Source organism: Passer domesticus, chromosome 1 (assembly GCF_036417665.1).
Source record: "Passer domesticus isolate bPasDom1 chromosome 1, bPasDom1.hap1, whole genome shotgun sequence".
Taxonomy (NCBI): Eukaryota; Metazoa; Chordata; class Aves; order Passeriformes; family Passeridae; genus Passer; species Passer domesticus.
Genome location: NC_087474.1, coordinates 75,725,678 through 76,012,611, shown reverse-complemented (window position 1 = coordinate 76,012,611; position 286,934 = coordinate 75,725,678). Strand labels below are relative to the sequence as shown.

The following is a 286,934-nucleotide window of genomic DNA, read 5'->3' as shown; positions in this document are numbered from 1 at the left end:
CAGCTTTCTGGCAGTAGGCTGACCAGTCTGAAATTCACTCCTTAAATCCACGAGAATCCATTTTAAACTTAGTCTTTCTTCAGCTGTATCTCCTCTACCTTCTTTTTTAGTGTGCATCCAAACAAATCCAACATCTCCACCCATCAGTCAGAAAGGAGAAGAGAAACACAGGTTAGGTACCACAAGGGAACAAATGGCATAGTACGTCAATGAAATCCCAAATTATTGCCTAATTTAAGCCTTGGTTTCTTGCCTGGAAGGGCCAAGCTGCTTGTTCATCATGTCTGTTGCTGGTAAGAGAACTCCACTTTCAATTGCTCTCCTTTTTACAGTTGTCTCTCTGAACTGGCACTTCTTTACATATGTCCCAGCACATGATTATGAGACCATTTTTAAAGATTTCACATCAGGCCTCTGTGGAAATCAATTAGATCATGTTAGGGAAGGAAGACTATCAGTGCCAGGTGATTCAGAAGCACAAGGGCAGCTATCTATTTATCCCTGCTTGCAGATCAATCCATTTTGTTCAATCCAAAACCCTGCTGAGTTTCCAAGTTCCCCATAATACTTGTGTGACTACAAAATTCCACACCATTGTACTGTGTGCATTGGCTGTAGATACTTGATACCCATAGATATCACTTCCTGCCCTGTTGAGTCACCTGCAAACAGAATTTGTCAGTAGAGCCAGGAACTCTGCTTCTTAGATCAAACATTAACTAGTCCTTGGCCGAGTCTGCTCTGTCACAAGGTCCCAGGGCGTATTATGAAAGGAGTGTCTGGACACTGCTAAGCATTTCCTAGGCAGGAAACTGAGCATATTCTACAGAATCACCTCCCCATGAACACAGAGGAAACTGCATTAGCCAAGATGGAGAAACACTTCCACCAGGAATGGAGAAACATTTCCACCAGAGTTGCAAAAATGGATGGATACCACATGACTCAATGCAACAGTCCTGATGTGCTGTTCCTTACATATACTGATCTGCATTGATCCAGAATTACACTTCAGCACCCCAGTGTTGGCAAACAAACTCAGTCTGTCCAGGAGGGCCACTGGGTTTTGACAGAGGCCATTGATCCACTGTGATGCTGATTCAACACCAATTTAAACATATTGCCTGGCTAAAGACCCACTCACGAGCACTGTCATGAGGTAACACATGAGAGACTGACTTCTGACATAATGACACCTGCCAAGTTCATGTTGAACCAAAGGCTGCTTCCATACCTAATTGAAGGTGCCTCACCAAAGCCATGCACTGAGAGGCAGTTCACAGAAGGGAGAATACAGCACTGTGAAACACCTTTTCTCACTCCTTTGAAGCTGAGGTTTCCAAGCTTCTCCCATTCTGAGCTTCATCTGAACAGGATGTCACCTCCAAGGCAGGTCAGAGCTCTTAGCCCAGGAGAAGTCCCCACATTTTAAGCTCCAACTCTCAAGAAGTAAAAAAGTCCATTAACCTATACAGGCTATTCTGGAAGTGGAGTTTTCTTCTAATTGCAGCGCTTAATCCTGGTGCTGAGAAAATTCCTCTTCTGATAAGGAACATTTCCACAATATTGTAACAGCTCTTTCATAAGAAGCTTGGAATTCAGTGAAGTGGTATTTTCTGTGGAGAACAGTATCCACTAGAAAATTCCCACCCACCTCAAAACTTAACTCTGCAGCATTAATTCTGCACAGCTACTGAGACTGGTTGGTGGAACTGAGGAGAGGAGAGGCAGAAGTAAATGAATATTTTTCCTTTGCACCAAAGCTGTTTTTGCCACTTTTATCCTGACTATGATTTTGGAGCCCACATGCTCCAAGGCCAGAATTCCTTTTCAGCCTTAGACCACATACATTTGCATCATGAGCATGCGATGTAAACCCCAAATAAAGGTATGTATGTGTCATTGTCTCGGCTCTGTGCTACTAAGTCTGCTTTCCTCCTTCCCATTCCCTTATGCAAAGGTGCACACTGAGGACAAGTTGACAAACACAACCATGCTAGTCCAAGAATAACATCCCAAACTCTCAGTCAATCTCATTTTTCATGAACATATGTTCACCTTAGGCACATCACAAGCATAGCTGTCCTCTCCAGACAGCTCCAGAACAAACTTATCCTATATTTTCTCCTTGCATGCAAACAAATGGCAGAGGAATAGTGTATAAAACTCACCTTCCTGCTCTAGGACCACAGAATGGTTTGGGCAAAGTTAAAGTCATCCAGTCCAACCCCTTGCAATAGGCAGGTACATCTTCAACAGGATCAGGTTGCCCAGACCCAGATCTAACCTGTTTCCAGGCTCTTTGGGCACCTTGCTCCAGTGTTTAACCAACCTCATAATAAAAAACTTCTTCCTCATACTTAATCTAATTTTACTCTTATAGTTTCAAAGCAATAACTCTCATCTTATTACTACAGACACAATTAAAAACCCTGCCCCCTTATTTCTTGTAAGCCCTCTTTAACTATTGAAAGGCTGCAATAAGGTGTCCCTGGAAAGTTTTCTTCTCCAGGCTGAACAATCCCAACTCTGTCAGCCTTTCCTCACAGGAGAGGTATTCTATCCCTCTAATCATTTCTGTCCCTCCTCTGAAAATGAGGAACATAGCTGCTTCATGACAGCAGTCTAGTTTCACTATTTTTCCATGACTGCCTACCAGTTTACTCCAGGAAAGACTAGTTTTAACGAGAGGGAAAGGCTTTACACTGCACACCTCTATTACAGCTGCACAGTCTAAGGTGTGTATGTTGGTGCAAGCACACTCACTCTCCATTTGGCAGCAGATGAGCCAGGAAACTTTAATCTGTTGCAGAGGCTGTAGACTCCAGATGGAGTCCTGAAAAGTTGTAACAACACGCAACTGAACATTTAATATAAATTATAAAGAGAAGAAAGTTCTTTTCTTCATACTACTGGCTACTCCCTTTTCCTTAAAGCTTTAATTCTAAAATGAGCTGCTAAAATTAAAAAAGTAGCTACCAGAGTCGTCTGCTACTATATAGTAGTAGTATAAAGTGAAAAGTAGTATAAAGTAGTATAAAGTAAAGTAGTATAAAGTAGTATATATTGAAATTAAAACCTGACCTGTATAAAACCATGTAGACTGACACTATATATTCCAAGTAGCACCTGTGTTCCATGAAGAGCAGACAGTTCTGAAAAGCAGTTCAGCCCCAGGCAGCTACTAAGGGCTTATGCTGAGAGCATGCCAGGACTCAGCAAAGCTCAGCTTTACAGTGGTTGCAAAAATTACAGAACATCAGCCCCAACTGCAAGTCCTGCTTGCATCAAATTTTGTGACTTTGCAACACTCTCAGCCCCTTGGTTTGGTCTTGGAGCACTTGAAAAGACAAGGAGGGACTGGAGTAGCTGGATTCCCACCCCAGATGCTGGGTTGGCAGCTAAGGGCTGGTGGATCCCAGAAACTTTCATGCCTTACAGAAGGAAGAAGCCCTGAGGGCCTCAGGCTCCACTGGTCTGCTCCTGGAAGGGCTTGCAAGGTGCATGAGCCCATCAGGCACGCTGCTGAGGGCACAGCACCTCAAACATCCCCAGCACTGGAAATCACAGAAAACAAAACTTAGCTGGAAAGAGAGTGAGAGGGCGGCACTTTAGCTTGTATTGCATTTCTAGGTCCTGGGTTTTTTTGAACTAAAATATTAAATACACTATTACAGCCACAGTAGGAAAATTTTACTTTTATTGAGAGAAAAGGTATCACCTTTGGAAAGTCTTGTCTCTTTGCTGAGGAATTTTCACTCATTGTCTTTGACTAGAAGGAGATCCATGCTAAGAAATATGAGGCAGAAAGCTTTTATTCAGAGTGAATTGAAAAAGAAAGGAAGATAAATCAGTGAAGCTTTTAATTTGTAGTTTTCCCTCTGGCAACATTTCATTGTATGATACAGGCATGCAAAGATGCCAAAGGAAAGGAAAAAAAAAAGTTTTTTTTCTTGAAAGAAAGAACTTAAACTTTGGTTAGGACTCAACTGATACTGGACTTAATAAAGAAAAAAAAATCCTTAAATAAAAACGTTCTTAGGAGGAAACCCCATTGCTGAGGTGAAGTACTATCCAGGTCTACATTTGAAACAGTTTTGCAAACACAAGTACTTGGCTGGGAGGTTAGGAAACACAACATACCTGTAACTATCTTGGCAAAAGTCAGAGTGTAGGTGCAGCTGTGTTAGTGCAAGCAAGAGGCCCCTGTAGACCAGCAAGCCCCATGGCTAGCTAAGCCTCTGCGGGGAACCCAGAGAGTAATTAAACAATTCAAGGGCAAGGATGCTGTGTGAGCACAAACCATCCATTTGGAAGTGGGGGGGTGGTGATTTGCTATATCAGCAATCTTTTTTTAGACAACCTAAGAAGTTACAGACATTAATGTAACCTTATCTGCTTACCAGTGGGCCTTGTATCTCTTCCCAATTACATTACAGATAAAATAACCTTCTTGACAGGGAGCAAGAGATTTTTTCGCTCTTTAATATGTCAAAAACATCTGATCAAGCTCAAGAGTCTTCCAGATATATGAAGCCACCACCCCTCTACTTCCTTTGCAGACATTTTTGAGCTGTTTACCTCCATGGTCAAAACCTTCAGTCAGGCAGATAAAGAAACACACTTGTTGGCCAGATAAGCAATGTGCCAAAACAGAATTCCCTCTGCCAGAACTGATACCATTTCTTTTAGATGTAGTTTCTCATCCCACAGGCTTCGGCTGTTTGAAGGGAAAGTAGTTCTCAGAACATATGGAGTTGGTAATAAAGCTCTTTCTAGGAGATACAAGGATTACACAGGGAAAGAAAGGGCGAAACAGTGTCTGCAGTACACGCTGTAAAACCCGAAGCAAAATTCCATTTCAAGTAAAATTCCCTTCCCACTGAGAAAGAACAACATGGTGGGACAAAGTGGAAGTGACAGCATGGCTTTCCAAAACATTAGCGATATCATGGCTGTTTCCCCTCAGAACATTGGCTACCCAAAACCTGCTTGAGACACACACTCCAACCTCACACTCACAAAAAAAAAATCTTGTGACTTGTCATTTTGAGTCAGTGTCAGGAGCACTGCCAAAAAACATGGATGAAAAAGCTGTCTTAAAAGAGCAAGAGAGAGTCTATGCACCAGACGGGGAAACAGTGCCTGTGTATATCAGAGTTCCCAATCTCAGCTACAAAGCTGTATTTGGTTTCTGCTAGATCTAATCCAGGCATCCTGGTTCCAGTGAAGCAGGAAGACTTGTATCCCAAAAGTCCAGTGTTGTTTCATGTTCCCAGGCTGTCTACTTGTTCTTAGACCAAAATCTTTACAAGGAAAAGCAAAGAGACTTAGATGCAGAGAGGCTGCCTTCTGCCAAGAGGACTGCTTGGAGTCAGACTTCGAAGCCGCAACGAATGGCAACACTCCTCCAACAGGATGGGGCAGGCAGAGGGAAGGGTGGTAAAGAAAAACCCATTGTCCAGGAAATCGTTCTAGTCCAGATCAAAGATCCATTCAACCCATTAACTTGTTCCCGGTAGTGTGGACAAACAGGCAAGCAAAGAAGAATAAAAGCAGGCCAAGCCCATTTGCTTTGTCCCATGCACTTGTGCACCTTTCAGTGATTTTTATCTCAGGAGAGGTCCTGATCCTGATTTGGTTTGTTTATTGAATGATCCCCAGTAGGTCTCTCTTTGAAGCATTTATTCTATCTTCTCATTTGCTTTGTTCATTGCTATTGAGCATCAGCCTAACATCTTAAGTGAAAGACCATGACAATGTCTTTCCTAAAAAAAAAAAAAATAAAAAAATCTGGAAGTTACATTCTCAAGGTTCTGATCTGAAGTACTTTGTGTTTTGTATTATATTGCTATATACAATTTTCACTATCTTTATAGACTTTTGTGGCAAGAGACTTTTATTTTATGTGATTTTAGTTTAAATGTATTACAGTAATCCTAGACATTGTCTCTCCCTACTATTCCTTTTTCAATTGCTCTTGCTTTTGTCAACTATCTGCAGGGTACAACCTAAGTCCAGTTAAATCAGATCTGTAATTCAGATCTCATTATATGACTCATATATGTTCCATGCCTAAGGACAGTTGCCTGGATTCTCACTCTGGCCCTGGACATAAAATTTACCATTATGAAAGCATCCAAAAATATGAAGCAAGCTTGAGCCTCATTATTTAAAGCAAGGTCTCTAAGATTGCACTGAATTGGCTTTTAAATATAATACATCATGGTTGCAATCTTGGCTGCCTCTTCAATCTGTGGGATTACTTTTATTACCTTCATTGAGGCCAGGATTTTGCCTGAAGAACAGCCCTACCATTTGACATTAATTCATAATTATCTTGTTAGGTGCTTTCTTGTTTACTAAACAACATAAGTTTTCCCCTGTTCAGCTTTACTCAGTGGCAGAGCAAATGATACTTGCAGCCTTCAGAGGAAGAAAGACTGAGATGGCCAAAGTGATCTTTTACCCAACTCTGTTACACTACAGAGCCAATTTCTCCTTGTCTTGAGCTCAGAGAAGACTATTGCAGACATCTGCTTTAGGGTTGAATTCAGCTTGTAGCATTTTTCCAGTTGGTGCTCTGTCCAGAAAAAGACCTTTCTGGCAACTGCAGTTTGAAATTCTATTCCAGCCCTGGATCTTAAAACTGAATCAGAGAATTTTACTGGAGATGAAGGAACTCTCCCTCCTTCCCTTACTCCTTCCCTGCCATCTGCACCAGCCACAAATTTCTGCATAAAGCACAGCTTTAAAAGAGCTAGTGCAAATAACAAATGCACATTTTCACTAGAGGGCCATTAAGTAACCAGGAAGACAGGAGGAAAAAATTAAGTCCAGGTTTATCCGACTGGGTACACTGCTAAATTGTATATTCCCAAAAACCACTGAACAAAATCAATGTAAATGAAGGATTTAGCATAGTCAAGCAGAAGGAATTCATTCCTAAAAGTTTCAAGACTTGCTTATGTGGTGTCAGCTTTATCAGACACACCTCCTTTCCCTCCAGACGACAGATTTGTTACTAGGAAAAACACAGAGACCAAACTGTTCATCTTCCAAAATTTGGGCTGACTTCTTGTGATTAAGATGGGGCAATTTGGATTGCAACTTTTTTCAGCCAGAAGGCTGCAAAATAAGCCTGTTGAAGTTTTGTCCCAAATGCTTTGACTTCAAAAGAAGAAACTGGCAGCAACAGCAGAAATAAACACATTGCTGCATTGTTCCAGCAGGCACCAAGGCAGGACTATGCCGGGCAGTGAGTAGGTGTGATTAGCTCATTTGTCATTAGCTTAACACCAAGCAGAAAGCAGAAGTCGAAGTACACGGAAATAACACCCTCCAAGTCTGATTAGCCTCTTGTTTATACCGCATTGTGGGAAGCTGAGGCTGCACTGGCTCACTTAACCCTTTTGCAGGCACGAATGTTGTAAGTCCCGTGTCCCTTGGAGAAAGGAAGGAACACCTCCCTCCAGAGTGTTAGCAAGAGACAGAAGTGATCCTGCAAACTACCACCACCACCATGAAGACATCAAGTGCTCTTCTTTTCATCTTACTCCTGCTTTACATCAATGCCAGCACACAGTGGCCTACGCACACAGTCTGCAAAGAGGACAACTTGGAAATATATTACAAAAGCTGCGGTGAGATTTTTTTACGTTTCCATTTTCCTTTCAGCTGCTCAGCAGAGTTGTTCTTAAATGCTGTGAGGGATGCTTATAAAGCCAGGCAGTGAATAGAAGGGTTACACTCCCAAACCTGCACTGGGTTTCACATCTAAAATATTTTTCGTGTTTCAAGTACAGCTGGTTTTGGTTCACACACACACATACCTACTGTATTCAGAAAATAATAAAGAGGAAATAATGTAACAATTCAGAATAATAAACCGCTAAAAAAACCCCAGTTTAGCATGAAAGAGATGTCTAAGATCTTTATCTTGAAGTTAGGTTAAAAAAAATAAGAAGACCCTAGGTCTTTAACTTTTTTACCCCTGGGATCAAACAGGCTCTTCAATGCACTGATCTGCTGCTTTCCCAATGTGCGATGAGGCTGTGGTGATGTGCTTCCTGTCCTCCCACTAGGAATGACAAGGGACCCAGTGTGACAGTGGGAAGGATTCATGTTCTCTGCCATTGCCACTGTGCTTAGTGAGACTTCAGCAGCAGCCCTTACCAGAGGCATTTCCCAAGGATCACAGGGTTTGGTTTGTTCTTTAAATCTGTAGAAAAGAAAAGGAGCAAGCGACACTGGTTTGACTGAAAATGAATTCACTGAATGGTGCCTGCTTTCCACCTCTTGCTTTGCTGGCCGTGTGCCTCGCCTATTGTGCTGATGTGCTTTACAACTGGGACAAAGGGAATTAGATTCACAGACGCCTCATTCATTTTCCGCACGTGATTTGAAAAGCGATTCATGGCAAATGAGCACCCTAGAGTTTGTTTTTCCAATTCATCCAGTTACAAAGGGTTTTCCCGGGGGCTTTTCCTCGCCTGTAGCTTTCATGCGTTTTTGCACACCCATTAAAATAAAGCCAGTGAGGGACAAGAGAAGTAAATAAATATTTGCAATGCCATTCTTTACTGGCCTGCTCCCAGGGGGACTAAAGTCAGGCTTCACGTTCTATAAATGGGTATAATGCATTAAGAAAATATTTAATTAGATATTGAATACAGACTTTGGGTTTGCCTTCATTTTAGTAAAAATTTATTGCGTAAGTGAATTCTGTTCCCTCAACAGGTCCCAGTCAGCATGAGATGCCTTGACACAGAGACACAGGCTACAGTCTGAGTGAATTCAGAGTATGATGAATTTGTCTGCTGGCATGTGCCAGTTAAATGTTGCTTCTTACTGTGCCTAGCTAACAATATACATTTGTTTAGAGTCATTTGTTTCTGTCACTTCCTTTGGTTTGCCATGAACAGAAAGATAAGAGGTACATTCATTCAGGGGGAATTCGCAGCTTGAGAAGCACGAGCCAGAGATCACAAAGGTCAGGTCCCACCACTTAGAGTGGTCTTCTGTTCTCCTGGGCACAGCTATGGGAGATGAAAAGATTACATAGATGTGGAAACGGTGCAAGGATTATATAAGATTCCTTGTTTGAAGTCAGGTTCCTTTCTCCCTTACTGCTCTGTCAGATTCAAGTTGAGGCAACTCACACCTACCATCACAATGTCCTGCCTTGCCTTTTTCCAGAGGCTACCGCATGGGTAGCATCAGCCCAGGATATACCATCTGCATTGCTGCAGTTCATAATCCAGCAGTTTGCATAAAGGAGAAGAATTTAAGGTGCTTTGGGTCGAGCCCCAAAATCTACAGGTCAGGAGGATGAATCCAAGTACATTAGTGCACATCTGCTTCAGAGAAGGACCTGTCCTTAGTGAGCTCACTGGCAAGCTCACAGTGGTGCACAAAGTGCTGATCACCCATTCAGGAGAAGGGCAGCTTTGTCCCTGCTTTATTTCACTGTAAGCCATAACTCAATTTTTCATGTGTCCTGCCAATTGTTCTCACCCAGGAGGACACAGACTTGTTAGTGTTTGACAAGACCCTTTCCCATCAAACCTTCCCATTACAAATTTGTAATGGCAACAACCGCAGAGTTTATATTAGGTAACTGCCCGCACTCTTTAGCTATTTCAGAGGAATACTGCCCCATATGTCCCTCCAGTCTGAGAAATCCCTTTGGTATTGCCTGCTCCACTGAAGGTATCAGAGGATGTCCTATTTGGGGGATAACAGGAGCCACAGTGAGGTAACAAGTACAAAATCTTCAGTAAAGGATTGCCCTGTTGGCTTCAAGGGTGAGGATTTCACCTCTAATGTTGTTAGTATAGACTCTAAGATGCTATCAGGGAATTAGGATTGAATCAAGTAAAATATAAGGATGTTAAAAGAATTTTTACCAAGTACTTCACAACTTGTTTCTGGAGCTCAATGACCTCTCTCAATCAATTATTAGAATTCAGTTTGAGCATTTAAAGAGGAGACAAGTACCCATTTTTGTTTTGCTGTTTATCAGATCCTCTCCTATAATGCAGTAAAAATCTGACTAAATTAAAAAATATGGGCTAATGTAACAGTGATTAATACAACAGAGAAGTTTAGGTGGATAACTGAGTAATTGAAGCCATCTCCTGTACCCAGGAGTAAGTTGCAATTGCTGGTCACAAGCAATTGTTCTAGCTGCATCCTGCTCCTATAGCATGTAAGATACAGGCATGCATCAGGCCCCCAGCCTCAGCCTATGCTCTGGATCCTACAGAAAGCATCCCCATTCCCACTCAGCCACATCAGACTGAATGTTCTGCAGTCAGGACTTCAAGTCATGCATCAAAAGAAGGGGCTAGACAAGATACTAGTGATTAGTATAATGCAACTGCAAAAAAGTAATCAGACACAAAAATCTCAGCAGCAAGTCCATGGTAAGAAAATCAAGCTGAGAGGCAGGTGGTCTAAAAGTAGAGTAAATAGATAGCGGGCTGCCTCCTCTATGTGACCGCAGGAGACATAACACCGAGACAGCCTTTAAATAGCAAAACATTTCCTATTAGGGCCACTCTTCCTCCCAGGAACAAGTGACAAAAATGAAGGAAGATTTCAAATGACCACAAATCACTTTAGAAACCTGGGCAGAGATCCTGAGATAAAAGCAGCACAGGTTAACATCTCTGACTGAGAAAAGAGAACAGTAATTGGCAAGTCTATGCGCAGACATGAAAAGAACCTGCTACATAAATGACCAATTTCTACCCCTTTTAATTTCACTGCAATAATGCTTTTGATCTTTCTAGCTACTTTATAAAAGGCAATTGTCTGGGAAGGGAAGGGCAGGTAGGCAATGGTAACAAAGTGCCTTGGGGAGATTCCAGTGTTATTTGAGTAATAGGCATCCACTTGGAAGTGCAAAGTGCAATGCAGTCAGAGACAACAGAACATAACTCCCTAACACACCTACCAGCACCTGCTTCTAGATCATTCATGTAAAGCCTAATTGTCTTAATTAGCCATGGGAACATTCTTAGTATGTAGTGCTCAAATGGGACCCCCCTTCATAAGGGAAAGCACGTGATTGCTCCTGCAGACACACAAAGAATACTTTCCAACTATTTTTACAGCTCTTTCTTGAAATGTTAGGTGGGCCTATATTAACACTTCAGTGCTTTAGAATGCTTGCTTTTGTTTTGACCAGCAAGTTTAGTGATTATTTAATTAAATTATTTAGATTAGGACCTGAGAGATCTTAGAGCTGCCCACTGCCTGAAACTGTAGGTTTCTTTACAGTTCAGAAACAAACACTGATAAGGCAGAAGGTTCTAAAAAAGGGTATGGACACCATCAACCATTAAGGACTCTGCTTTCTGTGCACTGGAATAAATAACAAGGAATTTCAGGGAGCTCTTCAGAAGAGTCAAAGTAGTAGTATTTGAAGATCTTCAGAAATATTCTCAAGACTATATAAAACACTGCTTAGACCACATGAGATTTTTAAATATAGACATTTTTCCCTAATTCATATCTGATTTTGTTTTCTTTTTCTTCTGTTTTTCATCTAAAGCAAGGTTAATAGCCATTAAAGTTTCACGAGAAGGAGCAAACAATCAGTATTCATTTCAACCTTCTGAATTAAATATGAAATTGGCTGCACCCTTCATAAGTTTTATATCTATATATCTACAAATTTTAAAATAATAACACATATATAGGAATATGGGTAAACATTTACTATAACTCATGTCCTGTGCTAGACAAAGAACCAGGGCAATCTGGTCATCTAGGAAATTATTTTTACATGACACTGCCTCTTCCAAAACAGAGGAAGGTCATGCTGAACTTATGTCCAGTGAGCTCCATGTTTGCTTGCATAGTTCTGTGTCACACTTGAAGCAGTGTCATTTTTATAAACCTTTTTCCTGACCTCCAGTGGCACAATAGGAGAGAGTAGCACTGCCCACTTCAGTACACACTTGGATTAAATTGCATTCATAGATAGAGGAACTCTCATTTGTACGGCTTTTCTTTAAATGTGTGAGCTCAGATTTGGATCTTTGTTAAAATGGCCCCTTGAACTCAACAGGGTGTAGAACCCACTCTGGTCAGACAGTGCACTGCAGACATACTCCTGTTAAACTCTGTATTGAGGGAACTTTTCAGTGCTTAAAATAAAACAAGTGGAGACAGAGACCAATTAGCTCACAATTTCCTGATGATTTGTCTGTCCTTTCTGAAGCATTTCAGGCTTACTAGGGTCCCCCTCACACACACATTATACTTTCTCCTACATACTGAGAGATCAAAGATACTGTTTTTCTTAAATTCCACTTGTTCCTTTTTTAAAAATACACCTGTAACATCAGGTGTATTTTTAAAAATACACCTGTTCAATCAGCAATGCCAACTTGTAAACAGTACTGTTAAATTTGCATCACTGCAGCACTAATTTTACAGCATATCACCTTATGTTCTCTATGCCAACCAATGTAACTAGTCTTTTTCCCTCCCTGACCACACACTTATATTCTTTACTTAAAGGATGTAAGTAATCTGATAGTTTCAGCTGGGAAAGAAAGGTCTGTGAAAAAGTTCTCATTCATGCCTCTTCAGGGCAAGAATTCTTCTAGACACTTGGTAAAAAGAGGTTCTTTTTCCATTATTCTTTGGATTTTTGGCAGACAGATTGAGCCAGATGCTTCTCTTGGACTTATTTATTTATTTCCCTCAAACAGTCTCCAGCAATTGCTTCTGCTCCTAAATTATTTAAAGCCACACAACACCAACTCCCCTCTGATCTTTTGTTGCATAGATTGCTAATGGGCAAACAATCAAAGAACTTAAGAATTCCTCTTGAAAACAATTTTTTTATTTGTTTACTCTGTCCGAGCCATCTTACTGTCATAGCTTTGCTGTTGAACTCATCTGGTATAACTTATTTATTCCAAGGGGAAGACCAGATGTGTACATGTATATTTCTGGCACCAGATCCTAACAAACTGAAACTATCATCAGAATCAAGGTAGCATAGTTATGAGTGTGCATGCAAATCTTCTTTTAAAATTTTGGTCCCTCCATGAATTAAAAATATCCCATCTATTTCATTCTCCATGTCTCATTAGAGGATTTAAACTTTCTTTTTTCTATGTGAACTCTTGAGGTGATTCTGAACATCATTTTATCCTTCTTTCAGAGGGGAGAGTACTTAGTAACTTTTAAAATGTAAATGACATAGAGGAGCAGGAGACAATTTCATACCTCCAAGGTACTCTGGCAAAAACATTAGATTCAGTACCTAGACTTTAAATCTTTCAGTAAAATCAATATTAATGCTTTCAGTGAGACTAGTAGTGGAGCAAATTAACCTCAGCTGAACTTCTCCCACCAGGCTTCAAATTCTCCCATCTAATTTAGTTCTCAGTAGTTTCCTCACAGAGCCAAATTCTTCACCAAATCCATTAAGGTCCTGCACCATGGACTGCAAAAGAGGGTTGTTTATGTTTATGTGTGACAGCCTCTCCTGCTTATCTCCAGCTGATAAATCTAAACTGGTTGGCATGCTTTATACCTACTCACTTTTGCCACCTCTTTGGTTGCTGTAGCCACTGAGTCACTAAGGTAAATGTAAGGATGAGTGGTAACAGTTCAGAAGGCAAGCCATAGAAAAATGTGCTCTCCCCTTTGGAAACATATAGGAGAAACATACCTAAAAAATGGTATATTACATTACAGTCTATAAATTTTGTGGGCAAGGCAATACTGTAATTTGCTATTGGATACTGAATCTGAGCCTATGGAGGAAGCACTCTAATACACTAAACAGGTGAGTCACAACCATTTTAACAATTTGATAAAAATTTGAGATTAGCTCCTATATTAGATAAAGCAGAAATTATCAAAAGGCACATTAACTGCATAAAGTCAGTAGCAAGAACAAACCACAGCTGATGATAAGTGCTCCTATGCAAAGCTTTCTCTTTAAGCCTCTAAGCAATAAAGCATTGCTACACTTTCTTGACCTTGCCACATCATCTCATCTAGAGCTGTCATCAAGCCTCAAAATATATCTGGACCCTACTATGCTTACAGTTTGGCAAATAGAGGCAGGAGATCAGACACTCACACCAATTTAATATCCATCAGGAAAAACATCCATAGTACTCTAAGAAAAATTAACACCTCAAAATGAAAAAAACTACATCAGCATTATTGTGTGTTGGGGTCACTGAACCAACTTTAAGGAGGCAACCTAAACTAGGGAGAAACAGTGGCCATCATGGACAAGATGTCCAAATGCCCTTTACAGATTCACCACATACCAAATCAAAACCCTTTGATCTGTTCCAGATCCTGCTTTTAGACTCAGGAGAGCTTCTAGTTGCCAAAAGCTAGCATTTTGAAAACTGCCACAAATTAATTCAATGCTTCAGTTTCCTCTTCACCTGAAGATGGATGGCTCCTGTCAAATGATCCAGAGGTGATCAGGCAGGTGGGAACCCAGCTAGTTTCCTCAGCAGAGGGAGCATGCCATTGCAACTGTAGCTTACTGCCATGCTTCTGTAGTGGATTTAAACCCATCATGGGAAAATGGGAACATTTAGCCCATTTATATGCTGCTGATTACTGTTCCGTATAATCAGCGGTATAGCTGCTATCCCAGAGCATGGCACATGTCTGACAGCAGGGCAGTTTCCAGCAACGTTTGGTTCTATTTCTGACACAACTCTGAAAGTCTGTTGTGAATTCCCAGTCATTCTGGCAAGCACTGATGTCCAGAGACCTCAGTCTCAAGTAGGGCACTATGAAAAAATTATTTAAAAAAAAAACCCCAACACATAGAAGAGGGAAGAGACAGCTCTGATTAGGAATACAGGCAGTTACTGTAAGCACCTTCTTCATCCAGTGCATGGTGTTTTCTTACCAACAGAAGAACAAAGACTTTCTCTCTCTAATACAGTCCCTGCTGGGCTCAGATTAATGCAGTATTTTCTTGTTACACTGCTGTAGTTGAAGCCTGCCCTGTCTGCCTTTCTCTCTCAAGTTAACTAGGACAAATCAGGATTATCAAGTACAGATCTATATATGCTATCTCTCAAAGCCTGCATCTTTCAGTTTTGTCCTCTTAAACAGGCTTGGATAAAGCTTTGTCATACCACACAAAGCACAGAAATCCCCCCTTTCCAAATACCACCTCTGGCAAAAGAAAGGAAAGAGCCTTCAGAAACTGAGCCTCTCCTCAAGCCTCATCCAACAGCCCTAACAAGCTTGCTCTCAGGAAAGGTGGTTCAGGCAGGAAAAGGCAGGGAGACCCAGGGCATTTCTTTGGCAAGGCTGCTTTATGCATGCTAGTGACACCCCCATTCCCAAACACAGCCCTGCAGAAAGCCCCTCACACCTTCTGTATTCACAGGGGCTTCCCTCCACCTCATCACATCAGCCTGGTGCCAGAAAATCTCTTCCTCTCTTCTCCACCTGACATTTGGATAAGTCTTCTAAGTTACTGTTTCTTAATATTTGCACATTTGAACAACAGTTGTTCTTCACAATGAATTTTATTTGAAATACCAAAAGACAAAATCTTTGTCTTTGATTTAAACTAACCTTGTAAGACACTGAAATCACCTTGCTCCAAAACTAAGGCCATACCCATCAGCCAGTAATGCCCGTGCCTTTATCTAGCCAAGAAACATGCTCTATGCATTACCAGTGTTCAGTATTCTTGGGAGAGGACTTGGGATTATTTAACTTTTATAAACTCTTTTTTTTTTTTTTTTAAGTCTCATTTTCAATTTCTTCTGCTAGTGTCCTGGGCTTTTTTAGTTTATAGATTATACTGAAACCAAATCTTCAAGCTTCCCTTTACAGACATGTAAATTTTATCAAAAAATAAGCAGTTATTCACTCCATTGGACACCTCCAAAAGCTTTGAAGGTTTGGATTTAAACAACCTCAGAAACCACAAGTTGATAGCACTGTTTGCAAAGCCGAACTCCCACAGTCTGTAACCCCAGGACATTAAGGATACACAAACCCTAATCTTCTCTATTCCTTCTCCTCTATGTTGCCTAAGCAAGCCAGAAAAGTTCAGGTTATAAAACATACAGTGACTTCTGCAAATGAGGCCAGAGTGACTGAATTGAGCTAGGCCAGAGCTCCAGTCTGAATCAGGCAAAAGCCTGGAGGGATGGAGCATTCTGATGATAAGGTAGACACAGCCAGTGTAAGTCTCACAATTTATTCTCTCCTCTGAACAGAGGGTCACTCTGCCCCTCCCAGACACGTCTGGATGTGGCAGTGGCATGTGGTGAAGGCAGGCCCAAAGGGAAGTTCATTAAACTGAAGGTGCTCAGGGAAATGCAGATGCATAAACCAGAGAACTGCTAATTCACCTGATGCTTCCTCCTCACTATCCTGTAAGTAGATTCCAGTGTCAAATATAACCTTGAGCATTCAGGTTAATTTATTTAAATAGACATTAAAGGGAAATTGTTGAACGAATACATAAAGTCTGAAATCCCAAACAGTTCCTCATTCTTTCCTTCTCCTTTCATCACCTTCAATGTTGTAAAGACTAATGATTTAATTTTATTAAGAGCTTTGAAGGTGAGGAGTATTGGGTAATTGCTAAATGTTTCTTCCTTGTGCTAATTTCCATCTCCTCTAGCACCAGCTTGTCCTTACCTGACCCTAGCCAAGTGCAGTTGTGCTATTTCATTCCATTCTGTGGCTTATCTGCTCGTAGAAGTATTATTTTGAAACACCCAAAGCTAACCAGTTTGGAGGGTCTTCTTACCACTCCAAGGCTTACAGATGTGGACTTTTACAAGCAAAGCTCATCTGCTTGCTGCTGCTATTCACTCACACCACTGATTTTCATGGTCAGATGGAAACAATGTGATTTTAGAGCAGATTCAGAAGAGAGAGAAGCCAGTACAGCATAGTTAAAAAGACTGGGGGAGGGGGGAGAGGGGGGAAGGGAGAGAGAAGAATAAAAGACAGGCTGTTGTACACCAGCACAGCAAAATTCCTTGAACAGGTGCTTCCCATCTGGCCATGCAATTTCTGTAATGCCCAGTTAACAATCTAGCAGCTCAGGCTCTGAGGGACATTGCCACAGTGGGTTAGCACATTATCATTCCCAGCTGTCCACTCCATCCTGCGCTCTGGAGATCCCCTCCCAGGAGGCTGTAAAGGCAGCCCCAGCTCGCAGCTCTGTGCCTTTGTGCACACCCATGTTCAGCAGGGGCAGGAGCCACTGGCCCCACAACTGCAGTAACCAGAGCACAAAAGAGATCCCCCATCTGTTGTCCTTGTCACTGAGGTTACACTGCTGTAAATATGGCTGAGATAATTTACCTATGAACCTTCTGACAAGAACAGAAGCAGGGGAGAAAACTCTAGAAAGAAAAGTTCAGGAACTCATCTGAGCTTCTAGGCTGTACTACACACAACTGCTTAGTCTTCTAAAAAAAACCCAGCCAAACCCATCACTGTGAGCACCTCGAACAGTAAGTCAGGCTGAAATCTTGCACTGGGGTGCCAGTGCACATGGAGAACCACATCCCAAGTCATTATAGAAACAAATTTCCACCAGAGTGCTTGGGGAAGGGTGAAATGGGTGGTGGGATGCATGGGCTCAGCTGGCACTAAGCCATATCAGGGGTGATTGGTAGCAAGATGCCAGGTACATCCCAAATTCACCTCTCACAAAGCAGGATTTTACTACAGAAGCCAGTCTTCAGTGAAAGCTGGACATTCAGTGCTAGATACGTTGGGAGCTCAGCCTCAGCCACAGCATCAAGTTCAAATAACAGGTCTGGAAGATCCTGGAGTGCATTGATGGTTTACAAAGCCAAAGACTTTCCCATTTCCCAGAGCAGTTGCCCAAAATTTAGTACTGCCTAGACAGAAACTTGAGTCAAAATTCTGCTTCCAGACACCTTTCATGCTAGCTGTAAATATGTTGCAGCCTAAGTCCTTCTCACTAGATACACAAAAAACGCCCTTTTCCCCCTCAGTAAGCAGATTTTCACTGATAAACCTCAATGTGTTTGCAAAATTTCCAACAACATTATGAGTGTTGGTGATTTATCAAAGCTGAACTGGAAAAGCAAAATTCTGTAACCAGTTAAAGAGTTTCTAGCTTTAATTATGGGAGAGGGAGCAGATTGAAGGGAGTAGGTGGAGGGAAGTCTGGGAACATACAGTACTGTGCACCATGAAATGTTGCAGGGAAGTGGAAGGCTGAAGGGCAGCCCCACGTATTTTAGAGATATAACAGTAAATGTTATTGCTCTGCACATGTGAAAGACATAACATGTATTTTTTTTTCAGTCTAACCAGCTCACTTCAGATTTAGGCAAACACAGAAGAATAAGTACTAAACCTCCATAGGAGACACACAGTGACTCACAGTTGTACATCTGAGATGAAAAACAAAAACAGCAATTGCCTTGAGTTGCCTTGGCCACAGGAGGGACTCCTCACGATTCAAGGAAAGAGGGGTATGGCACAATCCCTTAGTGTATAAAGCCCAGCTGAATTTGCAGAGTCCTTCACTTATCATGCAGCTAAACCCCACTAGTTTAATTAATTTCTTTATAGTAGAAATGTTTGTCCCTACATGTTTGGGAATCCAGACTCCCTGGCACCATAGCTTTAGCAACACAGCCATTCTTTCAATTGATTTCAGCAGGAGGTCCCCATATATGCCGCAGTATCTAAGATTGCAAAATTGGATTGCTAAATCAGAGCAGGAATTTCCACAGGGATGGTCAGAAAATTAATTGGGGTTCTTTTGGCAGTGGAAAATTTTACATTTGTCAGCAACAGAGTAACAACATAAAATCCAAGTGCTCCAATTCACAATTTTTTCTGGAATTCCTCATGTGAGTGCTTCCACATTTTCTTCTCTGAGGACCAGATAGCACCTCCTGGATATGTCGGGATCCTGTGCTGCATCACTAGCAGTGCAGTAAAAGACATCCATAGCTACAATGCACTATGAAATGTGTCATCTGCCAAAGGAGCTCAACCCATAGAAATAAACAGATATCCAAACTAAAATAGCCCTGAGATCAGGATCTTTGTAAGAAGCCCAAGCTTTCAAAAAAATCTTGGTTTCATGAACATACCCTTTCCACTCTGTTACTGCTGAGAAAATTTTAAACTAAAAGTTCAAGTTCTAGCCCTAGTGCCACAATTTAATTTGTTCATTAAAGTGCAGCATAGTCTCTTTGAAAAGAGAAGGTCATTATGTATGTTCTACTGCCATGTTTGGCCACAATTCCCTCTTGAAATTGCAGAACCAACAATTTTAGTCACTCAACAACCAGCACTATTTGTAGGCATCAATGCCCAAATTGCTCTGAATCTGAGCAGCTGCTTCCTGAATCTTATCATCACAGCACACACAAAACAGAAACAAGAGGGGCTCTAGCAGAAGCCCAGAAGAATGCGGAAACCAAGCCCTGAGAGATGGTAGAAACCAGAGGGGAAGCAGGAGCAACGGTCCTGGAGAAAAGAGAAGTTTGACATGCTTTCCAGCTGAAGCAGGAAACTGCTCTCCTAACCGATTCCAACAGCTTCTGAAGCTGTAAAAACAAAGCTGGAACTGACAGGAATAAGAAAAAAGAGGAAAGACAACCTTCTGACTGTGGCCACTTGATAAACAACTGCAGGCACTAACTTTTTGTCCCAAGAAGATTATGCAACTGCAGAGACTGCTTTAGTGGTGTGGAGGACAAAATCCAGCACAGGGACACAGAGCTTTAGAAATATCAGTTCTTTTTATCTCTCTCCTTTGAACAGTCATTTTAATTGACCAAAATTTAGGGCTCTGCTGTTAGACCACACTGATAATCTGTGGGCTCACAAAGTCTGGCTTAGTTAGAGCCCTCCATGTCCTCTCAACACTTTCATTCATTCTGTGATCTCCTTTAAGCAATCAGGTTTTGGTCACACAGGCTTGCTGATTGCCAGCTGCTACAGCTGTGGGGCACTGCCACAAAAACAGGGTTAGACTATGGGGATGCTGGCTCAGCCTCACAGAGGGCACTTGTGACTCAAGTTTCACCACAGCATCAAAGGGAAATTCTCTCAACCTGTTATTTTCAGCTCAGTGAGAAGATTAGTTCCAGCAACAATAACTTAGAAACAGAACTCAGTTCCCAAGTCTATGTTTATCACTACCAGAGCTGTGTAAACCAAGGAGCCTATGGCTGCTTCTGCACGTGCCACAGTTGCTTGTCTTTTTTCCACAGAGAACTACGTTGGATGTACAGGCTGGCTGGAATGCCATAATGAGGGACAAAACTGTGCCTAAAGCAAGTTTGAGGCTCAAGGTATTTTTCCAAATAGGCCAAATCTTTCTCCTCCTGCCACAGCTTTGGAAAACAATTGCAGATTCTATTGGTTGTGGCAGCTGAGCTGTCAGTGGTTGCTGCTGCCTGTCACCAGGGAGTGACATGTCAGCAAGCCTTCAGGCACAGCATCAAGTCTCATGGAGGCTAGCAAGGAAGAAGGTAGAAGTGGTAGGAAAACAATTATGCTTTTACAAGAGTTTTAGAGCTTTTTGCAGAGAAAGGGATACTACAGGAATTAGAAAGAATCACGTTCTTTACAATTATCAGTCAAAGGGCTGCCTTTGGTCCCACAGCTCTACTGAAGTCTCCCAGAAAAGGAGAAATGTAGAATATTTTCTGGCTTAGAAATATCACAGGATGACAGACCCAAAAAAAAAAAAAGTGCTGCAGTATTTCAGTTAACACAATTTTATTTTCAGTTTTGGACTTTTCATCCCACTCCAGAATCCAGTTTCCTAATCAGCTTCACCAAGCCATCTTGTGATGCAAATTAATTAATAAACATCTTCATAACCAATTGCTCCTCAGTGCTGAGGAAGGAATGGCAATGTGCAGAGTCTGGGAAAAGCAGTTGTGCTGAGATTTCACCACTGAATAAGCATTTGCCACCCACCATTGTGGGGAACTTTCCTTCTTTGAGCTTGATTAATTTTCCTACACAGTAGATTCTAACCTCACCCAGGTTATCATCTGAGTGCACTTCTGACTGAAGGAGCAGAAAGGACAAAAGTAGCTATTGAGTGCAGAGTATGGAAGCTCTAAGCACTTCTTGGAGAACTTTTAAGAAATATGTAATTAGTTTTTTATAACACTTCTATATTTTATATATTATGTATACAGTCAGTATCTCATAAAGATACAACAAAGCAGTAACCCACTGCTTTGTGTCTTCAAACAGATCCCCAGCAAGATTTTGCTCTCAGCATTGACCATTGTTCTGATATTGCAAAACACACCTTTGACATCAGAGCTGCAACGGTCCTAGGTAAGTGAATTGCTGTTATCTCATGCTGTACACAGGTAATTCATACATGAGTGCTGATATTAAGAAGTAAGCAAGGGTGACAATCTCCTATAAAATATGAATGAGCTTCATTTCTTAGAAACTTCAAAACCTGTGCAGGGTTACAAAAATGTCAGTTCTGTTATCAGTTCAGCCTCAGACTACATATGTCACCCTGAAGAGGTCATATCAGCTTTCAGCCCCTACTCAGCTCCTACTCTTCATTTGTACACACGCAGAGCCAAGGGGGGGCTGCTCTAGAGCTCATCATCTTCATAGTTAAGTCTTCTGGGGAGAGTACTGTTGACTTTCACACACCTTCTTGTGTCACTACGTCACCAAATTTTCAAGGCTGTGACCCTTGCAGGTCTGAATGGACTCCCACAGAGCAATGTGGGGAGACCCCTCTGTCCTCCTGGGCATACATTCTGGGAAAGTGCTGGCCTGAGGAATAGTCACACCATCAGTTTGCCACCTGCACCAGCTGAAATTATACCCTTTAGCACTTGACTGATCAGCAATAAAAGGTAAAAACTGCGTGCACAATTTAATATTAGCCGTAGCTTGCTTTGTGGTTCTTTCACAGGAAAGCCATCTCTTGCAAACCTGAGCCCCAAGCTCATCTAGATCCTCTACTGCCAGAGCACAAATATGAAAGTGCTGCTGTATGCTCTTGGTGTTGAAAATAAATTTGTGTGCCAAGTTTCTTTTAGCACCTGGGAATGCTTCCTTGCATGCAAAAGGTCTCCCTTCCTGCGAGACGTGGGCTATTTGTCCAGGGAGCATCAGTTTTCAGGTGCCTACAAAGGTAAACAAGCCTGAAAAAAAAAAAATCACACTACAGACATTTGCAAATACTTTTCCCACAAGTCAGAGTACAGGTCCTCCATCTAAATCCAGTAGCCTCACTGGCTCTGCCTGTGTCAACAAGCCAGGCACAAGCAAGAAACTTCCTAGCACTGCCAAGCTGCTGTGCTGGTCCCTGGCACAGGTTTGGCTCAGGCCAGTTACTGTTTTCCCAGGCAGCAATTACAGGTCACAAGTTGTTTCCAGGGGCCCATTGGATATGATCCCTCTGCCAAGAATACAAGAGAAGTTCAGATGTAAGGACATGAGATTTGCTACACCATTTGACCTCAGAGTCAGAAAATGGTCATGGGTATAGTTTATTTAACAATCAAGAGAACTGCTATTATGTCCCCTGTCATATATCTTGAAGGACCTAGAGACCTGCTCCTGAAGCACAGATTTCTATGTATCAGGAGTCCTCTGTGAAGAGAAAACATCTACTGGCTCAAACAGCAGGGAGGAAAAACCAGAATATTTTTCAAAATAAAGTAATAAACCTGTTTATGCTTGCGCTTTCTCTGAGCTCTCTTTCTGCTTTGTCTGTAGGACACAGCATCAAGGAACTCTATGTCAAGCTGGACATGATCGTAAATGGCAAGACAGTCTTAACCCACTCCGAGACGCTTTGCGGGCCGGGTCATTCTAAGCTTATTTTCTGTGGAAAGAAGAAAGGAGGTAATTTAGGTGGCACTCTAAGTGTTTGATGGCCACTGAATACTCCAAGCAGGATGTGCCTGCTGTGCTGCTGACTGCACCAATACATTGTAATGTTCTGTTTACTTCAGCAGCATGTTAATGGGTGACAGGAACGCAGTAGGACGGAGACATGTTAATTTAAGGGCCTGCTTTTCCCCCCAACCTGTTTGTTTGCTTTACTTTTAATCACAGAATATTGCATGCACATGGGATTTCAGGTCCATTAAAAATTACTGTGGTTATGTGACCCCCATCCACCAGCAGGGAGGTTCATAAACCCTATTTAGAGGCATGTGCTTCTCACGTGAGCAAGAAGTATGACAAAAATAAAAGCTAGTTCTGTAAAAGAAATAGCTGAGCAAACAAAGAACCATTCTGAACATGTTCTTCACTATTAAGCAAGTCACACCTCCTGTCCTTAAAGGCAATTCTTTAATTACTTTATGAGGAAATATGCTTGAACAAGGATATTTGGAACAAGATACTATTTGCTACCATCTATGGTTTGCATCTCCTTTCAGTTCAACCTGTGCCTATGCAGCAGTCAGATGAATTCAGCTCGTGCCAGTCACACTGCCAGCTGGCAAAGACTTGCTGTAGTTGGTTTAGAATGCTATTGCTTGCCCCCAGAAAACACCCCCCCGGGCATCTTTGGGCCCAGGTGAGCCTTGGCACCTCAAGGCTCCTTCTGCCACAACCCAGGCTAGGTAGTGCCAAGTTAGCTGTGCCATGTCTGGAAGAGCTGTGGTATTGCTTCTGGACTGCAGTAGCATGTATCCATTAATTTTTAAATCCCCCTCACATCATGATCATCTATTTAGGCTGTTTTTATAAAAAAACAAGTAGAACCACAGAGAAGTTTGAATTGTCAGAGCATCAGATAGTTACAGAAGCTCTGCTTTCCTTGATCACTCACATCTTCAAGCTGATAACCCTGAAATAACTCATGTGCAAGGGCCATGAGTTTAAAGACCATGCACAGCACTACTGCTAAGACAGTTCCTGGAAAATGACTAAGACATTTCACACTGCACAAAACTATCACAAAGAATAATAGAGAAATGTTGCATGAGCAACCAATTATGTAAATCCTGTAAGCCAGATAGACAAAAAAATTAAATTCAGAAGTTTCTTCAATTGTGTATTGAATTACAAGAGGAGAAAAACCCACCCACAGACCTATTGAAAAACTATCTTATTCTGATGAAGTACTTAATAACATCCTTCAGTGAATACATTAAGGAGAAGTAGAGTCAGTCCTGAGCTGAACACAAACTGCTATTCACTCATTAAGCTACAAAGCCAAAACCTCCTGGGGTTTCCAAGTCTCTTAATCTTAAACTGACAGGCGATTGTTTCTGCTAATTGAAGTACATTATGATATAAGCACATAGTTGGTTGTTTAAATAATACTATATATCTTCATTTAGAAGTACCCCTTCTTCAGTTCAAAGATGTCTGCCATGCACTTTTTAATACACCCTCTCATTCAGTAGCTGTTTTTATTTAGTAATTAAGTCACAGTGGGAAAAAAGTGAACTTTCTCAGACAGGTTCAAACTGAAAATGGGGTATTTCTTAATTAGTTGACAGTCGAATCTACCCCATGTTATAGCACAGAGAATTGAGCTGAAGACCAATTTAAGGCAGTTCAGGCATAATTTACCATATAAGCACAGCTGTAAATCTGACCTAATGCCCGTGCAGGAAGGATAACTTGTGAATGACCAAGTATGCAGACTATTAAGACAGAGGAGAGCAGAGAGCCCTTTCAACTGAAGATTTTCATGGAGAGCCCCTTTTTCCCTGATCTATGGGCAACATTTCCAACATCTGGCCAGACCTGACCTGTGTTTAAATGTAGTTTCACACAGCATTTACTTGCCTTTCACAAGGAGGCCAAAAATTGCCTGCCCCTCCCTCTCCCAAAATTAGACAGAACATCATCCTTCTACAGGTTTTGTTGATCCACTTACTTGTGGGGAAAAGCAGAGCACAAGTTACAAGAAAAAGAGACTTGTAAGAGCCAGATGTGGCAAAGTCTTATTTATTTGAGGGAAGTTTACTTTTTTCTTTATATTTGCCCTGCTATAATGCTACTGTTTTTTCATGACTGGAACTACTCTCTGTGCTGGAAAGACTTAAAATAGCTGGAGATTTCATGTTCATCATAATCATATAGTATTTACTATTTTTACTAACCAAAGGTCATGTCTGGCACTGCTCACTCAGACTCATAAATAGGATTCCAAGATCTTTTTCTTTGAGCTATAAGACTGTTGTGAAGTTGTTAGCTCAAAGTTTGCAAGGAAATTTGCCATTGCCTATTTAGGAACAGCAACAATATTGCTAAACTCTTTGTGGCATAACGTGAACTTAGGCCTTCCTCTTTTTTAGTAGAATGTGCTGGTTATTCTCCATTGCCTCCAAAGAAAACAGTTACATAAGATTTAACAGATTTCCCAATGCAATCACTAAAATCAGAGTGGAAGATCTACCAGGGTAATATTAAGCAATGTGTCAACCACAGCTTGGAGGCTTAAGCAAAGCTACCTGACAGAAAGATAGCTGCCTCCTCTGCAAATTTTCTTTTGGGCTTAACTGACATAGGCACCATCAGAGCACTTGCACAATTCCTTGTGCACACTCCCCAGACTATAAAGAAATTCCCCACCTTGCTTCAGACCTCCATTTTACATTATTGTCCCTTTCAGTAGGTGTTACAGTGAGCAAGTTTCTAAAACAGCATTTGTGAATAAAAGTAGAGAACATAACATGAATTAAAAGACTGGCTATCACATTGAGAATGTAGATAGCTGTTTCTGAGAAAGCAGCTACACCACAAAGCTAGGTCTTTGGGCTGACACACAAGGCCATCTTGCTTAGCCCCTTCACCTCACCTTTTCCTCACCAGTAAAAAGAGTGACTCTTTCTCACCAGGCCATGTATTTACATATGTTTTTCCCCACTCAACTATACAACTATAGCTGGCAGTTATTCACATCATTCCTACATCCACAGCACAGAAGCTGTGTGTCAGTTGCATCGGTGCAAGATTGTGTCCTAGAAGAACTCCAACATGGAGCATTGAAGTTCTAAAAATATTTAAAACATAGAAAAAGGAAGAGGTGGGTGCAGATGTACAGGGCCTTTATATAGTATAAGAGTGTGAGAATGCATAAAGATTTTCAGTGAAAGGAAGATTTGAGAAAGAGGAGTGAGAATTTCATTATAGGTGTTTAGTCAGGAAGAAGAGGCATCTTCATGACAAATGATAACTAGTAATTTGAAGTAATCCTCAAGAAATTCTTACTTACACATTTGAAAGCTCTGCCTCAGACTAGAAATTACTAAAGGCATGCTCACTAGCAATAAAAAGGACTAAGTCCCCTTTGGTAGAAATAACTGTGAAAAGCTGCTACAAAAACACAGTAGTATCACCTTGATTCAGTGGTACAATAGAAATATTTTCCAGGCAGAAAAATTCAGATAAATCTATAAGAAAAAGGGCTGAAAGCAAATCACTGATGGCAGCATGCTTGAAAGGTACTATAAATTACCAGCAGACAAAAAAGAAAAAGGGGAATATTTAATTGGAAAAATGCACTCATGGTTTATGCTCTTCCAAATGTGTGCGTATTTTTTGCAACCATGTTTGGGCTTTTCTCTAGGAAGACCATAGAATTCTTTCAATAAGATAGGCTCAGTGTTTGTGACAGTTATACTTACTGCAGCAGATGTGTTCATCCCCTTTCAATGGAGGAATGTAAAAATGTATGAATATGTGGAGAAAAAATGCATATTAAGGATGCTGTGATAAACTGCAGTCCTTCAAGCCTTGGAGGATGTTTACACTTCTAGAATTATAGTAGAAATCCCCATGCAACTGGAACACTGAATGGTCTTTGAAAAGCCTGATCCACTGGGGAGGTTTCCATGGTCCAAAGTGAATATGAATGATAAAATTCATCAGGTTTATGAATCCATAGTATTTCCTGACAGGCCTCAACAAGCTGAAAATGAAAGCTGCCCTTGCTTTCCTATAAGGACATACTTTCAAAGCAGCATAGTATCCCCCTCCACACTGAAGCAAGGAAGGTTACAGGAGTTTTCCAAAGGACTGGTTACAGAACCACAGAATTGTTGAGGTTGCAAAGTCATTTGAAGGTCATCTAATCCAGTTCCACATACTTCAAACAGGGCCATCTGACAGCCAGTTGCCCAGGACCATGTCCAGAGCAAGGCTTATAGATATATCTAAGGATGGATGCTCTATAATCTCTCTGGGCAACCTCTGCCAGTGCTCACTCGCCCTCACAGCAAAAAAAAGTCTTTCCTAATGTTCAGGAGAAACCTCCTCTGTTTTAGTTTGTGCCCACTGCCTCTTTGCCCTGCCACTAGGCACTAGTAGAGACAGCCTTGTTCCATCCTCTTTTACAACCCCACTTCAGGTATTTGTACATATTGATGTGCTGTCCCTTAATGTTTTCGTTCCCTACGCTGAACAGTCCCAGCTCCTTCAGTCTCTCACTGGAGAGATGTTCCAGTCCCTTAATTATGTCAGTGGCCTTTCACTGGACTTTCTCCAGTAGCTCCATATGATTCAGCTGTGAACCACTGCAAGACCCCTGGTTAACAAGAGCTAAATAAGGGTAAAGCTGAAGCATAAAGCAGTAAATGTGGACCTCAAACCGGACAAGCAGCACTTGCTGCTCCACATTTGAAGGCTCCCTAAAAGTTGATACAGCCCATGGCAGTGATTTCTTTGATAACTGAGCAAAGGCATAGCTACAACATATCAGAGCAATCAAGGAAAACTTCTCAGAGTGGGCTGAGGCAGAGGCCTGAGACTGCATTCATCTGGTTACTTTATCACAGTGAAGTGTGTAGGGAAAAATAGCTTCTACCTACACTAGATGAGAGATTAGCATTGCCATCATTTCATAAGCAAATTTATGGCCTGATGACACCTACTTCATTTTAAAATACAGGCTTTGCAGAGCCTGAATGCTGCATCTATGTTTTTAGATTCTGGATGGCTTTCTGAGAGCCTAGCTGAGATCCTAACAAGCACGTGATCCAAGAGAAGCTTCCATGTCCCCATGCAGAAGGACTTTGGGTGATTCTTCACAGCCCAGTTTCCTCTCCCCTCTCCTCTGCTGTCATCCAAGATTTGCTAGGCTGTGAGTTGACTGAAGAAAAGGTAGTCCTGCAAGGCTCTCTGCTGAACAAAAGGACATGCATAGCACAAGCCCCACCACTGCATGGCCCACACCTCCCTGAGGGAGCAGCTCCCAATGTGCCTTAGATCACATTGACACACACAGCTCAAGTCCCAGGGGAGTCACTCATCATTATGCAGTCTTTGGTGCCTTTAATTTCCATTTAGAGTCTATTAAAGCTGTGAACTGAGAAGTGGGCCGTACTGTATTTTTAAAATTTTTGAGTCACCGCTCACTGCAGTGGAGATGTGTCAGACTCCTGGGCTCTTACTTCGTGCACAGAAGCGAGAGGCAATGGTGACTGCTCTCTGAAAACAGTAAGACTTTTTGCTGTCCACATGAATTAGCCAGGGATGCAGAGGGGAACGAGTACAGTACAATTGCTGTAGCATAGCTGATCAGTTTGAGATTGACAAGCCAAGACATACTTATTCTGTTCTCTGTTTTGGGATTAGGTTGTTCCGGGCAACACTGAGTTGTTTTGCATCTTCTCCACCTCCCCAGATCATCAGGGCATTACATTAAACAAACTTCTCATTAATGCAAAGGTGTAGAACACTGGTAATATCTCAGGTTTCTCCTTTTCCTAGTTTATCTTACTGTCATCATTGTTTTATATAATTTTGTTACAAGACTAACATTTCATGTCATTTGTGGGAAAAACTTTTGTGGACTGTTTTCCAAGTCCATGCATGATGATATGGACCATACAATCTAAAGATGTTACAAAGCTTTTATCCAACCTTTCACAAGAAACAGTTTAAACCAACAGTGAGACTAGACTAAAACTCTCTAAAAGTGACAAGCATCAAAATGCCAGCACATACTCACATAAACATGATGACACACTCCTCTGTCACTGTCAAAGTAAGGAATATTTCATGACACCTACAAAAAAGAATCCTTAAACAGTTCTTAGACTTTCCCATGACTTGTGTGGGGCAAGTTGTACAAGAAATTCTGAAATACTGAAACATCTACAAGTTTTATTTTCAGTCAAGTCTGCACAGTTTGGCCCAGTAAGCTATAAAGAAGTAGGAGGAACTGCAGAACAACTTGCTAATTCTATCCATTAATGCCAAAGTTGCCCTTTCTTCAACAGCCAAAAGCAGGCATGCCTCGTACAATTAGGGAGATGAGGATTGGAAGGTGGAACTCCCAGGCTCTATTCCAGTCACCAACACGGTTGTGATGACTTTAATACCTCATGTAACTTCTTATTGTACACTCCCTCAGCAGAGAGACAGACATGTTCCTTTCACTTTAAAGTCATGTTCAGCAAGCAGTCAGAAGTCCATACCTACAGCTCAGCTCAGATTGGTTTTTCTAAAAGTTACCAAAACAGTACAGTTCAACTGCTGCAGCTGCAGGTGTTTAATAGTTTGTGCTAAAGGACTTGAATATGGCAGTCCCTCCCTCCGCTGTCATTTTCAGGCTGTGTGATGACAAAGGAATGTCCACCTGGTTGTGCAAAAATGTGCCCCCCTTTTCCATTCACAAGGGCTGCAGACTCTCGTCGAGTCCAAGCTCTGCCTTGCTTTCCCCATAAGGCAGTATTCATCCTGATACTTCCCTCAAGAGGGCTGTTGCAGGACTGTGTATGGAGCATTTTGCAGTTCCATAATCCTTGTCACTGTAGGCTCTGAAATGCCATTACCAAAAAAGAATCTATGATCAGCTGACTTTTTCCTTCCTGTGCTGCGTGTCTAACCATCCATCACCATTGTTGCTTTCCAGAACATCTCTATTATGAGGGGCCAGTCACACTGGGAATCAAAGAAATCCCTCAGGTAAGTTGGTTGCAGCTGTGTTCCCAAGCAGAAGGGCTTCCCAGATGAGGTATGGTCAGAGGACTACCAGCAATCACCCCAGCACATTCCAGGCTTCCCCAGCTGGCACACTAGATCTGATAGTGTTTCATATGAATAATCCTTCTCAATATGAAATTAAGTGGCTTTGCTTATAAAGAGTTACAGAGGCACTACTATCCAGTGACAAAGTTGGTTTTTTTTCCAGATAGCAGATGTCTGTATAAGCATTAAGTCAGACAGCCACAGAGTTCTTTAGTAGGCTCGCCCTCTCTTACTCTTAAAATAGCAAGAAAAGAAGCAGTTCCAGAGCAGTTCCAGGGGACTCCCAAGAGACCAAGGCTGCAATTTTGCTCAGTCCTTAGTGAACTGAACAATTTGGAGGATCTCATTCATCCTCTCTGGCTATAAAGGCATTTTAGATACTATTGCAATTGAACATGTTCCACTGTATGTACATGGTGTCAGGCAGAGAGACCAAGGTCTTCTAGGTGGCAACTGAAGGTACAAGTTATTGGGCCAAGAACACTTTCTCTGGATTTATGGAGCCTTAAAATAAGAAAAAAATTTCTTAGGAAGGTGGGAAAACAGGCAGTACTCTAGGCACTGCTCTGAATTTCCTGGTCATCCATTACAGATGCTTTTTACTGGCAGCCTTCTCCACACACAGCTAAGTCTCCTAGAAACTCAACTGAATCACACTGCAAAAAAAAAAGACAGATTCAAATGCTGGATGCAACAGTGTCTTAACTGGGCACAGCATGAAGATATATTTGATCAGTATACAACAAAGGATTTTTTAGAGACATACAATGAAGAGATTGGATTGAAGGGAAGAAGGCAAAGTCTTTGATTATCAAGGCATCTTGTTGAGAATATAGCAAAGAAAGGATCACAGTCACCACTGAAAAAGCATAGAGTTCAGGTGGTCAGTCAAATACCCCTTAGATTTACTTGGAGAGGCACAGCATGAGCTCTCAGTTCTTCAGCAGCAGACATAAAATGTGTGTCAGAGGCTCAAAGATGAGGTCTGGGATCTGCTCAGCACTGGATTGCTCCAGGCTGGAAAAGAAAACAGGATCAGAACAGGGATACAGAACAAAGACCTGAGTCCCAAAGAACTGAGCTTGCCAAGACCTGCAGAGGTGATAACAAGGATAGCTGGCTTCTGGGAGGATCGAGCCTCCACAAGTGCTACCATCTCCTATGTCTCATTCTTCCTTTGGTGACAGCAGCAACCAGGACCTTCATTTTCCCAAAGCTTTCACACAGGGAGCTGGACCCCCATTATGCAGGCTGTTATCCCACCCTAACCAGTCTGCTTCCCTAAAGGGTATAACCTACAGAGGCTGTGTTGAGCACTGCCTTTTGATGTCTCACACAGGAGTGCCTGAGCTCACATCAATCATCATCCTGCTCCAGGAGCAGCTTTACTAACATACTTACGTAGTAAAGCCTCGAGACAAACTGAAGAATAGGTCTTTAAACCAAGAAGAAGCCATAGACATATGCACACAGTCCAGTAAAACTCAAGTTCTGGGCAAATTAGCTGAATTTTCAGCTAGTTTTTGGAGCCAGAAACTCCAAGACTGATCTCAAGCCTCTTTTAATAACATTTTTCACCACAAGCAAAAAATTATTCTGAAGGAGAAAAAATAAATTGAATCACTAATAAACAATGGAAATTACTTATTATGAAGTCTCTTCCATTAATTAAACTACAAGCTTTTAGAGAGTTAATGTGCTTGTGAGAAAAAGAATAGGAAGCCTCTTTTTTTAATTAATCAATCAGGCAAATAACACCATCCTCCCATGCTGACAAAAAGGAACGATTCCATACAGCAATCATCTTCTGTTCATTGTAAAGAACAGCCTCATCCAAGAAGCCTGAGGGATTTTTGCACGCTCCACACAGGAATTACAACCAAGCTCTATTCTCAAGAGCATGTTGCCATTGGGCCTCTCTCCAAATTTAGATTTTATTCTTAACTTGAACCTCTCCTTGAGCATGCAGGACAGGTATTGCTTTAAAAATCCCATTGTAAAAGGCAAATGCCGAGAAGCCTGACTCATTCTATCTATGCCTCCTTCTACTCCACAACCAGAAGGGCTCTAAACAGGGCACGAGCAGTCTGTGGTTTGAAGCGAGGAGGCCACTGCTGTCAACCTCCCCTACCCCACATTTTGCTCCCCTCCATGCTCTAGCAAAAAAACCCAGAAATGATTACTGCAGTGCCAGCAATACACAGTGAATAAATCTAGTTCACCTCTCCTTCCAAATCTGTTAAAGCCACCTTGGTCACCTCCCTGTACAGTGCTTCTCCAAGTGTCTGGAGAGAGCCATTTTGACCTATACAAGATAGCCATGGTTTCTTTAATGTTCAGATTTTTTTTTTTTTTCACTGTAATGATAATAAGTTCTCCCCAAAGCCTGAATTCATATTTTCAACTAACAATCAGAAATCAGACTACTTATTGTTTTATTATATAGGAATTCGTTATAGATTGAGTCATCTATACACACACTTCCCCCAGCATGCTCTGTTATAAAAATTCATATCAGCAACACTGAACAACAAGATCCATGTAAGAGAAGTGCCAGAGAACTGAGCACCTCTTTTTCCGGTTACTAAATAGCACAGGCCATATTGTGTTTGCTTATAAGAGTCATGAGAATTTACAGATTTACAGAATTTACAGATTTGAAGGGATTTTTTTAATGCAGCAAAACATTTCATTCCCCTTGCACTGTTTAATTTTCAATTTGTGCTGTCAGCATTGATATCCCTGAGGAGAGTATTTTGGCAGAACATATGGGCACATCCTTTACCACCTCTGAAACATTTGGACCAGGAAGTTTTTGGAGGAACTTGATGGGAAAAAAATTGTTCTGTTTCTAAAAGGAGGAGTCAGAAACTTTAGCAGTTATATAGTACTGATGGGCTAATCTCTTGTTTTGCATTTTTCTCATACAGGGAGATTACACTATTTCAGCAAAGCTGACTAATCAAGATCACGTCATTGTCGCTTGTGCCGATTTTACTGTGAAAAATTATTTAGACTATTATTAGCCACAAACCAATTCCATGAAAGCTACAGACTACCAAAACTATTCAAGTCAAGTAGGCTGCTGGCATTCTACAATGATTCTGAAGAAAATAATCCTCACATGGTGATTCTCATGCTGTTCCTCTTTATAATTTGCTATTTTCAAGAAGCTACTAGATCCTCTAGTGGTAATTTTATCTCTAAACGCGCACTGTAGCCTACTTTTTTTCTTCTAATATATACAGCTGTAAAAAGAAAGTATCCAATACCAACACTCTCAGGATGAAAATAGCATGAGGCAGAACAGGCGAGAGCCTAAACACTTTTTTTGCAGTAAGTTATGGAGGTATCCATTTCTAACACAGGCTAGAAGATGACTTTCACATATATCAGATATTATGCAGTTACAGAACTCAACATCTTAAATCTTCTCTAGAGCCTGTCTGGAGATTCCACTAGCACAGCTTTTGCTATAACTACAGAACAAAAGGAAATAGGATGAGCATGCCTTTTTACCAGTGATCGATATCATAACATAGGATTCATATCATTCTAGTCTTCTGGAGTGTACCTGGAATTTTTTTGTTCTGTGACGTTTTTTAAGTGATGAGTGAATCATTCTGTAGTTAGGCTATGTGCTCTTCTTGCTTCTCAATAAATTCATAATGAAAAACTATTTTTTTCTCATTTTTTGTCATGATTCTCAGATCTCTCCAAAGTTTAAGGGGGGAAAAGGATGCTGAAGGAAACAAGTTCAAAGAGCACATTTTAAATATGAAGTATCAGTCATGGTAACACATATTTTATATCCACAGAGGACAAACTGTTCCTTGCTTTGAAGCCCCAGGAGAAGTAACACAAATTACATTCCAAGTGCAGCACATCCCCAAACCATCTCATTCCAGGAGCCTTTGTAGATGACATAGATGACATAGCTGATGGGTAGATAGATAACCATGCACAAGGCAGCACATGGAGAGTGTAGAGACCTGTTTGGGATCCTGCCATGGAGTAGGGTTGAGTTATGATTTGAAAAGGTATAGGCAGGAGTCAGAGACACAAGAGGCTCCTGGAGCTGAGCACAAGTTTACAAAGGCTGGTCACAAGCATTGGGCTGCATAACTCATGTTGGAAAGATTCAGTATATACAGCTAGGGCACCTGTGGCTCACATCTGGCCACCCAGGAGCTCTGACATATGGCCTCCATCCTACACACCCACATTCTGCAGCTCAAACAAATTCCTGAGCAGCCAAAGAATCCCTGGTGCACAGATGACCAACACCTCAGAGCGGCCAAGAGCTAGCAGCAAGGGAGCGTCTCTTGTTTTCTTCTTGTGCAGCAAAACTCTCACCTGCTATCCCAGCAAACAGAGCAAGTCTGAGACCTGCTCACACAGGGAGGCTTTCCACAGCTGAACGTGAACCAGCAAGCACACTAGATGGGACAGAGCATGTTAAATACACTGGTCTTTGAGCCTATTTCTGTTACACCCTGGTTTGGAGAGGGGAAAAAAAGAAGGAAGAGGAAAGAGAGAAGGCCGAGGTGTTCATCACAGCTTTGATCACCACTCCCCAAATCAAGTTTCAAATTATGCTTTTTTGGAACCAATTCATCCAAGACACCATTATTGCTGCACTTTAGGTCCACATAAATAAAACAGTATCACTATACAGACACAGGAACTTCTTTTTTCTCCTCATGCCAGCAGTTCTTTAACTTCATCTGAACCCCATGATTGCCATGAGATAGCAGAAGAGCCGGACCTTGAGGAGAACCTAACAAAATTCCATTCAGCAGCAGCATTCATGAAAGAGTCCACTTGCTCAGTTCTGTTTCACCGCAATCACAGAACAAAAGCATAACTAAAACCCAAATTCCTGCCACCAAGCTTCTTGGTCTGTTATCTGAAGAAACATTCAGCAGATTAAAAACAGACACAGTGCTAGTTCAAGCACTTGTATTTGAAACTGATTCCATAATAGCCAAGATCCTCTTTGCCAAATTCAATAGGCTCCTTATAGCCTTGGGCACATGTGAAAGAGCCCCCAGGCCCTCAACAGCAAACACGTGAGATTTTGCCTCCACACAGTACAGAGGCTTCCCCAGAGCATCTGTAGCAAATCTGCTGTAAGAGGTCTCAGCTGACTAAAAAATAGGGATTCAATCTCTAAAGCATCAAACTTCTGGCCCTTGAGATCTTCTGACTCTTCACTGCCCATCTCACACATGAAAATTGCAGAGCCTCACTCCCAGCACCAGCTGAACAGCATTTGGCTTCCTATCACAAAAACTGCCTGCCCTTTTTCTATGGGAATTAAACTGAAAAACAAACACTACATCTTAAACTCACATTCCATCACTTAACCTGAAGCTTTCTCCATAGCAGGAGAAAGGTATGTTTGTCATACCACAGAGACAGAGAGATTTGTTGTCTAAAGATCTTTCAGGGGCTGGAAGCTCGAGATCTCTGCTGTCCTCTAAATTAAAAAAGACCTTTACTCCTTCAGCCTAAGAATTGCCTTGGTTTCTTTCTTGAATTCCTGTTTCTAATCAGACACCATTTTGGCACAGTCAAGCAACAAAACCAAAGTTCATCTTCACTGATCCCAGCAAAGCAAAAGAATCCCTTGCTGTCACAGAAGATCTGTGGTATATTCACACTATCACACCTGAATTCTAGTACACCTGGCAGCTACTGCAGTTATCTTTCTGAAGGAGCCTCAAAAAGCTTAGTAAGGGCTCTGTAGCAAGAACCAGGCTCTGAACACAGCTCAGCTGTGCACAGGCGAGACCAATATCCTCCAGGGATGTGCAGCATGAGTAAGAAGGTGGTGGGGTTTTGCTAAAACAAAGATCTGCACATTTCCACACAGATCTCCTTGAAGTGAGGGGTATGAGGCACAAGTGAACCCCATGGTCAGATTCTGAGCCAGAATCTCAGCCCTTGCTGGGAAGAGTGCCTGAATTGGAAGTGTCTTTATGCTGTTACTTCTGTTATGTTGAAAGATGCTACTCTTTCCATAAAAATCCGTTGCTTAAATTTCTCATATACCGACTCCTACGCTCTCCAGTGCAGCCCTAAAATAATCCCAGTGTGGCTGTATTTTGTTATTTTGATGGTGTTCTGTAGCATGAGAAAAGAGAATAGGGGGAGCAGGAACATCTAAATGATGCTATTCCGACTGAAATCAAGTTTTTGTCCCAAAAGACACAAGGAAAGGTAAAGTATCTTATTTTTACCCTCAGCTCTTATGTAATGGACCATGATGAAGAATCCACCTAGAGCACAAAGTCCAATCTCTTTCATGGATCATTCTGAAGTCACCTTCCCAGGACTGACAAATGCTTCAGTGAGACAGATGGGATGGGAGTCTGCTCTACAGGAGCTCGCACAGGGCTCAGGCAAACACAATGATCAGTGTGCTACAAATACATTGACTGAAGAGCTAAAGCTGAGATAAAACAGCTACTACATGTTTCTACCAAGTCATGCACACCCCAGTCACAGGGACTTCTGTGTCCCAGCAGGCAAAGTCCCAAACTGCCAGACACGAACAGATCTCCCACCAGTCCTTCATCCCTAGCTCAGTGTGAAGGTCCACCCACAAAGCCAGCTCTCACCCAGCCTCCTTACAGGGCTGCAACTGCTGAGACCCTCATTTCTGTGCAGCAGTAGGATGGGGCATATGCTACAGAGATCAAGAAGCCGAGAACAGGAAAACCTTCCCAGACCTCACATATGGATGCAGGACCTTCCTCATGCAGTGCAAGAATGCTGACTGTGGCAGATATGAGGGCACAAAGTCACACATTTTACCCTGGGAGGGAAAGGGGGAAGTCTTGTTTGAATTGCTCTGTCAGCCTTACAGATTGCTTCCGTTTCCCCTCAACACTCACACTGCCAGGAGGCCTCAAAAACAAGTACTCTGGCCTAGCATTGGCTGGATGATGTGGAGCTATTTAAAAACAAGAATTGTAAAAAAATATATATTATGAAGCAATCCTTTGCAGTCTAACACCCACAGCATTAACTTCCTGCTGCCTGCTCTTCCCTTGCTGCTCAGCCTAGTGAGGCTTGGAGGCAGGAACTCTCTCTGGTGCTTCAGCACTGCCCTGACCCAGGAAGGAGAGCTGTTCATATCATGAGAGCGACATTCAAGCCCAGCTTCATTCTTGCCTCTCTAGTGCAAACACATTATGAGTTGGCCTTAAAATGAATCCAAACTCAAGCACGCAGATGTCTACAACAATCTCCCCAACAGAGTACAAAATAAACAAAAGAAATACAGAATGGACAAAACAGGTAAGAATAAAAAAAAAAAGTCAGAAGAAAAGCTGCCTTTGTTCTGCCCTTAGCACAAAGTGAGATGCAAGACGTTTGCATAGAAAGATCCCATCCCTGAGGACTTAAAAACCTTCTCCTCCCTCTGTTTCTCTCCTGAGACTACTCTGTTTCTCACCCATGTACCTCCTCCCAGAAGTTTTTCATTTCCCCAGCCAGCGAGACTGAACAAGAGCACCACATTCACTAAGTGAGCCCCCCCACCAGACATCAACCATGGAGCCTGAAAGGATCAGAGAGGAGATGTTTGTTTCAGCCAAGAGACTCATTGCCAAGAGGGATTCAAGCAGCTCTTTTTGGAGGAGAAAGGGGGAACCCCGACCAAAGAGATCAGTGAGAGAAAAGGCTCCAGAAGGGAAGAGCCTGGGGCTCAAGGTGATTTCTGCCAGCGGGCTATTTTGTTGATAAGGATTACACAGCTACTCAGTCTGCCAGACATGAGCCTGCAAATGGTAAAGCATTCCCCGTTGGCCCTGTGATAATACCTATACGATCTAGTTATACAATCAGCCTCAGGTTGTTTTCTCAAACCAGGCAGTTGCTGGCAAAGCTAAACTATAAGCTACTGTTGTCTCACACTGCAGTAAAGCAGCCTCACACAATTTCCCTCTCCCTCCTGCTACTTTCTTCTATACAGCTGCGCAGACGATGCTGACGCCATCAATGCAAGATCAGGGCACTCCCAGTCCAAGCACGGAACAACTTAAAAGAGGTTCAAACTCCAACCACTTTGATCAGGGGAGTGGCTCCACCAGAGCCAAAATAAATGTTTGCTGATAATCCCATGCCCTGTTTGCTTGTGTGGCTCCCATTTTATTAGCCTTCCTATGGTAAATTTTACAGCTGGGGTTAGCAGAGTGATAAAATGCACAGATTATATTCTTCACTGTTGCTGGTCTGCTTCTCCCCAGTTTAATGCAGCTTTACCTTGAAAAACAAACACTTTGATCCAGGATGCTCTCTTGCCCCTTGCAAACCTTCACCTCCCTCTATTACCTGACAGTCATCAGTTCGGAGAACAACAGCCTGGCTCCAGGGTGGGAGGAGAGCAAGTCACAACCACATTTCCCTACTGAATGCTCTTTACGAGAGCACTCAAATCAGATTCTCCTCAATCACTGCACCACCGACAATGATTTACCTCTTCCTCCCTGCAATGTTCTTCCTGGGATCCAACAGGACCCCTCAGATATTGGAGTACAAATAAATGCAGGATCCAGACCACAGAAACTTTTTGGCACCCTATGATTTGATTTTTCACACCATCATCACTGAGGCAGAAACTTCAGACTCTGTGCAGTAAGTTTTGGTCCCAAACAGAATACCGTAACTTTCATCTCCTCATTCTTGATTTATTCAAGTTATGTCCCAGCTATTTCTCATTCTGAAAGCCGAGAGAGGAAGCCAGAAGAAAGGGACTTGCTTTGCCTTTATTTTTCCAAATTCAAACTCCTCAGATTGAAAACTACATTAATCTGCATTACTTAGCTGGAGACACCTTTGTTCCATCTATATAAAAATCAAAGATGAACCAATTTATTAGCTGTAGCACAGCAAAAGCTGAAGAAGCTGTCAGCAGCTCTCTAGTCCCAACAAGGAATTCCTATTGCTTTGCAGCAGACTAAGAAATTACTGTTCAGCCTTTAATGTTGAATTTTATGAATGGAAAACAGTTTTGCCCCAGAGCTTGTATTTATTATTCATAGCTTGGTCTGCTCCCTAAAAACAGGAAAGCAACATCAAATTCAAGGCCTCCCTGGATTCCTAGGGAACTACAGACCCAGATCAGGAATACACAATATTTTTCCATTCCTAACTCTTTTGTCAGCATCTCCAAGGGTAAACACACAACAAGAAGCATTAGAGTTCAGAAAAACATTGGTACCTTGTGGATGATGAGTACAAACAAACAGGCCTAGAGCCACTACTGCAATGAGCTTTAGTACTGCAATTGCATAAGGTGGGAAGTAAGTAACACTGCAGCGTTCTTCCACCACCAAGTCACTGCTGCTTGCTCACGCAGTCCTCTTCTATAGTGTTGTCTACAATAGCAAACTGCTCCCACTGGCCAAAAAAAAAAAAACAAAACAAAAAAAAAAAAAAAAAAAAAAACAAACACACAAACCCAATATGAACAAAAACCCCAAGTACAGCCAAGCTAAGAAAAGTACTCAAGTAGACTCTTGGGTATCTCTGGATTTAACCACATCAGAGTATTCTGTAGGGAGAAAAGAAATTTTTAAAAGATCAATCGTAGTGCAACTGTGATAATGATTTAGGGATTTTTTTAAATTTTTTTTACGTTGGCTTGGCTGAAATAAACTCTCTGTGCAGACCTTCATATAACTGATATCAGCCTCAGTATTGAGAAGTAGTTTCTCTGCTCATTTTCTGGGGTTTACCTTCCCCTTAGGATAAAACCCCAAACACAGGTGAGACTGAGCTAACAGACAAATATTAAATTTTGAAGGCTTTCTGCTTGAAGTCGGAGTGTAGCCAGATCAAGCAAAGCACATTTGTCTGGAAAGAGCAGTGGCTAAAGAATGGATTAAAGAGGAACCTTCTAGACATAGACTGGGACCACACAGCAGAGAGGACTGGTACAATAAAAAATCACCACAAACTATTTGAAAGAAAGTCCAAAACTATAAAGTTGTACCTTTACAATATGGGGACTTCAGCAGCAAAATTGGCTGAAGGAATTCCTGGCTGTGTCAAGACACTGGACTTGCACTGTAGTCTTATTTACTTATTTTAGGCTTAGAAAATTCTCTGACCTGGTTCATACCACAAAACCTTCAGCTGGACGGAAGGATCGAAGTGCCGCGGTGCAGCATTGCTCACATCAAAATCACTGCTAAGGCTTCTGCATTGCCCCAGTGCAGTGCTGCTCAGGAGGCACTACCACACTACCAGCTTTTTCCACCACACCGATTTCAAGATGTTTCTGCCTCCTCTCCTTCTTGAATAGTTACTACACTGACAGGAAACACCACAGAAAAAGATGAAAGAGAGGAGGATGGGGAACACTGTGAAATTCAGATATAAATCCATAGAACTTTCCAAAGTGGTACATCAGAGGGAAGATTAGAAAGCCAGTCTGCCGTATTGCATAAGTGATTACATTTTGTACCATCTAGAGAAAAAAAAAACCCAACACCCATGCTGTTACTGGAATGTCTGCAAAGCTAAACTGTTTTCTTAGAGAGGGAGAAGCTGCCTATACCTATAAGGTCCTGTACATTTCTAAGTGCTCTTGAGACCACATTGAAGCAGCTGATGTGCTTCAGGAAGTGCACCCTGCTGATGAAGGCCTGCCCCAGTTGCACTGGGAGCTGTGCACAAACAGCATCCACAGCTGAGGAGAGCACTGAGGGCCCTGGAGCTGTGCTCATACCTGTGCCACCTCAGCTGTGCACTCCCTTTCCCTCCCTTGCACCCACACGAGGTTCATTCTGCTCTGCTGCACACCTGCTCTCAAACTACACCAGCAGAAAGCTGCTCACCTCTGCCTTGGGCTTTATTTTTGGACTGGCTCTGCAAGGGTCATAGAAGACACGAGTGGGGAAACAAGGTGGGAGGTTAAGAGATGCCTGAACTACTGTGGGACATGCAGGGCAGACCTGAATCCTGCTCAGCTTCACAGAAACTCAAGTGCAACAGCAAAAATAATTTTGTGAATCCAGTCCTCTAGGGAAACCAAGGTGCCCTCCAAAGCTGAGACCCTGTTCTACTGGCATCCCTAAGGGCAGCTTTTTCCACAGTACCCCAAGCTACAGCTCCTTGGTCCCAGGCAAGTCCTAGCTCTCCAGCTGATGCCCTCCCCATCTCAAGGAGAAACCGAGATGCCATCCTCACGTCATCCTGGCTCAGGATGGCAGCAGGACCCAGTGCAGCAGGACCCAGTGCAGTCCCAACAGGGCTGTCTGCCCTGTCCATGCTGCCTTGTGTAGCAGCCCAGGTCCTGTGCCAATTAGTGCTAATAGGTCAGACGCCAAGAGGATGGGACAGCGGCTACCCTGTAAACCAGGAAAATCTGGCTCTGTGCCAAGGAGAAATCTTTATAAGAATGCTATAGAAAAAGTGATTTCATTTCAAAGTACCTTTTTTTTTTGCCTTTAATTAACATGAAATTTAAATATCAGCATTTGGACAATTGATGTGACCTTACCAAAGAGGATCTCTCCTGTCATCCCCACCCAACTGTGAATCAAAACATTGTATATTCTGAGCCCCCCATCCCTGTGGAAGGAGGCGAGATGAAGGCTTCTTTTCATCCAATGCAACAAAAACCCCAAACTAAAACAAATAAATAAACAAAAAAAAAAAAAAGGTGTTTGCATGAAGTGGAAAAGTCCTGTTTGGGCCAGCCTTTGCACACCAAACCGTTCTGCACTGCTGCACTGACCAGGTCTAAAGCTGCAGCTGATTTTCCCCTTTGCAGGCCCGCAGCGTTCATCGCTTGGGAGAAATCCGTGTGTGGGTCTCCACGGCTGCAGCTGGTAGCGAGTAGGTGTGGGACACGTCAGTGAGGAGCTGGGACACCCCTCCCTGCCAGGGCCAGCCAGGAGGTGGCACTGTTAAACTGCTCAGCCTTCCCACTACACTGGATTCTTGTCGGGTTTTTTAACTCCGCTCCTACCTCCCCTCCCAGTAATCTATTTTCCTGCCTTGAGGATGGCGATACACCACCGCAAAAACTCGGCTGGAAAAAAAAAAAAAAAAGAGCTCGTTAAACAGACGATGGCTTTGTGATTTCAAGATTGTTTCCCTCTCGCATAAAGGGCTGGCCGGCTGAGAGGAAAAGGTTTACTCGGTGTAAGGTGATGTTATACCACTTTCTCCCTCTAGCAAGTGCCGGAACTGCTCTGGTTTAACCCTCTGACACCTTGACCCAGCCCATTCAAAGTCCCTTTTTAAATTTCTTTTAAGCGGCCTCCACCCTTAACGCCCAGCAATGCAGAACACCTACCGAGCCCTGACCCAGCAGGCAAACAACAAAAGCGCTTTATCTCGAGGGACGCGTTATCGCCCAGCTCCCGCTCCCTGAGCAAACAGCGGCGGTGCCCGGGGACAGCCAGGCTCCTCTGCCCACCGCCCGGGCTGCTGGACACTGAAACAGCACTGACCTACCCCCCTCAGCAGTCTGTACCACGATCTGCTGAGCTGGGGGGACAGTCTTTCCTCATAGGACTCAACAAGTCCCTAATCCCCAGGGAGGAGGCAGCGATGCCGCAAGGTTTTCCAGAACGCACGTCGGCACTTTCATGTCCCAGCAAGGCCCCGCGGGAGCATGGCTTGTTCACTGAAGGGAGGTGACTGAACAAGCTGCTGCAGTTCACAGCAGTGCTTTGACTCTCTGTGAATCTGTAATAAAGCTCCAAGTGGGCAAAACATTGTCAAAACTTCATTAAAATATCTCCACTCACACTTTGATAAAGCAGACATCAGCTTTCTTCATAGATACCCCTTCCCATCAGCAACACTCCCTACAGTGCAAAGCCCCATCATCCAGGAATTATTAATATTTCTGCAACTATTTCATCATCTGTTTTTAAGAGAAAGATGAGAATGAGAACATATATGCTGGATTTTTACTTCTCGAACTTGTTTAGCAGCCGTGGAAGCAACAGGTGGGAAGTAACTAGCCAGCCGTGACCTGCTGGCTCTCCCTAAGCTGCATCTGGCCGTGGTTGGAGGGAAATCAGTGGTCAGAGGCTCAGCATGGGAACTGCTCACCTACACCATTTCTACTTTCAGGGCTTCAGAGAGTTCACAAATGAGTGCTGCTCCCTTGAGTAAGGAGGTCCTCAACTGCTCAGCCTGCCTTTTTCAAGTAACAGCCCAGATGAGTCATAGCAAAGATTGCAGTGTCTGTGTCTTTTTTTAGTGACTTAAAAGTTCTCATGCCACTTTTTTCTTCCCTGAAACTTGGCCCTTTTCTACCACAACTGCAGAAACTACCAGCAAACAGGGCTTTGTGAGCCAGGTACTCCGGGACAGCAGTGCCCCAGTCGCTGGCTAGACAGGCCACAGGTTCTTCTGGCCACATGAGTACCACACACCTCACCTTTCCTGAACATCACACGTCACACACAGATGGAAGAGCCAACCTGTGTACGTGCAGACAGCTCAACACTTCTCAGAAACACTGCCTTTTTTGTGGGCACTCAGAGAAGCCTGTGCCCACCCTGCTTTCCACTAAGGCCATCAGAAGGATGATACTGAGCTGGTGGTACCAGAGAAAATAATTTTCTGAGAGCTCCTGGGATTCAATATAGAAAGTACCCACAAGCACTGATTTTTCTGGAAGCCAAGCCAAGTGCCAGCTTTCCTGAGGGCCTGGCAGCCTCTCCTCGCCCGCTGAGAGAGCTCACACCTGGCCTCCTGATACAGAAAAGACCATAATAAAACACAGATGTGGCACAGTGCCTCAGCTGCAAGAGCACTGCCAGAACCAGCATTTAAGAGTAGCCCACTGCCTGCTTTGTAGGGCTCTCTAAACAAGCGACAAGGACCAAGCCAGAAGCCTTGGAAATTGCCCCACTGGGACCTAACTTGTCAGAGCAAATCTAGGGTCATACACCAACACAGTCCAAGTGCCTTGCAAATAGGTTTCCAGTTAGACAATCATCTTGATTTTTATCAAAGCCACTTTTCTAGGACTTTACCACACGAGGAGATATTTATCACTGAAGTGTTAGTGGCTTAAATATCATTTGTGTCCATAGTAAGAGATGATTTCAGCCTACATTGACAAGACAAAGTTGTCTCAGAACTAGAGCAACACTAACCCCAGCACAGTACTACTGTTACCCCTTCTGACCTCTGTAGCCAGCCAAAAATGCAGGGAGTGGTAAGTTTCCATTACAAGCAGATTTGGTAGCTGAATGGGGTGTTCTCTCCATTCCTTGCAAAGAATGCACAAATTCCTTTTTTCTCACCCCTCAACAATGAACACAGGAGAGATCAAACAAGCGATGTATTTGCTCACATTCTCATGTCACCTTTTGAAATTCATTTAAACTCTGTTTAAAAGCCTCTTCAGACTCTGACAGTGGCCCTGGCTATTCCTGCTGCAGGACTCAAGGACATTGCCAGTTGTGGACCACTGACTCTTACTGTGCCAAAAATTACTGCCCTGCAGAGTGGATGACTGAGCACTGCATATATTGCCAAGCCACCTCCAGTAACTGGCTGGTGTGCTAGCAACCCTGACAATACCAGGCATTAATAGACCTGCTCAGCTCCTGCAGCAGATACACAGCCCCTTCCTTAACAGCTTCAGCTGCCAACACAAGAGTCACCAGATTTTGTTTCTCTGAGAATCAGATCACTGGCTCTTACAAGCTCACAACCCCCGTCTGCAGCTGAGCTTCCCCCTCAGGCCAGCACGACCATCCCTGCCGTCCCACTGCAAGCTGATGTTACTGGGGAAAAAAAAAAAAAAAGAGAGAGAGAGGCAAAAAAAGCAGGGAGACAGAAACTGGCAAAAGGGGGCAAGGGGGAAGAAAAAAAAGTGGGGGGAAAGAGGAGGAGGAAAAAGAAGATCACTGTTGGGAGAGATTAAAGATACTGGGTTTATGTCTCCTTGGGCAGCTCACTGCATAGTCAGGAAGGGGGAACAGAGGAAAGGGGACAGCTGGAAAGTGTGTTCAGTAGCAACTAGCCATTAGCATAGACTCCCTCAACCATTACAAGAACACCATCACTTTTCTTTCCTCAATCCTTTCACACTTGAAAAGCCAATCGCCAGCTGAAGCCCCTGCTACCCATCATCTGTGAGAGAGGGGTTCCAGTATTTCTACTTTCAGGGAGCATTAGGGATCTTAACTCTTTCCTACTTCTGCCACTAAAGGGGAGCAGTATGTACAGATTCTCCCTCCACCACCAGTTTCAGTGAGGTTTGCAGTCTGAGTTCTTTTTGCAGTTTGACCTCTGTTTATTCATGTCTGCAGCAGCCCTTGCTGAAATCGATAGAAAAGATCCCCAGTTAAGGTGGGAATTAAATTCTTTCTCTTTCCAAGCAGCCTTGAAGTATTTCTTTCTGCTCTTTAACACTGCTGCATCCTTCATACAAGGAAAGGGCTGAAATTGCCCCTTCTACTTCTACTCCATTTCACCAAAGTGAAAATAGGGGACGATGAGCCTGATCTGAAAATTGTAATCCAATCTGTGTTGCCCCAAATAAGGCCAAGAGATGTTTTCAAGAGGTCTAATTCTGTCTTCTTTTGTTGGGAATTTAAGGCTGCTCACAAAAGTATCATTATTAAATTTGGTTTCTGTTTTTTTACGGGGTAGACACTCGTGGCTTGAGAAATACTTCCTCTTTTCCCATGAAGGGGAGAAATTAGGTGTACTTCCTTCAGGTATGGGATGGGATTTCCCCCCCTGCCACCCCAACTCTAGGAATACAAAATAAACATGGTCTTATCTGGTTTTGCAGAGATCAAGATGTTTTCAAGGCTGAGTATCAAGTGCACTCATGACTTTTGTGAAAAAGAAGAGTACTGAATGCTTAGGAAAGCAAGGCTTCTAAACACCCCTAAACATTTGGGCACTAGAAGTACTAACTGCATTAGTTTCTTCATTACCATGATGCCTTTTAGGCTGGCCAAAAGCTCTGTGTTAGGACATAGTAATAGGGACTTGCTTAGTGCATTCTAACAAAAGGGAACTCCCTCTTCTTTTTTTCTACATTACAGAACTTTAAAAAAAATCTTAATCATGCTTGCTCTCACACTGCACTAACAGCTGACTCAGAAGACCCTGAACTATTTTGCCTGTTGACTGGGCTCAGTAAAAGAAAAAGCAAACAGCTACATTATGAAGAGTCTGTTAGATACCCAGGTCATTGTCATTTTAAGTGCCAGTGTTCCTAATAAAAACACAAAAGTGATAGGCCTGTGAATATTCCCTTACGTTCAATATTCCAGAGCCTGAAATCCATGACAGAGTAATTATTATCTCTGCTTTGTTTCCCAGGGAAGCTGAGGCCAGTAGCACAGCTGGGAATCTCCTGTACTGCCAGATTGCCAGTCCAGCATCCCCACTAGAAACTAACTGTCCCTGACATGCCTCTGGATCCTCAAGCAAGAGGCTGCCCCAAGAGGAAGCAAGGAGCCAGCCCATGACTCACCTGCTCCCAGACTAGTTTCATCCATCTCTCTCCTCCAGCAGGGAGGGAGAGGGGCTGTGCCAGCTCCCCACCCGCTCAGGCTAGGGCAGTGCAAGACCTCAAAGCTTTGTGAGTGCCCAGGGCTGGTTCGGCTGCAGCCAGGGCCAGCCACAGGCACGGTGTTGGGGGGCTGTGCCAGCGCACACCAGTGCCTTTCCCAGCTTTCCCAGCCCCTGCAGAAGCTGACAGCACCAGGTGTGCTGCTGAACCAGACCGGGCGCGGCTCTCGCCCATTACAGCCAGTCCCCGAGATCCTTCACCTTGAGTCAGCCGCTGGCAGGGCTCCCAGAGAGGCAGTCTGCTTTGCATCTTCCATCCCAGGGCAGCCCTGGCAGCTGGGAGAGGATGGGCACACAGTGCTACACCTCTGTTCCAGGACAGTGTTACAAATTCTTTTGGCTAACGTGCACTTCTATAGGAGGGAATAAACAGTGTCTAGAAGGCATTGACTCAAAACAGGGTTAAACTGCTGGGATAAACATGCACCAGCCCATATGAATGCACTGCTACGAGCTGACAACCGGTTTTTATCTGGTTAGCACTGTGCTCATCAATTAATTACAGACCAGCATGTCCACACCATAGTTTCTCTGTGATTTAGTCAAGTCAATTTTCCAAAACACTTTTAACTAACCCAGTCACAACCGAATATGTAGAAACATATTTCACGATCAGGGACAGCAGAGTACAGTCAGGACTCTCAGGCACACAGCGCACATAAACGCAACCCTTCCAAATGCACTGCAGAAACTCACTGGGGCTGCTGTCACTACCCATGCCCACACCAACCCTCTTGCAGGGGCTGCTGCACTCCCCCAGTGATGCTGGGGGAAAGGGGTACATGCCTGCATCCTATTTTATGTTAGAAAGGGTAACATTAAGTCTAAACTGCTGAGGAAGGTTTGTGTTCAGCCCCCAGCCTGCAAAAGGAAGGTAACAAACAGCTGAGGAGCAGTAGCATCTTAAACAGCTGCAGCTGTTTCCCCAGTGAACGTGATTCAGAGCCACAGTGTTCAAGAGCTGAAGCTCAGAACATAGCAACGATTCTTGCAAAATATTTTGCTTCTTGTCTTTTTTTTTTTTCTCTTCTCCCCCACACAGCTTTTTAACCTCTTGGTGCCTATGCTGAGCTCCTCCCAAAAATAGGTTTCAGGGTGGAACATACTTGCCACTTGATCCATGGCTTGCTAAATTTAGCCAAACACAGACTGCCTGTATAAGATGGGTCTCCTGAAATGTCAGTAGCCACAAGTAAAGTTGCCAATGTCATCCAGGAAGTGGGAGACCACGGCAGTTATATTTTTTACTTAAAATAATAATAAAAAGAAACTTTCATACTCTGTGGAGATGCAACCATAAATTTGATTCCAAAAAGTAGAGAGAGTAGAGAAAAGACAGACTTTAACAAAGCAGCACTTGAGCCAAAAGAAAATCTTTGTTTTAACATATGTAGAAGAGATTAACTCTTCACATTTGACTAGAATCACTAAAAGGTGAAAAAGACAACAACCCACCTCAACTGGCTTTTGGCATTACAGGGTTAAAGGAGAAAACAGACAGTCTAGAGGAAGGAAGGACTTGGAAGGAAAAGAACACAACACACAATTCCACCTTCTTAAGTTATTAAGTGTTTGATGTCGACCTCTAACTTTATAAATACATGATTTCTGAAAAAATATCAAATGCCCAACTGGTTCTCCATTCAACAAGGCATCATGATTCACGAAAACAATATTCCCAGGAGAAACATGGAAAACTTAGGAGGTGTGACACCACAGGCTGCTAAAGAGCCTTTCTTTTGCAGTCCCTAGGCAGTTTTTCTCCCTGTACTCATTGGAACATCTTAAAGAGCCAAGTTCTGACACTCAGCATCAGCCTTGCTGTGAGCATTCCCAAAGTAGCTTTAAAAAATTATATATATGTGTATATATATATATATATATGTATATATATATACATATACATATGGGCAGTTATCTATGAACTTAAGCCCATGTTTAAAGAATTAAAAATAAACAATATACTTCTTTAAAAATTGTCTGGCAACAGTACCTTTAGAACCAGAGAAGCTCCTGCAGATGGAGTATCAAATCACTTTATCTCTCCATGAAGGAGAAGACAGGAACCTGAACTAGGAATAATGCTTCCAGCCTGCTCTTCTCCCACTTCCATCCTTCCTAAAGGGAAAACAAGAGCTGCTAGTGAGGCTAAGTCAGTCAGGGGTCAGTCCACAAGGCAAGCAAGTTCTGAATAAACTCCCTCAACTCCACTTTGCAAATCCCCCCCTGCATCCACAGACAGCCCTGCCAGGCTCTGTTAGGTCTTACAGCTTGGAAATTACTCCAGTTGTTAATAAGCCTCTCTCTATCAGCATGTAAGTCCAGTCACCTTCTACACATTCAGGAACATGAGCCACTTGCTGAGAGCTCAGCTCAGCTAAGGGGAGGGGGAATCTAAACATGAATGTAATTAAGGAATTGTTAGCATGCAAAATCATCATGGCTCACACCCAAAGTATATAGAAAAGCTAAGCAAAAGCAGAGCTTGGCCAGCCCAGGGCTGCTGAGGTTCCCATCCCAGAATGTACAAACAAATGAAGGCCTAAAACCTGGAGAAGGTTAGGAAGCACGTCTGAAAGTGGGGCTCTGAGGTGAGGCTGGGGTATGGGTACACCCAGGCTCAAGAACTGTCTCGTTGTGTTGGCAGAAGTGATGTCTCATATGTCAGCCAGTAAAATGTGATATTGCACTCTCCTGGCAAACAGAGACCCTAGCATTTAAGATGCCTTTGGGGAATAACCTGTTACATCTCAAATTTAGCTAACTGTCTGGGTAGCACAGAGCTATTTTCAAGATGAAGATGCCTGGACTTATCCTCCCAGAGACTGAGATAAAGGAATGAGAGATTAACTGTGAAAAATGTATGTATATGGAGAAATAGAGCTGTAATTCAATATCATGCAACATTTTCTTACTTGAAGAGCTGCCTGACTCTTCAGATAGATCAGCTTCTGGCTGTGATGGGATGGTTGTGGGAAGGGATAATGCAGGGTTCCGGACAGCTGTGGGACAATAAAGTGTTCACTATGCAGCCACTGGTAGAGATGCTGCAGTGTTTTGTCATCAGTATTTTGCAGAACCCTCCATAAACTGTTGACCTACTTGCCCAAAGTCACCGGTAATTATCTTCATATCCAATATAAATTTGTCAGATGTGGGTGTCCCTGATACTGAGTCTGTAACTTGCATCCTTTCTGGCATTCAGTGATCAGTAACATAATCCTAACTATGTGCAGAGAATGATTATGGCAGGAAAAAGGGGAAGATGCATGATTAAAACTTGTGGGTGGGGCCAAGAGCATCAAAATTGTGCTGATTCATCTTACCCATATTTTATATTTTAAACTGAAGGTCTTTTCCTCCCTCTGCTAAATATCTCTAGAGTCAACTGAAGATCCAGCAGGTACATAATTTCACAGGAAACAACATAAAATATTCACCTTTTTTTCAGCTTGCTTAGAACTTTTGGAGGTCTGATGGCTGCAGCACAGATCAGAAAACTCAACAGAGCTCCTTGGAGATGTTCACCGGCATAACAGCTGCAAGCTAAAAGGGAAGTAGGGCCTTTATTCTTAAATAATTCTTATTTAATTCTAATATCTAGTAATCAGTTGGATGAAAATCTCTCCTTGTTTAACATTCAACATCTGCTGTTTTATTAATGCCTCTATAAGCTGCTAATCTGGGTTCCCCAAGGAAGACCTCCAGCAAGAAAACTCTGAAAAAAATATCAGATCCTTAAAACTGTGTGCCTTTTTTCTGTAAGAGGTGGGAGGGGGGGATGGAGCAGAGGGTTCAGAAGCACTTTCCAAAGTTTTCAGAGGCTTTGCACAGTTGCACACTCTCTTCAGTTTCAGAATCCCTTGCTGGCAGCTTCCACTTTTCACTGCCAACTGCAGCTATAAGCTATGCAGGTGCATAAACCCCCCAGCCAGCATGAGGAGGGCAAGCCCCGCAGGGAAATGCAGGGCATAGTCTGAGCAGATACTGTCAGATTTGTACACTTGCAAACTTCCAATCATAAGAAAGCATGAAGCATCATACTGGGCCAGAGCTCCTCTGGGTGCTAATAGTTTCAGAACCTGAGGCAGAGCCTTTGTCTGCAAAGGCTCTTCCTGTTTGTGTTGTAAATGTCACTGTCTGTCAAGAAGAGAGAGAACTGCCCAAGCCATGGCAGCATCACTCAGGTTACACTACTGTCTTGGCCAGCAGTGGGGTAAAACAACCATCATTTAGTCCAGTGCAAATGTTATTCTCATTAAGCTTGTGCCAAGTGATTTGCTAGTTCAGCTAATCTGAATTGGCTGTGGGTACCCAAATGCCAAATAAGCACTTTCCCCTCTTTAATTATAGTCTTTATGTTTCATGATTTAGGTTGCTCCTGTCATTGTTTGCAAGGAGCATGGGGTTGCATAACAGTGTGTAACACGATACAGCTGCAGACAGGGCTGCCCAACCAGCACAAGCCCAAATACAGAACAGCTTCTTCTGTTAACCAGCAGCTGAACAACAGCAGGGAAATCTCACCCATCCCTTTTCCACTGGTAAGGGAAAGAAAAGGCCTGTGGGCTGTCCCCTCAGTCTGTTTGTGTCCAGCTCATTACAGCCACCAGCATATCCATGAGATCCAACAAAATTCTCTCTGGTGAGTTCTGCTTAGAAGAAGAACCCAAGCTGCTTCTGTGTGGACAGTTGCTTTTGGTGAGAATTTTGCCATCTTTATTTGAAGAAAATGGGAAAGTCATCCCAACAATTTCACTTTTCACTCACCAAGTGTCAAAGCTAGTAGGTCTCCCTCAGGTAAAAATCCAGCCTGTGTCAGCCAGACGTTTTGTTTTGTACACGGCCTATAGGATCCAGCCAGCAACTCTTCAGCCATCATGTTTGGGTCCAGGATTAGTCCTAACTTCACCAGATCTTTGTATTTCTGAGGGAAATTCTGGGAAGAAGGGGCAGTATTACTTTATTTTTCTGTGGCCTACAGGAGGATCTGAGATCAGAGCCTGGGACCAAATTTTTTACTTGCATTCTTCAATGTAGTCCCTCTGAAGTCACTGTGACCAGATAAGCTATGGAGCATAGCACAGCCTTATGTGGACGCTTGGACAGAGTGACTTATTTTTAGCTCAAAGCTCTACCTTAAGTGTTGTCTGTTTTAACAATCCAGAATAGCCCTTGCTGGTACCTGAGAAAATAAACGAGTTTAAAATCATACAACCACTTTAGAGCGTTGCAGATGCATGTGGATGTTCATGTTAGTTTGTAAGACATCTTGCATCCCAGTGTTTTAACAAAGAAAGCTGCACAGATGTTGCCATTTTTAAAATCAGTGCAGTTTCTGAGGTAAAAAACTACACTGCAACTTAGTGGTTTCACTGTTCTATCCAAAATGGAAATTTTAAGTATGTGCATTGTGATTCTCTGGGACATGAAGTGGAGGATTTGTCAAATGAAATGAACAGCTGCACACGATCTTTGCTGTACAGACACAGACTGAGGAATTTAGAAGGTGATGAGTGCTACTAGACATAGAAAGACCACCTGAAAACCCCACTGGTGCAAATGCTCAGCAACAGAGATATGACCTAGAAATCCTTTTCACACGTGGCTCCTGGTTCAGTGTGCTGCACTGACCTATAATGGCAGCTTAGGAGAAGCAGCCCATGTAACAGAGCAGTTTTTAAACTTGGTGCATGCCCAAACCTGATCCAAGCACATCCCATAGCACTTTGGCTACCGAGTGCAGATTGCTATTAAACAGACTGCTGCCTACATTAGTCAGGAACATTGCTTACTAAGTATGTTCAGACTTCTGGTTGTCTTGCACCAGCCTATTATCTGATCTTTAAAAGCTACCCGGCATTCCCCTGCTGGTGAAGGCTTTGCAGATGGCTACGTGTCAGAACTGCAGCCATCTGCAGATCAGGTTGGTCTGCAGCTCATCATTCGCAGTTCAGGCAGCGAGGGAGGAGATGGAGAGCACAACAAAAGCATCCAAAACACGGCCAGCTAAACATGACTTCTATGCCAGTTCAATTTCCTTGGGACTTTCCCAGCATTCTTACCCCAAGTGTTTGCAGCAGTGTTAAGATTCAAGATTTCTTTTTCTGGCCCAGGCATCCTAAGAGTTTTTCAGCCTGGCTGCAAAACTATATAAACAAGGATGAAATGCTGGCCCATGTAAATCATGGCAAAACTCCCACTGATCTGAATGAAGCCAGGCTTTCTCCCCACCATCCCCCTCTACCTTCCTAAATGTATGAACCCGGATTTTAAATATATTTTATAAATAGAGCACTAAAACTGTACTTTCCAAGCTGAATAGAAGAGGGAATATCAAAGACTGTAGCCTTGCTGTTTTCATTAAACTTTCACTGAGGCTGGTTGACTGTGGTGGAACTACAGTTGTGATCCTGTGTTCTCACAGAGATTGTTATCAAAATTAGCAAAAGTAGTTAAGTCAAAAGAGAGAGAATGTTGTTAATAGAGTCAGGCCCCGGCTCCTGGGACTTCCTTTCAAGTGTTCTCAGAGTGTCTGTCTGTGTGCTTAACTGCAATTCATCTTTCTTTCTCCCCTGTTGCTTATGGACTCCAGTCCTCAGTAGGATGCTAGATTCCTTGGCAAAGAGATGCAGGCTGTGTCGGTACCATTCTTCAAACTTCACTGATCATGAACTCATCTGCAAAATTCCTTCCAGATATCTTACTGCTTCCCCAGTGCTGCTCCAATACATCAGCATACCTCCAGACAGTCTTAAAGATTTTGGTCCTGGGAAAAAAAAACAGAGCTGCACAACACTCAATGAGCACCAGGCTTTTCAGGGAGCCTGTGTTGATTCAGGGAATGCTCCCAAGGGAACAACATGCTGTACCTTGCCCGCTGATAAGCAGCAGCAAGCCATTCAGCAGGGAACTGCATGGTCCCACTTCCCAAGAAATGTAATCCCTCTAAGTCAACAAGGCAGGCAGGGCACTGATAATTCCCTCGGAACAGAGCAGACATTATTACAGGTCTGGTAGTGAGCAAGCAGAAGTTGACACTATGTGTCTTCGTTAATACAGAAAAACTTCTCACAAACAGCTGTCTGAACTGTCTCCAACTGTTTGGGCAAGTCCAGAGCAGTGTTTTTCTGACCAGGTCTCCTGTGGTCTGCAGAAATTTGATGGAGTTCAAGGGCTGCGCTGCTGCTGTTCTTTGTCCACCATCTAAATCACATCTAAAGCTGTTAGGAAAGGCAAGTGCTTCCATAACAGGAATCAAAGCAGGACAGGCTGTGGCAGAAGCAAGGAGCAAATGATGGGGTTTGCACCGAGTGCAGGGAAGAGGCACATTAAACCATGAAGAATAGTGAAGAGATCTCACCACATTTTCTCTCCAGAGATTTGTCCCATGCTATAAAAACACTGGGTAAAGTTCTGAGCTAAGCAGATTCCTTGCACTGAATGCACAAAACCCAAGTCTGTCCCAAGGCTCGCAGGGACCGACAGCCATTAGAGGGCAGCAGGTATCTAACGCATGCATTGATGGATCCCTTTCTGATACAGGATGTCCCAGCCTGCAGAACTCACTGGGCAAAACAAGACAAAAGGTATTCACTTTAAAAAAAAATCTCCTTAAAGAAGCACTGTCAGCCAAGCACTTTGCCACAGGCAGTACAGCCACATGCCATCCTATGCCAGGAATAAAAGTGTTGTAATGTCTCATCCTGAATGAGCCATCCACCATCCTACCCAGCTATTATCCTGGAGATATAAGTAAGAATTGTATTTCTGGCAAACATCCTGACTTAACAGCTGAATGGAAGTCTGGAGTGAAATATTCATCCCATGGGCTGCTCTCAGCTTCCAGCAATGAAAATAGAGAGGGGAGGAGGGGGAAATCCCCAAAATACTTGAGCTGGGATACTTCTGATTCTGACAAGTGATTACTTGTTTTGTAAGGAGCAATAAAAGCTGGCCCTGCCACATTGGTACAGTCCCTGTTGCCTTATGTCACCTGGTCCTCAGGTGAGTGGCCTGGCCACCAAAGGCTGGGTGTGCTCAGAAAACTCTACCAGCAGAGCATCCCGAGAGCAAGCAGCAGCATCTGCCTGGGGAGGAGGCAGGGCTCTGCCTCTTGCTGAGCACTCTTGAGCAGGAGGCACAGTTTCACGGGCAGCTCCTCTCCATCCCCCTGATCCAAAGGTGAAGCCTCTCAGCAAGCATATGGTGTAGAGTGGAAATAAAACCGGCCTGGCAAGCCAGCAGCCACTCAGCTCCCATCACTGAGAGCAACTCACTCCTCTGCTCACATTACCAACACTGAGGCAGCAAGGGCTTAAGCCCAAGTCTGAGACTTGAAGCACAACATGATGCCAGTGATTTCAAGTGACAGACACACCCAGAGAACTCCTCGGCCGTGGACTAACTCCAGCAGCCAGCCATGCACAGGCACAAAATGTCTGCAGGCCCCTGGGGAGGCCCCGAGCTGCTGCAGCACCGCCCTGGGGAGCTGACTCTGGGCCCGAGCCCCAGAGCCAGCAGCCAGCTGGGGAACTGCCTCATTACACACCCCGAGATCAGCCTGGTTTTAACAGGGGAAACTTCTCCCTCCCCTCCACAAAACAAAATGGATGCTCTGTCTCAGTGGTGCTTCCTGTTCTCCAGGCAGGCAAACTGAGACTGCTATGGCTGCTGTAGCCTGCTGGCTGGTGAGAGCCCTGCGTAGAGATCAGGACAGCCCCGCCAGCAGGGCTAACATGGCTCGTGGCAGTCTGCCCACGACAGCTGTGCCAGCCCCAGGCATCTCCTGTGGGGCAGGCAGGGCAGGGCTGTGGGGAGATGGAGACGGGCCCTGCTGCTGGGGCAATGGAGGTATGGAGATGGGCCCTGCTGCCACGTTGTTTGGGCCCGAGCTGATGGCCCTGGGGGCTGGCATGAGGGCCAGGCTGTGAGGGAGCCCTGGTCAGCCAGACAGGACCTCAGGGCTGGCACTGCCCTCAGGGTCCAAGCAGAGCTTTGGATCTGCTGGGCCTCCTGCCCAGCAGGGCACAAACAGGCTTGGGCAGATGTCTCCTGCGGGACCTGGCAAGCCCATGGCTGCTGTGCCCCCTCTGCTTGCACAGGCAGTGACAGCCATGCACCCTTCCTGCGAGCTGCCCAAGCCCCCTGCCCTGCCAGCAGCAATGCCTGACATGAACCTCACTTCCCATCTCAGTTTCTGCATGCCAGGTTTATGATGGCCATTTGCTTTTGTGTCGGCATTGTCCTTTAACTGAAATAGCTCCTCTTCCTCCTTAGCATTAACCTCCAGGATGTATTTATAGAGAGCGATCATATCCCTCTCTCAGCCTTTGTGGTGCTGGACTAAATAAGCCAAGCTCTTTTAGTCTACTTTTATAACCTCAGCTCTCCAACACCCTAATCCTCCCGCTGCCTTTCTTTGCACCTGTTCCAGCATGAATCAATCTTTTTGAACATGAATGACCATAACTGCCCCTCATTGTGCACATGGCATGTCACACTGCTTTCTACAACAGAATTAGTATTTCCTTCTCTTGAGCACCAGAGCTCTGCATCAGGCAGCTGGGGACCTTGCCTGCCTTCCTTCCTCATGGATGCAGAGTCATCCTGAATTACAAACTAAGTTCTGAGAAGACCACGATATGCTGGGGCAAAATACCACTGGGTAACAATGATATGGAGAAGCACATGATATAAACCCAGGAGCATCACATTTTAGCAACTAGGAAAAAATACTTTAGAGCAATGCTGTGGACAAGATTTTTTATAAGTTCAGGAGATGGAAAAATCCAAAAATCTTTTTCTTTGACAATCTCACACCTTAAAAACCTATCAAGTTTAATATGGAACAAAACATTGTGAAAGGGCTGGGTGGAACAGGGCTGTCATAAAAACCGTTCACAGGTGGTGAAATTATCCTTACAACAGAAGAACTAACCAAGTAAAATGTGTCCTATCTAGAGCAAATGATGGCCACTGTGCCACATGTATCTTGCAGTTGCAGCATCTCTGAGTGCCAGTATTACTGTTCCTGTGCGGCTGCTGTGCTGCTTTATCTTCCAGCATCCCTTTTGACACCCATGACAATCAATCCCAGTATTTCTGTCTTTAATCCTTCCACACTCTGACTGGTGAAAGGAGACATTTTGATCTCTATAAGTGCAGGATTCTGAAAATCCATTACTTAGAGCAACTCCAGGGCTTTTCTGTATTCCAGTCTCCTGTGGTGAACAGCTAGGGATCCCAGTCACAGCCCAGATACACCACACAGGAGCCCATATCACATCTGACCACACAGCTCTGTTCCTTTCTGAGCCCCCCAAACACCAGATGCCTGTACTGATAAAGGAGGAGGACCGCTCCATGTGCTTTCAGCTGCTGTCTTTATGCTATCCATCAGGATGTTTTCAAAGTCATGCAACACATGGACTCTGTTCTCCAGCAGTGCTGGGGAGGAAATGGGGCAAGGGAACTTCTGCCCAGCCTCCTGGAGACCTCCCTGCACCAGGAAATGGTCTTAGTGCCTCCAACAGCATTTAAAGGTAAAGCGAAAAACTACAAATCTTCAAGCTCTTCAATTGAATAATCAACCCTCGTGTTTCACTTCTCCTCTTTGTTTTCTGTGCTCGATGGGCCTCCTCCGTTTACAGAAGGTGACCCCAGGGAGCGGGCGCTGCCCTCCCGAGGGGAAGCCGGTGTCCTGCCATGCGGCCATCCATGCCCAATGCGCTCTGCTGCTGGGCACTAGGGGCCACTCTCAGAGCTGCTGAGCGCGGCCAGCAGCTGTGTCTTGTCATTGTCCTCCCTCCCACCCCTGCCTGCTGCCCTGCTCACTGGAGCTTAGCTGGGAACTGGAGGGGAGAGCTAGGAGGGAGGCAGAGACAACTGGCAGGGATGAGGAGCAGGGCTGGTACTGGCTGGGAGTGGTGGGAGGGGGGAAAGGAGGTGAGCTGAGCCTGGGAGAGGAAGAAGGAAAACATGCTGCTGCAAGTCCTTTCCCCGTGGAATCTGAAGAGAAGAAAGCTGACTGCTGACAGAGATGATTAGGAAGCCCTCCCTTGCTCATGCCAGCCCATCCCTGTGAAAAGCTGCCACTTGGGCCCTGCCCTGGGACTTGGTGTCAGAGTGCAGAGCTGGACCAGAGCATGGGAATAGAGGGACCTCCAGCTTGTTTGAAAACAGATGGCACACAAGATTCATACACCCAGGATTCATCTTCCCCCAGAGTCCAGCTGGAGGTAGCACCCCTTGGGCCTTGCATCATGCCACAGCTTCCTTGGTGAGGGAGGACCTGTAAGGGAGATAAAGGCAGAAGAGGAGGAGGTGCTGGGGAAGGCAGAAAGGCAGAGAGCAAGTGAGGCCAAGACAGACCCATGCCCCTGGAGAATCCCAGCAGACAGTTTTGAGATGCTCTCCCCTTAATATAGCACCATCTGCCCAGCTATTTTCTCCTCTGGCTCGCTCACAGGGATCTCCACATTGCAATCAGTGTGTCTGGCATACTTGAGCTAGTTGTAGCCCAGCAGGGTCAGGCAGAGAGCGATTGCAGCAGGGGCACAGCCAGCCCTTCAGCCTGGTCTCACAAAGGCAGCCAGTTCTCTGGGTCCCTGAACTGGTTTTTGCTGAAGGCCATGCTTCTCCCTCTCCCCTGCTTTGACCTGTACTGACTAGATCAGCCAGCATGTGCTGCCTTGCAACCATTTCAGAGCAGCCTGGTCCCTGGGGAGTGTGGCTCCGTGCAACAGGGGCTGGCATGCTGAGTTAAGAAGTAGAACCTGGGCACTGGTCTGAGAAACAGTTTGGCAGATCTCATTATTTTGTCACAAGTCACGTTATTCCATATTTTTTCATCAGACCTCACAGACAAGAGTTTCATTCTTCAACAAAAACCTGACTTTGCATAAGAAGCCAGTAAGAATACCACTTTTGTACTTGCTGCTTATTTGCTTCTCTGAGCTTTGCAGTTTGGAAGGTAAACTCATTTTTCTCTGGTTCAGGATGGTGGTAGAAGGAATTTTAAGAGACAACATATTTGTTCTCAAAGGATGTGCTTGCCTGTGTCTTTTTCCATCTTTTAGTGGTTTTTATCTACACAGGCTTTGTGGTCTCTGATGCAGAAGCAGGGCTTCACCTGATTCCATTTTTCACAAAGTTTGGGCTGCCGTGCAAATAATAATGACAATCATTCATATGGCTGAGCAAAAGCCTTGTTTTTTCTTTTCCCTGAAATGGGTGTGACACAGGGACAGACTGGGCAAAGTTTGCGAAACATTTTGTACTGTGTGCTGATTGCTCCATCTTTTAGACCAAGTTAAGGCTCCCGAGAAGAGAAGAAATTTGCCAGGGAAGATCCAGCAAGGACCAATGACTCGCCTGGCACAGGAGAGGCCTGTGCTTTCCCTGCAAAGATAGCATGATGTCCAACTACGTACCCTGAAACCAAACCCAATGATAAATTTCCTCCCCTATGAAGCAATCCTACAGCACAAATCAAGATTAATTGACATCCTCGTGCCTTCCACAGCTGCACAAATGGTTGGTACAGCACAAGTGGGGCCTGTTCGCTAATCGTGAAGTAGCTAAGAGCAGACCTTGGATTACTGTGGTCTATAGTAATATATCACTTTCCATAAAAAGAAAAGAACATTGTGCTCTCTTTCCCAACACTCTTTCACCCCAGCTCATCAGTTGCCCAGCAATCACTCTCCTCTCCCAACACTTGCATAGCAGACAGAGTGGCTTTTAATCCTGGAGAAGTTCTGCTGTGCTGAGCTAAAGCAAAAAGAGCAGGGAGAAGCAGCTGGGTGCAGGGGGAGGAGTTTTTTTGACAAGAGCAAAAAGAATGCAGTACTAGGGGAGTTTCCAGGTTAACAGAAGTCTAAAGGCCGCTCTGTCTTTCCTAATGGCTCCAAAGTGCTTAACTGCCACAGGGAGAGGGAAAATATCTGACGGAGGGAGCAGATTCCTCTCTCTTCAGACTAATTCCATCTCTCACTGCACACTCAAAGGTGCTGTTGAGTTATACTCTGTTTCAGTTGCAGGAGCCTTCTAAGGCACATACATTATGTTCTCTGTTGTGAAACCTGTCATTTCACAAACTGGCTGAAGTTTTCAGTCATTTTGCAAAATGCCAGGGGATTATAGGTATGTACATGAAATCCTCACCCTCTGGCTATTACTAACTCCCTAACTCAAAGAGAGATGCAAAACTATTCTTATGTTCATTTCTACAATCAGGCAATCTTTTGTAATTACTTTTAAAGGCAGTCAGCAACACCCAGCCCCTGACAAAGCTAACTAGTATTTTCACAACTGATCATTGTAACATCAGCCATTATATTTCAGTCTTGCCAGTAATATCTGCCTCTGACTCCCAGTGCTCTGGCTCATGACAACTCCATCACCCAAGCCAGCCTCCCTCAAATGAATATTGATCAATTGTCTGAGTTCAAGAATAAAAATTTCTTTCCATTAACCAAAGGAAAAATAAAGAAATGGCCACAGATATAATTTCAAGTGGCACAGCACTATATGCTATGGGAAATACATCTGTTCCCAGATCCAGAATGGTGGCACCACTGTCTCACACATTCTGCAGAAGAAGATCAGGGTCATATACAGAAAGTCAGTCAACAGTGAACACCATTAGGAAAAAGGCAAACAACATGCTGGATGTATAAACAGGAGAAAAACCCTCAGGATGAGTGAAGTAATCCTTCCATCCAGGACTATCCAGGCTGGAGTTGGACTGCTGTCTGGTTTTGGAGACAATTCTTCAACACCAACCAACTATAAAAAGTCCAGAAGAGAGGTGTGAGATAGACAAGAGGCCTAGAAAACATGATCAGTGACAAAGGACCAGAAGACCTGTGTCTGTCTGAGAGCATCCCAGTCAATACAAAGTTCACGCAAGCACAACTACCCACAGACTAACCTATTTCTGATAGCTGTAATAGCTGTAATGCACATGGGTGCCCAGGATGCCAATTTTAGCAAAGCAGTGCAACAGCAGTGCCAGGCAGCTAGCAAATTACTCCAGCTTTCCATCACTTGGAATGTTGATGAAGAAGAGAAATAAGGCAGTGAGGTAAAATGTCTGCAATTCCTATTCCAAAAAGACTAAACTTTTAGTCATCTTGTGAATAAAACATGCTGCAAAATTAAAAAAAAAAAAAACAAACCTGCAGTCATTCTATGAAATTATTTTGCAGGATGAGTAACTCACATATGAAAATATTTTTTAAAATAATTCTGACAAATTGGGCCACACTGTCATAATACCTGGACAGTGTGCAGTTTCAGGGCCCTACATAGACTGCCAAGGGCTACTCACTTCTTTTGAAAAAGGGCAGAAGGCTCCAAAATTTTTTTACATTATTTGACCACAGAAACCACAGGGGTCTTTGGCTGAATCAGGATGCAAAACAAGATCTTATAAGTCTGAGGTCATAACCCTGTCTGTGCCTTCTCCATTTTTCATGCTGGTTTTGCTCTTGGTCACCCATTAGTACAAGTAGAGCTATAACTATATATTACCCAGCACAACAAACTACCTAAATGCTATGGGAAGTAACACAGCTTATTCACCCCATATAGGGCTAAACCTAGTCACTTTTGATCTTGCAGGGAAATTCAGATTTAGAATCCAGGCTCGTGGCTGAAATCACCTCCTTACCTAGGGCCTGCAAGGCTGAAGTCACCTCTCACACCATACAGTCTGCATCAGATCAGGGAAAACCTTTCCCCTCTGTTAACAGATGGACAGAAACTGAGCATGGAAATATCAAGAAATAGCAAGAACAACTACTAGTTATCACAGTCCTTGTTCTACAGGGCAGAGAAGGCCTGCCTGCTTTCTCGTAAAATCCTTGTTTGGCTCAAGGCCTGTGTGTACACAACTTTAATTTCCTCTCCTCCATCTTTGTGTTCACCCAAGCTCACATTTCCCTGGAAAGGACTGCCTGGCACTCCTTGTAGTTGTTTTATGATTACCACAAGCAGCCTCTCCTATACAAAAAGGACAGGACTGCAGTCAGACTTTTCCTAGCAGTTCTCCTCAGGTGCCAGCTGGACCCTCCGATCAGAGCTGCTTCTCCATGGCTGGTGGCATGTACTGCAATGCAGCAATACCCAGGCTGGGTGCGTGAGGTGTCAGGGACGTGTAGCTGCAGTGGCACAGGGCAGCAAGAGCTGCAAAACCTTCTCTGGAAAGTCAGATGAATGCCCTGGCAGCAAGTCCTCACCCCAGTGCTGTGCTGCCCTGGCTGTGCTGGCAGGTGAGCCTGTTCTGGGGAGGATGAAGTTAACTCCCCTTCCTCGGCACAGCCTGCGGCATAGATTGATTGCAGTGCAAACACATCCCAAATTTCTAGGCCTGCTGGTCAGCCTCAGGACTCGGCACTGATGCATCCCCAGAGAAATCTGAAAAAATAACTGATTCCATAAAAGTAGCCTATCAGTGTTAACTTCTCAAAGGCTTTTTCCTCCAGTTTCCTCCATTTGCTGACAAATATGAAGATTCTTCCACTTCAGCTGTTGCAACGGTCTTGTGCAGTCAGGACCCTCGGCTGCTGAGGCAGAGGTGTGGATTTATAGCACTGGCTTTTGCATAGTATAACACTGAGCCTCAGGGATCAAGGGTTATGACATTTTTATGGCTTCTCTTCTCCTCCCTCATATGAATATGAAGCAACTGTAAGGAAAAACATCTGGTTTCACTTTTCTTTTCTCCACCACTGTTCCCATCTGACAAAACCTTAAAAACTTGCCAGTGTTCTAGCAAGCTGTGTGTGCCAGCAGCCTGCAAGGAGCCAAGGATTTTTTGGTGTCATCACAAGAGAGAGTACACTTGTCTGGAAGTACTGGCTCCATCGTTGCTAGAAGGCAAGACTACCCAGATCTTGTCCCACTGAGAGATGCACTCCTCCTCTGCTAGAGCAGGCTGAAGTGTTGCTAAAAGACTGTCCCTCCATCTTGATCTCATTACAGGCAGCATCTCCAGGGAGAAATGTGGGCCACTGTGGAGAACACTGTGAGAGGAGCCAACCCCTGCTGAGGGGAGGGAAAATGAGATGCAAGAAGTTCTGCCTCACCTCAGAGTCTTCAGAGGGTTTCTTCCAGGGTAGAAAAACAATCTTGCTCTATTTCTGAACAGTGGTGAGCTGAGAAGGCTTGTGCCTGACTCTATGCTCAGGGTTACTCTGCACCAGAAAAGAAAGATGAGCCCAAATATCCTAGAAATTCCTAGGTCCAGGTGGGACCCATACTGTCAGTCAGGAGGAGAAGAACAAAATACTACAAACTCCAAGGCCAGTCTGGCAAAGGTGGCCAATAGCTGGCCAATAGCCTGTTTCCACAGCTGGACACTAAGAAATGTAATCAGTTCCCTCTTGTTATCTTATTTACCCAAAGAAAGATAAAATTAAACTATTTCCAGGAATCTGAAAGCATTTTTCCTTTATCTATAGGAAAGGAAGGCATTTCTGCAACATTCAGTGTTGTGGCTCTGGAGGAGCTCCAGAAATAATCTCTTCTCAGGATCCCCCATCTTCAAACCCCCAGAGGAAACCAAGTGGACTGTTTGGACACATCTTACAAAAGAGGGACAACTGCTGAGTGCTGGCCCCAGGGACATGCTGCTGAGTACTACTGCCATGGAGGCCGTGAGGTGTGAAGGTGCTTCACAGGGATGAAGTCACAGTCTGTGGCAAACAGGGTCATATGTTAGGCATCCTCAGAGCGAAGCACCCAAATTAACAACACCGGCCTCCAAGAAAGGTCTTTGAGGGACAGGAACCAAAAGTGGTCATAGCAAAGGACATTGAACATGAAGGCACACAAAGAAAATGTTCTGTGCTGTGGGCTGCAAGAGAAGACCCATGGTATTGTTTTCCAGTTTCTTTCTCTCTTTTTGACTGTCCTTCTTGACTATGCCAATAAAAAAAACCACACCACTCCCTCCTCTTATTCTTTTTCTTTGTTTACTTAACTTCTTTTCCTCGTAGCAACTGCATAAAGCTGAAGCCATCTGATATTTCCAAGTAACCAAGACCATTATTCACTGAAGGCACTGGCCTGGATCCTAATTGCTGCTGGTTTCATACTCAACACAAGCCTTGCAAACAGCTGTAAATATCTCTATACAGTACTCCTCTCATGTCAAGCTGACCCTAATTCTTACAAGTCCCCTGGGATGCAAATAAAAGTGCTGCCAGAGAAAATAGGTGTGCTAGGTACACTTTGGAAGGACAAACAGCAGCAAAAGAGGAGACACTGTAGAAATACCGTTTTACGCCCTTTTCCAAGGCATGCAAAGGGGAAGCAGGTGAAAGGAGTTGTGGTGACCAGTATTTGCAGGCCATGTGACGGGATGAAGAGTCCTTTGCATCTGTGTGAAACTAGGACAATGAGGACTTTCTGGATCACGTCCCAGCACCCAGAGGATGTTTGAGAAGGAAGCTGGAGCATCCTCTTCCCACTTACTCTTCCAAGCCTTTGTTCCAGGCATGCTATTATTCTGGCATTACCCAATTTCTTCATCTTCTTTCCCTCTGTTCACACAAAAGGCCTGTGTTTCACGTGAACCTTTGTTTAAGGTTAAAGAGCATCATAACTGCCAGGTAGCAACATTGCATTACACGGGTGACAAGGTCAGGGTAAAACCCCTGCTAAGGAGGAGGAGGAGCAGTCTGTGCTTTGCACCTCACCTTGCCAGAGTCACAGAAAGGAGAAAAGGACAGCAAAGTATGTACCAAAGTGCAAAATATGATATTTTTGGTTTGGTTTTAGTCTGCTTCACTCCTATAACCAGCGGAATGCAAAAAAAAACCAAAAGTCACCGTGCAACAACCTAACTATTTCACTACCAAAAAAAAATAGTGACTTAGATATCTTTTGAGGTTTTTTTTCATTTCAAAATACAGTTCAACTCAGAGATGGGGGTGGGAGGGACATCCAGTTTTTTACAAGTTCCCCAAGAGTTAGGCACTCATAACACTCCCTCACTTTTTATTGCCCCTATTCCTCAAATTCTGCCCATCCCCTGTGTGATTTTATGCTGCCCTTCTGCTCTCCTTCCCATTTATCACACGGTATCTCCCTTTTCCACTAATTTCCTCCTCTTCTCTGAGCCACTCATGCATTCCAACTTCCCTCACTCGTCCCAAAGTTTGTTAGAACACCAACAGTCCTCCGATGCCTTCAGCCCCTCATCCCCCATGGCTGGCTGCACCCTGCCAAGGGGCTCCCCTCCTGACAGCAGGGCTGCAGGGGGCTAAATCCTCTGCTTCTCAAGGCCAAGTAAGTTCCACCACAAAGAGCAGAAGCTGAGGGGAGAAAACTGGGGGAGGCAAAGAAGGCACAGTGTGAAAGTCCACAGCTACATACCAGGAGATGGAAATCAGTACAGCTGGTACTGTGTGTTCAGCTCGCAGCCAAAGTCCTTTCTCTCAAGGTTGTGCTGACAGACTACAAAAACAAAGGCTGAAAGCACAGCATGAAAGCAAGCAATGGGGAACTTGCCCCAGTAGAAAGAATCTGTGAAGAGGAAGGTTTAACCTGTTTGTTTAGATGTCAAGCCCTTGACAGGGGCTTGTTGGGAGAGGCAGTGAAAGGTGTTCATCCAATGCACACCTAGTGCTTCTTGATGCACGTGTATTTCTCCCACCCTTTCCACCTAAGTGCTCTCCTTAAGACTCAGCCCTTTCAGAGTGACATTTAAGAAGGACACGCAGACCACCCCCCATCTGCTCCAAGGCATAAGATATGTTGCAAATAAAGATATGTGGCAAGCAAATTTTTACCAGGAACAAATATTTGCCATCATTCTGCATGGCTGCTGTGCCACACTACATTCTTCCTGGCACACTAGAGTGGACAAATATTCTCAGAAAATTAAGTAGATATCTGTCATCAGAAAGGGCTGACAAACACTTCAGGCCACTGCACCCTGGGTCTTCATTTCTTGTCAAGTTGGGGGCCTATGCACACAGCTGGCTTCTCTTGTGTGCTGGTGAGATGAAAGACCCAGAGGGTCAGGTAAATACTAATTGTTAAAAAGGTGTGGACACCCAGCACAGTGAAAACTGCATTAAGGGTTGCAGATACATGCCCTGTGCTAACCAGCCTCTTAAGATCTCTTAAGATTTCTACTGCCATTTCATTTATTCTCTTGCTCAAGTGCCACGTCTACCTGGCAAACGAATTCCCTCTATTCCCTTATGCCAAGTTTCACTCCAGCATGTCAAAACCACTGCCCTACACTGCAGCATTCCTTTCCAAGTGAACTATTCCCCCCCTCCCTCCCACAGGTCCTGCTGATGGCAGCTCGAGGTTGTATAACTGCACGCTCCCTCCTTGATAATAGCGAGAACCAGGATTTCCTGGTATGCCAGAAATGGTTTTGCCACTCCTGCCTGTGTGAAAGGGGTGGGACAGGAGATGAAGCAGCCATCGTGTGTTACAGCTCTGGGTCGTGTCTGTGCACCTTGACATCCCGCCAGGCAATAATAAGAGAGACCTGCAGGGAGCAACATATGTCAAAGTTGGTAATTTTCCTTCCTGCCTTCACTCCTCGAAACCGCCTCAACTGGATCAACGCCCGCCCAGTTCCTTCTTTGGACAGCCAACGAAGCATGCACACTGCAGGAGCAGCTGCCAGCTCTGCTGGAAAATGTACAGACCAAAAGATCACCTGTGAGCACGCAGTCTTGGCGTGAGCTGTTCTGCACGTCTGCAGCTCTACAATGCTGCTGCGGCTTTGGGAGGCAACAGCAGCCGACCGCAGCGCCCGGCTGGCCACTCGCAATCCACAGCCAGAGGCGCCTCTGAAAACATGCTCCCTGCAGCAGGGAGACCTTGCAGAAGCCTCACAAACCTTCCCTCATGTTTAAGATGAACCAGGTTAATAATCCTCTCCCTCACCCAGCAATTTTTAGTTTCTCTGGACAGCCACAGTGTCAGTCCACATCTGGAAAGGGCATCGCTGGGCCATTTGCAGCTGGATTGGAGCCACATGCAGGAAAGATTTGAAGATCCCTTGCACTGTCTTCCTTCAGATTTCCTTAGTGCTGCAGTAACACCAAGACTGCTGGTGACTTCAAGTGGTGCCTACTCGTGCTCCCTGCCATGCCAGGCATTCAGCTGAGATGCAGCCCTGGCACTGGGCAGCCATTCTTGGAGAATTAAGTGGTCTTTGGGGCCCGCAAAGTTGGCCTTCCTCCCAAAAAGAGTCATCAAAATTTGCACCAAATAAAGCCCCAGTTTGCAGAGGTTTTGGTGACTTGTATAGCAGACAGGTTTTCAACTGCTTCTGAGGACATAATTCAGATGCTGCATTGTTTGAGGCTGTCCCATCCCTCATCAGGGCCAATTTGGCTTAAGATTCTTTCTAAAGAAATATGTAAACTCACCTGACCAGCCATCTTTGAGCTCCCAGAATTGCCAAAGTAGTTCTGTTTTGCCTTTCCTCCTTCCTCCTGCCTCCCTTCCCCCCACCTACTTCATAGATGCATGTGGCCCACTTCGCACTTTCTAAACCCCTACCTGATTTTGCAGGCTGTTTATTTTTGTGACGTTCATTTCAGAGGAAATGGGAGCATCAGTGTCATCACATTACCAAGCTCACTGCATTTTCTGCATCAAATGCAGGCAGGCTGGCAGCACTGCTCAACTCCTTTGACAGGAGCAGGAAGGACCATGTACTCACACCAACTAATTCAGCTGATTTATTTTTAAATGCTGTAATAAGGCAGGCATGGAGTGAATGGAGAAGTGCAAACCCACTAGAAGATCTAGAAGGCTCTCAGAGCTGTGTGTTGCTTTATGCCTCTGCCTGCCTCTCAGTTGTCTCTGTGAGTGATTCAGAAAACCCTGTTTAATCAGATTCAGCTCCTGCCATCTGTTAAGTGAGACACTATAGGGACTTAGTATTGTAACAAAATGCATATCAGAATTGCCCTTGATTTAGCATACTTTGTGCAACATGTCCCGTTGCCCTCATTCACAACAAACAGAGCGAGGCTTTAAGGCTTCTTTTCTCTTTGGGGTCTAATGACTCACTGCAGTGGGTGAGCAGACCACACCGACCCTCTGCATCCCCACACTCTGAGTCACAGGCTGGGATTAGAGGGACATTTTAGGATTAGAGACAGGCACTCTCCCAGAAATCTCCTCTTCCACCTTTGCCAGTACCTTGCTAAACAGAGGCTGTGTATCCTCTCTGATGTGGCAGAAAGGATGGAAATTCAGGGAATTCCCGGACAGCTTGTGATTGTATAGCCAGGTGTCTGATCAAAGGTACGTATCGATTAGCTTGGTCAGTGGCACCCAGAACTCATAAAGATGGGATCAGTAAATCCATCCATCCTTGTGCCAGGAAGTCTCTTAACACTGAAACAAAAGAGTGTATTGGCAGTTGGCAGAGATGGGTGTTTTGCAGGATGCCTGGCACTACTGAATGGCTCCTCCAGACAGCATTGGAGCAGGGGCTTCATTTTACACAGCTTTGAGATGGTGCACTTTGTGCTTTTTCAAGCAGTCACAGGTCTGTTGTGGTGGAACAACAACCTTATTTCTTGAAGACAACCCAGCAAGATGCATCACAATGCCATAGGAGCAGAGCTGATTATCTCTTTCTGGTAGGGGAGTTTAGCTTGCCTCTCACAAAATCCCTGGTTAAGCAGTACCTGCCATTTTGGAAGAACATCTGCAGTGGCTGGAGGGGATGCATATCCCACTGTGCTTGGGAAACACCTTCCCACATGCTTCAGTGTGTCACTCAGGCTACTGCTGCTGAAATACCTGACCTGGTTTTACAGGGATGGATACAGACGTGAACATCAATGTTTGGAGAGTGACTCAGAGAGTCAGGAACTTTAATGAAATGCATTAAAGAAAAAAAGAAAAAAGAAGGAAGAAAATGAAAGAGGGAGAGCTGACATCAAAGTGAGCAACAGAGGACACAGAAATTGATGGATTTCACACTCGGTCGATTGTTGCAATTAATTACATAAAAGGAGCTGTGACAGTGCGTACAAACTGCTCCCCCCACACAGCTGGAAACTCCACAGTTAGTGAGGCCAAGGGAATCAGATGTTGCAGAGGATCCAGTTGCACCATATATTTCCACATCTTGCTCAGGCTCCCCAGGTAAGTGTCTGGATTTGGTTTCTGCGGTACCACACCGTGTGCCCAAATTCGTCAGGACGGGCGTGTTTATGCCTGCTACCAGCCTGCTGGGTTTGCCTCCCCGCGGGGGAAGCAGGGAGGAAGCAGAGAAATTGTCGGGTTTGCATTTCACAACCGCCTGCATAATCCAGGTTGCTGTGCACATCCCGTGGCTCAGCCTTTCAGGCCCAGTGTGATGGGAAGCGGGAGGGAGTGTTTACACAGCCTGCTGGCCGCTCTGCAGTCGCTATAGCAACCCCGAGGGTCAGTTTATAGTAGGAGAGGAAGTTCACTTTTGGGGAGTTCAGCTTTCCAGCACCAGCATCAAGCATGGCTGAAAAACAAAAGGCCAGGCAGTGGGAGGAAACACATTTAAAGGAGCTTCCTATGTGCAAAACCACCCGAGCTTTCTCAGTCACCGGGAGATGCTGCATTCCTTTCCTCTTGGTCAAAGGCACGCTGCCATCCGGCTGATGCCTGAGCCAGAGGGGTACCTCCCCTCTCCCACAGATGCCTGTGTGTTTGAGAGCAGGGCAGCAGTGGAGGAGTGCAGCGTGGTGCCCCACTTTCAGAAGCACGCCTGTGCTGGCAGCCCAAGCTGAGAGCCACAGGACCGATGTTCCAAGTGTACTTGTTGCCAGCTCTGGCTCTGCAGAGGCTGCTCGTAGACCTTCACAATGTCTCTCATGGCAGGAAGAAATAACAGGCACTGTCCCTTCTGGTCTGGAAGTATACCAGCAAATGTCTGTGCATGCAGACTTGGGGTGCTTTGACCTTATCATGCTGAGAATTAGACTGTGTCAGTGCTGCCAGTGGTACTGTGATTAAATCTGAAAAAAATGACAGTCATCTCTGAGGTGATGCCTAGGGAAACACCCTCTTTCCAAACACTGCCATCTACCCCAGAAAGTTTTCTTGACCTTCACAGCTCCTTGCTCTGTTGTACCTCATTACCAAAATGGCTTGAATACTGACCAAGAGCTAAAAGAGCATCTGTCAGCCACTGTTAAAACAGTGGGACAGTGTCAGAGCACAGTCACCCTGGGGAATTGTGTTTTCTCAGGGAAAGAGGTAATAAACACAGCATCCCCTCAGCCACAAGGGAAAACATCCTGCAGCCTGAGTCCTTCTCTCTCCCACCAGTTCCCATCACTGGATCTGAAGCAGCAGAAGAGAAAGAGTCCATTGCAGCATGTGGGGCAGGGGGCTACTTTAAAGAAAGGTCCACCCCTCAGTGAACAAGTCAAACACTAGATGGGAGAACAGACCACAGACTTTCTGAGCTCCCCACTGTGCATCACACTCCAGGGTTTCAGAGCTGGGTTTCAGTTTACCTACTCTGCAGGCTACCCCTCTGTGGTGGATATGAGGTTATAAAAGGACCCCTGCACTCAGCAGCTGCTGGAGAAAGAGCCCTGAGTAGTCTTGTGCTTAGTCAACAACTGGGGACATGCAGTGGGTACTCCTGTGCCTGGGCTGGGCTGCAGTGTAGAACATAGAGAGAAAAAAGCCTGGTGAATCCCAGGGAGGTGAACTGACTGCAGTGTCAGAGCGAGCATTTCAAGGCCTGTTTGCCCTTCTAACATGACAATTTACATCCGTGAAGTATCATTCCAATAAAACTCCTTCTGTCCATGAAGATCTGTCCACCAGTACTTGGTTGCTGAGGTAACCAAGGTAATGGCAATGTTAATGGCTGTGCTGGAGCCTGCTGTGCAGGCAAAGTTTGGGGAGGCTCACATAGGTGTTTCCCAAAGAAGAGAGTCAACAAAGAGGCAGCAAGCCATTGCCCCAGGGAAGAGAGAGGGGCAAAGAGAGCATATGGGAAGGAGAGACTGCACGAGTCTGTGTGTAGGAAGATTGAGAATTGTGATATATTGTGCCAGAGAAAATATGCAAAAGGACACAGCATCATGCAGAAACACAGGTTCCAAGGAAATGAGAGTTATTCCATGAGGCACTGTACAGGAGAAGGAAGGACCACATGGATGGGAAGGAATGACCCATAGCTGAGGCCTTCAAAACCAAAGTGATAAAACGAGAGGAAAGATGACGAAAATGAGTGTGGGTGCTTCAGAGGTGGAATGGCAATGAAGGCTACATAGATGAGAAAGAATTAATCTGTCTATACAAAGATGTCAGATCCAATTCAGAAACAGATGTATTGAAGATGCAACGTGTCCAAAGCAGATGTCAAATACATCATACATTTACTTCTCTCTGGAAAGGGGGAGCTACAGTAATGATTCCAGAAGAAGACACCTGCCCCAAGCAGGTTAGATTTCAATGAAAGAAACCTTCATGCCTAATAATTGTCTACTCTCGGGTGGCAAGCAGAAGGGCAGAGCTTTGGGATGAGGGCTGTATGTGTGTGTGTGTTTGACGGTGATCTCCTGGGAGATTTTCCCCAGGGCTGGGTGTTACCCAAGGAAAGATGAGTAGGTTTCAGTGCTGCTTCACTGCTGAACTCCTCAGCAGAAAGGACTTTCCCAAGGAACTCCACAGGTGGGTTTCACTTTTTCTGGCAACACCCATCTCGCACATTTAATCCCACAGGCTTTGAGTGGGGCATGCACATAGGGCCAGCAAGCAACAATATCTCCAGGAGCAATGAGCCAGCCTGCAGGACAAACTGCAAGAGATGATGGAACAGCTTGTGCACTGGCATGGCCCCTCACCCTGCCAGTGGCTATGGCACAGCAAGGACGCCCACAGGATCGATCAGGCCTCTGTGTGTCCACAGCAAGCAGACTTTGGCATCTTTCAAATAGGCTGCAGTTCAGGCCCTAGCTTGGGAAGTCCTTCCTCCACTGCCCTCTCCTTTCTGCCCAGCATGTGGATGAGTCAAAGCAAGTCCTGATGTCTCAGGGTCACCCAAGTCCCACACAGCCTGCCGCCAGCCCTGGTGACAGGACAGACCTGCCTGATCTCCTTACAGTAATTAACAACAGCCCTTCAGATGGTTTAATGTCACCAGGAGTCTGCAAGCTCAGCTCACATCCTAGAACAGTGCTTCCCACTCTTTTTTCCATGTCAGTGAGCAAAGAGTGCTCACTCTGCCCTGGGTTCCCTCCTGCAGCACGCCCAGCTCCCTGCATCTGCCTCACTGTACAGCCCACGCACAGCGCCTGGGGATGCTGCAATATCAGCTGAGCTGGGCCACAGAGCATGGAAAAAGCAGGAGGGCACCCAGGTGACTGAGACACCAGCAGCACGTACAATAATGGCTCAAAACCTTGGCATGGCTCTTTGGAAATATTACTTGTGGGCAGGGGGGACAGGGAGGTGGAGGAAGTGTTGTCATCATTCTTTTATTCATACTGTATGAAGAAAAATACCCTGAAACAATGCAGTTGGGATTGGCAGCAGCTGTGAGTCACTTGCCATAGAGGTAGAGGTCTGTGTGAAGCCCCAAGCAGGGCAGGAATTTGATCCAGCTCCCCAGATGCTGCATAAAGGTATAAAAATGTGAGCTTTGGTATTGGCTCACCATCTGCTTCAAGGTACATGTAACAACACAGTAAATACCATTTGCATGTATTTGCAGATTTACTGGTCAGATAAGTGGTAAGGATGGTATGAGAAAGGCCTGCTTAGAAACAAGTAAGGTTAAAAAGAGGTGTCTTCATCTTTGTTGCTACCACTGCTTTGTATGGAAATAATGCTTACATTCATTAAACTGTAAGTGGTCATCACAGAGGAGGTGATGAGAAAAAATAATTAGGGAGGAAATAATAGGAAGGATGTTATTGAACAGTGCAAATGTTTCTGTATCCTCACCTGTGCCTGGATTTTGCCACTGCCCACACCTCAAAGGGAGTTTACTCAAAGAGAAAGAAAAAATTAGTGAGAGAATAAAACAAAAATTATATTGAAAGATTGAAAAGCTAAGTGGAAAAATCTTGTACCCCATAAAATCTTGTACCCCATAAAGCCTCTGGCTTGTTAGAAAAAGTTTATCCCCCTTAAGTCTAAAGGAAACGAAAACTTCCAGTTCCACAAAAAAGACTGGAAAAATATTTCTGTTTGCCCACTCTCATCACTTCTGCCCCAGGGACAACCTCACCATTTTAAACTGATTTTCTAACTCTGCAGTGGTAAGCTCCCCCAAAGTACACGTCTTGAGATCAGCTTTGAATCACAGTGGAACAAAACAGCCCCTTCCTTCTCCCACATCACTGTCCCACTCACTCTCCACTGAAGACAAAAGCCTGGGGGGGTTATTTCTGTTTTCTCTGAGATGCTGATCCTGGGGGAACAATGAAGCCAACTTTCCACAAACATCTCAAGGCTAAGACAGCTTTTAGAGAGGGGATCAGGCATCAACAACACACCTGAATGAGGGACCTGACCTGGCTGGGAGGGAAGTTACCAATATCCCAGTGGGATGTGACATAGGTGAATCCTTGTGAAAGCACAGCATCCTCAGCTCCTTCAGCTTACTCTAAAAGGCAGAGCTTTGAAATGAGTCATGTTCAAGACTCCAAGTGGGAGATGGGGACAGTCATGTTTTAATGTCTTTGATGCAGGAGCCCAGACAGCACTCCCTTGTGATGATGAGGACTGGTACTTGGCCTTTTTCTTAACACACAGTGAAGAGAAATGGAGTCATGTACCAGGAGAGAGAGATTTATCTGCACTAAAAACTGCAATACTTCCTTTTGTCTTCTTTTGCAGAAATGCCCTGCATACAGAAAGGCTTCCTTACGCTGTATGTCTGACAGGTCCTACAATTTCAAAATGCACTTCTCTGCATGTAGCCAAATCCTCAGAGAGGGCATGTTTGTTCATCTTTTATGTCACACTGGGGGCTCTAACTGCTGCCTGGCTTCTCCTGCCCCTTGAAGCAGTCACATTTCCACCTAGAAGAATAGCAGTGAGGCCCATCCCAGGCACATCTCTTATGGCTGAAGTGCTCTAGAGAAGAGGAGATGCTTTAACTTCTTCTTTTTGCAACTTTCTTATGACCGTTCTCTTTATGCTTGGCTTAGCCTGTTTCCCAAATAGGCAGGACCACTTCCCTTCCTGTTTGGGGACAGTGCCACTTTCTCACTCTCATCTGCTGGCATGCTGTAGGTGTAGTGAGGTACCCAGTTCTCCTCAGGAAAGACGTTTAACAATCATAAGATGCCCCTATGGAAAATGCACTGCTTTTCAAGCACCTCGATATTCATACAAGGCAGGAAAACCTTTACTAAAAGAGAAAAATTCACTACATTTTTGTTCATTCTTCTTGAGGGTGTCCCTTCAACAGCACTCAACAGCTGTTAAATGGGATAATCTCCTGATAGCCTCATGTCACTAATTCAAATGCTAATGGCTCTCAGTGCATGAGAGGTTATTCAGCCATCCGGCACCCCAGGTACACTTTGCTTGAGGAGGATGATGAAGGGATTAAGATCCCTTCTGGGATTCTAAAAACATTGGAAAGAAATGCTTTCAGATTAATTTGGAGAGGAGATGATGGCCAAGACAGTGTATTTGGTTTGCATGGCGAGGTTTTTGTAGTGGGGCGCGCTCAGGGTGGCCTCTGTGAGAAGCTGCCAGAAGTTTCCCCCATGTCCAGTGGAGCCATTGCCAGCCAGACCTAAATGGACCTGAAGCTGGCCAAGGCTGAGCCCGTCACTGATGGTGGTAGCGCCTCGGAGATAATGTGTTTAACAGAAAAAGTTGGCATGTGACAGCAACTGCAGCTGGAGAGTGGAGTGAGAATATGTCAGAGAAACAGCCTTGCAGACACCAAGGTCAGTGAAGGAGGAGGGGGAGGAGGTGCTCCAGGTGCCAGAGCAGAGATTTCCCTGCAGCCCACGGCGCAGCCCATATGAGGGCAGGCTGTGCCTCTGGAGCCCACGGAGGTCCACAGTGGAGCAGATATTCGCTGTGGAGGACCCCACGCCAGAGCAGGTGGATGCCCAAAGGAGGCTGTCACCCCATGGGAAACAGATACTGCAGCAGGCTCCTGGCAGGATCTGTGGCCCTGTGGAGAGAGGAGCCCACCCTGCAGCAGGTTTGCTGGCAGGACTTGTGACCTTGTGGAGACCCACATTGGAGCAGGCTGTTCTTGAAGGATTGTACCCCACAGAAGGGACCCACAGTGGGGAAGTTCATAGGGAACTGCAGCCCATGGGAAGGACTTACCTTGCAGAAATTCATGGAGGACTGTCTTCCATGGGTGGGAACCCTGGCTAGAGGAGGAAAAGAACGTGAGGAGTCCCCTCCCTGAGGAGGAAGGAGCAGCAGAGGCAATGTGTGATGAACTGACCACGGCCCCAGTTCCACATCCCCCTGCCCTGTGGGGAGCAGGTAGAGAATTTGGAAGTGGAGTCCTGGAAGAATGGAGGAGTGGGGAGAAGGTGTTCTCAAGATTCAGTTTTATTTCTCATTATCATACTCCAATTCGATTGATAATAAATTAAACTCATTCCCTGAAGTTGAGTCTGTTTTGCCCATTCAGTGATAGTGCTCAGCAAGCACAGGTCATCATTCTGTTGTCATGGCTAAACCGCTGTCCCAGCAGTGCAATGTTGGCTACCTGCACAGAAACAGAGGTACCTCTTCCTAAGGCTCAGGGTCACTGCCACAACTCCACTCCTGGCCAGGTAATGCCAGGCTCAGTGACCCTCCAGACATGCAGTGCAAAGTGCCAAGCTGTCAGTGCCCCGTGGGGCAAACCCTCTGGTGCTCCTTGCCTCTGTGACAGGAGAAAGGCTGCAAAAGGCAGCAGCAAAACCTTCAAAATCAACACCACTTTCATGGAGCAAACTTTGCAACGTGATCCATGCTTTTGTGTGTGTGCACGTGTGTGTGTACAAAAGGGTGTTCAATGCATTAATTTATATTTCACGTGTGCAATTCCCCAAAAATCTCCTGGTCACCACAAAAGTATGTATTTTCTTTTTACATGGAAATAACCATAGATTGTATAGTCACACTGTTAAACAGGTCACACCTGTCAGTGGTATCTACACAAAAACATGTGACCTCGTGGAGACCCACACTGGAGCAGGCTGTTCCTGAAGGATTGCACCCCACAGAAGGGACCCACAGTGAGGAAGTTCATAAGGAACTGCAACCTATGGGAAGGTCTCACCTTGCGGAAATTCATGGAGGACTGTCTTTCATGGGAGGGACCCCTGGCTAGTGCAGGAAAAGAGCTGGAGTTAAGCCTAAAACTACTCTGTTATGAAACTGCTGATAATACACGACCCATGGGATGTGGGCCGTCACTGTCTGTTCTTCTACACAGCATTATGGTGATGACAAAGGAAAGGAACAATGGTGTCTTTGGCTTCCACTGCAGGGACTGTTTGATGTGCCTTACCTGTCCCTTCTGTTCTTAAAGAAGGGTACCCAGATCCCTAGTGTCTTCTGTCTCAAAAGTGGCAAGTAGGAAGAGAAAAAGAGAATTAACAAATCAATATAATACCCTCGAGTGGTATATATAGAAGGTGATGAGGGTAAATGGCTGGAAAAAAGGACAAATTTTCCACAATTCTCAGCAATGCTCCCCTGAAATACTTGTGACCACATTCTCCAAAGGGATCAATAATCAATGAACATGCACTTCTATCTGTTGGAAAAATTATTTTGACGTGAAACCAATGATGTGTTTCATAACTGGTCTTAAGTCCATAGAGGACACTATTATTTAAGGAATTTTACTGGCCAAAGCGCTTTCTCAGCCTCACCATTCAGCCTTGACTCCCTTTTTAATTTTGAAATGATCCTGTACTCAGTTCTACTGGCTTGATATCTCCAGTCCCACCCGTAGGTTATTCCTAATTCTAGTTCCTCAGCATCTCCTCCTCTGAAGAGTTACTTATGCACCAGAAAAGTTGCTCTCATTTCATGTTCCAAAAAAAAAGTGTTGCCATGGCAGTGGTGTGGGTTCCAACCAACCATTTTAGCCACACTAACTTTAAAATGGTAACCAAGTTTGAAACTCTTTGGTTTCCTCCCAGAAAACACAGAACCAGTGCAATCAGCCCAATAATGAGTGCTGGAGCACATCTGCCCTTGTGGGCTTGCAGGTGACCACCAAGCAGCCATGACTGGTCCCCTCCATGGGCTGCAGGGCTGACCCAGTTTCTTCTCAGAGCTGTCATGGCAACCTCCACGGTAGTGTTTGTTGCTTTGCATGGAGAAACCTTCATTTTCTGGCTACAGCAAAGCAAGAACTCAATGCCAGTGGCATTGCAAAGTGGGAGAGCAGCTCAGCCCTTCAGCCCAAGTCCTGATCCTGAACAAAACCCATGTCATGTGGTAGCAAAGAAGTTGGACACAGAAGAAAAGGCAACCTGTCTCTTACTCTTTTCCATCCTGGTGGTGCTCTGTTCCTCATCAGGCAGCACATTCAGGCTGGCTTGATAAAGAAATGAGGCACATGGAACCATTTCATGTGTGCACACCATGAGGCACAGCCTGGCCCACTTAATTTCCAATCCTCCCTGAACTCAAGGTCACTGCCCACACAGACCTAACTCAGCAGAGGTTTAATACCCTCATATCCACTAAATCCACAGGAAGAGTCCAAAAAGGGGAGAGTGATCATGACTCCACACAGAGGAAGGCAACAGTGGGAGCTCAGTCTGTACTGGAGAATTTGCATGAGCAAGGCACAGGTTGAGGGGCACCTGCCTGGGCTGCTCCCAGGACCTCTGGTTGTGCATTCACCCATTTCCAGCCATTCATTACTCTGAGAGGGAGCTGCCCATGGCAACAAAGAAATGTCAGCACTTTATACTAAAACCCTTGCCAGTGAAAGTGGAGAGAAAAATGTTCTGAACCATGGGGCAGACACCCAAAAATCCCTCCTGTGTGGTGGGGAGAAGGAGAAATATAAAAAAATTTTTAAAATAAGTAAGAACTAGAAAAAAAGAGAGAAAAATGCCTGGGAGGTTTGATTTATAAAGGGAAATGAGCTGTAAGATAATGTGCTTGGACTGGCCAAGCTGAGGCGGGTGCGAGAAAAGTGGGTGACAGCCAGCAAGCACCAGAAAGAGCCCAGGCAGTGGAGAGGGAAAAGCACAGCCTGCTCAGAGGGAGTGAGACACACAGAAAGTGCATGCTAAGTAGGAGTGCCAGGATGACATTTGAAAAGGGGAAAATTTAGGCTGAGTGTCAGGAAAAGCTTCCTGACAGTGAGATGCATGCACTGGAGCCTTCCCGCGGGAGAAGCCCTGGAAGCCTCATCATTTGGCTTGCAAGGGCTGAGCTGGAGGAAAGCTGCAAGTCCTGGAAAGGCCTTGCAGAAATCCAGAGCTTGCAGAAAGTCAAAAGCAAGGTTTGCTTTAATTACAGGAGGCCTGGCTCAGAGGTGAACTCTGCAGGCAGAAAGATTGTCCAGGAAGAGAGGAACTCCCAGTAGGTGACTGGGTAGCAGCAGGTCCCAGGCACAAGCATCATTCTCCTCATGGGAGACTAGGAACAAATGGGTAAGCAAGATAGTGAAGCAGATAGGGAAGTTTAAAAAATCCCTTCTCCTTTAAGGCAACATTATCTCTCAGCAAAGAGTTGCTCTGCTCTGGCCAAGGCACAGTCAGTCAGGGCTCAGGCTTCTGTTAGTCTGGGCCCCTGGGAAGGCCAGCTGCCAAAAAAAGAGGGAAATTTTGCTTTAGTCAGGGGGTAGGGCATGGGTGTATTGGGAGGGAAATGAGGGAGAGAGTGAGGGAATTTGCACAGGAGAGTGAGGGAGAGAGGGGGATGTATGTATTCACTGTGTCTCTAAATGTGTAGCAAGGCAAGAAGCCCAGCAGGATGGCTTGGGAGTGGGGGAAGGAAGTAATAGTTGCAGGCAGAAGCCAAGGCAGAGAAACTTCAGGAATGATGCTATTACTCTCCTATCAAGAAGAAGCCTGGTCCAAACAAATCTGTATTAAAAGCAGTCAGGGCAAGGACTCTGTCCCCAGAGTTCCCTGAGCCACCAGCCTTCCCTGTCACAGGAGGAAGAGGAGTTGATTTCCCCTGCAAGGAGGCAAACAGAGTAACTTCGCCTGCAGGGGACTATCCCTGTGCCCCATCCCTGGGCACGCCGCTGGGCTGGCTGTGCCCAGCCTGGCAGGGAGCAGCCTCTCCATTGTGGCACATGAAGACCTACAGCACACAGCTCCAAAAGTGTCAGCCAAGCTCACAAGCAACCTGGTGTGAGCTGAACATCATCCCACAATTCCAGTGGCCTTATTAGGAGCTGAGATCATCATGTCACTTCCTCAGCATGAAACCAAATTTGAAACTTTGACCCCTTATGAGCTCCTTCTACCCCCAAGGAAAGCATGTCTGTGCCAAAGGTAGCCACACATTCATGCAGGAGATAGTCAGGCATGGGCAGTTAAAGCAATAACTGAGCTGTGGCACAGCTGCCCCGGGAGTGCCATCCCTCTCCCATCCCAGCTTTTACTGCTCTGTTCCTTTATTCAGATACACCGCCCTCTCCATTTAAACAGCAAGCCCAGCAGGGCAGGAAATGACAGCCCATGCTCTTGCCGAGCCAACAGAAATGGAACTAAAGTAGAAAGCCTATTTTAAGAGTAAAGTACAATATAAAGAGGTTGCATTTATTTCCAGACCAGACATTACAAACCCAGGGAATTCAGAGTTAAAGTTATGCTTAAAATAAATTCAAACTTGTTGAAGTGTGGCAGTGTGCTACCAAGGAATACAAATAGCCTTAATTCTGCCCTGAAGTGACACACAGCCGTATGACTGTGATTAAAATGTTTTAGTACTTGTGCTCCTAAACTAGATTACCCTGATAAATACATTTTTTTTTCCATATTCCCTTGCTTTTCTCCTCCCCCAACAACCCTGTGCCCCAGATATAGCCACTAGCACAGATTTCACTGCCTACCAGGAAAAAAAAAAAAAAGATATATATCACAGGTCCTTCACATCTGTAATGAGAGCCCCGGGCTAAGTGTTGTCTTGGAAATACCCTCCCTCCCACCGTCAGTCAGATCCGCAGCCACCCCTGCCCAAGGCTCTGGAGAGCACAACTGAAGTGTGCACCAAGTGATCATTTAGTCCTGCTGAGGAGAAGGGAAGGGCTTCCCTCATACCTTTGATACCACTCTAATCTACACTCATGTATTTATTTCACAAGCCCATTAAAAACTTGGGTTTAAAGTGTAGAGAAAATAAAAGAGAGAGAAAGAAACATCATCTGGATAAACAATTATGGCTTTTTGTCAAGGATTCAGGAGCTAATCGAGTCCAGATCTGTTCCACATTTACATTTACATGTGAAATTGTACTTACTGAGCTAGAAAAAGTCAGATTAGCATCAAGAGTCAGCTCTGCCCCTCAGCTACATAGTGCAAACCCTGGAGTGAATGAGCACCCCCGGGGTGTAACAGAAGGCAAAGTTTGGCCCCAAATACTTGAGGGCCATTTGGCTGAGATGCACATGAAAGTGGCTGCTCTGCACTTCAGCCCAGTTTGAAATTATTCTCCAGAAGTTGTATTCACTTAAAAGAGTGGGTGGCCTGAATTGTCACGATGTGTTCAAATATTTGGCACTAAATCACAGCTGTCCACTTATTTGCACTTTTGCTGCTGGGCAGCAGGAACACTCCTGGAATTAGTCAGCATCAGACACATTAATGAGCTCACAGATATATTATGGTTTACAGTTTGGGCTTCTTTTGTCCACATAAATACACACCTCCTCTCCACTTGTTTCCCAGAACGGCATATCTTCTTCAACATGTTGACTTTGCAAGCTTTATTTTATCTGGCTTTTATTAATGAGCTTTCAGAATGTTCTGTTAGATGCAGAAAAGCACCTTGCCCCTAGCAGCCTTTCTGAGCAGTACACGCAATCTTGGAGAGGCTTCCCATGAGGGGAAACGGTCCAGCCTCGGAGAAGTTCCTCTTCACAAGCCAAAAGCCATCCTCTGCATGCAAAGATCCCAAGTAAATATGGAACCAATAACAACCACGAGCAAAGACCTTTACCTAAGGAAAATATTTACAAAGTCCCTGTTACAAGTCATATCGTCTGGAGGAAAACGCTTGCACCTTTGCTCTGCAAAAGGCAAGGAATTTGTTGCACCAAAGGAAAGAAAATCTTGTTATCTGGGTTAACACTCCCATGATTGATTCATCCCACTTCTCCACTGCCAGAAACCTTTTATAAATCACAGATATAGCATAGGTCATGATTTAATTACTTGCCAAGAAAATTTATCCTGTGCAAGAGGACTTCAGGACCGGTGTCAGTTCTTTCAACTTGTATGCCTCATGGATGCTAATTGCAAACCCTAGTCATTTTTATTAAACAAATCATCAGAGTTTTTACCAGGGTAATGCTCTAGCATGGAATCAGTGGGAGCCAGGTTTTTGTGTGTGTGAATAAAATAGTTTTTTACAAAAAAGTGCTTATTTGCTGACACTGAAGTTTCTTGTGGGAATACATCACTTTTATAATTAAATTTTCATCTGGAAGGTTTTTCAGGTCAAAAATGGAATTTCTGGTCAGAATCATAGCAGGGAGGAACACACAGGAAGCCAGGCTCTCAACTGAGCACAGCCAAGCCTCTTGCATCCCGAGCACTTGGCTTAGTTACGGAGCCAGCAGCTCATCTGCCATATGGCTGCTCCTTACCTGGTTTGACCATTTTTGGCCATACTTTTCCAGCACCATTTCCTGCTTCTCCTTCCAGCCCATCCCGGGAGCAGGAGGTGCAAATCCATGGACAGAAAGCAATTGCTCACTGTACAATTGTATTTTCCAGGAAGCATCCCCAAATGGGTGCTTGCCTCCAGCCAGAGGAGCACAAAGGAGCAACCCCACCACCAGCAGCCACTCTCACCCACGCAACAGGATCTGGGAGAGGATGTCTGGCCATATCTGCCTTCCCCTCCATGTGCAGGAACACACCATATCAACAGAAAACACCTCTGGTAAAGGCACAAATGCACCTCCCTCCCCGGGAGGCTGCACGGCGTTATCTGCAGCAGTGGAAGGAAGCAGGAGAGCCCAGCTGCTGGCAAGCCTTCCTACCCTCACAGCCTGATTCACCAGAACAACCCGGCTGCTTTTTGCCACCACAATGACCACACACCAGAGCTGCAAGCCTGCTTTCATTGGCCAGTTTGTGACACTCTTGTGCCCACAGAGTGGTAGTGAATAGCTGGAAGGGGCTGGTGAGCCCCGCCACAAGCTCCTCTGCACTGCATACCTCAGCCAGGCTGCTGCTGCAGAGGATGAAACCGAGTTGCCACCAGCCCCATCACACAGTCTTGTCCTCTGTTCACCTTCAGGAGGGCAAGTGATAAGTGGCTCAGCTCAGCCACCACAGTCAAATGAGTCTGAAACACTGTTAGGAGGGATTAAAATCACATGTGAGTGTGTGTGGATGTGTGGTTTCACAACACCTCCCTCTCCCCACCACCAGCCACACCAGTTTCCTCAAAGAAAGGCAGAACAGTAGAGCACAGACCCAAAGTTATGCCGTGATGCATTAAAGCCTTGTTTTCCCACTGCTTAAAGAACTGACCCAGCCCCCTCAAATGTTCCCAGCATACTTGAATTGTGAGTCAGAGACCACAATGGAGATACTTGCCTAACTTGACAAAGTTTTTAAGTATCTCCTGCCAAACAGAAATCACTGATTTTTTGCTCTGTCACTCATGAGTCCTGTTCCTGCTGCTCTAACCACACAAAACACACTGCCTTATTGTGGAAGCCAGGATTACTGTTTGGGTGCTTACCTGTAGCATCTCCAATTTTTTATAATCCCCTTAATGAGGAGTGCTGCTAACAAACCAGATGGAAATTTGCAGGTATTGAAAGCTCATGTCTCTGTACCCACTGTGGAAGCAATAGAGGATGGAAAGAATAGCAATACTGAAAAGTGAGGCTAGGAAACACTTCATCTTTGCAGGCACAGTCTAAGATTTAAAAGGAATAATAATTCAAGAACAAGATTTCCACAGACAGGTCTGGCACCTCGCTTAGCAAAACACCCTAAGTCTTAGGAGTTAATCTGTGATGGACCCTTCCTTGGGCTTCGTTTGCCATAGCTAAAGCAATTACCTACCATGAGTTAGCATCCAGAGTGGCAAAATAAGTTTTTACTCTTTCAGTTGCAGTGGCAAAAGGCCTGCAGCACTGAGCAGGGCTCCATTTTCTTCCACACCCCTGCTCCATCACGTGTCATCCAAACAGCTCATACAGCCCTGCTCAGGGCAAAAAGATTATTATTTTACTCACTGTAGGTCACACGCATTTCCTATTTGTTAATTTTCCTACACAATCCTGAGTGTAGTGCTAAAAACATTTTCTTAATTAGCTTTCCCCCCACACCCCTTTTTCTTCCGTCAAAAGGCACAATTCTCACACAATCCGAGCGCTCTGGCAAAGAGGCATGAGGGCTTCAAGGAAATCCCCCAGTAACAGAGTGCAAGGCTTGATCTGCAGTGAGGAGAGCTGGCAGCCCTGCACTGCACCTCAGCACGCCAGCTGTTGCTCCAGCGGTGGAGCCACACTGGGAGGAGTTCAAGGACCAGCAGCTGAGAAAAAAAGTCAGAACCAAACCCTTCAACGTTACGTGAGGTCGAGGTTGTGTGTGTGCAAGTGTGTGCATTTGCTTTATTTTTCTTTTTTTCCCCACCGCAACTAGATTTAGTATTTCTTCAGAGGATTCATGCTTGTACTTGTACCAAGAAATGATTCCCATTATCTTCCCCATCGCCTGGGCTGCAGCACAGAGAGCAGCCTGCTGTTATCCATCCCTGCTGTCTGGGGTTTGGGACAGCTGGGCTGCAAGGCTGGAGAGATGGGGGAGTTTCCGGGCTCTGGGGTGCACAAGGACGAGAGAGATCATTTTGTGTGCTGCTAATCTGTCTCTGCAGGAGCTCTGGTTTTCGCCTCTGTAGCACCTGCCATGGGGTGCCTGGGGGTGGGACACAGGAGCAGGAAGAAAAATAACTTCAAGCAAGATTTACTCCCTTCCTTATTAGTTAATGCTTGCCAAAAAAAGTTATGCAGAGGCAGGGGGTTGAATAGATCTGAGTGGACTTCACACAACTGATGTAAACATTACACTTTGACATCCCTCTCCTTTCAGGAAGGGGGAACCTTTGGCTGAAGCTGTGTCCAAAGCCCTAGACAGAAACCCAGGAGTTCTAAGTTGTTCTTTTCCCAGTTCTGCCTCAGGCTTGACATTTCAGGACCATGGTGTTTTGCTGACAAACCTGAGCCATGCTAAACTGAAGATAAAATACCAGTGAGGGTTTCAAACCTCCCATCCCCCACCCCCTTCCCAAGCACAGCACACATTGCTCCGAGCTGTGCACATGTACTGACCTCTCCCAGCTTGGTCCTGGTGACAGGGTGATACACGGCCCAGACCTGCACTCCCTGAACTCCCCACAGGCTCTCATCTAGCACAGAGACAGGCATTGGAGGTGTGTAACAGGGAACAAGGAAGAAAAAGGAGCTGTTTCACTGTGCAAGTAATACTGATCTTAATATGAATCTCTTCTGAGCTGAAAGAAAAACCCTGTTGTATGGTGACAGTAGGTCAGACCAGCTAGTGCAGGGGGGAAGCAGTGCATATTTAGAGCACACTATTCTGAACAACAAGTTTTGGAAAGTGTTTCTGGAGGTTGGGCCAACCTCACAGTGCTGGCCCCAAAAACATTTAACACATGCTCTTCTCAAAAAAGTCATCTGGATTGCAATCTGAGTGCAAGCAGCTTCTTTCAGCTCTCCATCCTCAGAGGCACTGCAAGCAGATCAGGCAGTTCAAGAGGCTTAAACTGGCCCTGGTAAAGTCTCAGCACTCAGTTTGCTCCTTAAGCCAAAAATAAAGAATACATCAGCAAAAGCAATGCATATTCACCTGGTAAGTTTCTAATGCTGTTTGTCAGAGCAGTGGCTGCCACCAGTGCACACCACAGCCCTCTCTGGTTTCGTGCCACCACCAAGCCATCAGCTGGGCCGTGAGAGTGTCAGCTGCTGCTTGCATTACAAAATCTGGAAGGGATGGACCCTGAAACCAGAGAAGCAGCAAACAAGGACCGCAGCAGAGCAGGACAGGCTGCTCACCAGAAGTACCTCCAGCACTTAGGAGATGACAGATTTTCTGGGCACTCAGAAAACCTACATAAGCACATGCATTTGCACAATGTGCAATGAACCACTGGCTCTGCTCTTTTGACAAGAGCATGTCGTGATGGGACAAGAGGTAATGACTTTAAACTGAAAGTAGATTTAGATTAGATACTAGGAAGAAATTCTTTGCTGTGAGTGTGGTGAGACACTGGAACAGGTTGTTCAGACAAGTTGCAGATGCTCCACTCCTGGTCTAGTGGAAGGTGTCCCTGCCCATGGCAGGGGGGCCTGGACCTTGATGAACTTTAAGGTCCCTTCCAACCCAAGGCACTCTGTAACTCCATTACTGCACATGAGACTATAAGAGCACCATCTCCTCATATCTGACATTCAGACCTGTGGACTTCAGAGGCCTAAAACAGGGGGTGCACCTCTCCCTTGTCCCTGCTAACTCACAGCAGTTGCAAGGGAGGCAGCAGCACATGTCCTCACTCCAACCCACTGCTGGAATCACCAGCAATCCGCCAGGCTGTTACACCCTTCCCCAGCCAAGGCAAGGTTTGTATCAGAGGCTAAAGATCAAACTGTATCTATCTCTGAACACACCTTTGTTAGTTTTGGCTGCACCCTTTCAGGTATCACCTGCCTCCCCAGGCAAACACGTTCCTATCCCGGGCGCCACAGGCCTGCTGCACTCCTCTGAGGGCTGCGTCCTCCTGCCAGGAATCTGTGGACCTACTGCATCCACACCAGCAGCCAGGGAGGGAGAGCCCCAGCACTAATGTGGCTGCAGCAAGGATGTTGCAGGGAGCAGAGGAAGGAGCTGGAAGCAGATTCACGGTCAGGCTGCTGCTTGGTTTTGTTGGAAACTGGAGTGGAAAACTGGCACCGGCATCCATCCACCCCAACAAACATTGCATTCATATGCAGAGCTACAGAGCAAACGATCTGTCAGTTGTTCATCTGGAGAACAGGTTTCACCAGCCTGGATTAAATGATTATGTTGCCACAGCATGTGCTTCTGGCTGCTCTTGGAGATAAAGGAAGTAAAGCACAAGGAGCCTTACAGGAGAGAGGCCTGACCCTGCAACCCAGCTCCCAACACCTTAATGCTTGAAGAAGGTTCAGACCAGCACAGAGCATGGGAGATGGGGAGCAAGTGTGTTTAAAAGGATGAATTTTGGTGCTGATGCGCTGAAATCACTAATGCAGGAAAACACCTCATTGAATCGAGAACAGAAGGTGCACACTTTACCTCCAATTACTGCCTCCAGATGTGCACCAGACTGGCTGTATTTCTGAGCCTGCTGCTCCTCGCTCCCACAAAGCTGAAGGCAGAGCGAGTGCAGTTGGAGGTCCAACAGCACATGTGCAGCTCCACCAGAGCCTGCGTCCTGCCTCCACAAACCCCCGTTGAGTGACTCCCTCAGGATGTAATTGCAGTCGACTTCATTCCAGGCCATGAGCATATGTCTGGCTACGGACATTACCGCATGCACACAAGGAAAGAAAAAAAAAGAAACATAAAGCAGAAAGTGCAAAAAACTACTGGTAATCCAAGCCCAGTTAGGATAATGGGTGTTTTCCTCCGTAGAAAAAGGTTACTTTGCTACCTTTGGCAGTCTGGCCAGCTTCCCTGTGTTAGTATCTTGTAAGGCACAAGAGAAAGGCTGGCATCAGCTTTGCAGACTCAAAACAAAAATACTGCACCAAACCCATGGGCCCCAGCAACAACCCCTGAATCCCTCTGGAGCCCACAAGCATAAAAAGCAGAGGCCCAAAGAGCTAAAACAGCAATTTTAGGACTCTCATAGACTTCAGAGAGCCTTGAACCCTCGTACCAGGGAGCCCAAGGCATCTTTTTCCATTCTGTGGCCTTTGATAGGTTCACTCCCACCAAAGTTCACCCCATGTCTCATCTCTCAGGGGATGATGTGTCTGTGGTGGGTGCAGTGGGAGGTGTAGGGGTGCAATCACAGCACAGTGTGGGCAGCAGGAGCTGGAGCCACCACCCTCTGCCTCCAGTGTGTTTCACAAGATGAGCAGCAGCACTGTTGCTTTCGTATTTGCCTTTTGTTACCCTCAGAGAGTGGAAACCTGTGCTCTGAGCACTGGGAGCTGTTACAAACACTGCTCTGGGGAGAAGTCCCTACAAACAGCCTGCAGCAAGCACCCAGCACCCAACACTCCCAGCTCAAGCACCTGCAGGCTGGCAAAACCCTGAGCCATCCAAAGCAAGGTCTTATCAATGGGAAGTGCCAGCCAGGCCTAAGCAACACTGAGCTGCCTTCCCCACCTCGAGTGACCATGAAAACACATAAGATTTGTCCAGCTGGGATGGCTCCCGGTCAGGCATTTACATTTATGGCTCATGGACAGGTTTTTAAAAATACATCCCAGTGCATGCACGGATGTACTCCAAGATACACTTATATCCACAAGCACATGACCTAGGAGGTGGGTTAGAGCTGAAGTGACTCAGCCTCCCGGTTACAGGAACAAAATTAGCAACCACTCATAGACGTCTTATGTCTTAGATGGGGCTAGATGGCACTGTAAGTTAGTTAATGTCCCTTTGCCTCAGGAGATTTCACTTTGGCATTAAGATCAGTGGAAAACCAGGAAAGCTGGTGCTCCCTAGGGTATATTTTCCAGAGCTGGGCTAGTAATTCACACCAACAGCCTGATTCAACACATTTTCAAGGTACCTAGTTAGGAGATGTGTCCAATAATTTAGTCATTCTCTGGAATTTACTTATTTTTTTGAGAGAATAATTCTTGGCTTGACAGCATTTAAACATATGTTTTCTCCAAATACTTGGCCTACATTTTCCCTTCTTTAATTTATCCCATTTCTCCTCATTAACCCCTGCCCCCCCACCCCCGTTGTTCCCATGCTGGATCCCTCTACCTCTCCCGGGAGAACAGTGATGAAATGACATTCGCCTCCCAGACCTCCTGGCACATCACCGTTTCTCCTCAGGATCAGCCCAGCGGGGCAAAGAGCCCTTTGGCCCGGAGCCCCTGAATCATTTAAGGATGCACAGCTGAAATGGAGCAAAGCAAAGTGGTGGAGGGAGGCGAGGACCGGCCTTGGAGGGACAGTGCCTGGCTGTATTCAGGTCAGAGCATTCCGGTCCCACGGCCTCGGGTGTCTGCCTGAGCTGGTTGGGAGATGAATGAGTAAGGATCTGCCCTAATCTCACACCCAGACCTTCCAGAGCCTCTGCACTCTGGTGAGCACGCTGTGGCTGATGGCACCGTGCCACCACAAGGGAACGGCATCCACGTGGCTGGGGAGGAAGGGGGACGTGCAGTCCTGGTGCAGCACATCTGCCCCTGGGGCTGGGAAGAGGGTGGCCACCTCTTTAACAGAGACCCTATCCATGCATCTACCACTCCGATGGGTATCTCTCCCATCAGTTAACAGAGGGAGCAACCCTCTGGGGGAAAGAGAAAAAAAAGCTCACCAAACCCCCAAAATTCCCAAAACACTCCTCCCAGCACAGGATCCCATCAGCTCCTTGACTGCCTAGGTCATTCATGCCTGTGAATTTCCTCAAGTAACAGATTAGTCACGTACATTTGCAATGGCAGCGATTCTGCCAAATAGCTGAGGAGCAGGGCAGGAGAACAGCAGCAGGACAAAAACAGGCAGAGGAGGGGAGAGGAGAAACAAAACATTTCTTCCTTTTCTCCCATGCCCCTTTGGTTTTCAACAGCGTCTGCATGCACAAGCTGCTAAACAGCTGCATCACGTGGTGGTGAAATCCGGGTGTTATCTGGCCAGAGACTTGAACAACTCTGTCTTTCCTTTTTCACCCCCGGGCTGGCAGAAGCATTGCCCAGCAGCCAGAGCACTAACAGCTTCTGTAAGGTTGGGACCAAAAGCCTCCCATAGTAGGAACAATGTTTGGCAGCTGGGAAAACCTCTCAGTTGAGCTCCCATCTTTGGAGTGACTGACAAATGCCAGACCCCGGCAGGGCTGACATAGGCTCAGGGCTGCAAAGTGTCCCACTCAGAGGCGAGTCACTCGGAGAGGAAAACAAACAGGAAAAGGTCCCCAAAAGCTCCTGATTAGTATGTGGCTTACTGCAAACAGTTACTTTCTTCTTCCAATAGCAGGCATGACAAATCACCGCTGTCACTAGAGCAGCAGCGCGTGGAGCTGCGAGCAGGTCAGACTGCTCCTCTGTGCTGTGCATGCTGTGTCAAACTGCCCCTGTCCCGATGACCTCCCAGCCACGAATGGCGTGGTAGGTAACAAAGAGGGAGATTCAAAGCAAGAACACCTGAGTGATCCAGTAACAAGGGGCGGAAAAAATGCAGGCTGTTTTGGGTCATATGAATTGTGTGTACATTCCCAGACACTCAGTCTGTCCCTTGTAGTTCAGGGAAATGCTAAATGGGCAGCATGGCCTGGAGAAACTGTAAGGAGGGGAAAAGCAGACGAGTGCCTGGGGGAAAGCTGATGAGCTGGTTTTCAAGACAAGCGTTACTGCTGCAATAAGAGATAGGGGCACATGTAGGCGTTCCCTGTCCTGGTAATAAATAACAGCTACAAAACTCTTATTAACCTCTGTAAAATATGTTGGTTCTGCCAGCCCATCCATCACTAACCTGTCTGTTACTGTGGTACTCACTTCAGCTGTCCCAGAAAAGACAGAAAACACAGCAGGACAGCCACAGCATCCCACATTCCAGACAAAGGGAGTCACAATTGCAAAGGATGCATCCTTGTTGTCATAAAAATGACGCTCCCTTCTTGTATCCTCTGGCTTAGGGGGCAGCACTGAAAAAGGAGACTAAAATACAAGCATCACTTTTGAGACAGGAACTTCACTATAACACAAAATAAAGAAACAAAAAAAGACTACCTTGGGAATCTTCTACCTTTCCTTCCTAGGAACAACCAGCCCTGGGGCTTGGCCTGAGCATCTGGCCCGGTGAATTCACTTGCAGCCCAAAGAAAGCCTGGCTCCATTCATCAGCATGGATAGGAAGAGCCAAGTCTCTTCTCCTCTCACCATCCCACTTCCTGGAGGGGAATTCAAGGAACAAGTGGCCTGATAGTGCTGAGAGGAGTTCTGTCCCACATGCTGCCAGGCTTCCCACGCTGTCCCATTTCAGAAGTAGCATGGGGAGGAGGGGGAAATGCATAAATCAGAGTCTGATACTTGGCGCTACACCAGGACATAGATTAGACTACTCAATCATTTTAATTGCTATCCAACAATAATAATCTATTTAGGTGATTTACTCTAAAACATGCATAGCACTTTGGTATGTTTATAATGCTAATTGGGAAGGTCCTGAACCAAACAGCCACCCTGGCTAGCCAAGCTCTGTATTTGGGGAGATTTATTTGGTTAGCTGTTTTCAGAACTTCACTAAAATACTGCTTTTCTTAGCTTTTTTTGCTTCAACATATATATTTTTGTCTATTTACTTGTCAATCTCATGTATTTAGCAGACAAAAAAAAAAGCAGAGCAGTAACCAAAATTACACACACTTCCCATGCAACACAGGGTTATTCTTCCATGTCTTGTTTCTGCCCTGCATATTTAATTTTGTACTCCTGTGAGGACTTGGGTGCTCAGGAAGAATGCCATTTTTAGAATTACCAGACATAAGTAGCTGCAGCTACATAAATAAGGAGTATGTCAAGATCTGAGGAGAGCCAATGGTTTTACTAGGTCACCAGTTAACCCCCATGGCCAGGAGTGCAGGTGTGAAGGAGATAATCCACCTCCAAGACAGATCCCAGCATGCCTCCACGGGAGTTTTGTGCTTCACAGAGGCACTTTGCTCTCCCTTAAGAAAGATGGTACGTCAGAAGAAGTTCCTCCTGCTTTACCTGCACTGTTTGTACCTGTGTTATTGCAGGTAGGCACTGGGAAGGATGTGTTGGGTATGCAGAAGCTGTTACCCACAATATACTGAGCAAAACCACAGCGAAAAAGATGGTGCAGCCTCTGCTCTGGCTGTATTTATCCCACATGTCAATGAACAATAAAAACAGGGCACTGAAAAATAAACCTCACTGCTTCAAAAAGCCCCCAGGAGAGTTTTGTCATTGGTATCATATTTTTTTGTTTATTTCTGATATTTTTTTTACTGTTGAAGTTGACATCTTTTTCCTTCTGCTGAACCAGCATTTCCTGACAGCAAACCATAGTCAGAAATTTTCCATCCAGCCCTGAAGTGTGTTTTAACATTTGGTGCTTGTGCATGCTTATGAAAAGAGGTTAATGTCAATCTCAGAAAATTATCTACATGATGTTCAAAAGGGTACCAAGAGTGAGGAGCAGCACCTGCATTTAGGGAAGTCCAGACACTCTCTCGTTTCTTTGCCTCAGAGTTGGGGTCAGCTCTTCTCTGCTCTTTTACATTTGTAATGGTGATCCTCCTTTGCATGTTTACTGCCCAACTGACCTGTCACTTGGAAAAAATCCTTCCATGGGGAACACTCTTTCGTGACACAGCACATCCCCTTCCAAACACCCTGGGGACATTCTGATGGTTTTAAAACCAAACATCTTGGAAAAGAGCAGTGCTCTCCCAACAAACAGCAGTACAGTCAGGCCTCAGAAGGCAAACAAGCAAGGCAGGAGCTTGTGGGAGGAGATGGTAATAAATACAACAGTCAGCTTCTTAATCACCATCCCCAGTGCCTGATAACCATTACCTTGTTTCAGTGCATAACAGTGACAGGACAGCCCTCCACATTTGGAGGACTTTACCCAGCAAAATCTCCTCAGGGATGAACAAGCACTGAAGTGTAAACACACCCAAGAACTTTTAAAGGTTGGAAAAGGAAAATCTCTTATGCCGTGAGAGTCATCAGGCATGAGGCAGCCCGGGCACAGCAGCCTCCGGTCTGCAGCAGCTGCACTCAGCAAGCCCAAGAGTCAAGGCTTTTTTTGGGAGCAGGGGTGGACACAGTGAAAACCAGCCTGTCCTTACTCAGAACTCCTGCCTTCAGGGCACTCAAGCCAAAGCTGTCTTAATGTGCTTTTAAAAGAAGGCAAATGCAAACAAGGCATCATTTCCTTCAAAGCCCGGCACTTCTCCTCCGCTGAGACATCTAGAGCTGCTATCGTCAGCTTAAGGAGCAATAACTTCACCAGGAGGCGAAGCCGGTTTATGAGGGGGAGGAGGAAGAGTTAAACCAAACTCATCAACCCACCCAGTGTCATCAGCCAGCAGCTCTGAGCACACTCTCACCACGGGGAAGCGGCGGAGAGACACGACATCCCAGCGGCACGTCCAAGAGAGGATGTGCCCTAAAGGACGCAGCTGATTCATCATCCCGCTCTGGAATCTCGGGCAGTTTCAGCTGCAGAGGCCTGACCTGCTTGGCAGCCAGCCGGCCGGCATCAGCTGCCTCCTGGAAAAGGGAAAGAACAAATAAAAAGCTTTGAAACGACAAAGTGGGCAGAGGAATGGGGAGGAGGGGAAAGGAGGGAGTGTGTGGTGGGGGGAAGAGGTGGCCTTGCAGGCTCTGGTTGAGTAAGAGGCTAATTCCCCCCCACTCCCTGACCGCGACTCCATCTAATTACCCTGTTTCCTCTGAGCTGATTGGAAAGTGGCCTTGTGTCTGGAAAAGGCAGTAAGCATCTTACATGCATCTGTTCCACCTAATCCCTAATAACTAGTGCCTGTGTGTTCCGGGAGAGGAGGAGGAGGAGGAGGTGGGGGAGGACAGGCAGGGAAGGGCCGGGAAGGGTTTCCCATGTAGGCTGCCATGTGGCAGAGGGCAGGGCGGCCTTGTGGCCTGGGCCGGGGGCTTTCAGGGAACTAACATTGTTCCTCTTCCGCCTGTTTCACAATCTGGAGGCCCTTTCCTCCTTCCCCTTGCAATAATAACAAATTTTATTTTTAAAAAAGAAAAAAAGAAAGGAAAAAAAAAAGCTAGAGACTTGTGGCTGGGAATAAGGGCACATTTTGCTGAGCCTCGCTGCACTTGGGATCTGTTTAAGCCACTCGTTTTCCCCTTGCCCTAATCCTGCATTATCCTTTAGGCATGACGTTCAATTCCTGAAGGGGGGTGGGAAGTGCTCTCCAGGGCCCTGCCTGGTTTGCCCAGGAATTTGGATTGCACTTTTTATGTGCAGCTCCGGGAAGGGGCAGAGGGACAATTACGCAGCTGTTTAGTAGCCAGGCAGGCACATTTTCAGCGAGCTCTTCCTAGTGGGAGCTAATTCAGCTCGAGGAGAGCACAGGGATAAACATCTCCATTTGCCAGTAAAAGGATTGTCACATCTGGAATTTACACAAGTTACGAGGAGCCAGGAGCCACTATTTCGTTTCACTTGCGTGGCGTCATAAAACATGTTAGCACTTTAAAAGCGTTGCGGGGCAGATGGATGCAGGACAAGGACAACAACTCCCACAGCCCTGCCATGCCCCCACCCTCCCCTGCCACCATTGCGGGACACCAGACTCAGCCCTGCATCTTGCTCAATGCCCTCAACTTTGCTCCAGCCCCTGGGAAAGGAGGCTTTTGGCCTCCAGCGCTGCCAGCTGGCTTCTCTTCTCCGCATTATAGTCCCAGGAGGCCGGGAGAGAGACCCGCTGTGCCCCCTGCACACCTCAGTGCCAGCCTTCCCCTCAGGCTCAGCCCACATGGAGGAGGACTCAGCAACCGATGGCTTTAAACCAGTTTCAAAAAGGTTGGCTGTGCCTCTGTGGGCTGTTTATTTCCAAGAGCTTTCCACATTTATCCAGCCAGTTTTCCACTGTTTTGCTTTTGGAATTTTGCAGTTGCAAGCTTTGAGCGCTCCTCCTTGCAAGAGTCTCCTCACTCATCCCTCAGCACACTAATGGTGCCAGAGGTGGTAATGGGCCCTGTGAGCTGAATTCCCATAGGAAGCCCCTGTCCTCACCCCAGCAAAAACACTGGGAAGCATCCTGAAAAGAGCAGTGGGATACAGGCATCCACAGGCTGGACCCATCCCATTCATTAACAGCAGATATAAAAATTAAGGGGAAGAAGATGAAGTCAATGGCCTTTTGACCTTTGGCACTTCTCATCTGCACACAGGCCTTAAGGATGAGCAAGGCAAAACCCACCAGTCCATATTTCCCTGTTTGTTTTTTCTCTCACTTTGTCTCACGGAGTGGTGGTGACCCAAGAAATCTGCTGCCTGCTGATTTTCATTAGGGACCGAGCCACACTGAGTGGGAAAATCAGAAAAAGCACAAAAGTCATCTCTCGGCCCCCCATGCTGTTTGTGAAACACCATGCAGAGGTAAAGGCCTTCAGGTTACCATGTGGAAACCCGGCTGTGATTTACACCTCCTCCTCATCTTCCCTCCAAGGGACAAAGGGCTGCCTTGGGGAGGCTCACTTTACCCTGCAGAGGACTGGCAGCATCACTGCTCAATTTGCTGCTTGCTGACAGGGCACAATCCCAGCTTTTGTGAGTCATCCACCTAGCCCATGCCGTGTGGGATCCACAGCCTGGAGTCCCACCAATGCTCACACGAGTCTGTTGGGGAGCAAACCTTATGCCAGGGGTGGCTGCCCTGCAGTGGCACACACAGCAGTAGCTGTGCAAGGGTGATGGGAGATGGGGAGAGCTGGCTGCCTTCTGCTTGAGCTCTCGTGACTGACCAGAAAAGTGAAGTGAAAGAGCACAGTGGGAAGCTGCAAGGTCACACTTTGCTTCCAGTGTTGTCCAGATCCTTCTGCAGAGCCTTCCTACCTACCCTTCACATACATAATTCATCCCATGTTGTTCTAACTAAAGTTAAAGCCCCTTGAGGTAAGTTGGTGCAACTTTCTCATGAGTGCAGGCTCCTGACACTGTAAGATTAGCAGCTGAAAGGAAAAAAACAACCAAAAAAACCCCCAAAAACAAAACAAACAAAAAACCCCCCAGCACTTTAAAGTGTCTTCAAAACCTCCATCTTTAGGTAACAGATAAGTGGCATAAACAAAGTAATGTGCCCACAACCACAGGCAGTTTTCTGTTAGTTCAGGCTGAAGTACTCCGAAAAGGGAGGTCACCTTCCTCCCAAAGCTGCAAAGATGACTTCAGGGAGGAGCTGTGACCACAGGTGTCCCTGTAGCACAGACTTGCCTGAATGTGTGAGGGTTGGCATGGAATATAAACAGTAGCAAGCAGATGGTGTTTTAGGAGGAGAAAATATCAAATTTATGGCCAGAGGTTGTGCTTACAGTTACAACTGCAGCCTCACCACCTCCTCCTCAGTATTCTTACCAGCCATGCCACAATGGCTCCAGCCCTCTGAACAACACCTTTTCCATAGCTTGGTCATTACACCCTCATGAAAAAGAATCCAAACAGGCCAACCTGCTCTTCAGTAGACACACTGGCATGAGCTCTGCTCCCCAGCTACATCTCCAAATGACAGGGGTTGCAGAGGGGGAAGAAGGAAGAAAATGTGGCTCAAACAGATCTTCTCTATTAGAGTCAGCACAGGAGGAGATTTACTTGCACCAGAGTGCAAAAGACTGCCAAAACTTACCTAGCATTTATTTGCAGAGCTGGGAGGAGAGCAGGGAGGTATGGCCACCTAGGCTTCCCTCAGTTAGTGCCTGTAGCAAGAGCAAGTGCTCACAGTTCAGGAGCTGTGTCTCACGGTCCTGTGCCGTACACAGAAAGTGTCAGTCAGTTCTTCAGTATCTTGTATTCTTTGAGATCCCTTTCAAAGCCTATTTAAGGGTATCTAAAACAACATTGGTGTTTGCATGACAAATCCCACACACTGCATACACAGACATGGTGGTGTTCAAAAGTGCTAAAGAAATAAATTCACTGTATCCTGCTTCATGCTCTGCATATGGCACCATGCTCCCAGCCTAGAAGGAAATAAGACAATCACTATATTGTATGATATGGGTTAGAATGAAATGGCTATTTTCTACTGTGCTTTCATTAAGGTCCTGTCTTTCCGGGATGAAACCTTCATACTTGGGAATACTAAGCAGATTTATTCTGACACCCGTTCTCTGGGGAAAGTCTGCAGCTTCTCAAAGACAGGTCATGGGTACAGCATCTTCATGGTCACAACCCACTGAAGCGCACTCATTATCACCCATCCCAGCTCAGGTAATTAATCCTCAATAGTAATGGCTTGTTTTAATTGTCTGAACTCTGTTAAGGCAGGACCGAGTGCCCTTAACTCCTCTAATTCTAGGAGCTGGATTTTCAGCTCACTTCATTATTTGTTTTTTTCCTTTCACTCTTGCACTGTCTTTGCACTAAATCACATACCATAGACCACACCTTGGGAAAATCCGTATCTTAAGGCCCCTGTCCTGGCCCAGGAATAAGCTGATTTTACATGGAAGATGGCCCTACTTTGAAGGTGTCCCTTCCACCCAAAATGTCTCTAAGATAAAGATATTATACTACTTGAGTGGGGATAAACAGAGTCAAAGCTTCGTGAAGCTGGGCTGACCCAGAGCATGGCCAGGGCACTCGGTTCCCCTGGAAGGAGATGCCTGGATCTCCAGGCCAATGCCTGTCCAGAGATGTGTCCTTTGGGGCTGCTGACACTCAGCAGTGAGCATAAAATAATGTCACATGAATGGGCTTGGGGGCAGAGTGACCACTCCTAAAAATCTGAGCCAGAAGCACTCACCCAGGGCTAAGTAGCGAGTGAACTGGCAGAAGCACAAGCCTTCATTCTCCTTCTTGCTGGATCTCTCCTTTAGCCACAGGTTCCATGGTGAAAACTTAGCTGCTGCAACTTTATATAACAATTATGTCACCATTAGATTTCAGAAAACACCTGCAGAATCCAGTTAACTTACCACACCAAAAACCAAGAAAAAACAAGGTACTTCAGATGAAAAGATAAAATTATGACATTGTTGTCAAGGGCGAAGCCTTTACAGTTTATAATTAAATATAACCCTCTATTTGCACTATTAACCAAACTTAATGGAAATCCTTGAGAACTTTACTTGATACACTTTAATGATAAAATGTAAATAAGGCCTTTTTAAAGCAGGTAACAAGCTTCTTTTGCAAACAAGAGAAGGTATTTTGCCCACATCACCAATGTTACAGGTGATCCAACAGAGGGGGCGAATGGACACAAACTGTACACTTTTCCCTTTCTGTATGAACTGGTGTAAATCAGAAGCCATTCAACTGGTCATTAAGCATAAGACAAACACAGGGGTATGCTGTGGCTCTAGCACATTCAGCTATGGGTTTATATTTAAATATTTTTACATTATCTTTTACATTGGTGCTTGGGGACTCCCAGATAGTCAGAGATGCAATAAGATAAAAGAGGCTATTTGACTTTTCATCCTTATTCCTTCCTGCCTTGCTTTTGTGGGTTTAAAGCACAGTCTTTCGACTAATTAAACACATTTGAATATTCTGTTGCATGTGCAATGAATGAATAATTAGGCTCAAGAGAAAGATTATGTGCTTTCGAGCTGACACTAACACTTCAGCATAAAGGTACCCCAGGCACCACTAAATGTAACCTATGAGCTCCCGCTAATAGCACGCTGCCTCTGATCTCCAGAGGATTATCTTACTCTGGAGCTCTTAGAGGAGCTGTATACTGAAAGGGCTCTGAAACAGATACCCTGTAATTTACATCCCTGCTTAGTGCCTCAGTGAGGAAAGGCGGCCTTTGCTCCAAATTGTAAGTGTTTCTTTCCTTCTCTGCTTTTCAGGTCTGAAGTTAAGGCACATGATCTTCAGGGTGCAGAGTGCTGTAAAAAACCTCTGGGTGGTTTCAGGGAAGAAAGAGTATTTTTTTGCCTTTTTTTTTAAATTTTAAATTCATATTCAGTACCACTTTTTTCCCCTATAATCACAGAGAAACCTCTTAAATAAATTATAGTAGACAAAATCCCATCTATCTGCTGCAAAATTAAAGATATTTGCTGTTTTATCCTCACCAAGCACTATGTCCTAGTGCTATTATTTACTATACCTCATAAATATCAGTCCTTTTCCTTTCCTCTACTTGGCACTTTTCCCATCAATTTTACGCTGCTGCATTTTGTTTTTGTTGTTGTTTTTTAACAGAGGTTACCCTCCCAGCCACCACATGATAGTGATTTTTTTCCCCCCATTTTGTGGTTGGACCAGCTCAGACAACTAGATAAATATTGTGGGGAGCTGACCCTTAAATATCAGGTTTTCCTGTATTTTTTCACAGAGGTCTTTATTTCCTCAAGTTGTAGGTGGTCTCCTTAAGACAGCAGGGAGACGAAACTGGTGTAGTGAAAGGAGGGGGAAAAGAAGAAGCAGAAAAATCCCCTTAGGATGTTTCCTGTGGTAAAACAGAGTAAGGAATATTTTTGGGCAGCTCCAGGAAAATTCAAATCCAAATCTTCTGTGAGGTTCAGTGAACCCCGCACATTGTGCATTTCCTCCAAAACCCAAAGCCAGGCAACTTGAACCTGATTTTGGAGTGAGTAATGGGGACCCTGGCATTTCTGCACCCCTTGGCAGTTGTGAAGAGGGTTGTGTGGGTTTTTTTAAGATGTCTGTTTTTTCAGAGTAAAGTTTTGCTTTAAAAAACAGTGGGCTAGCTACTGAAAATCAGCCCCTATTGTCAGCCACAGATCCAGATGAGGGGCAAAGCTCCTTTACCAGCAGTACAGCTTTAGCATAAGCTATCTGCAAATTTCCTCTTATCTGAAAATGATACCTGGACAGGCCAGGAGATAACAACAGGCGTGTAGCCTCAATGTCAGCAATACCTGTGACATCGCTAGCATTTCCCTCTGGTTAGCATGCCATATCACACCGTGCCATTGCAGTTCAGTCACTTCTCCATAGGGTCAGCCCCCTTAAGAAACCTCCTCCAGCAGGAGGCTGGCTTACGCTTGTTGTTGTTGTTTACACTGTCAATAGGGCATGTCCTCTGCCGGCACTGAGGAGAACTGTACCAGAGAAGATGCAGGACCTGTGTCAGTGTACTTGATCCCTGGATTTCATCACACATGACTTCACTGCAACTGCTTTGCTTTACCCCTTGCTCAACAACAAAGAGGTACCTCGACTTCAGAACTTTGTATCTGTGCCCAGACTTCAAGGCTGACATATCTCAACATTGAGAATAAAGTGAAAATCTCCTTTATTGTTCCATAAACATGCAGTTTGGAAAGTTCAGGGATGAAACAGGTGCTCAGCTAGGGAACATTTTGTGCTGGTCCCAGCTTATGGTGGCCAACTCCAAACAAAGCTGCTCCTCTCCCTGGGCCATAGATAGTCAGGTTGGCCCTACTGCTACCCTTCTGGAGCCCACCTCCAGCCATGGTGGAGCTGCTCCGTGCCACTCATTGTGCTCCACTTGTGAGACTTTCAAATTGCAAGTACTTGGCACGGGCATCTCCTGGGACCCTTCTCCACTTTTCTCAAAGCCCTTTTCTATTGAGAAGGAAACCCCAAAATGTCTGCCTATTCACATGGAAACATACCACCTATCTCAACTGGAGCTACTGAGGCAGCTTGCTAAACTTAATTACCAGTTCCAAGGCTGAGACAGTGAATGACAGGTCAATTCATGCAGTGAGCTAGCAAAGATTGCTGATAAGTGCTTTCTAATTGAAAGTATGATAAAACAACTATTAGTCACTGAGGAGCTTGAAGAATGGGTTAGTCCTGGGATTTTTTACACTATGAAGAGCAAGAGGTGCTAATCTCATCAGCACTCTGTTGTCATTTCCTACCAGCCTAGTCACTCAAAAGGTCCAGGAGGGATCATGAGTGACATTGCAGAGGGGTGACCAGTCACCGCTCCCTCAGTCCTATTAAGGAGATTGAATAGAAATAATCATTAGCAACGTGGATAAAGTCTATTGGACTCTGGAGAACATCAGACATTTCTGTGAATTAGGGAAAAATCAAAGAACAAAAAATAACCTCTTGCACAGATCTCCCTTGGGAAACCAGTTGTGTTAACAACACGATGTATCCTTCACAGAGCACTTTTTTACCCAAAGTGTAAGATGGAGGCTGTGGCATCAGAGGTCCAGGTACTCGAGGCCCCACTCCAGCAGCAGCAATGATCTGCTGCATACAAGCAGTTTGAAACTTGGAGGCTGAACTTTGCCCTAGAAAAACTTCTACATGGGTACACGTACCTGTTTGTCACTCAGGCATCAGGACAGTCACTCTGGCAGCAGGGCACAGCAGTCATACAGGATGAGAAATGCTCTTAGGTTGTCACAGCACGAAAAAAGTCAGTAGAGCTGCATTGCAAAAGCCCGGTGCCTAGACATGACCCAAAAGTTATTTTCTGCTGCATTAAGTGACACAACACTGGGTGCTGAGAAGGCAAGGAAGCAGCAACCACCCATTAGCAGGAACTCTGCTGCCTTGTTTCCACACTGTGCAACCCTGGATGATTTTTTTCTGCTGCTTCTCTTTCCTTTCCTCCTCTTTGCCAGTCTTTCTAGACCAGGAGATGTTCAGAGTGAGACTGCCAGTGTACTTCCTCTGTGCCTAACACGAAGGGCTACAGTCCTGGCTAAAGGCTCTGGGTACTGCTGTCACATGAATAATCAGGACACTTGCACACACCCCATTGCTGAAATAATAGACATTTTAGAGGTGAGCCTGGGACATGGCCAAGTAACACAGGCCACAGAACACGTATAAAGTGAGGTTTTGCCAAAGGCAAAAGGTCAAGGCATTTTTGCACCCTTAAGAAGCAGATTTCACTTTCTGTGTTAGGACATGCCTTACTTTCCCTTTTCTTCCCCACCAACATCCACACAGAGTTCACACTACATGGCATTTGGCATCTGCAGTGTGAAGCCCAACATTTTCCAGGAGGTTGCAGTACTCCCAAAATAGCGTTTTCCATGTTTAACTAGTGACAGATTTGCTGTCTCTCCATCAAAAATTGTGTAAATTCTTTCTACAAAGACCATTTTGCATGGAAAAGAGTGTGCCTGGCTGGTGCATCTGACTAGATATTGACATGAGGGAAGAGAGACAATATTTACACTAACCAGTGTGTGAAAGTAGTCCAATGATGGCATGATAACTGTGCTTGTATTTATGGATTCAATGAATTTGTAAATAAATTCCAGATCGCCAAACTCTTGGGAGCGCAGAGCAGTCTTGATCACCTCATTCTTGTACTCAGTACATTTGCCTCAAGTCAAAAGCCCGTGGCTATGGACAGACACCTTCTTCACAGTCAGATGTGCAGGTAGATATTTTAGCAGAGCTGCATGAGACAAGTCAGATCAGCAGCTCTGCCAGTAAAATCTTTGAGATGTAACTTGCAGAGGAGGGGTAGGGCAAAACATTCGTCCAGCAACTGCATCCAAAACATTCTTCCAGCAACTTTGGACCAACATGTCCAAAGCCAGGAGTGTAGTGACTACAATATTATGGTAACATTTAAACCAGGAGCCTCATATAGTGCATTACCATGAATGAAGGTCACCTTGGGCCACTCACTTTGCACCACATCTCAGGCTTGATCTCCATACACTCTCCATGTTATAATTATCTATCAAATATAATTATGCATATATAAGTATGCATCAAATATGTATTGGTTTAGTTTATGTAGTCTCTAAGAGTACTATCCCTGTTGCACAGGCACCTATATTGGTATAAAACTTTACTGACTAAGTAAAATATATTCCTATAATATTTTTATTTATTTATGGATTTTTAAAAAAAATATTTGTTTATACTTACATAAATATTTCTAACTGAAGGATAAGCTGTGCCACTCTACATCCATACAAACTCCTATGTGTCCATTCTCACTGCAAGCTTTTCTACTGGTGTTTGGAAAAGTGCACCTCCTGAAGCAGCCCAGTCCATGGTTGTGGTGGTTATAAAGCTCCAATATACCTCCCAATAAAGGCTCCCCCCCCATTTTCACACATGCTATGGATTAAAGAAACATATCTCAATGCCACAGAAGCTTTTCTCTTTCACTCCATGTTTTCATCATCAGTGAACATCCTTTGGATCTAAGATTGTTGTTTGATCCCAGCAAAAGGTTAACAACAGTGTCAGCAGTGCTTAGGCAGTTCTTCCAAATGGCCTACCTAGGGGTACACTACAAATCAGATCAGGCAACTGATCCCCTTTTATTTTAATAAAAACATATTTAATTTTTCAGGGTCTCTTTTTTTTTTTTCTTGAAACATTTTTTCAAGCCAGCTGCAGCTGCATCCTTCATCTCCTCAAGCCACAGCCTGAATTAGCATCCATTTAAATTAATAAGACAGATATCCCAAGTTTTATGTTTCATACTCACAGCCAAGCTGAGCAGATGTGATGCATGTTTACAAATGCAGAGACATTTTGGGAGTTGCCCTGTTTGATGTCTGGACTTGTTTTGTACACACTCCTCATATTGCTGAGAGTTCTTGGGGGAGGACCCTTCCATGGTGACTTTACTAAATGAAATAAAATGAAGCCTCCTTCTGTTTAAGTCAAAGAGAACTTGGCTTAAAGCTTTTTTTCTTCCTTTTTTTTTTTCCAGTTGCAAGATATCTCTTTAGCCTATATCTAACTGTGTCATCAGTAATTAGGCATGTAAAGGAAATCAATCTCAACAGGGATGTAAGATTCAAAACCTGCCAGTAAGCAGTAGATAACAACTCTTTTTAAGTACAAGCTCTTCAAAATTATGCTTATTAGTGGAATACAGTCTCTGAGTCAAAGTCCCAGATAACCTAACAATAATTAATTTTGTTGAAAAGAATAAGCCTGAACTGTTGTGCTGACCACAGGAATACAAACCACTAAGATAAAGACTGGACAGAGTTCCTCTAGGATGGGAAGTATGAGCAGCAGTGTGACAATTGCAAGGAGGGACAGCAACATAAAAAACAAACTTACCAACAAAATAAAAAAAAAACCTCCTCCAACACAAATTTAGGCCTGGGAAATGCATGTCAGCCAGTAAGGAACTCTGTTCCAGTTAGCCTGGAGATTCACAGTGTCCTGACCAGGTGCAAACCACAAGGACCACTTTGGGGGAATTTTTTTTTCTCCAGCGGTTGTTTGCATCAAAAAGTTTTCTCTGATAGTTACTGGCACTAAGATTTCCCACACAAGCAGACAGGAAAACATGGCAAAGCATAGCTATTTTGTGATCATACATGTACTTCCACATCTCTGTACACACACAATCACATGCAAACACTGAAACGGTCAAATGTGGAGCTGAAGAGAGGCAGTGTCCCTTCTTGGTTAAATGTCTGCAAATGTAACATCAGGTTCAAACACTGAGGTGATGTAAATTGGAAATGCTGTGTTTAAATCAGTAGAGTAAGGCCATTTTATGCTCATCCAAAATATCTTCTCTAAGTATGTAGGCAGGCCATGCCCTCCTAAATCTGAGCAGATCCACTGAGTCAGAGGTAGTTTACAAATATTTAATTTTATTCTTTTTCCTTCCACCTGGAACATATTAATCCATAAAATTTGGGAAACAAAGAAAACCCACTGCAGTGTATTATTAGATTTTGAAAAGTCCTGCATTCAACAGTTGGAGTTGGAGTTACTTCCAGGAGTTAGATTAACTAAGTTGCTCTAGCAACACAGTTCTTGAGATGCAGTCAGCAAACCAAGACTACAAAAACAAAGAACCCACAAATCAAGCCTACAAGGACAGGCAGCTAGTTCCATTGCTTCTGACAGCAAGGTAGTTTAAGCCCTGCTTTCATTTGGCCATGTGTGTCCTTAGTGATTTTGAAACTGGGAAGGACCTATTAGATATGTTGAATTGGGGTACTGCCAGTAGCTATTGCTTTCAAGACCTTTACACAGTGAGATGGGAAGAATGTGTCCATGAAATAGATACTGGAGCCTGTGTGTTTGTGCATGTGTGCATCAACTTCAGAAGGAAAGAGGCCTGAATGAGTTAGATCTGTAAACTTAGCTCCCTTTGGGAAAACTCCTCCTCCAGAAACCTTCTACTTTTTCAGAAAACACACATTCTTATTATTCCAGCTCTCTCATATATTTTGTGATTCTGACATGCAGTAAGATCAGTGTCTACCTTGGCATGAAGACTACTGCAATTATGGCACAAATGAGGAATAAAACATCAAGACTGCTGCACAGATACACAAACTGATGTATAAGAAGGTTTAACATGCTGCTTAACAATCATGAATAAGAGTGCAAATGTACCCAGATACATCTCTATCTTTGCTTTTACAGTTTACACTTAATGACTTCATTTAGTCAAAATTCTTCTGTATCACAGAAAGAGCCACTAGGAAGACACTTGGAAGTTGAAAGGACATCACAACACTTTGCCTGTCTGTTTCCATCTTGCATGGATGCCCTGTGATTTCAATTCTTCCTCCAAGTTGGACTGAAGAGGAATATAAACCAGCTGCCATTCCAGAGCGTCACTCTGATAGGGAGGATGTGTGGGTAGAGAGCAGCTCAGAGGAGACAAAGCTGACCACTGGTCACACTGCACTGCTTGCTGCATCCCTTGACTCTGTGCCACTTCCAGACTTGTCTTGTAGCTCCATGAGCCCTTTTATCAGCCCTGACACCTAGGAATTGCCTCTCTTTGTGATTTTAGAGCTCCTTGCTCCCTCCATACTGGTAATGAAAGCAGCCAGGCATCTGGAACAATTGGCAAGCCCCTGTTGCCCTCCCACAGAGTGGAGCAGGCCCTCCCATCAATTTCTGTCTGGACCAGGAGTGTGGGAGGGGACAGGGGTCCTACCCACATGCAGCCATGGCAGCCGAGCTCAGCTGGGAGGCGCCTGCAGCTCCCAGGTTCAACCCCTCCACATCCAGCAACTGGAATTTCTCAGATGAATGCTCCTGCCCTGGAACTCACTCCCCTTGGCAGCTGCTCAGACCTTGAGTCTAATAACCTTCAGGGCATCATACAAACTTTATTCATTTTGTTTAACCTTTGATTAACTGAGTTTCTTCTACAGTTTTCTCTGGGATTGAGGCCTCCATGGCAAACAGGAGTGAGAAACAAACTGCTTAAGTTTTTCTGCTAAAGACAGCAGGGCAACAAAGTATCCCATGCTATCTAAACCAGAAAACAGTACTGAAATGTGTACAAGAAAACAACCTTAACATTGATAAACCTAAAAACACTGTCTGTAAAGAAGTTGACTGCCTCTGCTTCTCCTTCTTTGGTGAAGAAAACATTTCAGACACAGAGCAGGGATATAGCAAAGGGCCAAAATAAAATGCAGAATTAATCTCTTTCTTTCTTTAATTTGTAAAAACACCTGCTATACTAAGGATGCAATAAAAGAATTTCTTTCCTCTCTGAGCAATTGCTAGAGCTGCTGCAGAGACATTTTGCAATTGTGAATACAAAAGCAGGTGGTTTACCTGGCAGTCAAGCTGTGGTTATGATGAAAGTCTGAAGACTGGTGATGGCATACACATGATCCTCTGTGCTACAGCTCACCCAGTCTCTCTTCTTTTTTTCCATGTCATTGGATTTTGTCATGACGTTTTTGAACCCCTTGCCTGTGGTTTCAGATTATCTCCTCCCTCAAGTGAAGGGACTGCCTCAGGGAAAGACAGCCTAGCCAAAGGCTCATGTCCTAGTTGCCAGGATGAAGTAGGGGAGGGGAGAGGTTTAAGGGATTTTAAAGTGTTCCCTGTAATTTGACAGTTGTTAATCATGTTCCAGCTCTCTCTCTCTTAGTGCCTCCAGCTCCTTCATAACTTGGTATGTACCTGCAGAACTCCAAGGGTTTCTATGGAACTGAATAAGATGAAAAGAAAAAAACCCGAGTTGTTCCCAAAGCACTTCAAAATTAATTGGCTAGATTGTGGTGTTGAGGTTTGTTGAGCTTTTTCAAAAATCCTGACAATTTCTGTGGCTCAAAGCAGGGTAGAACTGACTTTCAGAGTCAGCGTGGTTGGAGCACGTTGCATTTCCTCAAAGATAAGAGAAGAGAATCATTTCACACTTTGCCTGGATTTGCAGTAACACTGGAGGTACGTGAATCACAGCGATAAATGTTGCAATGCACAGCGGACTCCTGATTCAAAGTCTTCCCTTTGTGAAGCCTTCCTATCTCTAAGACAGTATGATGTAGCTCTTGGGTAGATCCCAGATGTGGGATCCCACTTCAGCACAAACCACACTGAGAGCTTTGTGGCAGAGATGAGTCCTCTCTTCCTGGCCAGACAGTGCAAACATAGCTCAAACCCGCTCATCTCCTTTGGGTTGGACCTGGTGAGACCTGGAAAAAGGAAGAAACAAACACTACAACTTTTTGTGCTTCAGCCATAGAAAAGGACAATATGTACATGGCTAACACCTACTAACTCAACCATTAATGGTCCATACACTGGGCTTCCAGCTCTGCATATTTTCAGTTTGATCCCTGGCAAGGTAAGGTAGCATCCACCACAGATATGCCCTCAGTGTTTTGGGGAATCAGGCAAAACCCTGTGACTTCAGAATCTAGATCTGCATCCATATTTTGTAGCTACTGCCCAGCCCTGCTTTGCATTAACAGTTTTGGAAAACACCATCACAAGAGGAAGGGAAAAACAAAAGTTTCCTACTCTGTGTGATGAAGATCCCACTTGGGAAATCACCTACCCCACTACTCCTGCAAACAAGATGCCAGGCATAAATATTTCACCCAGCTGAAAGTAAACACAGATCCTTCTGCTAAACCTGCAGCTCCAGACAAACAGAAAAAGGCTTAAATGAAGGTGCGAGATCAAAAATGAACTTCAGCAGCATGAGTAGGCACAGTGCTGAGGAGCACAGGGAAGCAGAGGTGAAATCACTTAGCAAGAGTACACGGTGGGAATTTGAGTGACTCACAGGAGCAGCAGCTTTCATTATTTCTAACCATTGAAAAACACCCTGGGTCCCCACACCAGGGTGTGGCTGCACGTATTGAAGCTGTCTCAGGTTTCAAGTGGTGGAGGCATCAGTGGGGCATCTGGGTACCCCTGGGACTCCTCCCTGCCCCTTGATTCCCAGGCAGAGTAGCAGGATCTGCACATGCTGTGGAGAGCTGCCCACATTCCTCATGTTTCAGGCAATCCATGTGGAGGGGGAAGGCAGCCCCCTGCCTGGGGTGTCCCCCTTCAGGGATACGCTGGCAAGGGGATCAGCCTGGTGTTGCTGTGGAGACAAAACTTTGATCTTCCATCTTCTGAAAAAAGTAAAGTGGTGGGAAGGATAGAGAGGGGAGAGGAGGTCACAGAGCATGTAACCACCCAGAGATATTGCCCACCACCTGGGAATCCCCCGAGCATGGGAGAGGGCTTCCTTTGCCAGAAAGCTCAGCCAGCTGTTTTCCCAAAGGGCTCATTGGGGTTACAAGTATCTACGCATAACAAGGAGCATCTTTTAGCCAGCTCTGCTTTATATTAAGGACTTAGTAAGCACTTTCTTAATTCATTTAGTGACATCTTTCCTTCATTTCCCAAAGCCAGTCACCCACTGAAATGACTGACCTTAGTAAACACCAGAAAAAGAGTACCATTCTTTTCACAGAAAAGCTTGGCATTAGTTCCCACTAACAACTGCAGAATCCTTATGGAAGAAGCCAATTAAGCAATAAAGCACAATAAGGTACAGCCTATTACACTAACATAACAATTCACACCTACAGTATTGCTACTAGAATCACACCTGCAGTGTTGCATAAAGCCAAAAGCCAGGAACTGTTAAAACAAGCTAGCCAGTTTATTATTACAATATAATTTCTGCCTGGGGATACACTGCAGAAAAGATAAAATATTGGTATGTGCTCTTATTAGAGTGTGAAAAAAAATTTGGGTTTTAAAAGGGAAATGAACAAGTGGTTTAATAGTAAGGTCTAATGGAGCTTGATTAATTTAAAACTATACAAAGCCAAATGCTGAAAATTAGCTATTGGGGTGGGAGTCTGCAGCAGAACAGGAAAGGAGTGGATGAGGTGACACCATGGCATCTCGCATCTGGTCTGTGGCCTGCTATCATGGGGCAGGTATTTAGCTGACCTTAACTGAAGGACCTCATTGAAGCCAACAGAGCTATTATGTACATAGAGCTAGCTGCTGGGCTGGAAGTAATTTGATAGAAAAAAAAAAGTGCTTAGTCTAAGTATCTAGCATGCTTTCCCTTTGAAACATCCCCCAGCGATAACTATCATAATTATACTTCCTTGCTCAGGTTGGTTACAGAAGAATTAGGCAGCCATCACCCATTCTTGCTCTCTTGTGAAGAGTTTCAGCTGTGTTGTAGGCATGGGACATGGCAGTACTCAACTGTGTCAGCAGAAGGTCATTCCATCCTAAAGTACTCCCAAACAAGGAAGAATTAAAAAGATCCAGACAGTAGAGACCCCCTCTCTTATGGCACTCCCCAGATAGTTCAGAAAACAAAAGAAAAGTGTTATTTTCTTACAGCGTGAATGGGGCAGGATGTTCCCATTTCACTTGGTTATGACCCTAATTGGACCAGTTCCAGGATATAAATGAGGGAGTGCTGCTCTGGTACTTGGGAATTACCTTTTCCATTTAGAATTGTGGCTGGCCAGAGAGCAGATGTAGCCTGCTCCTGCTCCAACACCTGGCAGGTTCTGGGGGCTCATGGGGGAGCTGAATGCTGGCATTCAGTCTTAGTGCACCTCTAACAGTGCCTGAAGCTGCCCCTGGCATCACAGGCAAAATAAAGGCACTGCCCATTCCCACGCACTGGTAAGAAACCTCCTCCTTCCTGTGGGCTCCTCTGGCAGGCTGGGGCCCTGACTAACAAGCCCCACAGCTTTTGTGTCTCCTCATCTCCCTGATGGCCCCAGGCTGGTCACCTCAGCCCTGCTATCACATCCTCCTCCTGCCTGGCCTCCCCGGCCTCTGCTTTCCTGTCTGCCTGCCGAGCTGCCACTGAAACAACCTTCCCTTCCCACTGCTCGGACCTTGTCCCCAGGTGCCCCTGGGCGGCGGTGGTCACACCAGATCTGCTGTGTGGAGGCTGCAGCCGCCTTCCCTGGTAACACTTTAACTCTAAGCAGCCAGGCAGGCGGGTGAAAGGTCAGGGTGGTCCCTGCATTGCCCCTGCTGACAGAGTCCTTTTCCATGGTGTGGCACACCAAGGTCCCATGTACAGTCAGCCTCCTCAGACTGGGTGTCCATTCTGCCCATGTCCTATCCTGCATTCCAGATCCCCAAGAATGCCTTTGGGACAACAGCCAGGCACAATGCTTGCCCACCACCAGATGCAGAGGACTGGAGGGCGCTTGACCTCAAGCCATGTCCCTGTGCCCTAGGTGGCCCCTCAGATCTGCAGACCATGCCAGTCTCCAGGAGTCCATGTGTGACAAAACCCAGGGATCCAGGCACTCCCTGAGGAACTGAACACAGAACCTGGTGGAAACCCCATAAATTAAAGGCCAGAGAGTTATTAAGGATTACCACTAATTAGTTAAACCTTATCCTCTGTGATTTCCACGGAGACTCAGTGGCCCCAGCCTCCACTGCTTCTCTTTGGAGCTGAGAAGTTATCAGGGGCACTTCCCTCAAAACTGGGTTGAATTGCAACATTTTTCAGTGGCAGTGTTTGCTTTGGTTTGAGGATTTCTGTGTGCAAAACAAACAAACAAAAAAAAAAAAACAAACCCAAAACACAACAAACAAGTAGATAATTTCTAGGAACAAATTAATATGTTTAGGGACCAAGTTGGAAGAAGGGGGTGAGGAAAAAAAACAAACAGTGAGGGACTTTAGAAATGACTGGAACATGCCCAGAGCTTGTCCTAAAGTGAAATGGGGTGAAAAAGGGTCAGATCTTTTTCTTTCAAATTTGTATTCTACCTGGTTAAGTGGCTCCTTGAAAACTTGTAACAGCCAAAAGTGTGTTTCACTGCTCTGAAGTAAAAGTAATCTGGTCTTCCTCTGCCATACATACAATTCATTCTAAAACCTAGGAATATAGGGGAAGAGGAGTGACACTCTGTACACTTTTTTTTTTTTTAAGAAGCCATTTCTAAAGATGTGGCAAGGGGGGAAAAAAAAGCACAGAAAGACACATTTTATATTAAAACCAGATGTGGAAAGGGGGAAAAAAATTAGGTTTGTGCCAACCAGCATCAAGGAGAATTTTTTGTGTTTCAGCTTCGGAGTTGAATCTGCAGCATGCCGCGCCACATGCTGATATCCATCAGTGTAATGACTACGGCATCTTAGCAGCATAACACTCCTGCCAGCAGAGAGAGGGGAGTTGGTAAACTAAAATCAACCTCTTCTCTCCATCTATTACAGTATAACCTTTTGGACAGTTAGTGAAAACTGGTTCAAACTGTGCTGCCGTCCAAACTTCAGACCCATTGAAAAGCCTGCCTTGGCCCCAGGCCAAAGTCCAGTGTTTTATTACCAGTCTCATGTCTTTCTCTCCCTTGCCTTCCATTACCCACTTATTTTCTTTAGCTTTTTATTTTAAAAAAATTAAAAGAAGAGGAAGAAGAAAATAAGTATCGTTATAGTACAACTATCTTAACAAATTCTGGTACATGTCACAGACCTCGTTAATTGATTCCACATCCAAAACAGAAGACTTGGGCTATTTTTGTTGTTCAAAGCTGTACATTGGCCAACATCCTCTGCATATAATTAACCCCCTATTTCCATGGAATCTCTGCATTAACTTATTACAGACTCGGCTGGTAATGAACTCCCGGGAGAAGTCCACACACAAACATTGGCCATTGGCTTCGCTGCCCACGTGGATTAAACAAAAATTAATCTCATCTATTTGGTTATTCATTTGGTGTCTTTAAATTGGAGGCATTTTTCTGCTTCGTTTGATGCACACAAAGAAAGAGGGATCTGGCTACTGAACTTTATCCAGAAACATCCATGTGTGGAGCAGATTAATGGGAACTTTTCATACCCATAATAGCTTTACAGCAGCGAAGTAGAACACGCAGTTCTCCCTGGGTGACTATAATGCTCTGGGAGACAGGGAAAACAAATGTGGCTAGAAGATAGTAATGTTTTGCTCATCAAGTGCTGTGTAGTTTAGACATCACTAAAGTGACGTGTTTAGAACTGAACTTGGGAGGAAACTCACATTTTGTTAATGTTGGGGGGTTTTGAATTGTTTTGTTTTAGACACTGAAGTAAAAAGAAGGATGTGACAGATAGAGATGTCCCAAAACAGCTGCTGGTATCAAGTGACCACATGTAAAATGGTAAAAGGGAATTGACAGGCAGACTAGTAAGGAAAAGAAGTGGAAGCAGCAGGGATTGCTGACTCTCCCTCTACCCACTTCTCACTTGAAATGGTGATTTCTAAATAAAGACAATAGAACAGATATTTTTATATGACTTATAACTTAACTGGTAGCAACCACCTAGCTGAAATCCCAGAGAGCAAAATCCCTCCTTCTCCAGGCTTTGCACTGACCACAGCTCAGCCACCTTACTGCTGTGCTTTTCCCTATGGGATAAGGCAGGGTAAGAATAGCAGTGTCCTCTGGAAAATGCTCTGAGAGCAACTAGAGAAGACCTTAAGTGGATAATGCTAAATAAACTCACTTCTCCCCTGCCTCCTCTCTACCTCTCAAACTCTTTCTCCAAAAGAGGGTGGCTCCTGGGTTTTGGTTGCAGTCTTCAACAGCAATCATCACTAAACCATGTGGGGATCTTTCTGGTCCCTTGGGCTCACATGGATGTGTCCTGAAGAGGTGTCATCAGGACAAATGGTCTCTTCTCCCTGCCGTGGACACAAAAACTGCTTCTTGGCATTAACTGCCTTTGTCAGGTCAAAAGCATCAAGGTCATTCCATCTGTGCTAAGGAACTTCCTCAACCAGACCTTTAAAATTCATGCTCTAACTTCTGTGGACAGTACTAATCCCATTTCTTGCATGAGATCCAAATTCAGCAAACCTGCCTTTCCCGTAAATGCCCCTCCCTGCCTCTCATGTGATTTTGGTTCTATTTAGAAAATACTTGTTACTTGGAAAGGTATTTATGCAAATTTTCAGTTGAGGGTGTGCCATGTGCTGTGAAAACTCACAGTACTGCCTAAGTCACCTCCTTGTACAATATTCCTGCTGTTGTAGGACAGTGTGGAAGACAAGTAGACCTGGCCACATGCTTCAGAGGCCTCGGGATTTCCCCTGACAAGGGCCCAGACAAGTGCTCCTCTTCCTGCAAGCCAGGGATGGAGCCCCTCCAAGACCAGCACATCAGCAGTGGCCTGAGCAGACTGAAGGACCACATGCAGCACAGCCCATTCCTCACAAGGGAGCTGCCAGCCAGGATCAATGCTGGACAAAACCTCTGCCTTTCTCTGCAATGCTGTCATTTTCAAACTGAGCTTTTCAGGCCCACCTGGCACTTGCTCAGGTGATTAAAGGTTGGAGTGGCAATTCCCTGCCTAACAGCTCCCAAGCCAGCTGGATTAAACTTCCCTGGTGCTTGTTTACATGCATCAAATCCTCCCCTGCAGAGGAGCAGGGGCAGATGGGCTTGGAGGAAGGTGAGCGTGGTGGCCCAGCTCCTTCTTGGAGGCATCTGTCCCCTCCTGCCCCCCACATCTCCATCCAGCATCCCCCCAGGCAGCAGGGCTGAGGCAGCAGCTGGCTGTTCCCCCCACATCCCCAGCAGCTGCTGTCCCCTGCCACCTCGACATCCCACGGGCATGGTGAGCTACATCAGTGGAAAAGCAGCCAGGGGTCACTGGTGTACAGCAAGAAGCAAAAATGGTCAATGTGCATCAAAAATGGTCAATGTGCCATCTCTGCAAACAGCCTGGAGCCCCACAGTGCAGGAAGCACAGATGGAAGAAGCCCCTCAGGGAGGAGGGGACTACCTGCCCTGCACCTCAGCCTTGCAGGAGGGAGCGGCAGGAGCGGTGTACCTTGTAATACCTGTTTCAGATACACCTGAACAGAAAGCATTATAAATCGCTGAAGGGCCTGGGAAAAGAGAGAGCATTCACATCCATGGCCTTAAGTGCTCTTCCCCTGAAAACCACCTGCTGAGATGTTGCCATGACTCTCATGGCAATGCCTCCAGGGTGGTGTGTCCTGAGGTGACATTACCATTCATCTCCTGCAGTTTGAAAGATGAGCAACAGGACTGTGACTGGGTGCCCCATGCCTTCTGTGTCATTGTCAGGCTGGACAGGGAGTGGATAGGCTTTGTTCATCCAGCAAATGTCTCCAGTCACTTCTGGCAGGCTGCCACAACATACTGGCTGACATCTCCTACCAAAAAAGAAGGAGAGCAGAAAGCAAAGGGTGTACAGAAAATGGAAATCAGGCTTGAGGACAAATACCAAAGCCAGTGAGGATGTGGCTGAGACCCACCCACTTCTGCAAAGCAGCTTTGCAAGTTCTTTTGCCACCAGTGTTTAACCAGTCAACCAGTTCATCTAGTCAGCTACGTCAGCAAGCACCTCTGCTCCAACCACACCGCTCTGGTCCTCCAAGCAGTTGCTGTTCAGCCCTGCTCAGGCACACCACTGCCAGCTGGAAACACACTGGCTCAAGGTACTGAAGCCGTGCAAAAGAGCAGCAAGGCACAGGGGATCAGCTAGCTGCTGGAGGCTGACATAAGTTCTCCAACACAGCAGCCCAGCTCGCCTTTTTCCAGGCCCAGGGTGCCTTTTCCCAGGAACAGGGTGTCTCTGGCTAGATTACAGAAAGGAGAGCACAGCTGAGTCCAGGGCACAGCAAGAAGAGGAAGCAAAGCAGAAGTGTCACGTATGCTCACTGCATCAAACCCAACATCTGAAGGATGCTGCTGTCATTGACTGCACATAGATAATTTCTGCAGGCAAACACATCAGTTGGACGTGTCCAGGCCCATGTTCATTACCAGCTTGGAGATGAAGTTGGTGGGATTCCTGCAGTGCTGAATTACTTGGCTCATTGCTAGCACACATTCTCACATACGAGTTTTTGCACCAGAGTGCAAAAAACATTGTGTAAGAATTGTGACTTTAAGATCAGGATTGCACCTAATCTAGCAGTCTTTATTTCACAGTTCCCATGAAAACAACAGTGTGATTGCCCTTTATTCAACATTTACTAATGCTTCTAAAATACTGGGAAGAATTTTGCTAATCATCCATTTCCTTACACTTCACAAAGGAGCTGAAATAAACCCTTAAAAATTAAAAGACGTGCAACAACCAGCGGAGGTCTGTAAGCTGCACCAGTTGAGTAACCAGGCAGCAGATTACAGCACAAAAACCTTTTCAAAGGGGACTCTTCAGCAGAGCATCGCTGAGAACTCCATGAATGAAGATTGCTGAGTGGCCTCTGAGGGATGATTTTGCTGAAAGTCAGTGAGACCCTAGGGGAGAGATTTAGGGAATTCACTTCTCATTCAGCCTAAAGTATTCTCAAAGCAGCTTGGATATCCACACCAACATCCGAAGCCTCCTGCTCAAGCACCCAAAATTCAGACCACCCACAGCTTTTGCACACATTCAGGCCCCCAAGGAGAGTCGAGGCTTGTCTAGCAGATCCAGAGTTTCCCACTTCTCTGCTTCTCATATTTCCTGACTCCATGGAAACTACCCTCAGCACAGGAGGGAGCTGCCTGTATTAGCAGGGAATGTAGCCTGGAGAGGAAGAGGAGGATAAAGCAACTCCTACTGCTCTTCAGTCAGTCCCAACCATCCTGGAAGCTTTGCAAGGCTCTGCAGGGAAGAGCATGAACCTCGGGGAACCTGTGGTGCATGTAATTGCCAGGTGACATCTTCCCAGGAATCTGGTGAAGGGACAGCTGATGGAAACAGTGACCAGGCAGCACACGGGAAACCCTGGGATTTCAAAGGGTTCCTTGAAGTTTAAAACTTGATGGCCTGCATCACACGCTTCCCAGTCAGACTTCCCATGATCACCATACAATTTTTCTTTACTCTTGATGGTGCTCTGGATGAAAGATACCAATCCATCTGTAATCACAGAAAAAGAACATTATAAAAAATCCCAGTAACCTGTTGGGACCCAGTCATTTCTATGAATTACATTAAGTTCAGGAAAGAAAAAACAGGAAATTGATCTACAGTAAAAGCAGACAATGCTTTGTCAGGAAAGAGTAGAACTTCCCTATTTATCAAACCGGGAAATATCAGCTGGGGTTTTCAAACCCAACCTTTATGTGTCAAAAATGTAAAACCCACAGCAGAGCCAGGCTTCCGAAAGTTTATCTACACAGTTGCAAGCCTTGTATAGACATGAGGAAGTACTACCAGCTCAACAAATACTGTGATTTTTACAGTGAGTTATTCAGGCCAGCTCTGTGAATGTGTCTTTAATTTTCAGTTTATTTTGGTTTAGATTAAAATTGACTTAGAAATCAATTATTCTGGTTTCAAACCACGTTGTCCACTTTGTAACAATTTTAAACTTCACTCTCAGTTGTGGAAAGCGACTTTCCCACAGAGCAGAAGACAGGACAAGTTTTATTTCACACCTTTGTTTATTTGTGAACTCCTGTGTGGAGCTAGTCTTATTTTAGAATAGAAGCACTCATGCAGGGACTCAAGTAACAGGAGAGTTAGAACCCATACAATTATTTCTGAACATTTCATGCTGCATGCCAGTTCTGATGTCATGACATAACTTGTTGTAATGGATTATTTGGGGATTAAAACCAAAACTAACAGGCATTATAAGGAAAAAATATTGCCACATGAGGGCATGCTTCATCTCTTTCAAATGCTTGCCTTTTCAACTCAAATCTAAGTCAAGTTATATTTTAAGACCTAGTTTTAGAAAAAGGAAAGCTCAGGTTTTATTTATGATTTGCTAGGTTTGTAACATACCAATTAAGTGCAAAATTAGCACAAACTTTGAAAAGAAACATTCTTTGCTTCCATCTGTGGTCACACTATTTTCCTGTGGTGACAGCAACATGCACTTTGGGCTTAGGGCAGAGGAGATGAGCTATCTCAATGCATAATACTCGTGTTCTGTACCACGTTGTACAAAATAAGCACAGCACAAAATCCAAACACAAAGTTATGAAAGACATAAATTTCACCTTTTGCCCAATGGGAACAGCTTCCCGGCTGACGAGGCACGTCAAGGCAAAGGGAGGCACCTCATACTGTTCTCTTGCAAAAGAAGGGCAGGGTTGCAGGGTTCCCCAGGGTTTCCCAGCTCTAACACACCACTGGATCCGTCTCCTCCCAGAAAAGTTTGAGTCTGCAGCCCCTTGACCGTGAGATTGCTGCCAAACCTGCAGCAGACCTTCCTGGGGATTCCTCAAGTCACATGGTCACCCCAACGAAGTGTCCCCTGCTAAGTCCCTCTTTTAGGCAAAACTACCATCATCAGGCTTTCAGAGCCTACCAGGTCACTTGTGCTAACAGCCCAGGAATTATTTGGGTCTGCAGACCGTACTGCAGACAGGCAGCAAGAGGTTAATCTGTCCACCTAGACAGCTGCACCAGAGCAGGAATCCTCAAGGCCACAAACATTCTCTGGTCCTGAAAGGAGGATTTTGAACCCATGGTGGAGCACAGTGATTAATTAGGAAACCACAGCATCCAAGTGTTTGAGTCACTGCAAGTAATTTTTCTTCTAGTGAGTCAGAGTATCTGCACATTCTTGCTTCCTAGAGACTTGAGTACTTAAACATGCAGCATCCCACTCTGGTATCATGTCTGTGTCACGGAAATGATTTCACAAAACATTAGGATTCTCCCAGCTAATTCTGTTCTCTAGTCTGTATCCACTGATGTTCAACATGCTACAGGATCTGGCTTGAGGTGATTTGTTAAAATCAAATGGGAGGGTGTTTTCCCACATTCCAGAGGAGCAGGGTCACTCACAAAGTTTCAGAGCCTGCCACTCACCTCGCCTGAGCTCAGCCATTCCTGCCAGAGGAGCACCAGATCCTGGAGCCTTTACCCTCGGCTGATCCAGGGAAGCAGGAAGCTGCAGGGGCTGTAGCTCTCCCAGCACACGGCTGCACAATTTTAGAAGTCTGAACTTGTGCTGACTAAGATGTTCACACTGACGATAAAAGCCAGCTCACAGGGGAAATCTTTCTTCAGTTTCTCCCTTTATCCAAGAGATGTAAATTCACTGTGTGTGTCTTTCACCACCGCACCCATGCTCCAAGATGACTTCATCTGGCCACAAAAAGACAGACGAAACATGAATGCTCCGATGCTTGTGAAGACAGGTGCAGTAAAAGCCTTAGGTGGAGCAGTAAATAAGTTGAGAGACGGGCTTTTAATCTGATGATGTGGAAAATACTGAATTCCCACATAGTTTTGTTGTTGTAAACATCTTTCAATCATAAAACTGAAAGATGCCAGGCTTTATGTTCTCACCATAAAATATCACAGGAAAATGCACTGGGGTGTTAGATGGGAGCATCACAAGTATTCTGTGCTAATGGTGACTACAGTTTTGCTGTTTCTTCTGTGATAGTACCAAAAGTAGTTTTGGGTTTATGCCAGAGCACATAAATACCTGGACATTTACATTTGCACTATGCCCCTGGAGGGACAGACCTGAAGGAGCAAGAGCCCTGGTTGTTTAGCCAGGGATCAATTTTCTCCTTATCTCCTTTGCCAGGCCATGAACTGCTTTTTCATGCACCTCCTGGCTTCTCCACCAGCTTTTGCACCACAGCCTGAACGCACCCATCCTCCCAGGATCCACCCATCCTTGCTCCAGAGTCCTGCAGCTCCTGGTGGAGCTGTAGCCAGCCACCCCTGCCAGCTGGCTTTGGCTGCTGCCCCTTCCTCAAGGACTTTGCACAGCCAGGCGGTCACCAGGACCCAGAAGGGCTGCACTGAGATTTGCTAACGGGTTGGAAAGAGAAACTGGATCCCCCAGAAATAAAAACAAGGGCAGGGATATGATCAGGCTGTCCTGCTGAGTTCTAAGGGAGAAGAGAGGCTTCCTGCTCGCTTGCCCAGCCCCTGGTACACACAGCAGCAATGTTATCTGCACCTCTGAGCATCCCAGGCCTGCCTGGCATTGGGAGATAAAGGAATTCTATCATATCTCTAAAGAGGGACAGGCTGCGTGAGAGGTGGCCTGTGGCCCCATCTCAGAGCTGGCAGGAAAAGGTCAGCGAGTGTCTGGGAGCAGGAGTGAGGGACACCTGAGTCACACATGGTAACAGCAGCCTGGCACAGGCACCCACCCAGCTGGGATGGCCCTCCCACAGCTTCCTCTGCTGAGCAGTGTTCCACACACAGGAATGAACTCCAGCACCCAAGGAACAACCAAGCAGGGAGGGAGGTGCAGAGAGCAGGGTGAAAAGCACTGTCAGTCTGAAGAGCACACAGGGGAGGCAAATAAAAATGATGGAGTTGAGCCAAGTAAATAAAAAAAAAAGAACAAAGTGAAAATAAATTCAGCAAAGTGAAAAAATAAATCCATAAAAAATAAAGGGGAAGAAGAAGTAGTCACTTTTCTTACTGGCTCCTGCCTCAGCAGAACAGTCTTCTCCTAGCTCATGGAAGGACAAGAGTGGGTCTCAGAGGGCTTTTTCCCTGGAGGAACATCACCCAATGGACAGAACCCACAGCAGGAGCCTTCTGTGGACAGCAGAGGAGCTGACCTCCACCCAGAGTGGCCAAGGAGGCTGCCCCACGACCAGGTGGGTGACAAAGGGGCCTCCACTCTCCCTGGGTTCCTTGGTCTCAGCTCAGCCTGACCCATACCACCATTTCAGAGGTGGCTCTGGCTGGGAGTCAAGGGAAATCAACACCCCTGTCAAAGGCTGGAGCGGCTCAGAGGCCACAGCAAACTCCCTGGCACTTGTGCCACTACTACTCCCAGGAAAGCACACGAGGGGAAAACACTTCTTTTTTCAGCTCATGCCTCCCTGAATTAGGCAGGACAAGGACATTTGACATCACCTGCCCATCCAGGTGGCCTGTGCACATCCCTCTGGGAGGACTGCCACCCAGTACAAAATCTTCAGGGGACATAAGAGGGCACTGGAGATGTCCTTTTTCCTATGTCCACGGCATTGGCTGGCTCACCAGCTTCCCCAAAACACTCTGGTAGGACACATGCAGCAGGGGCAGGATGCAAAATCTCCAAGTCCTTGATTTCATTTGAACTTTGGTGTTGTTTCTGACCAGCCACCACTTCAGCATGTGCACTTGGAGGTCTCTCTGCCAAAACCTGTCCTTTCTTCACATCACTGCAAGCATGGCCTGCCTGGGAGGGTTCCCTGAGGCCTGAAGAGGATGGGAAACAGCAACATTAAACTTAAAAGGCAAAATCACAGCAGGATTCAGGCACTGAACTTCCTTTTGTGCCACTGAAAATTCCATCCAAAGTCCCAGCAAAGGCAGGTTATACAAGTCAAACCTGCCCACACACAGGCACCGCTGTCCCTGGGACTTTTGCCCCACTCACAACAATAAATCTGTTTGTGAAGCACCAGCTTCCTGTTCCAGCTTCACCACTTGTTGCAGCATCAACACGCCCCCCCAGCTGCAAGGCTGCCCCTTGCCACTCATCCCATCTCCTGACTGGAGCCAGCAGGACAAAATCCTGTCCACCCCAAAGCATCTCCCGCTGCTCTGCCGACCATCCTCCCGCAGCAGTTGTGGCATCGGTGGCTCTTGGGAAGCCGCCAGGCTCCACGTGGCCACGGCCGAGGTGCGAGCACGTCCTGCTTGCAAAAACCTGCGGCAGAGAGGCGGCCAGCAGCTGGGCTGAGAAAGCTGCTGCTGCTTGCCAAGTCTACATGGTCGCCATAAAAAAAATATTGCCAGGCTTTTCATGGAGAAAGAGCTAAGCACGAGCTCCCACTTCAGCCCAGAGACAGCCGCGCCTGCTTCTCTCTCTCTGCGGAGGAGAATTCCTCTTTGACTGCACAACGGGCATAAGGGAAACAGCACACGGCAGCAATCATGGGAGAGTGGCAAACAGCCATCCCCACTGATGGTCACAAAGCTGTCCAGCAGCTGCAGAGAGAGAGGAGGGGGGGAACTGAGCCAGAGGGGGATGGAGTGGAGGAGGAGGAGGGGAAGAAGTTTTAAAGACAGGCAGATTAAGGGCAGCCCCTCAAATGAGCCAAAACTCACTGAGACGTGGTTACAACTCCCTGTTTAGCAGGAAGCATCCACAAATTAATAAAAAGGAATAAAACCTGGACAGCTCGGAAGTCGTAGTCAATCAGATTCATACATATTTAACAGGGACATTCATCTGAATAGAGGCCTGCCTGTAGCATGCTAGAAACAAGTCACACTGCCTGGGAGGCTCACAGAGAAAGCTTTGCTCCAGGCCAGCATGGGACAAAAAGGCAGGGGATTGTTTGCTGTGCTCAGGGAAAAAGCAGCCCTGATGTGAGCAGAGAAGATGAACACGCTGGTGAGGTGCAGGGGAAAGGTTATCTCCCGTGCTGGTGAGGTGCAGGGAAAGGGCATGCTCTCTGGACCCTGACCCAGGAAGGACAGGATAGACCATGCTCTGTTTCACAGCTGAAACCCGCCTCCTGGCACAGGCTGTGGGACAAGCAGGGCTGCTGCCTGTGGAGCCAGGGCAGCTGAGCTGCAGCCCAGGAGACAGCACAGCTGCTCAGGGGCAGCCCCAGGAAAAAGCTTAGCTCTTGTTTTCTGGTCCAGAGCTCTTGCTGTCAGTGCAGGAGTATGGATTTGACAAGAAGCCTCAGAAAGCTTCTTGAAACATCACTGACATTAGGAGGATGAGGGATGGAGGGATCACATCTCCTTTAGTCTCTCTAGCAATGGCCTGGATCTAGGCATGGACTTGGGCTATTACACCTATTGCCACGCATCCTGGTGGGTCCTTTTAGAACAGCATTAGTGGGAATTCAAGCCTAAGAGAACCATGCTGCATCAAACCACATGACTTCTGCTGCACCTCTGCCTGGGCACTGGCTGAACCAATGCCCTTGCCCAGGGTTCTACAATGGCATGTCCTGTATCAGAGTTGCTCCCTGGGCAGCCCTCTGCAACCTTGGCATTTGATGTGAATCCATTAGTATAAAAATGGGAAACCCAAACTGGGTACCACTGGCTTGGGAAGTGTCATCAAACAGTGTTCCCCCTGCCTACTGTCCTCCATTTTGCAACCACATGGAACACAAAAACAATTGTTGCTAAGGCGAGGTCCCTCTCTGTCCAGCACAGCCTGTCGCAGGAGTCCTGCAACCCAGGCTGTGTCCTCACTGACACCTGCTCAACCTCAGGAACCCTCCAGAGGTTTGCACAAGCACAACTGGCTGAACTTTCCAGTGAGACACGGGAACACAGACACTCATCCCACAGGAATTGCTGCAGCCCTGCTGACATGGAGGCTCGTAGGTGGTGTTTCCAGAGCAGATTCCCCTCCCTCCTCAATGTGGAGGCTCTCCCTTGGGGCAGGAGCAATGCCTTCAGTCCACCCTGTCATCTGTGGCAAAAAGGCATCAGCCAGACAAGGAGGGGCTCTTATCGAACAGATGGGAGGCAGGACATAGCTGAAGAAAAAACGGGGTGCGCACCTACGGCACATGACAGTAGTACGTGATCTGTTCCAGAGATACGGGGAAATGACGGTTATGAAAGAGACAGGAGGGGAAGGCAAAGAAAAAAAAAAAGCCTTTTGGCCCAAGTCCAGGGGGGAAGGTTCATTTCTGTCATCAGACTTAATGGTTCAGCCTGGGGAGAAATGCAAAAGGCACCAGGTCCTCCCTTCCCAGAGAGGGAGAGCAGGGTCAAACGCAGCACCCTTTCCTCTCCCTGTGCACGCCACCTGCCTCAGCCTGACCCGAGGCGGGAGCTGTCCTGAGCTGCCATTGGAGCTGGGTTTACAGAGAACAGCAGTGGCCTGCTGATCCCTGCATCATGTAGGGAATCAGAAGTACTTTTGCCCCAGGCCATACAGTAAGCTCAGTATGAACCAGTTTTCATGCATCAGATATATTACATGGATGCCACATATCCCATTTGGCAGCTCCCTCACAGATTGCAAGCTTCTGGACAAAGGGACTCCAAACTCTCTGGATCTGGCACAGCACTCACTGGGCTTGAATTTAGACATACATTCTTGGCCAGCAGCCCCGAGCTCTGGGAAGGAAGCATCCTTTTTTCCCCTCTCCTCCCTCCTTCCCACTCCTGCCCCCGGACGGAAGGCATATTGGATCACTCCTCTCTGTGAGTAAGGGAGTGCTCTTCTTCTGAAATAACACCCTCTGCATGGGCAGCTCTGCTGGTCCTGCTCTTCTCAATCCACCAGGAAAAGAAATCTCTGCTGGAATACTGTTCTGCTGAAATGAAAACACATCACAAAATCCAGCTGACTTGGTCAGGATTTTCCTTAAGAAGCAAATCAGAAAAACAAGAAGTTCCTGGTAGAGTGCATTGAAACATTTTACAGCATGTTTAAATGCAGCATAGCTGCTTTATTATTCCTATTTCAAAGCTACTTGAATTGTATTTTTGTCTCCTTGTATTGCATTATGTAAGCTGCAAAATGCAAACTAAAGCTTCCAATTATTAAAAAAAAAAAAGTTGAATGTAAGAAAGCTGAGGATTTTAAAATTTGTCAAATCAAATTCTGAACAGTAAAAATCCTCAATAAAACCAAACCTAAATATCAATCTTCACCCTTGTATAAATATTAAACATTATTTGAATACAGTTTTGATTCTGTGAAATCCCTGGGTGTAGATAAGCCTTCAGTACTAGGTAGGATGACAAAACTGCTGTACAGTGTAAGAAGCTGCTGTTAAATTTTTGTAAGTCCAATAGGGGTTTCTACAGCAAGTACAACATCTAAATTTTTGAAAACATACATATATTCTACGACCAATAAAAGTAGGCAGCTAGGAGAGAAGCTATCTATATACACCAGTATTTACAGGTCTAGGAATTGTATAATACTAAATGGCATTTCTCAGCATTCATCCTCCACACAGCTTTTCAAAACAGGCAAACAACTTCAGCATCCTGTTAACTGTATTCTCATGTGCATGTATGCAGCCCCATTGGACTCACAGGTGTAAATTAGGGCAGGATTTGGCCCATGATATCCACAGCCCAAAAGAATGACTGCAAACCCTTAAAGGAGCAGGGAGAAAAAAAGAGACAACAATGCTAAAATAATTAGTGAGATTAGAGACAAAGAAAAATAATTATGTTGACAAAAGCAATGCTCTATGTTAGCTTGACCCTAAATAAAACCTTAGATACTGGCTAGTAAGTTCTCTGTTGAAATCACTGAACTGAACACTAAAACAAAAGCCACTTTGGAGGGGGCAGCAGCTTCAAACCTACAGAAAGCAGCTTTACATACCAACCGCAGGCAGCAAGTAAAGATCACTGTGTTTAAGCAGAAATTGCAGGAAGTGTGTGGGTGGCAATAGCCATCCTCCACACTAGAGTTTAGAGGAGGACACTGTGACCATTCCTGTGGCTGGTCCAGGAAAATATCCATGCCGTGGTGAGATACACTGCCAAGATGCATCCCTGCTTTCCAAAGGCTCAGCAGCTGGACTTGGGATGAGCCTCTCAGATTTGCCAGGGCCTGAAACAAAATTAGACGAGCCAGAAATGAAAGGTGAGATCTTGGACTAAGTACAATAGATCTTGGATCCTGTACAAAAGTCACAGAGATCAGATGTCACCCAGTGACTAGGGGAAGTTGGGATAATATCAAAGAGAAGGTAGGACAGCTATGTCAAGAGGAAGAAAACTTCTTCAATTATAGTCCAGATTTACAAGTCAGAAGATATAGTTTATGCTCTTGACAAAGCTGAAAGCTTCCTGTGACATCTTAAGCAAACCAGTTTGCTCCTCGATCCAACAGGATAATAACTTACACTGTCCAGAGCTTTCCAGTAACTGAAGTGCTTGCCGCTCCCAAGGAGAAAAGTGCTCTTACCTTAAACACAGCAACAAAACCCCCCCCATCATCCATCTGCTGAGCACAGTGGCAATGCTCTCGGTGGGGTACCACACACAGCCAGCTCCCATGGATGTAAAACATATTTTAGTGCTTGCTCCTTAGTCCCAGGGTACCGCTTCCTATCCCTTATAACCATCTCTACACCACCACATTCTTCATGAATGGAAACTATTCCTATCACTACACTAGAAATAGCCAAGTAAACAGGAAAAAACCCAGAAGATTTGCCAGCAGGTGCTATGGGAGGAGAGAAGACGATGGTGATCAGCAGCTTTGGCAGCGGTGTAAATGGTACCAAGCACGTCAATTTAGCCATCTCTCTGTCAAGAAAGTCAGAACCACAGGGATTCATATTTAGAGAAGGCTTTCCAGCACACTGTTGGCTCTTATCTCAACCCAGCATTGTTCATGCTATTCATCACAGGCCACGACAGAAATTATATCAGCATCAGCAGCAACCAGAGTAGCAGAATATTCTGCAAAGAAAAAACCCAGCCAAGAAAACCACCAGTGTTTACCGTGAATAATGTCAGTTGTTCTACAGTTTCCAGCTTCCAGTTAGGGTTATTTGGCTCTGAGCACTTTGGGAATATCAGCTGGAAGGAGGGCAGCATCCAGAGGTATTTGACAGGAGTAAAAACCTATGTAAGCTCTACGTTTCTTGTCTAAAAGTCACCACCCCAGAATAGCTTGTGATGTAGTTATTTTTATTCAGAGAAGAGCCTGTGCCTTGAGTTTGGATCAGAGTCCAAATTCCGCTAGAGTTTCAGGCTGTTGTTAAGGTAGGATGCTCCAATCTGGCCCAGTTCAGAAACAGGATGATCAGTAAATTAGGGATCTCATTTAGAGTCAGGCTCAGACATCAGAGGTGGTCCATTTTGACAGGCTTGTGTCATACATTAAATGAGCAGTTGTACATGAAAAGTAGGGTTTTTTGTCAAGAAAGGAGGAATTTAGAAACTGTGTCCCTGTCTCCACACTTCAGAAAGGCTGCAGGTTGTTTCATGGATGCTGGGAAGGCTTCTGAGTCACACCAGTCCTGAGAGGTTACCATTTGATAAAGAAGAGCACATTTCACTGCTGAAAATCATAGTGGTGAGTACTGACAGGTCTCTCTGGGTTAAAGCTCTATCAGCACACACACACATTTACCATTAGGACACACACAGTATTATAGCTTGCTCTTTTTTGTCTGTGCATGCAACAAGGATTCTTTGACAGTTTTCTATATTTTGGGATGTGGAAAGCCTGTAGGAACTACAGGATCTCTTAAAAATGACCTACTCATTTTCTTCCTCCTTCCTCCCATTTATCAATGATCCCTTGAGTACAGGAGCTTTCTTCATTGCCCCAACTGGATATTCTTGAAGATTTTACTATAACTCACTGGTTCAGCTTTAACCACAGCAGTAGTAACATAATAATTAATATAAATTTCTTGTAAATGCTTTGTTAGTAAATTTAGAAAATAATGATCTCTTAGTTACCCAGGCTTTTATCCCACTGTGTACCCATCCCAGAGCCTTTGCTTACACAGGAGGCTGACACAGTTCCCTATACACCATTTTAGTTGCTCACGTAACAAATAAATACTTCATACATATTTTACACACATGCTTGGCACAAAATGTAGAAGTGCACATGCACATGAAACAGGAGTAATATAGTCTGTTCCAGTAGATGCACCCAGTCCCACACACGTCTTCAGACCTGTAGGAGGCAATGCAGGAACTGTTTGTGTTCTGTGGGAAAGAATTGAGCTGCCTTCTCTCCTCTCCCTCTTTTCTAAAACTCAGCGTAAAGCAATGTTAGTAAAAGTGCTCTCTCTTAAATATAAGGAATGTCAGCTGGCTTGAAAAGCACTACCCTTGCCTGCACTTAGAACTATCTGAAAGGCTTCACCTGGCAGATAGGAAGACCTTGGACAACCTTTCCTAAGAGCAGAGCAAGGGATAAAGATGCCATCAGCAGAGGATTGGTAGCAAGCATCTGGAGTGGCTGTAAAATTTCCAACCAGCTCAGCTGTTTGAAAATAAATGCCATCCCCAACCTTATGGAACTGAGCTGGTACATCTTCAGACATCCCTTACATAAATCTCTTGTACACTCAAGAGATTTATGATAAACACTTGCTCTTTCCTTAACCTCCAAAACCTTTTCCACCTGCTGAATAACTCAAGAGTCTTTCCTCTCACCCAGCCTGTTCAATATCTATATAAAGCCTCTGGAGAAGATTCAGTGGCACCATAGACTGACTTGTCAGCAGTACACATATGACACCCATCTCCACATTATCTTCACCTCCCATGCAAATAACACCATTACTCAACTCTTCAAGGGCTTGACTAAGATCAGCAAATGAATGAAGTTGGCAGAAGCTGAATTGCTGCAAGAGCCTGGGCTGACGATGACATAGGAAAGTATTTTACACTTTGATAATGTCCATTGCTGGCATTAAGATTTAGTGTTAATCTGAATTCCATCATCCTGAAAACCCCATAACTGTTGCTGCAAAAGCCTCAATCCTTCAGCACAATTTCCAATCAGATAACTGAAAAGATTGGACTTGGCCCTCATGCTTGATTTCTACAATGTAATGGACTTAGAACAACCCATGCAAGAATGTTCCTGGCCATTTACTCAGCAACATAAGACCACCAAACAAGCTTAAGCTGTGCTCTTTGCTCTGCTAACTACCCAGTCCCAGCTTAAATTCAAGGCTTTGCTCTTATTTTCAAAGCCTCCATGACTTTAGCAAAAATTGATTTAAGGGCATCCACACCTCTGTAACATGGCACCATTGAAACCTAACAGTTATACTGCTCTGTAACAAAATAAATGCCCACTTTGGAGGGTGTTTGCATCAGGGACAGAGATCCCCTGCTGCCTAGGACACAACCTGCAAGAGACACCCATAAATCTCAGAAGTGCAAGAACAAGAGAGAAAATCCAGGTTGTTTTTTTTTTTTTTCCTTTCTCTGTTCCAACTGTACCAAATCCATCAGCATGAACAAGGAGTCCATGACTGAGAGACTGGAGGAAGTCTGACTTCCAGGGTCCTCCACTGGGAGTTCCCTGGTGTCTGGTGAAAAAGTGAGCTGGGTTGGTAGCATGTTGATGCTTCAGCACAAACAGGCTCTTTCATGTACACATCTGCCCCCTCTTTCAAACTCACAGGAGCTTCACTTTCAGATCTGTATTCTGTTGTCAACAGGCTCAAACTTTTGTGGAGATGAGAAGGGAAGGCACATGGAATCACATATACAGACAGACACACATAATTTCAGATGCTTTGTTTTACCAGGAAAGAGTTATTGGCAAAAGCACCTTATGTAAAAAATAGGAGAGGAAATGAGAAAGAGGGATGTCAAAGATGTCTTGTGTTCATTCTCATGAGCTCATAAAAGATTGCAGGCAGATAGATAAAGGTATACAGGAACATCTGAGGAGTCATTGCTTTCCAGCACACCAGTAACAGCCAGCAACTCAGAACCTGGAGAGAATCCTACAAACATTTCCAAATGACAAATGAGTCACTAATGATAATTAGATACGACAGAAATTTATTTCCTCCTAGAACAAATCCAAAGATTGCTTTTCAATTATATGAGATGCAAAACAAGGCAAAAAGTTGAGATGCCACCAAAATACACCTGAATCCATGTCCATTACTCATTGCTGCACAGGGAGAGGACGTTGTTTTAAGGTTGTACTCCATGTTACTTTTTCATTTCCTGACCACTGCTCACTTGCAATGCATCTAACTGTGCTTGAATTCCCTGACAAGGAAAGTAAAGCAGAGGTGCCCCAATAGGGGAACCAACCCCACATGTATCTATACACTATTCAGAATAAATGCCCTGACAATGCAGAATTTTATGATGCATCTAGCATTCCATGAATCCTCCAGCTGGTCTTGCCTGGGAGGAAAAATATGCATGTATGAGCAGGGATACCATTCAGAGACACTAAAACAGGTTTATAATAAGTCATCCTGTTTTCTTCAGCACAAAAATAAACCCATATCAGGTTTTTTTTTTCTGACAACAACTGGCAGTAACTTTGTGCATTTCAAATGAAGGTAGACAACTTTTCAAATGGTTAAAAGGTGTGTGAAGTTTGAAAAGCTGGGAAGTCTTGCCAAACTTGATAAAACTTTGCTGAAAGGTTAAACAAAAGTTTCCACTGCAACAAGTATTCAGCTTGAAATCTGCCTAAATTTGTTCAGACCTTTGGGCTCATGTGACTAGAAGTAAGTGGCCAAGCAAACCATCAGAACTGAAACTTGGAATCACCAAAGAGGCCCACGCCAAGCCTCTGCTTTGGTGGGGTTATGTCTTGTCAGGCTCCTCCAGTGCTTGATTCCAGCAGCAACATTTGGGCTGGCACATCATGCCAGAGAGACATCATTTTTGTGTTACAACTGAGAAAACAAGCAAAAAAATAAAAACAAAAATTATGCCGGTTTAATCATTTGGTAAGGCATCATCATGGAAGTGTCCAAATTTTAGTGCAAACCACCCTCCTCCCCATTCTCTCCCAAAACTCTTATCTTCTGTTCTTAAACGGACAATTCAGAAAACAGCCAGAGTGCTGCTTCTTTTTTCCTTGTATCCTCTGCCACGCTTGCACATGTGCTTATCCAGTAACAGGCATCACTAGTGAAATGGAATTACGTTCCACTGGTTAAGCGCATGAGCACAGCCCTGGGTGGGGCTGCTGGAGGATCAGCTCTTAATAAGGTGTCCAATTTATAATCTAGCAGGGCGAAGAGCAACTGGCTCTCAGAATGAATAGCTCTTCTGTCTCACCATCTCCTGAGGCTGGCTGCTGGGCCGGCCCGCCTCATCCTTTTTTTTTTTTTTTTTTTTCCCCTCTCTGTGTTTCTCTGATGCTGTTATTCTTTTCACTAAGTTTTTGCTGGAAATACAAAGAGGAAGGAAGACAACAAGTATCCACCCGTATCTGGTCACACACTGCAAACTGCAGCAGGATGAGCAAACGCTCTGCTAGCGCAACAGGCGATACACCCTCGCTATTTACTTTTTCCATGGAAGTTTCGTTTCAGCCTAGCACCCTGCTCTCGGGGACCGCCTTTGCGCCCAGCGATGTCTTTAAAAGGGATGCTCCGCGCAGGACGGGCCAGCGGGCACGCCCAGGGCGTGCGGCCGGGGGCCGGCGGGATGCGGTGCGCGGGTGATGCTGTCCCCGCCGCTGTCCCGGCCGCTGTCCCCGCCGCTGTCCCCGCCGCTGTCCCCGCCGCTGTCCCCGCCGCTGTCCCCGCCCGGTGCCGCGGGGGCGGCGCGGCGCAGCGCCCTCTGGCGGCGCGCGGGGGCGGCGCGGGCAGCACCTGCCGGGAGCGGCTCCGGCGGCGGATCCCGGCCCGCGCGCCGCTCCCGGGGACAGCCCCGCACTCAGCCGCGGCCGGGACACCGCCGCCGCTGCAGAAACACCCCGCGGGAAGGCTCGGCGCACCGCTTCTGCAAAGGCTAGCGGTGGCACACCCGAGCATCTCTCTCTCTCCCTTTTCTCCAGATCTCTGGCCTAAGATTCCCCCTGTCCCGGGAGGCTTGCCGCAGAGGCTCCCATACCTCCAGGAGGCACGTTTAATAGATTTCCTTTCCATGGCGATGAACTTTTCCAGCCTCGGACAAAGCACACATGTGCAGCGTGCCGCAGTCAGGAAGGGCTGCCCCTCAGGAGTGACTGCTCCTTGCTACCCACCGGCCTCTTCCCTTTCTGTCTCTGCGCTTGCACTGTGTGCTGTAGAATGGCTCTTTCCTGTTTGCAGCACTTAAACAAAGCACAACAACAACATCCCTTAAATACTTTCTGAAAGTACCACCTGAAAACTTTCCATCATTCCGTGCTTCCCCCCTTGCCAAAGCAAAGTGAAAGGTGATACCACCAGCCACTCGATCAATCTCTGTCAGGGTCGGGGGCATCTGGCTCCCGTAAGATTTTTTATAGTAGGAGTCTGTTTCTAGGACCACTGGCTCTTCTGCAGCAGGATGCTGTTTTCCAGATCTGATTTAAGATGAACTCCAAAAGACCAGAGAGAAAGAAGAAGCGGGGAGTGTGTGCACCCAACTTCCTGGAAAAGACACCCGAGCTGTTCTTGTAGCCTCCTGCAACCACACTCCATCCTCCCCAGCCCCTACAGCTGGTCCCAGCAAATGCCGGCTCTGAAGGCACGGGAAGTGGCCCGCAGCTGGCCTGGGGAGCCTGCCTGGTTTCAGCAGTGTTTTCAATTACTAGCCTGCTCAGCAGCCACATCATGTTCTGTGAGAAATGCTAAGTGTCACTAGCAGTCTCCTGGTCCAAAATGTTTGGGAGAGCCACTGTTCTGTCCCCAGCCTCACAGGGACTCTGCATCTGGGAGGAATGCCTGGGATGGAGAACACAAAAGGACAAGCTGGACTGGAGCACCCATTATGCCATTGAAAAAAATGAAAATAAGATGTCAACAACTTCTATGGGCCTAATTGTTTCTTCTCAAACAGATTGTTAGCTTATGTGAATCAGGGTAGCTCTACTGAGTAAACCAAAGAATGGAACGGGGGAGGGGGATAGCCTTGGGATCAGAGAGGCACAATATGGGTCTTTATCCCCATTGCTTGCTGGCTACTGAGTAACATTAACTTCTTGCCACCCCACCCACGCACCCCCCAAGAGATAGTGGCAGGAGAGATGAAGAGACAGAGGGTAGTAAGGCTGCCTAAGTTTCTGCAAACACTGTCACACAAGGACACCTGAAGGACTGGGGCTTGCCTCCCTCTCTCTCTCTGCACCTGCCCTTGCTGCTCAGCTCTACCATCAAACTGAAGCGCACAAAACTAAACTGACTAAAAACCAGAAACTGTCATTTTCTGAGCCAGATTTCTCCCCTGAACTGGTCTGCCCTACAGCCACATGCACTTTGGACCAGGTGTAAAGATAATACAACTACTTTTTTCAGTATTTGAAGAGCACATCACACTGCAGCCTGGTGAAACACTGGGAAATCCCACAGTGAGCCACAGACTAGGAAGCTGTACTTTAATTTCAGCAAAACAGAGATCAGGCAGTGAGTGAGTGATGCAAAAGCACCTAGTCAGATTTCTCCACTGGACCTTCAAGAGAAAATAGGTAAAACATCAAGCACAAAGGGCAGCCTGACTTCTCCAAACACAAAATCAGGACAAGCCAAATCCTGTCCAATTGCACAACATTAAAGAGTGATTCTGTGCTCTCTTACCTTATGCTAAGGGAACAGCAATGTTCTGACCTGCAGTGATTTATGTGTAGCAAATTCGTGCCATAAACAAGTGAGAGAAACCAAAATCTCATGCCCTAATCCCTGAAAGCAAAACAAAATTCTTTATGGTCAGCAAGCCTGCTGATGAAGGAGGTAATGCTTATCCTTACTTGAATCCAATAAAAACATCCAAACAAGAGAAACAATGCTCTAAGAGCTTTTCTCTGTTACATTTGCAAATAATGTTTAAAAAATAATTAATCATTCCACATGCTTTATAAAAATTAATTTATCTTGATGTCTCCCCAGCTGGACGGGTGTTACTTACTACTTCCAGTGAATGCAGGAGCAAGCTGAGTAAGACAGACCTGGCCCTGTTTTTTGAAGTAACATCTAATTTTCAGTGCACTTCTATGTACAGGCAGCTTCTGTTCATTTTGGCTAGAGCTGTAAGTGATTAATACACATGTAAGACAGATTCTGGATATCTCAAGCTGCAAGGCTAAAATTAAAGCCCATGCTTGAAATTGTGATCCTAAATGACTTGCCCTTGGCTGGGCAAGGCAGGGAATCTGTTGCAGGATCAGGAAAATAAGCCAACTCTTTAGATTCCTTGGGGCTTGTCTCCACAAGAAACCTAGGGAAGCAACACAAAATTGCAGCATGCCAGGAACATTCTCCCCAGGTGGACCCTTCGGTGTTCACTGCTTTCAAAGAGCAAATTTAACCCATCCAAAAATTCATCCCTTCCCCCACAAACATAGAGAGACCCACTTCTCAGTGCTTAGCACCATCACTTGTTGCCACTTTCTAAACTGAGAGGTGCTCGTGGCAAGAGAAGGATGTGGTGACTCCAGAGGTAGCAATAAGAAAGCTAAGGGTAGGTTTCACTTTGGTTTCGGCAGAAAGCTTCCCCACGAAGGTGTTTTGGTTGGCAATCAGCACTGAAGCAGCTTACCTGTGTTTCAAAGATGGGTGAGCCACCTCCCACTCAGCACACTCAAGGTCGTGTGTACCCATTTTAAGCAGACATATGGAGGATCTGAATAGCTGCCCACACTAGCTGGAGGACAATGCCAGCTCAAAGGAGGAGCTGTATGGTTTCATGCTAGTACCAAGCGACATTTGTCTCTGCAATAAACCCTCTAAAGATAATTTAACAATATCTGCACAGGGGACTGGGCTACAGATGCACATCCTCCCAAGATGAGGTGCTGCTGGAGAAGTCTATCAACCCAGCCTGTGACTACCATCCCTGCACGCCTGCTCTGCTCAACTGTGCTTGCATGTTTTTCACAATTTTTTTTTCAGGCTGAATGAGGTAGGTTAGAGGGGGCCTAGTATTTCAACATTACAAGCTGCCACCAAATGACAGGAAGTGGTCAACTCACAGCTTACTCCCTGGATCTGAAGCAGCAGGAACCTCTGGCACTAGGGGAGAGCTGGGGACAGAAACTTCTGCCACAGCCTACGTGAATGTCTGTGGCCTAAGTGCAGGGTAACAGCGTCCAGAAGTTCATCCTCTGGCTTGTCACATGCCAGCTTTCACATGGAAATGAGCCTGGTGCTAATGCATTAAGTCCTGGCTAACATCTAAAATGGTGTGGGCATAGCACTGCCATTATTTAAATTTGAACTTGGTATGATATAGCTTGACTGGCAACGATCAGTGCAGACTAGGTCTGCCAAAACTGGTGGGTGCAAAGGAAGTGCCACAGTTCCCTGTGGTGAGGATGGCAGCCAGCCACAGAGTGACCACCCAGTGGGTGCATGCACCACACAGGCAAGCCTGAGGTCACTTCATGGTCTTGGTGGACTTGAGAAGAAGAGGAACACTTCAGGTTACAGACACACAACTGTTTGGACTGTAGCAGAGCCCTTTGGTGTAGCTCCCCCTCACTCCTCACAAACCCACACAGAGACTTACACCTGCTGTCCCATGACATCAAGTCAACTGTTTGTGTAGCTGAGCTCCAAAGACTTTTTTTAAGGACCTTTGGGTTAAAAAAAAACCCCACCATGCATTCTCCCTGAAATGCATGTCTTTTCTTTGAAATGGATCATTTCACAGGACTGGCTTAAAGGACAGCTAGACAAACAGCTGTATCAGCACAGCCGCTGGAGCAGTAACCTGGGGCAGCGGAGAAGGAGCCGGCCGGAGCAGCCACCTCCCTCAGCTCTGAGCTAAAGCTGGACACCTGTCTGTGACCCAGCTCCACCTATACTTTCCAAAGTGTCTGTTTTGGTTTGGATTGCTTTTCTGGTGGGTATTTTTTCCCTTACATTTCCCAGATAACTTAGACTTATGTAATTGTTCTTTCAATTTTCCTGTAATCTGTTTCAAGTCTGTTGCCCCATTGTCAGTCAAATCTGAAAAAGTTTCAAACATAGCATGACCCTCTAAATCTGTCAGTGTCTGGGTAGAGGCCCAGACTTGTGTGACCTCTGCAAGGGGAAAAGCAGGAAAAACTCAGCTGCTACCCAGTGCTGCCCTTAGCTGACACATGGCTCTGGCCTGTGGCTTCAGAGGGACAGGGAGGGAGCTGAAGTGGTGAATTTGATGCTCATCCTACAAGGCTAGGCTTTGTCACTGTAACTGCTCATGCACAGCCTGCCTTTATCCAGACTTTGCACCTTATGGCATGTAGACTTCAGTGTATACTTGTGTTTCAAAATAAAGCATCCTGTCAGAAGTTCCTTCTCTGAGTCATTAAAATGTAGTTAGTACTTTTAAATTCACTCAGTTACTTCTGCATTCAACAAAAGTACTACAGATATCCTTAGTGAAAAAGGGTGATATTTACTTCTGTGCAGGGGCTTATGTGTACCATTTGTAAATTTGATGACTGATGCTGTATTTATACTGCTAAAATGGATTTTCTGGAGGGAGCTCAACACAGAGATGAATTTCATCTAACATGAGAGGAAAAAGGTAACTTGTCAGCCAGATAGGTTATTCTCTGATCTATAAATCAGAGAGAATAAAAATGCATACTGTATTCCCGCCTGCTCCCACACACTCCTGCTTGTCATCGCAAGAGCTCTTTAGTGCCCTGAAATACAGCTTGACAATAAAAATTAATTGAAAGTGTACTACAATCATTAACTTTTGGAGCTTCACAGTTTGCCCATCCTTAAATAATGCTGGCTATAAAATCCTGTTTGCACTACAATTCCTTGGCTCTGTGCCATGTAGCATGTAGAGAAATCAGCAATATGTGCAGCAGGGACTTTGCTGGCTATAATATGAATGCACATAATAGACTTTCTTCTTTAGCTCAGCAGCAGAACACTGACTCAGATCTAGAGACCAGTTATAGTCCCAGTGGTGTTTACTCCGTGTAATTAGCAGTATCAAGTGTGTTGTCTTTTGGGTAGCCTGATTGTTTCCATATGCATGAGCACCTTCTGTGAACGAAGACAGGGCAAGAGGCAGACAGCACTCCACAGCATTACGGGAAGCACATATGTTTTAAATACCTTATCTCTACAATTAAGAAGAGTTTAGCAATTGGTCATATAAATCTTGGGAAATGGGGCCAGCAGAGAGAGGAAAAGACCTTCTTTCCAAGCAAGAACTTTGCCTGGGTAACTACTTGAACCCAGGTGCTGGAGATGGCGCAGACATCTCCCTGCTTGCTGATGGGAGAGCAGCATGAATCAGTAGCTCACGCATTGCTCCGGGAGGGAGAAGGCTGTTGATGCTGTGTTGGGGCCCGGAGGAAGACAGGGCTGGCATTCGAGGTGGGGCGTGCCTGGGAATGCTGCACAACATTCATCTTAGGGGCAGGTACTTGCTGAAATTCCAATTACTGAGAGACATGGCTGAGGCAGAGTGAGGCCTTCTTTGCCTTGCAAGGCAATGCATTCTTTTTTACCTCAAGCTAGTGTTTCTGACCTGTCCCAAGGTAAAAAAGCAACTTCAGCCTCACTGCAAGGCAAACCAGGCAAGGTCAAGTGGGGCTGCTGCTGGACTTGCCTACATCAGCAGCAGTTACAACAGGGTTTAAAAAAGAAAAAAAAAATTAAAAATCCTTGAGCACAGGAAAGACTGGCTCGAAGGTCTGTTTTGAAAAAAAAAAAAGAGTATTAAAAAAGGGGTTGTTTGGGCTTATTTATCCCTTGTTCTCCCTCTCCCTTCCACACCCCAACACTGCCACATGTGTCAGGCTCTCTCACTCCAACCCTCAGGCCTTTGCCCTGTGGCTGGCAGCATGGCTGGAAGCTGCAGGGAAGTGGGGAGGGACAAGGAGAGCCGTTTCCATTGCAGCCTGGCTCCCCCTGCTCCGTGCTGTCCTCAGGATCCTCCCCAGCCTCTCCTTACAGCAGGGCCCCTCTGCACCGCACCCTTAATGACGGTGTGCCTCGAGGCATGCCTTGCTGATTGGGAAAGGCTCTCCCAAGACATTCCCTCGCACACCTCTTTTTATGGCTGCAGTAGATGACTGAATAAAAGCCACTTTAAGTAACTGTCTTGGGCTGTGTGCTCCATGTGCATCCCAGGACAGTCTCCCCTCCACGCTCTTCCATGTGTGTGTCTGCTTTACCACTTTGCTAACAGGATTTCAGTATCCATTCGGTAGCACACCACTCCATCTGTAACCTGGACTCACCACAGGAGAGTGCGTGTCCAGGATATCACAACTACTTGGTTGTCATTTTTGCTGCTGCAGATGTGGTAAAGATTTAACCTCAAAACTCACCTTGCAGTGCAGAAAACACATCCTTGGAGAGCACCTTTAAATTTGAGCAAGTGCAGCTAGGCTTACTGGCTGTACCAACTTGCATTACCTAATTTCACCTGCCCTTCTCTGCTTCTTCTAGGAACTACCAAAAAAGCTCCCCAAGCAAGCTTTTTAATTACAAAATCTTCACTAGAAAATACTACAAAGCAATATTATATGCAACAAATCCAGAGAAAACATTCTTCTCTACATGTCTTCTTGAAAATATCTTGTACTTTTTGATTTGGATAGAATTCTGGAAGCCTAGTAAGGAAAAAAATCATTTCTTGAAAAAGGAATATGCTGCTCATGGTCGATCATTCATTAACCAGCCTAGCAGTTTGTTCCAATCATGTCTTCTGACATCAGGAATGAGGATGCTACTATTTTAATAATAACCTGTCAAACTGTTTTGCAAATACTCACTGCATTTTAATTTCTTGAAAAGCTCTGAAAAGGTGAAAAATGCATTTGCAGCACAGCTACTGCTGCCTATTCAGAAGAGTATATTATTTCAAACTCAAGATTTGTTTATCTCAGTGAAAAATACAGCACTAAAAATTAGTTTAGTAGTTTTTATATCTATCACTGTTGACATTCTGCATTTATTATTTTCTCAGTGGTTCCTGCCTGGCTTTTTTTCTATTTTTTCTTTTCACATTTCCAGTTAAACATCTGCCACCGACAAAAGCACTTCACAGCATGCAGTCACTGTCATTCGTGGTCACAACAGATGCAGGGAAGCCCAGTGTAATCACTCAAACTGAAAAACATTTTTAGGCAGTGAAATAATCTGTGTGCAATCTTGTGTCCTTACATACCTCCCTGCAGGTGTGTAACTCTTCCCTAGTGCAGAGGAAAGTTTAATGATGCTTGAGGTACTGCTACCAGCTTAGTACTCACAGCACACCACACAGTGCATGCTATTTTAAAGCTTTTGTAAATAATAAATATGTTTTGTGGCCCTTTTGTGTGTAAAATGTTAGGTTAATTGAGAATTTAGTTCAAATTTAGTAAGTAAAAACACAAATGCACTTCATAGTGAGTACCTCTGCTACATGCACATTTACATAGAGAGAAAGAGAGGATATCTGGAAAACCACTGTTTCCACTGTGATGGAAATAATATACTGTTTATGTGTCATGTTATTTTGAGTCATTATTAATCTATTACTCAGCCAGGTTTGTAAATGTGGTACAGCACTAAACCTTTAGGGTGACATTGAAGATTCTGGCCCTGGCCTCCACAGATGTAGGCATATGTGTAACATGTGCTGAAGTGCTTACAGGAATGGAGCAGAAATATGTATCAAGCCCAAACTTGAAAACAGGTGGGTTTAAGTTATACAAGGACAAAGAACAGTGAACTAATTTTTCAGCAGCCACTTCTAGCATTCAGAAATTAAATGGCTCTTTTTTTTCCAATCTCCACCACCCAAAAAAAAGAGCCCCAAAAAAGGGTTGAAAGAGAAACACATGAAATCTAAGTCATAATTTTAAAACTGAGGCTCCTTTTCACCATGGAGGAGGTGGGAAATCACTTTTTTTTTTTCTTTTTATTCACCAAGGGCTGCCTGTCCAGCATGAGCCCAGGTCCCCAGGCTGCGGGACAGGAGCACTTCCTTGGTACAAACCAGGGCACTCCTGCAGGCTGGGCTCCACATCAAGGAGCTGGTCATAGCTGGTATTTTGCAATAACAGAACTGAAAAAAAAGGAGAGGAGAGGAGAGGAGAGGAGAGGAGAGGAGAGGAGAGGAGAGGAGAGGAGAGGAGAGGAGAGGAGAGGAGAGGAGAGGAGAGGAGAGGAGAGGAGAGGAGAGGAGAGGAGAGGAGAGGAGAGGAGAGGAGAGGAGAGGAGAGGAGAGGAGAGGAGAGGAGAGGAGAGGAGAGGAGAGGAGAGGAGAGGAGAGGAGAGGAGAGGAGAGGAGAGGAGAGGAGAGGAGAGGAGAGGAGAGGAGAGGAGAGGAGAGGAGAGGAGAGGAGAGGAGAGGAGAGGAGAGGAGAGGAGAGGAGAGGAGAGGGATGTTATCTTAGCACGTCTCATGGCCACCTCGCTGGGCTGGTGTATCTCCCAGCAGCTGGGCTCCCCTGTCCCCCCGGCGCTGTTCCCGCCGCCGTGCCCTCAGGCCCGGCACATCTGCATCCTCGGGGAGCTGCCCCTTCCAGGTCCCGGTGTGCAGGGAGCTCCCAAACCCAGCAGGGACCCGGCCGTACTGGGGGCCATCCTCCTCTCTCCTGGCCTCGGGCACGGCTCGTTCCCTGAAGGGAGCCAGGAAAGGCGGAGCCGGGCTGGCAGCCCCCATCCTGGACCTCGTGAGCCCCAGCCCCATTCCAAACGCTGGCACCCTCAGGGTGGCACCTGCCCCCATCTTGTCCACACCTCCTTCCCAAACATCAGGGCCCTCCCACGGCCTGGAGAGGCCTCGGCGCACAAGGCCGGGGATAAGCGGCCTCCCGGGGGAGGTGGGTGCGATGTCTGCCCCGGCGTGAGGCGAAATCCCTCTCAGCTGCCCGCAGGGAAAGGGAGTGTCCGTCCCAGGGGAACTGACGGAGCGCCCTCCTCTTACTCACCTGCCTGCCCGCCGCTTGGGGAGGCGGGGGGAGGTGTCGCAATTATCTGGGGAAAGGGACGAGGGCCAGGAGCCTGAGAGTGGGACAGGAATGGCGGGGTTGCATGAAGGAGGTGGGCGAGGAGGGGAGCGGGGCAGTCAGGTGTGCGCATCCAGGCTGACCCGGGGACGAGGGCATGGTGGAAAGGGTGCTGCTGGCAGAGGAAGCTCAACACTCGGCCAAGAGCGGCTGGGAAAGCAGAGGGAAGGGGCACAGCCTCACGCTGCTGAGGGTGCAGGCATGGATGCGGGTCGAAAGGGCCAGGAGCAGCACCGCTGCACAGACAGGCTGGCGAGAGGGAATTCCCTCCTTTCCCGGAGGTCCCAGTCCCCCCTCCCGCTGCCCGCCTGCTGCTGGGGAAACCTGCGCTGCTGCTGCCTGCTAGGAGACAGCTCGGGGGCTGCGGGTGTGCGAGGCTTGCTAAATGGAGGCTGTGCTGCCCTGCTGGCTGCTGCTGGGCTGGGGAGGGAGGAGGAGAGGGAGGAGGAGGAGGGAGGGATGTGAAAGTGGGTCAGGAATGTAACTAGACTCTGCCCCCCTCGTTGCAGGCGCAGGCGGCGCTGCCTTAGCGATGGAAAGCAGGCATTTCAGTGTTGATGTTCCCCAGTCCTGGCGGCTGACGGTTACTAGGGGATCCTGAAGGATGTGTTTCCCTGTGACCCTTTGAGAAGAAAAACTTAGTTGCCGCAGTAACCAAGTTTGGCGTGGATGCAATGATGCAGTAAATAGCATAGGTGAGCCTTGCTAAATGGAGGAGGAGGAGGAGGAGGAGGAAGCTGGAACTGTACAGACCGGACAGCTCTTGCAGTCGGGTCGGGAAATGTTTAAAAATATCCCAACGAACTGTATTAGTTAAGTACACGACTTTTACATTTTCTCATGCAATAAAACTCTCCGAATTTATCACCTATTTTTGGTAAACTGCTGAGAAAACAGAGATAGAAGTAAACTGCCTTAGTGATGTAGCATCAGGTACAGACCTCATCCACAAGTGCAGCCTGAGCAGCCCTTTTCAATGCAAAAAATTTGTTTGATTTTCTGAATTTTTGAAAGCTAAGGGGTGTTAAAGAAGGTGAAGGCTGGCTCAACACCTTAAGTTTTCATCCATCTTATTTTCAACATTCTTACTTTAGACTAACAATTTTCAATATTGTTACTTAGATTAAAAGAAAACCCATCAATCCTGCTTCTGAAGGAAATTCACAAACTACTTTCGAAGTGGAAAGCAAACTAAAATAACAAGCAAATAATTTGAGGGCTCTTTATGCCTAATTTCTCCCTATGCCCTCCATTTGATTTCTATCTGATTTCTATCTTCATCTAATGGAGAAACACTTTCATTCACAAGAGTAGGAAATAATTTCTCAGAGTTGGAATGAAGAACTGAAAGGAATCACAGAACACGTATACTGTGATACATCAATTTCTTCTTTAGTTTTCTTCCAGAGTTGTGTCTTTTCTTAAACACTGGTATCCTAAAGAAAGAATGGGTTGCTGTACCATGACTCATTCTGCTCCCAGCCTGAGGACCCACAGAGAGCTGAGCTGTCAAGGTTACAGATGCATCAGGAGTGAGGGGACACACGGACTGTCAGTGCAGGCCACACAGCAGATAGGGGTGCATCCAGTCGATGGATGAGGGTGTTTGTGTACATTTCATTAAGGGAACAGAAGTCACTGGAGCAAACGGTGCAGCTATTCCTTTTACTCCTTTGAATATTTGTCAAGGCAGTATTGCTGTGGATAAACATCCCTTTAGCTTATTCCACCTCTGAAAGCTATTCAGTGTTTAAAAGCAGACATGCACTTTAATTCAAGGACATTCAAGGATGCATAATGAATGTTACTCTTCTACTTTTTCCATGAGATAATTTTTCCAGTTGATTTCCCCTATCATTTTCTACTAAAAGATGAATTTAATTAAAAAAAAACAACATGGATATAAGCAAATTGTGGTGAAATATAACTAATATATTGTACCACTACTCCTGTTTTACTTTTAAAACAAAGTAGAAACTAATAATAGTTTAAGTGCTATGAACCACAAATCTTTTCTTTAACAGAACTCAGTGGAGGGCCTGGGTGATACCTTATAGATGAATGTAGCCTATTGACTCCATAAAGGAAAATATTTATTTAGACAGTCTTCATCTACAGTTTTAGGATCTATAATGGCTTAGCTATGTTGTGCTTTTTTTTTTTTTTTTTGTTATATTTTGGAATATTACTTGGTTTTGTCAACTTTCCTGGCAATGCAGAGCAGTCAGTGGACAGTCTTTCCTCCCATCTGCTTGCCATGGCCTCTGTCATTGAGCTGTCTTGCAGATCGGGGCAGGGGCATCCCACGAGTCTCTGTCATTGTCAGTGAAAATGCCAGGTTAGAAACTTTCTCTTTGGGGACTCCCACAGAAAGTTTTGATGGTCCCACCTATTGCCAGCATATTTTCCCTGTGTGTTGAGGCAAGCCAGTGAGCTGGGAAAATTAAACATTATAGAATAAGCACTTGTGCTACCAACCATTCCTTCCCTTACTGGCAGGGAGGATCTGGTTTTGTTGTTAGTCTGGGGCCCTGTTTATACCCCTCTGGCCAAGCAAAGGGCACGCTAAGCCTTATGGAAATGTGAAAATCCTCCTGTGCTCTGTGCAGGAGCATGGTGTTTCCTATCCATTCCCCCCGCCCCTTTCTGTAGGGATGATGTGTGAGGAAGGAGGTGTGGCCAGAAAGTTGCTGCTTTCTAGTTTTTCTTGGCTCTGGCAAAGGCCTTTCTGTTCAAGGGTAAATGACAGGGACCTTGATGCCACTCTAAATCTGCAGGGATGTGTTAAAGGTCCCCAGAAGGACCAGATTATGTGACAAAGCATGAAGCACAGCTTAGGTATAACACAGAATTTGACCTTAAACTGTGGCTGCTTTAAACAGCATCTCAGACTCTAGACCTCTATTGCCAACATTTGGGCATGAGCTTAGTCTGCAGTGAGAGGCTGGTAGTTAATGCACAAGTGTGGAAAAAGAAGCATGGGAAAGTTCCAGGTTTGATAGCTAAGTCCATCTGCCAAGGTATTTTTGCTTTGTTTTTGCTTTAACTTGCTTTGTACACTGGAAGATCAGGAGGGGGGAAAAACCCCACTATTTAAATAGGGCTTTTTCTAGCTGTGTTCAGCTGAGTCCCATGGTTATTAGATAGAAGAAAAGATGTATTAATTTTTACCAAATCATGTTATAGCAAGTTAGTGTGCATAGTTTAGTAAAATACTTATTTTCTGAGTAATTTTAGCACGTCCTGGCTTTTAAAAGTATAATTTCCAAAATAGATCATAATAATATTAAAAAATATATTAGCTCTACTTAGAGTAAAATATATTTTGCTTCTACCTAGCAGAGGAACCATTTTGCATCCTACTAAAGTGGCTTCAAGGGGAGGATAGGACCTTATTAAGATAGACTCAAAGATTTGGCCACATGCTATTTTTGAGCTTTAGTTCCTTGGTTAGTATCTTCCTCTTACCAGGCTGAGTTTCAGAAACTTATGTGTGAACCGGCTGAAACAATAGCAGCAAAGGTAGGATGCCATACCAAGCTGAATAAGGACCTCAAAGCCCATTACCATTTTAATGATGACATTGTTAAGCAAAGTAGCTTCAAGATTAAATCGTTTGCTTAATTAAGAAAAACTAGCTACTTATCGAGTGTTTTACCTCTAGCAACCAAAATACAGCAGTGTTTTCTTTTGGAACTCAGCTCATGTAGTTTCAAAGATGTTTGCAGCTGAAGACTGTCAGTCACTCACTGCACTTACGAAACAGGTTTAAAGGCAGACACGAGTAACAGGATGTGACATAGGCGCTCCTCAGCACAGCATCTGACGCATCCTTGTACTTTTCTAATTACTTTGAAAGAGGCTGCTTAAGTCTGGAATGCAACAGGTCTCCCTAAAGTTTGAATCCAACAATAAAGCCTTAAGAAAGGTGTATCCCCGCATGTATCTTATTGGGAATTATTTCAGTGAACTTTTGCTTATCAGTATTGAAAAGATGTGTTAAAACCAGTCTGACAACTTTTTTTTTCGTAACGCCATGTGCTGGAGGGCCTTGAGAAAACGCTTTTGAAACAATATCAGAGCTGAGCTACTGAAATGCTTTGAACAAGAAGAATGTTCATTAAACATATTCCCCTGCTTTTTGTCCTGTCCCAAACAACAAAAGTAAAATATTTTACAATTTATAGCCCCTTTTCCAGTGAGATGCTACAGCAAGAGCTAGGAAGATTTGCATCTTGCAAGTAAGAACACGATGGACTTAAAATGTTTAACCTACTCTGCTTTTTTTTTCAAAATTTTAGCCGTGAATTTACTGGATCCTGTTTCAAAACATGCATGCAAAAGCCTTAATTACCCACCCAGCTCCCCTTATCTTAATTCACTGTAAGTCAGCCAACACCCACGGGAGAGGCTCTGCAGTGACTGGACCATGAGAGATGCAGACATTTCGTACTTCACTGGAAACAGTCACTGTGGTATAATCCTGCTTTCTCCGAGTTCCTATTAACTAGCACTCCTTGAAGTGAAATTAGGTTTCATTGCCCAAGGCTGTACTCTTTTCTCTCCCGCAAAAGGGCTGTGCTTCAGGTCACAGGTCTGTGCACGGGTCCTCCCACCCAAGCCCAGGGCACAGTGAGAGCGCCTGCCTGACAGATCAGCTCCTCTGCAGCCACCTGGCAGTGCCTGTTCTGCACTGAAGGTCTGAGGAGGGAAGACATGGATACAGAATTTGCAAAGCACACCAGCTTCCTGACTCCCCATTTTCCAGCCGCAGATTTCTCAGTACTTCTCAGCATCCCATTTTTGGATGTGTAAAAAAGCATTTCAGGTCAGAATGGGTTACTCAGCACCTCTGAAAAGTACAGTCTCATTGTATACAGCTTGCTCTGAAAAAAATGGGACTGAGTGCCACAAAACCAAAAAAAAAAAAAAATTAGAGGAAATTGTAGATGTCACTTTGCGGGAGACATTTCTGACACAAAAACTGATGCAAACAAATAGTAGCACCATGCTAGAGTGAGAGGGACTGGGTTTGAAGCATACCAGCTAAGACTAAACATGAAATTCACCTAGAGAGTAAGAGCCTTCCAGTACAGCAGGTCAGCAGCAGAACAATTTAAGAAAAATCAGGATATTGAGAGAAATGTATTACAAAAATGTACGGCCTAACTCTAGAAATGCTCACGAGAGATGCTACCCAGCAGGGAATGATAAAGGAAGAATCACCTTTACATCTAGGGCTGTTTTGAAGAGCTGCCATTGATGGTGGTTCCTCATAGACATTCCTGGGAGCCATGTCTGTGTCTGTTTTAGTAACTAGGAAATAGATGGTGGATCCTGCTATTGGCAGGACCTTTTACACATCCATCTTGCTATTTTCTTTGAAGTCTTGGGTAATCGCAAACAAGAGTCTCTGTAGAGATGATTTCTGCCACACAGGAAACACCTGTACACTCTCCTCAAATTATTTCTCCATGTGACAAACGCTCACCAGCTCTGCTGTGTCACAAGGTCTTTTCACCCTAAAAGTTAAGGTCAGGAGTGAACCACATTAGAAAAAGGACTGGATAAGGCAAAATCCTTCCCCTAAACCTTTCTTCCTTTTGCCTCCTACTCTGTCTTCTCTGGTTTTTTTCCCCCTGTATTATTCAACCCACAGTTTGCCTTCCTAGAAGCATCAATCATTCCCCATGTTTATTTTTGTGTCTGTTCCTGAGTCGTCAAGGACCAGCAGATTATTTTTTTACTACCAATGTGTGTAGAGCAGAGCCACAGGCTGGTTTGCACTCAGAAGCTGTAAAAGTAGGAGTGTACCAATCATTGATGCGATTTCTGCAATTTCTAAACATTTTTCTTTAAACATGATTATACAGCTCACACCTCTCTTCCTTGATTAATTGGATCCTGCTCTATTTCATGCACTGAAATGCACTCTTTTGATACAAGCAGACCCAGAGCTAGGAGAGGGTACTCCTGTTCCTGGCCTTTCTACATCTTGCTGATTAGCTGCCCTCTCACTGTCTCTGTTCCTTCAGCTGTGCAGCAGTACTCCCAAAACTGTCTGTTTTATAATATATATATAATATAATATAATATAATAACTGTCTGTTATTATAAAGTGAGTTAAGATTCTTGATGAAGAACATGGGATTAAATTAGACAGCCAGAGCTGTTGCAGAAGTATTATATATGAGTATCACTGCAGGGAGAGTTCTCCAACACCTTATTAGTACACACAAAGCAGCAAGAGTTTATTCAAGGTTAGCATCTTCTACTCTTAAGCTTGGCTATGGTCGAATAGCATCTTAGATAAGAAAATACTTGTGCAACGTGATATCATTAGTGTGGTCTGCTTCAGACCTTGTCAAGATCCTAGCAGAAATATTTGTAATAAGAAAAAAAAACCCTATTTCTCTTTTAACCAGTTATTAACCTCAAGACAGTCTATACTTACAAAGAAGTAATAAATGGTTTACAAAGAGCCTCTCTTCCTTTGTTCTCCGAAATCAGCATGGTTTCTATTAATTTAAGTGTTCCTATTTTATTACTAAGTGCTTCTGTATATCTCTTAATATTGTACAGAAAACTGATAGTAGGTGAATTACACAGTTTTGAAATTCCTTACAGTTATTTCTGTAACTTTATCTTTTCTTGGAGCAGGCCTCAGAAATTAGTCTTATAGGATGTAGCAAATGTTGGATAATTCAGGAACAGTTTTATAAGCTCTTAGATCTGTTGGTTACACTGCCTTGTTTTCTTGCTGTTGAATATGCCCAGCCAGACACTGAAGATTTTTTTTAAGAGAAACACAAAGTAACTTGAAATTTATATCCTCCCAATTAAAAAAAAACAGTAATTCATTGCACTGAGTCATGTAAACAACTTTGATACCAGAGGCACTGCTCCTTAATCTGATATCTGAATTTATGAATGGACATTTTCAGTTTCATTTTTAAAAGCAACTGAAATGCACATGCAGATTTAGGGTTCTGGATAAGGGAGGAAAGTAATTACATTGCATCTTCACTCTTCTCCAACTCATCCCCTAAAATATAATTTTGCACCAAAGCAGCAGTGTAAGATGCACAACAGTTGTACGTGTTGTACATTTTACTAATCTCAAGCTGAGCCTTTTCATCCTTACACCATTTTACCTCCAGGTCCTGTCTGGGTCAGACACACATTTTCCAAAGAATGCCTTGAAAGCACTCTGCAGGTGATATTATAATTCTGGATATTCCTACAATGGACCAGTGTGTCTGTCTCTTGGGACCGAGAATTTTGCTTTGTAGAGTTAATGTTAATGCCAAATGATAAATAAAATGCTGAAATGAAAAGTAGGCCCCAAAGAATGGAAAGCACTGTAATAAGTCAACATTTATATTTCTAACTGCAGATGCTGTGAGGTCTGCAGGAAGGGTTTATGGATGAGACACAGCCAGCAGGCAGCGTGCAGCATCATCACTTTGAGCAGGTTCACCAGAATCCTGCAAAGTCAAAAAGCACACAGCTATTCAATGCTTAGGTTAATAGCTCATGGAGCATTCTGATATTCAGAAGCATTTGGCAAACATCTAGTATTACTAGATGTTTAAAAGTGTTTGCAGGTCACTTTTACAAGGGGATGTCTGTTACACAATATTATTAACAGCTCTCTGTGCTGTTATCTGTGCATTAACCCCTTCCACTGCACCAGGAACTATTCTGGTGTTAGATAGCTGACTCCATCCTCTAATTTTTCATGCATAGAGGCTATAGCAGAATACCTCTTTAGGAGATCATTTTGTCATTGTGTGTACAAATAATTACTGGTGTTTGATAATCAAAGAAAACCTTAGTGAACATATAATTTTTCCAATTATCTATACAAACACCTCTTTACTTACGTCACTCTTCTCTAAAGTATTTCTTCATTATATTATTTGTATTCCTGAAAGCCATTTCTTTTGTGTTCACAGCAGTGCTCCTATCTCCCCTTAATCACAGTGGTTTCCACCACTTTTCCCAACTGTTTAGAATTCATTGGAAACAATATAATTTGTTTCCTTAGTAATAGTTTTCCAAGTGCTTCAACATGCTGCAGCATATTTTACAAACTGTAGAAGCTTCTAAAGGAATATTTCTCACCAAGTTTCACTTTTAAACTAATCCCAAGATGCAGGAAAATATTTCCATTCATTTTCATCCTGTTTTCATCAGCAATCACACAGCTGGTTATATTAATCATGCCATTAATTTCTAAAATGAGATGACTGTAGTTTGGCATCTAATTTGTACTCACATGCTTAAGTTTCAGAGTTGCTCAGCAGCCATAGAAGCAATGAATGTGCTCCACACTTCTGAAAATCAGGCTACGTAGGTGCCTAGAAAATACAGCATCAAATATTTGATTAGGGGCATCCTAATAGAAGAAAAAAAAATAACCTTTTAAAAAATTTATTTAATATGGGTGAAGTATTGGTTCCTAGCAGAAAAAGAGCACATGACTCAATGGATCTCATGCTCATTCAGAAGTGGCAGATCTGATATGCATATTTATAATGTTTGGCAAATGTAGTGATTTTTCCTTGTAAAGACTATGATGTAATTGCTAATCCTACAGTCTGATTTTACATATTTGTTTCACTTTTTAAATTCTAAAAAATGTAATATTGTGTTCTGTAAAATTTGGAGAGAAACAGCTGGCATTGGGAAATGTGACATTATGTATTTTACTGATCCTGAAAGCTTAGTTTAGGCCCTCCTGATTACATGAAGTTCCCTCTTCTCACATAGCCCTGGGATAATTGGATGGTATAGCATTCAAAAGCCTTTGGGATGCTAAAATAATCATGCATTAACCCTATAAACATATTTGTGCTTTGATGTTCTCACCACTTAGCTGCTAGCTGAATAATTACAATTCACTTGTGATCAACTTTCATATGGTAAGAGTGATAGCAATGATAAAGAGAGTGAAAAAGTTCCAATACACTTGACATGTGTTTTTAGTTCATATGAAGAGGGGACATCAATTTATAGGAATTGATATGGAGCACACCATGCAATTAAAACTTTTGTTCCCCATTTCATTGCTGGAGGGAAGTGGAGTTTGTGCTCGGTGGTGGGGAGCAGCCACAGGAACTGGTTGTGGCTCTCTGGCTGAGATAAGTTTATGCTGTTCCCTTTGGCAAATCATTGTCTTATAAATTCCTCCATGCTTTGTTCAAAGTACAGCTGTGTTTCAATAATAACTTATTTCTGTATAATTCTAGTTTAGTGGTTTTTATTACATATGCTGCTAACATTTTCACACGAGTATCCCAGCTGTACAGCAGCCCTCTTGCAGTCAGCACTAGCCCAAAATCATGCCAGGAACTGTCTGTATTAATTTCCATGCTACCAAACTTTTGTATACTGAACTATGATACACCACTCCCATCTTACTTTCTCTTGATTCCACTGTTGTCCCAGCTCTCCAAAACTCACCACTTTTATGCCAATTTAACCTCGATTTACTACCACAAGATTTTGCTGTTGTTCCTATTTACATGCAACATACATGTTGTTCCTATTTTATCCATGTACCAAGTTTTGCAACAGCTCTCAGTTTCCAGATAGGAAATCTGAGCCTGTTCATTCTTTTCCACTGTGGTTTGGTAATGTGGTGTTCATCATAGGACAGGACGAATGATACCAGCTCTACTGAATCACCACATTCAAGTTAGTGCAGGGAATATTTCCTCTGTTTTGCAGTGTCATTAAAGTGGAGTCTAGACCAGGACCATCAACAGGGGATCTGTCTTTGAGATTATCCCAAAAAAATGGCATGGACTGTGGTGAATTCTGTCCATTGGCTGGTGGACCAGGGAGCAATGGAAAAACATCAGTCTGGAGTTTACTGATTAAGTCTGTGCCTGGAGAACAACAGACTAGTTCTTCTGAGGTGAATCACTCCCATTTACAGCAGAAACCACAGATCTCAAGTCACATAGGAGAATATCAACTACAGTCCTTTATTGCATATAACCATAGCAAAACTCTCTAAATACCAGATAAAAACGAAAGCAATCTTACTTTTTAGTCAGGACACTCATTTTGCTTTCTAGCCTTACTTTAGCGTGTGTATATGTGTGTGTAGGGGGATAAGCAACTGTGGAGGGAATTAGTGTACTTCAACAGAAGGTCCTCATTTTTACATGAGGACCACTGCTCTGAAGGCTCTAAGATTAATTCATCACATTCATTTTAATGTGTTTTTTTTAAATCCGGCTTTTCATCCAAATCTCAAGAGGCAAGAATACAGTTCTCCCATCCACTGTGCCACTGGTCACCTTAGCAGTGTTCTCCTCAGCCTCCTCTTGGATTATCTGCTATATAACTCTTATTCTAGTAACATTAGGCTCTACCCCCAGGACTTTTCTTGGGGGTCTTTTGTGTTGGTTTTTTTTTTTTTTTTAATTTGTTTATTTGCATTTAATAATTTAAAAAAAAAATTTTGCTAAATTATTCAGGTTGCTCATTTTATCTTCAGCCATTTCTGAAAGGGAAAGGTCATGGAGGAAAACAGCACAATGAAACAAGCTCAGAAGGTGTATATTAAATGAGCACATAAGATTGTTCAGGAAATTATTAGAGAAAATCTTATTTGCAGTTGCCATTTAATCCAAATTTATAGCTCAGAAGATTATTCATCTGCTGAGTTTAAAGAGCCACAGCAGTCTATTACCAGCTCACAAGAGGCTGCAGGAAAAATTTTGCATGACTGTTAGGATTTCAGGATATTTTCATAGGCATAAATCTCAAGAGATTTAATCCTTTGCTGTAAACACTGATTGCAAGCTGAAAATTGGGAGTTTCTGCCCTTTCTAGTTACTTGGAGTTCTTTTGAGGAAGAGGCTGATGTCTGTGCCTTGTTCTTAGAAATCATTTGTTTCAAGAATTGAGATTTCCACACAGTGAATCATTTCAGGTAACAGCTCTCTTGCACTCATTTTGATAAATAGGGGTTTAGGGTGTTTTTCCTTTTCAAGTTTCAGTTCAGTTAGAGTACAGCAAAGCAATTGAAAACAAAAACAAAAACAAAAACAAGTTTATCTAGCTACCAAATCTTTCCTCCCTATATGTTCATTAAGAGAAGTTTCACCTTCTTTGTATTGCACAGAAGGAAAGAAGATTATGGAGAATATTATCTGTTAAGTTGAAGACAGGAATGCAGAAAACGTATTGAGAATACTTTCTTGTCAAGAATCCCTTATTTAAAAACAAGTGAATGTTGAATGATAAATAAAGGTAAAAGGACTTAAATGCTCTTACCCACATTGCCCTAAATTCATACACTTTGCAATTACTGAGTTTTATTTTTGTAGAAGCAAATACTTTCCTGTATGAAAGCTTCAAAAGTTATCTAAAAAATGTCTGTATCTTACACCCTCTGGTCTAAACAGCTTTTCCTTTGCCAGGAAAAACCTTGTGCTGACAGTTTTGCTGTGGTGGTGGAAGTCATGTCAGTAAAAGAATTCCTTTTACCTCTCTTAATCATGTATCCATTATGGGCAATCTGTTAATAGGGCATGGCTGTTTTGACAAGCAAAGAGCTCTCCTGGTGTAGTTACAGCCCTATACAGTGCAGCAGAGGCATAACTACCCCCAGTACCACTTACAACAGCAAAACTCTGCTTTTGCCAGCATGGCTTATCTTATCATCGTCTGAATGACACAAGCTGCGCTGGTGAAAGTATGGTTCTGACTGCGTAACTCTGAACATTCGCTGCCTTTGGTAGCACAGCTGGATTTTAAGCTCAGTGCAAACCATATCCCTTTGCACATCTGCCTGCAGAACTTTACGGCATAGACCTGACCCAGTGCAATTTTGCTTCTCATTTAAGGAGGCACAAAGCACAATTCAATAGGTACAAAAGCATGACTCTTTTCACACTCATTTACCTGGGCCCCACCATTTTCTTCTGCCTCCTCCTTGATTCTTTGCCTACTGCATCCATTGGCCATTTTTTCCTGGTAATTTTGTTCTTCTCTTCTCCAAATCCTGTCATTGCAGCCTCCCCCAAGTTATATTAATCTCTGCCCTTGAAAGTTGTCCTGCTTTTTCCTTCCCTGCAGGGTAACTGCTTCCTTGCCTACTTTCTTCATGACTGCTGCCTCACTTCCTATTGCTTCACTTCTCTGCTGCTTGCTGGCCCTCTCTGCTGCTGTGTGAGTGCATCTCAAAGCACTGACTACCATCTTCTCCCTGGAACGGGGATTTCCTTCTTCCCCACCCCCTTTTCTGTTTGCACCCTGTAAGCTATAATTAGCTGTGACCCAAAGTTAAGAAAATAAAAATGCAGGCGAGAAAAATCAAGAGAAACATCCTAACAGCAAAACCAGCAAGGGTACAGCCCAAACTCCCAATAGAAACTGTTGAATTCTCTGTAACTGAGAATACTTGAAGCTAAACCAAGACAATACTGAAAAGTGTACTGCGCAGGGAATTACTGTGGCAGCCTCAGAAAATGGATAGTAGGTGTTTTCCACCTCTAATCTATGATACCAAAAGGTAATAAGTGATGTTTCAACTGGATATTGCCACCTTCCTTTAGCTGCCACTCTCCTCCATTTGAACAACTGAACGTGACTTTGCTGTTAACATAAGCATTTATTTTGTTCTTAAACATAAGCATTTCTTTTGATTGTGAGAGGTTTCAGAATCCACTCTCCCTAACAAATGAGACACAAGGAAACACACAGCTGGCTTACTACTTGCCTTCAGGAGGGAAAATAATCACATTTAAGCTAACAATCAATTAGGTGCGAGAGGCTGGGTGGTCAGTAAGAATGAAACACATTAGTACCAAATCACAAGCTGGGCATTAAACACTGACTTCTTTTTGCACACCTGTGGGTTTTTTGTTTGGTTTTTTTTTTTTTTTTTTTTGCATTGCCAGGCAACAAAAGTTTCTGGGCAACAATGCAGAGTTTTAAAACAAGTGAAAGTATTGCAGTGGGTGGTTTTGCTTATTGTTCTTTTAGCTGCTCTATCTCTACACTTGCACATGGATTATACAACCTGTTTCTGAGGCTCTACATTAGTGATCACAGAATTGCTTGAGAATGTAAATGTCAAACATCTACGCACTAGTTTTTTCATGCTATGTTTTCAAACAGTAGGCTGTGCTGCTTCAAAATTTGCTAAATAATTAAATATGCAGGAGGGAATGTTACTTAGTTTCATTCATTTAAAACATGCTATTTTTCATACTCCTCTTTGAGGAATTTGTGTTACCAAAACTGAAATAACACTCCTGTGCCTCTGTTTTTTGTTTTGGCTATAAGGCTGAAAGATATGTCAGCAGATTACCCTCTTAGTCATTCTCTATAGTTATGACCATATATCCTGCAAGAATAGGTTTAGGCTGGTGAACTTCTCCTGAAAGGGTTTAGAAACACTGGTTATTGTTACAAAAGTTTAGGTGAATAGTTTATGCTACTTTTTACCTCCTGAAAATTAGAGTTGGGGAAAGGGACTAGTTCATCAAGCTGTTCCAGTCCCCAGAAGCAGGGCTGCTCTGCATTGCATCCATCTGCAGGAGACTCCCACAGTGAAAAGAGAGAAGGCGATGGGACCAGCAATTATTGCAGCCAGAAACTTCAAGCAGTCCTGCAATATGTCCTACAGGCTGTGATCTATGGGGGGGAAAAAAGTGGTGTGGGTTTCAGAAACACTATCTTCATATTTCCATATGAATCCTTAGCCAAGAGGTAGTCTTGGCTGGCTAGGTGAGTCAGCTCAAGGACTGTTTTGCACTGTTGAAATGTCTCAGAGCCAACAGGGAGCAAACACTTACACATGATCTTTTGCTGTTTTGTTATCACTAACATAGTCTGCTGAGAAGAGACACCCAGCAGAGAGGATGGCTTTGTGCCTGGAGAACTACACTGGGATTTTGGGGGAAATACTGGTTTTAATTCCAGCCCTGCCACTACCAGCCTGTTGGGATGTGCAGGGAAGTGCTTTTAAGCATGCTGGGATACATCAGCTTTTCTTTCACTCTGTAAAGTCTAATGTTAAGATAAGTTTGGACTAAAGCTTTGCCTAGCTCATCCAACGCTGCTCTTGAATATAGTGAGTGGGGTTGTTGCAGGAACAAGTTCCACCACTCCCTTGTTCCCCCACTGCCCAATTTCCAGAGGTCAGGTAGCTGAGCATGGTGGTGCATCACATTTCCCTGCATGGGGAAAATGGGAATGCTGTAGGATACTGTGTCTTCAGACAAATGTTCTGAGAGAGTTTGCAACTCATGTATTATGCTCTTCTGTGTGGTTTTCCAGTGCACAAATTCATAAAATTTTCCAAGCAATTTATAGGAAATATATTTAATTGAACTTTCCCCATTTTGTTTTGTATAATTACCCTGCCTCTATGGTGGTCACATTTGTCAGTTCTCGTTAGTTCTTAAGGGCTTTTTGACCCAAGAAACCCGTGTCTTGATGAACCCCTCTAAGCAAAAAAAACCTTCAACCCATGAGAAGACTCAGCAATGGCATATTCGTTCATTTAAAGAAATAACTGGTTGAAACATAAAGGAAATTCAAACATTTCTTTTAGGTCTTAGGTCTTATAGACTTATTTCTCAAAGCTCTCAGGGTTATATTGTCTGATCCTCCAAGCAGGCTTTTCCCTGCGTTAGTATGTCAGCCGAGTTCTCCCTCTTGGCACGAGTGAGGACATCAGGAAAAGGATGGCAGCAAGAGGACTCCGGATGCTGAGCAGGCACAAGCTCAGGCAGGGCATGGGGCCTCAAATGCCTCTGACATCCTCTGTGGCTGGACAGCCACACGTCAGGGTGAGGGAGCTGGGGCTTGGCAGCTGCCCTCACCCAGCAGTCCTGAGGTGTGGTAAAGTCAGGGCCCAGTCCTGCCTCTCAGCATATAAAGTGTGCCTGGTTAGCCAGAGAAATGCCTTACTCCAAGCTGCTTTGGCTGAAAGGGACGTGTAAATTTGCAAGAAATTACAGTAATTTCTAAACACCATGATCTAAACCAGAGAATGTTGATAATGTCTCATAAGATGGGGGGAAAAAAGATTTTCTAGCTAACGTTTAACTTCTCTCTTAACCCTAATGTTAGCTTTAGTCTCTGTGCTTTAAGACATCCTCAGGTTGTGGCCTTGATATAAGCTATACATCCTGTTTTTCTTCTCTCCTTGAATACCTTTAATCAGCATCTCTGATATTTAAATTGTGGCTGGGGGTGGAGTCGTCCTTTTCTTGGGACCACAGCAGGTGGCTTTTGTCACCAATATTGCTGTGTCATCCAGTGGTGTCAATGAATCTGGTAACACACTAAACATCTTCACAAAACTATTGTTTTTATTTCTACTATTGTTCATTGTATTTAACCTCATTGTGAAGGATCAGAGAGGTGTGTGAGGGTTACACAGAAGCTAGAGAAAATCTTCTTGCCCCTGAGTGTGTTTACAATCACTGTAGGTATTCATGTCCCAATATCCAGAAAGTACAGAAAATATGAGTAGTCCTAGGAAAAAAACTCCAACTTTTTATTTATCTTGTCACAGAGTGGCCAGAGGAGATGGGATGAACCACAGTAATGCAAATAGTGAAAAGTGCAGAGTGAAGAGGATAGCTGTATCATGTAAGTCATGTAGTACCATTTTGGGAGAGTCATTCAAAAAAGTGGGGTTTATTAGACAGAAATTACTTCTACCTTCTCTTTCATGGTAATAAGTAATAGAAAAAAAGAACCATTTGCTCAACACTTCACATTCAGTACTAGACCACAGTGGTGTTTTACCTCTCTGATGCATTATAAAAGTTCAAATGACAGAAGGCTGAAAAAATGAATTATTTAATTTCTCTTGCCCACCAATAGCCCAGAATAATTAATTCCTTAACTGTTAAAAGACATCTCACTTTTTACTACTTTATAAACCCTAATAGTTAATGGGGGTTTTAAGTCATGTAATAACTTTTTTTTTCATAATTTTTTTTTTAATTTTCAGTATTAATGTAACACAGTATGTACTGGTTCATGCTTCATTCCATCTTACAGAAAGAACAGGGATAACTGCTATAAAAAAACTATCTGCATATTTTCTCCCAAGACTAAAATAATGATTTTTTTTCCAATGTGAGTTTTACATGTCCACCTTTTCAGATGCTGAATGGAGAAACAGTTGTTCTTCTATTCCATATATCTGCTTACTAAACTTCCCACATCGAAGGGCTCTTAAGCACCTCCAAGGTTATAAAATACATTGAGGATGGGAATCTTCATGTTGAGGTAGTCCAAAATGCCTCCAAAACTTTTCTAGAAATATTAGGCAGAGGTTTATGAGACATGTATTGATAACCTCCAAATATGATTACCCACACAGGAATTTTCACCAGTTTCAACTGCAGCTACTTGTGTAAATAAATGGGTGTGCAAACCAGGCCCATTCTCTGTGAGTTTGCATGTGTGTGCCATGAAGGCTTAAATCACAGCAGACTTCCAATGTAAATAGAATGTTTCAAGGGCTGAGCCTGAGATGGATAAACTGCTCAGGTTTTTGATTAATTGGATGCCTGACAGCAAATGATACTGAGGATGCAAGCTGGCTGTAAAGCTGCTGAACTTACCAGCAGTTCTGCCACTGCAGGTTGGCAGGTACAATGGGAACAGAGATGAAAAGGTAAAAGATACTTTGCTATCAGTTTATTTTTAATGGCTTTCCTTTTTTTTTTTTGTTTGGTAAAATAAGAACCTTAGAACAATGAGAATGTACTTTCTCTCATGTTTGTTGCTAATATTGTGGGGTAAACTATGATATTGCTCCTCTATCAGTCAGCCACTCTGCTTGGGTAGTACTACTCAGAACTCAGTAGAGAGCACAAGTGGCAAAAATTGAGCCCACAGAAACCACCACATCACATGCATGTTAAAGCTGCAGTTTCACGTTCTGAATATACGTGTGCTACCTTTCAGTTCTGCAGTTGTGGCATTTCAAGCTCCCAGTTCACCAGACCTGCGCGTGTTTTACTCGTGAGCCCAGAAGGGAAGAGGTTTATTACTGATATGAACCACAGCTCATGGCTTTGAGACAGGACCTGTGTATTCCTGACTTGTATGCCTTTATCCAGTATTTGAAAAAATGGTGCAAATGAAGTTAATCATGACACCTCACATGCAATAGTCTGTGAAAATAGTCAGTTGAGGGCTTACTGCCCCAACCTGGAATTTCACCCTGTTTTTCAGGTGAATCCCTTTTCAATCAGGAGATAGGATACCATGTAAACTGGCACAACCCTTTTGCCTAGAGGCCATGACTTGATTTCTTTAAAAAACAGGCAGAGACTCCAGGTTCCACATCACCAGTAACAGCTTTAAAAGGCCTAGTTTTAGTAGCTCTAGATATAGTGTAAATAACCATTTCCTTAAAGGTAAACTGGCTCCTCCTATACTTATTAGGCACTCCTCGGAAGCAGTGTTGGCTTACTTTTCTTTTTTTCTCATCGAGGTTTCAGGATGGAGTATTGCCAGGTATTTTGTTTTTATGTACTGTTATTATTTGTCACACAACTCTAAACCGGTACCACCTTTACAGTGAAATCCTCACCACTCTGAACACCTCTCCATCACTTGTTAAGTCTCCGACACCTTTGAACTTCCACTGCAGGGAAAGCGACGGGAAGGATGGTGCGTGCGGTGCCGTGCAGCCTAACTACCTGTACGTGCCAGCGGCCGCATCTTGCCTTTGATTAGGCACCGCATTTGCACCTCGTGTTCCTGTACTGATGTTCACGGTCCTGTTACATTTAACGCGTCCTTTAGTTCTGGATGGATGACTGACCCCTGCGGGGACCCAAATCGCGCAAGGACGAAAAGTTTCTGAGGAGCCAAACACAACCAGAAGGTGCCTCCTGCCCGCGGAGCAGCGAGCTGCGCTGCCCGCGGCCGCTGTACCTGGTGAGGCACCGGGCTGGGAGGCGGAGGAGGATGCACAGACATTTCCACGGCAGCGCAGAGCCCCGGTGAATTCCTTAAAGCCGGCGGCGCGGCACCGCCACCGGCGGCTCCGGATGCGCTCCAGCCCCGATCCGGGAGAGCGGCCGGCCGCCGGGGGACACGCACGGCGGGCCGGGAGCGCGGCCGGCCGGGCCCGCCCGGGAGAGCCCCGCGGGCGCGGCCGCCGGAGCAGCGGGAGGGCGCGGGGCGCCGCGTGGCACCTGGCCGCCCCCCCGCTCCCCCCGCGCCTGCCCCGGGCATCCCGCTGCTGCGCTGCCGGGCGGAGAAGGGAGGGACGGAGGAAGGGTGGGGGGGGAAAGTTGTGCTCACTCCTCTCCTTGGAGGCGCCCCTCCCTCCCCGCGACGAGGGCGAGTTAGAGATGCTATTTGCAACAGGCTGCTGCTGCTGCTGCCGCGGTAGCGCGTCCCCGGGAGAGGAGCCGGAGCGACACGTGATGTGTCTCCTTATCAGGGTGCGCGGGGCAGCGCGGGGGCGGGCAGGGGGCGGGGGCGCCCGCGGAGCGCGGCGCGGCGGGGTCCCTAACCGTGCCCATCTCTCCCCTCCAGGGAGGCGCGGAGGACGGGAAGTTAGCGCGGAGTTGATGAACTTTGCACATCCACAGAAACGCCATTTTGATTCCTTTTTCCGGAACAAGTTTGCGGCTCCCTCCCGTGCGCGCTCCCCCCGGCGCGCCCCCGCGCCCCCCCGGCGGCCCATCCTCCCGGCATGTCGCGGCGCAAGCAGCCCAGCCCCAGCAAAGTCCGGCGTAAGTACCGCGGGGCTGCCCGGCCGCGGAGCTCCCTCACAAAGGGCACGAGCGTGCCTTAACTCTGGAGTGATCTATTTCTTTTTTTTTTTTTCCTCTTCCTTTCTTTTTCTTAAGGGGGGGGCAGGAAGAAAGATGAGGAAAAATAAACTTCTGGGAGGGGGCAGGCGCGGGCGTGAGGACGTTGCAGCGTGTCGGCTGGTCGTGCGACTTATTTAAAAAATGAAATGCTTCTTAGAGGGGGGAAAAAAGTTTCCTTTAAAAAAAAAAAAAAAGGAGGAAAAAAGTTTGGCTGGCAGCGGTGGAGATGATGATGAGTTCGTGCAGCCTCCCTCTTCCCTTCCCCCGCTCCTCCCTCTCCTCTCCTCCCTCCGCGGCTCCTGTTTTTTTTTTTTTTTTTTTTTTTTTTTTTTCCCTTCCCTGTTGCAGACTTTCTACCAACCAGCGGCACCAGCCGCGGCGTTTTGCCTTCAGGACCTGATGCTCATCCATATTAAACCGTCTGAGCTCAGGAATCCGGCCAGATCATCCCCCCCCTCCTGCTGCAAAGTTTATTTTTAACCAGCCACCGCCACAATTTGGATGGGGCTGCGAGGAAGCAACATCTTCTAGCCCGGCTCGCCCCCGTCTCCCGAGCTTGCCTTTTAACTTTTCCTTCAGGCTTATTTTCCTGCCGGCGGTGGCGGCGGGTCCCGCGGCGGCCCCTGCCCGCTGTTCCCGGCTGGGAGGGCCGCGCCGGAGCTGGGAAGTTGGGATGAAGGCGCCCCTTCTCCGCAGGTAGAGCCGGCTTGCGCCGCGCATCTCTCCGCTGACTTTCCGCTCCCCCGGCAGGGCCGGGCGGCCGCGCCTGCCTTTCCTCGGCACCCTGGTACCTCTCCCCTCTCTTCTGTACCCCTCTTCCTTACTTTATTTGATTTTTTTCGCCTTTCCTCCACTTTCTCCACCCGCCCCCCGTCTTCCTCCCCCCCGTCCCGGTAGGGACGTGCGTGTCCTTTCCCCTCCCGGCCTGCGCGGCGGGGGCGCGGGGGAGCCGTGCCCGGGGAGGGCGGGGGGCGCTGCCCCCCTGGGTCCCCCCCGTCCCGCTGCCTTTGTGCGGTGCCAGGAACACATCCCTACGCGGCGGGGCCAGCGGCGGGCAGGGACGCCTGGGCGGCGTCACCACTACAGGAAGGAGCCGGGCAGCATCCGAAGCTGAGGAGGGGTGTCCGGGCCCTCGCCCCCTTCAGCCCCATCTTGGCGGGGGTGGGGGCAGCGGCGAGGCAGAGGTGACCCCCTCCCTCAGTGGCGGTGTTTGAGGTGAAAACAAAGTTTGTGGCGGCGCGGCTGCCGCCCCCCCGGCGCGGTGCCCGGTGCGGATGGGAGCCGGCCGAGCCCCGTCTCTGGGCGACTGCGCTCCCTCCCCATCGCCGTTGCTACGGGCCGGACACCCCCGGCGGCGCCGCGGGGGCCGCGCTGAGGATGCGAGGCAGCTCCTCCTGCCCAGCTCGTAGCACACGGGCTCGGCACCCCCCCGCCCCATCCGCCCGGGGTGAGGGGGCGCGGGGGTCGCGGGCCGGGCCGGGCCGGGAGCGGGGCGCGCCGAGATGCTGCAACTTTTTTTTTTTTCAGCAGAGGAGGGAGGGCGGTGGATTGAACTTTGTCATGTCGCAGATAAGTTTCCTTTGGCTTCTTCTCCCTGCACTTCTCCCCCGCCTCCCTCCGCACGCACGCTTGGGGTTTTTATTTTTTTTCTTCTTTCGTTTTTTAATAATTTTCCCCGTTTCACTTCTGGGCTGCGATATCTTCGCCTGCTCGGCATCCTCGCGGGGTTGCGCAGAAGGAGGAGAGCGCTTCTCCTGGCTCAGCACATTTCCCTGCCCGGGCCGCTGTGCTGGGCTGCGCACCCCGCGGAGGCCCGGGCGCCTCCGTGCCCCGCCGCCCTCCCACGGCCGCGCCGCCGTGTCCGGCCCGCAGCTGATGCTCTGGTCCTGCTCGCCGAGGAGCCAGCATCCTGCCCGGGAGCCACTGGGCTGGCTGCTGCAGGGAAGGCGGGGGGCATACCAACCATTCAGTTTTAATCCCAACTCCCTCTTTCGCCTGTTTTCTCTTGGAGATAAGATCAAGTGTATTTACTTATTTGAGAAAGTAAACATCTAGTTCAGTGTGATTTGGGGGCAGTGGTCTAGGAGAGACAGCCAGTGCAGAGGATGTTTCCTACCATTCCAACATCCAGCCCCATGGCTTGGGAAAGAAATGGCTTACTAACAACAGGAGCAGTTGCTAAATAACGCCGTGTTGTCACTCCTGCAGTGCACAGTAGACAGCTGTTATGATGGCTGAAGTTTTTTCGTTGAGGTCGGTCGTTTTGACACAAGCACTGAGTTTTGTTACCGCAGTTCCTGTTTTCCACAGGGTCAGCGTGCGTGAAAGGGATGCAGTGACTCAGGGTCAGGCCAGCCATATTTGTTTTAGGTTTTAATTTTCTCTTTGAAGACTTAAGGGTATATAGTCTTTTCTTGGTGGGCCTGCATAATGCCGATTAGCCTTAACCGGAGTTGGGTACATCCAGGAAAGAACAGGCCCTTTTGTTTGTTAGAATCCCAGAAACAGCATGAATCCATCATCCAATCAATCAGAGTACCAGGGCTCTCCCTCACCTGCCGGCAGGGACGCATCCAGCCTCTCATGCTGCAGGGCAGCTGTTCCCGAGTGAGTGTGGCCTCTTTTGCTCCCTCACCTTCCTCCTCCTGGCATCCGTATTTGGAACTGAATTCATATCGTGTAGTTGGAAAAATATCATCCTTTAAGTGCAATTGGGTAAACTTTTATTCTCCTTTCACTTCGCAGACAGCTTCTAGTTGTCAAATTTTTGTTTGCTCATCAGAAGTGACTATTTGTGTAGCCACTCTTACACATGTCTTTTGAGAACTAACAATGCTAAAGAATATATATATATTTATTTGGCTTACATAGCAGAGTGTTGACTGTTTTTCTGGGGTTTTGGGGTTTTTTTGTTGGTTTTTTTTTTCCCATCTGGATCTGGGTGTTTGAAGCATCTTATTCTGTCTTAGCTCACCCAGGTTGTGATCCCATTCTTAACTCTTTACAGTATTTGGTAACCCTCTGACAAAATGGCTTTTCTTTTTGATTGAGGATTGGGAAGTAACTTCAAGTTTGAAAACTGGGAAAACTGAATCTCTTCAGTACCTGTCAGTAGTATGTGTGATCTCTTTTGGTACCAAGATAAGTGCAGTGTTTCCCAAAGTGTACAAACACTGACCTATGTAGTGCTTTCCTCACTCCTTAAGGATATTATCACTTTGCCTATGTTGAAGTAACACTACAGTCATAACAGTAGCTTGACTTTAGTCTGTGAAACTTTCTTCTTAAACAGAAATAGTTTTAATTGCTCTCAGTTGGATTGGATTTCTCATTTAAATAAGAACTGGTGATGCACTTACACTGTATAGATTAAAAACATATAGATAAATCCCTTTGGTTATATTCATTATCCCTTGTAAAAGTAGGTGGTGCTTAGAAGGTCATAGGATAAGTGTTGCTAAGCAGCTAAACAGAAGGATGCTAAAATTAACCTGAGTGTTTTTGAAAAGGATTCACTTTTTAAGTTGCAATATTTTTTTAATTGACTTAAAATACACCTTTTGATAGTAAGACATCAAAAAAAAATGTATACCTAGATGCATAAGTAAAGCTTTCCAGGGGACTGTGTCAAATGTTCAAATTATCTACATATAGAAGTAATTCTACCCTCCCCCAGTACACCTAAATTTTACTAACATCGGGCCCTTGATCTGTGCCCTTTGCAAATGTCCCTCCAGAGTTATCTGTTGCTCCAGGAGCATCTGATGTATGTTGGATAGCAGCCTGTAGGGACAGTCTTGGGAAAAAAGAAACTGCAGAAGTTCCCCAGGAACAGGCAGAAAACAAGTAAATCCTGTTAGTCTGAAATCTATGCATGTGTGGAAAAAGCCCCTTTTAACTTTTTGATGAATGATGCCTAAGTTTGGAAATCTCTGTTTTAGGTGTACACTCTTAAAACATGTGAAATCATGCCTTCCTCTTTCAGCACGATAAAGGTTGTTTTGAAATGAGTGTATTATTGGACCGTGTTACGAGACCAGTTTGCGACTGCTGCCTTGTTGATGTGGTAGCTTCTTTCTTGGGAGATAATTGTCTGTAGAGGAGGATGGTAGTGCTGCTTTCTGTTCTGCTGAAGGTAGTGAGAATGCTTCTTGCTCTCTGTCTTCCACCTCCTTTCTGAATTCAAGCAAGATGGACAGTCATAGGGTTACAGCTTTAAAATATGCCTTTTCAACAGCATTCTACAACTTGGAAAGGGGCCAGGAACTGCTTCGTGTTCTTTTGAGAGCAGCTTTATCATGGATGGAGTGCTCAGGTACCCTGCAGCTTTGCTGGAAAGTCTTTTATGGAGCAGATGTAAACTTTGAGGGTGAGAAGGAATTGCCTTCTGAGACAGTGCAACAGCTTTTTTCTTGTTTTGGGGTAGGAGACTTGAGTAGTTGTTGCTCAGCAGTTGAAGCAGATTTTCTTTGGGAATGCACATGAGGAATCCTTTCTCGGTGTGCATTGTTTTATTTTGTTTGCTTGTTTGTTGCTTTCTTTTTTAATATCCTACATAAACCAGCACCTGTGGGAGCTGTGGCTTCCCCCTCTCCCCCACGCACATTTAGAAGAATCTTTACAGGCAATGATTTCAAAGGCAGAACTTGGGTGACATTCTGGGAATGTCACTCTCTGGTGATACACTGAAAAGTTAAGGTATTTGTGTGGAGCCAGGATGGGCTTGAAACTTGCAGAGCTTTGCCAGGCCAGGTTTGGTTATCAGCATTTGATTACAAATGAGCATAGGTGAGGTTGGCTGAGGTGGGAAGTGCTGGCTGTGTTCTGGGGTACTTCTGAACAGGAATTTCAGGAGCATTGACTCTTTGTTCTTCTTTGGTGCAAGAAATCTGATGATGGCTTATCTTTGATGTCTGCCAGTGATGTTTTTCCCACCTGAAGGTGTTCCCTCCACCTCACCCTATACCACCACTCTGTTTTGAATAGCAACATTTGAGGGCCAGTGACTTTAAAGAGTACAAACTTCTGAGACTGCAGTACCTCAGCATCTCACCCTCCTTCCTTCAGTGTTTTACTTGGAGCAGGGTGACAGAAGTTATTTAGAGCTTGTGCTAATGCTTTATTATGAAATGTTGAAAGCAGAAATAATTGCCAGCTGGGGCATATGCTCTGGGCTCCTGTTGAGCGGCTTGTTCATGTTGTGGTGGAAAAGGGTCAGAACAAGGAAAAGGGCCTGGACAAAAGGGAGAAGAGTCAGTGGGATACTTGGCTTGTGGCTGCTCTGGTATGAAACCTGTTAGAGCAGCCTCCTGCAGGCAGAGAAGAATCGTCCTGATGTCACTGAGCAACGCCTGGACCTGTGCTTCCTTTAGAAACAGCACAGGCCTTCAAGTGTGTCTTGCTCTTTTTTTTTCCCCCCCTAATAATAACATTTCAGCCTTCAGGTTGGCCAGCCTAGCAATCAATAAAGGTGGTTGCCTTTGACTAGGTGCTTTACAAAAATACATAGTTGATGGGTGGTGACTGTTTATTCAGAATGATTCAACTAAGTAAGGCTAAGGGAATCTGAATACCTCTTTAAAGATGCAGAGAGAGGCAGCTGTTTCAACAGCAGGATTCATCTGCAGAGCCCCAGCCATCCACAGAGGTGTTACAGCAAGGGAAAAGAAAAACTGTCAAAATCCCCCAGGGCATTGTTAGGCTTCTGAGCTAAAACAGGTATTCAGAGGACCATTAGAGAGGGAGGCCTTTCAGGTCTTGATGACCTCTCTTGTCTCCTTTGCAGCCTTCCTGTAGAAGCATGTGGAATGCAACTTTCAAATTCGTTTTCCTGCATCTAACCTTCCTGAGTAAAAATGTTTTTTTGTTTAATCTTATTTACTTATATACTCTCAGGATTTTGAGAGATCCTTTTCCTTTTGAAGAAGACATCCCTACCTACATCCTGCTGTCTGAAATTTCTTTGAAGATCCATTTGCACAAGGGATGTTATTTGTGTAAGGCTCTGAAAGTGTGGGAAAGGTACTTGCATGCAATGGCCAAGTAACTTCCCAGTATCAGCTTTGAAAAATGGAATTTAGACTTTCAAGTCACTCTGGATAAAAAAAAATGTGTTAAGCTTCTTGGAAATTTTCTGTGCTGATGTGCCTAAGTTACTTGTTAATTTGGTTCTAAAAGAGAAAAATATTTTGTGATTAGTAGTGGAAATTCCAGCCTCTCATACATCTCCACTTGGCATCTCCTGGTAGATACTTTAACAGGTGTTAGCTTGTGCTTTCTTGAAACAGCATAAATGTACCCGTAGGTGTTTTAGGAATGGGGACTTGCATTATCTGTCCTTTGAAAATGGAGGATGATCAGCCGATGACAAACTTTTTTTAGTTAATTTAGGTATGTGCTTCCTGTATGAGGATAAGAGAAACAAAATGCTCACATTGAAGTGTGGCTGGCTTTTGCTTTTATTGTATGTAGTTAGCTGGCTTTAACTGGAGCCCTTGTTAGTCCTGTTTCATACAGCAGGTGATGTCAGTGTTCAGGTGTATCGGTACCTGGGAGTGCTTTGTTCAGAGCTCTTGCATCACAGCAATAAATTCCACTGCTGTGTTCAGGCTGGACTCCTTCACACTGGTAACATTAGGGCTTGGACAAGAGAGAGCAGCTTTGGATTTTGTACCAATATGCAGCACTACTTCCTTGTTAATTTGGACCACTCACAGTTTTGGCTAGGGAAAGACCCTAGTTTAAGTTCCTCTTTTTGTTACACAAACTGTATTTTCTTAATTAAATTAAGTTCATCACATCTCATCGCTCTTTGTGTTTTGAGAACATGAGAAGCAACCAGGTCATGAATACCTGTGTGCTGCTCCTCACCCAAGTGTGCATTTTTTTTCTGATGTTGATGCAGTTGCCAGTGTATTGCGGAAACACACAAGGTTTCTGTGGCATCTATGTGCATGTGCTTACCTGCTTCATCCCCTCCTTTTCCCCAAAAGCATTAAGGTATCCTGAAATGGTCTTCAGCTGGATAACTTGCAGCACAACTCACATACTTAGCTGTGTGTGCATCCTTATGCTTTTGGGGGTGAGGGAGCAGGCTTGCTTTCATAGTAAGGCACTGAAGGTTCAGGAAGTGGAAGCACGCACCATAGAAGGCAGCTGTAGAAGAGCTGTAGCTGGATTACGAAGGGATTCCATTCGTGAGGTTTGACTGTATTTTCCAGGGGAAGAACTGTGAGTGCAGTGACAAGTGCTTCTCTACAGAGATGTAACTTACGTCTTGTATTTAGTTGTTGAATATATTTTATTTTGGTCTGTTCTTCCAACCACTGCATCATTTGTTTTTCTACCTTATCAGATGGCCCAGCCAGGTGTTGCTAAGTACATCCTACTGTATTTCCAAGTAACAGTCAAGACTGTAGGCATTGGCAGCTTCTGGAAGAAGTCTTGGACCAACTTCCCAGCCCTTCCAGCAGATAATACAGCAGACATGCATTACCAAGCATGTCTTTTCTGCTTGGTAAGATCTCCTGTCACTCTCTGGACTGTCAGGAACCTGAGTGTCCATGTGAAAGGGTAAAGAGAGCTGTATCACAGTGCCCCCGTTTCCCTGGTGTAAACTTGCTTTATTGTTGGAAACTGCTTTTGTTCAAAAAGTGAAGATTTCTTTTAATATCAGTGTTGCCTACACTTTGTGGGAGAAGTATTCTCCATCCTCTGTCTCCATTCCTCCTTTTTGCAAAATTGCTGTGTCTTTTTTGCTGAGTGTGCAGTGAGTACTGTGTACAGCCAAAGCAGGGGGTGAATTTCTAGGGGTGAGGGAAATGATCCATACCTCAGAGTGGATGCCAGTTACCTTGGGAGGAAGCCATGCAGGTTATAAACTCAGCAGAAAGGATCTGGTGGATTCTGTAAACTCTGTGGCCTCAGTAAGTGCAGTTTCAAGCAGTTCCCAATCTCTGCTTGCAAAGCTTTTGGAACTTGTAAGCTCTTTAAATCTAGTGACTGAGGATTTTCCATGCTTCCCTTTTCCCTTGAGGGAAAAAAAAAGAAGTTAGAAATAAATAGTAAGGTTACTCATTTTAAATGCTCAAAAACCAACAAACTAAAGTTGAGGTTTTCACAGAACAAGTAAGTAGATAAGGTGAACAAGGATCATGCCCCGTTACAGTTGCTGTTCCATGTTTAAAAAATCAATAGATATTTAAATAGTAGGTAGAAGTAGAAAACGTGTCTTCATTTGAATCAACAGCAAAATTCTTTCAGGCTTCTCCGGACTAAGATTTTATGTGGGGTATATACAGCTGAAAGCTCTTGAGAATTTATAGTATGAAAGATGCCAGGAAACTTTTAAAAACTGAAATACTAACAGTGTCTTTGTATTTTTTTGGTGTTTGAAATTCCTATAGGTGTAGTTACAAAGTCAGTGCATCTGTTTTAGGAGGTTATTTGATAAACAGCAAATGGAATTTGCAGTATCATAGTCTATTTTGACTAAATTCTTCTGTCCAGGTTTTGGGCATCGTTGCAAGTCTGGCTACTGCTGTGTCTTTTTTTTAAATCCTAGAGGTTGTGCTTTTTTCTTGAGTGTATTCAGTCTAGTGAGTAGGAGTAGGACTTGTCCTTCCCAGGCCTGTGCTTCCCTGCAGGAAAAGGGGAATGTAGAGAATTCTCCCCGAGGATGGATTTGGGACAGAGATGGCCCCTGTGTGTTTGGGGCCAGAGTTTTTATTTGCACCATTGCATAACTCAATCTCCATAGAAAGAGATGTGGGTTAGTGGCTTTGCAAGGCCACATAGGCCACAGGCTTGCACGTGGCCATGGTCTGCCCCGAGCCGACGTGTGCTAGCACCGCATTGTAGATGTACTGATGCCTCCCTGGGGTTGTCCCGGAGATTCAGGACAGAAGGATCTGCTGTTGCCTGACTTTCGACCTCGTGCATTGGCAGCCTCTCTTGTGCTTGCATGGCCTGAATCGACTGACTTGCAGTAAATGTTTCCGTTTGTGTGCTCGCTGTCTTTTCAAAATGATTGCTAAAAAGTATTTGGGCCAAAAATAATCTACACTGGACAAGAAGATGCCAGCAGCATGTGCAAATTGCATGCTGTAGTTACTGTCCCAGCTACTAATTCAAACAGAGCTGCACAGATGTGGATTAGGAAAGTCCAGACTGCTGATTTAAAAATTTCCAGTATTTCTGGTAATGGATGTTTATGTGAGCTGCCTAGTCCAAAGACCCAGGAAATGATCTGGTGGTGGTCTTTGTTTAATTCCTGGTATACAGATGCCAAGTGTTATGCTTTGATTTCCTACGCTGTAAACTCTTCAGGGCAGGGATCAGCATTCAATTACTGAGTTTTGAAAAGCCACCTAACACACTGTGGAACCGACCTGCACAGCACTACCTCAGTATAAATGTTTAATTATAACTATCTTCTTACCCCATAGTGGAGCCTTTCCATATACCAAGGTAGAGGCATGCTGGGAGCCTGCACTGCTCCTGCTGAGGTGTCTCCTCATAAATAGACAGCTTTGGTTGCAAAGCAGCATTTGGGCAGCTCTCATAAACACCTGCTTTGCACGTGAGGGACAGATTATTTATTGATTTCTTTTCTAGGCAGTATAGGTGCAAGTATATATACCTGTTCAGGAGTCTGCCTCTGGTTGTTTGGTTTAGAAGCAAATACCTAGCTTTAATATGTGTTCTAAACCACCAGTCAAATCACATTCTTCTCTCTCCTTTTTGCTTTAGGTCTGTACGTAAAAGGGACAAATATCAGGGTTCTGAAATTAGGAAATTAGAAGGAGAAACTGGGAATAGAAAGATGTCACCCCCTCAGTATGTCACCTTCCCAAGATGAAATGAAGAGCAGTTGCTGGCTCTTACCATTCACAAAGTAATTTCATTCTGTTGCCTTGAATGACTTCTGTTGTAGTTTTAAACTGCATTCTTAAATCATCCCAAAAGTGATGTATGTATCATTCGTTATGTTTATACAGCATAAAAGCATATGGAGTAATGGAAACATGTATGAATTAGACCTCCAGAGAAGACTCCCATTTTAATCAGGTTACTTACTTGGATTAATCCAACCCAAATTTAAAACACATGGGCTCATGTACTAAACTAGTTGCACTTTCAGCACTCCAGGGGTCTGTCTGGGAGTTTATCGGTGCATTGCTGTAGTCTGTTCCAGCCAGCTTTGCAGAAGCAGTTTGGTGTTACTAAGGTTGGAATAAGCTGATGTCAGATTTTTGTCCACAGTGCATAGCAAGTAGAGGTCAAACACTTGTACAGCCGGTGATACTATGACTTGTTAAGAATGTACGCAGCAGGTCGCTTTTCAAAACATCTTTTGAAAAGCAGCCTGTGAGAGCAGTGCCATGTAGAAGAGACACGCATCTTCCTCTGGCATCAGCAAATGGATGCATCCTATCACATTGGACTGCTGAGCATGTTTAGTCATGTTACTGTAATAAGCTCTGAGAACAGGAATGGGTTCTGCCCTGTTGTGCTTCGGGAAGATTTGAATGAATTTGACTGGTTTGTTCCAGGGAAACTTGTGTTTCTATGTGCTGCTTTTGTGCTCAGTACAGAGAAGTAAAGAATTGCATTTGTTTCCGTGGCTGAAGGAGTGTTTCTTTGCACTGCAGGATTGCTAACATTACAGTACCTAAATTCTTACTCTTTCAAAGAGATAAAACTAAAAGCATGACTCCCAGAATTATCAGTGTTTCTGGTGCTGGTAGTGTACAAACCTGTTTGGTTTTGGGACTCCCCTTTGCCCAGATGAACTTGAGTATTAGGGAGCTTTCTTGTGCTTCCAGCCATAGCCCTCAGGCATCTCTGTTTTTCCTGCCCTGGTGAATCATCCTCCAACATACACATATGTAAATTTTAAACTGTGCCTTGGTGGGGGTTACCATCTTCATCCTTATTTTTTTTTTCATCTTTTCCTGATAGCACACAAGGTATTTTCTGAATTTGCTGGGGGGGGGTTGTGTGTGTGTGTGCATATGTCAGTGGCAAGTCTAGCTCAAGCCAAGCACTGATCCTGCAGACACTTTAAACGCAGATACAATTCTGCTTAAGCAGGTTGTTCCTTTAAAGTCAAAATACTGCATGGGCAAAAGTTAGGGGAAGTGTTTCGGGATTGGGGCCTGCCTTAAACTTTAAGAAAAAGTATTGGTGACACAAGCCAGAGTCTTTAACCCGTGTGAGCCACATCTCCAAACTCACCTCACCAACTTCTGAACTTCTTTGAGAGGCACTGCTCAGCCCCAAGGAATTGCCACAGCTCTTGCAGCCTGAGAAGAGTCAGTTTTGAAGAGAAGTGGCCAGAAATATGGCCATGAACTCAGACTTCTCCAATACACGGTCTGTGCAAGAGTTAAATGAAAGTACTCCAGCAGCTCATGTGCTCTCTGTGTGCGCATACTTTCCTAATCTTGACATGGGGTCTGAGCTGCAGGCTCTGAGGGTGTATGTGAAGCTGGCTTGGCTGTCACCTTTTCACTCCCTGGATCTGGCTGTGGCTCAGCACAGGGACGCACCCCGCCGCTGGGATTACTGGCTGCAGAGAGCCAGCTGCCTAAAACCTGCCCGCCTGGGACAGGCTGGCCCAGAGGTGCCCTGGCACACCTCTCCTGCCTCACACTGCTTCCTGCCCTCGTGGGGAGCAGCAGAGGGAAGAAAAAGTGCTCCACTGGCCTCCCTTTTCTGTGCCTGGAAGATCTCTTGTGCCGTTTTGTGCACTTGGGTCAATCGGGACGAGCTTTCTGCTCCTCTGTCATCATTTGGCTGGAGAATAGCTGCCTCCATGGATGGGTCTGCTTTAAAACAGGAGCAGCTGTATGGAGTGGTCTCCATGCTGGTGGGCTGTCCCTGCACATGGGGAGAGGAAAGGCAGAGCACGTGCTTTTCTCCTCTAGGTGACAAAGTCCTAAGGGCAACTTGGTCTCTGGCTCTCCGGGAAGAGAAGCTGCAGTTCTTTCAATCCACAGCACCCTGTCAAAAATCACTGAGCATTTCTGACCATAGGCTGGAAATGAAAGCTGCCAGTCTTTTTTTCCACTTATGTTTTTTCAGAGAGGCTGCCAGTGGCCACCTTGCCCCACCCTGCAGACGTGTGGGCGGGAGTGGGGGTAGCCAGCAGGAGGGAACATCACCAAAAAGGCAGAGTGATTTGGCTCGTGGCCACACACAGGAGCAGGAACAGCTGCCTAGATGGCCCCCGGAGCCTCACTGATGTCAGCATAACCAGCGCTCCTTAAAACGCAGCACCGTGTGTGGGGGGTGACGGGGAGCAAGGCTGGGAGCAGCTTGAGGGGGTTAAGCAGAACATAAAACCACTTCCACAGTTCTTTTTTTCTCTCCCCTCTTCTAAACAGACCTCTACTTTCTATAGGAATGGGAAGGGTTTGGGTGAGTGAGAGTTAGGAGGAATTCATAAAACTAAAGCAAGTTACCAAAAGCAAAGAGCAGAAGGAATATGCATTGTAAAATTTGCATGTGGCTGCAGTGTGTCTGTTTGCTTGGGTTTTTTCCTTCTGAGAGAAGTGTGGCTAGGAACAGTTCGGCACTGTTGGATAAATCTGTCAATGCTGTTCCCTCCTTTGTCCCCTATGTTGTCTCTGAGAACCTCTCACACTGTGACAGATCATACTGTCAAAGACCATACTGTGTTTGAAAAGTATCTGGCTTGCCTTGGGATGCTGTATGAAATACGGCAGGATGTGGCATCCTGCAGGGAGCATGTCATGTGCGCTTACTTGGCCTCCTGCATGTGCTTGAGCAGAGGAAGGGAATGCACATCAGAAGAGCCCAGTTGTTCGCAGCTTCCTTCCACTCCCCTTGCTTGTTCCAGAGAGGCGGCACTCCGTGTCACCCATGAGGTTTACCAAAGCTGCCTTTCCTGGTGTGCTGATAACCACGTTCCCTGATGGAGATGCCTCTGCATTGTTCAGGGTGGAGGGGGGATTTCTCTCATGACTTCCATGATGTGGGATGCACGGTGCAGAATTACTCCTGTCGTAGGTACTGGACTGGATGAATGTGAGTTCCTCTCAGGCCAAAGATGGCTTTTTCCAGTTTAGTAGCTAACATAGCAGTTTCCAGAAGTCACAAGAGAATCTGACGTATAGCTGGAAGTGCTGAGGGAAGAGGATACCAGCTTTTCCAGAACTGTGCAGCTCAATCACAGAACGAGGTTGGACTGGACATGAAACTGGATTCCAGGGTGACGTGGTGATTGCCGCCTGTGCCGGCTTTGCTTCTTCCCACAGCTGGGGAGTTGATTCTCCCAGTAGGCCTGTGCCAGCATAGTCCTGCTGCTAGTCTTGTGGTGTTATCCCAACACAGAAGTCGTGCTTTGAATGGCTTGCAAAGTCGTAAGCAGCACGCAAATCTAGGCGACAGGGGTGAGCCAGCCTACCCAGGCTTCTTGCAAAGCTGAATTTGCAAAATGCTTTCTCCATCAAGCGCAATGTAATAATAAGTTGCAGGGATTCTGTCTTGAAAAACAAACAGTGAAACACAGGCATTGGGGGGGAGAGTGTTGTGCTCTTTTATAAGGCTCTTGCTTTTTGTTAACTCAGGTTAACTTTATCAGCTGGATTAATTTTTCCCGTATAATTCCAGAATTATTGTAGTAATTAGGAAAAATGACATAGGGTCATGGCCTCATATGTGGCCGAGTAAGCATATAGTCACATTCTTTTCAACTGGGACAGTGGCATGAAGAATTTCTTTACTGAAGGTCAGACGGAGACAGTAAGGCAGAAAAAGAGCCCAAATGGTGTGAATCCAGTCCTGTGTCTCCACCATTAGATCATGCTTCCTGTCTAGGCTGATGAACCCACATAAAAACCTTGGTTCACAAACAGATGACATTCAAGTACTACCAGCATTGTAAAATATGGCTAGGACTAATATATTTGCTCTGACTTTCATCTTGAGTGCCTAGTGGAACACCTGTAAGTATTTACATTTTAACATGAGCTTTTGTGCTTGTGAAAGCAGACAGTTTGACAGCAATGACCTCTCACACAAAAGCCTGAATAAGTGATGAACTTCCAGCAAATCCATGACCCCAACTCTGCTGGATGCATATTGAAGGTGACAAGTTAATGTGGCCTGTGGCAGTACCAACAAGAGGCCTGGCTCTGTGCTGGGCTCTTCTGGTGGAGGTGGTCCACAAATGAGCCTCTAACAACTATTCCTATCCAAAGGCCTGGAATTAAGCATGCCTGTATTCACTGCCTGGGTGAGAACCCCAGCAGATGTTTGATGCAGAAAAAATTTAATTTTTTTCTGAAGGTTTTTTGTTCTGCTGATCTGCTCTGGCTCTGGATGAAGGGCTTGGTTTATATTGCAGAGGAGGCAGAGGGGTGGATGTGTCTCCTCCCAAGCGGAGCACTTCAGAGTTTGCTGTGTTTGAATTGAATTGAGTGGTAGTCAAAACTTCAATTATGGGCATCTCCGGAGTTGTACGTGTCTCTGCTGCAAGCACAGTAACCACGGGCCGTCAGACAGGGATGACAGCCTGGTACAGTAACCTCTGAAATCACCCTGACCTCAATTACGTTGAAGCTGTGGCTCTGGTGACATTTCCTCAGGACTGCCCTGTCCTGGAATGAGCAGTTCCTGCTACCTGCTTCTCCAGTGAAGCTTGGATTCAGAGCAGAGAATGCTTCCTCAGGCTGGCAGAAATGCCTCTGGATCTGTTGCAGGAGGTACTTTAGTTCTGTACTAAATGCTATGGAGTAGGTCATGCTGTGTTTTTTGCCTGCAAAACTGAAAACCAGTGGGAATCCTGACTATGTCTTAATACCAGGTCAGACCCAAAGCTTGTCATGCCCAAGATGCTGGTCAATGTGGATTTATCAAAAGAGAGTATGGCAAGAGGGCGTCTATTAGTAATGGTTTCCTAATGTAGTCTACCAGCAACATGCTTCTGGAATCCCTCAGGCCAAGGGGTATTTATGTAGTTAAAGTAGGTTCAAGAATCCTTTTTTTTGTGAGCTTGTTCAGTGGCTTTTTGACCCTGTACTGGCTCTTGGTATGTTGTGATGGTGAGTTTTGCAGTTTAACTGCATGCTCTGTTGGAGAGGGGCTGAAAAATTGATTTTCTGAATCTCTCATTTTATGTTTTCACTTAATACTATTTAGGACTTGTACTAAGGGAAATAGCAGGTATTCATTTGCTACCAACTTTCTCCACACCTTTCAGTATTTTCTGGACCTCTGCTGTATCACCTCTGTGGCTTTCCTCCCAGGTTGGAGTCCTAATCTGAGTATCCATTATTATGCAGAAATTGTTCCATATTTTTGATTACAACATTCATCAATGCTTTTAAAAGCTTTGGTTTGCCTAGTTAACATCTATCACACGCACATGCCAAAAATACTTTATTTGCCTAGATATTTATTGCTGTAAGACATATACTTGGACAGGCTTTAAAGATTTCCAGGTGCTGCCATGATTCTGCAGCAGCTTTTTTGTGAAACTTTCTCTATGTTGGCAAGTCACAGTCAGAAGATGATGATTGGTGAGGTTGTTTGTAGGTCTGGCTCAGTTACTTCCATCCTGATTGCTTGAGAACTCCCTGTTTAAATGGTGCTTTTCTTTCTGTTTTCCTTCCCAGATATACTGCTGGTTTCCATGAGCAATGTTCCTGTATCCTCCCACTTAATATGCCCCCCTGCTTCCTCCCTGCAAATGGCTGCCTGAAGCATGCCCTGTGTATCTAAAACCTTGGTGAATACAACTTACCAGAGACAAGGGACATTTGTCCTTGGTCGCTCTGGGTGTTTTTTTAGGTTCCACTTAAATGGAGAGATATTACCCACATTAAAGTTTGCCCACTTACTGTGCTTGCCTGCTGATTTGGGATGATGACTAGGACTCGTCCATCAGTTTATTCTTGGCTGGTATCAGAGGAATTGTTTGGAGCTCACTGAAGTAAAATTAACATATTCTGCAATTCTACTGTTTCTCGATCCCCTTTTTTGTATTTGCTAGTTGTGAACCCACTTGGCCACCTGTAGGACTGACTGGTCCATGTTGGTGGACTTTGAGATTTTATTTTTTTACAAAGGAAACAATTTTGGTTCAGTGCTAGGCATAGTGCTAGTATTTACTTAGTGAGATTGCTTTACAAATCAGTGCTTACGAGGCTGCCGAAATGCAGCCGCTTGTGGAGAGTGAGGAAGGAGAGGTTTGAATCAGGTCATGCTAACCCCTTTTTTCCTCTGTGTGCTGCACATTCTTCACTGCTGACATGGCCTAAGAAAGAACCTTGCCTTTTAAAGCTCTACCTTAACCTACCCACCAAATGATGTATACTATTTGATTTGTGTTTAGCTGTTGAAAACTTTATTCCAAGATGCCTGAACTGGGAACTTAGTTGCAAGGGTGACACTAGTGATTTGAAACCTCCTGGTAGGGAAAGCCTTCCACAGTGGGAACTCAGTTTTATCTAGGTTGTTTACTCCATGTACTAAGCCTCTCAGGACTGATGAATGTAGTGGTCTTAGGAGAAACAAGCCCTGTTCATCAGGTATTTCTGATTTATGATGATAATCTTTGAAGGCTGCTGTGTGTAAAACCATTGTAAATAAGTTGTTCAGCACTTAATACTGAGCTCTGTAGGCTTTGTGAATTATATAGTATTTGAAAGTAGCAAGCACGTGTTTGGAGAAAGGGGACAGGGGCTGTTCTTTTAAACTATCAAGTTGTGGGTGTAGGTCTGATTGTTGAATTCAGAGCTCCTCTTGTATTGTTCTGCTGCTGCTGTATGCATTTAGTGGCTTAAATTTAAATTTAATATCATAAAGGTCATGTGAGGAGCAAGGAATTAAGCCCTAGCATGGTATATGCTTTGCAGGTGTCTCTCTGCTCTTGGGTGTTAGCTCAGGAAAACCTAAAAATAAACATAAAATAAAGTCATTGTGTATGTGTAAGCAGGAGGGCATGTTTATGTTGCTTTAATTAGAAGTGTTTTCTTGACTGCTTGTTTTCTTGGGGTATGTATTCAAAATAATAAATATTTTAAATACCTTAAAGGTATTCCCTAAAGTGCTAGGCCAGAAAGCTGATAAGGACTTTTTGTATTTGTGTCTTTTCAAAGTTCAGTTTTGGCTCAGTGGGTTCTCTTAGCAGATTTACTGTGCAGCTGATGTAGTTGTGCTAGAAGAAGGAGGTGAGAGGAGAACAGAGGATGACAGGATTTCTGATTGCAGTGCAGGTAGAACAGATTTTAAAAGCCCAGGCAACCATTATTAAAAAGACCATTGCTCAAACCATCAGAACCATCATGTCTGCCTAGTGAAGCAAGGGCCAGGATGAAAGGTGGAAGAATCAAGTGGAATGCCGTTTTGCATTTATCTTTGGACGGTCGTTGAATCAAACATGGATGCAACAAGATGCATTGCCTGCTGGGATGGATCCTTGATCCTGGAATCAGTGCTGCTAGGTTAATGGATTCCTGTAGACAGAGCCTCATTCAAGTTTGCTGTGTGGGTGGGGGGTGATTAGCAAACTCTGTTGTATCTGTCCTTGTCTATAGGAACTGCATCTGCTGTGTATGTTTGGCTTAGTGTCTTTGCTGTCTTGGAGTTGTGATGTTGAAAAACCAGCACAACCATTTTGCATTTTTAAAAAAATGCTTCATTTGTAACATGTAGGTTCTTAGCTGCCCTCAGCCTACTTGAGGGTGAGAATGAGCATCCCCTCCATGGCTACTGTTAGTTCATAGGTACCTCTGCTGTGATTCCAGTAACTGTAAGAGTGGCAGGCTTATGTTAATAGAGCTATTTTCCCCTCCCCTTTTCCTTTTCCCACTTGCCCCTGTCTTTCAGGTACATTGTGGTGTTTGCCTTTAAAGGTTGTGTTTAACACCACTTGTATTCAGGCATCTTCCCTCCACCACTTCAAGGCAAGTATTCTTCCAGGTATGTGACTGCAAACAATGCAAAGGGAAACATCTCAATGGAGATCTGTTCTTGATGTTTTTTATCTCTTTGAAGATTTTTTTTTAAGAGTCTTTTGATATTTAGGTATTTTCTCCCAGCTTTCCCTTTTCTGGTGTGTCTTTGCCTCGGTAACTAAAAAAATTCATAATGACATTGAATTAGTGACTTCAAAATGGATTCCTTGGCAACCTAAATGGGCATTTGACATCATAGGATGAAGAAGTAGTAAAACCAGCTTGAAGAGGTTTGGTTGTTTGGGTTTTGGTTTTTTTTTGTAATTTGTTTACCCCCTCACCTCTAGCAGTTCACTCCTGCTGTTGTAATCTTCTGAGATGCTGATACAAGTGTTTGTGGGGTTTCACTGTAAGCCTTATCTCTAAAACGTTCTGAGTAGCCAGACCTCTTTAATTTTTTGTGTCTTTGAACAGTCATTCCTCACCAACTTTTGTTTTGATCAATAAAGGGAGGGCAGTCATAGGCTTTCCCTGGCGTGGAAATGAGCAGCTGAAGGAAGGGAAGAGCTTCTGCAGAGATGTCGATCCTCAGTGGAAGCAGCACAAAACTATGTGCTGTTTCTATCAAGAGGCTTGAGAGTTTTAGCTGCAGAGATAGCCTCATCTTCCCACCTTATCACACATTCTTTGTTTTTTCTCTTGATGCAAATCTTGTTACTGCATTAGCTGTGTAAAAAATTCTGGAAATCAGGTCTCTTTTAGCTGTTCTTTCTGTTTCCAAATTAATTTCCATCTTGAGAGAGTATCTTTCTTAATCATGCTTGATATTGTGTAAGGAAATCATGTTTCATCACGTAAGATTGTGGTCCAGGTTTTGTTCTGACTGGACTGGTACAAATGTGGCGCATCTTTGCCGGTGTTGGTGTGTCTTTTGTGAAAGAAGTCGGTTTGAGTAGCCGGGGGCAGAGTATCAATCACAGCCTAGAAATACCAGCTTAAGGAAAATAACCTACATCAGTCTTCACTCTTTTGTTGGAATGCCCAGGCTTCTATTATAAGATATGAAACTAAACATATGCTAAAAGCCAAGTAAGTACAAAGACTGCAACACCACATTTCCAAGAAAATTGTCTTGTTGCAGAGGAGCATGGGCTGTGAAAGGGCCTTATGGTATCTGCACATTTAATACAGGCTCTATTAGTAGCTATCTTCAGTTACAATAGTCTCACTTGTTTTTAGATTTCTGCAGGGGTTTTTTTGTAACTGTTTGGGGGAGTAGCATATAAAACAGGGCGGCATGTAGAAATCTAAAACTCCAGCCAAAAGACACCTCCTTTTTGTGTCTCTGTGTTGCAGCTGTCTATCTCTTGGCAGCAGGCAGCCTGTGTAGAATGTGAGGTTTTAGCACTGAAACGTGGAAGAGAGAATTAAGGGGTTCTGAACTTCAATCATTCTGTTCTAGAGAATTTCAGTCCTCACCATTGCTTAGTTATTTGGAGACTGTAGGGTTGTCTTTTTTCTTTTCAGTAACTCCTTCTGTTCACAGTAACAGGAGTGTCTCATATAAACTGAGACAGGTTGCTAACTCTTCACTTTCCTCAGTTCTGAGTTTAGTAATCAAATTAATTGGAGCCAGTTGCATGGATATCCAGCTGTGAGGAAAGGCAAAAAAGAATGCATGAATGTATTTTGTTATGGGTAGAAGAGGAGTAAAGGAGAGACTTCACTTTTTCTGCCATGAAACACTTTTGTATAAGCCAAATAAATGCTTTGTTACAGGGATGTCAGTATGGGACATTTTGTTTCTGCATAAATTATGGATTACATCATAACACCTAGGGCATGGTTACACCTTTTAATCTCCCCTTGTTCCACCTGGAAAGGCAGAGGATTTTGTGAGATAAGCTAGTGTAGGAGCTTCCCTCAACACTGAGTTTTTGCATTTTGGAGGAAGCAGATGCATGCTTTTCTACCAAGCAAACAAACTGAAAAGGGAAAAGTATAAGACACTGTGAGACTTTCCATTAAAACCTATTCTTTTTAGATTACTTTGTACCTTCAGTTATGCAGATGTTGTCAGAATAGAGAATGGAAACTGTGTACTCAATGCTCTGAGGAACTGTTTGGGTGCTGATCTCCATCTTCCTGGTAGCTTAAATCCACGCCATTTGCCCAGGGTTTCCATTATTCCAGCCTGGCCTGAGATGCGGGTTTCCTTTTAGCCGAGGCATTTGTATTGCTGTGGTTGTTACATCTGCCCTGGGCAAGCAGAGAATGCCAGCACAGGCAGTTCCATACCCTGGTGGCACTGCTGCCTCGCTGGCACGGGCTGGGCTGCTGCTCTGACGGAGAAAAGTACGGTTAAAGTTGTTCAGCTTTTTAGTGCACGGATAAAACCAGACTTTTCGCTTCATAGACAGTGTTCGACCTTTCTGAATCATGTAAGTTCTGGTGTGCAAAGGCCGTGCGGTGGTGCTTGAGCAGGTTTCAGCTTTGTTTTGTTGTTGTTGCTGCTGTTGTTCGCAACTTTTAACACGCAGCTTTAAAGGCCTTGCTCTTGGGGAGGCTGGTGTTGAAAGGAGTGGAAATCATCCCGGGGAGAGGAAAAGGACAGGCTAACCTTGGCACCTGGGGCCTGGCTATTATGTTGCACTTCCTCTGCGGGGCGGCGCGGGGCGCGGGGCCGCAGGAGCGATGTTCCCACAGCAAATGGAGGAAGTTCCTCCAGCAGCAGCAGCAGCAGCAGCGCTTCTGGATCTCCTCTCGCCTGGGGGATGGGGCAGGGTGGTGAAAGAGGGCTAGACAAAGCACCGAGGGGAGCGGGTGGGAAAAAAAAAAAGAAAAAAAAAAAAAGAAGCCAAACAACAACCCGGATCTTTCAGCTACGTGCAAAGCTCGACAAACTTTTCGGAAATGTGAATACTTCGCGTATTCACCGTTCTGGGGAGGGGTTGGGGAGCACGAGAATGCTTCTTTCCCTGGCGCTGCTGGCGGCGGGGAAGGTACCGGGGAAGGAGCCGGGAAGGATGGAGGGGGGCGGCCGCTCCTCTCTCGCTGGTTGCTGACTAAACAGTTCTGTCAGCTGGCAGTCGGCGCGGCCTGGGGATTTGCGATAGAGCTCCTGGAGGGTGGGGGCGGCTGCGCGGGGGGAAGGGAGGGAAGGGCCGGCCCTGCTGCAGCCGCTGCTGCTCCCTCGCCCTCGTGGCACGGAGGCCTGGGTCCCCTGGGCACGGCCACGGGGAGTTTTGGCCCGAGGCAAAAGTGATGTCCGAGCGAAGGGGATGTGCCTGCATCCCTGTTCGTCTGGGCAGTGGGGCGGTGCCTTGAGTAGCAGCCCCTGCCCGCTGGAAGCCTGTCCTGTGCAGGAGCGTGTTCCCGTCCGACTGGTATCCGCAGCTCCCTCGCCAGCTGTGTCAGAGCCCTCTGGAGCACGTGCTCCTGCCAAAACTGCCAGAGCCGGGTGCTGGGGTGTGAGGAACACGCTCCCATCCCAGCTGGGAGCAGGTTGTGGATGCTGGGGCAGAGCTGTGTTTGCCCCTTGGCCGGGCTCTGGCTGGCACTCGCAGTGACAGTGCCAAGGGCAGAGCAGGAACAAGGCTTGGGCAGTGCCCGCCCTGTGCTCTGCCACAGGTAGAGACTGCCCCATCTAAGCGTGGTAGGAAGCAGGCAGTGAATCCTGGCTGCTGTTCAAGTTTAATGTTTCCTTTCTCGGCCTTGAAGGCAGATGGAGCCCAGGGTAGCCCTTGCACAGAGCAGGAGGTATTTACAATGATTCTTTTGGGTTGGTAATGTTAAATTCCTATTTTTCTGCTCCTCTTGTTTTGTTTTCCATAAATCGTGTGCTGTAAAGTTGGAACAGCCTTGGAACAGCTGCGGCTTTTCACCCATATGCTTTCCTCCCCTCCACCCCCTATTAGGAGTAAGTGAAGGATGGGTTGTATGTGAATCACCTCCATACATATTTCACTTCTCCTGTCCCAGCAGTGCAAGACAGAGAAGGACCCTGTCCTGACAGGCAAAAAGGGTGTGTGTCTCAATTGTTTGAGGTCAACTGAGTTAGCCGAACACAATTAAAAAAAAAAAAAAGCTCTCTTGATGCTCCTTAAGGTACAGCCTACCATGTCCAAAGCCGTGTTTGTGGCTGTGCAAGACCAGTTAATGTGCTAACCTGCATCTTAATGAACATTAAGGTAGGTTTTTAGTAATGTTAGTCTGACTCAACGGAGCTACCATGGTTGTAGTCGTGAGTGAACCTGTCCAGCCCATGTGGACAAGCTTGCTGGAGGCTTTAGTTTGCAGGACAGCACCAGCCACTGACGGTCTGAAGGAGATCTGCCTTTTTTTCCCCTTTTTATTTTGGCAAAGCAGAGTGTGCTGTGAAAGATGAGTGGAAGGCTATAGAAAAGTGTTTATATTGTGATGTGGAAATCTACAGATCTCGCCCAAGAGCTGCTTTGTTGTACCTTTGTACAGTTCTCATCACCTCAGTGCAGTTCTCAGCAGGGTGTGTTGTGCCTGGCACTCCTTCACAGCACACCTGGATGCCCTTTTATGCAGGAGTCAAGCAGCAGCGTGGTTTTGTAGGGCCTTGCAATCCTTTCCTAAGTGGCCATATGGACGAGCTGGGCAGCTGGACTGCTGTCAGTTTGCTCTCAGCAATGTAGGTGTCTGCAAGCCGGTGTGGGAAGGTTGTAAAGCACTAAAGTATCTGAGTGACACCTCAGTGTCCATTCTGCTTTAAACACTCCGCTTGTGACAGGCCACAAGAGTGAAGCCCTTTGTGAGAGTGTGTTTAAATTGATAAAACTTGAATCCTTAAATATTTAGCTTTTCCCTGAGGTTATTGTAGGTAAAAAACCGCTTCTTTGTTGCTGTTTTTTTTTGTTTTTTGAGCAGAGAAAAAAGTCTTGAGGAGACAGGGAGACACTGAGAGGTGTACATCATCTGTATTTTAAAGCAGGCAGACTGTCTCTGTGAAAATGGAATTATTTTGAGAAGAGGGGGTATATAACTGTTTGAGTGCTTAGGCATATGGTCTGAAATGCTGAATAACCACAATCCTCACTGACTTCACAAGGAACGCTTCTGGAAACGGCTCTTGATGCATTGGGTACAAAGCACTACAAGTGCGGGTAAACAGTTCTTTAAAATATTTTGGCACACTGAGAAAACTTCAGAGAGTGCTACTTGGAAGCTGAACACTTGACTTTTCGTGGATAAGATCAGTTTAAATAGGTGTGTTTTTCTTCCTTCTGTGTGTATGAGAGAGGGGAACAGGAGGGCAAGTAAAAAAATCAGAGGAAAAGACCTCATTGCTGACTGGGGAGACTTGTTTGACCTTCTGAGCCCTGTGCACTTGTCTGTGGTTTGCAGCCAAAGGCTCTCACTTTGAGAGCGCCTTGCTCCTCGTGCTGAACTATTTTTTGACGCAGTGAATGAATGCAATATGTTAACACTCCTGTAAGTCCCAGAATTGCTTGGCTGCCCCTTGCCCTGCCTGCCTTGTGCTGGCTGAAAAGGTACCATTGTTTGTTCTGCAAACAGTGGGTGCTGGTTGTTTCCAAGGTGACTGCGGCACTGTTGCTGCCCTCTAGTACAAAAAAAAAAAATTGTCATTAAACACCTGAGAGCATCCCACTGTCACCAGACAATGGGAGGGAGGCAGGAGCTGTCTGTAAGAGCTCTCTGGGCTGTTACAAAGCAGATGGAGAAAATACCAGTAAGCTAAGAAGGGGTGATGCACACATTTGGTCTGTGCTACAAAATAGTGTTCCTAAATAGTGCACGGATACAGCTGTTGAAACTGCTGATTGTTTCTAAGTCTGTCTCTGCCGGGAAGAAATGATGATAAATTTAAAGCCTCTGAATAAAACGGATTAACTGGTAGTTGTAGTTTGAGTTTACAGTAGTAATATTCTGCTTTTTCACTTTATTGATAGGATGTTTTGAAGACTGCTCAAGCCAAGGATGTGTGGACTTCTAGAGGGAAAGCTAAAAGAAAACACTCAACAGTTCTGCTAGACTTGCAGGTTTTCAGACTGTTTTGGAAAACAATTATTTGGGGATAAAGTATGCATCCTCCAGAAAGAGAACCCCAGTAGTTCTTTCATTCCTTTTGTATATTCTTGAAAGGCCTGTGGTACTCAGAACAGGGACTGATTTTGAAGTGTCTAGGTGGATGGATTTGAAGAATTTTTTCAGTCTTCTCCTTGAGCTGCGTGCCCATCTACTCATGCAGCTGTTTGGGGTGGGGGGGATGAGTTTAAAAAGAAAAACAAGCTAACGATTCTTTTTAATTGGTCATGGATGCTGCTAGCAGAACTTTGCCTCCCCCTGCATCAGGTTTAGTACAGTTCATACGCAGGTTTCAGTAAACATTAACCACTTTTATCAGGGCTCGCAGCATGCTGAATGGTTAGCAAAGAGCATGTACTGAGAGAAACAGAGAAAATGAACAAGTCCAAGGTCAAAAGGATGGTAGGTTTTCCTTTATTAAAATAAGGGGTGGAGAAGGTTGACAACACTTTGTGAAAAAAATAGGCCTGTGTGAAAACATGATTCTTGTCCTTAAGCTTTCATCTGGGTGAGAGTATGTGGGGGTACTGCAAGGAGGATGTGCATCTTGAATTTTTCTTCTGCTCCAGTGAGATGACCAGAACAATCAGCCCTCCTTGCACTCTTGCTGACTGACAGCTTAGCTCCTCGTGACTCAGATCAATCCAGAGCAGAGTATAAGCTTTGCTATTGCTTGTTCCATATTTGTAGGGGCCTGTTCCCACCCAGCGTCCACAAAGATCCCACTGACTTCTGCAGTGCACAGCCAGATAGAGATCACAGCTCCCTCCCTTCTGTGCCTGCAATGATACAAAGCCATCCTGGTTAGGAGGGGTGGTTAAGGAACTGTGGTTTAGCATTTTGCCTCATCTTTCTTTCTCTTGGGTGACTTGGATGTTTCTTTATTGCATTTGAGGGCTACAGTGCTACTAACTTTTCTGCAGAGTGAATTGCTGTAGTGATTAAAAAACAGTTGATCAGCTTAGCAATGAAAATGAGGTAATTGTGGCTAAATTAATGAAATGATTTTACGTTGCGGTCTGGAAAAAAAGCATTTTGAAAAGAGCATGTAATCTGCCCTAATGAAATTTGTTGAAGCATCTGATGCTGCAGTTCAAATTGTAAGTTATTTTTAATTGTGCAAATCAGCATATCCTGTCCCTCCTAGCTCCATTCAAATAATACTTTGCAAAAGAAGCAGCAGCATTCACCTATGTATTTCCTAGAAAACAGCATCACTGAGAGGTTGTACTTCATTGGAAAAACACAGATTTAGTTAAATGATACATCAAACACAGAAGAAATCCAAACCGTGTGTGGCTAGTCTGACAGTAGTTTGAGAAACACCCTACACTGCATGCCCCTCAAATCAGAAACGTGTGCACACAGTTAAAAATCTCATCTTTGTGGTGACACAGATGATTCAGTGCAGGAAACGAGAGGAATTTCTTTCAGCAGTTAAGCATTTGTGGGGCGGGGGTGTGAGGAGGTCATGGTGTTCAACACACCCGGTTAGAAACCTTCAGGCTCCTTTCCCTACTACGTTTTATATTGATCCAAATCAGGGCTGATACTGGAAGCATCAGCACGAGAGGCAAATTCCATCCTGTTTGTTCCACCTGGATCAGATGGGAAGTAAAAGAAAGAAAGGAAGAGACTTTTTTGTTGGTTTTAAATTTTACCTGCAGACATTAGCATCCTGCTCAAAACCATCCCTTATCGTGGAAGGTGTAAGGACTCACTCTGGCATCCTGCTGGAGCTGAGCTGTGGGGTGGCTGGGCCAGCACATGGGAGGAGGGTCATGAGCAGGGCTGCAGTGGTGGCCCATGTTCTTCCTGCTGCAATGGCTGCAAGGTCCCAGGACAGGCAGAGGGAGAGCTTTACATGCAGGCTTGCCATTACAGCTTCTTGAAAGATGCCATAGTTCATCTAAATATAAAATATGGACTGTGGTTTCAGTCTGAAATATTTGTGGGATTTTACAAAACCACTACAAACAAACAAAGTAAACAGCAGCAAAAAAGTGACACATTTCAGGCAGGACACTTTTATCCTTTTTCTTTTGCAAGGTGATGCAGAGACTTGTATTCTGTGATTCAGTTTTCAAAGTAAGGACATTTCTCAAATGGAATACATCTGTGTTCATCCCTTATTCACAGACTTCCTAAAGAGCTTTATATTAAAGTTTTTCAGGAGGTTGGGATGTAATTTTCTTTTCAACTCTGTTGATGTTCTCCCACAGTTTCCCAGGTGGTTTTGTTGCCTTCTCCAAATTTAAAACTAACAAACAATTTCCTAGTAAGTTGATCATGTGTTGTATTAGAAGCCTTTGTAAAGCCTGTGGAGGGAAATCATGTATGCCACTTGAATTCTAGAATGCAGAGGGCAGGTTTAATGGAAGCATGTACAAAACATTACATGTATGTGTAGACTTTTGCTTGCCTGGGAACTGACCAATGAGTAAAAGTCAGACAGTTTTAGATTGTTTTGATGCATCTGTAAAAGCTTTTGCTGTTTTGTATTTCCTTTAGTCTCTAGCTGATAACCAGCATTAATGAAGTGGCTTTTTATACAGGTCTATTGAAATTATTTATGCAACTGCAGCACAAGCTTTCTTGCAAAAGCAGTCATTTGTAGTGCACACAACTGGTAAGCAGAAGCATTACTGTTCATTCTCCAGTACCTCAATAGCTATGGCTCTGTTCTCCCCACTGTAGCTTGCTGTGCATGCTCCCAGTGTTTATTCTCAACTCCAATGGACCTGCAGGTTTTGGCTGCTTCTGGCACTGAGGTGCAGGAATGACTTGCTCTCTCTTGAAGAACCACTCATCCTGTTTTGGCTTTTTTTTGGTTGTTAGTTGCTTGCTTGCTTGCTTGGGTTTTTTAAAACCTCAGTGGAAAAATACTTTTACTGTCAGTCTGTGGGACCACAGTCCTGTTAACCTCTGAAATCGTTTCATAATAGGCTCTCAGAAGACTATTAGGTGCACTGGGGATAGGAAGAGTTACATGCATCCCCTTTTTAGATACCTTTGCAAAGGCTTCAGTGCCAGAGGACTCTATTAATAATGTCTTAAAACACATGCTCTCTTGATAACAGAGGGACTCATTCTGTCAGCCAGAAAATTTCTGTCGTCTCTCCTTCACCTGGGCTTGCCTTGGCTGTGGAAGACAGTGTCAGTTCTCCCAAACTGTTGAGATAAGTTTTTAGGAGAAAACTTATATTGGGCAAAATGTGAGAACCTCTGTGCTTCATGAGCACCAGGAGGAAATAGGGTGCACAGCCTCAGGGCACCCAGGAGTGCTTGGGGAGAGTTGTTTCTTATTACATGTCAATGTGCAGGTGGGACTTAATTGTTTTGGTGTCTTATAGGAGCTGCCACTGACTCTCCCATTGAATTTCAGTTATGGTGCATGATGTGAGGTTTTTTTGCTATATTACTTAGCTCAGTAGAATGGAGCAGGCGACAGGTATTCATTAATAAGCCATGCTGCTTAACTGCTCAGCTCTAAAGGGAGTGCTTTTGCATAGACTTGCATGGGTGTCTCGTGCATCTTAGGGACAGGTCAGATTTGCTTTTAGAGATGTCAGGTGTGTGTGGGGCTGATTGCAGTGTCTGGCATTTCAGCTTCAGGAGCCAGAGCTCCCTAGGCCAAGGGCAGACTGGACAGCATGCTCGCATCCTGGAGCAAGACCTGGACATCCATAGACCTGTTTGGGCTTCCCAGCACAGGGTGCTGATCAGCTGGGCTGTCCAGATGGACTATACACGGGCCAGAAGCTGTGAATTGAACATCCCCAGAGTGAGGTAGCATGGGGCCTGGAGGAGGGGCTTAGTGCACAGCAAAGTCACTGCTCTGGGCAGCTTAAAAGACAGGATTTTTTCCAGTCTTGAAGCACTCGCATAGGGTCTTACATTCAGAGCACTAATGATTTCCTTGTTGGGATTCAGACTCTTTAAAATTTTATTAAAGGAATTGTCTGGGGTGACATTTAGCTAGCACCAGATGTTGGCTTTTAGTTACCAGTGTGGAGGTGGCATGGCTAATAAAGGCAAGGGTAAGAAACTTGTGAGAAACTGCCTGTCACATGCAGCTTTGTGTACTGCAGCCTGCGTGATGGCTGTCGCTTCTTCATGGGCCAGCATTCTACAAGAAAGCTTTTTCTTTTCTTCTTTTACTTCTGTACTCTTGACTGGCCAAGTGTTTTCCAACCACGTCTTTTCAGGTGGCCTTGCTCTTTTGTTAGAGACTAGCTAATGGAAGGAGACTGCAAAGGGAGCTCAGTGGTAGATCTGGGTTTTCTTCCCTTACATTTTGGTATTTCTTCTGAGCATAACTTTTCTGTAGATCATACTTCTCCCCCTCAACGTCTTTTGGCCATACCCTCCCTCAGAAATGTCAGCAAGCGATTGTTTCCTTTGCAGAGCTGCGATCCCCTAGACAGAGGCTTTTCCAGTTTTATGAATGCACCATTTGTTGCTGAGGGCACAACTGTTCGATATAACTGGCTGCATCCCACTCTGCTTGGGCCCAGCATGCACTACAGCCAGGCTATGCATAAACCAGATTTTTGTATTAAATGGCACCATTTTGTCCACAGCAGCAGTCTGTCTGTCTTTTGTGTGTGCATGTGTGAGACTTGCAGTTTTCAGATGCAAAATATATAAAGAACAGGAGTTTTGCAGAAATATGTGTTGCTCAGTGAGTGTATCATGCTATTTTATGGCTTATTTTTCTTAGGGAGCTCTTGATGAGTGATATTTCTTCATTATTTTGTGTAGGCGGGCCAAGGCAAAGGCATATTTTAAAATATTTTATAAAATGGATGCATGGTATACTATTACAAATGTAGTTGTTTTGTTGGGGACATACTCAATTATAACTTAAAAGAAATTACATGTAGCACTTTGAAAGAGGATATGCTCATTTAAGGTTTATTGTTTGTCATCAACCTGCTGTTTATCTCTCCCACCACCACCTTTTCTTGTTCAGTGTCACAGTGACTGTATAGATGGAACCACTTAAAGATGCGCTGCACTTCATATTTTTAATTATGTCTAGGAAATGTCATCTTATACCAAACCTGATGCTCTTTCTCACCACCTGCCCTGCTTACCCCCCTTCTAAGGTCAGCAGAATTTACTGTTTTCAGCTGAAATGCTGTACAGGAGGGGCTGCTGTGCTGGGCCAGGATGTGTTGGGGGAGGCCAGAGGGGCTGCACATCCGCCAGCTTCCATCCCAGCTGGGATTTCTGAGCTCAGGTTTCTGCGGCACACACACACCTGTGATGTTTGGTTCACAGCTAAAATAGTGCCACAGCAGCCCTCTGGCAGTCTGAGATGTGCGTGAGTTGGGGGTTAGTTGGGTACCATGCTGGTGGAATGCTCTTTCTCTGTCGTTTCCCTCTCGGTCCTGGAAAGCAGCTTTTGGAAAGTGCCATCTCCACTCTCAGTTACATGAGCACAAGCTGTAAGGCAGGGAGGTTCCATGAGACTCTGGTCCCAACAGCTGAATCACAGCTTAGGGTTTTAGTCAACACTGCCTACCTCATTTGTCTCAATGCCAAAAGTTTCTCTTTAGAAGCACAGTGCTCTCTTTTTCCCACCTCTCTTTTCTCATACCTGTTGAATCCCCTCCAACAAATAAGAACACCTCAAAAGGCAAGCCCACCAGTTTAGAAATTACTCATTTGTGCTTTAGTAAAAATACTTTCCAAGCTCCATCATCATGGTGTTTGAGAAATGGGGAAAATTGGAAACACCTATGATTTTCCCTCTTTAATGAAGGCAGCACTGAGTAGAGATAAGGAGTCCCTACTTCATGCCTCTCTTTTGGGTACCCAAACGTGTCTGGGCATCAGTCAGTCTTGTCTGTAATGTCCATAATTTGTCCACCAAAAAGAAATAATAAAATTAATCCTTTCTGTGGAGGTTTCTACACATACCCCCCAGCCTCACCATGTTCCTTCATATATTTACTGCCCACATAATGTTACCCGTGGGATGAGGGTGGGAGGGGGAAGCTTGTTCTCTTTCATGTGACTGCAGCACAGTTAATAATTGTACCAGACTTCAGGCACTCGCTTGACCGAAGGGGTTGATCAGGCTCATAATCAAACAGTTTTTTCAGGCCCATCTTCAGGCCTCAGCATCCCAGTAGATTCAGAGAAGGAGCCAGATCTGCTTACTCTGTGATTGCTCATTTGTTATGAGCTGGCTGGCATATAGCACAGAGACAAAAGCCACCCTGGCCTGAAAAGCCCCCAAAGAAAAGCAGGATAGTAAATACATATGTAAAACAGTGTTCAGGTTACAGACTGCATGTATCTCATATACTCTATATGCTCATATGTTCACTTGCTCCATCTCCCTGCCCCCCACCTTGCTGTCTTAAAAAAGGGATGGCAAAATATTTTGATAAATGCATCAACTGCTAAATGGTTGATGTGTTGGGGTTTTTTTAAAAAAAAGAGGAATCTTTGCTCAAGCATATGTTTCCAACACTTTAATCTTTTATGGACTGCATACTTGCTGTGGGAGTGGAAGGGGATGTTTCAGGCTTGCTTTCAGTGTACTTGGGAATCTTTCCCACAGCATGCAAACTCCCCAGAAAACATGTGAAACAACGGCCTGGAAACCAGGAAGTTTCTGATGCCTCACACTCATTGCTCTGAGGGATTTGCTGTGCTCTGGAGGTCATGGAATAATCTTTCTCTTTTGCTGGCTTCTCTAAGTTTATTTTGCACATGATGGAGGGGTATGTGTGTGCTGCTGAGCTTTTAGGGGTCCTCCTTTCTGAAGCATGCTTTTGCTTCTGGTTCTTTTGTTACTGCATTCCCATGATTAATGTATCTGACACTTAAAATGGCTACTGAACCACCACCAAGTTCTTGTCACTGGTTACTGACTGCTTAACCCCTGTCAAAAACCACCCAGCACTGCTTGGACTCGATGCTTTTGTTGATTAGCAGGTTTATTTCTGATTTTTGGGCTGTTCATTAACGCTGTGAATACTGTACACAGTGAAGGCATAAATCTGCTGTGGTGGTGATGGTATGTCCTGGTGCTGTGCTCACTGCTGCTGCTCCCGCACTGCGCTCTGGTTAGATTTGTGTGGCATGCAGTCTTCCAGGTGTGTGTTTTGAGGTTTGAGACTTTTTTTTCCCTTTGTTTTCCCACCCCCTTACCACTTTTATAGTTTTAAGTTTTTTTGAGGAGTTGCTAATGTCAAAAAGCAGTGATGAAGGTGAGAAGTCTGGCACTTGAGGGCTGATGGTCCTGGTGAATTGACAAGGAAGATCCAGTTCCCTCCAGTAAAGAAACTGCATCCAGTTTCAGTCTGTGATGAACTCAGCGTTTTGTTTTCTGGCATCTCCATTCCGTGTGCCCATGTTTGTACTGGAGTGTGATGGAGCGTGAAAGGAGTCAGAGGAAAGAAGGGGCTGCAAGCTTGGCTTTGGATGCCAAAAGAAAAACAACGAACAACCTCGACCAAAAGGAGAGTTAACCGGAACATGCCACAAAACAGGTTAGGCAGGACGCAGAAGCCAGATACGAACCTTCTTCTGTGCTTTAAGGCATCTTCGGTACACCCTCCTCCCTCTACCCTTTCAGGATTTTCCCCCCTCCTCCCCGTTATGAAATAGTCCTGTGCCAGCTGGGTTTGGACGTGGGGCAGGCGGATGGTTGCAGCGCTGGCTCCCCTGCTGCCAGCTGTTTCTTAAGAAAGAAAGGAGGGTGCACTTGTCCGTGCCCGTCATCCTGTGGCAGAGGCAGCGCTCGGTGCCTCATGTGCCTGTGAGTGCCTTCATCCCCTCTGCCGGCTCGCCCTGCAAACAGTCCCAGCCGAAAAGTAGCGGGGGAGGAAGAGCAGCAAGGAGACAGGGAATGCTGCCGGGTGGAGCTTAGAGGGCTGATCCTCCACGTAGTTAATCATTATTTGCCACATAACCTGTTCCTGTTTTCTAGAGGTTTCACTGGCACCCTCAGCCAGAAGCCTATGAGGAATATGTGAGACTGCTTTCTGAGCAGGATGGTTTGCCTTGCAGCAGGAAGCCCAGCATCTAATACGAGACATCATTTCTTCTGTAACGTGTTTATGCCTAATCATTCAGTAAACATACCATATATAGTCTGTTTTGTGCTTGCTCTAACACCCTGCTGCAAGGCGAGTTTGCTGGTACCACACAGATTCCTTAGCTCCTGGTAACTGCCTGACAAATAGGATGTTGCCATATGTAACATAAATACTCCACACAACTCAGTTTTTTTACTCTCCTGCTCATGGCATGTTTTTCTCACTGTGGCAGTCTTAAGTCTGGCACTTAAAAACTGAGAGGATTACACAAAAAAGGTAACTTTTCGAAGGATGGACCAGATCCCACATGCGCATTTTTTTGCAGAATAAAGGTTCCACGCTTCCCCTAAACATCAGATATTTGTGTTTACAAATCAGTGTTTTGGGGACATGGGGTTTTTTTTCTTTTTTTTCTGTCAACTTTAAATGCTTGCTTCATCCTAGGTTATGGATCCCAAGTTAAAGCTTTGTTGACTGAGAACTCTCTCTTTTAATTATTTTGTTGAATTTCGCCCCTTAACTCTTTCTCTTGGCCTTCTTTCTGTTTACCCTGTGCTAGCAGGGTACTAAGCATTGCAGAGGACCCGAGGAGTAGCACTGTGTCTGGATTCACAGCTAATCAGGTCTCACATACAGTTTGCCTTCAGGTTTTTTTGTTTGTTTGTTTTTAACATTGTGAAATTGCTTCCATAACATCTGCCTATTTCTGTGCTAGGCAGAAGTAGCTTGTGAAAATGATATGAAACCTTCCTACCTACACCAGGGTGGGGTTTTTCCTTTTTGTGCCTTCTCCATCTTGTCCTGTTTGTTGATGTGTGAGCAGACAGCGCAGTGGTGTGGACCCCAGATAACCTTGCACAGAGCATTCTGGCTGTCTGCTTGGTGACGCCTGTTGGTGTCTGAGTTCAGCAGTGTAGTGACTAGCAATGCCTCCTGTGCCACTGAGATGGTTGCTTAATCAGGTGCAGGGCCATACAGGTAGATTTTCCTCTAGAGGCTTGCTCCTTACTTAGGCAGTGCTTCCAGAAGGGAAGCCTTTGCAGGGGGGAATGTTTGGGTGTTACATAAATGGAGAGGACATGCATTTCTGGGACTCGTCTCTCATTGGCCTGGTCAGAGTGAATTATGTCTGACTGCTTGGCAGTTAATTGGACCATCCTTCCCATTTCCTAAGCTGATAAGCCCCTCACTGTCTGCCTCAATCAGGCTTCTTTGTTTGAGAAGTTACTAATGCTGCAGAAGAACAGAATAACTACTTTCCTGTAACCAAGTGAGGGGCTCTGATAGATAAATCGATGAAGATTCACCCTATTTCTTCAGCCAAATCCTTTCACGAGGCTTACTTGTACACCAGTAGCTGTTGACAGGTACTGAAAAGTAGGTATAGCCGATGTATTTCATACGTACCTTGTCCCTTTTTGAGAGATTGGTATTTGTGATTAAGCGTTCCTGCGAGCACCTTTTTGCTGGCACATCCAGCAGCTGTGCTGAGTACCACGGGGGTCTGTAGATGTCTCTGTGTCAGGATCGGGTCTCAGAAATGGCTTTCTTTTACCACAAAGCCTTCAGACTGGGACTGTCTGTCTTAATGTGTCTGGATGGTGCCTAGCTTAGAGTGGGTGTTGCCAGAAGGTGAGTAATAAATGGTGATTAATCGTCTCTGAGCTGTGGATGTTTGTATGAAAAAGCACTTGGCTAAAGGCTGTGCTTCAACAAGCTCATCAAAATTGGCCACGCTGGAGACAATAGTACAGCATCCCAAAGGCCTGATTCTTCTGTCTTTTGACTTGTTTTGTTTCAACTTTTGTGGATTTATTAAATCTGATTGAGGGAGAAACATGGGTCCCTTTGTCTTCAAATATCAGTAAATATCAGTTGAGTGATATCAGTGTTATAGATTGCAAATGGGCTGAGTGATACAGAATCAGGGTGCACTAAAAGTAAACACCCTTTTGTTAGACTGCTCAGTAATCTTTTTAATGCAGAGGTGTGGTTATGAACCTTACCGGTAGGCATCCTTGTGTTTGTGCCACTGAGTCTATGGTACAAATGCATAAGAAAGATGTATATGTACCAATTTCTGTGTTAATTATAATATATTGAAGTTGAAAAGTAATTTTCTATTACAGGAGACCATTTATCCTTTGCAGTCAAAACAGTAAATTAATATAAAACCTAAAGCCATAGTGATTTTTTAAATAGTTCCCGTTCTGAGTTTACATCCTTATTTGAGCAATGCATTGCATCTGTGTGATTGTACAGTTATTTCTAAAATTTCCTGAAAAGAGGATTCATCACAAAAATCTTCCTTCTCCCTCCATCCTTCAGCTGTTTCTGGCAGCTTTCAGGGTCTGAAGCACAGAAAGCAGGTATTGCAGGGTTTGTTCCTTGGACAAAAATTAGGACTGTGACTTTTTGTTCTTAAAAACCTTTCCAAAGCGGGGTTTGTTTTGATGTAGTCAGAGAGGATGTACTTCTGAGTTGGTGGTGTTGAGCCCCGGGATGTCTGTGGCATCGCGGCAGGGTGATAAGAGGACATAGTCACTGTTGAGCTGGGGTGGCTCTTAGTGGTGTCCATGTTTGAGGAATGTAGTTATGCCTGAGAAATGCAGGAACCCAGGAGGGCTGAACACAGGGCCTGGTCCATAGGACAGGATCTGCTGGAGGATCTGAAGGAAGCAACCACCAGTGGTGGCCGGATGACATCCTTTCCTCTCGAGGACTTACCTGCAGTCATCAGACCCTAGGCAGGTAGCCAGAAACTTCTCCTACTGTGACTTCTTTTATTAGCATTTTTATTGCCTGACAGCATTCAAGGTGATGGGTGGAGCATTTGCATTTTGGATTTTAAAGTTTCTGGAAGAGAGTTTGGGATGTGTGCCCTGTCTGAACATTATCTTGGCTGGTTCCAGACCAGCCAGCAGACACTCATTCAAAGGCCTTGCCATCTACCATGGGATCAGCGAGCCTCCGGCTTTCTGAGCAGAGGTGATGAGGAAATGAGGGTGAGGAGGTGTCATTGTCCTACAAAAAAAAAAAGAGTTGAAAAGGAAAAACTGGAAAGCAGGCAGTTTGTCACTGAATTTCTCAGGAAGAAGGGATCTGCGTACTCAGCGGTGGCCGTGATGGCCCCCGTGTGCGCGGGGACACAGCGGCGTGGGCAGGGCACAGCAGCACGCGTAGGCTGCACTGCAGTCCTGTCCTGCCAGCCCGGAATGCAGAGGAAGCAGGAGGCAGCCTGCCTTCCCTCAGACAGCCATCAGGGATGCACAAGTTTAGGAAGTGTTCAGCCTCAAAATTGGGGCGACTTGAAAGTGAATTAACTGCTGGGCCTGTAAAGGAGCTGTGTGTTCATGTGTGTATAGGACCTTAAGCACAGAAAGGTTTGGGGTGAGTCTGGAAAGGGTCCATGTTTGAGGAATGTAGTTATTCTGGCTTCCAAGGTACTTTTTTTGTGTAGACAGCATGGAAAACGATTACAAAAACAAGTATTTCAAGACACTTACTGAGATGGGAAACTGGCAGTGTTAAGGCTGTGGCTCTTGGGCTTATGTGACTGTGAGAGAATTTCAGCTTTTTTCTGCTTCCTTTCTCCAAACATTTTCTGAGTTCTGAACAATCTCAAGTGGAGTTTATCCTGTGGGCTTAAAGTCAGCAAGCCCAAAAATGCATTGAAAATCTCTCTTGACTTTTAGAATGAGGGTCCATGACAGCAACTGAACTGGAGGAAAAGAAGGTACCTTTAATATTGGCTGCCAATTCCACCAGTTTAGTCTCAGACCTCATCTGCTGAGACATCACACTGTCTGCTTTCACCGTTTTGGAGCGGGGGTACTGGGGCTAACCAGACTAGTTTTCAAGGAGCTTAGTCAGCTTTCAAATTTCCAGGTGTAGTGAGAGAGTCATCAGGGAGAGGAATGGAGAGAGAATGTCAGTAAGTTGCTCTGCATAAAAGAATCTGGGCCGCCAGGAGGATTTCCAATTGGAGATCACCAGGCAGCTTTGTTACTGCCCCTGTTTTCTCTTGCATGTGGCTCTAGAGAGCTTTAACCATTTGTGCTTAAACACTGCATGACAGGTGTTTAGCTTCAGGCCACATTTGCTTTTGAAAGAAAAGTAAGTAGTAAAAAAAAATTCTTCAGCCATTTCTGAGAATGAAGATGATGGAAAAGTGACTCCAGGCTTCAAATTACTTTCATGTTCCCCTTTTTTATAGTAAATAGAAAAAACCTGCAGCAAACGTTGAATCCCTAACAAAAGGGGAAAACATTGACCTTTTCTTCAAGTTCTCAAAGCTGTAATGTTGGGGCATTGAGATTTGAGAAAGACAAAGTGGGTGGGAGATTGGAATTATAGCATCAATTGAGTAAGTTTTTTGTTATCATTGCTGATAATAGCAATGGTGATTTCTCCAGTGTGGTCAGTGTGGTCTGGTCCTAATGTCTTTTGTAATTCAGAAGTAAAAGGGGCTGTGTATGATCCAGTGGAAGCCAAGCATCCTCTGGATGTCTGTCTTGCTTGCAGAGCAAGCATATCTGTCTTGCTTACAGAGTAGGTAATTTCAGCTCTGTAAAGACTGAACTTGGTAACCTAGTCCCACATCTTGAGTAGGCACTTTAGTGATCTTGTGCATATATTTCTGTATTTGTTCACTCTTTCAGGTACAAAACATATGTGGGGAATGCGTGATTATTTCTCTTGCACCTGTGATGTTCAGGTATAGGTATAGGTATAGAATTCCTGACTGAGGGATTAGTGTAAGATGAAAACACTGTTCTTGTGAATGTTCTTTACTCTGTAGGCACTTCTGCTCCATGTGGAGTAAGGGTAGCTTGAAAGTTGTCAGACAAGATTTGCACTCCTTGCCAAACACCACTGGTCTCCTAAATAAAAACAAGGGCCCAGAAGATTGTAAATACCGGTGCATGTGATGTAAACAAATTTCCTGATTCAGGGACCACTACTGAAGCTAATGGTTCTCCTCCATAGAATGAACCTATTAGTATCAGTTCATTAGCAAGACTGAGGCCTTGATTTGTAACGAGCCCTTAAGTATAATTTGCAGTAGCCTGTTGACTGTATCTTACTAAGCTGCTGTGGGTGCAAGAGGGAAACCGATTGAGGCTGGAGTAATACTTACCTTTGCTTCCAGTCAGAAGTATTTAGAGCAAAAAAGAAATGTGCCACACCTGTAGGATCTTCAGTCAGCTTTCCTGCAAACCTTGGCCACAGAGAATTAAACACCCCTGGTGCTCAATACACAGGGCAAAGGCTGATGCTATATTTAAAAATACGTGTATGAAAATGGAACTGGAAGTTACTGCATTTGCAGGTATCATAGCAAGGAAATTTTTAGAAACCAGACCTGAAAGAATTTGCAACAGAGAGTTTCTCAGGATACTCCCTGTCATTTCTCATTTGCTTTGCTAAAGTGTTAAAAGAACCCCTGGTTTCTGTAGTTATGGGTAGCAATAAATTACTTTATGGTTTTGCTTTGATTATATACCAGGTATATGTATAATATATATATTTTTTGCTTAATTATGTAAGGGGGGACTGTGGAAAGAGAACTTTCAGTTCTTTAACAAGACATTTGATTGAAGTTAATTACTCATGTTTAGCACCCCAGAGCAATATTGAATAGTTCTGTCCTCTTCTGTTCTAAAGAACTCCTAAAAATGAAAGAAAATACCTCTTTTGTTTGTTTTCCAAGAGGGAAAAAACTGAATTAATAATGGTTTAAACAGTTTAGTGATTCTTATTCCATTTCTTGCAAACTTCTCCCTTGCCCCTGAGCCCAACCTCTCTGCCCCTCTCCACTAGCCCACAGAATTACCATGCAACTAATTTTAGAGGTGGACTTACACGTTTGTTTAAAAAATGCTGCAGTCTCCATCTCTGGTAATCCACCAGGTGGAAGCAGATGTGTAGAATATCTGTGCATGTATTTGTAAGTCTGGGTTTGAGCAGATTTGGTGTTTCTAAGAGGGCAGTGTGTGTACAAAGACAAGGGAACCTTTGGCAGTGAAATATCATCAGTAAAGCACAAATTTGCAGTTAACCACTGGCAGGGTTCATTGGTGGTTTTCGTTCATGCTGGGTAATATTGTGTTAGCCAATTCTTCTGATGCATGGTCAGACATGACTTGCCTTGCTGTTCTGAATTGCAGTAGGGAGAAGAGTATCAGGGAGGGGATGGAGAGAGTAAGATAGAAAGTGGTTTCTTAGAGTTGGGTGCTCTTCTTCTGCTAGCAGAGCTTTTGCTCTCAACCTCAAGAGTGCTTTTCTGACCTACAGACTTGCTCATCACTTACTGATGTCTTCCTTGTGTCCATGTCCCCATTAACGACCTGGCAACCCAGTACCTCTGCTCTTGCAAAAATAGTACCTTTGAAGTTTGGGCAATATCCCTGTAGTGTTTGGCCCTCACAGTGATTTTGCTTTGAGTGTATCTTGGTTGGGAAATACACTGATAATGCTAAGATTTTTCTTTTATTTGGTTGAGGGATAGGTAGGAGGGCAGGGTGAGTCCTCATGGTGTCATACAGGAAGCTTGATGTAGCTGAAAGTGGCCTCCTTGAAAGCAGCTCTCCAGTCTGCCAATCTTCTAAAAACAGTCATTTGGAAAGGGGCTGTGCTACCCAGATTTACAGTGTCTGCTCTGTTCTGTCTAACAGAAATGCTGCGGTTGTGTAAAAAAAAAAAAAGCCTACTGCTTTTGTTGCTCTTCTGCAGGGTTTGTTGATGGGCTCTCCATTGACCTGTTGCACTAAACTTCATGTCACTGCCTGACAAAACTGGGCTCTTAATAATTTAAAGTTTACTTACAGAGCAAAGCCTGGACAGTACAATGTGTTGAATTGGATGAAATAATTTCCTTACTGACTTGCACTCTTTGAGATTTGCTTAATTCCAAACATGTTATAGAAACAATCAGATTTGCTAAATGTGAAGATATTTGCATTTTAAGTCCAGAGTTGCAAAACTGAGTCCTATACTTGTACTCTGTTCATGTTGGGACAAAAATAAAATGGAGGAGAATCTGAAAGAAGCCTTTTGCATCGCTTGAGGCCCAGTGGGAGCTGAGGGTCAGCATCACTCTGAGAATTAATCAGTTCACTAGAGAGTATGATAATACAACGAAATGATGGTATTGCAATAATTTTTTTATTAGTAGCAGAAACTTTAAAAATAAAAAGAGAGTGAGAGAAAGCCTGGGAGTAGAAGTGGCCTGAAGGGGAAATGACCAAGACCAGCTGAGAAACACAGAGAATGGTGATTCAGGAGTGCTGCTTCACTGCATCCGTGAGAAACTCCTGTCTGTCTTACGAAGGGGAATGAGAGAGATCACAGTTCTGTACAATTTCACTTCTTAATGCAGTTTTGAATAATATGAAACAGTTTTGAGCCTTCCACTTTTCTTGCAGACTGAGGATTTTAAACAAGGAATGCCAGTCCTGCAGAAAAGTGACTGTATTCACAAATCTGAAAGCAGCATGTGACCTTTCTTGTCATTTCTAACAAGCCAGAACTTTGCAGAAATCTGCCCAGGCAAACTTTTGGTCCTGCTGTGCCCCAGTGCAATAATTATAATGCAGAAACAGCTGATGGGTCACGTCTCCAGGCCTGCACAGCGTTATGACTTGCTACCTACATTCCATGTTTAGCTTTGAGAGATCAGATGGTGCCAGCAATGTGAGCTAGCAGTGCCTGAGGACATGCTCGGGGCAACACGTCCTGTCCCTCTGCAGCTTTGGTTTCTTTTCTCTACTTCTGTCCCATCCTATCCCCTTAAGGTGATGCATTTTACAATAAATACCAATCTCCCTAGGAGGTGAGCTGCCCCTGTGGAAGCATGTGTACCATTCCCACTGTGCTGTATGTTAAATCCAAGGGCCCAAGGTTTGTAAATATTGTTTCTAAAGTATCTGGGGACTCCAGGTGAGCTGCTTGCCCTACTTGCTGGTGGCCCTGGAGCTGTGGTTGGTACATGTGGCACACGGTGGCAGGCTGTTTCAGCATTGTTACTGATGTGATTTAATGAAGCATGAGTGGTATTGGAGGGGGTACATTTTGTCTTTGTGCATGGGAAAGGGTCATTGACAAAAGTTTACAAACAAACAAATGAGTTGAAAATTAGGCTTAGTTCAGCCATGTGCGGGAAGGGAGGTGGATATTTTGAGTTGTGTTTGTTTTGTGCTTAGCACTGTGCAAAAGTTACACCCAGTCCTTGATGTAGGAAAAATTGGATAGGTAAGCAGAAAAGTACTAGCTCATTGCCTAAGACTGCTCTTGCTCTCCTCATCCAGGGATGCCACGGGAAAGGTGCAGTAGAGACATTTAAACTGTGGTCATTTATTTTATTATGAACTTATTTTCACTGGGTTTAATTGGAAAACTGACTTCAGGTATATTTTTAAATGTTTTAATGGCAGAGCTGCTGCAAGTGAGCTCTGAGTTGGAGCGAGGGGGGAGCAGAAGGAGGGAGTCTGGAGATGGAGTCGGTTGTGGGTTTGTTCCACTACATCTTTTCATCTTTCCCTGGTACTGCAGCACCGCAGGAGTAGAGTTACCGACAACATTCTTGCTCAGGTCTCTCATCCCTCACTCAAATAGAGGGTGTAATTTGACTATGTCTCAGCTCCCATGTGTGAAGGCTGTTGATGAAACTGTATGTATGTGCATTTTTAAGTACAAACAAAAACCAAACACAAACAAACGCAAATCTCAATTCAGATCTGTTCCATGATCCTGGATCACCATGTGGTTGTTCAAACTCTAGAACTGGCATGAGGCCGGAGGGAGAACACGTGGCCAGAGCTGTAGGGGTAAAGTGAGGACTGGCAGTCTGTCCTTCTGAATGACAGCTGTGGCTTACATCAGGTTAAATCAGTCTGTACGCTGCAAGCTGAGGCAAAGCAGAACGGACTAAAAGCAGGTTTTCACTTCTAGCCTTGAGTTTCCTGCAATCCTACATCAGCTTGTGGGGGTGCATGTATTTCTGCATTCCAGCTGCCATGGAAAATGAGACATCTTCTTACAGGACAGTTCTCACAGCCAGTATTTACCGAAGTTTTCCTGATTCGAATGGCTGTGTCCACAGCTGTCATGGATAGATTGTGAATCTGGATTTTTCCCTCCTGCTTTTCCATTCCCATTAGCTGTTTCCGCCTGCACACAGGTTAACAGTGAGGCCTGCTGGGCTGCTTAATGGGTGGCCTGGCGCTGCCTTTGGGCTGATGCAAATCATTTCTATTGGCCAAGGTTATCTCCTCCTGACCTTGTAACCAGACTTCAGCCTCCCTTTGGCACGGTAATTGTGAAAAGAGGGCTTCTGAAAGAATTCCTAAAGGCTGGAATATCCTTTCTGGTTTTGTGAAAACTGTGGGGTTTTTTCATCATCACTCTGAACAGGAAAGGAAAGTGCCTTAATGTTAAGTTTGCAAATTCAGAGAAGGTTGTGTTTAAAGATACCTTTTTAAAAAAATCCACGGTGGAGACTATAAATTTAGTATGGCAGGAGACTGCTGTGCTCAATCCACTTTTGCTGCTGTACTTTCTTGGTTGCTTGCTCACTGCACACTGATAGCTTGCTGTACAGGATACATGGCATCTGATTTCTTCCTAGCCATAGCCTTTTGTACCAAATGTCTTTTACCTTGGTTGCAGTTGGTTCAGTTTACAGGACTAAATGTGTTTGCATGCTTTTGGGATCAATACGGACTTCTGTTACCTGCGTGATGGAATGAGGCAGAGGGATTAGTGGGGAAAATGGGGAGAGAGGGAGGAGTTGAATGGGGTTTCTTTTCTTTTCTGGAGTCATGAGGCTGCTCCCGTAGCAGAGAGGGAGCATAGTACATGGAACCTGAAGACCTTTAAAGTGCATGCTGAAATGGATGCTGGGAAGATACAGTACAGTGCTTGGGCACAACTCCAAGGCTCCCAAGGCAAGTAATATTTAAACAAGCTGAACAGCCCCTTTCGGCAAGCAGCAGGAAATCCAGCACTGAGCTTTGTGTTGTTGCATGGTCAGCAGAAGATAAAAGCTCAGGCTATGCAGCTGGGGTTCCCTCCTATCACTGGATGGCAAACTGTTAAAAAAAGATAAAAGAACAGAAAAGGACAGGGGGTCGCCTTACTGAAAAGCATTCCTTCATATTTTAAGCCATCGAAGTACTTTGAAATACATTAAGCCTGATGTAAGTCAGGAACAGTGCTGTTGGGGTGTGCTGGAACTTTTACATTAGTTGGCAGGCAAAAGATGAGTTTGTCCCTCTGCTTCATCAGAGATAAAGATTTAACATGGGTAGGACTGTGATATGCATAGGTGCCTCACCACAAGCCCCACAGCAGGCAGGAGCTTCCCAGAACATTATTTTTTAGGAGCAAGGCATGTAATAGTGGGTCTGCTGCTGACTTGGGGTCTCATTCTAAAATTTCAATCAGCATTCAGCCATGTACAGCCTTTCCAGGTCCCACATTCTACAGCTCATCCTTAGTTAGGAACTATTTTAACAATGAGGAAAAGAATTTAATTGAATGAGATTGCTAGTTAAAATCTCCTAATCAGTATTTACTGTATTCCTCCCCTCCGTCCCTCCTCCTTTTTTCCTGCATCACAGCACTAGAGTCTTGGGAAAGAAAATGCTTCGGAGCATTTGTTACCAATTTAGCAGCAAGTACGTGCTCAAATTTGGGATTTCTGAGATCTGTGTGTGCCATATGTAGGCAAAATGTAGTACTTGCAAGTTCCAGTAGAAGGGAATAAACACAAATTTGCTGTTCTGCAGATAGTGTTTCTTTAATCTAATGAGACTTACATTTGTGCAGCCTTTTTGTTTTGGTAAGACGGTTAACCGTCCTCCCTGGGGTGCCTAATTGCTTATCATGAACTAATCAGTCCCCTGGGTATATGAAGGGATGAAACACTGCCAAGATAGAGCCTGTGACTTCCCCCAGAGGTGTGATAACCCTTCCAATTACCCCACCCTTCAGGGAGCTTGCTTACTGCTGTTTTAAAGACCTTGTTACATCAAAAATTGTCCATGTTTGGAGATTTTAGGAAGTTCAGAGGAGTGTATTTACTGATAATATTTTGAACCTGTAAGCTCTCATATTTTTTATGTCAAATTTATGTTGAATATTGTTTCAAGTTTGGTGTGAAAACACTGAACATGTTTCTGCTTATGAAAGTGCCTACCTTCATAGCCCCCATGGCATGCCAGACCCTAACAGATAGGGAAAGGTCCAGTTTCTGTCTGATAGGAATAGCAAAATCTTCTTGCTTCAGAAACCCCATTTGAAGTTCACATGGAGAAATGAGTGAAACAAATCTGCTGGTGACTCTCTTCTAATTTTTAGTAGAATGATAGTTTCACGTTCCTGTGTGTGAAATGAGTGGGTAGATTAAGAAAAGTTTTTCACCTTACAGTAAAAAATAATTAATTTAACTAGTGGTTTTGCTTCCATTCTCCTTTCAGTTTCCTGTTTTAACTCATTCATAATATATGCTTGTCTGCTGTACAGGTTGAGATGGCTATTGATTGCCTGAATTCTTCTCTTGTATCTTTTTATATTGAATGGTTGAGTTCCATGAGGCATATAAAGCTTACTACAAAACAATAGTGTTTGAATTGCAAGTGGAAAACACCTCCCACTATTTAGCATCTGAGTGAAAATATGAGTTCTTGTGTTGAGGTTTCTTTGTCCTTTACTTTTGCTCTGAGTGAACATGATTTTTGTGTGAAATTTGGAGGATTGAATCTGTCAGTTGAGTAGAAAGAACAGTTTGTTCCTTGAAAGAGTTGTAACCTAATCAATTAACAATATCAGGGGTTTTTTTAAAATGTTGCGGTTCTTTTAAAATAATTCAGGTTTTCTTCACTTCTGGTTGTAGAGTATATTCTAAGTGACCTTAGGAAGATTGATGTAAATAAAAATATTGTTATAGTGTGTACTGGCTTAAAACTTTAAAGCAAGGTGATTTCATGCATTGAATTAAAAGAAGGTGGCTGTGTGGGTGTGTGTGTTTATATGCCTGAGAAAATGTAAATGTGGAAGCATCACTCCTCAAAAGAAGTGTGACTTTCAGTATCATAGGTCTGATTATGATATTTCAATGTGCTATATGTTCATATTTGAAAGTGATTAGTCAAGTTTCCACTGGCAAACTCTTGCTGTCCTCCTGCAGAAATTGGGGTGGGTGCACAGGCCACTTGATCACTTTTTGTTGCAGTTTGTTCATTTTACTCTGTTTGCAACTACTACTTTACCCAGAATTGGATTTAACCTATACATAGTCCATAAAAGTTTGTTTTAGGCTAATGTTTTTATTAAATATTTATCAATGGAGTCAGCAGAAGGAAATTAATTTCCCTTTTCATATGTGAATTGTTTCAAGAATTATCTGTATCATCTGTTTAATGGAAAAGTGTGAGGCATTAGCAGTAGAATTGGTTTTTTGGAAGGAGAGGGTGGTTTTGGACTAGCAGCAGACGTTTTTGGCTGGAGGAATAGCAAATTGAAACTTCACTTACTGAAGAAACCTGTTCACAATTTTGTCTGTTCTTTTTTTTTTTTCCCCAGCGTTCCTGAAATAAACTTCCTGCAATTCTTTGCAGTGTGCAGGTGTCCAGACTCCCCTTTACTCATGGTCGCCTGTGAAACCCGTCAGGCAACTGAAGGCTGTACCTAAAATTCTGCTGGCAGTGCAGCACACTGCAGGGGCCTTGATATAGTTACGGTGGACACCCTGTGCAGCCACAGCTGTAGCATCCCCTCGTAGTCCGAACAACTGAGTATTGCGGTCCAGGAGTCTGCACGTGTGGAGGACTGCCTGGAATAGAAAAAGGAAAGCTGCAGAGATTGTAAGCTGCTGCTTGATCCGTGTGGCTCTTGTGCCGAGGAACATCAAAACTTTGCTGGATGGATCCGACAGCTCGTTGCAAAGTAGAGGGTCAGTCCTGCTGGTTATTTGCAGTTATTAACCTTAGTGGATTTTAATTTTTTTTGTTTCCTTTGTTTTTATGTTTTTCTCTGTATGCCTTAAGAGGATTGTGGCCTTGCAACTAGAATGCTCATGTTCAGGAAACTTAAGGCTGTTCCTACTGAAGGGCTTTGAAGATCAGCAGGCATTTCCTCCAGGGTTTACAGCATTGTTGGAGGAAACATTCCTTGCAGAAGTCTTCAGGCCTATCCGCCCGACTTTGGTCATTTCTTACCTCACCAGCACGTGGATTATGCTGTTTGCAGACTGTCTTAAGCTGCACGATGACCTTCATGGATTCCTCATGAGCTTTTACAAGGCCAGGCCAGTGTACTTTGTAAAATCCTTTAGAAATGCCTGCTAGGCTTTTAAAGTCCCAGAGCATAGACTATTCTACAAGGAACTCAGAAAGTCAGCAGCTGGATATGGTTGTGGATGAAGGGGGATTTGTGTGTGTGTGTATTCAGTTCTTGTTTCGAAAATACATTTTTTTTCAGGTCAGATAGAGATCTATTGTTCCTGAGAAGGCTTCTTGTACTCTCTGATAAAGCTGAGGGACTTCTGAATTCCATAAGAAATTGATGAACAAGATCCCTATGCCCTTTCTCTGCATGTGTGTTGCACATTCATTTTGATGAACCTATGCTCTTTCATTTTGTCAGTGTGCTGGAAGCACCTCCCACAGGTTACTTCCACTGCATCTACTTCAAAATAGAAAGAAAACTCATACTGAAGAGTACCACTGGCAAGTAGCTCTGCTGTTTAAATTTTTCCAAGTGGCTTTCCTGTGTGAATCTCAACTTGGAGAGTCTTGCCAGCACTATCTATTGCTGTAATTAATTTATTTAACTAAAAGAAGAAAGAAACTTTGTATTTCAGAATTTAGAGCTCTGCAAACAAGCCCAAAGGCTACTGGCCAGCTGGTGTAAGCCAGTGGGGTGTGCTCACAAAATTTGTGGCACCTTGTTCATAGGTGGTGGGAGAGAGCTATTTTTCTGAAGGCTGGATTTCTCCTTCACCTGGATGAAGCAATGAACCTCAGTCTGAGGTGATCTTTGGTACTTTGGCATCTGTGGCAAATACATATCTAGAATAACCCCCTGTAAAATTAAAACTGCTAGTTTGTATCTTTCAATTCTGGCTCACAGTATCAGAACAATGTCAACTGATGGTTGTCTGTGCTTGATATCACATGAAGATTATGTAGCTGGTTTATATCTGTTCCTGGTCCTTAGCATACTGTAGGAGTTGGTTGACTTGAGATCTACTTGTGCCTCTTATGGTGGGGGGCAGATGTTGGCTTTGGCTTGTGGGCTTGCACAGTCCGCTTGGCATGGAGATCCAATCTCAGAAGGAGTGCTACCAGTTATCTTGCTCATGAAAAAGCTGTGTAGGCCCTTGGGATATTGCAGCTGGAGGCTGACATTACAAGTGCTTCTTAGCGTGGATGGGAGAGGGAGGGCTGTACAGCATGCTTCTGAGTCTCTTTGCTCCAGCATCTCTCTCTCTCTCTCTCTCCCCCTCTCCCCTCCCCGTGGCCTATGCTTTCCCCTCTGAAAATCTCAAGCTAAAACTCTCTAATTTAAAACTATATTTTGAGGGAAGGGGGTAGAGATATGATTTGTGTTTCTGAACTTTTAAAGTTATCTTGGTTATAGATTGTTGTTGTTGTTGTTTGGAGGATGTGATAGGGGGAATCGTTTCTGTGCTGACCAGAAACAGAATACAGGAAGATACGATGTTAACAAGGTGGGGGAGAAAAGGAGGTGTTTGTTTAGAAAAAGCCTAGTCACTAAAGCCTGTGGGGCAGAGGAACCCTGCTGATAACATAGATGAAACAGTCTGCCTCTTTCCTAACTTTAGAGGAGTGGAGCTTTGTAATAAATGGCTGCCATGTGGCAGCTGTCTCCCAGCTTCGTGAGCCTGGCAGTAGTTAATCCTGTCAGCAAGTCATGCTCCCTGGAAAAGAGCAGTGAGAAGAGCTTCAAACTCTTGAATCATTCTATCTTCAAAATATTTGCATGTTGAATCTGCTTAAAACAAGTTTGGTAATTTGATGTAGGTTTCCATCTTTAAGTAAAATTAAAGTGCAGCTGTGTTGGCTTTTAAATAAAATGTTAGAAATATGCTGAGATACTGCAATTTTTTTCTTTCTTTAAAAAAGTCATTTTAGTTTTGGAAGTGTACTGCATAGAGAAGGGAAACTGTGTTGCTATCCCTGTATGTTAAAAAATTACAGGTTGAGCATTTGAGATCATGGTTTTCATTAAATGTTTGAGGCTTTAAAATTAATCTGTTTGCTTCAGTTTGCTTTTTTTATTTTGCTGAGCATGTAATGTGTTTGTCCTTTTTCCAGAAATCAAAAAACTAGAATTTTGACTTTAAAATTTTGAGATTTTGTGCGGTAATGTAGCACCATCAGATTTTACAGGCTCATGATAAAATCTTGGTGGTTGACAACACTACCACCAGGAAATGGGTTTAAATCCCTGTAATTTCTACTTTTTCTTTTCTCATTTTGCTGTGTTATCTTGTGAAGCACAAAAGATACCTGGTACAGTGCTCCAAGCAGACAGTGCGCTGGCATCTCCTCTGTGATTGGGCTGCAAAGGATGAGTTGGGAGCTTTGCAATAAGCAAACTGATGCTCTCCCCCTTGGGCTTGCCTGTGTTTGCTAGCATATGGATGCAGTTAGAGTGGTGAAACACCATGTGGGACATAGCTACTCCAAGAGGAGTTTTTTCCTGGTCTCTAGCTTATCATATTTTCAGAATGATTTTTGTAAAATTGCCTGTGCATTCAGTTTCTCTGTGAAACTCTTCAAATACTCATCTTGGAGGAAGGGAATTCCAGCCCAAGCAGCACACAAGAAGCAGGGCACTAGCACAGAAGATTTTCTGTGTCTTCCTCAGTGTGATTCATCCTGCCTCTGTAATCCCTGCTGAACCCGTCCTGCACACACATGCAGCTCTGGCTACATGCGAAGAGCAAGTGTGAGGGGGTGAAATGTTTGCTTGTTTCTCCCTCCCAAGATTTGCTTTAAACCTTCACCTCGAGTGCTGGCTCCGAAGCTGCCCTTGGCTGAGCTGCTGGCCGTCAGGGTGAGGGACAGAGATGGGAACAGGGACAGGCCCTTCCTCCCTCCCTCTCTCCCTCCCTCCCCAACAGCTGCAGGCACCAATTGCCAGGGAGCAGCCCGGCCGCATGGTTTCGTGGCTTTCTTCCTCTTGTTACTAATGTGCCTGCTTGTTTCCGTGATGCTGTGCAGAGGAACAACCAGACGGATTGTCTCCTCTCGGGGTGGGTGCCCAGGCATCTGCACAGCCAGTTGGTATGGCACAGGAGCCCCTGTTTTTTCAGTGACACCAGGGGCTATTGATGGCAGGCTGGGGCTGTGCTGCTGCTGCTGCACAGATGCTTGCTCTTGGCCCACCTTAAAAGGACAAGATATCCCGTGGTTTAGACTGGCCATATATTGTCGGGGATGTCAGCATCTCCGTCACAGCTACCCAGCTGAGCCCAGTCCTGCTTCACCCGCCCTGCGTGCCTGCAGCCTCTCCTCAGTCAGAGAGAGGGGTGCTGTAACTCGGAGTATTTGAAGGGGATGGGGGGGGTGTCTCTTTTCTTCTCTGTTACTCAGAAATGTTTTCCATCTGGCTCTCCTAGTGCAGCGTATCTAGCTCACCCGTTGTGCTCTCGGACAAGTGTCTCGTTCCTTCAGCACAGTACTTGCTTAGGCACACAGGCGATGGGACATTAACCTATAGCTCTCCCCACGTCCCCTCCAGGGTTTTAAGTCAAGTGGGTTTGTCAGGGCAGCATGAAAATGAAAAAATCCCCCATGCAACAAACAGACAAAGCTACATTTTGATTGTTTTCTCATTTTGCAATCCTTCATCTCTTCTTGCTTGTCTGAGATGGCAGCAGCAGCAGGTGATGAGGTTTTGTCTCGCAGGGCTGTGCTTCCCCAGGATTGCTGGGGCTCCCCTCGGGCAGGTGCATCTCCCTTTCTTTGGCCTGTTGGGCACAGACACAAGCATGGTGGGGTTGTCCAATCATCCTTGCTTCAGGTTCCCCCATCCTTCTGCTCTCTTGCCTCACCCTGGGCTCCTTCAGGGCGTGTGGGCAGTGGTTTTGGCAGGCAGTGTGATGCCACTTGCCTGACCTGTCCTGCCTTTGCAAGATACTTCCATCCCGCCTTCAGGGCCCACTCCCTCCAGTCTCTGGTTCTTCTCTGGAGTCCCACCCTCTCCCACACCATCTTCCAAGGCTGTCCCCTTGCCCAGTGGGATGTAAGCCAGCCCTGGCCTGAGTGAAAGATGCAGCAACAGGACCAGGGAAGACTGGTAGTGTGGGGAGAGACCCCAGGCCATGTCCCAGGGAGTGTTGCCCTGCTACAGCCAGTGCCAGCTCAGGGGAGACGTGAAGGGACTTTCTCGTGTCGCCACTTCATCTAAGGCAAGTAAACTGGAGTTAAAGCCAAGAAACACATTGACTTCCTGGAACTCTGCGAGCCGTCCGCACAGCTGTCCCCACTCCCCGAACACATGCAAAGCAGAGCTTATAAGGACAGACAGTATTGCTTTTGTGTCCTTCCTCAGCCAGTGGGGAGGGCGCAGGGGAGGGGATGTACTGGGTAAAGCCCAAGGCCTGTCTTGTTCCGTGTTCCCCCTATGTTGCCGTGATTCCCAGTGACTGGGGGAAGCCAGGCTCCCTTCCCGCTGGCCTCACAGCTGTGCAGGCAGGCAAGGATGAGGATGGAGGAGTGTTTGCTGTTGCCATCATGGGAAGGAATGTCTGCTTAAAGCCACTTGTTTACTCTCCTGTTGCCCTGACTTTATTTTGTTGCCTAAATGTGGTGTTCATGGTCCCAGGTTTGTTAAGCTGTCTTCAAATCTCAGTATCCTTTTTGCTTGAGCAAACTCTTCAAGCTAGCTGCAGTTTTGTGACAAAGGCTTCCTGGAGGACCAGGTACCCACCAACAAGGTGATGCAAATAGCAGAAATGAGGAGCAGCTCACAGCTCCCTTTGGTCAGGGGAGAGAACGCTAAGGTATTAGAAAAGTCTCAAAATGCATCAGCAGTTGCTGATCCTAAGTGCAGCCATAGGTTTTTGCAGTTCTTGTAGTGCTGTGTGTTGTGTGTGGCACTGTTGTCCCCAAAAAGAGCGGTGCTGGTCAGGACCTCAGTGCAGGCTCAGATCAAACTCTGTGAGGTGATTACCAAGTGTGCTGGGCTTTCCTGTTGGGAGCCAGGGGCTGTCAGGTTTCGCTTTCGCTCTTGGTGGCAGAGCAGCTTTTGCCTGAGTTCTCTTTTCTAGCCGAGCACGACCACAGGCTCCTGTGTGAGGGCTGTTCCACAGCACACAGCACTTGCAGAAGGTGTAGACATAGCTTCTTTATTCAAGTTAGCAAATGAAGCACAAGGCCAAGAGGATGGGCATGAATTTTGTATTAAGGCTGCCCAGTAGCTGTGTGCATTGCTGTAGACCAGCTGGACCATAAAGGTGAATTTTACCCAGGAAACCCCTGCTTTGCCAGTATAGTGTCTCATTGTTACATTAGTACAACTTCCTTGTTTCCAGTGTATTGCACCAATGTAATGCCAGATTATCATGGTGACTCAGAGTTGTTCACTAAAGGCATTAGCTAAGTTCAAAATCTGCTATGCTTTTTTGGAGAGAACCTTCTGGTCATCTGAGCCAAAGTCCTGAGGAGCATTACTAGTCCATAAGTCACCAAAAAGGGATTTTCAAAAGCTCCATAAAAACTGAATGTGCACATATATATCCCATCATGCTTGCAAGGAAATAAAACAGGAGGAGTAAATATGTTTGAATATTTAAAATTTAGCCTAACTGTTAGGTGTTATAGTAACAGCATGCAAAATAGTCTGGAAATAGTCTGGGATCATCTTGTTCTTGTTTAGCGCTTCTTCTCCTGTCCCACTCCCACCAAAAGATCGTCCAGAACTCAGTTTTAAGGCATGTCCATGAGCATGTGGTTCACTTGTTTATTTCATGTCTGGGTATATCTGTCTGTGTACAATATAGACATATGGATGTTGTAGGCTCACGTGGTTATTTCAAGGGGCAAAGTATTATATCTGCACTAACACAAGTAAAATAATTGTTTCACTAATAGCTCAGAGTTTATAGAAAAGTCTGTTTTCTTTGATGCTCAGAGAGTACCCTTCAATAGGTGTTACTTCTTTTGGTTGTTGTTTTTGTATTTGGTTTTGAGTTTATTTTGTAGAGGAGAATGTTACTTACAGGTGCAAGTTCAAAAGCTTTGGGGTAGCATTCTTAGTTTTTATTGTGAAGTGAAAGAGCGGCCACCAGATATTCTGGTGTTTTTGTTCTTCCTTTCCCCATGGGCTGCCCTGTACTGGTGCTCCAGCAGTCGTGATGGTGAGGTGATGCTCCCAGTGATTTTCTGCTGTGGGGTGCGGAGTCAGCACCAGCACTTCAGTAGCAGGGGCAGAGTTGGTATTAAAAAAGGTCAGTTGGGAAAACTTTGTTCATTTGGTTTTCCTTTGCCCTGAGGCAGTGCTTTGAATAGTGTTAGCCCTTTTTTCTTCCCACACGATGCCTTTTCACCCTTTTTCCTTCCTGCCAGCTTTGACAGAAAGTTATGTTCAAAAGGTAGTGCGGGTGATAGCGCACATCACTTTTGGGGTGGGAGTGACCATTTGTGCTCGGGAGCGTTTGTGCTCTGGGAGTAAAATCTGCTCCTCTGTGTAGAAGCTTAGTAGGAGAGCAGTGCATCAGAAGCAGTTTGGAGTGCAGTGTAGCGATTCTTAGGTATTATAATCTCAAGGGTAAACAGTAAACTTTGTTTATTCAAATGCGATATCTCTCTTTGAAGTTCTGTTCTTGTCTAAATTTGTATACTAGCAGGTCTGGCCTTCATTTAAATGATCCTTGGGGTTTTTTCATGCCACTTAGGGAAAAAAAAACAGTGGGAAAGCCTTGACTAAGCTAATAGTATTGCTAAGATGGAAATGATGAAGAAGGCTCAGGATTCCTGTTTGGACCTCATGGGAAAAAGTGGTTTGAAATGCATGGTGGGGGGGTGGCGCATTCCTAAACCTGTCATTTCTTTTCCTTATTTCTTCTCCTCCACTGCGTTCTTTACTAAATACTACAGTATGTTTAATGAAACCAATAAAACTATTTGGCCAAGAGTGTTAATCTTTCCCTGGCCCAATTAGTGCATGGCTTCTACTTTTAACGTTAATGTGGATTTTTTTTGGAAGGCAGAACAATAAGCAGCTTTGTGCTGTGTGTACCAGGTTTTCCCCCTTCTTGCCTGTATTGTGTGTTTCTTCCTATCTATTCCAAAGGGAGAGCTCATGTGCAAAGACAGTGGAGCAATCTGGAACAGAGACTTGTACCAGCTCCCAGGGGCCAGGACGTGCTGCTCTGTGCTTGTATAGCTGCCTCTCAGTTGCAAGTCAAGTGACTGTGACTCTGAAGACTCATCATTTTTTCTCCTTTCTTCTTCCTTCTCCTGTGGCCTCTGTTCTCCTTTTTGCTTCATCCATGGTGCTGTTCACCAGAAGGCGAAACAGCTGTAGCTGTTTATAGTGGTCTTCAAACAAACAAACAAACAAAAAACCCAAATAAATACACATAAGCAAAGGGGGAGTTGATGGGCTCGGCTTTAACATACAGTGGAGTCACACTTTATCCCAAAGGAGGAAATAGGTCTAGCAAGTGTCTTCCTGTACAGACTGAATGGGAAGCAACAAGGTGGTGGTGTTGTTTTTTTTTTCTAAGCTCTGCTTTTGCAATGTCTTTCCCATTAGCTGGTTGTGTGGGACATCAGGGGTGGACCTCTGTCAGAAGCAGGAGCTTTAGGCCCCTCAGGGCTCTCTGTGGGATGGAAGTTGCCCGAGTTTCAAGTTGTCAGCAACCTCATCAAGTGGAAGGAACACTTTCCTGCAGAAAAGACAGGTCTCTTGGTGTGGCCATGCAGAGAGCGCTACATTGTCTTGTTTGGTCCTTTCCCCCCTACCATTTGTCAGCACTCTTGCTTAGTCACTTGCTCTCTGCTTTTCCTCCTTTTCACACAGGATGAATGTGACACTAGGGGGTTTCTTCAAAGTAGAAGATGACTTGAATGCTTGTGACCACTTCCCTGTTTCCTAGAGGCTTTGGTCTGATGTTGAATGTAACCTGAGGCTGCGCTGTTTCTCAGCTTATTTCCTGTTTATCCTTTTTCCTGGAGGTCTTTGTTTTCTTTTGAGGAGAGGGAGGAAGGAGGCTCTGTCAGCACAACTTCCACACCAGGGCATTTGGTGTGAGCTGGGAGGGTTTACAGTCCTGAAGGCAGCATGGCATAGGGCATCTGTGCGGGGTGCTGCCTGTCTGATGCCCTGAGTTTCATAGGTGCTGTAGAAGAAAATCCCAACACTTCCCCATCCTCAGTGATGGGATTTTTTAAAGAGGAAAAAAAAATAAAAACAACAAAAAACCAACCAGCCCAAAGCAAAAAAAAAAAAAAAGAAAAAAACAAAAAAAAAAAAACCACACCAAAAAACAAACCAAAAAACAACCAAAGACAAGGCTGCAAGAGAAATCTCTCAGTATGTTCCTGCCTAGAGGCACTCTGCCACGGGTTTTCCCACAGGAAGGAGTGATTTGGCCCAGGGTTCTTATTGTTTCTATATCCTATTACAAATAGAAAGTTATGTTTCTGAAATTGGTGTGTGCTGCTCATGCAGTCTTTGTTTCAGTGGTGCATTTTTGTTTCATGCAAGACAGTGGAAAATACATAGGTAAATAAAAGCATGCAGCAGCAGTTCAGCAATCTCTAGACTGCTTTCAAAATTGAAAAATTTTAATATTCAGAAAATGGTTTTAGGGACAAGATCTCTGACTACATATATCTGCTTGCCTTTGGAAGAAAATCTTTGGATTCAGAAAAGAAAAATAACTGTTGGCTCATAGAAGCTATGAAAGGCTGTAACAGTATAATATGTAGTTTTCCTTGTAAAAAAAAGCAGAGAGCAAGTTAGCAGGTTTTTATGAAACGGTAGGTAAGGTTTTTTAATGTGTATATAAGTCTGCCTGTTCTGCAGGCTCTTTCTGACAGTTCCCATTTTCAATATTGCTAAAAGCAACACTAGGAATTTTCTGACTGTAGTTCTCTGGTAAGCTACTAAGCTGTCTTAAAGTTACCTTGGCAAACACAGGAGTCTTCACAATTGCACAATAGATTTTTTTTCCAGGATGTATCAGTGGTGACATTAATGTGCTAGGTATTGACTGAAAGAGGAATGATTATGTGTATTTTGGAAGGAATGGTGTATTTTGTTTGTTTAGGGGTTTTTTAAGGACTAAAGCACTTTTTTTTAACAGAAATACTTCAAAATAGTTCAAACTGGTCCTTATTTTTGGTAGTGCTAAGCAAATGGAGCAAGCACTTTTATATTTAGGCCAGTCTTGAAAGTAATTCTGTTGCTTATTCTATTCAAAAGTAAGTCAGCTACCACGTAAGTGGTTGAAATAAGATGGGGGCAGGGGGAAAAGAAATAATTATGTTGCTCTTGAATGAGATGGACCTTTTTTGAAAACAAACAAAATTAACAGTAAAGTTACAGCAGTTGCAGCAGTTAAAGCCAAACAAATAAATGGCTCCCATAATTACTGGAGGAAACACAGAAGGATGGGTGCTTGGCCTCACCTTGGAGCAAGAAATCCCTGTGTCACAGGGATCACTAGTAGTTTCTTAACAGAAAAGTACAAAAATAATTAGAGAAAAGTTACTTTGAGTTGTTCAGGTTAGTCTGTTTTTCTGGTTTTGAAGGTGCAGATGGAAGGCAATGTTTGTTAAGTGGTCGATGTTTTCCTGAGCCTTACACTACCTGGGCTTAGTCAGGTCTCAGGTTTTGTCTCTAGACTGCATCTGTGTGCCACTCCTTACAAGGCTGGCAGCTACATGTAGGAAGGTTGAATCCACTGCTGTGTCTGGCATGGTGTGAAATGAGGAACCGCTTGACACAAGGTGGGCCCTTTCTTTTTGCCTGCCTGTTCTTGGGTGCTCCAAATTGTTGGCAGTTGGGGTAACACAGTCATTGATTGTTTTCAAGTGCTGTTCAAACAGCATTTGAAGATGTGTTGCATGACTGATTTGCATGTTATCCTTGAGAATATAATTTTTAAAAGAAAGAAACCCTGTTAACTATGGTTTGAAGGCAATTGTCTCTGTTCTCTTGATAAAAGGAAAACCTGTATTGAGCTTACTGGTTTTGATTTGTAAATCTGAGATGATTAAATGTCCACAGTGTGTTTGTTTTTATAATGAAATAAACATTTTGCTTGTAAGGTTATAAAGGTGTATTTCTCTGTTAAAAACGTATCAGTAGTTTTCCATATTACAAATAACCTTTTCCAGAGGCTATAGCCATGAGTGCTGTGGGCAGACAACTGTTTCTCATGTGTTGATCATTCCTCATCACTTCTAAAAATGATGTTTAACTGCCCTGTCATTCTCCAGAGAGAACAGGCACCCTTCCTTAAACCCCAATGATAGCATGATAAGTTTGTGGTTTCAGAAAGGGGTGTGGAGGAATTCTCTTGGTACATACAATGGTTACTTACGTCTTCAACTTGTGTGGGAACCTTGGGTAGTGGATGTGAGGAATGTGCCAAATGGTCCCAGAAACCTCTGTAGTAATTTTACCAACTGCTAGAAGGAAGAAGGTGGCCACCATGAATTCATGTACTGGAGTAAATGTTAGTCTTCCAAGAGAGGAGGGGAGCAGTGCATGTATGAGATTGAATCACCTAAATTCTCTAGGCACAGAATATTCTTCCAGCTTCTCAATCAAATGTCACTACTGTCAGTGACAGGCTAGCTTGCTCTCTCTTCCTCCTTTTTTTTTTTGCTACCTTAATGCTGCAACCAGGCTGGTGGGGTTTTCTTTGTTTGCCCAGGTTTTTCCCCCTGGTAGAAGCAGCAGCATCTCCCAGCCCAGTGCCTGGGCACTCATGAGAGTGGTTGCTTGGCTGCACTGGTGCTGCTGGTATGCTCCTGTCATCAGACCTATGGTAGTCAGGGGAGCCCTCAAAATAAAGGGCTGTAGTCTTACATTCATAAAATGGTTTCCATAAAAGCTTACTCCCTTTCTCTTTTTTCCTTCTCCCTCATGTAGTGCTAGAGGGTGCTGCTGAAGAAGAGGCTGAAGAGCCAGACGCAACTGTACATACTACACTAAGTGAGGAGACCAGCAACCCAGAAGAGAGCCACAGTCAATCAGGGGAGAAAGATGAAGGTAATTGGTTCAACTGGCTCTGTGACTATAAGTTAGGTCATTGATTAAGAATGTAGAAACATTTCTCACCCATCAATACACTTTATTGTGTGAAGAGTATAAGATACATTAAGCAGAAGCACTGGTGCATACATTTCTTTTCCCATCCCTAGCTTTTATCTATTTGAAAAGTATAAAATAGGTTAAACAGAAGCATGGGCACATAAATTCTCAGCTACCACTGCAGGCTTCCAAACAAAGATTTTCTTGGCTCACAGTAACTTGGCACCACATAACTTAGCCTCAAAAAACCACCTGTTTAGAATCCTCAAACTTATGTTCCAAAGACAGTATTATGCAGAGATCAAATGTTCACAGACAAACGTGTTCCTCCTTGTTCACCCTCACATACTCTTCTGTTGCAGTGACTTTCTCACAACACACATTAAGATTCTGTGCTTTCCACCAGAGGTGACAGAGGAGTAGACTTGCAGGGTGTTCCTGTTTCTTAGGGAGACTTCTTGAGGGGGAAAGGAGTGTTTAATTTGAAAGCCTATTCCTTTTCAAACCTGTAAAGAAAATAGAAGGCCTTTCCTGTGTGTTTGATATGTCTGTATGTTGAGAAACCCGAGATGAGATTTTAGGTGTATTAGAGATAGGAGCATCCCTGCTACTTACAGCATGTGGTGGAGAAGTTCGAACCTCGACAGCTTTAGCTGTGTCATTAGTTGTGTATGTAACACATATTCTCCATGGACTAGTATGGCTTGGCATACCAAAACCATATATGTGCCATCTGTGGCAGTAAAAAGGCAATATGGGGGATACAGGGTTTCGTTTCGGTTGGATTTTTGCTACTTTAGCTTATTCCATATACAGAGCTGGTTTAAACCATGCTTAAAAGAGAACCCAGTACCCTACACTGTTACTAAGGCCTTAGTTGTGCAGTTCTGTTTAAAACACATGCCTCTTTGAATGATTGTGCTTGCCAGAGTGTGCATTCATCAGTAGTGCTCTACTATTCCATAGTGATCACAAAGCAGCACAAATAATTCCATTTCACAGCAAGAGAGTATAAAGTAAATCACTCTGTAAGCTCCATATTGAATTAAGGTTAAAAATGAAGAAAATGGACGTGTCCTATGAGAAAAATGTGCACATTGTCCTATGCATTCCAATATGAGAATCGTGGAGTCTTGTCCTGTTATAAGAACTCTACTTATTATGGCCTATTGCCTGTGCTCCATGATGATCCAGCAGAGTGTGATGTGAGTTACAGGCAGCTGAAAATACTGTGGGTTGTTTGGGGTTTTTTTTTAAGATGGCCTAGGAACTCCTATGTGTGTTTTTGTTTTTAATTCCAGAGAAGCAGCTGGAAAGCTTAAACAGCTATAAGGTATCACCAAGCTCACCAAACAGTTTGGACGGAGCAGACTTATCCTCCATTGATGCCATGATGTCAGCAGTGATGAATGTGGGGAAAATAGCTGAAAACGGCGGGAATTCTCAAAATGTCAAATCTCCCTCAAAGTCTCCTGCACCAAATCGGATTGGCAGGAGGAACCAGGTACATAAACCCAAATGCAGGGAGGGCAAAGGGGAGACAAGCAGCTACCTGGAAAGGGATAAGATGTAATTTATGTTTCTTTGATTGTTTTGCCTTTTCTCCCCTCAGTGGTTGTTTCTTACCCCTGTTCCTCTATGAATGTTTTCTGGTATCTCTCCAGACCATAACTTAAGAAAACTGTGAATGAGAAGGATCCACATGCTTGGATTGATACACAAAAAACATTTAGCATGAGCTCCAGTGTCACGCAATGGTGAGCTCGTCTAGCAGATGCCCCTAGCAGCAACAAAGTCACCTAAGAATTGCCATTTTGTCCTGCTGCATCCTTTCTCCAGGCTCTTGCATTCACATAATCTCATGAGGGGTGTAGCTGCCCCGTGGAGGGTTCAAGTAATTTATGTTAAAGGTGGTTCTGGAACAAAACATTCATGAGGATGCTCAGTTCATATGTGTAGTGTAAGGTGCCCTTAACTTCTTGTTAATAAAAGCCTGAAGAGCTAGTGCAGATTGACTTGTATGAATTTTGCAGAGTAAATATATGTAGCTTTTATCAGGTTTTTTCCATTTACCCGTTGATGGCACCAGCTGGTAGCAGTATTGATCTAAACAAGTGAAAGGAGAGAGTCGTATCAGTTAAGCTGTAGTTATTTATATCTGTGTTTTTTGCCTGCTGGGCCAAGCTCGACCCAAGAAGGTGCTGCAGAATATTAAAAAAAAAAACCCAAATCCCTGTGGTCATTTGACTTCAGAGCTTGAGGTGAAGCACAGAGACTTTGTAAATGAATCAAGATGTAACAGGGACCAGAAAGGTTGAGAGGCATGACTCATGTGATGTTCCTATAGTAGTTTATTAATAGCTTGCTGAGTAGCTGCCCAGTTGAAAGACTTATGACTTGTCTTGGATTTTCTAGCATGAAAGGAGTTAAAAGCCATTAGCTGTAAATGGACATCTTTAAATGAGGAATGGGCAGTATACAGACAGCTGTGTTTGTGGGATTCTATTGTCTAGCACCTGGCTCTAAGTTGTATGTACAATGTTCTCACTTAGGGGCTGCTCTGCTTCCTTGATTTCATCATGTGAAGTGAGGCACTGGAGCCCGGACCAGTCTCAGGGCAGTGCTGTTACACAGCTGTCCACCGGTACACCATGTGGTCTGGCTTCAGGGAAGTTTATTAGTGTTGGTGACCTTTATTCCACCTGGTATTTCGGTGGGCATCGAATCAAAGGAAGCTCGAGAGTAAATGTGACAGGATTAAGAGGGATTCTTACAGCATAAAAATAAATAAATACATTGAAAACATAGTAAATTGCCTGTTTGTCTTTAGGCCGAAAGATTGTTAAAGCCAGAGGGGCAAATAGCTACATTACTGAGAAAATAGAAGTGAGATGTGAAATACTAAGTGGGTATCAATCTTGTTAGCAGGCTCTAATACAGCAAATTTCCACTTTCAGCATTAGCAGAATGAAAGCACTGAATTGTTTTAGTGTGTAGCAGTGCAGGGACCTCAGATTCTTGTCAGAATATGCCCCTTATTATAATTTCAAGGATAATAACAGCTGATTTTCTGGGTCTGACTGCTGTTTCCCATGAGCTGGCAGCGAAACATTTTGCCCTGAACCTTTGTCCCAAAGTCTATGGTTCTCTTTATAATGCTGACTTTATCTTGGCTGCCGTCTGCCCATAGTCTAAAAAGCATGTTCTCACATCAGCCTGCATGTATTTCAACTTCTCGTTTGCTTCGTTCTTGACGAAAATAAAAAATGTGACAGAGGTGTTTTTTGGGCTGGAGAAAAAAAGACAGACTTAATGCACAGCTCCAAAAGCATTTGCCATCAGTTGAATGCAGAGCAGTTGTGCCAGATTGACTTACTAAAGGGAGAGTAGCTGACAAATGAGCTGCTAATTTTATCTTTCAGTTCAAGAACTGTGTTTTCACCAACTTGGCTCTGGTGGGGTAGCTGAATGCTGTGTTTTAAATTGGTGAATGGGGGTACTCTTACAGTAGGGATGCTAATGTTTTTTGGTCTGGATTGGGTTAGTCAACGGATTTGCTTGAGCTGTGTTACGGTATGCAGCTTGTAGTCTGTGTGACCACTGGAGAAAGTTTGGATTTTAGTTAATAATAAACCTCAGATTCAATACTAATCAGCTCTGGCTGAGCTATAGTGTGTTTCTGATCTTTGCTTCAAGGTTGAACCAGTAATTACTCTATCTTCTGTTAATTCGCTGATTTGAAGAGAAGGCAGTCTGGAAAGCAGGCTTTGAAATCATCAAGTGCATCATGTAGAACTGCACTCGTTTAAAGAGGAGGGGGACAAAAATCAGTAGTGGGTTGATAATTTTGCAGAAATAGCCTGGGGATTAAACATCATCTGAACTGTCAGCACGTATGCAGGGATTTTCCTCACGGCACAGTGTGTTTGTGCTGTCTTGAGCCAGCTTTTAACAGGCTGCAGTATAATTGGAGCTGAACATTACTCCACAGTCAGGTTGCAAATAGTAAAATTACAGTTGTATTAGTAGGATGGAATGAATGTTTGTGAATTACATGTTTGTATATAAAAAAATGGGGGAGGGGCACTGAGATAATGCATTTTAATTTTCTTTGAGTGTTCAGACTTCATAATGGCAGCCTTTCTTGCTTTCTTTCTAATGTTTTGCAAGTGCTAGTACATTAAACCTTGGTCTGTATGTGTGGCCTATGGTGATTACCTTTGGGATGTAGAGGCTGAAATGTAGTTGGAAAAACATGTACAAGCAAAAGAATGGGGAGGAGTGGGAGAACCTAATCCTTTAATTTTAGAAACAAAGTCTGAAGACTTGTTTTCTTCAGAACAATGGTAAAATAGCTCTTCATGCATGTCCACAGGTTGCAGAGCTTATTGCAAAATTATTATGGCCCTGTTTTTGAAAACAAAACATAATACAGGTACTTCTTAAAATGGTTCCCCAAATCATGCAGAAGGGAATGGAATATTTCTTCAATGAGACATAAAAAAGAACTTTCTCTAACTCTGTGTCAGCATCTCACTATCCTGATGTGCCAGCGAATTTGTCACAGAGACTTGGGTTAGTCATTCACTATGTTGTTTGTGAATGCTTGTGTCTGACAGCCTGGAAATGGTTGCTTCTCAGTTGATGACTTTGGAATATCACTGGGGAAAGAGAATTGTGTGGAGAGAGGAAATGCATAGACACACTCATACCCATCAACTTGCAGCTAAGGAGCTGCTCAGAATGGGTTCTGCTTTTTGCTTGTTTTCAAGCTTTTACTAATTATACTTAAGATAGCCACAAAGAACTTCAGTAGAAAATGTCACTTGGCATAAAAATTATGCTTTCCCATTATTTATGCAGAGATGGTTTTTGTACTGTCTTGTTACTAGAGGTATCCATCATTGTAATGGAAAACTCTGGTTTAATTTTGAGTGTCAAATCATCTTCCTTATAATACACAGGCGTTGGTGCATAAGCCATGCCTGGCTTCTGGTGAGGTTGTGAAAATGCCCTTTACATCATCCAGTAGCCGTCCTTGTGGACAAATTAAGGCAAACAGCTTTGGTTCCTGCAAGAGTGTCATTTCATCCTTGGCTGGAAGAGTGGTGGCTTTGCTCAATGTCTCAAGGGCATACTTAAATCAGGTTGAGCTCTCCGGGTCGGCTTCATTGTTTGTACTCGTGGTTTGACCATCAACTCCTGATTCTCACCTGGGCGGAGAATGATGGGGTTCATAATGGGTTTTTTTGGAGTCACGTACACTCCTGCATTGTCACCTCTTTCTTGCTATGATCTCATCAGATCTTGCGAGCTTCAGAAGGGTGGGGCCTGGCTGGTGTGCCTAGATGGGGTGCTTCCAGCAGAAACACAGGATGCTGAAGGAAATGGTGCTGATGATTCAGTAAATGCCACTCTTCCTTCTGAGTCAGCCATGGAGAACATGCAGCCCCTACAAAAGGGCACCAAGATAGTGCTTTGCCATCAAGATGAGGTGGAAAATCTGAAGTTCTGACAACTTGTGCTATTAAAAATCTTCGGGAAGAATAATGATGTTTGCCCATGTATTCTGATGATGTTCCAGGAATTACTTTCTGGTCAGCTAAATTCCTCCTGGCAGTTCGAGCTCCTTGCAATTGCCTTCACTTCCTGTCCTAAATTGCTACTGCTGAGTATCTGTGTGCTGTTAAAACAGCTGCTGTACTTCTGTGATAGTTGCAATGGCCCCTGTTTATAAATTCAGAAGTTTCTGAAACTTATGTGAGGGCTCTGTCAGATGATAAATGTGGGTTGTTCTTTTAGCAGGGGCCTTTTGTACTTGGGATGGATTATGTTTTTCCATCCTCATCACTGACAGCTTTCTAGTCCTTTTACACTGATATTCCTTCTGATTGTTTCGTTCTCTTTTGTCCACAGGAAACAAAAGAAGAGAAGTCTTCCTATACCTGTCCTCTGTGTGAAAAGATTTGCACTACACAGCACCAGCTAACTATGCACATTCGTCAGGTATGCAGAGTACCAGCTCTTGGTCTCTTACTTTTATTAAGAGTGTTTCATTTGCCGGGTTGCATTCTGCAGTGGTGAAAAACAATTCCATGTGCAAGCCAATGAAATGCTTCCATTGTTTTGCTTTTATTTAGCCTTCTCTTGCATTTTCTTCAAAAAGCACACCCCGCAAACCTAACCCTGAGGTGGGTAATTTTCTTCCCTTCCTTGCCTGGCATTCCACCCCCCACCCAGTGGCTCAAACAAGGATGTGTGTCCTGTTCTGCATTGCTTAAGGTATCCTAAGGATCCGGAAAACCACTTCCATCATGAGGCCTAAGTCCTGTTTTTATTATCCTGTTTGAGTACAGATCTTTTTACTGGTCATGCAAATTATGAAGCAGGAAGACATAATTTTTAAATCAACTCAGTGTAGAAGAGTCTCTCAGTCTTTCACAGGATATAGCAGTTTTAGGAGTTTTTTTTTTTTTTTAACTGGATGATGCACTTTTTTTGTCATCTACAGGCCTGTTCTTGCTCCTCCTGAAATATATGCATACTTAATAAGGAGGTTTGCCCTTTTCTCTAGCAGAGGGTTCTGCTTTGGATGCTAAGGTGTGGTTGACAACTGGCTTCACCAGATACTTTTTACTTCAATTTTTCCTCCTGTACTGTAACTGTTACTTAATTATTTTTTTTCTTACTCTCCTGGTGGTTTTTTTATGTGAAGAAATTTTTTTTTGTATGTGAAGAAATTTTCAAGTCTCTGAATGCAAGTGAGAAAGAGTGGTACATATAGCACAGTAGCTAATGGCCATAACTTTACCTTGTAATGCATTCGTCTGGGCATAGATGTCTGTATGTACACTCAGAAGCAGCTTAGTTTTGTTGTCTTGCTATGCAGTAAGTTAAAATTTAATATCTTTAAAAATAATTTGTTTTTAAGTGTCTGTCTTCTGCTGTGAAGTTCATAATTCCATCTTCTTTTCTTACCACTCATACAATCCCAAACCACTGCACAGCTTAAAGTATCCCAAGGTCCCATATGTCTGATGGGTTGTTGCTGAGTCCCTCTGTATCCTATTCTGCTGCAGACCCAGCAGAAATGCTGCATTGCAGGCTGTATGAAACAGCTACTTGTGCTGGTGCATTAAGGGTTAAAGATGAGGGGGGCTGGAGTTGAGGGAGGAGGGCTGGGGAGGAGAGGTATCTACAGGGCACACCCTCATATAAGGTGTTGTGCCAAGTAGCTCTTTAGAGCTGCTTAATTTAAGATGTTTATAGTTCTTGCTGATATTTTACTGGCACTTCAGAAGGGGCATTCAATGAAAAAAAAAATCATTGCTTTCTCCAGCATAACACTGACACTGGAGGGACAGACCATTCCTGCAGCATCTGTGGAAAGTCTCTGAGCTCAGCGAGCTCCCTTGATCGCCACATGCTGGTGCACTCAGGTGAAAGGCCTTACAAATGTTCAGTATGTGGACAGTCCTTCACCACCAATGGAAACATGCACAGGTGAGTGCTGAGCGTGTCCCAGGAGTTTGGAAAGGAAAGGATTACAGCATAGGGGGCTGTTTTTTACCTTGGAGAGACTAGCAAAGACACTTAGGCAAAGTGTCTTTAGCAAAGACTAAAGACACTTGGGCAGGAAATGTGGAGTATCTATGACCTACAAATGTGGCGTAACACACACTACAGCTACTAGGATGCTTAAGTAGTGGGAGGAAATCAGAACTGAGTAAGATCATCTAGCTTTCTGTAAGTATTATCAAGAGTTGTTACAGCTTTGCTTTTTTTTTTTTTTAGTAATAGTAGTACTATGACAAATTGATTTTTCTCAGGGGATAAAAATATATAGCCAAGCTATATAGTAGATTCCAATTCCATAGCTTCAGAGTCATGGATTCAAGTGGTTGTATTGGAACATCTGGGGTTTTGTTGGTGTGATGTACCAAGTGCCATCAGGAAGATGCCTCTTTGGTATTTTTATCTTGTTTCTAAATACATACATCAACATTTGTTTGCGCTATAGATCTGGCAAAGTCTCTGCAGTCCAAATTTCCAAATGTAGTTTCTATTGTAGGGATGTAGCAATATGTACAGTTGTCAGTGGGGGAAACAAAATGTTAAAGCACATGGATATTCCTTCCCCTCTCTCCTCCCTTGATTCAGTATTCATTTATTTGCATGGGTGAAACATCTCAGAACTGATTAAGACTTTATGGATTCCCACATAGCTTTAGTCCCCATATCAAAGAGTTTGCAGAGTTTACAGCCTACAAAGGAACTGTAGACAGGTGAGGGAAAAGAATATTGCTTACAAGCAAAAGGGCAGGAGTGATGGTTACAGACCTTTCTATATGGAAAGGAAGAAGTCTTGTTTCCCTGGTTATTAGTAATAATTTTCCAAGCAGTGTGCTGTAGGTGGAATGAAAGGGTGATTTTGATGACAGTAAGAAAGATAACATAGTCCTGCACAATGGGAGCAATACCTGCTTGCAGCGTTACCTTCTCTGTATCATTTTGCTCCTGTTAACACTTGGTGAAAAGAGAGGGAATGTAGTTTTGTGGTTCTGTATTTATTTAAGATTGATTAGAACTGGGGAGAGTTAGTAAGATAGATAAAAAATGAGAAGGAGAGAACACAAAGAGATACTGGCCTTGGGCACTGAATAAACCACACATGTGACTCATCTGACCAGAGGTGTTGTGAGCCTCGTTTGCCAGGTCGGGTCATTACTCTGCATGACGTGGGGAAGGCAGGGCCACTGCTGAGTTGCAACTGATGCCACTGACAGTGTCCAAGGGTGACTTCCAGTGGTGGAACTCTAGGATGGTCAGTCACTTGTGTCTGAATGGCTTGCTGAAGGACTGCTTGTGTGGTTTGATTTTTTGCTCACTGGGCATCTCTTTTGCTCTCCTAGAAGCAGGAAAGGGAGGCTTCCCGTGAAACTTGACTCCAGCCTGTAAGAGATTGATGTAGTCATCTTTGCTTATACAGATTTCCCCATATAGAAATTCTTAGCATGCTTTTGTAACAAATTTATAGCCGGAATTGCCAGACTCGGTGACTTGCCCAAAAGAAGTAGAGAACAGTACCTTCTGATGAAAAGATAGTTTGGTTTTAATTTTTTCTCTTAACAAGATGATGCCTGAAGTTACCAGGATGGAGTGCTGTATTTACTGACTGCGCAAGGAAAATCTTGATGTTAAAAGTCTTTTTATCTGATAGGTGCCTCTTGGTTCTGTTAAGCTTCTTCCTGTGTAGGGCTGCCCTGCAGCAGCAGAAGGCTGTTCCTGAGTCTGGAATCTCTGCAATGAGTGACCCCAGACCCATGACAAGCAAAATCCTGAGCACACTGAAATATGCTGGTTCTGCTAGAGGAGACTTGTGGTTGGCAGACTGTGCCTTCTGGTCTTTTTGTGAATAACCTTTTCTTGTTGCTATAACTGACTGTAATACTGGCTCTTGTTGCTGGAGGAAGGCATGAATGTGCAAGCAGGCAGATGAGGATAAATGCAAAGTGAAATCAAATTTTTTATCTGATGCTATGACATACTTGCAAGGAAGATGTTATTTTGCCCACCAGTACCTCCTTCTGAAACAGGTATTTCTGGTGTAAGATGATGTGAAGTTAATTTCTTTTTCAGGCATCTCAAACTTAGCTGTAGCATCATGTCCAATGGACTGACAGTGCTGTGGCTGAATGTGTCTCACTCAAAACTGCTTCTGCCTCAGGATTCCAGAGCAAGGACCTGTTTGCCAGGTCCTGCCTCTTGTGTAAATCCTGCAGGCCACCTCTGTGGTGGTGCCATGTCTGTTCTTCTGTACCAGCTAGATGATACTACAAGTCCATTTTTCTTGTCTTTTGTGTGCAGTTCTTTTATTCTCTATTTTTGTGCTACAATATCTAAGTAGTGACAGATGTATGTCCAAACCAGCAAAAAAAACAACAAAAAATTTCTCATGTGCCCCTGGCAGCCAGCAGGGTGGTATCCCTGGACCATTGCACAACATGGGGTCAGAAAGAGAGTTACAGGTTCAGCAGAAACTTGTGATGTGCTCGTAAAGAATCAGTGTAACTTGTGAAGGTCATGCAGGAGCTTCCCAGGATTTACTGCACTTACACCAAATATGCTTAGTTTATAGGAGATGAGCAAGGGAGAAGTTGGTATGCTGGTATCTGAGTGGTGTGAAAAATGTGTAGGCTTATGCCATGTCCATCCTCTCTTCTCTTTTTCCCCCCTGCCATGTTCTGGCTCTTATTTAGCTGTCCATACTATTTTTAAATCCAGACTTTTAAAAGACCTTTTAGGGGAAAAAGTTTGATGGAATGGTTTTGTCCAGGGAAATACTGTGCCATTGGGAGTACTTACTGCTGTTCCATCACAGAATGAAATTTCTGATCTGTCTTTCAACCTCAAAACAGCCACATAATTAGGCATTCAGCTGAGTAGAAGAGGGAAGGACACAAGTTTTGGTTGCTTTTTTGGGTTAGAAAATGATTACCAATGTTGTTAAACTCTGAAGTGCCAACCTTCTCAATCAAAAGTATTTTTTCACCACCTTCACTTTCCCAAGGGAGGAAAAAAAACTCCAGGTCTCTTACTTGATGCTCTTTTGCATTACAGTAAAACTGCTGTGCAACCGATGAACTTTTTGTGGTGTGAGTGAGAATGCTGTTTCCTGCACATCTCTTCCTTGAGTTACAGTAGCTGTGCTGGGGTGTTGCATGTACTCTTCACTTGTGAAATCGATGCTGGCCTTCCTGACTCCCACAATACGTACAACACTTCATTTGTAAATGAGTCATAGCCTCTCACATGAAGTCCAATTTCTTTTTGTTGTGCTCCTTGGCTCCTGGTCAGCAAGTTAAGTTGAATGGGCACAGCAGACTGGGGTGGAGTGGGAAGGTTCTCTTGTGCAATACCAGTAAGAAAAAGAGGTTAAAACTTGCTTCCTTTTCTGACCAGTGTTACTCTTGGCCAGGATTTTCAACAGGGAACCTTGAGCCCAGGGTATCTCAGAAAACTCTCTTACTGGCTGCCAAGCTGTTCAGGAGTGACCTGTGGGGACAGTCATATTTGGAGAGAGCAAAGGTCTCTGGAGAATGCTCAGTGTCCAGAACAAAAATCTGATTTTCTCATTCCTCCTGATGTGCTGTCAGTGCTTCTCCTACTGTTTGGGGACGGTTGGTGCAATCTGATATAACAGCTGGAAGATCTGTTAGTGCCTGGTATCAGCATCAGGAATTGCTCTGGAGAAGAACACCTGGAGATGATGCTGAGTTTTTTAGAGTTTTGTTTTTGACCAGTATTAGAAAAAGCAAGTCTTCTTGGAAATAGCAAGCCTCCTAGAATCAGGAGCTGATTAGAGATTTGGGAGCATTGTTTTCTTGGGGCTTTTTAAGAATCTGGGGGAAAGAGTTAGATCGTGGTAGTTTTGAGTTCAACATTCCTGTAACTGGCACTGTAATGATCAGTACATAAGAAAATCTGCAATTTAGGATATGCCTTATCCTCTCCCTCTTTGCTGGAGAGACAGACCCTGTGGCTTTCTCTCAGTCACAGTGAATTAAAGTTGAATACTCCTGTCTCCATCAGGAACATAAACTATATAGAGGGGAAGGGGGTGTATAAAGAGTTTTTGTACTGTGTAAGAGCTGGGGATTTCCAGTGTACAGTCTCCACTCAGAAGATTGCAATACGAAAGACTTCCCAAAGGTTTTCCATCTGTACTGTCATAGTAACTCCCTAGGGAGTTTATCTGTGAATAATCCCAACTCCGAGGAGTCCTTTTGGGTCTAGGCTCTGACACCAAATAGGAGGTTTCAGTCTGTTACTCCATCTCTAGCACTGCCTCTCCCCAAAATGCAGGCAGAGGAGTTAGGCTGCTGTTGTGGTTGTAGTGGTGGTTTGTGAGCATTAAGAACAGACCTTGAAGTAGAGAAAAAAATTTTCCTTGACTTACTGTGTTGCATTCAAATAGAATATGCATCAGCCTTCAGTGGGAAGGGCGATGCCTCCACTTTGCTCCAAAAGTGTTTCCTTTGGGGGTAGGATACTTTGCCAGCAGTTCCTTTTCCATTTCTGTGACTAAGGGTAGTCCATGCCTATCACTTTAAAGTCACATTTTCCTCCCTGCCAAAGACATGTTCTCCATGCAACTAGAAAATGTTAATGGGGTATAAATGCCAAAAGGGAGGCGAGAAATGACCTTCCTGCCAGTTTCCAGTGGGAAGCTATTAAAGGCTCTGTGGCAAGTCTGAAGAGTAAAGGGATAACACATGTGTTTCAGGCACAGCTTCTCCAGCTTGGTAAATGAAGGAGCATTGTCCATGGCTGGTTTTCTCCAGACTGTCCATATAAGTCCAGTAATGCAAACTAACTGAAGTGTTTCATTTGAAACTAAAATGGAGAAAGTGTCTACTTTCTTTCTCTTCTTCCATTCCTTGCCCCATACGTGACAAAATTATTCAGAATGGCTTTTTATTTACATCCTGCTTAGGTACTTGTGGGCTGTTTATGTACCATCTCAGGAGCAGGTCTCAAAGTTGGGGATTTTTTTTTTTTTTGGCACATGTGAAATACCACATGCAACAACCACATGCAGAAGTCTTTGAAACTCAGATTGGAAGATCTGGATCACAAAAGCTATGCTTTGAAGCATTCTTACAAAGGGTCCTATCAAAGAAGGTATTTCTTCTTTTAATTAAGAAGGTACTTTCATTTCCCAATCTTACTTTCAGTACTAGATAGTTTTCCCAAACTTCTGATTTTAATATGCCGTGGAAAGATAAACAGCTGTCTTTTTAATCAAGGTATGGTAATATTCTGATCTTCAAGTCTTTCTGAAACAACGCTTTATATGTGCACCTGTGTGTTGCTGACTGAGTTTCTTGAGAAAGACAGAAAATGCACATGCTGGAGGGTAATTGGGAATTTTGACATTTTAACCGGCCGTCTTCGCTGGCACATAAAGAGAGTGCAAGTCTGGAAGATTGTAATGCACTTCTCAGAAAATGAGTGCTGGATCCTGATAAAGGCATAGGGGTTGGGGTGCATACACTTCAAAGGTTTCCCCACTCCCTTCAACAAGAGTCTGTGTGTTATGGGCAGGCATGCACACAGGTCACCTGTGACTCTGCAAATGTCCAACAGACAGAGTGTCCTCAAGATCTGGCTGAATCCATCCTCTCCCTGCATTCCACCTGTGAATCGCTCCCATGTTATTTATGGCATTGGCCTGCTTCCAGTACCTTGTGTGTGCTTTGTGGGGTGCAGCACAGTAACCATGCCCAGCTTCCAAGTACAAATAGAATCTCTGTAGTCCAGCACGTGCAGGGTGGCATTTGCTTAAGATGGAAGTTTTGGAGGCAGAACATAGCCAAATGTGATTAAGACCTTTTTTTCTTTCCCAGAAAAGTAGAGGAACTGCCTTATTACAACATGGTTTGCTTTCTGGTGGTTTGCAAATGGAAATTTGGTGTAGCTTTGAAAAACTGAACGTACAAGATCTTGAAACTAAAAACAAATAGAAAAGGAGCTCGCCACACAGAAAATGATTGACACTTCACACATGTGAAAAGGCTGTCTCTCATTGTCTTGCACAATAGAAATGTCTCTTTGGTCATCTCCTAAGGAGATTTTATTTCAATGTAGTAATTGGTAAGCAGTGCTCTTAAATATTAAGAATGAGGCTGTACTACAGGCTTTTAAATCCATTTCTTATATGTGAGGGGATGATTTAACCACTGTCAGCATACTAGTGAAAGATAAGCTTCAGTAAATGCAAGTGTCCTAATTCTTCAGCAGGGATAATGAACACAAAAGACTAACTTCTGCTTCTAGTAATTGATGACTGTATTTGTGAGATACAGGTGAGATGGGATAGCTGTTTTGGTTTTCTTTGCAGTTAAGAATGTTTGTTACATTTTTTGCTAGTACGTTTTGAAAATAAGGATGGAGAAACAGGTGGAAGGAAGCTTTTTGGCCTCTCCTGTCAGCAGATAATACCCAGAATATGTGTTTGGTATTCTGCTGGAACCCCCATGTTTTGAAGAAGGTTAAATTAGAACGAAAGAGAGGAAGAAAGCCTTTTCAACAACAATACAGCAGTAAGAGAAGAGTCTGTTTCTCTGTGTCTTTGATTTGAATTAGAAGTCTACAGTATTTTTAATTGTTCCTTGAAGAAACTTTTGTCTGTCTCACTGTTGCTGAATAGATTTACTTCTGGAAAGACTATATATAAACTTCCATTTAATTAACATGGCTCACAAATAGGGTGCTCAAAAAAACCCCTCCACCAGTCTCTTCAGCAGTAAAAGACTCTGGATGACCTCCTGTGCCACAGAACCTCTGTGAGCCCTCAGAGCTGAAAGGAGATGCCACGATTTCAGATGTGTTACATGCTGCTTGTAAGCTTGGACAGTATCCCCCTTCAGTTATCATTAAAGAACAGCAAAGGAAGTTAACACAAAAACATGAATGCTGAGATCTGATTAGAATCAAGTGAAGCAAGGAAGTGCAGAGTTAAGATTTATATGCAGACCTTAATTAGCTCCATTGTTCTTGAGAACCTAAGCGTACACAATGAGGAACATTATACTTGCATCTCCAGAGCTCCTCAGTACCTAAACATAAGACTTCAGTGTGCTTTTCAGTCCTAGATTTTCTGTGTGTCGCCTTTCTCTGTGTATTCCTCTGCACAATTCTAATCTTGTGCATTGTAAGGCTGTAGGTTCTTATGTTTTAGTTTTCTGTAAGGCAAAAGAAGGGGACACTCTTAATGAGTTTCATTTTCTGGTGTGATTTGTGTCGAGGAGAAGGTGGTCTGATGTGGCAGGGTAATGCCACCCTCCTCACAGGCAGTTACATGAATCTCCCAGAACAGAGCGTATTGAGCATAGCTTAGTGCTGCTTTGTTACCCATGTCACAGTTCAAATAAGCACAAGCCACTTGACAGATTAGACTCTAGTCTCAGAGCACATGGCAGTGCAAAACCTTGATCTTTCCACATAAGTACCCTTTCAGGAATATCACCTCCTCTGAAGGTCTAGAATTCTCAGGGATGTTTCCTCCTCTTCTCACCTTGAAGAGCTACAAAATAAATACAAGCCTTAACTTAGCAAGCACTAGAAAATCCAGGTGATCTTTGTGAAGAGTTGAGTTGCTTTTAGTCCTCTGCCATAAACCTGACATGTGATTCTTGTGGACATGCTAGCTCTCAAGGTTAACAAATAACATGTTGTTTTGTTCGCTTTTTGGTTGGTGGTTTGTCTTGTAGCTTGTACTTCGGTTGGCTGATTCTGTGTAGAAAATGCTGGTGGTGAGAAAGTTTGCAGAGAGACTTTGTATGTTAAGGTAATCTTTGTTCAGCCTGTTATGCATGCATATCAGAAATACTTGCATCACTTTTCTTATGAACATGTATTCCCTGTCCTCCTATCCCCTGAAAAGATTCCTGGAAAAAGTACCCACGAGAATGAGGAAAAAGTCTATCACAAACTGCATTTGTGGTTGCTGTCATTCCACCTTTAATGTATGTCTTCCAGCTTTACGTTTTTTCCCCCCAGTATCTAACCTGCTCAACCTGTTCTAGTTCAGCATGCTGGAACCAGCAAACAGCAGAACATACCCCCTCTCAGGGTTAAAAAGTTTTTTTCTCTTTCTCTCCTCCCCTCTTTTAAAAATAGGCTATTCCATAACAATAGATAGACAGCACTGGGTGAAGCTTCTATAGCTGTTAAAAAAAATAATTTAAAAAGCAAGGGGAATCCTGTCATTTGGACTTAGCCAGATCCTTTCACTCAGGTTGTTGAGCCATGATGCTCATATGCACGATGTACACAGCTTAGGCAAAGACACAGTCTTTAAAGTAGTAGTGCCATTATACAACTGCTAATAGCACACAATATGCAAATACTTCTTTCTGTTTCTTGAAGATATCTATAGATATGTCGAGTTCTTTAGACTGGTCTCTTAGCTGTCTTAGCTGAAGTTTGCTAAACACTGTAAGTGATTTTTTTTTTTTTTTTTGTAAATCCTCAGAGTCAGCTTTCCAGTGCTGACTCATGTGGAAAGATCTCTTGAAACAGAGAAGGTGTCCAACTTCTGTGTGGCTCGTTTTTTACACCAAGACACTTCAGTGGTATCTTTTTTGACAGTTTCAGACAGAGGAGAGAGAGTAAGGTGACAGTTGTTCAGGACTGTATGAATTCCACTAAAGTGGAATAAAGGGCTAAAGTTCTCAAACTCCTGTAAAGTAGCACAGGTCATACAGGGACTTTCGTTTCCAGTTTGACTAAACAGACACGCAACAAGATGTGAAACTTCTTCCTAGTGCTTCTCTCCTCAGCAAGGGAACACTCTAAGGAAGGAGGACCACATGTTCAGGAACAGGAGAGGAAATGAGCTGAGCACGTGAAACCGCTTTTGCTAGGATGCCATCCTCAGCGCTGGGAAGTTTGCAGTTTGTGTGTGTGCAGTGATAACCTTTTACTTCCTTGCCCCTTGAGATACTTGGTGGCTGCTGATAGTGGGGTAATGTGGAGAACCTGCTTTTAAGGAAGATGTACTTCCCTTATCTCGTGCAGCTTCCTTGCGTGCGTGCGTCTGTTGTGTGTGCGTTTGTGTGTGTGTGTGTTGGGGAGAGATACCCTGCTCCATCTGCACAGCGTCCCTAGCAGTGCTGGGGCCGTCTGTGTTTTCCTTCTTGAGCTGTGTGACGCAGCAAGTTGTTCTGTGCTGTGCCATCAGGATTGCTCAACAGTGGAGTGGGAGAGGGAACCAACAGCAAGAGGGCTTTGCCTGGTTCTGGGAAGTTGCTGAGGCTTATGTTTGCTTGGTTAAGAAAGGGGTGTGGTTCTGGAGGGAAGGCAGGACATACCTAGGGCTTCTTCGACTGTGTTTGCTCTTTAGGATAAATCTTTTCCTTGTTGTGATATACTTTCTCTGATTTTCTCTTTCCTTCTCTCTCCTTTTTCCTCCTGTTACTAAAATTTAAAATGGCCTTAATTATCCTTACCTCCTAATAACACTTGTTTTCTTTAAACATACAGTTTCCTGAAAAATCAGCAGTGAAGTAACTGAATAAGGTTATATAGTCTGGTAACTAAAGGACATGCCTGAAAACCACAAATCTCCAAAAAGATTGAAGGAAACAGTTCAGAATGGCCCAGGCCAGATTTTTTGTACTTTTAAAAAATATTACTTTTGCTTGATTTTACTGTTGTTAATACACTTTTTTTTTCCAAGCTTAAGGAAGTATGGTGGCCTGAGAAGGATCTTGTTTAATAAAGGAGCATCTTGTCCCATATAAAAGTTTCTTAGAGCTTGGAAGTCTCCTTGCAGTATTTGGCATTGTTAATTTAGGTCTGCTCTGAACATAATGTAAACTGTGTGTGACAGCTTGGTGAAGAGTTACCAGGAAGCTCATACTGCATTTCCTCCTCTTTTGCCCTCCCTTATGCCAGAGTTGATGCAAACTGGTTTCTTCTGCAGTCCTTTGGGAAGCTTTGCTTTGGAGGCATGGTTTGAATCACTTCCCTCTCACAGCATCATCAGGCAAATATTTGTCTCGCTTTTTTTTCTTTGAGGTGTTTGACAATGTCGCTGTTAGGGAATAGGAGGAACTTTGAGCCAAGCTGGGAATGCAGTTGTATCAATTTCAGCCTGTTTGAACTTGCTGAGTCTGTGTAGCAAGTAGTTGCTTAAATGTGAATGCAGAATAATTATTCAGAAGTGGTACCCCCCCTCGTTGGATTTGTAGATCATTATCTTTCCTCTCAGGCTTACAACTTGGCTTTATTCACAGCAAAGCAAATTTTTCTCTAGGATAAAAATATAGAATGCTCTGTTTGCATGTGTGTGTATCATATATCCTTAGGTATCATGTATTGGCAGCTGCGTGGCACTGGCTAACTTTGCAGAGTGTCCCGGCAGCACTGAAAAGAGATTTGAAATCTGTTATTCAAATTTAATCACTGGTGGCTTTTTCAGCCTTAGCACACCCAGCCAGCCTTGGTGGATCTGAATAACAGCACTTCTGTCATCCCAGTGATGCCTTCTGCCAGGAGAATCTCACTGTGCCGGGAGCCAGGCGGTGTGGCAGCCGCTGTGAGCTGGGGAGGATGCTGGGGCCATGTCCATGTGGCACCTGGGGGATGCTGAGGGGCAGATAGACCCTGTACCACCACACACTGCCATGTGGAGAGGCTCCCCAGGGCCACGCTGGCCTTGGTGGACAGCGCAAACAAGTGCTGCAGACTCCGTGAGGATGATGAGGTGTGCTGCCGTGCCGGCAGGGTGGCACTGCCTGGCTGCCATGGGAAGCGCTAGCAGGGGCATCTCCTGCTGGGCCTGCTTGCAGACGTGGCTGAAATGAGTCAGGACATCCCAATCTGATCCTTCCTGGGACCTGTTTGCCCCACCCCACCCTCTCCCTGCAGGCACTGCAGTGACTTTCCTACCAGCACAGCCATAGAGGCCTCTGCTGCTCAGCTTCCTTTGGTTTGTCCCATGCTAGGGGTCAGCACTGGCTACCTCTAGAGTATATGGGGGCGCTTGGAGTTTGGTTTGAAATTGCTCCACAGTTGTAAGAGGGAGTTTCCCCTGTGACTGGGATTTTGGTATTTGTCTCATGACTTGCTGTGAAGAGTGTGTGTGTGTTTGAGGGCTTTTTGGGCCATTTTTGGGTTTTTTTGAGGATACAAATACTAAGCCAGAAAGAGAAGACAAACAGAAACTTGTCCTAGTACAGATCATGTCTGATTTGCAAAATTACCTGCATCTTTTTGCTTCCTGTAATCACAACTGGCAAGGGCAGAGTAGATTGCTCTCTTGAGTGGGTGATGTTGATAATTAACACTGGAAATACATTGTCAATACAGATTCTCTACATGTTTTAACAAACAAACAACCGACTAAACTCTTTAACCCAAGGGCATAATGTTACTGCACTTTTGACTTAGGTTTCAGTCATATTCACGAGACTCTTAAGGAGGGACTTAGCAGCAGGGTATTATATTATTGTTCCTAAAAATACTGCTGCTTTACTTTCTCTTTGTTTAGGATTTACTTCCTGTATGCTCAAATGGCAGGAGCTTTGAAGAGAAGTTGCCTGTGTTTTCCTACATTTCCAGACAATTTGGGCTAAAGTATAATTTTTTAAGAAGAATGAAACAAAAACAGTACAAAGATAATGTGGCATAAAAATATCTGAAAGGAGTGTAATTTTAAAGCTTTCTTTGAGACATTTTGCATTTCATGGGGCATGAAGTACATCATGATCCAAATTTCATCCTCTTGGATGCATCCTGCACTTCTGTTCGTCCTAATACCATGTCACTAAGTCAAAGCTTTAACAAAGCACGCTGTTTTTTTCTAAACAGAGATGTTTAGTCATGTTCTGAAGGATAGACTTTTTAAAAAAAAGAGTATTGAAAAGGGGTTTTATGATTCTTTAGAGTTTGTTTACTGCTATTTGGGAGGAGCAGTGTAAGTGCAAGATCTTTAGACACAAAACAGTGAAAGACATAAAGCAATGGAATCAGCTGAATTGTACTGACCAGCTCAGTCCTTCCCAGACCAGCTTGAGAACTTGAGTAATTCTTTTTGCTGTAAGGGGGAAAAGAAATTGTATTGTAAATAAGGTGAAGGATGGAAAGCACTGATTTTTATTTCTTGCCTTTGATTTGAATGATTGGATGTGTGGCTTCCTTGTCTTCAGATAAATATCAGATGTATCAGTGGATTTTCCACTTGGTTTTGATACCAAACTGCCTAGAAGTCACGAGGGAGATGAGGAATAATCATGTGCAATACAGTAGAGTATAGAGTACATCTAGTGGTAAAGTGGAGAAACTTATAATAATATGTGGGATATGAAGCCAGAACCTGAACTTGATACTGTCAGATGATCTCTCTGGACTGATAATGCCCAGATTCATTGGCCTCCCCACCGCGTTTCCACAGACGTGAGGGAGGAGGAGGGTGTTTATACATACACTGGATTCTGTGCTCAAGAATTAATCTTGATTTAGATGCTGGGACTTTCCCAACCAGGCCTCAGTGAAATTTCTTGCTGCTCCCCCTCTGGACATGCTGCTCCTTCTAATCAGACCTACCTGGCATAAACCTCTCATGGCTGAAAGCCAGCAGTGCTTGTGCTGCCACAGTTCTAAGGGAGAGGCTTAACCCTGAACCCTGCTCAGGGGCTGCAAATGCACCCTTTTGTTCCATACCTTCCTTTAGGCTGGGCCTCTCAGACAGACAGGCTTTTTTACTTTGGGACCTAATGCACATCAGGAGGCATGGAAACTCAAGGTGCAGCTAGAGTGTACTGTTTTCTCCCCAGAATTAAGAGGTGAGTGATTCCCACACATGCCAAGGGATGATTTCTATCCAAGAGCCAAAGTGGTGCTGATCAGGTTATCTGCATGCAAAGCAGAAGCTCCTGGTTTTGTTCATAATTCAGTGGGACCCAGAGCCAGGAGCAGCTGCATCTTGCATTTGCCTCCTTCAGGATGCTTTGGCTGCTCATTCTAGCCTTGAGCCAGCCAGTCAAAACCTGCCTACGTTCTGGTTTTGGCATTGAAACTGCAGGCTGCCCTGTTTTGAGACCTCCAGAAAGCTTATACCATCAATATGCAAATCCCCTTGGCATTATGAAAATACATCAACCCTTTTTAGAGATCTAGTAAAAACTGGGATATGACCAGCAAGAGCTGCATGTCCCTTCAGGAGTCACATGCTCCCGTGCCCTCCCCATAGTCACCTCCCACAGACACTGTTCCAACACCATCACAAGAGAAAAAGGAAAAAAGCACTTGAGTTCTGCGTTTGCCTATTACTACAGAAGTCTCTTCATCAATGTAAAGTAGCAGAATATTCAGTTGCTGCTGTACTAGTGGAATAGTCACCCTCCTGAAATCATGCTCTGCATTATAGTGTGGAGCTGGAAACTTTTTTTGCCCATTTGTCTTAAGAAAAAAAAAAAGGCAAAAAAAGCCAGGGGAATTTTTGTGCACTATCATCTTAGTCATCCTGCTCATGCGACCCTGAGAGGGGAGAGGAAAGTTGTTGCAGAAGAGGGGAAGTGGAAGGTGATCCTCAGTGGGAGGATGGAATGAAAGGCGGTCAAGAACTTGAAAAAATGTGATTTTGTTGGGAGGGCTGACTGGCACACAGTCCTAGCAGAGTTGGATCCTCTTGGCTCACCTGTGGAATTCTTTATGTAAGGGGCAGGGAAGAGATTATGAGGAGAGCTTATTCTCATACAGCTTTGCTGTGTAAAGCGTAGTAGATAGCAAGGTATTTCAGGTTTTTTGCATAGCAGTTCTTCCACATTAGGAGTTTAGTTCAGAGATGGATCAGACCATGTTTGGAAAAGACTTAGTTTCTTCTTCTTGTTTTATATTTATTTTTTGCAAATTTTTCTGGTTCTTTCTCTGGTCTAATTTTAAATAGAGTTCCACCACTTTCTTTGAGAGGTTAATCAAGGCTAGCTAGCACTTAGTGCAAATAAGTCCTCCCTAATATTAAGCTCAAGTGTTTCTCTCCTTCCTGTCATCCTGTGTATCATGGTTGGATTTTAGTGTTCTACCCTCAGCACTGTCCCAAGTGCATGTGTACTGGCATGCATGCTGGGGAGACTGTGAGGTGCAGATTTCAGGGCTCTGTACCTTCCTGAACTTCTCTGCTGTACTTTGGTTGCTCTGTAGAATGGCTCAGAGCCACAATTCATTGATGTAATTTAGAAAGAAAAATCCAGGTTTCATCTGCTGTTATTTTGGATGTCTTCTGAGCTGCAGTACTGGTCACCTTAAAGCTGCTGGCACTTGTAACTTGCATCTGCAACTGAATGTAGGCATTTCTGTACATATCCTTACTTTGCCCTTCTTTTTTTCTGAACTACATTCTCACTTAAAGTGTTGAGTGTTTATTTTTTGGAACTGATGAATGTCATATCGTTTTTCTTTATCACTGTAAGATGCTGAAAGCCAGCCTGACTTATGAGCCTGTATTTTACATTCTAAGTATGCCAGTGTTGTCAGGCCAAAATATGTTGTTATAGTCACAAAGGGAAAATAACTTCTAAACACAGCTTTGTTCCTGTTCGTCTTGTATCTTGGCAGGCTAAACAGTGAGGTTGAATATTTTCAGTGTTACATGTAAGATCTAATCAAGGCAAACTCCTCTAAAGGAGTAAGGCAACACAAATACTTCCCCCCCCCACACCCCCCTTAATTATGGTTAGGAAATTTTTTAAGTAGAAGAAGCCTCAGTGAAGGGAGTGTTTGAAAGAAAGGTTGTGGATGTGACTTGGCATTTGCTGAAGTTCAGCCTGTGTTGGGTGATAAATGTTGTCTCGAGGCAGAATGACATCCATGTTGCAAAGTAAAAGAGAGAGATGAAGATTGTGTCTATCCTTTGTACTTCTTGGTTTTATCTTCCCGCTTATCTTGGGGGATAGCTCTAGCAATCTTTTTCCTCTCCACCCTTAACTTGATGCAGTGAAACTTGCTTAACCTGCTAAAGGAACAACCTGCTGGCTGTAATGTGGGCAGGTTGCGACTCCTTGAGAACTCTGGAACCTGCTGCTTTGGTTTCAGAATTTTCCTTTTTTCCCTTAATGATCACATGCATAGAGCTATCACAGCAGCTGTGATGTTTGACCTACACAGTAAAAGTCAAAGGTGCAGTCAGGGTGTCTTCCTGTTTATAGCTCAATAGCTTAGGCTGCTTCCTTTCAAATATGCAAAACTAAAACATGAAGGGGGTCACCACATTCCTTGCTGTGGTATGGATTTCTGCTGTGGCTTTTAGGACATGGCAAAAGCAGAGACATTGCAGGAGTGAGAACTGCAAGCTGTTGGGCTGCCAGTGACTGACACCAGACATAGCAAAGCCCCCATCACTGTGGTGCTGTACCCATGTTAGCAGGCCCTGCCTTATTGGCAAACTTTACACTTGAAGCACAGCTAAACTGCTTTTGGGACTTGCAGGAGCCAGTGTATTTGCATGCAATAGGTCATGCCAGGCAGACGTGCTGGGTTGGGCTGACACTAACCTGGAGGTCCCAAGGCTTCTCCTGTTGGTGTGCTGTGGATGTGCCATTGCATCTCTCTCAAGTAGGAGCCAGCTCCATCAAAACAAGCAGAGTTCAACAGGTGGACAAACAGCAGGAGGAAAGAACTTAGCCCTAGGGAAGCTGTTTTGCATAGGTAGCTGCTAAACAGGAGTTGTGCATAATGGTTGGAAAGAGACTTTAAAATGGGAAGAAAAAGTCCCACGCCCAATGCGTAGTAGTTTTCTTGTTGTTTGTTTTCAGGATGAATGTGATTTAGCTTGACTGATGTTGGTCTCTAGCTATCTGAAAAGTAACTGGCCAAGTAGAGTTAGCTGTGCTTCAGCCAAGCTGCCAGAGGGTTGAGCAGTCAGGCTGCGTGTGAGTGCCTGGGGTGCAGGCACAGACAGGCACAGCAAAAGCCTCTGTCCTCACTTTCAAGAGATCATTACAACTGGAAAGCAGTCTTTACCAAAAAGAAGTAATAAAAACACAGACAAACAGTCCAAACTTCCAGGTTTTGCTTTGCCTGTGCAGTTGAATATTTTGATTTTTTTGTTCCACGATGCTTTCTGAATTTTATCTTCTATCATTGTGGACAAGAACCCCTTGAAAAATAACTGGTTTCTTCTCTTTTATTCTTGAATACAGACAACTGCAGCTCAGGCTGCTGTTTTATCACCCATGAAAGAAGCTCTAGCTAGTACGAGAAGTTAGATCAGTGTCACAGGGGAAACAAAAAAACAGGATTGAAAAAAACCAAGGCAGTAGGGTATCTATTGATGCCTTCCTGCAGATTTTGTGAGACAAGGTAGCACTGGATTCGTGTGGATAAATCAGTTGCTTTGGTGCCTGTGGTGCCAGAGCTACCAGAGGGCCAAGGCAGGGGAGTGCACAGCACTCTGTGTGCTGTGTCAGCACTCTGGGTTTTCTCTGGCTTCTGTCAGACCTGGAGAGAGCCAAATGCTCAAACCTTCAGCATTCCTTCTCCTCTCAAATGGGTGATCGGCAGGGAAAGAGGTCAGACAATTTCAGCATCACTTCCATGATTCTGTGCCCAATCTGCTGGGCACATCTGCACACAGATGTGACTTAGAGTTGTCACCAGTGTCCATCCACCACTTGTGCATCCAGTGAGAGTTACGGGGGATCTGGGGAAATGACAGGTTTTTTCCTCGTGGACCTGATCCTCCAGGCAGCCCCAGCCTCGATGGATGCTGAAAGCAGACAGTAGCTGAACAGGCATTTTCATCTTGCATCGATTCTGGTACCTGTGGTGCTTTTGGCTTGAGGCTGTTCCTGCACAGCACCCTGCAGTTTGAGACAGACTATAGTCTGAGACAGTGATTTAGATTTTTTTAAAGCTTCTGAGATTATGAAAGGAAATACTAAAAAAAAGCATTGTGTGATGAGACAGTCTTCCCAGCAGCTCCAGTGGGGTCTGCTGTGGGTCAGTTTGGTCCAGTGTGTTATCTCAAAGTATCATGCCCTTGGCATGCAAAACTAAAAGAGATTTTATGTCATAACACTAAAGCAGTTATGAGGATGTGCAAGACTTGTGTGGGTTACAACATTCTCGCATGTTAGAACATGATATTGTGCAGTCATGTTAAATGGCACTGTCCTGAGATGAGTTGTGGATTCTGAAGGATTTGCCCAAGTGCCATTAACATTGTCTCCATTGTGTTTCTTTGAAGTCAGTCTGGAAAAATGGCAGCTCCCTCCTGCAGTAACATATCTAGCTACTAGGAGCAAAAAATTTCCTTTGTATCTAGGAGCATACATTTGATTTTATTTTCAATAGCAATATAAATTCGAAGTGAGGTTAAAGACCATATCTTTAAAAGAAAAGAAAATGGAAATCGGAGCTTTGAGTTGTCAGAAGAAAAAGCATGGCAGCAATACCTTCTATCTAACTGAAGGGAACTAGACAACAGTGTCTTCCTCAGGTTGCAAACACAAAAAACCAAGAGGCAAGTGGTCAGGTAAACAGATATTAATGATATTGCTTCCTGAGTAATTCTGTTCCTTTCCATTTTCATGTGTCTTTGTGACAGGAAATAGTTGTTTTCCTGGGAAAGCAGGTTTGTGAACTTGCCTTGGCAGTGCAGAGTTTTGCAAGCCATACCTAGTGCACTGTAACAGTGGGACCAGATAATCCTGACTTCAAAGCTGCACTTGAAATTTGATACTGGGGTCCACCATTGTGTTAAGGATGAGAAGGAAACAAATATATTTAAGAAATGTTGCTCTAGCTTTGGCATATATAGATCTATTTGAGGTACAGTTTCAAACTCTAGACAGAGAGGTGGTTGAAGATGAGGTGCTTTTTTTGCACTGAGAGAAGTGGATGCTAAGCTGCAGGCTTTTGCTTATTAGACTGCCACAAGACAGGGAGGGCTGGGTATGTGGATTGCTGAGCAGGTTTAGGCAGAACCAGGATGATGGGGAATGGGCACAGCGCTCATGGAAATAGATGTTAGCAGGGCACGTGTCGTGCTGTGAGTTGGGATGTTGGGGAAGGCTTGTGGGCTCCCTGCTGCAGCCCCTCACAGGCCCAGGCACTGCAAAGGGCCCATGCTGGATCATGCCCCAGCTATTTTTCAGAACTTCAGGCCAGTTTGTGGGATCTCCGATGGTGTCCTTTAAAGGCAAACCTTAGAAGTGGTGTTGGCATTAAAATATACATTGGACTTCCTGCCCTGGATTTGCCTGCTGACGGTGTCTTCTTCCCCCCCCGTTCAGGCACATGAAGATTCACGAGAAGGATCCAAACAGCGCAGCGAGCACCACTCCCCCCTCGCCGCTCAAGCGCAGGCGACTGTCTTCAAAACGAAAGTTCAGTCACGATGCTGACCTGGACAGAGAGGAGAGGACACCTGCAAAAAAGGTTCTTTATGGGGCATGAAGCAAAAGATGTTCCTGGTTACCTCCTAAATTGTCAGCTGTTTGGTTTGTGCAGTCAGCACAGGCTTGTTGCAGCTCTGTATATGAGTTACCTTGCTTATCCTGTGTAGCCAACAGAGTTGTCTGGGATTGGACATTATTTTCTAATTTCAGAGATTGAAATAATTCAATTTTTAAAATTCTTTATTGTTTAAATTTTTGAATTTGCTTCTGATTTATAAGTAATTATTGTTGGATGACAACAGAATATACTGTTCTTTTGCTGCTGCAGCTTTTCCCCTAGCTTTTTTCCCCCCTCCCTTATATTTTGTAGTATTCTTGGAGGATGGTGATTTAAACTTAAAAAAAACCAATTTTTACTTCAAATGCAGCAGCAGCTAAAGTCTGCTTTTGTCTAGATTTGGAGGGAAAAATAAAATCTACAGTACATTTCCCTTTCATAGTAGCATAGTCCTGCCTTATTGGAGTTGCAGTAGTGACCAGAAAATATTTATTTGAGGGCGAGACGTTTCCATTTTTAAAATTAAATATTTGAACACATCTCAGTCATTTGTACAAAACGTATGGTGTCTGCCAAACTTCACTCTTTCTACTTACTATCTCTAAATGGCAAGCTAGTAGCAGTTCCATTTAGCACAGTATCCGTTGCTCTGTGCATGCTTCTTCTCCTTCTAATCAGAAGAGAAGTATAGAAACATGCAGAAGTTCATTGCTCCTCCCTGAACCACTTGACTTAGCAGTTGGCAGTATCTCAGTGGCATAAATAATTTAGGCTGACAGCTCCCCTGGCTTTCTAAACGGGGAGGAATGCTAGTTCAGTGGTATATGAACACATGATTTTTTAAGTTCTTCAAATCACAATTCCTCATTAGAACTGATATATCTGTGACTCAGCTGCACACTTTATCTTCTACCGAGCCTCCTTTTCTGTCATGCATGTTCTTACACATGTGCCAAGGCTCTGTCACTTTTACCATCACTCCTGAGGAATGTTTTTGTATTTGCTTGCAGCAAGGTTACACATGAAGCCTGCAACTTTTTGTAAGAGAGACTTTGAATGGATTGCAAGTTTGGTTTGTTGCTTACAAGTTGGTCTAGTGAGGTTTTTTTCCCCCTTTTTCTGAAGGTTGTCGAGGATGGCCATTCCGGTGAAGGGGATAAGAGGGCTGACGATGAAGTTTATCATTGTCCAGTGTGTTTCAAAGACTTTTTTTGCAAGTATGCGCTGGAGTCCCACATGGAAACACATCCAGATAATTCATTGAGGTAAGACATAGTACCCAGAGTGTCTCTGGTCACCAGACAGTCTGAGGAAGCCTGCTGTGGAAGGGCAGGAGCCCCTCAGCCTCCTGCACTCTTAACTGCCCCACTTTGTGGTTTTGAGCATGTTTTTAAACAGTTTGCCTCATATTGTGTCATCAGGGTGCTGTAGGGCTTAATTTTATTATTTTTTGCAAATACAAGAAATCTTGCCAGTTAATAGCTGGAAATGTTTTTAGAAAAAATTAAAGCCCTTCTTCATCCCATTGAAACACATCACTGTTACATAAAACTGTAAAATGCCAACATTGCAAAATTTTAACAAGATAAACTGAAGATGCTTAAAACTTGATTAAAAAAACTTGATAAAAGTATTGAGGTATCATCCTATGAGAGTATTCTGTTTGAGGAGAAGGCAGCAGCTGGATAGAAAGGGTTTTTCAGTCATTGGAGTGAGTGAAGGTAGATGAGTTTCTGGTTTCAGACTTTCAACAGAATGTTTTATGCTTTTCTGCCTTTTGAGGTTAGGGAATTATGTGGATTTTGGCTTAAATGAGCGTTTCTTAACAAGAAAAAAATTATTTATTAATTGTTCGGGAAGGTGCTTGAATGTTGTGTTTTGATTCAAGTAATTGCCTCTGGGACTCCTGAAACTGTTTTACTTCCTGTTTTTTACCATAGAAAAATGTAGAGCCAGATACATGAAAATATAAAAGAAATTTTTCATGTCTAGTTGCAATATATAGAAAGGAGATTGTCTGTTTGCAGGAGCTTGTCAATATTTTAAACTTATTTTGAGGCATTTAACTCTAATGATCTTTTTGAATGGGTGAAGAATTCAGCATCTTGAAGTGTCAACACTCACTTCTGGATACAGGTGCTTAACAGAATGGCATGGAGCAGAGGCATCCCATTCTATTAAATGGGATTCATTCTATTAAATTTTCCCTTTCCTAAGTTTTTGTTTAAAAAACCTTGGTAAACACATGTAAAATATTTTTAAAGGTGTTGTTAATGTTGCAGTTACTGGGGAAATGAGTTGAAAGCTTGGTCCGTTCAGTAGTAGTTAATTAAACATACTTTGCTGTTTCTGAAGTAAATAGGGTAAATTTTCATTATAGATCAAAGCTGAAACAGTTGTTCTCCGATAAGAGCTCTGCAACCCCTACAAAATGGAGTCTGGAACAATTTTGCCTTACACTTCATGCTTTAGAGAAAGCAGCTGACATATTAGGTCATTACCCTCACTTTGAAGTTTCTCTGAAGATTGGACCTCCTTGCAAAGTTATACTCCATGGACCTGAGTGGAGAAGTGGATTTTCTTGCTTTGATAAGATAATGGATAAGATAATGATAAGATAATGGAATAGATACCCTTGGCTGCTTTGCAGTCTGCTGTGGCAAGGCAGAAGGACACAGTGGCTGTGCAGACATGCTGTTCCTCTTTATGCAGCTCTTGCTCTAGTATTAGACTTGCTTTGGGATAATATTCTCCTGAAATGGGTTTTGCTACCCTTGATTCTGTTGAGCAGCAAAGATTAGAATGTGCCCCTAAATCAAAGTCACAGTTGTCAAGCTCTGTGGGTATGATTTAACAGTAGTGCTGGGATGCTTATCTTTATAGAATTGTCTAGGTGATAGTAAGGGGGTTTTTGTCAGGTATTTGCCTCAGCCATTTAAGATGTGTCAGTGAAGACAGGACAAGGAAGATGTGGTCCTCTCTGGGCAGCTAATATATTAAGGTGCAACTTAGCCTGCCCATCTGGTTTAAACCACACCTTTTGTCCTAGTCTAGACAAGTCAAATGACACTGTCTGCCTGGCCCAGCCTAACAGAAAATCCTCTAGTAAGCAGAGCAGTTTAGATTGCTGTTAAGGTGACTCTTTCATCCCAAACGAAATGGGTTAAAATCCTTGGCCAGCAGGGGCTGTAATCCCCTGGTTCCCAGGGTTTTGCAATACTGTTTGTAGGATTCAACAAGACACAGAGAAAGTAGCATGCCTTTCTCAGTCCGGAGTACAAGTGATTGAAGTCCTTTCGGTGAGGCTTAAGGGTGTTTTTTTGAGTGAACGAGACAAAGAAAAGAGAATATTTTGCTAGAGTAGCAGAGCAGGAGGCCTGTGTATACGGGTGTACTCGTGGCAGGGAAGCAAACTGCAGAATGTTAGAAGGCTTTCATCAAATCCTGTTGTTGCCTTATTGTAGAAGACAAGGGGAAGTAACTCTTGTTAAAAGTTCAGACAAACAAAAAAGCACAGTAACTGTGTTGTGAGCAAAGGGCAGTCTAACACCCCCAGTCTCCTTTTATTGCCCATATTGTAAAAGCAGAGTCACTTGATGAGGACCTGGGAGGGAAGGTATTGGATGTGTATCCCAGAGCCAGATACTCTGGCTCATTTGGTGGTTCATTTGAAGCTACTGCAGTAGGCAGTAGCCCAGCACAGACTGTTTTGTCATGAACAAAAATAAGTGATGCTCAATCTGCATAGCCAGTGCCTTTCGTTGTAAAGGACAGGTCAAACATCCAATTCCTTTTGGCCCCCCTAACTCCTATATAAAGGATTGCAGACTGGCTCTGAAGCAGTGCACCAGTGTGCACTGCCTTGATGGTGGCACCAGCCTCCCTTCAGGCATGCATCCCCAGCCGTGGCAAGGTGCCAGGGTGGCAGGAGCTCCTGCCTGGCTTCCCTGTGGTTATTTCATCCTGCCATTTCAGTGCTGCTGTGTAGATACAGCCTCTTGGCCCCCAGAGTCTGTCTGTCCCCACCACCTTCTGCTAAGCAGCAGAAAAGGTAAGGCTGTCTGGCAGCCCTGGGATTAGTATGTGAGCAGCTAATTTACAGGGTGGGCCATCACCCTTCCAGATACAGTCAAATGAACAACTTTAAATCACAGGGTTAGCTGTTCAAAGTCAGATGAAAAGACACTCCCCATTGTCTTGCCCAGAACTGCTTTTTCATGTAAAACCCAGAGCAGGGAGCACCTTATTGTTTACTTGCAGCAGAATAAACAATTCTTAATCCACTGATTGTGTTAGAGGGGCTCCTGCTTGGGAGAGTATCTCTTGATTATGTAAAATCCTAAATCGTGCATCTTTGTCTCCTAATTACGGTAGAAACTGCCCTAGTCTTGAGACGAATAATGGGGCCCTTTGTCCCAGTGACAATGGGCTGTGGCACTGCATCTCCTTCATGGCATTACACCCCCTGGTCAGTCTCTGTCCCTTTGAAGCCCTGTGTCCTGCACCCTAATTAAAGACATGAGCTGGCCCCCGGCAAGGTTGTCTGCAATGCCCATTAGCAGTGGGAGGTGGCCCAGGAGTGCTTTCTGACCCTCTTGGCCTCTCTACCTGGATTATTTAAAGAAGTCTGCTTCCCTGCAGCTGGGGCCTCAGGACATGGTCTATTTTGGTGAGTTTGTATCTGAGTGTTGATATAATTAGCAGAGAGCTAAGACGCTGCACAGCCAATAGGGAAAATGAGAAACCTCACAGAGCAGGGGAGTTTCTCTGGAAACTTTAGTGGCGCAGGGTTGCTGTCAGACGTGAAACTGTGCTTGTAAAGGTCACCTGACAGCTCTGAGCAAAGTCAGCAGAGATGTGAGGATTTCCCGGGGAGAAACCTCTCCAGATGCTACGCTGGGTTTCTCCTCTTTCTTTTGCAAATACAATGGAACAGGCCTAGAGTAAAATGTGTAGCTTTTAAAAAAAAGTATATGAGCTATACAATTCCTCTATTGGATTTCACTGTAGCCAGAGCATACCCTTTTTATTTCCTTTCCTCCTCCTCCAGGAGGTTTAGTGCAGTATGCTGTACCAAGAGCTAAAGTATTTTTAATTTTTCTTTCCTCACAGCAGCAAAGAGACAATTATGCAGCCTCTCATGTCTAGGTATCTTCTGGCGGAGAGGAGGAGGGAGCTGGCTGTGGTGTTGCAGTTACCTCCTTTCTTAGACTCATTCCAAAATCATTTCTCAGCCAGAACAGTTGTGCACTTTGAATGTGGTAAAAGGCTGCTTCTTAATGAATATCATGAGGCTTTCTGATCGCATCTGGTTCAGTGTGGTATTGCCTCCAGTTACAAGATTTGGTTTTGCTATATTTTTGTAAGACACAAGAAATAAGTAGACACTGCAGTGTGAAAGTTACTCTCTGCCTATGTCACTGAACTGACTTGGTGACCAGAACCAGTAGGTGCCTGTTGCCATGAATGAATTCAGGGGAAGATTAAGTTTTTTGACCTTCTATATAGCCTGTCCAAGCAGTGATTTAATATATTAAGCTTTGTAACTTGAAAATCCTGGGCATATTTTCACAAGGACAACAAAAGCAGTTCTCTTCCCCCAGGGTTATGTGCTTCTGTAAAACCTCCAAACAAAGAACACCAAAAGCTGTTCACAGCCTGCCTTGTTCTTCAAAACAGCCTGCCCAGGTTTTGCTGAAATTGTGTAGAGGTTGAACACTGCCATGGAAAGCTATTGTTTTGAACAGCTCACAGATCAGTAACTGGCACAGCAACAGAAAAGCTCAGGCCCTGGAAAGAAAAGTGTTAGGAGTCTCACCATTAGGATCTGTGGTCATCTGCCTCTAGTTTTGCCAAGATGACCACTGTGAGGTCGTGTTTTTGAAAACAATTACAGGTGAAAAATGCTGTCATTGTTTCTTGGTGTTATCTGGCTTCACCAACATGGAGTGGACAACTTAAAATGCCATAGCAATGTTCTTCTGGACTCTGTGGGTAAATTGAAGATATCTGTCACGTGCAGCTTGCAATTCAGGCAGGTCACCAGGTTTCCTCTTTTGCCAGTACATCCACATTCCTCAGTGTGTGATGGGATGCTGCCAGGCACCTGGACCTATGTCCCAGTCTTAAATCATTTTAGATAATGTGCATGAGCAGCCCCATTTAAGTCAAGACAAGAGGGAAGTGGGTTTTGGGTGAAAGAGATACCTTTCTGCTTAGAAAATGACATGTTTATTGCCCAGTTACTATTCTTCAAGGCAGTTCTGCACCCTGGCTTTAGGGAGATAAAATAGTCAAGAAAAGAAGTGAATGGAGATTGAAAATGTATGGAGATTATTTCAGTCATTAGCACCAGTAGAAAAGACTAGTACACTATTAGGTTGTTTTTGAAGCAGCCGTCTGACCATGTAAAAGTACATTGAACTGAATATTAAAAGGGAAAAAAAGAAAACAGCCAGGAAAATACCCTTAAGTGTCGTTCCTGTTTTTGCAAATGCCTATCTAAGCAAGTTTAGGAATTCATTTTCTATCTGTTCTCTCCTTATATAGTAGGGATAATCCTTCTGGCTTCCTTATTCTGAAGCACACTGCTCTCTACATGTGTCAAGCCTTTTGTGGGAAGAGAGTGTCAGTGATGCTACAAACGTGCAGGAGTGAGGATGTTTGAAAACTAGATGTTGTTTGCAGTTAATTTTACTGTGAGACAAAACTGTGGGTTCATGGTGGGAAGAGGAAGCTTCTTTCTGCTAGTTGACACTGCTGTTATTGGAAGCAACTTGAAGGATGAATGACAAGTCATCTTCATTCGGCATGGTGAAGTTATATACTACTTTTCTCTCTGTCACAACTGTTGATGTGCACATAGCCTCATTCCTTGTTAGCATTTCAAAATAAGAAACATTGTGCTCTTTTAATGAAGATGGATAATGTTGAGGTTGTTGTATCCTACACAGTTGTTCAGAGGGATGAAGAACACTCCAGCATAGACATGTTCATGGACCTCTTTGAGCTCTGCTTTTGGCATCCTATATTTTGGGCCCAATACTTCCTTTTTTAGTCACTGAGATTGTACTAGCAAGGACAGTTTAGGTAAAAATTGCTCTGGAGTTATTGAGAACTAACATAATTAATGCTACAAAACTTGTTACGGCCAAAGATGGAGGTGACACTCTTCAGCTCTCAAGCTGTTTGCTCAATGTCTTTCTGATAGAAACTAGGAACTGACTCCTAATCTCTTGCTGGCAGCATTTTCAGTGCAGGAGCAATTCCATGAGACAGCTGATGACGATGAAGTCCAGCTCTGGTAAATGCTATGACCAGAAATATGCTGTGGTACAATGCAATTCTTGATGAGTAGAGGAGAGGGTATGCAAGCAAGCTGGTGAATGCATCCTTTTACTGAGCAAATGGAGAAGTAGAATCAGTGGGTTGTCTTGCAAAAGCAGAACAGAACTGCATGTTACGTGCTTTCTGAAGTTCCTGTTCAGAAAAGAGAGCTGGGAAACATCTGAAGAGCAGCGCGAGTCCAACTCTGGCCTAGAAGTGGTCAGCTCACATCAGGGAGCTCATTGTGTGAGGAAACTGGGAATCCAGAGCAGCCGGATAAAAATATGGGCTGGTGAATGGACACAGGGAGTGATGCTCTCATGTGAAACTGTGTGCCGTGTCACATGGTGTTGAATATCTTAGCTTGGCTGCCAGAATAGAAAGTGGGTAAATGCAAAGCTGACTGTAGAGGAAAGCTGCTTGTAAAAGGGCATGCAGGAGGGAAAAGGGGCTGAGCCAAAATAGGTTATTAGCACGCCTGCCTCCTGATCCTAAGGAGGAGGATTTGTTTATTCGCAGGCTCTCTTGGAGTGCTGCTCAGTGTGTTGGCAGTCATGTCTGCATGCTGAGCATATCTTAACCTGCAAATGTAGATAAGGGCAAGGGGCTGCAATCCAGATTCAGCTGCACCTATTGGTGAGCCCTGTTCTGATCAGTGGATTCTTATAGGATAGAGAAACCCCTGGAGATGTATTTCTCCTTACGTTACTCGTGAAAAGCGGTGGCCTTTTTTTAACAAAGTAGACACATAGATATCTTTTTAAACTCTTGCTGTTAATTTAAAAATTACAGAAGTACTTGGCTTTCATATTTGAAAGATGTGTTAGAAGATAGGAAGAGCTTTTCATTTCTTACCTTGAAAGAATACCAGAAGGTTCACGTGAGTTTGTGTGCACAAATAACTGTTGTGAAGCTTCTAATTTTGGTAGCTGTAGAGGACTATTCCGGTCAGGTTTTTTTGCCCCCCCCAAATATGTTTGCCCTTACTATTAAACCCTTCATTGTTTAAGTTGATCTTCATCTCTTTCTCTGTGATTCTGTCCAGCCAAATTGTTGACACTTCTGTTTTTTAAAACTTTGACCTTTAGTAAGTAAAAAAAGTAATTATGAGAAAACGCCTACTTTGTGTGAGTGTCTGCAGGCCATCTCCCCTTTTCCCATTATTTTGTTATAGTTGCATGTTAATTGTGTTGAAGTACTACTGTTTCACCAGGGTAGAGGTGTTTAAATCTGGCACTGTTGAACTGTTGCTGGTAAGTGCAATTCATTACAGTGTTAGGAAGAAGTTTTTACTCATTTTTCTTTGCTCACACACAAAGGAAGTTTAAACATGACACGGCATGGCTTGTGCCTTTTTATTAAACCTTACAGCAGTTAATTTCACTGGAGTTACTGGTGCAGACACTGGCTCTGCTGCATGCTGACAAATTTCTGAAGTACAACATCACCCTGGTTTATATCGGGTCTGTCCTGGCTTCTACACGATACTTTTCTTGCCTGGACCACAGTGCAGCTGTAGGAATGTACATAACGCTGTGCATCCCTCTATTAATAGAAGGGCTGGTACAGGGGGTTCAGCCTTGGCTGCACCCAAGGGTGGCTTCTTTGAGGGAGAGGATTAAAGACGGTGACAGACAGAACACTGGTAACAAAATCAGATGCCCAGTGGGGTGGTGGAAGGGGGGGAAAATTTAAAAGAAAAGTGCCTCTTTTGCCGAGGCTGTGAAGCAGCATGCACTGAACATCTCGCAGGCTGTGTCCATCCCCTTAGGCACCAGGGAAGGGGAGGGGAGCCTCTGCAGCTGGCAGGGAGTTGGCTCCTGGTGCTGCTTGCGGTTCCAGCACAGCCCCATAGCGGTGGGCGAGGTCGAGGTGGCAGAGCAGCAGGTCCTGCGGGGTCAGACACGCTGGGGAGGGAGGCAGGAGCGAGGAGCACTGCTGCTTTTCCATCACTCATCTGCAGCACATGGGAGAGATTAGTGCGGCTGTTGGATGTTCTTTCCCAAGGCCCTGGGTGTGGAGGCCAGGAAAGGTTATTTTTTGGTTTTCTTATCCAAAAGGAGATGAGTATCTGGACCTGGGTGGGGTTGCACAGGAGCAGAAACCAGCTGGCTCTTTCTCATCTCTCTCACTTTGCCTTGTCCCAGAAGAAGTGAAAGAGAAGCAAAGGAATGCTTTCCTGAAGGGGAATACGTCTGTAACCTGCTAGCTTTTCTTTCACAGATGGTGAAAGCCCTTGTGTTTAAAACCATCCTTTCCCCATCTCCCCCTCCTTGCCAGGCTCCCCTGCAGCGGGACATTGCTGGTGTGGAGGCTGGGAGCCTGCTCCCACCACCGGTGTGGATGTGAGTCATCAGCAGGGAATCACCCATCTTTCTCCTCTACCCGGTGGTGTTATTTTTAGGTCTGCATAGGAATTTCATTGCTCATGAGAGCCACAATAATTCTTCAAATGACTTTAAGAGAGAAAGGAGAATAATAACAACAGAAGTAGAAAAATACACAGTACCAACTGGGAATTTCAGTGGGAGGAGTTAGACAACTTCATAACTTAGTTGTGTATTAATGACTTCTGTCTCAGGATATGTTTCATTCTTTTTGTTTGTTTTCCTTGCTTCTGTTTGTGGAAGTTGCTAAAGAACACAGACGGGAAAGGAACAAAGTGGTACCAAGCTTTTTATTTTTGATAAGGCCTGGAAATTAAGACTGTTTTTATTTGTTAACATCCACAATATGGGCAACTTTGTATTAGTGAGCTGCCTGGGTGAAAACTTCAGGTTTTAGTCTGTGTGGTTTCAGAAGTGCAAGCAGAATAATCGTAAAAGTCACTTGCTCAGCAGTCTCGGGTAATGCAGAGCATAGTGTTTAGCTTAATTTCTCGGTAATGTAATGGTAAATACAAATATTTGGCATTTTTGTCTTGACTACTGAAATATAAAGTCTAGCCGAATTTTGTGGTTGTTTGCCTTACTCTTAATCAAAATCAAGACTGATTACTTTTGCTAAAAATTTGGCTCTGCATTTCCTTTCTGAAATGTCTTTCCATTTCTTAAAGAAGAACAGCTATTTCCTCTACTGACAAGTTGGAGTTGTCTCAGAGGAGAGTGTAATGCAAGGTAACAGGCACTGCTTATGTAAACTTTTCTTGCAGAGGTGCCACTTACAAAGTGTAGCAAATCCTGCCTTGTCCCCTTGAACAAAAAAGCTTTGCAAAGCACTGACTGTTTCTTAAAATGTTTTCTTGTTAAAATGATTTTATATCCTAATTAGCATTACATTTCAAGAATACTAACTTATTTTAGAAGAAAGGCTTTTAGTGGTGTGTTTTTACAAAAGATGCATGCAATTGTCTGCATTTAGAAAATTTTAAAAAGAAAAGAAGAGACAAAGGTGCATTAGTGTAATAATAATTAATCAGACCTGCCTGGTGCCATACATGGCCTGAGCACCGAGGGCAGCCTGGTTGTTGCATTTGTTATATTTTGGTTCTGCTTTTGTGTTCTAGGAGTTCTGTTTCCTTACCTGCTTGTTTTTACATTTCTGCCAGTGAACCACAGCCTGAGTATTATATTTGCATTGTTGTAGATATGAGTAAGTTCAAAACATAAAGGCAATTTAGAATTAAAGTAATTTTAAAGGGACCTTAGCTGCTAAAACCAGTTTTTTCCTTTTTATTTTAAATTTAGTCTCTATACTTGGAACTGAACAGCTTTTTTCTCCCTGCTTTGTAATCATATTTATAGAAAAATTGAAGACTGTGGCCAAGACCAGCAATCACATGATAACACAGCAGCTTTTATTAGATACATCTGGAAACTTACCTTGCAAGTAGAGTGCTTTTATCTCTGCACAGGTGTTGAGCCACTGCTTGGCCTGTTGTGCTGACAACTTCAGAACCTGTTCCCATCACTGTTCTCTGCAGCCACACTGTCTGTGTTTGACTTGGAACTGCACATGAGCAGACTTGTGAAATTTTAAGGAGAGGGAGACTTTTCTGTTGGGTTTATTTATGTTGTTTTGGAGGTTTTTTGGTATGTTCATGTTTTTTTGTTGTTGTTGGGTTTGTTTGGTTGGTTTTTGTTGTTTTTTTTTTTTTAAGTTCATCTTGAGCAAACTATTACCATGTGTTTCAGATGCTTTATTTGATATGCTGGACTTTTCAGACTTTCCACAATTACTAAATTTTTTTTAAAGCAGTTTAAACAATATGCAAAAACGTTCATGTCACCTAGGATTCCTTTCTCTTTTCCTTTTTAAACTGTGGGTCTAGGTTTAAAAGTACTATAGGCAGTGACACTACTCAAAGATAGAAAATAGTACTGATGACAAAACAGAAATTAATAGTTAGACTTCCTTAAAAAAAACCTAATGCTTCCAGTTAATGCACTGTTAGTCACTCCACTTACTCCATTTTAAATTAACACAAGACTTAGTCAGTGCAGTGATGCTTGCCTTAACTAGTTAGGTTTTGACACTTAGTAGCTATCAGCTTTTCAAGGAGGTGCTAGAAGTCCATACTTGGATCACAGAGGAAGGCAGAGGGCATCCACAGCTCCTTCCTGTGTGGTTCTGTAAGCTGTGCCACCAGGGCAAGGTGCTGAGCCTGGGTGCAGTGCATTTATATGCCCTGAAGAGCCCTGCAGCTTGAGATGACAGGCATGATTTATCTGTATGTTTCTTTTTTCAGCCAGGTGCTTCTTTCTGACCTAATGAAAAATGAGCTTAATCTTTCTCCCACACTCTCCTTTTTGTTTGCTGCTTCTTCACTCACAGCAAGGAAAATAAAAGATAAGGAAGAAAGAGAAAAATAAATATGCTTAATAAAAGAGAAAGCTTATATTCCTTTTATAAGATACATTACTTTTGTTTGGGGGAGGAAAGGTGGTTCCCTGTGCATGGAAAACACAATTTTTAACTTGCAAATTTTTACTGTCCTGAGGCTAGCAGTTGATACAGGTGTACTGTGAAGGACTTTCACATGGGTGTTTGCTCTGAAAGATTAGCTCTCAAGTGCAGCTTTTGATGGGAGACCCAAATAATAAAGTAGTGCTGAAAATCAGTGTGTTGCAAGAGGGAGGTGAGGTGGAGTGCAAGATGAGCAAGGTACACCTCCCTGCTGTGTGGGATGTGTGGCTGTTTGACAAGGAGCACTGGCTCCTGCTCAGCCCAGATCCTGGGGTACAGTGGCAGGAGTCAGTGCTCCCAGGAGCTCTGTGGCTGTGCCTGCCTGTTGCTGTGCCTGCCTTGTCACACACAGGGGGATACAGCTGCTGCCCTGGGTTCCTGGGCCCAGGACAGACCAGGCACGTTGGGACCCCAGAGGTGCTTCAGGATGCCCTGAGGTCAGGTCTGTGTTCCTTTGCAGAACAGCTTGCAGTGCTTCCAGTGGTGCAGGAGAATTGTTTCCAAACCCTCCTTGTTTGTATATTGACATACCAGGAGGAACATGTCGGAAGCACTGCTTGTTTTCATGCAAGGTATTTTCATCACCTCTAAAAGCAATTAATTTCAGTAGTCTGCAAGTTCTTCAGGTGACTGCTCATAGTTTTTTAATGCTCTCTGGCCCCTAGTGGTTTTGGTGGTTGTGTTTTTGTCTTCACTGAAGATGAAAGCTTTGCATCACAGAATAGGTGCTGCTAAGTGAGCTGGAGGAGAGCCGTAGATCCTGGTGCTGAAGAAGTACTGTGTGTTGGCCATCTCACCCCACCCCCATGAGACTGTTGTCACACTTGGCATACCTCTTTGAGTAAACATTAGCTTTGTAAATGGCATTGGTTTGGTATTTAATGGAATGCAGGAACTATGTCAGCAGCAATTATACAGGTAGGATGCAAGTGAATTGACAGAAGGGTTAAAACAGATTAAACCTTCAGTGCATATTTATGTCCAAGCTTTCTGGGTACTGTGATAACAATGGCCGTGTTATATACACTTCACACTTGCTTCTTTCACCACTCAGGGACTGTGAGTCCAGTTGCTTTGTGGGTGACTTGGTTATCTCTTAGTTTTCAGAGAATAAAAAAATGGCTGTGGGAGTTTATGTAGTGATAAAATGAACAACAATGGGAGTTTGTTAGGGATAGGACAGGGAGGGGGTGGTTTCAAGATTTTGTCAGAAGTAATTTCTAATTGCAGGATGTTTTTTTTAATGAGTAGGCACATGTCCTTTTCCTTGATGTAGAGAGCAAAGACAGCATGGGGAAAACCAAGGCCATGGGCACATGTGAAAAACTCCTAGTGCATATAATATTCTCAGTGACAAAATCTGACTGCCTCAAATCCACTGGTATTTTGCTTCTGGGGAACCCATGCTTTGGCTGGGAGCTGGACCTATAACCACAAGGAACTTGAGGTTGTGTGAAACTGTGTGTCACGTATTGAGTGCAGAGTGGACATGACCTGTCATGCTGCAGAGCTCACATACCAAATATTTAAAAGGCAATAGGCTTGATGTGTTGACCAAATGTTGCTGCATAGGCCTTTCTGCCTGCAGCATAGCTTTGATTGTTTAATGCAGTGTTTTATGTGAGAATCCTTGTTTAGCTGAATTTGAGATTTGAGAACTTCAGGAAAACAAGAAATCACAGCGATACAGCGATAGAGTGTGGGTAGGAAAAGACAGTGCTTCTGCATTTTTCTTCAGGGCAAACTGGCAATGAAGGGGGTCTAAAAGCGTCAGAAGTGTTGAACCTGTTTCAGGTCTTGCTCCTCTGAATTTTTCTCCCATTCAAGGAACAGTAGTTTTCCTTTTCAAACAGTCTATTTCTCATAACAGCTTTGAAAAATACCAGTGAAAGTTTATAGAAGGCAGTGTGATGAAGATTCACACACAGGTATTTGTGTGGCGTGCAGTAGTAAGTTTTAAGTAGTGGATGTGAAAGGTGCTGCTTTTACCTTTGCTTTCTACTTATGTCAGATTTAGGCTTTCCTTGTTGCTGATTTTTTTAAAAATGTTGTTTATTTAACAGGACTTTTCAGTAAAAATGCAATTGTGTAAGGCCATTGAAATATTTTTCACTGGACAATGAAAAAGTTTTCAGAAGGCTGTTATCCCAGCTGCCATTCTACGGTTTGCCCATGTGAGATTGTCAATTCTCATGTTCTTTAAACTTCCAGTGGACTTACTAGCCAGAAACTGGTAGAAAGTGACTGTGACCAAAATGGCCTTTTGTGGTGATAGGTTTTGACATGCTGTGGGTTTATTTTGTACTTAGCAGGTTCTTGGTATCATGGGGTGAGAGGAAAGAGGATGTCCCAGTGCAAGAAGAATGCTAGTTCTTAAGCTTGCAGCAGTCAGTAAGTCATTTCTGTTTTATTCCTCTCCTTTCCAGGTGTGACATCTGTTGTATCACCTTCCGTACTCATCGGGGCTTACTGCGCCATAATGCAGTTATCCACAAGCAGCTTCCCAGAGATCCCATGGGAAAGCCTTTCATTCAGAACAACCCTTCAATTCCAGCAGGCTTCCACGACTTGGGATTCACGGACTTCTCCTGTAGGAAGTTCCCCCGCATTTCTCAGGTACTCTCTCTTGTTGGTAGCTTAAGGTGCCAGCTGCTACAGTGCTGATCTGATAAGGTCATTGAAGGATTCATTCTGCATGTAGAATATTTTGTGGAAGGTACATCACCACAGTTTGTGTAGGCTTTAAGCACTTCATGCCTCTCCCTTTTCTTTTTTCATCTAAAGAATACTGGCACTGGGTAATGTGCCAATAACATTACAGTTGTCCACTGTAATGGCTTTTTCACCATTACAGTGGATAACTACCAGTGTAAAGATGTATAAAAATTTTGAAGGAAAACTTGGATTATGTTGGATCCTTGCCCCTTTGAGCATAGCCAAAAAATCCTACATCTGAAATCAACATGGAGTACACATGGTAAGGAAGACATTATTTATTTTAGTTTACTTTAACAAGGATGTAATTGGGTATGAAAGTTTTTAATACAAAAAACTTTCATACCCCAACTACAAAAACCTTACTAACTAAACAGTGACATCTTCAGTGATTCTCTCACAAAACACTCCACAATGTTCCTCATGTAAGGTTTGAGGGACAGTGGATGGGGAAAGACAGGGAGGTGGTCTGTAAATATCTTTCTGAGAGCTATAACCCTTCCTGTTGGGTGATAGGATTCCACCCTCTGTCAAACTTTGCCTATCTTAGTCTGGGTCTGGATGAAGCTGCATTATCTATTAAAAAATCAACAGCACTATCCACCAGGACCATGCTTAGTTTCTGGACTTTTCTTAATCTTCTGGGGTTAAAACATTTATTTCCAACTCTGTTGACTGCAAAGTGGTAGACTTGAAATTTGCTGCTGGACCAGGGGAGCATGTAGGTCTTTCTGTCAGTCTGTTACAGTTTTAGTATAAAACTTAAAAAATCAAAAGAAAGAACTTTTAAAACAAAGTTTATTTCTTTTGTAATTAATGACAGACATTTAAAGTTATTAAGGGATTTGAATGTTGGTATTTTCCTTTTGTAATAATTTTGCTTGCACTGTGAGAGAAGATTTATAAAGTATTTAGAGTCTGTAAAGATCTTGCCAGCCCTCTATGAGTATTTTTCTTGGGAGAATAAATGTAATCAGACTTCCTTAACCAAAAACCACTCTGCTTTAAGCTCTGAGTTTCATTGATCTGCTTTTGGGGGGTTTTATTTTGATTGGCTTACATTGGTTTAGCTTCTTCTATGCTTTTTTTTTTCTTTTTTTCTTCCTCCTGGTTTCTTTGTAGCAGAGCTAGTCTACTGCCTGGCTTCCTTGCTGGGTAATATGCTGAGGCTCCTGTCCTGTCAATGACACAAGAGAAGTTTCTGGTGGGGAAATTTAGAATGGAAAAGAATTTGAGAGTCTGAATAGCTTTCTGAAGGAGTTTACCTTTATAGAAGGGAACTTGTGGAGAATCAGCCTCTAATTCAGAAACACCCCTTAGGAGACTAAAGGCTGTGAAGTGGGAATATCTCCCTTCCAGGTAGGGGAGGGCTGCTCTAAACCTCTTAACTTAGTCAGTGGAAGAGAGAGTGAACTGTTTATGTTTTGCAGCAGCATGTGATGCCTTTCCAGTTTGAGATTCCTACTCTAAATATTTTTGCATGTCTTGCAGGTCTGGTGTGAAACAAATTTGCGAAGGTGCATCAGTGACTTCCATCGATTTATTTGCGAGATGTGTAACAAGGCATTCCCCATGCTTTCAGCACTCAAACTGCACACAGAAACTCACGTGGTGGATCAGGGAAAAGACAAGCACAAGCCACAGTCCACAACCCCACCCAGTGAGAACCCAGACCAGAAAGCCTTCATGGCATCCTTGGGCCTACAGTACACCAAAGACATCAAGCCTGTCAAGCAGGAGGACAATACACCAGACGAGGTCCAAGAAATGCGGCTCAGAGCTCTGAAGAGTAACCTACCTCAGGAACCTGGCAGCACCAGTCTGCTCAGCCTCTCTCCTCTGGAAGCTGCCTCCATGGGAGGGTCATTTTCAGTCCTTCCCCCTACAAAAGAAAACATAAAGCTTCTCTCGCTGCAGCCTTTCCAGAAGGGTTTTATTATCCAGCCTGACAGCAGTATTGTGGTGAAACCCATCTCCAATGAATCTGCCATTGAGCTGGCAGACATTCAGCAGATCTTGAAGATGGCTTCTTCTGCTCCTCCTCAAATCAGTCTTCCTCCACTTTCTAAGGCACCTTCTGTCCCTGTGCAGTCTATTTTTAAGCATATGCCACCACTGAAGCCAAAGCCTTTGGTAACACCCCGAACAGTTGTCGCAACCTCTACACCTCCTCCTCTTATCAGTGCCCAGCAAGCCTCCCCTGGCTGCATCAGCCCAAGTCTCCCACCTCCCCCTCTGAGGCTGATCAAGAACTCTGTGGAGTCTGCCTCCAACTCTCATCTCCCCCAGGCAGGAGCCAAATCAAGCCCTTCCTCACAGTTGCTCCTCCAACCCAAAATAGAGCCTTTAACTCAGCATGAGATGAAGACACAGCTGGAGCAGGACAGCATCATTGAAGCTCTCCTGCCTCTGAGTATGGAAGCCAAGATCAAGCAAGAAGTCACAGAAGGAGACCTCAAAGCCATCATCGCAGGGGCAGCGAACAAGAAGACCCCGACCATGAGGAAAGTTTTGTACCCCTGCCGTTTCTGTGACCAGGTGTTTGCCTTCTCTGGTGTCCTGAGAGCTCACATCCGTTCTCACTTAGGTATTTCCCCGTACCAGTGCAACATCTGCGACTACATCGCGGCTGACAAGGCAGCGCTGATCCGGCACCTGCGGACGCACAGCGGGGAGCGGCCTTACATCTGTAAAATCTGCCACTACCCGTTCACAGTGAAAGCCAATTGCGAGAGGCACCTGCGAAAGAAGCACCTGAAAACAACCAGGAAGGATATCGAGAAGAACATTGAGTATGTCACCAGCAATGCCGCAGAGATGGTGGATGCCTTCTGCTCCCCGGACACGGTGTGCAAGCTGTGTGGAGAGGACCTGAAGCACTACCGGGCCCTGCGCATTCACATGAGGACGCACAGCGGCTGCCAGAAGAAGAAGCCGTTCGAGTGCAAGGAGTGTGGCACGGCCTTTTCGGCCAAGAGGAATTGCATTCACCACATCCTCAAGCAGCACTTGCATGTGCAGGAAAAGGAGATTGAGAATTACATCTTAATGGTGGACTGCAGTGCCCAGGAAAGCCAGACAGACCCTTCTTTATTGGAGGACAGCACTTATATGGACCACAAGCCCATGACGCCTTTCCTGGAGCCACAAAACGGCTTCTTGCTGGGAACATCATCTCACGTTTCCATCAAACGTGAACCTGTGGGCAACTTCCCCATGGATTTTGATGAGCCATTGGATTTCTCTCAGAAGAGCAAAAGCCTGAGTGCTGTGCAGGTGAAGCAGGAGAACCTGTTTGGTTCATCTCTGCCCCTTTATGACTGTTCCATGGAGCCTATCGACCTGTCCATCCCCAAAATCCTGAAGAAGGATAAAGATGATGTCCCCTGTGAAGCCAGGAATCAAGAGCTGGCTGCTTCTGGGAACAGTGATAAAGCCTATAACTGTCTGCAGTGTCCTTTGGTTTTTGGTGCCAACGGGAACTCAGAAACAAACCGGGGTGTCAGACATCCCCAGCCACTGAAAGGTTCGTTGCATTTGACTGTCCCGATCATTTCCCCGGCTCTCCCTGGCAATGCTGCCTTGCTGAGACCCCTGAGGCCTAAACCACCACCACCACCTCTCTTGCCAAAGCCTTCAGTAACTAAAGAGCTGCCACCATTGGCTTCCATTGCACAGATCATTTCATCTGTGTCTTCTGCTCCCACTTTGCTGAAAACGGAGCCTGCAGATGCCAGTCCCAAGGCAGTGAGCAGCTCCACTGGGTGTGACAAATCAGGGAATGCCAAAGCTAAAGTGACAATCGTGACCACCGTTCAGAGAGACTCCAGCCTGCCCAGTGACCTGTCTCAGGCTTGTGATCCAGAGCAGACTCCCGTTGCTGATGCGGGGCTGACTAAGAAAAGAGGTAGAAAGAAAGGAACGAAAAATAAGCCCAAACTTAGCAGTAGTGTGGATCTGGAGTCAAGTGGGGAATTTGCCAGCATAGAGAAGATGTTGGCTACCACAGACACTAACAAATTTAGCCCATTTCTGCAGTCCACTGACAATTTCAAGGAAGAAAGTGGCAGAAATGGAACAAGTGAGGATGAGAAGGAAACTGCCAAGGATAAGCTGCTGAGAGGGAAGAGGAATGCTTATTCAGACTGCCTGCAAAATATCCCCTGTCCTTACTGTCCTCAAGTCTTTCCATGGGCGAGTGCCCTGCAGCGGCACATGCTCAGTCACACAGGTAAGGGTGCTCTGTGCTCACAGTAGGTTGTAGCCCCTGAGGTTGTTCCCCATGGAATGGCCTCTCCATGGAGGAATCTTCCTTTGTCTGCTGTCTGAATTGTGTTCTCCTTTATTATTTTGCTAATCCCTAGCTGTTGCTGTTGCACAGTGGTAGTGGTAGACTTTTCAGAAATAGAATAATCTCTTTTTCTTTGAGTATCAGAGGGTAAATAAAACCGTTAATACTCATTTGATTTCAGTGGAATAATTTAGTGTAGCTGGAAAGAGGCTCAGGTTTCAGTTGTTTTGCTATTATTGTCTTGTCTTGAAGGGGAACATGTGTGTTAAATATTTAATTGTGCCTTACGTGGTTTATTTGTCTGCTTCTGATGGCTGTTTGTTGGCATCAGTAATGATAAAAAAGATCTCTAAAAATGAGAGACAATAAGTGTAGAACTGGGCAGGAAAATAATATAGTGCTTAGCATTTTTTTTTTCTTGTGGTGGCTTTTATTTAACAGATCAAAGGAGGATGTGAGAAATGGCTCATCCTCAGCATTACGTAATAGCTTGCCTCTAGGAAAAGTTTCTCCTCAGTGATAGACAACTTAAGGTGGGCACATGCCCGGAGGTGTGGAGATGTGTATGGAATCTCTAGCATTGTGCTGCTGTGTAAGTAACCTCAGACCTGGTGTAAACAAAAGGAGGAATTGGGTAGGGAGATTTATTCTAGGTCTGGGGTTATTTTTTGTTCTTCACTATAAAGGAAATACTGTATTGAATGCTGTGCTGATATGAAGTTCCCTCATTCTTCCACCCACACTGTAATAAAGTAATTAGTAGATTCTCATCCTGCTCTGGAGGGAGAGGGCAAAGCTCTGCTTGCTGTTGCGCCCTTCAAAGTCAGTCACAGTTGTTGATATTATTTACTTCCTTATGCATCTCAGCTCCTGGCATAAAGACTAAAAATCAGGGATTTTTATAAGAAGCATAGGGGATTTGAGTATGGCCTTAGAAAAGTTAGCCTTTTTTTGGGGTGTTGTTTTTTTTTTTTTTTTTAATCTTTTTTGGTGGGGTGGGGGTTAAGAAAGTGAGGTTTCCTGAAATGACTGATGCATGTCTGTGCTAAAGAGGGAAGCCTGAAGAGGTAAAAGAGGTTAGCTAAGGGGTTTAAAGGGAATCTGAGCTGTGGAGCAGTCCCTATTACAGTTTGCTTTGGGTGACACGAGGACATAACTTGAAAGGTATCAGTGCAACAGTGAGGCTATTGTTTTCAGGTCCACAGAGACCAAATTATTTCATCTTATTAAGCATACAGTTTACTTTGTGGTGAAGGAGAACGCTTTACTCATATCTCAATTGTTTTCCAACACCCTGGTCTCCAGAAAAAATACATAGTTACTGAAGAACTGTTCATGAGACAGAAGACAATGGAGAGGCTTTTCCCAGACTAAGAGGTTTGACCTGCTTATTGATGGCAGACTTCCAAGGTAGCAGCACTGGTGTAAACCCTTAATGAAGACAGGAAAATTCACTCAGCCATGAATTACACTGGTAAAACTTGTCTCCCTTACGACCACCAGGCTTGGAAGGAGGCACTGTCCTTTTAGAAAGCCTGCTGGAATCCCCACAAGGAGAGCAGGCAACTGTGGCCATAAAAGGACTAAATCCTCGCTACAGATACAGGGTTTTTGGTGATACTACAGCAGTGGCATAATCACATTCCAGTTGGTGTGCTCTGGCACTGATAATACTGAACTCTTTTCTGATCATCATCTGGTGTTGAGAGAGACTTGTTGCTGGAGGACCACCCCACAGCAAGCTTTGGCTGGCCTTAGGGCATCTGCCTTCAGATGGCATGAGTGTTTTCTTTCTAAACTGGTGGTTTCCAGCAGCTCCCCTGTGGCAGCAGTGTCCATGAGGCCTGCTGGAGGGGAGGGGGAAAGCTAAGCTGGGAAGGTGGAGGAAATTCAGGCCAGGGAGGTGGAGCCAAAGCAAGCCTGAGGATGCATTAAGGTGGAGCAAGCCCTGCGTTTTTGTGGTGGGTGTCAGGTGCTGGTGGCATGCAGGGAGTTTGGCAGCTCTGTGGTAAATGCAGCAGTTTGTTGGCTTTATCTTCTGGATGGGCAAACTGGTTTTCTTGTGGAGAAATCGACAGTGTTCTAGTACAGCACAGTGTTCCTATCCCCACCTATTGCACAGGCAGATAGCTCTGTTTTTTAAACTGAGTTAAGGAAAAAAATTATTTGCTAATCTTTGTAAAGAGAAAAAGTGAACTGTTATTGTGTGTGTTTGATGGCTGCTCCCTGACCTGGGTAGAGAAAGGCTGAACAGGCTGATGTGAATGGGATAGATGAGATTCCTGGTGATCTGTTTCCAAACTGCATCTGTTGGATATGTGATCCATAGACAATCACAGCAGGCAACCTAACTGTTTAACACTGCTATCAAAAAACCCCCAAAAACCCAAAGCAGTTGTTTGAGCTAAAAAGCAGCACCTAGCTCTTCTGTGTCTGTTTGTAGGAAAGTTGTTATTGAGGTAATTCGTGTAAGTGGTCTAAGTTAGGATGAGGAAAAGGTATATAATTCTGAGCATTTAAGTGCAATCTGTATATTATGAGTTTTGAATTGCTATATCCATACAGACATAAGAAGGTTTTTGCAAGTCTGTCATTCCTGTTCAATAACATTTCAACACAGAGGCCACCTTCCATGTGGTGTCAAGGTCTTATTTCCCTTTTGTAAAAGTGCAAAAATGCGCATGGTAGCAGTGACCCACATCCCTCATGCAACCAGAAGTGTCTCTTGTGGAAGCTTTTGCCCTGCTTATCCTTGCCTCAACACCACTGTATGTTTGGGGTTTTTTTTCATTCAAAAACATTTCCATGAAAAGCATACACCTTCCTCAGTGTTTTTTTATTGTAATGGTGAGCTCACAAGTGGGACACTGGGAATTTGGCACAGCTTGGTTTTATACAGTGCCTAACACAGTAGCTGTGTTTTGTTTGAACATGCTTGAACACTTGCTTTTAATACTTTCTTTCTTTTGATGTCTTTAATGTATAATTTACTTTTCTATGTTCAACACAGTTTGCTGCTTTTTTTTTTTTCTCTTCCCTGCTGCTCTTGACTTCTTAAATTCTCAGAATCGTGACTAAGATGTGCCCTGCAGGTGATGCAGTTGGTTCTGCTCCTTTTTACAGGATGTGGATCAGACTAGGTTCAGTATAACATTACAGTAATGGTGGTTTTTAACCACCCGTTTGTTATAGATAACCTAATCTGTTTGCAGAGAATCACTTGAGAATATTTTCAGAGGGTTACTGGCAGATCTTACTTGGCCTAAGATTAAATTTTGTAAAAATTGAGATTTAATAGCAGAGAGGGTGTTTTGGTTTTGCTTTGTTTTGCTGCTACAACAGGAACAAACCATGCAAGGAAATATCTATAAACAAAATAAAGGAATAAATAAATAGAAAACTCTTACATCTAGCCCATGAACTTGAATGATTCCTGTTGATTGGAGTCACCAAGAAAAAGAACTTTGAGGCATTTTTATTCTTTGCTTGTATGATTTAAGTCAAAGTAAAATTGTAAACATCTTTACTTTGCAACATTTGTAGTTACCATGGTGAATAACGTGTTTCTGCTAGGACAGCAGTGGCAGGAGATACCTTGAGGACTGATCTTGCATACTTTGATTAGTTAGGTGACCCTTTATACTGAAAAAGACACTCTTCAAATGACTGGCTACTATGAAATGTCCAGACTAGGCTAGTAGTGCTGTGCTGCTAACCAAAATTTACAGTCAGTCCCAAGTCAGTATTTAGGCACAGATGCGCTTTAATACAGGCCATGACTATTCATATGGAAAAATGTAATAAAAAAATCAAGTCACATTGACTTTTTAGGTTATCTTCCAGTGAATAAGTGTATTTTATCAGAAGAGCAGTTGCCTTTAAGGGACAAATACAGAAGGCAGAGAAAACTGCTGTTTTTGAATGTTCTGGTTTTGTGCCTTTAAAGGTGACATTTTTGGAAAGCATTGCAACTTCGGGTGGGAGGATTGGAGTTTGCGCAGTAAGTGGAGTTTTTGTTCGGGTTTTGAGACCTCCAACTAGGACATCTGTGTGGAAAGAAGTGTATTTTCTCTGTTGCAAATATTGGTCTGCATGACAAATATTTGATTGATAGAAACATTTTAAAGGCTGAAAATATGAGAAAATTGTGACCTGAGAGGCAGGTTGAGTTTCAAGTAATTAATCCTCAGCTAATCCTGTCATTGCATGCTTGAAAAGAAATGTGCAAAGGAACTGGGCTACCATGAAGCAAAAGGATTTCTGCTTGACTTTGAAGTTTTGTATTTGCGTTGTGAATGAAGCCAGATAGAAGTGCAAAAAACAGTGATATTTGTAGCCATAAATTTATGGGTGAATTAGCAGGCATCTAAAAGGAAAGAGTGACTTGAAAGCTTACAAAAAAGCAGTACCATGATACATCGAAAAAGTTGTGTTGATACTGGAAGAAAGTGAAGAGAAAGAAACAGCTCCTGAGATGTCTGCGAGATGCAGGGAATCCCTGGTACAGGTTGAGATGTTAACTAAAACAGAACCAGCTTTCAGAAGATGAAAGTGAGAGAGATACCCACAATGTTGTGTCAAAGAGGCTGCTGGCTGTGGCAGGGGGTGGGTGGTGTGCCTGTGTTTTCAGAGGTTTTGGGTGTGAGGTGGAAGGTGTGACAGGAGCTGATCTCTTTTTACAAGTAACTATCCTCTCAATTTCTTTCTTCATCACAAAGATATCTTGCAAGATTGCCTTCCTCATTGCACTGCATGAACCTGGCTTTTCTTTCAACTTTTCCTGTGCTTAGTCCCCTCCCTGTTCTAGTCATTTAAATGAATTACAGACATGAAAAACTTTCTCTTAAGAGAAAATAATTTACTGCTCATTCAACATATGGGTCTTGATTCCACTGAAGTCAGTGGAGAGATGCCCTGTGGCTTTGATGGAAATTTTATCCAATTCACATAGGTGATAGGCATTTCCAGAGAGAGCCTGGTATTGAGGAGCTTGCAGTCAGGATGTTGTGGTTGGTCACCAAGCAGTAACAGAGGCAAAGGAAAAAAAACCAAGGAAGTTTCTTATTACACACCAGGGGGATATTCATACATTTTATCTTGTGTCAGACCAGAAGCCCTTCCCCTCTAAGATATGTGTCATTTCTACCAAATCTAGCAGAATTTCCACAAACCTGGAGTTGCCAGCTGCTACCTGAGAACAAATGTGTTTATCCCCCAGCCCAAGGAAGAGGAGGTTGCATCTCACAGTGGCACACACAGTTTTTTCCCTGCTGTTCAGAACACCAAGGCCAAGTTGTAATTGGTTGGGCTGAACGCTGCAGACAAGCAAAGCATTAGAATGTGAGAAGTGCCCTTCCACATTGGAGCAGTGGTACTCCTGTCTCCACTGGTAGCAGGAGGATGTGCTCTTCAGTGTGAGCATGCAGACACAGCAACTTCCTCTGGCCTGTTGCTCTTAAAGCTCTATCAGCATCCACAACTGCTTCCTTGGGGTTGTGTGTTTGAGGGCACATCCCTGCCCGCTCCCTTTACAACCTGTTTGTGGAGCTGCTGTCTGCAGGTCCTTCCAGTTGTCTTCTCAACCTGCTGATGCAGTCTGGTTTAAATTAAATTCTGCTGCAGGAATGATCCTGGAGAGACATCAGCAATGGTTTCGAGTCCTCCTGCCTGGATGTACCTGCCAGTACTATATTCAGCATCACATAGGCATGGTTTAGATTGTTTTACCTTGTGTTAATCTGCGTTGAAGCTCGCCTACCATCATACTGCCCCCTCTGTCTTGTCGGTAGTGAAAGAGTTTGGCTGTCAGACCATGCAAGGCTCTGTTGCAGGCAGGTGAGTGGCATTTAGCCAGAAAGGAGGAGCTGACACAAAACCAAGGGTGGGCACAGTCACTCCGGGTTTACCGTGCTGACCAAATGGGATGGGTGCAGGAAGGAAGCTCAGCAGATGGTGGTACATGTCCCTTGCCTGAAAACTGCTTGCACAAGGGCGCTGTTGCTGTGAGTTATTCACACCTCCAGTACAGACAGTGTCACTTTGTGTCACTTTGAGTTGGTTTCATGGGAGAATTGTTGGAAGTAACAAACTTAAAAGCAGCAAGAAGTTGGCTCTGTCCGGGTAGTTAAAATTACAAATGAGTTATTACTCTCAACCCTAGGGTAGCTGCTGATCAGATTGCACAGAGTGTGCACAGGATTTTGCTCTTACATCTCCATGCACCAGTTTGTTTGGGAAAGTCTGCTGTCTTGCCAGCATCTCTCATCCTTTCTGCTTCTTTTAATACAGCAGGTTGCCTTGCAGTGATTCAAATGTGGTAATACAGGTCTCAGTACTAGTCTGGCTTTGCAATCTGCCGTGCTGGGGACCTGTTACGACAGGGTTTGATCTTGCCTATCATGAAGAAACTAAGTTGCCTCGTTACCATGTTCACAGCCTGTAACTTCAGAGGGCTGTAGCACAGTGTCTGCGGTGCCACGTGGGCCCATCCTGCCTATGCAGACAACAGATGGCTACAGCATGAGAGAGGAAGACTCATGTTATGACATGATCTCCTCTGAGAACAAGAGTCTGCAGGAAGGGCTCTGAAAGTGCTCACCTCTGACAATTTTCCTGGCAGAATAAAAACTTAAATGTCCTACTTGAGTCGATTGAAGACTTTCTTTATAGTCAGAGGGGTCCTAAAGCAGCTCAGCTGTTCGGTGGTGTGAGGAGGCAAGCATTTCTAAAGCCGCTCAGACGAGCACTGGTGCAGCACGTAGGGTGGGTAGGACGCGGGTGCAAGGTAGATGTTCTCAGCAGCCGGCACCGGGCTGGTCAGGGTGGTTCGACCTGCCCCCGGCAGACAGAGCCTTGGGCCATGGTTGGATAACACAAAGTGCTTATTGGCAGTACTGGCTCGACCTGTTCCCAACTGTTCATCCCTGCAGCTGTAGCTGACCCAGCTGCCCAAAAAAATTAAAAGGGCAAGGGGAGGGACTGGTAGTCATGAGATCAGTTCCCGGATCTGGCTGGCAGTACAGCCCTAAAGGAGCACATTGATGCAGCTGAGGTGTGGAGCTAGCATCATCTTCTGGGAGGCACTGGGGATAGATGCTGTTGAAATTGGCTTTGTTGTCAGTGCTTTGTGTCATCCAATAGCAGCTTTAGGCATCAAGGAGGGAGCCCAGATCCGATAGTGCACACAGTTATAGTTACCACCACATGCACTTTATAGCACAGCTTAGTGTTTATAAGTGGCTTCACCAAGCGGTGGTTAATCTCTGTTCAGAATCATTCTACAGCTTGGACTTGTGGTCTCCCTCCATTGTCCAAAAATATGGAATTTCCAAGTCTGAGGAAGTAAACTAAGAATTTGTAACTGTGGCTAAGTTTAAAGTGAGTTGGTTTCTTTTGGTGCTGGCTATAAAAGGTGGGTAAGCAGCATGCTCAGGGCTCACGTGCAGATTTCTTGTGAGGGCTGTCCTTGGAAGTGAGTGGTCATCTGGATTTCACTGTATGCCAGAAGGAAAGGGAATGAAGGGAGATGCTTGGATGGTGTTTGGTCAGCCATAAATGAAGGAAAGCTTTAGGGAGAGGTGTAAGACAGGAAGTGCAATTCAATAGAGTGTCAGTGGGAACAAGTTTATAGAGGGTTTCTTTTGGTCTTGTTTTAAACCAAAACAAAAACAGGATGGTGGTTTTAGAACAGGATTCAGAGATGAGGAGGCTGTGTAAGTGATGGGGCTTGCTCATATCCTTGCTACATAGGGAGGAAGGGAATGGTCTGAAGTGCCTGAAGCAAACTGAGGACATTTCCCCCAGCTCACAGCAGTGAGACCAGCGGAGAGCTGTCCTGGCAGAGAGGCATACAGGGAAAATGTGGAGCAGCTTAATTCATTGCCCACTTTCGTCATGTTAAAGCAGCCCTGCCTTTGTCTCCTTAGAGCTGTCTTAATGCTCCCTTCTTGCAACAAAATACAGTTGACAGAGATGTGGGATAGGAATGGGGTAAGGGATTATCTCTTACATAATGGAGAAAGAGAACTTAATAAGGAAAGATCCCTTTTGTAAAGAGACTTGCCCCTAATGTGACAGGGTCGAACACAACTCCTCTGTGTTAACTAGACCAATATTTACAAAGTATACTCAACAGTGAATTTTCTGATTAGCATTTAGCAGAATTCATCTTTGCTCTAGATATCTGCCACGCTGTGATCCCTCCAGAAATCATGTGAGCCCTGGGTATAGTGGGGGACTTTTTCCAAACTGTTCTAGCTGTCTGTACCTCTGAACTACATTTGTGGGTATTTCTTAGAGGACAAAGGGCTTGAAATCGTGTTTTCAGTGTCAGGCAAAGTTTAACAGCTGCTCTAGAGCCAGAGCTCAGGGTATAAAGCAAGAGTCATTTGCTGCTGGGGTTGGCCCGAGTGCTAGAGCTGTTGTGTGAAGATACTGAGGAGATGGTGTATAGCCTCCTGGCTGTATTGTCAGCTCTACAGCAAAATGCCTTTCTGCTGAATGGTGCAATCCATCGTAAGCTCAAAGGGTGGGTTTTGCCCCTGCTCCCTTAAATGCAGATTCCCCCATGGTAGGTGCAGTCAGAGCTAGTCCTGAAAACTTTTCTTCATTACTTCAGCTACTCTGTTGAAGGTATTGGGGAGTAATACTGTGTGTTAAAAACAGAAAGTGGTTTTTTTTTCCCCCAGAATTGTTTTTCTTTTTCCCCAGACATATTCAGTTCCATTTACTGTAAATAGTCCTTTTCTAGCTTGAATATTTTCATTTCAGAAGGCTTGAAGACACAGCCGAAGCTCTCTCAACTGTGTGAGGGATGATTAAATATTTGATTTGAGTGTGTGCAAGTGATGTAGTGAAGGTGGCTGAATTTTATTATTTAGAATGTTTACAATAAAAATGGACGAAGATAAAACCCAAAATTTTTCAAGTGGGATCTCTGGGTTTAAAAGATGTTCTCCAGTTCATGGGTGGAAGTAGAAGCAGCATTGTGTGTGTGAGTCCAAAAAATCCCAAATTTACTAGAACTGCTACCACCTAGTGGTGGCTGCCTCTATTGTAAAATATAAAACAAGCTGGGGTTATTTCAGTTAATGTAAGGAAGATAGTAAATCATCAGCTCATCTGACTGATAATGCCAACTGCTTGTACCACATCCATTTCCAGTGGTCTGTTTGCTCCACTTTTGGGGATTATTTATGTGATGGGTTTTCTAACTCTTCTCTTGGGATGTTAGGAATGTTTGTCAATAAACACTTGCTTTAGCACCAAAATGTTTTTCATTACATCCTGTTTTCTCTACTAACTCTGTAGCATCTCAAGCTCTACTCTCTATTCCACTATAGTTCCAGGAAAAAATAAAACCATGTGTAAAAAGAATCATGCCACCAAGCTTCCCACCTTGATCTGTATCTCCTCTTTCATCTGAAATTTTTCACATTTGATGTCCTTCTTCACAATTTGGTTTGCATATGTAGAAAAGCAGTTCCCTCCTCTTTCTTGCCACCAATAAAAGATGAAGTGGATTCTTCTGACTGGGCTGACAAAAGACTGCAACTTGATTTGTAAATAGACTTCAGCAAAACAGTCTTTCCTTTCCTCAGTTTGAAGGAAAAATTATTTTGGCTACCTTTATCTAGTGGTTTCTTCCATGCAAGCAGAAAAGTTTTTGGATTCCCAGATGAAGTCCTTGAGGTTTAGCTTATGAATACATCTCATGAGAAGTTCTTTTTTTCCCAGGAGCTGACGAGGCAGCAGCTGAGCTACCAGTGGTTTTTTGTTGCCTTCTTCCCTATGTCCTTACTTCCTTGATCTTCTCCTCTTTCTCCCTTACCCTGCACATCTTTTTTGACTCTGGTGTCAGAATTGAGATCTTCAGATAGTGTCATGTCACCTTCTTCTCTTCATTTTGGGGGAGTGACACACTGGTTGCACATGACAAGGTAACGTGCTGCTCCCATGGTTGCTGAAGAAGTGGCAGTGGGTGGGAGCCTTGACAAGTGGATTTTTCCACTCTTGTCCTCTTGATTCACCAAGTGTAAATTCTGTGGGATAACAAATGGACTGGAAAGCATTTTACAGCCTTAGTAAGTGAAAAATGGGAAAGAGGCAAAAGAAACAGCAGGCCTTTCCTGTGCATCCTGTTTCTTTCACTGCCTGGAATCGAGTGACTGCTCTGCAACATAAATCATCCAAATTCTGGAGATGGGAATTATCCATGTGAAAGGAGCTCTGTCTTGTTGGAGGGATGTTTGCCCAGATCTGAAGGTTCAGTCAAAATCCTCCTTGTGTAAGATACAAGCCTGCTGGAGCTGTATGGCCATCAGGGTTTCTGTTGCTGCAGTGGGCATGTCAGAAGGAAGAAAACAGTAGTGCAGGCCATGTCTAACCTCTGCTGGAGTGAATGCAGCAGCTGCCAGTGAAAGACTACCCTTGAAGCCATGCCTTGCACTGCAGAAGTCCCACACTGGACCTGGCTCAATTGTCTTCACAACCATTCACACCTTCACAGCTCCCCTGCTGCTATTCCAGTTCATCAGAAGCAGAACTGGGCTCCTTCTCACCCGTCCCCAAATAACCAGCATTTGTGCAAAGCAGCTCACTTTTTCTCCAGCTGCAGAACCAACTGCACAGGTTGGAGATAACCACAGAGCAGCTCAGCTGGTCAGGAACTGCTGCTTTACGTGAGGTACATGCTTGAAGTTTCCTAAGGGGCCTGTGAGACGCCTTCTTGACATGGAAAAGAGCAGCTCTGGTTTGTGCAGGGGAGGAGGAAGAGCGCTCCCCCAAGCACGTAGAAGTGTCAGCATATCCCTGGCTATGTCACCACCTGAGTTTTGAATGTCCCTTCAGGGCTGCCAGGCCCACAGGAGCTTCAGAAGAGAAGGCCTGTGTACATCTGTGTTCCCAGGGTTTGGAGTGGGCTTTGCCCTTTGTGAAGGCACATTGTTTAAACTTAAGAGTTTGTTTTTCTTGATGTAGAGCTCATGTGTTTGCCTGTGTCAGTACATCACTTACCTGTGGACCACCTAAACCTTGAAGTGTTTTTCTCTTGTGCACAGGAAAATGTAGTTGCAGGCCACACGTACAAGAACAGAATAACAGCTGGGAAGAGGCCCAGGGCACAGAGGAGAGGAAAGAAGGAGATAGAGTTCAAGTACAATTCACTGAAGAATGAGTATACTGTAAGAAAAATAATATATTTTTCCAAATACTAGAAGCAGAAGAAAAAGCTATGGAAAAATGGAAAATCATGAATGATATATGACATTGAATGTTGAAATTGGGACTTCTGTATTGAGAGTTTTAAGACACAATGGTTTTGGCTTGCTCTTACCTCGAGTGCCACCCATGAATATTCTCCTCACTCACTTTGCTTCTGATGTTTGTTTCATGTTGAAAAACAGGACAAATCTCCCCCTGCATCCACTGTTTTCTGTTTGGTCAATAAAGAGTTACAGAACATCTCTATGGGTACGATTAAGAGGAGCTTTTTCCCATCTTGGTTTCCTTGTGCTCTTCACTCATCTCCATCCTAACAGAGCTCACGTGGCTTCCTGCCCCTCTCCCTAATGAACCCCCTCTGTGCTGTTGCTGGCAGCCTTTCTTCAGCCTAACACACATCCCATCAGGGGAGCATTTCCTGACCTCACAGGGGATGTGACAGGGCAGCCCACGTCTGCTTTCAGATGTCCCCATCCTCACATTCTGTGGCCTTACACACAGATTAGGGCTTGCTTGCGTGTTCTAACGGGCAGATAATTAGATGAGCAATGAACTTTGTGTAATCCACTGTCTGTGTAAACAGATCTGTTCTGATTAAAAGGTGAGATTACTTTTTGTGATAGGTCACTTCTCCCCCTTAAACTCCCCCAAGAAAAAGCATATCAAGAATTGCACACTATTAAGTGATCATTTGCTATCACCAGAAACACTACTACACTTTGACATTTGTTTAATGGCCATTTATTATCACTAGTGAGGGGAGATGGGACCAGTGTAAATTGTGTTGCAAGACTACATTCAAACTAATAAGTGCCTGAGAACCATCTTCTTATCTTCTGTTTTTACTCCTTGCTTAGGGAAAAAGCCTGTAATAGGAAATCTGGGCAGTTTGCAGACAAGCACATGTTTTACTGTGTCAAACAGAGAGCTTGCACTGCTCTCCTGGAGTTTCTAAATCCCTGTAGTTACTCAGCACCTATCGCTCTTGCAGATGAATGTTGAAATGCCGGGTGGGTTGTGGGCTCCCTTTGCTGCTTGCTGTCAATAAGCAGGAGGCGGGGTGGAGGACTTGAAGTTTCAGCTTTCAGAAAGTGCCACTTGCGAACTTCGTGTCCTGGAACAATTCCTGGGAAGTGGCACTGGGGATGCAGTTACATCAGCAGCAGCTTTGGCCTTCAGAGCCAGACCAGCTTATTTCCTATTTACTAATACACTATTTGTGTGGAGCTTGGAAGGAGTGCAGCTCCAGCCCTCTGTTCTCCTTAAGCACATTACCTGTTTCAGTTTTTTGGGCATATGTTACATCTTCAGCAACATTAATACTGCAGGGAGGTAAGTAACCGGAGGACACCATTAAGGACCACATCTTAGGTAATTTTTGTCTTCTTGTGAGGTAACTGTGAAACAGCAAAGCCTGTTACTGTCCCCTGGCTTTATGTTTTGATTCCAAGTGGCATATCAGAGACTCAGGTGTGGACAAACTTCCACATCTTCCACTTTCATGGTGTAGACCCAGTTTTTTAAGCCAACTTTTGTTACTGTCTGCACTAAGTATTCACATTTAGTTGTACCAGGTAGTTGTATGAGGCTGTTACATTTCCTTGGAAGAACATTTCTTGCTACACAAAAATTAGTTTGATAAATATGTGGATTGTGTATTTTTTCAATCTGTTCATGTTTTTCATACACAAGTTTATTAGTAATACATCCATGTGTCTATGGTCTATAGGTGACAGTGACCTCAGCTCTTCTTCGGTGTTTCAGCATATTGTGTTCTCTGGTTAAAAGTGATTACATTAAAAATTATTGCAGGAAGCTGCTGATTGTGAGTCTGTTTTGGAAAAGAAAGCATTTTGTAAAAGAGTTTGTATCATCTTGTTAATTGGGTTCTGTGGTATTTTGATCTCTTTTCAGCTGTAAGTTACTGGCCTAGGTCACAGACAAGAGAAACAGATGTTGGGATGCTTGATCAGAAGCAATGCTCTTGGGTCCATGTGCAGGCTCACTGCTGGTAGTTGGGAATCATCAGGGAACATCCTACTGAAAGTTTCTCTGTGTTTCTTTGCAGAGAGCCAGGCGGATGCAGAGACACTAGCTGCAGGAAACAAAGCCTTGAACCTGAGCTATGGCGAGAAGGAGCAGTCAGAGGAAATGACAGAGCCACCAGAGAGTGAGCGCGGCCCCAAGGAGGAGCAGAAGGCCGATTCCCTTCTGGCAGAAGAGGATGCTGAAGAAAAAGTGGATGGATATGAAGAGGGCCCTGAGGAAGATTCTGTAAGTAACAAAAGTCTTGACCTCAATTTTGCCAGCAAATTAATGGACTTCAAGCTGGCAGAGAGTGACCAGAGTGCAGGCAGCAGTTCTCAGACTGAAAGGAAACATGCCTGTGACATTTGTGGCAAAACCTTCAAGTTTGCTGGCACTCTTAGCCGTCACAAAAAGGCCCACATTCGTGAGGACAGAAAGGATGAAAGGAGCAGTGAGGATGAAAGCAAAAGCATTCAGGATGATGCAGGAGCTCCCTCGATGCAGGACTCTGGTCTTGAGCAGGAAGAGTCTCCGCTGGACTTGAAGGTAGTGGAGTCTCCTGTGGACTTTGAGGCAACAGGAAAGGAGAATGAAGAGAGCGAAAGCATCTCTGAGGGGGAAGGCACAAAGTCCACTGAGAAGAGCAGTGATGACAAACCAAAGACTGATGGGGCTAAGAGTACTGCAAAAGCAGACAAAAGAAAGAAAGTCTGTACTGTGTGCAACAAGCGTTTCTGGTCTCTGCAAGATCTGACGCGACATATGCGGTCTCATACAGGTAAGAGGAGGCTTGAGGGCAGAACAGACCATGAGGTGCCCCACCAGACTGAGGTATCTGCTCTGGAGGTGCCCAGTTGCTGCTGGCACTTGAGGTTGAAGACACTGCTTTTAGTCCTAAAGGTATCTGCACGGTGTCTTCTCTGCCCCAGTCCCCCATGCTGCATAAAAAGCCTATGGAAGGAGCAAGAATTGCAGCCACTGCCTTATTTTCAACTCCCAAACTGTTTTTCCCCATGATTGCTTGCAGAGTTCAGAGGCGAGGGCATGTGTGGAGATCCCTGGGCAGCTTCTGACTCCCTTGTTGCCATGTGTGTGTGGCTTTACTTCTTCCCAATATTTTAACCAGCAGTGGAGAAACTGTATCATGAGACTTCACCTCTGAGTCAAAGTTTAGAGAGAGAGAGAAAGAGTCTGGTCTCGTCTGATGATCTGAGGCTAATATGGATAACATGCTGGTGATGTGTGTGACCTGCTGCTTGAGTGGAAGGCAGAGGTCCAGTGGGCAGGGAAGGTGGAACACAAGTAGTGAAACACTTGCCCAGTGACTTGACTGGGCAGTGGGATTGCTTTATGTGATAGGCAGATTGCAGCAGTGCCTTGCAAATGACATGAAGCCATGAACCAGCTGAAAGGTGAATTAATCATTCATTCTTATTAATTATGTATTTTACCTGCCAGCAAGGTGCTCCGACATGGGAAAACTGGTCCATTTTGACATTTTATATCTTTTGAAGGTTCTCTCTGCTGAAGACAAGATCTTCACCATTGACAAAATATTTATGTTGTAATTGACAGTGATTTTTAGAAAACTACACCAAAGAGTAATGCCTGAATAGGTTCAACCCTTCTAAATCATAAATATTCACCTATTGAGTGCAAAACTGACCTGTTTTCTTCTGCCACTGAACCACAAGTGAAATGTGACAGGTCCCATTCTAGTGCCTATTTTCATACAAGTGCAGAAGCTTCAGGGAAATGCTGATATCTAAAGTACTGAGCTTTACCCCCAAACAATGTGTGCCTATGGACGTTTCCATACTCTCTGTTTTAATTGTTTTCATTGCATGCTGGGTTATTGTGGGCTTTGTCAGTATGTTTTTTTCCTGTTTGTTTCTCTTTCTTATTTGACACTTGAAAGATGTTTTAACATAGAATAGGTGTGTAACAGGAACCTGGCACAGTGCTATCTTCAAATTCATAAATGTAACTATGACCTACCCCCACTGTCAGATCAATGTATTTTCAGCTGAGGATTTTGCACCAGTGCTGTGGGTTGACTCTTCTCCTTGTCTCCTTCCCATTTGTTCAACTCTAAAATACTGTCAGGTTGTACATTCCTTATACTTCAGTTTTAATGTGTGAGGTTTTTTAAAGATACCTGCAAGGTTTTGGGATTTGTTTACTCAGAAGAGGAACATTTGGGACACACTGAAGTGTGCAAGAAACTTCTGCCTGCCTACCTCTTGCCTCATTCTGATGCTCATTGGCACAAGATGATGTCTTGATGGAATTGAAGCACTGAAAAGTCTTTAAGAGGCAGAGTTGGAAAGGGAGGACAGGTTGGGGTGAGACCTTTGGTTCTTCAGGGCAGACAGCACCTTGGGACAGTCTGCGTGGTTTGTATTTTGGGAGAATTTTGTCTGTGGGGCTGTGGTTGCTTTGTTTTTCAAAGAGTTCCTGCTGAGGAAAATATTCTCCCTCTCCACATCTGTCTGGGGCTGACCTGCAGCAGAGAGCCCATGTGGTGGGCTGATTTCATAAAAGCTTTTGAGTTCCAGAGATTGACTGTAAACTTCTACCAGAAAAGTGGCTGACTAAATTAGGCAGGATGCTAGTGAGCACCTGATGCTTACAGGGTCTTCTTCCCTCCTCAGTGCAGGGCCTTGCCAGGATTGTCTACAATCTTTCTCAAGCTTGTAGACACTTAGTTCAATGCTCCATTTGTGCTGTGGACATTTACCTGTATTCAGGCTTGCATTCCAGTTTGCAAGTATTGTATTCAGCCAGTTTGCTAGCACAGAAGCAAAAAATCTGCATAAATGTGACGTTTGATGTAGGTACTGAATTTGCAAATGCAAAGTGTTTCATGCTGCTTGAAACAAGAGGAAGGCACGTGTGTGACCTCACAGCTGACTTTGTGTTGTCATTCTCTTCCAGGTGAGAGACCTTACAAGTGTCAAACCTGTGAACGGACCTTCACTCTGAAGCACAGCCTGGTCCGTCACCAGCGCATCCACCAGAAAGTCAAAAACGCCCGAAACCATGGGAAGGAGAGTGACAAGGAGGAGACGCAGTCGAGGTGTGGAGAAGACAGCGAGAATGAGTCCAGCCACAGCGGCGCCAACCCCATCTCCGAAAGCGAGTGCGACTCCGCGGGGGGCGTCGGTAGCCACTCGTCCCTGGCGGGGAGCCGGAACGAGCCCCTGGCCGACCTGGTCACGGACTCCCCCTGCGGAGAGGAGAGGAGCGGCGCCTGCCTTGCCGAGCCCACCAAGAGCGCACAGAAACACGCGGCAATAGACCAGGAACCGCGGGGCAGCTCCGAGCACGAGAGACCCTCAGGTTTCATCCAAGACTTGCTGGAGATGCACAACGCTCCGTCTCCCATGAATCACATCCTGGCCTCTGCCGACAGTGCGCCTCAGCTCTTGGGGGTGGAATGACTTGCTAGGAGGTTGGACACGTCTCAGCAGGCAAACTGAAGCCAGCAGAGCAAGGTTTCTGGAGTCTGGTTTTGGAAGAGCGACCTTACAGCTATGGGGAGAGTATGGCAGACTGGACCTGGTGCCATATGCCTTTCAGTATAATAATGCAAGAGACTACCGTATATACTGATTTGAGTGCCTTACTACTTTATTAGATCTTTTGGTATTATAGATTTTTTTCAAAAATGATTTTAATATTTTAAAGAATTATTTGGAGAGGACCCTTTTTCATTTAAGCATTAATGTTACCTTTTGTATTGGTGTGCGTGAGCTTGTTCTTGTATATCTGTGATAGTCGCTGTGTTTGTTCTCTGAGCTGGAAATGGGGCAGTGGGGTGGGAGGCCCTTGGATACCATAGCCAATAACTGGAAGAAAAATGATGTGAATTTCATATGAAATAGTCAGAGGAGATGCAGAGGAGACGTTGATTTATTGTTTTTTTCTCAGTAGATATTCTTGCATTTGCCACATGGTGGAGCATTAAGCCTGTTCCAGGCATGAACAACGTGGCAGTTGAAGGTGTTCAAAGTGGTTCAAGCCAAAAGCAGGAAACACAAATTAATTTCAACCTCATGCTTGTTTCCACTTTTCAGCATTAGAAGTGGTCTTCTAAATCCTAGGGGTTTTTTCTGGCCGTCACGGACTGAGCGTGTATACAGAGAAGAGTTACATAGCAACGTAACCTATGGAAATTATGCACCCGCTGTTACATATGTTTGATTTGCTTCAGTATATTATTATTATTATTATTTTATTATTATTTTATAAATCCATCAGTTCGCTTGTCTCTGCAGTCAGCAGAAGCCAATGGGCAATATTTGCCCACGGAGATGCGTAGCGCAGCTTGGATCCCGTCTCGGAGTGTTCTTGACTCATCAACTTTCACCAGCCTCTCCTCCTCCTCCTCCTCCTGTTGTTGCAGCTCTTCTACTGTACTTTCCATGAACCCCTTCCTCCGACCGGAGCGTCCCGCGGAGGCCAGCGAGGTACCGTGCCCGTGCGGGGGCACATCTCCCTCGCGGCGGGCGCGGGCCAGAGAGGCACCGCCGGTGCCGCAGTGACCTCGCTGCCGTCACGTCGGTGACGGTCACTCACAGAGCAAAGTTATTCCGTCTTCCAGTGGAAAGCAAGAGAGAAATGCGAGCCTTACCCTCTCGTCTTGCTTCTGTCGTGTTCTAAGAGCAAGAAAATACTACTGGTAATAAAACTACAGATATACGACATTTAAAAAATAAATAAAATTAATTTAAAAGAAAAAAAAAAGAAATAAATTCTTCCTGAGATTTTGGGGTTGATGCTTGAAGACTTGAGGTGTGTGTCTAAATTTCATATCAGTAATTTAACCCCTTTAATGCTGGCAGCTGGAACTTCTCCGTATGGCTCCTGTTGCCGGCAACAGGTGACAGACACTCCAGCCACCAATATTGAAGGAGTTAAATGAAATGTATCCTACTGTAGCTGCGCATTTTTAGGAGTGCCCAGCATTTTTGTTGTTCTTGTCGTTGTTGTCGTTATTGTTGTTTGTTAATTGTCCTTCAGTCATGACCTCTGGGACAGACAGAGCCATAATAGCATTGCCGGAGCCTCACTGTGCTATTCCACCACTGCAGTCCCCAGCCCAGCCCGCACTGTGACCCTCCCTCCTTCCCACCGCAGAATCGCTTTTCCTGCTCTCACCAGACATGGAGGAAGTGGGCCTCGGACCCAGTCTATATTATATAATATATATATATATCTATATATATCTATATTTTAAAAATTCTCTGAAAAATTTCTGGAGACTGAAATCTCACTGTCCAGAATTCAAAGGAAGAGAAACGTTCTTGAGTAATATTCTTGCAAATAGAATAAGAAAAAATGGTTGAGGTATATGTGATTTCTATTTTTTTTTGTGTTTTGTTTATTTTTTTTTTTTTTAATTTTTAAATAGGGATGTTTGAACCAGTTCAGAAACGAAGCTAATGCCAGATATAGATAAATCAATCACAACCAATGATTCATTTGAAACTCTACCCAGGTGCATTCTACTTAATTAAAACCAGTTCACGCATCCCTTAAATTGTTATTACTATTATAATTATAATAATAATTATTATTATTATTTTGGGTATTTTTTTGTTTTTGTAATTTTTTTGTTTGTTTATTTTGGGGTTGTTGTTTTGTTTTGGGGTTTTTTGGTTTTTTTTTTTGCAACTCTCCACACTAAACTGCGCAATACTGTGGGGGAGAAGCCATTACTAAACTATATGCTGCAGAACAATGTAGCAAGTAATTAATTCCCAGCAGCCTGCCGGGACATCTGCTAGCAATAATCACTATTGATTTAAAGCTTTATTTAGCCTTTATCTATATCCTAGTAGAGTATAAGGTCTTGCCACATTTTATTGACATTTTTATTAGTTGAGTTTGACTGAGAACTGTTGCTGTTGTTGGGGTTTTTTTTGTTTCCCTTCCTCCCCCAATATTAAACTGTGAAATTTATAATGTGTTTAAACTATGGGTGAATCTTAGGCTTTAGTTTGCATGTTCAGCTAATTTGTCTCTATACGATTTTCGTTTGAATCTTTTTATTTTTTTTCCTCTCTCAGGGCTTTTACAAAAAACAAAAAAACAAAAACAAAACAAAAAGAAAACAAAAAAAAAAGATCTTCTAAAATTCTTTTGCCTGAGTTGCAATGGACTTAACATGGAGATAATTCAATCACTACATTAAGCACTTGACTGTGAAAGCGCAAAAAAAAATAAAGGAAAAAGAAAAAAAAAGAGAGAACCTTGTTTGAGGCTGTTGTGAAATAACTTTAGGGGGCTATGTGACAGTCTGATTCCATTTTCAGAATGATTCATCTTCTCTTTCCTCTCTGTTTGTCTCCTTTCTCTCTCTTCTCTCTCCACGAAGGAAGTTTAATCCTAGTGATTTCATCCCATGCAGGAAACAGTAATAAATGTGTAGAATTCATATTTTTCTAAAGGGAACTTAAACTGCTGCTACGAATTGTGTACAAGACTGGTTTATGCCACATGAACAGAGAATCACACATAGTTTTGGTACTTTTATTCCTCTTTTTTCAGTTGTACAGTACTTCCAAATTCAAAATAAAAAGTAAAACTTGTTCTGTATCAAACCATCTAAGCAATAAAATGTTATATTTAAAAATTATAGGTTATGAAATGGGCGTGGCTCTTCTTGTGGGTTTGTGGTGACTTATTCTCTGCCATAGCTCTGCTGGAGCACAGTGTGAAAGCTGGAGTTTTTGCCAGTAGATCACTGCTTCTCTTCCTTTGGTTGATCTGAATTTGAGCTGGAGATGATTGCAGCACTCTGAAAACTCGTGTTCATTTTGACCACCATTTTCTGGCAGCCAGGCCCCTTTGAAATGCTGCTTGTCTCCCGGTGCAGTTCCTCAATGCAGCAACTGAAGACAGCAGAAAATGCTGATTTTCCTGCATAGGCAGGGTCAGGATTCTTTTTCAATTAATGGTAGCCCCACGGTCACATAGGTCAGCATCCTCTCAGCAGGTAGTGTACCAGTCACTTTTTTTATAAATTAGGTAGGTTTCTGCTACCATAGTTTCCTTCTTGCATAAATGTTTATGGCCGCAAACTCTTCAGGATGTATTCAAAAGCCACGTGCATGTTTCATAAACAGAGACAAATCCTTTGTTTTAGCTTGTCAGAGCTGCCTTAGCTGCATTTTATATGCCTTCCTATAAATAAAACCCATTTCACAGGACAGTGAGCCAAAGAATCATCTGAGTTGTGCATCCAGCTCTCGAGACCAGGGAATTGCAGTGAAGCAAAGCATCCACATCTTCCTAAGTCCTGCTGCGGTGGTGCTTTCTGGCAGAGAAGTGAACCAGGTTCAGAATGAGAGACAGACCTGGGGGCTGAACTGCTGCTGCTTTCCTCCCTCAAGCCTCCTGCACCTTCCCAATGGAGGTCAAAATGCCTCACAGCACTTGCTCTGCTGAGGACCTTGGTCCCTCACCCCAGGGAGGGACAGGCTAAAACAGAAGCAGTCATCCAGCCAGCTCAGCCCCAAACCAAGGATACCTGATGAAGTGGGGCTCTGAAGGCTCTCTGGGTGAGCTCATGGGGTGGAAACATCATTTCTGAGGGAGGAAACCTGCAGAAAATAATTTTCCCTCTCCCACCCACTGACCTGAATCGCCTCTCTCGTGAGACTGATGGGAAGCTCGCGTCCAAGTGGCCCGGGGACCTGTCAGGAGGTGTAAAATCAAATGGGATGAGTTTATGTGGCTACGAGTGATGGTGACTAATAACTTACAAAGCAGATGACTTAGAGAGCACTTGGTTCTTGGCCATGGAAGGCTACAATTGCAGCCCTTTTCTCCTACCTCAATTTGACAGTGACTATTGCTGAGTTGGGAATTCGCCTGCTCTTCCTGCCTTGGACAGGGTAACACCCTGCAGGCCAGCTGAACTGTGCTCCTTGCTGGCATTTCCCTTTCCCTCTTCCTGCCTCCATTCCTTCCCACACTAACACCCATGGCAGTGACAGCTGGAGCTGGCCTGAAACACCAGGTTAGCAGACGTGGGGAGGTGGTGTCTGTGTGCCTCCTCCAACTTGCGGCTTCCTCACCTCATTCCTTAAAGCTTTTTTCCCACCTTGGGAAGGGTGAAGCTGAACTTAATTCCTGACATGGACAGGGAGAGTGGTACCGCCCCTCTTTGAGGCACTGCTGTGCTTTGGGAGTGGAGGCCACATGCTGGCCCACAGCATTAAGGTTGGTGTAGACCCAAGTCCTCTGCCACCACAGGGATTCCTTGGCAGCAAGGGGCACCAGGAAAGTGGGTTTTTCTGAAGTGTGGAGTGTGACACTGTGGGGATGGGCAGGAGATAGCAGAATTGGGTGAAAACTGCCCCAAAACAGAATGTTGAGCCTGGTTGGAGTGTCTTTTTTTGTCTTTTTTTCTGCTACTGAAATGCAAACAAGTAAAGAGAGAGGAATAAAGTTGCTTTTGATTATGCAGCTGTCTCAAAGTAGCCAGCATTTGTAAGATGGGAGGGCTGTACACCTACACCAAGATCTTCAGAAAGTGAATGCAATGAGAAATGATTTGCTGTTGACACTTAACAGTTTTGGCCTGTTCTGTTGGAAAAAGCCTTTCTCAAACAAAATTAGTCACAATTCAAATAGCAAAGGCAGCCAGGGGCAAAAGTTTACTTGAAACCTTTCCTTCTTCACAAGTCTCCAGTTTGGGGAATCATACATGTCATTTTCTTTCAGCATTTCTGTAGTTATGATGGGATTGAAAATGTCACTTTTGGAAACTCTGAAGTTCAGGATTATCTGAAAAGGGAGACTCAAGACCTGAGCACAGAATAACCAGCATTTTCTGTACGTCAAAGAGGCACCATTTTTCATCACCCACTCTGGCAACACAAAAAAAAAAGAAAAGTATGGAGAAATGTATTGGATTGTTCAGTTGGAACATCTCTTAACTGCTGGATTGTGGAAAAAGGGGCCACACCAGGACTTCCCAAAACCTGAGTACTGGAGTAGTCAGCATCAGGAAGGGAAGTGAGTAAAACCTGTACAAGGCACCAGCATCTTTGGGTGTCGTGGGTCAGCTGAGCCCTGCAGCTGAGGAGGAGCTGCATTAAAGGACTTTCTCCCTTTCATCCCCTTCCTTGGCAGTAATTAATGCGCAGGGGAGAGGCTGCACCCACACTGCAACAGCCAAAGGAGCCGTGAGGGACATACTGGGATTTGGGCTCCAATCTGTTGGGAAATAAAGGAATTGACTTAGATCTTAAAAACCTCCTCCATGTCAGGGAGGAGCTGAATGATCCATGAAAAATGGTCTGAGGTTGGGAAGGGGGAAGAGTGTGTACAAGGAAAGGTCTAACCTGCCAGTGGGATGGCTTGATCTGCTCACATATCTGCATCCTAGGTTGGGTGGTGTCTAAGCTGGGAACATGATGGGTCACTTGGCTGTGTGTGCTCTGTAGGCTGGAAGCACCACATCACTGCAGAGATCCCTGGGGTCCTGGGTGTGCTCTGGAGTTCCTGGGTTTGGCCACCAGCCCCACATTGGAGCTGCCCTCTTTCCACATGTCCTTGTGTGCACACTCAGGGAACAGAGGAAACAAACATCCAGGAGCATACTGTTGTCCCTGTCTGGAAACTGGTGACTGCCAGTACCTGCAGATTTGCTGGGGGATCAGAGGATTTCCCTAGTCATGGGCAATTAGTGCCATGCTGGATCACAGGATTAGAAAAACTGGAAACAACCCTAAAATGACAGGAGGTACAGCACAGCTGGATTTCCTGAGCCAACAGCTCTACTGAGAGTATGTATGGTCAGTCTGTTCCTCTGGTTTTGAAGTAAGAACATTAACAGAAATAGTGGTCTGTTCACAGAGCCCCTGCCAGAGCCTAAAGCATCTCCTTCAGATGCAGGGTCTTGCACTCGGCAAATTCAGACCTCTTGGCCTTTCTCCACACAGCCTCCATGGTGTCCTTCCTTGTCCCCTCAGCTGAGGATTGTGTTTTTGCAATGCAGTTTCAGGGAATGCATTTTTAGGTGATTTAAACTCTTCTCACCAGTCCTGAAAGGATGATTTATGCCAAGTAAGCCCAAGGTGTTTCCCCCACAGGATGAGTTAGTGTCAGACACAGATGCCGTGTGTCCTTGGCCCTGTGACAAGTTAGGGACTCACTTGTCCAGTGGTGTGCATGTATTTCTCAGGAACTATCAGAGGACTGGAGGGGAAGGGAAGGGGCAGGGGCAGAACAGCACAGGGAGGAGTGCTCTGGGACAGAATTACTTTGTGTTTTTAGGATTTGTCACCAGCTGCACCACTACAAGAGGTGCAGAAGCTGCAAGAGCACCATCCCTGTGGGCTGCCAGGTCTCAGCAGTGGCTTCACCTGGGCAGGGAGGTCTATTTAAAACAAGGGGAGGGGTGAAGGTTGGGCTGTGGGCAAGGGGACAGTTGTTTGTGAGCAACACCAAGTTCTGTATTGTCAAAACATGTTTATGAGGCTGTTTTTCCAGAAGTATCTTTTTTTAAAAAGGAGTCAATTAGTACTTGGGAGAAGAAGGGTGGAGGGGCAGAGGGCAGTTGGCCTGCTCAAAGGCAGCAGTGAAGACACAGACTGCTGCATTCTGTGCTGTCACTGCACAGAATGGATGCCCAAAAGATACAGGAGCATCTACCTTGCTGTTGTTGTATGCAAGTGTCACCTCAGGTAAGTGACATGTAACCTGCACACATGTGCCAGTGTCAGTGGGCTGCCTGACAGATGACAAGCTTGACTGAACTCTCTGGGGAGATGTAAATCTCCAGAGTATTGCCAGGAAAGTGGTTCTGATGCATTTCAAGATGTGTCTGAAATCACCCTGAAGAAGTGAAACTAAATGGAGCTGAGAAGTGTTGTTGAGGCTTTTCAAAAATTCTAGTATTGCCTCCTTTCATTTCTCAAGACCCCTCTCAGAATACTAAAAAAAAAATCCTCACAAAAAGGAAGCAGAAGTTTTTCATATATTAAACAGTAGTAAAATGGGAAGGCTTCTCTGGCTCACCCAACCTCACTGCGTAATGCAGTAGAAAATGTTGTAGCAATCCTCCCAACTAGTAGGAACTGAAAATAGCTTTCTCCTCTGCTGTGCTTGTTTATTTCTCCTGTGCCAGATCTGTCTCTTGTTTGGCAGGGAAAACTGCCAGGAGTGTATGAGGAAACTCTGGGCGATGGTGTTTGGAATACGCTGTTGTGAAAGCACTTGAACTTCTCTAGAGCCTTTTAGCAGAGGGTTGTGAAGCAGTTTACGAACATCAGTTAATGGGAGGCTGTAAATAAGAGAAATCTGCTGGAGAAAAGGCTTTTCATCACGAAAGGCCTGATCTGTTTTCACAATCTCCGAGGCAGAGGTTAATGCAGTGAAGGCCAGCACTGCTGTGGGCTGACTTTCAGTCAGTAATTTTTAGCCTGTAACCACACGTGGAGCACGGCCCTGCTGCTGGGAAAAATGTGCCAAGGTTGGGACAGGATGTCAGCCAGAGGGTCAGTGGCTCCACGACAGGGCCTGCCCCAGCACTGGGGTATGAGGAACAGCAGAAATAAATGCTCCTGTGAATGTGTGCACACAGGTCCATGGGCCCTGGCCCTGAGACATGGAGTTATTTTTGGGTGACAAAAGCAATTGGTGTGTTAGCCTTTCCTCCCTTCTCCTGTTACCTGACCCTGCAGAGAGTGACAGCCTAGGTTTGTCGTTTGCAATGAGCAGCACCTGACTTCCAAGGAATCTGCACCCAAAAGAAGTATTTGTACTTGATTTAGGGTGATGCCAGTGCTAGCTATGAGATGCAGGCTTGCTTTTACCAATATTCCTCCCAAGTTTTTGCAGCTGAAGCTTTACTGCATGACCTGTGCTTGGGAAGGGCAAAACCTGGCTGTAAATAGAGATTGTAACCTTTGGCATTGCTGTTTAATTCTACCAAAGCCCAGCCCTACTCGATGAATGGGGCTCCTGGGCAGCAGCTGGGGAGGAGGCAGCACATGTACCTCCCATGTCCTACTGCCTGCACTGCCGAATGGGATCCAGCACTCCCAGATTTGCACACTTTGCCAGAAAAGTCCCTTTTTGGTGGCAGGACATTTAATAACATTTAATCTGCTGCCTTCAAGATGCCTGTATGACTGAAGCTTTACAGGCTGCAAGGTCATGTGCATTATCAGGCCCACAATACTCCACAGCCAGAGAAAATCAAAGTATCAACATGCCTGCATGCCCACAGCCGTCAGTGCAAGTCTGCACCACAACACAGTGAGCCTGATCTCTGATCTTGTGTCTGCATCACTCTCGGTCAGCATCCTGGAGTTCAAACCACAGAGGCTGCCTAGCACAGCTACCCAAGACCCAGAACTCACTAGAAAATGAACTGGAGCTGTAGGTGAGGGAAAGGGAGGGATCTGGACAAGTGAGCAGCCTGGGCACCCTGTGGTAATCAATTTTGGAACAGGATGCAGAGCTACATGCTGCCTTTAATGCATTTGGTTATTACTTTTTATGAATGCACCTCTTTGACAGCTTTTAACTTTTCCTGAACCATAAGAGTCTTTTTAGCAGCTGCAAAACACCTGCTTAAAAATTAAGGTACTTAATTTGAAAAATACTTAATTACAAATGATAGCAGCTTCTCCACCAGCTCCTTCAGGCAGCGTTTTACTGAACTGCAGCTGAGGGACGTTTTGCAGTTTGTCAGCAGGTCCTTGGTGGCCTGTACTTATTCCCACTGTACTGCATCAGTGACATCTGGCTCCATTCAATTCTATAAATTCAGCAGAATGGGAATGACAGGGTGATGGTCCCTGAGGACTGCCAGGGAAAGGAAAGGAGTAACCACAAGGAGTGCTGCAGCTCACTAAAGGAACAGTAAATGACACCCAGTGAAATGCTTTGCACAGGAGCAGGAGTTCAGCCTCAGGAGGACCTTGAGGAAATGTCTTGCCCTGCATAAGCACAAAGAAAAACTACAGAGTGATTGTTCTGGCTGCATGACTGTGACTGATGCCTCCTACTTCACCCTTGGTGTACCTTTAGCTGGGGTAGTGGTAATGGAATGCAGCAGAACTGCAATCTGCCAGGCCAATACAATGGTAGAAAGGAGATGGTGCCTGAGTAGTGTACTTTCTAAAATACAAACTAAATCCTGCTTCAGTTTTTTTCTTTGCTGTAGTGCCTAACAGCAAGATATACTTCCTGGTTTCCAACTTGCTTTATAGCAGCAACAAGTCAGGATTAGTTGGGCAAAATGTCATTTCCAGCTGTGAGAAGTAACTCCATGCTCTATGAATGAACCACTATTACAAACTACCAAGCATTAACCAAGCCTTAAAGACTGGCTCTAAGGAAAATATGACACACTTCCAAATCAAGTGTTTTAGGGTATTTGAACTTGCTTCTAAATATAACCTGTTATTTCAGTGGCAATGTTTGGCATACTGTGCTCAACAGTCACCAGATGCTATTTAAATTCTAGCTTTTCCTTTCCAATGGAAACCTGCAACAGGGCATTTTCACTGCCCTCCTTGCTGTGTAGACTGCTCTTGAAGAAAACAGGGTGTTTGTTTGTTCTTTCTTTCACTCTTGAAAACTTATGGGTGGAAAACTTGCCAGCTGATACTGGATCAAGCCCACTCTCAGGGCAAGGTCCAGGCCCCTGCTTGCTTCTGCAGGGCTGTGGATCCAGGCTCTGCCAAGGGAGTTCCTTCAGTGTTCTGAACAGTCTGGGCCCCTTGATTCAGCTTGCATGGAAAAGCTGAATGGGAACCTGTCTGTGTCTGAATGTGGTCACAGTACACATGGGGTCAAAAGATCCAATTTCATTTAACTTCTAAGGAAAACTGGCTAAGGAAAACTCCAGGTGGCAGAGGCAGTGGGTCTCTATAAGCACCACCTCTGCAATACCTTCGGCTGACCCTGTAGGTGGCCACAGCCCTGAAGTTTTTTGGAAGCAAATACCAGACACCAGCATTTACAGCTTTTCTGAGTTCAAGCTTCACATTTGTCAGTTATTTTCTGAACAGCACAGAAAAGTGCAGTGCTCAGATTTACTTCAGTGGCCAAGATAATGGAATGGTTTAGAAAGGCCACAGTTGCTCTGACCCCTCCCTTTAGATGCTGCTCTTTGAGAAGGGGCTAAAGCTCTCTATGTGCTTGTCTGTTCTGAGAAGCAGCTGTCACAGGCTTGGGAGACCCCTCAGCTGGCAGATCGGGGAATTGCTGGCTGTAATGACTTCCATCTAGTGAACCTAGTACTGTGTTTTACCTCTGGGGTTAATGCTGCAGCACTGCAGCCTCATCTCTGTGGAAAATACACGGTGTAGCTCCATCCAGGCCCAGCAGGCAGGACTGACCCTCCTTCACTAGAACATGGACTGTGGGGTCCTCTTGAAAACCTGTTCAGACCATTGTGAGACCAAGTGCCTCAACTCCAAGTGTTCTCTTTGCTGTGTGAAAGAGACAGCTCTCAAGTGACAGATTCATTATGTGAATTTAGGTGGCACAGGGAAAACTCAGCTGTGATTTCCACGTAGGCTGAACAGATTGAGAGTGATGAGGAAAGGCAGGTTAAACTCTGCTTTGCCTTACCAGCTAAGGGACTGGAATGTTATAATGCTGAAATGTTACTGCATCATGGTTAATATAAATTTATAGCCAAGACTATTTACACAAAGGGACGGGAAAGACAACCAGACAGATTTTTAAGACTTCATCTTGGTCTTGGTATCTGTTCTTTCTGAGCCAGCTATTGCAATCTATCTATCTTGATCTTTTCAGTGAAAGATGAGGCAGGCTTCAAATTCTAGTCATTTATGTGTTCTGGGACCTAAAAATACATCAACACATCTGCTTTTAGTTCTTCCCTCTTTTACCCACAGATATAGCTCACAAATACAGGGGTCCCAGCATTCTTTATTTTTAAACCTTGTCTTGTTTTTTGTTGGATTTTTTTCCACCAGCAAGTCTTACCTTCTTCTGTTTGGATGCAGAACACCTGCTGGAACTGCTATTCTCAGAGTTACTGCATGGAATGTAAGCATTTGCTTGGTCACACAACAGCATG

At 44.4% G+C, this 286,934-nt stretch overlaps 2 protein-coding genes and 8 long non-coding RNA genes across 30 annotated transcripts; 4 read left to right on the top strand and 6 right to left on the bottom strand.

Annotated features, from left to right (window-relative positions):
- Positions 1-7,333: 7,333 nt before the first annotated feature.
- LY86 (lymphocyte antigen 86) lies at positions 7,334-33,658 on the top strand. Its single transcript, XM_064425485.1, has 5 exons — positions 7,334-7,643; positions 21,256-21,342; positions 22,756-22,884; positions 29,864-29,916; positions 32,910-33,658. Exons 1-5 carry the CDS (start codon positions 7,523-7,525, stop codon positions 33,003-33,005), a joined length of 486 nt encoding a protein of 161 aa, XP_064281555.1. The 5' UTR covers positions 7,334-7,522; the 3' UTR covers positions 33,006-33,658.
- A 45,147-nt stretch (positions 33,659-78,805) lies between these two features.
- Positions 78,806-92,636, bottom strand: LOC135303527 (uncharacterized). Of its 4 annotated transcripts, none has more exons than XR_010364997.1 (6): positions 92,352-92,636; positions 91,979-92,179; positions 89,409-89,826; positions 84,038-86,264; positions 81,909-82,908; positions 78,806-80,682 (listed from the first exon to the last, which is right to left on the bottom strand). It is a non-coding gene; the product is annotated as an uncharacterized LOC135303527 (long non-coding RNA). The 4 variants fall into 4 exon arrangements; XR_010364998.1 differs by having other exon boundaries at positions 81,909-86,264; positions 89,409-89,593; positions 89,666-89,826; XR_010364999.1 differs by having other exon boundaries at positions 81,909-86,264; positions 89,409-89,593; positions 89,682-89,826.
- LOC135303536 (uncharacterized) lies at positions 91,084-98,880 on the top strand. Its single transcript, XR_010365001.1, has 3 exons — positions 91,084-92,401; positions 95,702-95,870; positions 98,655-98,880. It is a non-coding gene; the product is annotated as an uncharacterized LOC135303536 (long non-coding RNA).
- Positions 95,362-106,655, bottom strand: LOC135303539 (uncharacterized). Its single transcript, XR_010365009.1, has 3 exons — positions 105,105-106,655; positions 96,406-96,513; positions 95,362-95,620 (listed from the first exon to the last, which is right to left on the bottom strand). It is a non-coding gene; the product is annotated as an uncharacterized LOC135303539 (long non-coding RNA).
- Positions 106,656-109,387: 2,732 nt separating this feature from the next.
- LOC135303498 (uncharacterized) lies at positions 109,388-138,251 on the bottom strand. 6 transcript variants are annotated; one of them, XR_010364982.1, is made up of 6 exons: positions 116,556-119,252; positions 112,783-114,647; positions 111,270-111,447; positions 111,073-111,171; positions 109,818-109,932; positions 109,388-109,656 (listed from the first exon to the last, which is right to left on the bottom strand). It is a non-coding gene; the product is annotated as an uncharacterized LOC135303498 (long non-coding RNA). The 6 variants fall into 6 exon arrangements; XR_010364979.1 differs by having other exon boundaries at positions 109,818-111,447; XR_010364983.1 differs by lacking the exon at positions 109,388-109,656 and adding an exon at positions 138,127-138,251 and having other exon boundaries at positions 109,738-111,447; positions 116,556-116,834.
- Positions 127,135-130,267, bottom strand: LOC135303509 (uncharacterized). The gene is made up of 2 exons (XR_010364984.1): positions 129,186-130,267; positions 127,135-128,017 (listed from the first exon to the last, which is right to left on the bottom strand). It is a non-coding gene; the product is annotated as an uncharacterized LOC135303509 (long non-coding RNA).
- On the top strand, positions 137,962-156,089 carry LOC135303515 (uncharacterized). Of its 2 annotated transcripts, XR_010364992.1 has the most exons (4): positions 137,962-138,018; positions 138,714-138,899; positions 153,758-153,834; positions 155,858-156,089. It is a non-coding gene; the product is annotated as an uncharacterized LOC135303515 (long non-coding RNA). The 2 variants fall into 2 exon arrangements; XR_010364989.1 differs by lacking the exon at positions 137,962-138,018 and having other exon boundaries at positions 138,684-138,899.
- Positions 140,419-151,860, bottom strand: LOC135303521 (uncharacterized). Of its 2 annotated transcripts, none has more exons than XR_010364994.1 (3): positions 151,678-151,860; positions 146,486-146,567; positions 140,419-143,726 (listed from the first exon to the last, which is right to left on the bottom strand). It is a non-coding gene; the product is annotated as an uncharacterized LOC135303521 (long non-coding RNA). The 2 variants fall into 2 exon arrangements; XR_010364993.1 differs by lacking the exon at positions 151,678-151,860 and adding an exon at positions 150,130-151,004.
- A 453-nt stretch (positions 156,090-156,542) lies between the features above and the next one.
- On the top strand, positions 156,543-278,495 carry RREB1 (ras responsive element binding protein 1). 11 transcript variants are annotated; one of them, XM_064425282.1, is made up of 13 exons: positions 156,543-156,659; positions 156,754-156,953; positions 201,682-202,051; positions 213,241-213,360; positions 214,704-214,906; positions 219,319-219,408; positions 220,742-220,905; positions 239,205-239,349; positions 240,493-240,632; positions 254,025-254,214; positions 255,805-258,544; positions 271,893-272,630; positions 274,790-278,495. In XM_064425282.1, the coding sequence occupies exons 3-13, from the start codon at positions 202,021-202,023 to the stop codon at positions 275,293-275,295; spliced, it is 5,067 nt and encodes a 1,688-aa protein (XP_064281352.1). In that variant the 5' UTR covers positions 156,543-156,659; positions 156,754-156,953; positions 201,682-202,020; the 3' UTR covers positions 275,296-278,495. The 11 variants fall into 11 exon arrangements, with proteins under 11 accessions (XP_064281352.1, XP_064281346.1, XP_064281421.1 ...); XM_064425276.1 differs by lacking the exon at positions 201,682-202,051; XM_064425351.1 differs by lacking the exon at positions 201,682-202,051 and having other exon boundaries at positions 271,893-272,098; positions 274,790-274,987.
- On the bottom strand, positions 270,567-274,972 carry LOC135303496 (uncharacterized). Its single transcript, XR_010364972.1, has 3 exons — positions 274,593-274,972; positions 271,100-271,221; positions 270,567-270,950 (listed from the first exon to the last, which is right to left on the bottom strand). It is a non-coding gene; the product is annotated as an uncharacterized LOC135303496 (long non-coding RNA).
- Positions 278,496-286,934: the final 8,439 nt, after the last annotated feature.

What these genes read in the sequence shown, in the direction of transcription:
- LY86 (XM_064425485.1), top strand. Translation starts at nt 7,523, where the DNA reads ATGAAGACATCAAGTGCTCTTCTTTTCATCTTACTCCTGCTTTACATC. An exon ending in CAGAGCTGCAACGGTCCTAG is followed by an intron (nt 21,343 to 22,755) that starts GTAAGTGAATTG and finishes CTTTGTCTGTAG; the next exon opens with GACACAGCATCAAGGAACTC. An exon ending in CTGTGGAAAGAAGAAAGGAG is followed by an intron (nt 22,885 to 29,863) that starts GTAATTTAGGTG and finishes GTTGCTTTCCAG; the next exon opens with AACATCTCTATTATGAGGGG.
- RREB1 (XM_064425276.1), top strand. Translation starts at nt 156,914, where the DNA reads ATGTCGCGGCGCAAGCAGCCCAGCCCCAGCAAAGTCCGGC. An exon ending in AGAGGACACCTGCAAAAAAG is followed by an intron (nt 239,350 to 240,492) that starts GTTCTTTATGGG and finishes CTTTTTCTGAAG; the next exon opens with GTTGTCGAGGATGGCCATTC. An exon ending in AGTTCCCCCGCATTTCTCAG is followed by an intron (nt 254,215 to 255,804) that starts GTACTCTCTCTT and finishes CATGTCTTGCAG; the next exon opens with GTCTGGTGTGAAACAAATTT.